This window comes from Ochotona curzoniae, unplaced genomic scaffold, assembly GCF_017591425.1.
Source record: "Ochotona curzoniae isolate NIBS_2020 unplaced genomic scaffold, NIBS_Ocur_1.0 contig_3819, whole genome shotgun sequence".
NCBI classification, from domain to species: domain Eukaryota; kingdom Metazoa; phylum Chordata; class Mammalia; order Lagomorpha; family Ochotonidae; genus Ochotona; species Ochotona curzoniae.
In genome coordinates, this window is record NW_024466004.1 from 46,858,245 (window position 1) to 47,146,602 (window position 288,358).

General features: G+C 37.3%; 2 protein-coding genes and 1 long non-coding RNA gene across 3 annotated transcripts; 2 read left to right on the forward strand and 1 right to left on the reverse strand.

Annotated features, from left to right (window-relative positions):
* Positions 1–2,997: 2,997 nt before the first annotated feature.
* Positions 2,998–115,279, reverse strand: MMS22L (MMS22 like, DNA repair protein). Its single transcript, XM_040983801.1, has 25 exons — positions 115,180–115,279; positions 114,546–114,792; positions 113,808–113,933; positions 112,650–112,699; positions 104,155–104,242; positions 103,891–104,068; positions 100,904–100,994; positions 99,195–99,325; positions 94,651–94,764; positions 93,550–93,726; positions 86,497–86,559; positions 81,977–82,096; positions 78,707–78,930; positions 75,477–75,986; positions 38,820–39,013; positions 33,434–33,584; positions 30,883–31,034; positions 29,853–29,995; positions 23,806–23,965; positions 19,046–19,215; positions 15,281–15,495; positions 12,558–12,721; positions 7,016–7,112; positions 5,230–5,397; positions 2,998–3,330 (listed from the first exon to the last, which is right to left on the reverse strand). Exons 2-25 carry the CDS (start codon positions 114,707–114,709, stop codon positions 3,249–3,251), a joined length of 3,732 nt encoding a protein of 1,243 aa, XP_040839735.1. The 5' UTR covers positions 114,710–114,792; positions 115,180–115,279; the 3' UTR covers positions 2,998–3,248.
* Positions 115,280–115,324: 45 nt separating this feature from the next.
* LOC121158392 (FUN14 domain-containing protein 1-like) lies at positions 115,325–118,833 on the forward strand. Its single transcript, XM_040983098.1, has 2 exons — positions 115,325–115,445; positions 118,041–118,833. Exon 2 carries the CDS (start codon positions 118,147–118,149, stop codon positions 118,627–118,629), a length of 483 nt encoding a protein of 160 aa, XP_040839032.1. The 5' UTR covers positions 115,325–115,445; positions 118,041–118,146; the 3' UTR covers positions 118,630–118,833.
* Positions 118,834–232,542: 113,709 nt separating this feature from the next.
* On the forward strand, positions 232,543–246,508 carry LOC121158393. The gene is made up of 3 exons (XR_005884186.1): positions 232,543–232,631; positions 243,156–243,159; positions 246,498–246,508. It is a non-coding gene; the product is annotated as an uncharacterized LOC121158393 (long non-coding RNA).
* The last annotated feature ends 41,850 nt before the right edge of the window (positions 246,509–288,358 follow it).

Here is a 288,358-nt window from a genome sequence, read left to right on the forward strand (position 1 = left end):
CCTGAGAACTAGGAAATGCAGGATTGAAGCAAAGCATATTTCCTCAAGACCCTCCCCAGTGGCAGAAGCCTGTCCAAGTTTATGAGTCCACATAATTCTTTATGAACAAAGTAACTTTTAAAATGTGTGATGAAGCATGACAAGATGAGAATGACTAGTGAAAACCTAAGGTTCCTATCATTATTTTCTCAAATAAATGCTGAGACAAAAAGGCTAGCAGGCTGAATTAGAACATACAAAAAAGTAGGGAAAAAATTAAAGTATTAAGTATGAGAGTTTTCTAACGCAAATGAACTCAATACTGAAATGATTTTTTTTACAGACAATCCTCCTTTGTTTCCTCCACTGTGGACACCTTCAAATCAAATGTTAAATTGAAACTTATAACCAAATCTGAATGTCTAATAAAGTTCTTTCATCACTTTGTTGCCCTTTAATAATCTTTTATACTCCATTTGATGTTTTATAGATATTATTTGAGAGGAATATGTAGCCTGAACCTAAAGTGTATATTTCAATTTTCTTTCTATTTAACTGTCTCTCAAATTTCCATAGAGGGTGGTATTCCTAACAGGCAAATGGAATGAGGCAGAGCAGAGAATGAGCAGGGCTTTCAGAGACAGCTGCTCAAAAAGCTCTTATTGGGAATCATGTGAGACTGAAATGAAAAGGTGGTTGGATGGCAGGAGGTCTTGACACACAGTTTAAATATGAACCTGTGAACAACGAGAAGTTAATGGAAGTACTTCAACAGAAAAGTTAGCAAGAAGAGGTATTTTGGGAATACTAGTTTCAGAACTGTGTGTAAAATAAAACCACAAGAAAGGAGATTAGAGGAATACAACTGCAGTGACTAACAGAAAAAAAGTTTAGATATGAAGGCAGGCAAAAATGGAAAAAACAAAAACCTGCCTAAGAGCCTGTACTGATAATCATCTGAGTGTGGGGAAGCATGAGGACTCTATAATACCTCTGAGGTTAAGGTGACTTGGAAAAACAATGTATGTCTTGGTAGAAAATGAAGGAGGGCACAGAACAGGAGTCACGTAGCTTCAAATGCTTCGTTGAGAATTTGGGAGGATCTGATAGGAAAGGCTTGGAGCGAAACTAACTTTAGAAATCGATCTGAGCTGGTGTTATCAGTTCACTACTAACATAAAACATTGAAACAGCAGGTGAGAAGTCAGAGCACTGGGGAAGAGAAGAAAAGACCGAAGGTGCTTTCAACACAAAGGATATACAGGAAGGGGAGGCACTGGATGCGAACATGAGGGAGAGGTCGAAACAATCACATTCACAAATCCGACCAAAAGAAAATGGCTTATATTAAAATGGTGGAACAAAATTGTTTCAGAAATTACAGAGCATTTAAGAGAAAATGAACCTTAAAGAAACAGGTATAAGGTACTCAGGTCGGGATGGAGGCAGCTGCCAGACTGCAATAATAAGTAATACAGTCAGTGAAGATATTCTAGAAAAGGAACTAAGCCACATATTTTTGTCCTTTTTAAAGAGCAGTTTCTTTAAAATGTTAAATATAAATACAAACATAAATATATATTTATATTTACAAAATTTTGTTCCCGATTCTCACATATAAACTTCCGTTGTTTTTGGTATGATTCGGTAGCAGGATTTCATGTCCCCAGAAGTTTCATAAATCTAGGAAGTAAGATTCTTCAAAATACCTGTTTATCTCCCCTCCTGGAAGACAATACACAAACACACAGAACTGCATTTAAAAATTCATCTCAAAGAGACACCATTTCTTTAATTGCTAAATTTGCAAAGCAATATATTATTAGTGCAGAAAGTCCCTATCATAATGAGAAGAAACGCATTGCTATGAAGTCTACAAAGCAGCTTTAAAAAAGAAGCTTCTGTTTGTTGAAGTAATGATTAGTGGTAACTTCATTTGGGCAGTGAGGGGAATAGATCATTTGTGTGTCATGAAAACAGTATGTTTTCTATCTCATGGATTACAGTTAGAATAGGGCAATATGTCAACATGTCACCTTAAAGATACTTCTTGAACCACTAAAGGGCTGAATTTGTTTTGAAACTTTTAATTCCAATAAGCAAAGCAACATTCAAAGAGGATGAAAACAAAGAGGTATTTACCTTTCTTGAGTATGAATCATCATGTCCACACACCTCCAAACAGAATTTAGGTGATTAAATATTTCAGCTACTCTTTTCTACGATTTTTACAATAATGTTACACTTGTTTAAATAGAAATTGGGTTCAAAATAGTTATATCATTTGTTCATGGTCACAAATCAGGGCTGGGTTTCAGATGGAGGTGGGTTCAAACACTAGGTCCAGAGCTCTTCCTGACAAAAATAAAGCTTATCGCAAAAAGGACTAAAGGATAAGGCCCCATGTATAAACTAAACAGTCTGGTTGAGACTGAATGAAAAAGTTAAGAAACGTTCTCTACTAAAGGAAACTGTAAAGGTGTAACAGGCTCAGTTCTGATGGACGAGCAAACAGACAAAGCAGCTGATTCCTCAGACCTGTTAGTAGTAATATGATTTACGAAGAATAGAATTTATTCTCTTTTCTTAGAATGTCCACATTTCTTCTGTGTAATTTTTAATGACAATTCTGAAAGGAATCATGAATTAAGAAAAAAAAAAAAACCTGAAAACTTTTGGAACCTAATCATAATAGCTGTTAATATAATCTTAAAATTTAGACATTGTATATGTAATTCTTCAGTCTCACCACCTTACATATGTGTCATATGAGTTTTATTAACTTGTTTCACACAGGGTATTAAGAAGGAAAACAGAGTCCAATCTCCTGATAATACTCCACTAACCAAAAAGCAAAAAAACCAAAAAACCATAAACCCCAAACAAAAAGAAAGAACAAATAGCAACAACAACAAACCAACCAGACTTGGGGTAGACAGGGGATAAATTAAAAAGTACCAAATTAAAAAGTAAAGAGATGAACCAGACCAAGTCTGCATAAGAATCACACAAAAATACTCCCAGTAACAGAGTTTCTTTAATTTACTTTAAAATCTCTTCAAGATAGAATGTAGCTTTGCAAGGTTCAGAGTTTCCTATTACATATTTAATAATTTGTACACTTCATATTTACAGGTATGTAAAAAAAATCACAGACATTACTTTTAGCAGAGCATTATATTATACAATTAATTAAAAATAGGTATTAGGGTGGTGCAAAGTGGCTTTGGTTACTGATAATCGATAAAGACGACAAACCACAAAATATATTAGGTATTATCATTTTCCAGTCTCTGAATCTCATCTTGTCCCATCTGTCCTAGGTGAGATAAGAGTTTGCTATAGGCTTCCCTGTTTAGGAAAAAAAGAAGACAAATACATTTAATGCCTTTTCCATTTATGTATTTATAAATTAAGTACATCTATCAATATAGCAATCTATCTTTCTTGATAAACTTTTAAAAATTATGCTTTATTTTGTAGCTAAACATTGATTTAGGCTTTAATTTTTTTTTTTTTTTTGGTGTAACTTACATATAAAGTATGGGTTAAATGGTCAGATCAATGAAGTATTTTCATGGAATATTGCTTAATGACAATGATGGTATGATTACAATGGGAAGTTTTAAATCACAAACCAAAACACTGAAACACAGATACTATAACCATAACACAAAACTGAATAAGTGTAACAATTTTATTACATATTCCATTGTGATTTATATTTTTACAAGTACCAAAGGTTGAAAATAAAATAGTTTAATCAATTAAATTCTCTAGTCCTTCACTGTATTTGGGATGTTTTTAGATAATTTGTTGTAACTAGTAGCTATTTCATTAGTCTAAATGCCTGTACTAATCAGAATCTTTCTTTTCATTTTAATTGAAAGGCAAAGTTACTCAGAGAAGAAGGGACAGAGAGAGAGAGATTTCTTCCATCTATTGCATTACTCCCCAAAGGACCCAAATGGCCAGAAATGTGCAGGTAGAAGCTAGGAGCCAGAAGTTTCCTCCAGATCTCCCATGTGAGGAAGGACTTTAACCATCCACTACTGCTTTCACAAGCTATAGACAGGAAGCTGGATTGGAAGTGGAGCAGCCAGGAAACAATCAGTATCCATATGGGGATGTCAGTGCTGCATGTACAGGTTTAGCCAAATATCCCATGGTGCTGGACCCTGCTAATCAGAATCTTTAAAATTAACCCACTCATGGCATGCCTGGCCACACCAGTGGCAGGTTAGTAGAACATTTGCTCCAAGAATACACTGTTCATGTGAAACTCTGTGGACTGCTCAGAGAGGCTGGGTGTTATAGAGATCATAGGATGAACTTCGAATAGTAAACATCTTTTCCTCAAAGCTATGATTTGAAGTGATTCAACCCTCTCTCCAGAAACAATAAGAGGGTAGCCAAATTTCCATGTAAGAAAGAAAAGAGACATTCCACCCTGGTATTGAAAAGACATAAAAGACTTAATCATCAATTTTTCCTTTTTCTTTTTTGGTTTTCATTTACTCTTCAAAAAGATAGATTTCATAGTTAGCTATTGCTATAATCAGTATAGTCATGTCTCTAAGGAATATCAAATATGACACTGCAACATCAAAATTTTATACTAAGTGGGATAATTAGTAGACACACACAATGTGATTAAAGTACTTAATTCTTAAATTTTAGACACAAATTATACTATGAGTAATGACTCATCTGTTTTGCTTTTTTTTTTCTCTTTAAAGAAGCTACAGGTTTATTGTAGCACTCCATAAATCAATGTTGGAGCACTCCACAAAGAGTCCAGCAGTATTTTGGTGGGGTTACAATAAATATTTTAAGGAAAAAAAAAAAACTACCATCTGTTTCTGACCAAAATCCATTATATAAGTGGGTCACTTACTGACTATATACGTACAATATAGTTGATGCAATAAACCAAGCACCCTTGAAGCAACTACTAATTGGCAGCACAGATTATGCAAAGGAACCTGAGGCTCTGAAATCCACTCACAAATGAGGAAAACTCTGAGGAAATACATTTTCTGCAGGGTCACTCTGAATGGATGTATTCACCAGTTAAGTCTGTTAAATAACACACGCTATTTAAAATCACACTTTAAAAACTGCTAATACATACTAAAACATTTTTCAACACATATCAAATTTCTGGGAATAGGAAAATAAAGCATATCATAGAATGAAACAGATTCCATAAACTTCATGAAGAAAACACAATCAACTCATTGAACAAACCTTTGTGCACTATTTCTGCCAAGGCCCCATTTCCGCTCCGAATCCTTTAGAGACTGAGTAAGGGTAGAGATCAAGTGGATGACAATCTGTTGGTTCAATGTTGCTACTGTTTCTAAAATGTTGTAAACTTGATAATCATATTTCATGCCATAATCCTGGATAAACTGCCTGAAAGAACAAGTTATTTAAGATTATTTCTGAGGCAATTATTTGGATTGCTATCTGTACTGTTATCAGCTGTAACCTGAACATAAGAATGATGATTTCATATAAGATTATCATAAGGATCTATATGCAACACTTGAACAACAGAGTACAGAAATGCCTATCTCAGTGTGAGTCAGGGTGATGGCTTTGGGGGTGAGGCTGAAGAGCAAAAAGCTGGCCTACCTAGATGGAGAACAAGGGGGAAAATAGCTACTCCCACGTGCTTCTTTCTCCCCTATTTTCTTCACATTAACATTCTAGACAGATAGAATGTGGAAGACACTAGCAGGAAGAGGGGAAATCAAATATTCTACATCTTAGTTTTTCATATCCCTAGTTATTTTAATGAAATACTTCTTATAATTTATTTGTATGTTTCCTAACTAAAATCTTTAGATCTACAGAAAACTTATTCATAAAATATACATATATTTTTAAAAATTTTTTCAAATATTTTTTTTTTTTTGAAAGGCAGATGTACAGGGAGAAGGAAAATTAGAGATTTTTCATCTGCTTGTTCACTCCCTAAGTATATGTAACAGCTGCAGCTAAGCCGATTTGAACCCAGGAGCTTCTTCTGACTCCTCCACATGAGTGCAGGGTCCCAAGGCTTTGGGCCATCCTCTACAGCTTCTCCCAGCATACAAGCAGGGAGCCTGATAGGAAGTGAAGCAGCTGGGACACAAACCAGTGCCCATATGAGACCCTGATGTATGCAAAGGAAGGATTTAGCCACTAGGCTATCATGCCGGGTCTGAATAAAATATATTTTAATCCTAAAATTTTCACTCCCCAATAAAAAGAATAAAAGCCTAACAGATTCTAGATAACAAACAGTCCTTCTTTGCCTTACTGAGGTTTCATAATTTTCATAAATGTATTAGCATCAAGTGATCACAATTTAAATAAACTGAACACTTGACAAGTGGCAATCACCTGCTGAAAAAAAAACCGAGCAATCAAAATTCTGCACATGATGAAGAAAAATGGACTCAAATTGTTTATCATGGTAATGGTAAGGCAGAGATGAGATAAACAAAGGTAAACTGAAGAAATATTGAGAAAGAAATACTAACAAAAAAACCAAAAACAACCACAACAAAAAGCCTACCCTCACGAAAAGGGGACAAGGCAATAAAGGAACAAGTTTTTCTTAGGTACAATGGGTCTACTCCTAGAACGCTAATACTTCACAAATTAAACAAAATGCATCGTGAAGCTGCAGTAACTAAAGCAAGTCAGGCAGTCAGGTACAGTATTTGCGGACTGGATCATTAGTAACATCAGCTAAGCAAGCTCTGAAGGTTTGTGCACCTGACATTGTGACTCCCATTTCCCACTTTTTGCTCTCAAAAAATTCAGAAGTAATATTATTAAGTCAGCTCCTTTATATTTTTTCTGTGGTACTTCTTCCACAAATAGCAATGCAAAAAAACTAACGACAAAATATACAATTACTGAAATATTATAAAACAAGTAGTAACACATTATGTTTTGGATAATTAGTTACTTAAAAAACATGTTGGCTGTCAAATGGCTGGCAACAGTCTCCTTGCCAGTTGGCATATTTTCCAGTTACCTCAACACAGAAGTCAGCTGGGCAGCAGATTCTCCTTCTGACCCCACTTGGCAGGCTTTTACTATGTACTGCAGGTTCTCTGTGGCCAGCCTTTTAACTAGAAGGAAAAAGTATAACATTTCATACTGTATCTGAATTGGCCATCTGGATTCTCATTTTTAACACTCTTGATTTGGGAAAATATGTTCTCTTCTGAAGTATGTTCATGTTGTTTTGGTTTTTTTTCCCCAAAAGAAATATTATGCACTTTTGCTTCATTTTATTACAAGAGTTTAAGTTTTTTTAATCTGAAAACTCAAATAGTATATGTGATGATAAAAGCTAATATTCTACAACACTATAGACCATTCTACTGCTTCAAACAATGTTACACTATTACCATGCTAATGCTGTTAAACAGTGTTATGAAAATTTTCAGGAAGCTTAATAATTTATTATAGCAGAAACAGAAAACATATGATGTACAAAAATAAACATCTTCCCAAAAATCCATCTCTTAGCCATTCTCTTTCTTGTATCTCTCCCAATCCCTGCCAACTATTAACCTACTTTCTATTTCTATACAAATGGGATCAAATGGTACTGTCTTCCTTCACTTAATTTTTTTCAAAATTTATTTATTTTTACTGCAAAGTCAGCATACAGAGGAGGAGAGACAGAGAGGAAGATTGCCCGTCTGATGACTAACTCCCCAAGTGACCACAAGGGCTGGCGCAACACTGATCCAAAGCCAGGAGCCTGAGGTTCTTCTGGGTCCCCCACGCGGTTGCAGGGTCAAGTCTTTGGGCTGTCCTCCACTGCTTTCCCAGGCCATAAGAAGGGAGCTGGATGGGAAGCGGGGCCAGCAAGATTAGAACTGGTGACCATATGGGATCCCAGTGCATTCAAGGTGAGGACGTTAGTTTTACTATGCCGGGTGCCTTTAACTTAATATTTTATATTGCATCCCATGTATGGCATGTAATAGTGCACTTAGTTCTTTTTCATAACTGAGTATTATTACTTTTATGCCTTATACTTTTGAAGTCACATCTAAGAATTCATCACCAAATCCAAGGTCATGATTTACCCCCTATGCTTCTAAAGTGTTTTATGTTTAGTTCTGACAACAGTGCCATAAACCATTTAATATTTCAAATAATAAGAAATATAAGTTCCAATTTAATTCTTCATGTGGTTATCCATTTTTGAGGACTATTTTCTCCCATGAAATCATCTGAGCATGCTCATAAAAACAAAGGTTTATTCTTGATCTCTCAATTCCATTCCATTGATCCATACATCTACACTTCTGCAAACACCACATTGTTTTGACTGTAGTATTTCATATTACATTTTAAAAATGATTCTCCTAATTTGATTATTTTTATCATTTGGCTATTCTGGACCCCTTGCAATTCCAAATGAATAATGTTTCTGTATGGAATTAATTATCAGTATAGCCAGCCTATATTTTTTTCCCCTAAAGGATTATTTATTTGTGTTGGAAAGGCATATTTACAGAGAGAAGGAGAGACCAAGAGAAAGATCATTCATCTGCTGGTTCAGTCTCTGAATGACAGCCATGGCCAGAGCAGAGCCTATCCAAAGCCAGGAGCCAGAAATTTCTTCTGGGTCTCCCACCAGATTGCAGAGTCCCATGGCTTTGAGCTGTTCTCTGCTGTTTTCCCAAGTCACAAGCAGGGAGCTGGATGGGAAGGGGAGCAGCCAGGACATGAACTGGTGCACCTATAATATCCCAATGTTTGAAAATGGGATTCCACATGAGTCTTTGCAACAGGCCCTCTGATTTTCTTTTTAATTAAATAATCTCTCTTTCATTTGCTTGCTCCTATCATTTGATTCATTTCCCAAATGCTTGCGATAGCTGAAGTTGAACCTATTAGTGAGGAAATAAGTATAAGTCTCCCAAGGGAATAATATAAACCTAATTACCTGTGCCATGACAGGTGCCTCAAAGTTTGTGTTAGCAGAAAACTGAAGTCAAATGCCTGAGCAAGCCTCTATGAATGGGACATATGCATCTTAACCATTAAAGCAAATGCCTGTCTTGATAATTTTTTTTAACTGATATTCTGTTTGAAGTGGCACCATCATCTTCCTTTTGTCAACCTTATCATGCTTTTAGTTCCCTTACTTTATTTATAGGAGATACTTTGAAGTTTTGTCTATTAAATCCAATATCTGATTTTTCACTAACAGTTTCTGTTTCCTGTTTGTTGTCTTCAGTATACAGCTCATCTTATCATTTCACTGCAAAATCTAAAATCCCTCACTGTGAAGCTTCTAGTATTGTTCTTCAGGAGTATGTCCAATCTCCATGGGAGACAATTACATAGGCAGGAATCTGACTGTCCTCTGTCCTTGTTCCCATCCAGGTGTTACGCTCCACTAATTCATTTCTGGCTAACTACCCTACAAAATGATCCAATCAAATTCAGGTTCTTTTGATGGGAATTTAGACTTATTCTGACTCAAGGGCTTTTTCATCTGTCACAATTACTGATTCTATCATATAACTGAACTGATCTAATAGATATATGTGGCCATGATCTGTACGTTACACTTGACTAGAATATAATCTAAGGAAGCTCCTTCTTGGCAGCTGAGGGCAGTGGGTGATTGGATGTGTCAATCTAGAGCTTCTGCCTAATTGAGCTAGCTGGGAAGGTAAGAATGTTCTTGGTTGGCTCCTCATGGTTTTATCAAGTTTCAGTAGACTTTTCTTAGATAAATGTCTATTTGCTATGCACCTTTGAGTATTTCAGAGAATCTACTTGTTGTCCTTAAAATAATTTTCACCAATTTTGCTGGGGAGTTGGCCTGCATAGTTCCTTATTTGTTGTGCCAGAAGCTACAGGTTTTCACTACTCTTGGGCAGGTAAAACTGCTGAGTCTTTGGTGACTAATTTTCTACAATTTAAAAAATTATTGTTTTAAAAATAGATCACAAGGAGTCAGAGACAATTTTGAGTCAAGCTTGCAAATTTGGATTCCATACTGCTCTTTTGACTTACAAAAACAGCAATTCAGAGATAAAGAATTCTGCATTCCATTCAAGTTGAATATAAAATGCACTCACTGGCTATATTTGATAAGCAAACTTTACCTTATAAACCCTGGTCTTCTTCTTGATATCTAAAATCTTACATTAAAAGTTCCTCCTTACTCATGAAGATGCCTTGTAAGAATCCCCTAAGGACTCTTGAAACTGGTTTGTACTAAACCCTACATAAATTTTCCCCCATACATACTTACACATTGATAGTTTAATTTATAAATTAGGCACAGTAAGAGAGTAACAATAATAACAAATCACTATATCACTACTCTTATACTTTGTAAACACTTCTAAGTGATATAAGAACTACCTGACCAGCAGAATGGCAATACTGCAGTAGTATCATGAGCTACCTGTTGATTAAATGACTAACCAGTGGATAGTAAAAAAGGGGTAAATCGGGAGCTGATGTGTGACATAGCAGGGTAAGCCATCACTTAGGGGATGCCTGTATCACATATTGGAGTCCCAGTAGGAACCCTGATTCAACTACCTATTAACACACCTGAGAAGGCAATGAAAGTTGGTTCAGGTACTTGAGACTGTCACTCTCACGGCAGATTCTAATGGAGCTCCCAGCTCTTAGCTTTGGCCTGGTTCAGGCTAACCTAATGTGGGTATTTAATGAATGAAATAGAAGATGGAAGATCTTTCTCTGTTATTCTTCTATTCAAATAAACAAATAAAAAAATCTTCAAAAAAAAAGAAAAAAAAAAAGAAAAAAAGGGATTATTCATATCCAAAGTGGGACAGACTAAGACAAAACAAAATTTCATCCCACTACTCACCATGTAATTTAAAATTTATAATTACTTATTTCTGAAATTTTGATTTAATATGCTTGAATCATAGCTGATCAGCTGAGGAACTGAAACTATGGGAAATAAGGTCATGGAAAAAGTGAAACTGTTAGTACAGCACGAATACTTTTCTATTTGCTTGTTTTCAACAAATTTTGTAACTTATAATATGTCTGGCCTTCATTGAAATTCAAAGCAGGAATAAGTTTTCAATGAAGGTAGAATTATTAAAGAAGAGTCTGGGGCCCACTTTTGGATATTCTCCAGTGAAGTGGATATCACCATCCAATATAGTTGTAAGCCAATACATAACAAACATTTTTCAAAAAACTAGGGGTTAGGAACAGAGAGGAATATTTTAAATATTCAAATAAATACGAATAAATAAAAATATGCAAACATTTTTAAGATGAAACAGAACATTTCAAAGAGTTGTTTGAACTTTCTGCTACTACTTTGGGCACTGCCCCAGATTCTTCAGGGCATGTACAATATTCACTTATCTCAGCAGGCAGAAGAACACAGGTGGAAACACTGGGGAAGCCCTGCCTTCAACAATCACATTATTATGATAAACAGATTTCCCCTTCATATTTATATCAAAAACTCCTTTCATAGAGAATCATGGCTATTATTCTGCATATTCCCAATAAGTTTATTAAAGCGTATTACTAACAGTAGGAATTACATACATGAAGTTTTAAAGCAATCACTGGAAATAAAGCTGATGACACTGAAAGTCAGAGATGTAGAAGCAGACGACTTTTCAGATTTGGTGTAAATCAGCTAGCACAACAGAAGTCACACTGACCTCTTACCAATTGTGGTTTCATTTGATAACTGAATCAGATTGAGTAATCATCCTACGACAAGTTACTAACTCTAATTAAAAAAAAATGCCTTTGGGGCTAGTGTTGTGGTGCAGGAGGTAATTTCCAAGGCTGGCATTCCATATGGTAGTCACTTTGTGACTAGCCTGCCTCAAGCTCCTGGCTTTGGCATGACCCAATCCTGGCCAGTTAGGCCATCCTTTCTGCTTGTTTTTTGAAATTTTATTTATTTTAATGGCACATACAGAGACAAAGAGTGAGAGTTTCCATATGCTGGTTCACTCCCCAAATGGCCACAATGGCCAGAGCTGGCTCAGAAATCAGTCAGGAGTTGCTTCCACGTCTCTCAAGGACATGGGTCATCCTCTGCTGTCGAGAACTGGATTAGAATTGGAGCAGCCAGGACTTGAACAGGTGCTAATATGGGATACGGGCACTGCAACTGGTGGTTTAATCAGGTAGGCCACCATGAGGGCCCTGTTTAGGCAATCTGGGATGTCAATCAGCTTACTGAAGGTCTCTCTCACTCTCTGTGCCCCCCTTTCTCTATAACTCTTTCAAATAAATAGATACAGAAAAAAATAAATAAAAATAGCCCTTAATAAGCCATTTTCCTTGCAGGGAAAGCAAAAACTAAGATATATTCCAATATGTTAGTTTTTATCCATTTTAAAAAATCATACCTAACTTCAGCTTTTCCCTGTAGTTTATTTTTAAATCATGGTTTATGCCAAAAAATGTAAAATGATCACAAGCTTTTTGTTACTATTAGTTCAACAGACAGGAAACAATGCTTTCTTAACTTGTAAACAGAAGACAATGACAGAATAAAAGCTTAAAAACAAACTAACCTTGGGGCTCATTGACCAACACCAAACATTTTAAGATGCCAGGGAGGAGTAGTTCAACCTCACAAATATCTACGTTGGTTTCCTTGAAGAGCTGGAGGATGAAGGCCAGAAGGGATGCTAAGCGAGGGGGAGGTGAGGACCCTTTATACTCAAAATACGATTTCCTAAAAATAAGCAAAGTTCTGGTTTTTATTTCTGCTTAAAGCTTTAATAGAGCAGACCCAAATGTAACATACTTGAAATATATCGGCAAAATATACATGTCCTCTCTTCCCACTACAGTGAAAAATTTTAGAAGCATTTATGTTTTACTGTGCTATCTTGAAATCTAAGATTTCAGGAAGAGTAACTACACCTATCAGTGTGCTATAAGGGCCCAAAGTTTAATACAGACGCAAACTAAATTTAAAATAAACTTAATGAGAAGTTAATTGTTAATGTTTTCTCATTTCTAATATAAATTTGATCTCCTGTATCAGCTCCTCATTGCTGTAACATTTTTCTCGAATGTCAAATTTGCATAAAGAAATCTCCCTTCCAATTTACTTATTTAAGGATTAAGGAGAAGCCTTATTTTCCCAAATGAATAAGAGGACTGTCCTGGGAATTAACTTCCCCTTCAAGCTTTACCTCTTTCTTTCCTCCAGTAAGTGAAAAAATCAGGGTTTAATGGCATCTGCCAACGTAAGACAACTTTTAGCGCTGAACTCAAGAAAGATGGTAAAGGTAATTAAGAAATCATCTGACTCATCATTATATCTCTGCCTCTTAGAGCAGGATGTGGCTCAGGACAGGCAGAGATTTAGTATATATTCATTAACTGAATAAATGCAAGCAGGGATTTCTCAGGTTATAAAGTTTAGAGAATATAAAAAATTGCTCTATGTGGTTAAATCAATTAGAAGTCTGTATACATTTCAAAGTAATATTAACATGGTAATTAGGCATATACTCCTTAGGGTCAGAAACTATGGACTAGTATTTATTTCTATTCCCTACAGTAACTAACCATTATTACATATTAGAAGATTCACTTATTCTATGAGGGCAAGGTTTTTTAACAGTATTTATCACTGAACTGGCAACACACTGTGTGCCACATACAAGTCTAGGAACATTAAAGTTAAGTAAGATACAGTTTCTGAAAGCATGGGGCTCGCCATCCAGTAGATGTTCCACATAAAAGAAAACAAAACAATTACAATACAGAGTAACAGATGCCTTGAAAATGAAAAGCACGCAGCATGCAGTTTTCAGAAATTCAAAAGAAGAAGCCGTAACATGAAGGTATTGGGGGATTAAAAGTGGAAAAGCGTGGCATGAAGGAGCCACAGGATGCAACGTGCATCCTTCCTATTTAACAAAACATAATCTGTTGTATGTTGGAGTCTCCAATTAGAAACCATGGAAAAAAAGTCTTCACCGTACACCAGTGGGAAAGCAAAGTAAGCAAATGCAACCAGAATCTGAAAGAATGGGTTAAAATGGTTGTATGGATTTAACTTCACTTTAGCACTTGCTATTCAGCTTACACTAAAGTTACTTATGCATTGTCTCAGATATTGGTAAATTACTATAATCTTGTTGAAAATTCAGATACAAGTAATACAAAGCTGTAACTCTTCAGTTTGGGTTATACAGTGCATAGGATTTCAGAAAAAGCAAAGAAACATCCTGGAACCCTGAGATATCAGATGTGAGTTCTATAAAGGATAGGTAGGATTTAGCCTATAGGGATGGCATTTTAATTAATAAAATGATATCACAAGACTGTGATGTAGAGAACTGTAATGCACTCTTCAGGGGCAGTAACTAAATCTCATTAGGCTTTGCATATGCTACCATTCATAATACATTTTCGAGGAGTCAAGTGACAAATCTTGGAAAGCTAAGTGTAGAATTTGTTCCACCTGCAAGAAGCCATCAATGAAGGTCTGGAACAATATTTTACAGAAACCAAACTCAGGGAATTGATGAAAGCTGCACTGCTTAGAAGACAATTGCCCAGGTGTATTGTGACAACGGAGTAGGAATGTGAAACGTGAAGAGAGAATGAAGAAGATAATGTTTCCAAGCCCAAGTAAACACCACTAGTGCAGAAAGGTCAGAATGGAGACAGATTTATCAGATCATTAAAAACATAGAACACTAACAGAAACACTAGCTAAAAATCAAACACATTGCCATAGCATCTTCATATTTAAAAAATAATTCCACATAAACCCAAATACTGAATGAAGACAAAGATTATTTCTATTATTGAATATTTCATTGCTACTGTTAGAGGGCAAGAAATCTAGTGGAAGAACTAAGGAGTTTCATTTATTCATTTGCCTCATAACAAAACAGTTGTTAAAAAAACAGAAGAGACTAACAAAAGAGAACTTAATATTGCTTCTTTTCATCTTAGCACTCAACTTTTCACTTACATAATTGGATTTTGAACAGAACTAAATACAATTACTATTTAGCTGATGAAAACAAAACAAAAAATGTATCTTTAGGATATATAAAAAAAATAATAGCTAAAGAAGAAAAAAGAGCAATGTAAAGAGCATTTTGCCATGAGCGACTGTCATTTTAATAAATTCTTAGACAGGGAAAATGTTTCTAGACTAACAGCATTCTAAGGACTGCCAAAATCTTTTCAGATGCTCCCTCGTTGCTCTTAAGCAGAAATCAATAATTTGTACAAATCATCTATTTTTAATATTTTCATCTACCTTATGACTTGTACAATGCATTTCTTTAGCGATGGTGATGTTGGTGGAGCAATGACTGAGTTTCTCAGTGCCAACAAAACAGGATGCTGTCCAAGACCAGAAACATGCGGTGAGGTTGGAAGAAATCGCCCAATATACTGCTCAATAACATTCCCCAGCAGTTGATTCAAATAGGCATTTGGATTTTGAGACTGACAACACACGATACACATGCCCTATAAGAAAAAAATAAAAAGAAATACTGAGGTAAAGTTTCAAAAACAATGCATAAGAACATACAGAATCTGTGACTTAGTGCAATCAGAAAGAACATCTAACATAAGGAGATAATGTATATATGAGCTATGGGGCTCCCATGCTATGGTCCCAAGCATACACATCTTTGACAGCCTGACAAAGAAAGCAAGTGAGAAGTCGAGGAAGTTAGGAAGATGCTTTACTCTTCACATCCTCTGAAAATTTGGTCACCAAAACCTGATGATTAAACTTTGGGTGTGCGTTCAAAGATTTACCAAATAAATTTCCAGGCCAATCTTTAATGCAAAATACTGACATTTTTCTAAGAGTATAACATTTAAGTAAAAAAAAATGTCCACGTTAAGAAATGTACTAATTTAAAAAATTAACTGAGGAATATCAATGTCATTGAGACTCATGCTAACAAAAATTCATTAGTTTCCTTTGTCAGACACTGTTGTGTCAACTGTTGTATACTCATTTTTTCTTTCTTTTTTTTAATTTTTACAGAAAACTCCACTGATGATAATATTTTGTGTACCTGTACAGCTATGCAAAGGAAAATGTAGAGGTTTGGAGTTTAATCAATGTACACAGACCACATAATGTTCTGTTGTGTGTCTATCAATTTAATCTCTTCTATTTGCATGGCAGTTAATAAAATACTTTAATATGGATTACATTTCAGTGTATAATACTTACAAGTGATCAAACCAATACCCAGGGAAAAAGACATCTGTTTCTGCCGGTATTACTAAATATCATGTTACTTCATGTATCAACATAGAAACAAAATGTTACAATAAAATTTCATTTCTAGGTTGGCAGAAACAGATAAGGATGAAATTTTGAAACTTCAAACTGAAAAACAGCATAAAGCTGTTAAAACCCTAGCAAAGCAAAGCAAAGGAACACTGTTAGCAAATTTTGTTTGTTTACTTATTTGAAGATTCACTGGATGTAGTGGCAGAGAGAGGGAAGCAAAGACTGAAACAGAAACAGGTATAGAAAGAGACAGAAATTTTGATCCACTAGTTCACTCTCTGAATGGCTGCACAGCCAGGGCTAGGCCAAGTGGAAACCAGAAGCCAGGAATTGTATTCTGGTCTCCCAAGTGGGTTGCAGAGACCCAATTACGCTGGCTAATATGGCCTTCCTGCACACATCAGCAAGAAGCTGCTTTGGAACTAGCACAATGATATGAGATGCATAGCATTGCAAGTGTCAAATTAACCTGCAATGCCCACTCATATAAGGCTTTTTTCTTTTCTTTTTTTTTTTTTATTTATTAGGAAGTCAGATATACAGAGAGGAGGAGAGATAGACAGGAAGATCTTCCATCCGATGATTCACTCCCCAAGTGAGTGTAACGGCCAATGCTATGCCGATTGGAAGCCAGGATCCATGAACTTCTTCCGGGTCTCCCACACGGGTGCAGGGTCCCAAGGCTTTGGGCCGTCCTCGACTGCTTTCCCAGGCCACAAGCAGGGAGCCAGATGGGAAGTGGAGCTGCAGGGATTAGAACCGGCGCCCATATGGGATCCCGGGGCGTTCCAGGAGAGGACTTTAGCCGCTAGGCCATGCTGCTGGGCCCATAAGGCTTTTTTTCTTAAGGACAACTATATTCAAGCAGAAGATGAAGTAGTAACTGGAAAATTTCCAAAAATTCTTAAAAGGCGAGTTAGATACATTGAAGACAGAATTTCAAGTCAGCTCTAATGGATAATCCATCAAAATTCTTACCACCTGTAAAGTTTCTAAGAATTGCTATTACCTGGATTGCTTGGGTTTAAGAGGACTTACATGAACAAAGACTAATACTTAAAAAAAAAAAAAAAAAGATGCATACTTGCCAGTTGCTTATAGCTCTCCTCTATCTACCTGCCCTCTAGAAGACTGGTGGTCACACTGTGCTGTGGCTGCCCCTGTTCTCTCTTCTCAGTAGGCACACCAAACATTTATCCAACCACCTCGCTCCAGATCTCAGCCCTCCCCCTTTAATCAGAGGCCCACATGGCTATGCATCTCTCTCAACTATGCAATCAATATTAAGCACTTCAAATAAAAATTAAAAAATAAGTGAAGAAGAGTCAATTTAAAACTTCTCAGAAAGCATAAATTTTCTGTGAAAGAATTCATGTAGACGTTGCTTGTCATCTAATCAAAATCCTTCTCTCCCTTCTTCCTCAGTTTCTGGATCGCATATTAAGAAGTATCTGAATTCCATATTAAACAGCAATGAGTCATAAAGTATAGCTCCAGACCTATTTTTTCTTTGAGAAAATCAATATTTCTAAATGCTTATTGGACATTGTTACTTAGAAAGTATATAACACCCTACATTAATGCTGTTCAAAAACCAATTCTCGAGCTCGGCAGCATGGCCTAGTGGCTAAAATCCTCTCCTGGAACGTCCCGGGATCCCATATGGGCGTCGGTTCTAATCCTGGCAGCTCCACTTCCCATCCAGCTCCCTGCTTGTGGCCTGGGAGAGCAGTCGAGGACGGCCCAAAGCTTTGGGACCCTGCACCCACAGGGGAAACCCGGAAAAGGATCCGGGCTCCTGGTTTCAGATCGGTGCACCATCGGCCATTGCGGCCATTTGGGGAGTGAATCATCAGATGGAAGATCTTCCTCTCTGTCTCTCCTCCTCTCTGTATATCTGACTTTCCAATAAAAAACAAAAACAAAAACAATTCTTCCTTTATCCCTTCATCTCCAGAAGTTTCCATTTCAGTTAGCAGCACTGCTGTTAACTACTGACATAAGCAGTCACTCTAGAATTCAGGCTGTATTTCATTTCATTTTGCCCCTCCAAAATACTCACTTTGTAAGTACTTCAAAGCAGAGATCATACATGTTTTGCAATCTGCTAGTATCTTCCTGTTGCTTTAGTTCAAAACCTTCAGATAATATGTGGGTTATTACAATGAAGTCACTGTTCTAAGTCTTCAATCTAACCTTCATGCCAAATGACTTAGATATTGCCACCAGAATCATCTTTCTGAAGTGTAAACATGATTATCTGATTCTAAGTTCCCTGCCCAAAGTGCATAAATTTTTGTGTAAAAGATGGCTTATGAACATGCTCTGGTAAGGGGCTCCTCTCACATAAATTTCTGGTCACATGAGAATCATTTGCTTTTTCTCAGTATATTGTGTTTTCTTAAAGTTCATGCCTTTGTCCCTGTTGCTCTTTCCATGTTCTTATTCTGCTGTCTCATGTACTCACCGCTAGTCTAGTCAGTAGACAGCAAAGGTCTCTAAAGCAAACACTAAGCATGTTTTCATAAACAAGTACACGATTCTGCCTCCTCTCTCTCCTAAAAGGAGAAGAAATTGCTTTTCTTTTACTTTGCTTTCTGAGACAAACAATAAAAACATTTTAAACTTTTTCAGTGGATGTGCTACATGTACACTATTTCGAATTTGGGTACACAGTTTTCGAATCTGGGTCCAATAAGTTGTCCTTATAGGGAAGATTCAGTTTTTGCTTTTAAAACTTTCAAGCAGTTATAATTACTATACCTGGAGAAACAAAGGGAGACTCTTCTGAATTGCAGTCAACATAGGGGCAGGAACCTCCTTCTCTTGCTGCAACACTGCATGCGGCAGCAGTAAACAATCTATGATCCGGTACAGTAATTTTTGAGCTTTAGATGTAGAAAAGATTTGTGCCCATGATTTAACAAGAATTCCTAATAATGAAGAGAAATAACAATAGTTATAATTACCTTCTAAGTGTAACATGTTATTGTTATCATATAAAACAATTGATATTTAAAGCACACAGAACCAAGTAAAAACAGTAGAAAGAAAAATATACGAGGTGTCAAAAGACATTTTGAGACATGTATTTCACTAAGCAAGGAAATTTCTCTTGAAGTTCTGGGCCAAGATAAATATCAACTTTCTGAATAAATGGCATTTAATATGTATACACTCACAAGCAATGTGATATATTTACATATGTCATTACATATTGAATGATCAAATTAAATAATTTCGCTTTTTGGGAAATTGGCTACCACAAAGTTCTGCTTCGGCCACCAGAAATTTCAGATGCAAGTTTATAACCCAAGTTAAAAAGCAGTGCAGGATTACAGATCTGATAATAGTAAAGAATAACAAATGGGTACACTTGGTTAACAAAGTAATTAAGAGTATATACAATTCCTATTAGAATGTATTAATGTTTTTACGATGTCTTTGACAAGTGGATTTTGGAAAATATTTAGTACTTGTCTAAACAGCACGGTGGGATGTCTACTGCATAAAATTTTATTTTATAGTCTATCTTAGCAAATGATGATAAAAATTCAGTTACTGTCATTAAGCAAAACATTTACAACTCAATCTCTAAAGGAAAAGAAACACATACTTAGAAGAAATCAATATATTTTAAAAAAAAGTAATCACTTCTAAAAACAACAAGGCAAGATTTGCTGTAAATGGCAACTCAACAATCATACAGAAACTCAATGTTCACATAGCAATATTTTAAAAGAAGCCAGCTTGCTCCTTGTGTCTTTCAGGAGGTAGAAAACTTAAGTATGCTATCAATATACAAAGAAATCATATTCTTGCTAACATGAATATATCTGTAAAAACAACTGCCATCACGACCATCTGAAAAGATTCATAACACTCGGGAGTCCTACAAAGAGTATGGACCTTCCAACCCTAAGTTACCATCTACTTTCACACAAATATTCTACCTTCTGCAGTGTTTAAAATACTGCATTGAAGATTTTATGTCTGATGAGTTCACAAAGGACAGATATAACACATTTGTTTTACTGTTGTATGAAATTCCTTTTTTGAAGCTTTAGCAAAGAATATTGGTCTACGCATCTGTAGCACTAAAACTATAACAAGGGAAGATGAAGACAAAGTATTTTAAAAAGATTCCTTCATTTATTTCAAAGACATAGCATCAGGGACAAGCAGAGAGGGAAGGAGGTAGGTAGAGAGGCAGGGAGGTAAAGAGAGGAAGGAAGAGATAAAAGTGGAGGAGAGAGAAACAAAGGGAGAGATGGGGGGCAGGGAGTGCGGGTTCACCCCACAAATGGCTGTGTGAGAGCCAGACCTGAAGCCAGAAGCTAGCAACTCCATCGGGGTTTGACAGGCATGGCAGAGGTCCAAGCACTTGAGTCATTCTCTGCTTCCTTGAAGGTGTACTAGAAAGAAGGCTACTAAAAAGTAGAGCAGCGAAGACTTGAACCAACATTGTTGACATGGGATACCAGAATTGCAAGTGACAGCTTATGTAACTGTGTCACTTGTATGCCCCAAGAAATGAATATTTTAAGTCAAAAAACATGTGAAAATATGAAAATACACAGTTACTCTGCAAAAATAAAAGGCCTCATCTTCCTGTCTATAATACATTATTTTTTTACTGATAAAAATGAAACACATAAAAACATTAATATAAAAATAATCCTCCAAAGAAAACCACTATAAAAGTTTTTATGGATTTATTTACAGCATATAATATTCTAAATATAAAGAAATGGGATCACTACAGTGTACACTTAACATTTTATTCCTTTCTGAAGATGCATTTGTTGACTTAAGAAGAGAATTACAGAGAAAGGGAGAGACAGATATCCCATCCATTGGTTCACCCCTCAAATGGCTGTAATGGGTGGAGCTAGACCAATATGCAGCCAGAAGCCAGAAAATTCTCCCAAGTCTTTCATGCTGGTACAGGGCCCCAAACACTTGGGAAGAGCTTCACTTCTTTCCCAGGTGCCTTACTAGAAAGCTGGAGAGGAAGCAGAGAGGCTAGATTACAGTGCCCATACGGGATACTGGTGCCACAGGCAGATCTTTACCCACTATATCCCTTAAACTTGTATTTTATTATTGTGTTCCTGCTTCCACATTAGAAAATACATTAGTACAGAGTTTATAAAATTATTGCATGCCTGAAATATATATTTAGCACATATTAATCTTACGTTGGAGATCTTCAACCTATAGATTCCCAAGTCCCAACTCAGTGCTTGACAAATATTCAACAAAATTATTTTCATAAGATGGGAAACAAAAATTCAAAAGATATGACCACTTCTTTGAGTAATCTTAAAGCTTAACAGGGGCATGTCAAAGATGAATTACTATCATAAATTGTAATGCAAAAAACTGTCACGAGAAGCACAAAGTACAATTATGAAGATCAAGTATACTTAGGATTGTGGGAAAAGTATGACAATTGGGTAGAGCACCGAGGGGTTCATATGTAGAATTTCAACTATAAAGACAAAACCAGGAAGAATGACTGAAGACACAAGGATGATCAAAAGAAGCACATAAAAGCAGCCAAATATGAGTGATTATGAATGAGAAAAACCATAAGCAATACAAAAGGGAATTATCACCATTACTGATGAAATCAACCTTGTTTTTCATAAAGTGCTGGCTATAATTAAATTTGTAAATGCATTCTTCAATTTTATCAACACCTTGCACCTTCAGCAGTTTGCAATCTTGAAAATACAACAGAGGATTCCAAGTTGAGAATTGGCTACACAGATTTAGCACAAAGTTTCAGTAGATGAGGTAAGTGTTTTGATACAGTGGATAAGATGCTGATTGGGAAGACCACATCTCAAAGAGAAGAACTGGTCTAGAGATCCAGTTCTGCTTCTACTCAAACTTCTTGTAAACACATACCCTAGACGGTAGCAGGCGAAGCTCAGTGCCCAGGCCCCCAGCTCCCACATGGAAGATGCAGAGTGAGTTCCAGGCTCTCAGCATTATCCTGGCCAAGCCACAGCTATTACAGGTATTTGAGAATAAACCAGGAGATAGAAGATTTGTTTCTCTACCTCTCCCTGTTTGCCTATTTCTCTGGCTTTCAAACTATTTTTTAGAAGGCTTCTGTGATTAATTCTCCATCAAGTAGTTAAGAAAGTCCGATCAACATTTCATAATTAAGAGTTCAAACTCTCAAAAGCTTATTGCTCCTTGTCCATTTCACTATAAACATTTACATGAAGAAAACAGTAACTTGCCTGTTCCTACTTTCTAATGAATAGATGGGCAGCACTGTAGCAGTATATTTTATTCCCAGGCTTTGAGACCTAGATAAAGGGAAAGAATACAGATCTTGCTGCCATTAAGTAGGACAAACAAGGCGGCAAAACAAAGATCCTCATTTATTGGTAAGTAGAATCTGGCTTCAGGTAAGGTCTATATGCCACCAATACAAATAAAATTTAAATAGTTCTTGCTAAGACAATCATGTGTTTCATTAAATGAAGGTTTATCCCGAATTCAACATTAGCATTGCAAAAGCTAAATCTAGAAGCAACAGAATATATTATAGAGAGTAATACATTATATGTAAAATTTTATATTTAAAAATGTATATATATTTTACCATATTAAATTTACAATAAACTCTAGCATCATTCTCTTAAAATTAAGATGTTGGAGCTGCTACTATTGTTTTCATTTACATTCTAAGTGATTCATATTTATACATTTTTACTTTCTCCTTTATATTTCACAACAAACATAAAAGGTTTCAGACAGCCCATTTCAGATTTAATCATACATAAATAATATTGAAGGGAACAGAGATACAAGAATATAAAGTCTGGCTACAGAGAAATTTAAAAAAATATTAAATCTATATAAAAACTACTAAGGAACTTCTCCTAATTTATCACTTAATAGTTCATATTTTTGGTTAGTAACACACTTTCACTGAACAAAGATATTCAAATTACTGACTTCCTAAGATCCATGAACACCACTGTCATGGAACAGGTACAGAAAAAGATTTCTGGCTGAAAAGAGAAAACACAGCACTGCTGAGAGAAGCAAGAATTAAAGCATAAATACTGTCACTGCTATATTAAATCCTCTCCTGATCTCCATCATAAGGAGCAGATCATAAAAATAGAAACCTGTTCTGCTTTTCTGATGTTTTTAGTTATAACTAGGTATACATGAGCATCAAAAAGGGACCATTTTAGTTGTTGATATCACATATTTGTAATGTGATATACAACAGACTACTGATAACAACTGGTGCTGGTATATGTTTGCATCGACTGTTAATAATTTTACTGTTAATGTAAGGTCAACAAAAGTACTAAGAGGAAATAGACAAAACAGAGATATACTTGAACGTCAACATGTATTATTTTAAGCAAATTCATGACATTTAGGATTAGTTTTAAGATTGTACACAAAGTAGTGATTAAGCCAGTCAGTACTATAGTTTCAATCTAAGAAAATGTTACTAGCAAAATGATTCCAGGAATACATACCCATCATTCCATAAGTCAAATGCAGTCCTGCAGTGCAAATTTTTTTACCCAGATAAGGTTTTATATACTTTAATACTTCACCAAGGTATTCTAAGGACTTTGTGACCATGGTAGATTTATCATAAAGTGTCTGGAAATTCCCATAAGTTATACCAACAGCCTATAAGTAAAGGAAAATATTATTTAACTTTTCAACAGTTACAAAGTACACACCATGAAAAATAAAACGATCTTTCTTTCTGTACATTCACACAACTCTTACATGTAACCTACTTTCAATTGTCCAATAAAGTTTCATAGCAATTAAAATACAAGTGACAAGAACTAATTTTTGCTTTATTTATAGTTAAGAATACTACACTTATGTACCATATTATTTCTAGGTCAGCACCAAAAAAGTATCAAGGAAAAGGAACAAGAAATCGATACATAAAGAGCATGTAACTTAAATCACATCAAAACTTTCAAACAGATTGGCTCATCATCATTTGATGTATGACTGGGATCAAAATCCCAAAATTCTTACAAGGAAGACCAACAAGTGACATTAACACAGTCTTATAAGTAAAACTCCTATAAAATTCAGCTGTATGATACGAATTGATTTTTTTTCCTATAGAATTTTGAGTTATCAGATACCAGATACATTTTCTTAGACTATAGAAGGATGACATAGGCAGGGAAGAGAAGGCACAACAGAGAGGTTCTAGACAGAAATGTGTTAGGTGAACGTGATGACCACTACAGAAACATGCACGTAGACAGAAATGTGATATGAGGCACCAAGGGACAAACAATAAGTCGTAAGACAAGATAGGGAAATAAATGCCAGGGTTTTGGTTAAAAATAGTAGAAGCAAGGTAGACTAGGGAGGAAATGAGGACATAAGAGGAAGATGGATAACGGGGTTATCCATGAGCTAGAGGGACAAGTGTGCTATACAGTGTAAGAGTGATGCCATGGTTCAGAGTTTAATAGCAGATGCCAACAAAGGAGAAACAAAATGAAGATCACTGAGAAACTACAGGAGAGTCTTTGAAATTGGGACTTAAGTCATCTAGGATGGCACTAATGATAAAGCTAAGGAATTGAAAGGACCTAAATGCAGGGCTCTAAAAAAGTTCATCAATCTTCTTTTAGCTATCTTTTGTTTTCTTTCCTTGGCCAGAAATTCAAAGGTTTTTTTTTTGTTTTGTTTTAATTTCCTTTTAAACACGGAAAACACTGAGAACTTGATGAGCTTTTGGGTTATAGTTGTTGGTATTTACCATATTTTAAAAATTCTATTAATTTAATAACTGATTTAAAAATAACATTGCATGTTAATATAAATAATATGCTACTGAAAAATTATTTGCCCCAACAAAAGAGATATTTGCATTTCTTAACACTTTTACAAATCTCTTTAATATCTGGTTTATTAAAATACAGCTAGATTCTCATATCTGAGTCTGCATCTAATTTATTTTATGTTACAGATGAAGAAAATCTAACCACACAAACACTGTGGCTGGTAAGGAAAAAGCACTTTTATAGATGGAAATCCCATTATGTTATTATACCAAACTTCACAAGTGGTATTTCTTGAATGTTAGCTGCCATTAAATCACAGAACCTAACAAATCATGAACTGGAAATCATGTCAATGAACACTTCTTTCTCTGCTGCATGAAAAGTCAAGGGTTCATCTTGTATTTTGAATGAATCCTCTGACCTCCTGGATGCTTTCTTAAAAGAGTTTGGACTAGTAATTTAGAAAATTATGGTTCAGTGAGTTATGCAGCTCCTCAATGTTGACAGTTTTTAAGATTCTGAATTGAGAGAGGGGTATTTGTTACTAACACTATCACCCTCATCAGACAAGACTTTAAGTATAGAGAAGCTTTCAAACTCATGTTGGCAAATACAAATTTTACAAAATTCTAATTTTCTTGAAAGCCTGAATTACATTATTAGCAACAAATAATGTCACTTTTTCCTTTGAAGTGATAGGTTTACTCCATTCATTGTTGAAAAATGACAAATACCAGTTGGAATAACCATATTTTGTCAGTTGTTCTTTCAAGATAAAAGCAGTTAGTTCAGCTTGGAACTCAAATAATCACAGAAGTGCTTTTCATTTAGACAACCACAATGCAAAAGTGCTTTAAGTGCACTCTGCATTGTCATTCACACAATACCTAAAGTGCAGACACTCAAGAGTCAAAATTTAATAAAATTAATAATTTTATTGTTTCATTAACAATATTTTCATCAGTGGAAATGGCTTTTGTTTTTCTGTCAGTGCAAGCAGTGTAAATTATAACAATTATTAGTGTGATCTTAGATCCCAGTGGTGATGTATGCTAAAATTTATGTATTACTTGCTAAAATGCCAAAATAATTTTAATATTGTACAACCTCCTAACATGATATCAGAACTCCTAAGTCCACAAACTACACTTTTAATACCAATGACCTGGACATGCTACTACTTGTCTATACTTAGGTTTAACCTCTCCAGAGTAAGGCATGCATATAATATGGTTAGAATTACATATATTCTTTGGAGGAAAGAATGAACATGATAGTAGGTCCAACTGTCATCCTTGTGGGAAAATTAGATCAGATAGATAGAGACCAACAAGAAAAGCTTAGAACAGACAAGAAAAAGTCAGCTTAGACTCCCATATACCTTACTAGATAGGACACAAAGATTAGTTACTCCTCACTAAGGTATTGAAGATTTCTCTGCACACCCCTCCTAAAACTGTTCTGCTCCTCAATTGTTAATATTTGGCATGTTGGAACTATACACCTGTTTGGACTAGCCTAAAATTTGCAAAGTTCAGTAGAAATCACGTTTGAATACTATAAGCTGTTAAATATAAAAATGAAAATGAACACAAGACAGCTGAATAGTACCCTACAACTATTTTAAGATTTACAGCAGCCGGTTGTGTATAAACTAAAACTGAAATGTCAATGAAATAGTCACAGGATGTGGTTAAGAACTTGCATTTTCTAACATTGGTCACTCAATACCATGTCAGTTAACTTCATGATGTTGTGAATTGTTGTTGAACTTGTACTGTGGCTTTTTGTTGGAGGGGATGATATTCTGCCAGCTCTACTTTCAGACCAGAGGTGGTCTCCCAATGAAACTCTTGAATTTATCTGGACAATAAGATGCTGGACTTTCTACATGGTCCATGCCCACAATGAAGGAATCATGACTGCATATGAACTGTACTTACTGCAACAACATGGAAGAATTTAATACGGGAGGAGGTGCTTTTTGGAGGGGTTGGGGGAATCCCAGAGACTATGAAACTGTGTCATAAAATGAAATTAAAAAAAAAAATCTGGTTGTGGGGCTGGTGCAGTGGCAAAGCTTGCTAAATCTCCCCCCCCTTTGGAGCAGATATCCCATATGGATGGCAATTTGTTTCCTGGTAGTTCCAGTTCCCATCCAGATTCGTGCTTAAGGCCCGGGAAACCAGCAGAAGATGGCTCAAGTCCTTGAGATCCTGAACCCACATGGGAGAAGTGAAGAAGCTCCTGGCTTCAGATCATCTCAGCTTGGGCTGTTATGGCCATTTGCATAGTAAATCAGCAGATGGAAAACCTTTCTGTCTCTCTCTCCAAAAATCAGGCTTTCAAATAAAATACATGTATCTACATATATATTTCTTTTTTCAAAAAGGTTTATTTTTTATTGGGAAGTTGGATTTAGAGAGAAGGCGAGACAGAGACAAAGATCTTCTATCTGTTGGTTCACTCCTCAAGTTGCCGCAGTGGCCAGAGCTGAACTGTTCTGAAGCCAGGAGTCAGAAGCTTCTTTTGGGTCTCCCATGTGGGTGCAGGATCCCAAGGCTTTAGGTTGTCCTCGACTGCTTTCCCAAGGATGGTCCCTGGCTAGGACTTGCAGACATAGAATGTGTGAGGTTTCATTCATTCTCTGATGCAAATGATACTGCCTATGACAATAGAGGTCTACTCTCAAGATCTCCTCCTGCCTTAAAATCTGGAATTCTACAGTGTGAAGCTAAGGAGGTGTTACCTGACCAGTTTCCAATTAAAACCACAGACTCTGAGTTGATAATGGATTTCCCAAATAGATTGTATTTCACACATCCTGTCCTAACACCTTGCAGTAACTTCTCAGAGATAAGACCTGTGCACACTGAACCTGATTTCCACAACTTCACCTCATGTCCTTTCCCACTTCAGTAATCAATTTTTGCGCCCTTTCTCTGTCACAATTTTTTTACAGTTATATGGCAAGAATCTTGTGTTCTCTAGTGAATCACAGAATCTGAGATTATCTCGGGCATGTTCCACATGGCAATCCCAAGAATTATAAAACTGAACTCCTTGCTTACTTCTGCATCCTGCATCATAGTGTTTCTATTTTTCCTTAAGGAAACATTTAACTTGCAGTGACTTGCATGTCCACCCAGAAATCCCACTCATTTAATCATTGATCTCTTAATAACTTCACTAGCATTGATACTGCATCTTTATTATTTTGAACATTCTTCTTATTTTTTTGGAGACGCAGAAAAGTTCTCTCTTTTTCAAATCCCTAAGAAGTCCTAGAACAATGACCGAACTTAGCAAAAACTATCATTTTTGAATGACAAAAGAAGAGGCTTAAAATTTAAGACTGGTGGATTAAATTAAGCAATCCTTTGTAAACTATCAGTGGAGCACTTAACTTCTACTCTTTCTAACCCAGACTGGTTTGTACCACTCTACAGGAATTTAACTAGTTTAGGTTAAGATCAAATAATTATTTTAAAAGGGCTTAACATTAATGTATATATTACATAGGTATAAAGGAAAAAAAAATTTTTTTAATTTGTGAAAAATGGAATTTGAAGATAAACATTTGCTTTGGCGGAAAAACATGAAATCCATGCACAGTTTGGATTTCAATGAATATTTTTTTAAGATTTATTTTTATTGAAAAGGCAGATATACAGAGAGGAGGAGAGACAGAGAGGAAGATCTTCCATCTGATGGTTCACTCCCCAAGTAGGCACAACGGATGGAGCTGAGCCAATCCAAAGCTAGGAACCTGCAGTTCTTCCGGGTCTCTCAAATGGGTGCAGGGTCCCAAGGCTTTGGGCCGTCCTCCACTGCTTTCCCAGGCCACAAGCAGGGAGCTGGATGGGAAGAAGGACCACTGGGATTAGAAATGGAGACCATATGGGATCCCAGTGCATGCAAGGTGAGGACTTTAACCACTACACTACTGCGCCAGGCCTGGATTTCAATGAATTTTTTGTAGACTGTCTTCTTACTAATCCTAAGTACTTTTTAGGGCTTATATCATGAATTAACACAATTATACTATAACAAAACCAAAATCAATGAATTAATAGTTTCACAAATTTTTATTTTTTAATCACTATAAAACCAGTGAAATAATATTTATCACGAGGTTTTTTTTTACTAGTTTCACTGCAGTTACTACCAATCTGTTGAAAAATAAATACACTTCTATTAACATTGTAAAAAGGCACAAATCTAAATAAATTAATGACTTCAGGCTTGTAAAACAATATCACATAAGATACATTACTGTAAAGTTAATTTAAAATAGAATTTTGAAAGGAAATATTTATTATGGAGACAAAACAAAAACAAACAGACTGGTTCTTAATGCCCTAATCACACAATCATAAACGTAGCTGTACTTATGCTTATGTTAATAGATAATAAACAAAAAGCTGAATTATGGACCTTATCTAAGAAAATTTACTGCTCAAGTAAATGCAGAAAGTTGCTATTCAGCAATTTCAGCAATAGAATTTTCCTCCAATTTTGGTCAGCCCTGGAATAAAGCTTTTATGTAATAGCCTTCACTTTTAAAGGTTTCAATGAATGTAATCTGAGAGTGACTCTCCTTACAGATTCATATTTTTCTTCCTATCATAGCAGGTAGACAGTAACATGTTTCAACTCAAATATTTTATACAAAATCTTTAAAGAACACTTGAAGTATTCCTGAAAAATAACTGCTATTGTTCTAAATGACTAAACAAATAAATTAAAAATACCTCAAGGAATTGAGCAAGTGCATTTTTAGGGTCTTCAGGAGAAGGTAAATGCTCAATTTGAGCCTTCGAGAAAACACTCTTTACCTCTGAGAGCTTAAATAGTAACCTTGTCAGTTCAGCCAACTGCTCCAAGTATTCTTTCTCTGTTAAAATAAAATATATAGTATTTGTGGTTATCATATAAAGCTTCACAGTATAATTTTATCTGTGTTATACAATAGCAATTCAAAAAGTTTGTGGAAAACAGATTTAAAATATTAGTTGATTTTAGGGGCAGGAAAAAGTTGGATAATCCAAAAACTTTCTGCAAATACCCTTGTTATGTGTGCATGTGTATTTGTTCTTTATAATATGCCTTCTCTTAAAATTTAAAATCTTCACAAATTTAAAAGCTTTAAGTTTCTTTCACTTACGAATGTAACAGCCTGAAAAGTTACCCATGCAAAGCCAATCAATGCAGTAAGATATCAAAGTAAAAATGGAGAAATTTTTTAAGGAGAGACTTCATGAAATTTAGAATAAGTCCTGCCCTCCAGGTAATAGGATTATATGGGATATGTGATGTAAAAGCTCAGGAATTTCCAAAAATAACAGTAAGGCAGAAGGAAAGAAAATAGAAAAGGGGAGAAAATTATTGATAGTTGGGTATTTCTTTATAGAATGTTCACATGTGATATCTGGTCATTTATATCAGATTTCCATGTTTTTAGTGATCAGGTATTTCACAGTAAAAAAACAAAACAGCTTTTCATCTGAGGAACATATTTTTTGTTCTTGGCGTCCAAGAAAGCAAGTTATTTTATCTTTCTACTGCAGAAATCTGTCATGCCTAATAATAAAGACAATATCAAGAAAGAACAGGGTGCAACGGGACAGTGATTCTTGTTTACATTTATACCTAATTACAAATATATTTCACGTATTTTCTGTTAATTTGTAAATAATTTAGAGAGTAAAATGCTTATTCATAGATACTTCATATTCCAACATTTGCCTCCCTCACCTGCCACAGTAACCCTGTACTTCTTACCTAGTGCTTGCTCAGGATTTATGTCCACAAACAAATCATCAGATCCAGAAAGATTTTTTATATACATTTGTAAAACACAGCGGATCCATGATCTTATAGTCAAGGCTTGAAAAGAAACATGGCTTGAATGAGAAAGTGCTTCACATAATGTGCTGTAAAAACAAGTGGATGGATATTAAAAAATAAAAACTAAAACCAGCATTATGTTACCTGAGTTGGATACTAGAAACGGTAACTTCCTAACCCTCTTCCCATTCCTGGTCTCACTTATTTTTCAGATGAGAACAGTAATGTAGATGTGTACTGCTGAAAATAAATACTACAGATGCAACAGTTGTATTTCTGGTTTCAACTGTAATGTTCTAAAGGTATTACCTCTCTTCCCAGTGATGGTAAACCTGTAGGATTATGCCAAAAAGAGGGGAAGGAAGAATAAGGGTGAAATGGGAAAAGAAAGGGGAATAAAACCAGTGAGGTAAGATAATAATGAAGGAAATTTTGAGTAAAAACTGGTGGCCCTTAGACATGCAAGTCATAACCACAGAGGGAAGAAAAAAACTTAAAGGTAAAATACATTTCTGTGTGATTTTCCTGACAATTCCTGCCCCTCCTTTTGATCCCCTGTATAGAGGCAGTGATTACAAATTATTCACACAAAATTTCAAGTCTTTCAGAAAAGAAAAAAATTAAACAAAACTTGGAACAAAGTAAAAGGCCTGGATAAATTCAGTCTCTATTCTATTTGCAAGTAGGAGTAGAAAGGCCTTGACTTAAATAAACAGAAAAGTTTCATTTTTCTAAATCTTCTTTTTGCAAAATTGTCAAGAGAGAACAAGCAATGCAGAACAGCACATACTGGCTCTGCCTTCGTTTTTTCTCAGACTTTTGCAAGGATCTCTGTACACTAAAGGGAATAATCCATTTCCTAGTCCAGAGATAGAGTTTCCAGCAGCTTGCTTTTTTTTATTGTTTTTAAATGTTATTTTCATAGTTGATTAGGGTGGGAAGGGTCAACGATTAAAGGAATGCAGATGAGACAATTTTTTTTTCTTTCTGTACCTGGGGGGAGAGGGGAGATACAGGAAGAAGACACACCCAGCTTCCCAACTGCTTCAGTACCTGGAGAAGGGGAATGGCAGCATCCCAGGTTCCCCAGGGTGGAGCATACTCTGACCAGTGAGGTTCTCACATTCAATGACATTTTACTTTCTTTAGAATTCGGAGGTCTACGAACTAGAACACTCTAATTAACCATATTGTAATTGTAATATTTTTTATTAATTTCTGGTGATCAATCTACTCAGTCTGTACTATATTGATTTACATTTGCCAATACACAGTTAATTAAACACTACAACCCATGTAGGTCTTGTTAGCAGGGATTCTAAAAGTAATACAACTGAAAGGGACAGAAAGACCAGTGAGAAAATCGGCACGCAGTGACTCTGCTTAATGGACCTTCTTGGGAAAAAGGAAATCACTGCACCAACTGCACTTCACTTCTCTACATTTCTCTACATTTTCACTGACTGGCAGCTTGGCTAAGAAATACATTGCCACTTAGACCTATATATTTAATTTTACCTTAACTTGAGGTTTTTAGTCAAATTTTCAGTCAAAATTTCACTGTATTTCATTTGTATTATAATTTTATTTATTGCATATTTTTTTAATTAAGGTTCCTAAGATATCTTCTTTGATGTAGCTAGACACTTACAGAAAAGGAAATCATGGGCCCGGCACCATGGCCTAGTGGTTAAAGTCCTTACTGTGCACATGCTGGGATAACATATGGGCACCAGTTCTAATCCCAGTAGCCCCTCTTCCCGTCCAGCTCCCTGCTTGTGGCCTGGGAAAGCAGTGGAGGAAGACCCAAAGCCTTGGGACCCTGCAATTATTGGGAGACCCGGAAGAAGTTCCAGGCCTCTGGCTTCGGACTGGCTCAGCTCCAGCCGTTGCAGCTGCTTGGGGCATGAATCATCAGATAGAGGATTTTCCTTTTTGTCTCTCCTCCTCTTGTATATCTGACTTTGCAATAAAAATAAATAAATCTTTAAAAAACAAAAACAAAAAAGAAGAAAGAAAAGTAAATCACATTCTGGTGTAGTATTTTATTTTTGACCTTCAGAAGTTGACAGCCAAATATTTAAAAATTAAGCTGTAATTAGGAAACATCATTAAATATAAAACTACAATTATTTATGAGTGTCTCACATATTTGGCAATAGTAACTGCATAATTTCTTTCACAATTAAGAGTGTAAAAATAATAGTTCAAGATGATAATAAGATAATTCTATAATAACATTTTTAAAGGGCTCAACCAGCAATGTATTTAAGTAAAAGCCAATCAGAAAGCACAGTCTAATTTTCCTGATATTACTACTGAAAAAATGATATGAATCTGATAGGAAAAAAGAAAAACCCTGCCAAAGAGACAGTCTATTATGGTATATGTGCCAAATACATGCTGAATTAACATAGGCTTACGTGCATGTCTAAAAAAACCAACCAACCAACCAAAAACAAAACAAAAGAACAAAAACTCGTACCTGTTTTGTAGTAAATGACTTAAATATCTTGCTACAACTTGGGGGCAGATGATATCATCCCAACCAAAAAGTTGAATTATTGATACAACTGGCTGAGGCTGAAGATCTGATGGAGCTGTGCTTGGCATGTCCATTGCTAGTAAAGTAAAATCTAGATTAAAATAAGAAAAACATAAGATGAGGAATTTTCTAAACTGTCTCTTCCCAAAAATTACATTAAATAAGAGTATCAAATAGTAAAATGTCCCATTTGCAAGTACAGAGCAAACAGAAAGCTAAAACGAATCTAGCTTCATGCTGTCAAAGAAATTCCTTAAGCAGCACCATCTAAATCACTAACAATCTCAAAGACTATCTCCCCATTATCATTAAGAATCGTGACAACTTCCTTGACTGCAAATTTCAATAACAGGGTATCTGCTAAGTTGGTCATTGAAAAGACAAATATGTTTTTTAAAGATTTGTTTTTATTGGAAAGGTGGATATAAAGAGAGGAGGAGAGATTGAGGGCAAGATCTTCCATCCAATGGTTCACTCCCCAAGTGGACACAACGGATAGAGCTGAGCCTATCCGAAGCCAGCAGCCAGGAGCTCTTTTGGGTTTCCCACATGGGTGCAGGGTTCCAAGGCTTTGGGCTGTCCTTGACTGCTTTCCCAGGCCAGAAGCAGGGAGCTGGATGGGAAACCGGGCTGCCGGGATTAGAACCAGTGTCCATATGGGATCCCAGCAAGTGCAAGATGAGGACTTTAACCACTACACTATTGTGCCGGGCCCGAAAAAACCAATATTTTGAAAATATTTGTTTCAATTTTCCTACTTGAGAGTGGGAGTCAGAGGGAAGGGAAAAGATAGTTGAGACAGCTTCAAGTTATTATCTGTTGTATCACTTCTCACGTGTGTGGCAAGAACCACGTTATTTTACATTCTAGTGCCTGCATAGCAGGAAGCTGGAGCCTAGAGTCAGAGCCTGACATTGAACTTGATACTGTAATATGGGAAAGTGTGGTTTCAATTGGCATCTTAAGCTACTAGTGTAAATATGTAGTCCCGGATGATAAATTTTTGAATAATATTTCCAGCATCTACTCTTCTCCAATTAAGAAATTTGCTTGTCATCTGCCTCAGGTATATGGTTCACTCTTAAAATAGGCGCCAAATATTGTTTTATTAAACAGTGGTCTTCTATAATTGATAATAGTAAATTTCCTTCAGAATCTACTATATTTAGAACTAATGATTTTTCAGCTGCTGATTCACCTCTGAAAGTCCTGTCGTAGCTGATGATCCTAGTTTGAAGCTGGTAGCCCAGAACTTGATCCAAGTTTCCCCCGAGTGCCTGGACCCAGACACCTAAGCCACCGATCATCTACTGTCTCCCCGGGCTAGGTGGAAGCTGGAATTAGGAACAGAGGTGTTACTTGGATCCAGGTACTCCCACAAGGGATGTCCCAAGTGGCAACCTAACCTCAACATTCTACATCCTGTCCCATCTTTTTGTTCCTCTACTGATTCCTACTACTTAACTAGAAAAAATTCATAGTTATTTCCAACTCTTGTTCTTCTCCCTATATTTAACAATATCTGTTCCAACATAAATAATTCTTGTATACCATCACTGACTGACTTTAATTTATTAACTACAAACCTCAAGCTGGCCAGCAGAAGTAACTGGCGTTCCTATATTTCCCAAGTCGAGTCAGTCATTCTCCTAAGGACTACTGCATATCCTCTTTCCTCTTCATCAGTGCCAACTCCTTCTCTCTGTCCTCACTTTGCACTAATGGCCTGCCTTACTACTTCCCACAGAAATGAGAAACAGTGGAAGACAATAATTATAAATTCATACCACATTTACCTATCTGCTTCCATCTCGGCCTATTTACTCTACCTTCTCTCTTCTGTTATTATGGATGATTTGAGCACATCTTCTCTAGACACAAAATGAAAACTATTTTCTTACACTATTATACATATACACATACATATGTATGTATATTACTCTGAAATATTACTGCCAGTATTATTAAAGATACATTTCCCATACAAAACAAAAAACCAAAATTGTCCTCTGTGATTACTCCTCCTACATCAGTTACAATTCCGGTTATTAGCTTTCTTAAACAGTGACATTAAAAGATTTATGCCATCAGCATTGTGTGATAAAACATCCCATATGGAGGCCAGTTCTGAGTCCTGGCTGCTCCACTTATGAACCTGCTCCCTGCTAATACGCCTGAAAAAGCAGGGAACGATGGCTTAAGGACACGAGTCCCTGTTCGCTAATGAGAGACCAGGATGAAGCTCTGGCCTTGGTCTTGTTAAGCTATGGCTGCTGCAGCCTTTTGGAGAATGAATCAACGGATAGAAAACTTTTGTCTCTCCCTCTCTGTAGCTTTATCTTTCAAATAAAATCAATCTTCAATAAAAAAGTAGTTCTCACACTTAAATCTGTGGTCTATACCTTTGCACAAGGAGGAGGTGTAGGCTCATTATCCAAGTGCATAATTAACATGTCTACTTGGGTATCAACGGACATCTTAAAACTAAAATCTGCCCCCAAAATATCTGCTTCTGCTGTAACTCTCTCTATAAGTGGCTGTCTGCATCTGTTCTGGTTACCATCAAGTTCTGTCAGCTCAGCCTTCAAATCAGAAATCTGACCTCTTCCCAAGACCCCTCAACAGTCTCTTAACTAGGCTCCATGTAAGACAGAGAAACTTACCAACCAGAGGTACCATATCCCTATTTAAATATCTGCAGTAGCTTCCAATTTCAGAGCAAAAACAAAACTGTTATATAAATAATAAGGCAGAACACAAACTAGTTCTCCGTTATTTCACAAACAATGTATATCTGACCTTCTTACCCCTCCCCTACCTGATAGGACCTTTTTCATTGCTTTCCCGTGGTCCCACAAACACATGACAGATGCTTTGCTTTTTTTTTTTTTTTAAGATTTATCTATTTTTATTGCAAAGTCAGATTTACAGAAAGATCTTCTATTTGCTGGTTCAGTCCCCAGTTGGTCGCAATGGCCAGAACTGAGCCAATTCAAAGTCAGGAGCTTCTTCCATGTCTCCCACACGGGTGCAGGGTTCTCAGGCTTTGGGCTGTCCTCTGATGCTTTCCCATGGCACAAGAAGGGAGCATCAACTAGCTGGGATATGAACCAGAACTCATATGGGATCCCTGGCACATGCAAGGTGAGGACTTTAGCCACTAGGCTACCACGCTGGGCCCACGACAGATGCTTTTGGCTTTCAATTCTGTAAGTACGGCATCTCACTTCACTCAGGTAAATGCTCAAATGTTATTTATTCAGGGCTTCTATCTAAAATTACAACTTGCATTTTTCATGTTTCTTTGCAACATTCATCACTATCAAACACATTAGACATTCCAAGGATGTGGTGATTGATTAGTGTCTCCAACTAGACGACAACCTCCACAAGAACAGGTTTTCTTGTGCCGTTTTCTCCTTTAGCATATTCCCAATGCCTACGAAGGTGGATATTCAGTGATTTAAACAATTACTTAGAACTACTTAACAATCATACAAAAATTGTACATATTTATGGGGTACAAGGTTCCAACGGAGGAAATCACTTCTGTCTAAAACATCAAACCTTTAGTTCAGGGCCTGGCACAGTGACCTAGTGGCTAAATCCTCGCCCTGCAACTGCTGGGGTCCCAAACAGGCATCGATTCGTGTCCCAGCTGCTCCACTTCCCTTCCAGCTCCCTACTCATGGCCTGGGAAAGCACTAGAGGAGGACCTGAAGTCTTGGGACCCTGTACTCCCATTGGAAAACCAGAACCTCCTGGTTCCTGGCTTCAAATCAGCTCAGGTCTGGCTGTTGTGGACACTTAGCGAGTGAATTAGCAGAGAAAAGATCTCTCTATCTCTGTCTGATCTTGATCTCTATGGATACACCTTTCAAATAAAAAACAGATCTTAAAAACCAAAAAAACTTCACTTCAGATCAAACCCCAAACACATACATGTATGAATTCATATATCATTTACTTCATAAGACAGCACTGATTAAACTAATATTATTTTTTCTTGAATGGCAGTTTGGAAGGTCAATTTAAGAATGAGAACTCTGGGCCCAGCGCCGTAGCCTAGCGACTAAAATCCTCACCTTGAAAGTGCCAGGATCCCATATGGGTTCCAGTTCTAACCCTAGCAGCCCATCTTCACATCCAGCTCCCTGCTGTGGCCTGGGAAAGCAGTGAAGGCCAGTCCAAAGACTTGGGATCCTGCACCCGTGTGGGAGACCCAGAAGAAGCTCCTGGCTCCTAGCTTTGGATTGTCTCAGCTCCAGCCACTGAGTCACTTGGGGAGTGAATCATCAGAAGGAAGATCTTCCTCTCCGTCTCTCTTCCTTTGTGTACAACTGACTTTCCAATAAAAATATATTTTTAAATATATATGATTAAAAAATGATAACTCACATTATCTATTAATGACTGCTGTGCTTAAACTGATTAGATCTCAATCAGTTTCACAGACATTACAGTAGTTGTAAACCAATGCCCAGTCACAATTCTTCAACCTGTCATTGTAAAGTCTGAATTATCAAACAATAACAGGATTAAAGATCTCTACAAATCTATATATATTTTTATGTGGTTGTGTGTTTGTAAATCAGCTTTCTTCAGCCAGAGCAAGGTAAATGGTGTAGATATTAGTTTTTAAAGTATCATATACGGATATATTAACATCTTTAAATAAATTTATTGTGAATAAATATAGTCACTCCAATGATCTACCTATTTCAGTACCCCTCCATTAATTTTGGAACAAAATCCCTTTGAGAAAGACAACAATCACTTCTTAGAAAACTGCATATATGCATATTCAAATTCTTACTTACAATTTCATGTCATTCCCAGTTCTCTAAAGCCTACAGGCACATTCTTAGTACAATAATCAAATTAATTAAGTAAAAGTTAAAAGATACATACATTTTCTTAGATGTTATAACAATAGCACTACATATGTTCAATACCATTCTGATTTCATCTTTTTGGAGATATTTACTCAATATTCTTTTATGTTTTATACAAATTTCGCTTATGTTATAATTAGATAGCAGTTCATAGAATGTAAAATAAGCTACTTAAATTACATGTAATTAGTTTTTTTCCCAAATACTGTGCACACAGAAAAAGTTCATGTATATTCAATATGCTTAACATTGAAAATTATCTTATGTCTTTAGCAAATAATCAATTTGTACATTTTGATCCACCTTTCTCGATGTACAAATCCTTAAAATACTGTAATAAGCAAGAGCTTATTATCAAGCAAATATGAGAAAAAAAAACTGAAAGGAACTTTCTAAAAACAATGGCAGTAGGGAATTAACTTGCCACTGACCTGCAGCTGCATCTGCAAGTTGCGAGAGAGGTACTATTTCTGTCATCCTCTGGCTCTTCAAAAACGAAAAGAAGTGTTTCCATAGTGCACTGGCAACTGCAGCAAGATGGCGCTCTTTAGCCAATAATGAAGACTGCACAACTAAGTCCGTATTTTCTCTTTGAAGTTCCTGACACAACTGCTGATGTATATTCCTAAAAAGAAATGAAAATATAGCTAGTATTTAGCAAATGCTTACAGAATTCTTTTTCAAATGTATTTGGACTTTTTTCATTTATACTATATGAAAACCGAAGGGCCATTTTATGTAATTAAAATCTTTATGCCAAGACATAATGTATTTCTGGTTATTTGATGGATGAATGATGGCATATTAAGCACCATAAAGTTAATGTTAATTACTAATGTCAACCATTAATTATATGCTTTTTAATATGTCAGATCCAAATGAGGCAGCTTCACAGTGAAGGTTTGCATTTTGTAAGTCATATATGACAAGTGATTTTACTTACAATCCAGACATGAAAAAAAATTGTAAACCAGTTTCTCTTAAGGATTTCTGGACATGAATGTACCAAGAGAAAGGTAAGTATCTCTCAGCTATGCACAACAGTTTAAATCACAACGTTTTCAGGTACAGAAAAGACACAAGATCTTGCGTTAGCACACAAAAACTTTGTATATAACAAAGTCCATAAGAAATTGACAAAGTGGACAGTAATAAGAAAAAAATTATACTTTGTCATTCATAAAATAACTCAGAGTTTTATCTGAAATCTTAATTGTCATAACTTCTCTCTCCTATGCAATTCAATTGAAAATTCAGGTATCTATCTCTAGACCTACCTAGTAGAAACTTTCTTCAGGATTAAGACTACCAAAATAAGAGGAGGTTTTCTTGGTTTTCTGGAATAAAAGGCATTAGTGCAATGCACCCCAGCAATTAATCATAAGATAAAACTATGTTGCTATTTCTGCTTGTGCATATTACTGTATATCAACTACAATAGATATAAATGCATAGATATCATTTTCACCTTTGCCCTGCAATTATAAAATAATTAAAAATGAAAATGCAGTAAATGACTTATTTTAATACAGAAGCAATTTTCCACAAGGAAAAATAACTAGTTTTTTTTTTTAAGGAAATAAGTATTATGTTAGTTCTCTAATATAATTCTTCTGACATGTTTTAAACACTTTATCCAATGAAAGTACACATTACAAAAAGTAATATCACAAAATACACAATTAACACATGTTCCTAGGCAGTTTCACAAAATGATTCAACAAGTTGCAAAATTATATCTTGGAATATTTAATGCAACTACACACAAGAAAATTCTCAATATTAATTAAGTATATTAGGGTCTTATATCTTTCCAATGGAAATCCAAAACAATCATAGAGCACTAACAAAGCTTGAAGCCAATGAAAAGGTATATGAACACCTAGAGAAATAATCTTACAGAAGCCATTCTTCTAAATATTAATCAAATATATGCCATGTCTCCTCTGTGTAAAAGTCTACTTGATTCATACTATAAGCGGCTAGAAAACAATTCAAGTCCTTGAGCTTAGAGTAAGATACATAAGAAAAATATAATCTATTTGGCAACTAAGTGAACTGTCTACATCAAAATAGCAAAGTTCATGAATACACTTCTACACATGAAAATCCAAGGAAAGTAATATTGTCATTTCCATTGTTCTTACACATTTTTCAAAGTGCACTCATTTCAATTGATAATGACATAGTATAGATACATATGCTGGATTTTGTACACCATTTTTAAATAAGTGGTTTTACTCATTAAGTAAAACCGATTCTTTAGGAATGAATATTCCTGATCATTTTTATGTACTAGAAATTCTTCTAATTAAAAATAAACAATTTGAGCCCAGCGCAATAGCATAGTGGTTAAAGTCCTCATCTTGCACATGCCAGGATCCCATATGCATGCTAATTCTAATTCTGGCAGCTCTGCTTCCTATCCAGCTCCCTGTTTGTGCTCTGGGAAAGCAGTCAAGGATAGCCCAAAGCCTTGGGACCCTGCACCCAAGTGGGAGACCCAGAAAGACTTTCCTGGCTACTGGCTTCGGATTGGCTCAGTTCCAGCCGTTGTGGCCGCTTGGGGAGTGAACCATCGCATGGAAGATCTTCCTCTCTGTCTCTCCTCCTCTCGGCATATCTCCTTTCAAATAAAAAAATAAATCTTGGCCGGACGGAACCCTGCCGGGGTCTTGGCCACAGTCCCCGCCGCAAGGCGGGAACAGAGACCCTGGCCTTCTCCTGGCCCGGGAGCACCTAAAGCCTCCTCGTGGGTAAGTACCCGCGGGGGATAAATTCCTAGCTCTCCCCTTTCCCCGCCAGCCAAAAGCTGGTGGCAGGACAGGTAGGGTGGGTCCAGTCTCAGGACACGGGGCAGGCTTAACCCCCCATCAAGGTGGCACTTGTCAGGGGCGCCTCTGCCGGATGGAACCCGCCGGGGTCTCGGCCACAGTCCCCGCTGCAAGGAAGGCGGGGACAGAGACCCTGGCCTTGGGCAGCCAGTGCACCAAGTGGTGCCAGGCTCTGCCTGCTGGCCGCCCAGCAGCGAGCTCTAGGGTTTTGATGATATGAAATAGCTGCTTTGGGACACCCATAAGTAAGATCAGCGTTAGCGTAGGTTAGACACTAATTTCTGGTGATTCCCAGGAACCGGGACACGAAACCTTAATGTAAGTGTGGGAATGAGACCTGAATGTTCGGACTAAGCAAACCTTAGTCCACAAACATGATTGGAACACAGGGTTCAGCGCAGGACATGCCCAGCTTGGTTTTGGCTCCAACTGGTCCACATTAAGCACAGAGTTGAGCCACGGTGTCTAAGGAAGGGGTCGTGACAGGTGGATGGGGCTGTGGCAGGGTCTGGATACAGTTGTCTCCCTTGGCACAAGTGTTGACTGGAAAAAGACGTACTGGGCCAGGCCAGACCGTAACACCGTCTGGTGCTTTGGAGTACCAGGGTAGATGTGGGACGGACTAGGCTAGGTCCCAACCTCAACTGAGCCAATACGAGCTATATGGGGGTGTGGATGACCGTGGCTGGGCTGAAACACTCTACAGCAAGAACCAGAATGGGATGATGGCCAGTTAGGAAAGGCCACTGTTCCTGCTAGGACAGGAGGTGAACTGGCACATGGACCCACTAGTATGCACGAGATCTGGCACTTGGAGGCGTTCCGATGGAGGAACCTGGGCAACTCCTCTGGTAGGACACAGACCCTGCAGGTCAGCGCAAGGAACATGGAAGGTAACAGCCAAGAGGTCATCGAAAGTGTCCCACTGGCATGCATTTGGCATGGGTCGGGGGCAGACCAGGCTAAATCTGTTCATGTCATCCACTGGTAAATCCGAACGCCAGAACAGAGTGTGGGTCGAACCAGGTCCGGTCGTGACAAAAGCAACACACAATTTGGAATGCCAAGGCGAGGTAGCCTGAGCCGGATGCAGCCGCAGCACCCAACCAGCACACGTGAGAACCAGGAAAGGAGGAGGCAGAGCTGACAGGGGAATAAGGGGTGGTTCCCTAGCTGAACAGCAACTTACACTGAGGAGCATGAGCTGGGTAGGGGGTAGACCAGACCAGGCAGGGACACAGCACCTGCGCATGTGGACCAGATTGGGTGAAAACCAGGCTGGGCTGACTATTCCCACTGGTGCAAGCTACACTCAGAGTTGGTGAGGGTTGTTGGGGCTTAGTTGTAGCATCAGGTGGCGGAAGCTGGTACAAAGGGTTAGACACGTTGAGTTGAACCACAGGGCCAACTGGAGAGGGCACAACTGGAATGGGAGCGACCTGGGAGGGAAATAGTGGGTTCCTCCCTTGTGGGTCATCACCTTCCACAGGAGGGCATGGGAACTAGGACAGGGGCTGGGGTGGCTAGACAGACACCCAACAATATCCGTTAGGGACGGTTGGATGATATGGTTGGATGGAAGTAGGTTGCAACACCTGTTGGCAAGTATATGAACAGAAGGGTATTTGGGACAGACTGGACTAGTATGCCATACATATTGGCAAGCCAGGGTAGGGGGTGGGCCTGGTTGGGGTTACTGTGGGCCGCCCTGACTGGGCTGCAACTCCTACTGGTACGTGCGAGGGCCAAGTGTGTCCAGGGCGGAACCAGGCCGGACTGCAAGAGGACACGGGTGGAGACAGAACCGACCCAGCAACTGCAACCACCAGCTGATGGGGCAATGGACTGTGCCGGGCCCTATGCTTACTAGGACTGGACTGGGAATACCTCAAAATTTCTTTGAGGATCTCCCCAGTCGAGACACTGAACTCAGAGTCCTAACCAAGAAAAGACAGAACAAGTCAAGCAACAACCTCAGCTATCTGTTGGCAGCAAAATACTGGGCAAATGGAGATTCTAGAAGGGACTGTGTCAATCAATGGACTCTTCAATGACCACATCGTGCTTGGAGTGGCGAGACTGGCAGCGACCCATGAATGGTGAACTACTGGAACCACTTGATCGAGTATCTCAGAGTATGCCCCACATCCGGGACTTAGGTTGGGTGGGAAACTGGGTGGGGCTTCTTCCTCTATATCCCGCTTTAGGCCTTGAACCTTTTTTACCCCAATTAAATATGTAAGGATTGTCAAAATTAAAAAAAAAATTGAAAAATAAATAAATAAATAAATCTTTAGAAAAAAGCAAAATAGTTTATGACATGAGTCACCAATGTTGTTTAATGTTGTTAAAGACTTTGCAATAATTTCACTAAATAGGAAGGAATCAGAGTGCCAAGGATTTCCTACAATGGAATCTGAGACAAAAATCGATCTTCTGCATTATAGCCTAGTACCTAGAAATACTCCTGCAGTCACAAGTTCTGTGAACCAGAAGGAAATAAAAAAGCAACTACACAAAAAATAGCAAAAAGTAAATTCTTAAGATTAGATGAGATTCCTGCCTATGTGTCAAGAACATACTTAGAGAACTGTAAACATTGAAAGACATCCCATCACTAGAAGACACAATGTAAAAGAATAAAACACAAAACACTTGCGATATGCAATAACAACTAAAATATAGCTCTAGATGCCATGACTGTTCTATAAAACATTACCTACCTTATTTAATAAACAAAACAATAGGGAAGTATATTTGTCATAAGCCAATCTCAAAAGGAAAAATATCATGTTTTTTCTGATATTAGGTAACATTCATGTAAAAATGAGTAAGTTATGTGAGTGAACAAGTACATACATGGATTCCCATGGATGAAACGTATAATGGAGACTAGTATACCAGGAAGTGAAGATACGCTGCACTATGCATCTCCACTCCCGAATGGAAAGACTCCCAGTGAAACAATTGAGGATACCTTGACAATGCGATATCAGACTTTTTACCTTTGTCTATAACTACACTGCCATGATGCAATTACACAGCAGAATGCTAAGCTTGTAACTGCTGCTGAAAAACTATACTACCATGATAATATGGAAGAAAATGATGGAAGCGGTAAATAGTAAAAAAAAAATTGAAAAGAAAAAACCGTTTGTTGCATACACAGTAAAACGTGATTTCTGTGCAAGATCTTAACACAAGATGTAACTTTTTTTTAAATTAAAGATTTATTTATTTTTACTGGAAAGGCGGATATACAGAGAGGAGGGTTAAGATGCAACTTGAGACTCTTGCATCGTATATTGGAATGTCCGCATTTGAGTCTTGACTCTACTTCCAATTCCAGCTTCCTACAATGTGTACCTTGGGAAGCAGTAGGTGACAGCTCGGGAACTTGGGTCCCGACTACTTACCCACATGAGAGGACTGTTTTTGACCTGGTTCAGTAGCAATTATTGTGAGCATTTGGGGGAATGAATAAGAGGATGGAAAATCTTTATATCACTCAGTTTTCCTGTGTTTCAAATAAAATGAATAATTACATATTGAATATTTCCAACATATAAAGGAAAAGTTGTTTACTGAAGGATCTTGCTGTAACACAAAAGGCATACTATGTGATCAAGAGCTAACAGAAAAGCAAGAGATGATCAGCAAAAATTAATTTCCTTGTTTTAGCTCTACTCCAAAAGAGTCAACTTTTAAAAATTTACATTAATTAAAAAGTAAATGAAACTCTAAATTACAGTGAGTGATTACTGCAACTATCTTACTGAACTAATGTAAACTTTAGTGGGAGTCAGGATGTACTGTACAACAATTTTTAATTGCAGTTACATGTACACAAACACACAAAAAACTTAAGACACGCTGAATTCTACTGTCATACTTGTACACCTTTATGGGCTATAATCTGCCTCACTATCCCAATGAAATATAACATAATAAATGACACTAAAAAAAAAATGCTTCAAAGCCAGAGTTACTCTAAAATTGATCAATCCAATTAATTGTACCTTGGATAAATATAAAGCAAAACATAACAAAAAACTCAAAACCTCTACGTGTAAAGACTTCTGCAAAGCCCATGTGTAACAGGATGGTAGCTTCAGTCCCGACTTCCAAGCTTACGCATGTAGAAACTGTCAACAAGCAGCAATATAGCAGAAACCAGGTTGACAAATTAACAACCTAGGCTTGAATAATGGATGCCTGTTGACACTGGTGTGTTTGAACCCACATGGTGGAGGAAATGAGTGCTAGAGAGAAAGAAAGTATGTTAGATTAAAGAAAGGAGTTTGCGGACTGTTTTGATTTCAGGACTGAAATGGATTGAAAAGGCAGAGCCAACAGTGATTCTTACAGTCCTATTTATGCACCATGTGGGGGAGGGGCTCCTTAAGCTAAAAGGAGAATTATCCAAATTCTAGGTTGGCACCCTGAAAAATTTCACATTCAGTTTTTCATCTAGATGGGAAGGAAATCCTAAAACATTTAAAACACATTTAAAACTGTGAGGTGGGCCTGGCAGCGTGGCCTAGTGGCTAAAGTCCTCGCCTTGAATACGCCCCAGGATCCCATATGGGTGCCAGTTCTAATCCCGGCAGCTCCACTTCCCATCCAGCTCCCTGCTTGTGGCCTGGGAAAGCAGTTGAGGACAACCCAAAGCGTTGGGACCCTGCACCCGTGTGGGATGCCCGGAAGAAGTTCCTGATATCTGGCTTCAGATCTGGCATGCCCGGAAGAAGTTCCTGATATCTGGCTTCGGATTGGCATAGCATTGGCCGTTGGGCTCACTTGGGGAGTGAATCATCAGATGGAAGATCTTCCTCGCTGTCTCTCCTCCTCTCTGTATATCTGACTTTCCGATAAAAATAAATAAATCTTTAAAATAAAAATATAATAATAAATAAATCTTTAAAATAAAAAAATAAAAAGATGAAACTGTGAGGCAAGACAATAGGCACTTTATAGTCACACTGTCACTACTTCTACATCCTAATAGCCATTCTCTTACAGGCAGGACAGCCCATTACAAAGACAAGGGCTTTGCAGACATATCAGAGCATAAATTCTATCCTGTCAAGCACTGTTGAATAGCCATTTCCTCATCTATCACAAGTATTACATAGTATGCATTCAATAAATGGAGGAACAGTAATATGAGCCAGAGAACTCTCTTAAAATGATAATATGCCTGAGTCATGTTAGTAATTAGCAGAGCTGGGATCTGATCCCAAGAAGTCATGCTAGCTTTACCACTCCAACTTAACAATTGTTTTGCTACAGCTGTCTCAAACACCTTTTTCCACCCCCAAAACAATACAGGCATCAACTGTTACATTGTTATATTCATTCATATACTAAGTACTTAATAAAGGTGATTATAAGGTAGTCTAATAGTCAATCCCAAGTGGCACAAAGAGACCCACAAATTAAATTTGAATACTTCTGGGGACTCTAGGGTATTCTATAGGAATCCCAAAGAGATCACCCATGTGCATATTTAAAATTTTTTCTACAGAGGACACCTGGTATCCTAACAGAGGATGGAGGACAGAAAAAAAAAGTCAATCAACTACCCCAGCCAAGTGTTGGCAGAGACTACCTGGGAAAGCAGAGTTTCTAAGGTGGACTATGTCAGCCAGTGGTGTCTGGAGAGATTTTATCATGACTGGAGTGGCAAGATCAGCAACAACACAGAACTGTTGAACTATCAAAACCATTTGAGCAGTACCCCTGGAGCATGTCCCACATTGGGGACCCTGGGATGGTTGGGAGGCCAGGTGTGGTTTCTCCCCTTGTCTCTCCCCTTCCCCCAGATACTGGAAGCAAAGAAGAGAAGGTGGAAACAATGGGCTCACCCACTTTCCTCTAGCTCTTGACCCTTCGCACCCTAATAAAATATGTAAAAATTATCAAAACTAACATTTGTAGAAGAAAATACTTTCTACATCCACAATTCAGTACTCTGCAAGAGTGGGAAAATAGAACAAATCAAGAATTCAGTGATGAATTTATCAAATCAAGAATGCCTAAACTGGGGCCCGGCAGTGTAGCCTAGTGGCTAAAGTTCTCGCCTTAAATGCCCCGGGATCCCATATGGGCGATGCTTTTAATCCCAGCAGCTCTTCTTCCCATTCAGTTCCCTGCCTGTGGTCTGGGAAAGCAGTTGAGGACGGCCCAAAGGTTTGGAATCCTGCACCTGCGTGGGAGACTCGGAAGAGGTTCCTGGATCCTGGCTTCGCATCAGCACAGAGCCAGCCGTTGCACTCACTTGGGGAGTGAATCATTGGACGGAAGATGTTCCTCTCTGTCTCTCCTCCTCTTTGTATATCTGCCTTTCCAATAAAAATAAATAAATCTTTTAAAAAGAAAAAAAAGAATGCCTATATTGGCCAAAGCCTTGGCTCTGTGGATTAACCCTGTGCTTGCAGGCATTCGCATCCCATGTGGTTTTAGACCCAGTTGCTCAACTTTCCATCCAGCTTCCTGAAAAAGCAGCAGAGGATGGCTCAAAGTGTTGAGATCCTGTACCCTAATGGGAGATCCAGATAAACCTCCAAGCTCCTGGCTCAGACTGGCTCAGCTCTGGCTGTTTCTGCCACTACTTTTCAGATAAAAATAAATAAATCTTAAAGACTATAAAATAAATCCTAAATACTAACGGATCTTTAAGGTTTTATGAACTAATTTTGATGAAACACTTAAAAAGTTAAGTTCACCTGCCTAATCCCCAAAGCAATAGCTGCTACTAGTACAAAAATACACTAATAAAAAGCCATGTTAATTAGAAAACAGCATTATACTTTCATTCATGTTGATTATAGTTCTCAACTTTCGTTCTTTGGTGACATTTCATCAGATTTTATTATATATTAAAATTAGAATCTTCTCAGGAGTTCCAAAATTTCCAAAAATACCGATATTCTGGGCTTGCTAAAGATCTTTCTGAATTTTCAACAGTGAGACTTGAGCATACTCCTTGTTTTGAAGTTATTACTCAGTAGGTCTTGGAGGGATATGAGACTTCATTTTTCCATCAGGCAGGTATTGGCAGCCCACAAGTCATATTATCAGTAGTCACCTTTCTGAGTTTTCTCATTTATACATCAGGAGTAATAAAGATACCTATAGAAGTAAAATCACTAATAAAGTCCCTCTTAGAATAGGATTAGCACATTTTTCTCAATATATAATCTTTGATTCTCTGATGAAAAGATAATGTTTGTTTTATTTACTGAATATGCCCTATTTAATTCTTCCCACACAAACAGAGATGACAATGTTAGGAGCCCTGGGACCATACTAAAAAACATAATTCTGTAATGGAACGGGGTTGAAAATCCCCTCTCTACTCTGTAGCTATAAAGTGTAAAACAACTCTTCCTTTCAAAAAGGGATCACTGAGGGAAAGAACTGCTAAAAACTGGTTAGATGAACAGGAAGAAAGTAATAATACAAATTTATATATAAATATTCATTCACTTCCTCTCTAACTCAAACATATATTGTATGAATTGTAGCAAGTAGACACAAAGGAAACAAAACAGATAAAAATACTTGTCTTTCAGATTTCATATTGCAACAAGAAACTGGTCAATAAGCAAGTAGATATAGAACACCTCAGCATGAAGTAAGCTCTATGAATAATAAGAAATCTAAGCACAGAAATAATAAATGGTGGGATTAACATTTTTAGCTAGGAAGACCAGGAAAAAATGACATTTTTGCATAGCTGCAAATATGTAAGGGAACGAAAATATTTGGATACACAAACAAAGTGTATTCCAGAGAAAAGCAGCAATAGCAGTGCAAAGGTACTGGGGCTAGGCAGTTTCAGGAACAAAAACTGTGAGGCCAATGTACAAAATCTGTGAGGTCAATGCAGCTCGAGCTCATCATACAACAGAAAAAAAGAGCAGATGAGCTGAGGAAGTGACTGGGTTCCAGATCAAATGTCATGGTGTAAACCTTAGATAAAGTCATAGGACATGAGAAATCACAAAGGCAAAAATGCATTTTATAACATGAAAGAAATACACAAAAGGGCAAAGTGTTTGAAGGATGAAGGATTTAGTATGACTCTAACAGTAATGTCTTTTTTTGTTTGGTTTGGTTTGGTTTGGTTTGGTTTTGAGAAGGACAGACAGAAAGATCTTCTATCAGCTGGGTCACTCCCCAAATGACAACAATGATCAGAACTAAGCAGATCAAAAACTAGGACCTAGGATCACATTCCAGGTCTCCCATACACATGTAAGGCCCCAATGGTTTGAGCCATCCTCTGGTGCTTTCCCAGACCAAAAGCATACAGCTGGAATCGAAGTGGAGCAGCCAGGATACAAACTGCTGCCAATATGGGGTATTAACACTTGCAGGTAGAAGATTAGCCCACTGAGCCACTGTGCCAGCCTACAGAGCTTTTATAGTATCATTAGAAAGGAATAAATTTAAATTTAGGACTAGAAACGGAGGCCTATTTGTTAAGTCACATATTTTCCTCACAATCTCAGTCATTTTGTCCAATGCTAAAGACACAATAAAGTGATTAGGGAGATCTTACTATAAGGAACCACTCAAGGATTTTGAAGAGTAGATTGATAATAAAAATAGTACTTTGGGAAAGATTAATCTGAAAATGACAGACAGTTGGGTCTGAGTAAGAACTAATGAGAGACAAGAAAGAACAAATAGGAGGGTCCTGTAGACATCTTGGCAGAAGCAAATATAGCTATTTGAATTATTTTAAGAATCAAAAAGAGAGGTGGGCATTTGTTACAACACTTAAGACATTTCTTAAACACTCTTATTCCATAAGGGAGGGCCTGGCCTTGAGTCTTGCATCTGCAAATGATGGGCCACGTACTCAGGCTCTGAGTTCTAGGTACCTGGCTTCACCCTGCCTCAGTCCTGGTTGTTGGAGTCATTTGCGGAAACAATTTAGTGTCTGCCTCTTTGCTTTTCAAATAATAAATAAAGCTTTCTTAAAAAGCAGAAAGCAAGCCAACATCAATTATTTTGTGTTGTGTGAGAGTAAATTTATCTAACTCTAAGGTTTAAAGGAATAGAAACTGAAGTTAGGAAGGGGAGTTAGCAATTACAGAGTATTTTAGTATTTAGTATTTCTGGAAACAGAAAACTTAAGGAACAATATCAAAAAGTATCTTGAGAATCTGGACATAGATCCCATTCAGGAATCATTCTGCCCAGTAGTTCAATTCAGTATAAGGAACATGTCTACGTCTGCTACTTACTGCTACATGAGGCAGTCTGTTGGATGCTGCCAAATGTGGTCCTATTTTCACAGAACGCACAGGTAAGTGCTGAATCAGGGAACTTTAATAAAAACTTTATGGAAGTTGTACTAGCTAACTGGAAAATAATAACAAAAAAAAAGCAAAATAATATAAGTAAAGCATAGTGATAATTGTACGGTGTATAAGTATAATCACAATTTTGGTTATTGCCAAAAGAAAAAAGATCAATGGAAAGAATGAAGGGGCCCAGTGCAGTGGCCTAGCAGCCAAAGTCCTCACCTTGAATGTGCTAGGATCCCATATGGGCTCCAGGTCCAATCCCGGCAGCCCACTTCCCACCCAGCTCCCAGTTTGTGGCCTGGGAAAGCAGTGAAGGATGGCCCAAAGCAGTGGGACCCTGCACCTGCATAGAAGAACAGGAGAAGGCTCCAGGTTCCTGGTTTCAGATCGGTATAGCACCGGCCCTTGCGGCCACTTGGGGAGTGAACCATCAGACGGAAGATCTTCCTCTCTGTCTCTCCTCCTCTCTGTATATCTGACTTTCCAATAAAATAAATAAATAAAACTTAAGAAAAATTGAAGGAAAAGTGTAACTACAATGTTGAAGATCAAGTAATTGAAGACCATATTGCATCAAAAAGACCTAAGTGAACAATTCTTAAGGGTACAGAGAACCATCCAAGAAAAAGTCCAATTCATATGCCCAATGTATCTCTCCCTCTTTGGTTCATTCTTAAGTTTATGTAGAGCTTATAGGAATTACTTACATATTCTATACAGAATTAACATTTGAAAACTAAGCTTGTCTCTCAGTAAATCAGAATGAGCATGGCAGACTAACACGAATAAGCCTGATCCGTAGGAATCAGTATTACTGATATAACATACAGCAAAATGGGGTTCTACTGTACTCTCCTAAGTAGAATGTTTGTTTTTGTAGTAATTGTTTCTGCCATTCATTCTGTTTTGGGGGACATTTCAATCTATGATCATAAAGTAATAGACCTGAAAAAAAACACATAATATTTACACTAGATGTTCAGATTTAAGTTTTATAGCACCCCAAGATGCCTTCAGGGAAATGGCTGAAGACAAAGACTAAAATTAAGGTTTGAATGATTTATTTAACATTATAACCATCAGAAAATATGAGTAGAAAAATAGCTTGACTTAGGAATCCTTTAAAATGAAAGAGAACAAGAGAAAGAACAGTCATCATCTGACCAATTCAAATGGGTTAAAAAGCTACTTTAGTTTTCTAACAACTCAGCACAGAACATTCACAACGTATTAAACAAAGATACTTTATGTGTATTATACTTACTCTTAATAGATTTTATTAATTTCTTGCTGTTTTCACTTTCCATTAATAACTGGCAGCTCTTTCTCTGTTATTCTAATTTTCTCTAGGTATAAGGTGGTATGTTTATAAACCTTTGGAGAGTTCTGTTTTAAATTTAGTTAGTAAAACCACCCTTCAAAAAACAGCTTAGCTCTCACCCTCCTGGCAGTTTCCCCTAAATACAGCAGTACACAGCATTATCCTCTAAAGATACCTGTAATCATTCAACCACATATCACAAATTTGTCTGGTTGCCATATGCTATGTGGGAAAATCTACTTTGTCTTAAAAAAATTCAAGAGTTGTTTCAAGACTAAAGGTAACAAACTTTTGTGCTGCAGTACACCACAAAAAGTAACCTACCATTGAATTTCACTTGTGTTTGTCCTAATTGGTAGCAATAAATTCCCAAAAAGAAAGGGTCTAATAGTAATGTTGAATAATTCTTAACTGCATCAATCCAAGGGTTCTTGTCATAGTAAAATTTGCACCATAATTTACCTTAATGGACTAGGTATATAAATATTGAAAATGCCCAGCCTCGTTCCTTCTCAATTTAAATCAAATCCAATTCTATGTCAACAGATTGTACCAACGTATAATTACAAAAGCTAATGCATTGGGAAAAGTAGTGTTCCTGGCTAAATAACTTTTCTAAAGCCTCTTAAGCATTTTGCATCTTCAATATTTCTCTCACATTCCGGAAATGCAATAAATTACCTGAGGCACTATTGACCTATCCAGTTGTGTTAATGGATCAAAAAATTTCCTCATCAGCTCCAACAAGGACAAATATTTTGAATTTCAAAACCAAGTCAAGCAAAAGAATAAAAAATGTTTTAGTAAGGATTTAGAAAGTTCAATAGAAACAACAGCTTAGATACCACCATAATATAAGGCTGAAACTGAGGTACATAAATAAACTTTTAAGAGTTTATAAACTCTTTTAAGTTACATGTAAGATTTGATATATCTAAATATGCAGAAATATCGCTCCTTTTCTTTTGCCTTCTGCCATTTTATAAACAATTTTTAAGTATAGCTAAAGGTTCTTTTTAATTTCTTTTCCCCAGTCCTCTTCTTCCTTATTTTATTTTTTCCATTTGGTGCCTCTACTGCCCCCAACAATCCAGCTCTAACTTTTATACACCAAATGTATTAATTTAGAATACTTAATCTGAATTCTGTATAGAAAATACTCTGGCAATTCAATGTAAAACACTTTTATAAATTTGTTTGGAACTGTATTTAACTGTAAATATATCTATTAAATTTAAATTATGGTTATCTCAGTTACTTAATTTCACATTTTTTTCCAGAGAAGCTACTTACCACCTTAAATGCAGTTCTTTAAAACAGAGGAAAAAACAGAGGGGAGAAAAGTTTTTCTAAAAGATTATCCATTGAGTCAATGATCTGTGGGGTTTATTCTAAAGCTCCATTATTAGGGCTGAGAGCCTCAAAGGCTTTTATTATATCACTAATTTCTTTTTTGCAAGGCTTCAGCAAATGAACCGTTCTATCTGGTTCTGCATGCTTGGGGTTTGATACATACTATTTGTAAATGACAGGTTTCATCTGTGTAGCACCACTGATAACATTTATATGCACATCAAAAAGCTCATCTACTGATGCTAAAAAAAATTCATGAATATGGTAGGATAGGAAGCATTAAAGTGGTAAATAAAAGATCTATGATAGCTCACAAAATGGAACCAAACTACTACAATATCAACAATTGAGTATGAATGTACATTCTGTGCAATAAGAAGATATAATGCCTTATAAAAGGAAGAAATCCAGGGATCCTTGCTCACACTAAGACATAGAGCTTGGTTAGCATCTTGTAAATTTAATTAGAGATGTGAAAAATCAATTTGCCTGCAAACAAGAAAAAACAGTTTCATAAAACTTTATAGATATACATCAAGTTAAAGAGTCGGTTTCTATAATTCTCTATTTTCAGAACATGAGGGTAACGCAGGTTTCAATCATCCCCTTCTTTACTCTCCCTAGCATTTGGTAATATACACAGGGGAGCTAATTTTCTGTCATTCAGGAAGAACTGTTAGATCACTAAACTTGTATCATCACCACCTCTGAAACGCAGTAAAAAAATCACTGTTTGAACCAATGGTGTATTAGATCGAACTCACCATCAACAATGTCAACTCTGCCTGGTTGTATTAACAGAAAAATGTTTTATGAGTCCTACCACTGGGCATCAATTTAACTTCCAGCACCAGCTACGCTGTAAAACCATGAACGTAATTTATATGGCGACCCATGTGTGCGGGAAGCAATATCTAGGTGAAACTTCTCACAGTCTGACAAAATGCTTTGATTTGCACCATTCAGATGATTGAGCAAAAAGAGTTTAAGCAATCACCACCAATAGCCTTTATCTCCAAATGCACTAAAAATTTATTACTCTATGAGTGCAACCTATTGCTTTAGAGCCTAGTTTGATAGAACAGAAATGATTGGATAAATATTACATTTTCAACTGGTACACATCTTGTCCATTAGGTTTAAATATTGGACAAGCTATGTGTTTAAGATAAACATCAGTCTTAGCTGATTCCATCACACAGTACATTTAGAAAGCCTCCAAATGTTTCCATAGTAACATTTTTGTGCTTACCTATAGCTGGGGACACATGTCTACTGCCAATTATGAGAAAGTGAGCTGAGAGACCACTGCACTCTTGTTGAACAATGTACCTTTGTCTTTTACTTAATATTTAATACAAGTGACAGAAATTACACATCTATTTCTGTGGATAAAGAAACTCACTAACCACTCAAGCTGGAAAGGATATAAATAGAGTTCATTCACCTATTCTAAATAACGGCTTATTATTTAGGCTTTCTTTGGAATGTTTAACTACAGGTTAAGCATCCATTATCTGAAATGCTTAGGACTGGAAGTGTTTCAGCTTTCAGACTTTTAAGAATTTTAAAATATTTATATTTCTATTTGAGGGATGAGACTCAAGTCTCAACACAAAATTCATCACTGTTTTATACACACTTTATAAACATATCCGGAGCCTATATATTAACTTGTATTCACCGAATAAAGTCAGCTACATAGTATCTCCCCTGTGGCATCATGTTAGAGCTCCCAAAGTTTCAGATTTTGGAATACTTTGGATTAGAAATGTTAACATTAAAGAGTATCTTTCATGGTCATTTAATTATCAGCAGAACCTGCTGCTGTGAATTAAAGGAAGGCTATTTATGTAGTGACTTTTCTATTCACTCTTCTAACACTACATATCCTTAGAAATGGCAATGATTTTTCAGATGTGCAGATATAGAGCAAAGCTGCCAGCATTACTGAAAAACATTCTTTAAATATACTTTCTAGTTTCACAGGAGAGATTCTACATACATATTCTTCTGTCCCTCTTAGTAGCTTTGACTAACCTACTTAACTCAGTATTACTTTCTATTATTGTCTAATTTAATTTAATTAGACATTGCAAAGTAAATGTCATTTCTATTTGGGTGATGAAAAAAATGGATTCAGAGGGGTCGGAGTTATGGCGCAGTAGGCTAAGCTACTGCCTGCAATGCCAGTATTGCATATGGGTGTCAGTTTAAGTTCCGGCTACTGCACTAAGCAGTCAGTTTCCTGCTAATGGCCTGGGAAGAGCAGTGGAAAGTGGCTATGTAATTAGGTCCCTGCCCCTGCATTCTGATATGAGATACAACAGACGCTCCTAGTTTCTAGTTTCACCCTGACTCAGCCCTTGACATTTCAGACATCTGGGGAGTGAACCAATGGGTGGAAAATTATCTCTGCAACTTTGCCTTTCAAATAGATAAATAAGTAACTAAGCAAATAAACACATAAGTAAATAAATCTTAAAAAAAAAAAGAAGAAATGGACTAAGAGATTAAATAACTTGAAACTAAGGATGGAAACTGAATTGTAAATCAAGACTTTAAAGTCATTTCGAACCTATAACTAAAGACTAAAGACTAAAATGTAACATTAAAATTTCAGGTTTAGAAAAGTACCTAATAAGATAGCAAAATAAGACTAAAGTATACATATATACTTTATAATACTCAGGAATATATTTTTATAATACTCAAAAGCACCTGCGTCCATTTAAAAAAAATGTCCTATTAATTTAGGGATCACCAGGCAGAATGACAATCGGTCATTAATGCTGCCACTTGGATTGTTTTCCTTAACTAAGGTTTCTAGCCATTAAAAAAAAAACAACCTGCAAACACCTATTATTTAGAAACAAATCAACCCCTATTTCATAGACAAAAACCTTTTACTATGGCACTACAAAAAAAAGACTTGAGCATTTAACTTGAAATGCCTTAGCAAGATCTTTTAAGCTGTTTTTCTTATCTTGTTCTTCAAAATTCGAAACTAGAAAATCCCACTTGAGTAGAAAGGCAAAAAAGGAGGTTGTCCCTTCTAGGGTTACCACATGCTTTTTGTAAGATTTTAGGTAAGATTAACCTTTTGCTCACAATAGCACTGGTTACTGGTTTTATTTTTTACTGTCTTTAACTCAGGTGAAAAAAATCAATGTAGAGCCAGACAAAGAGCTGTAGCCGGTCTGGCTACACCAGCTTTTGGTTTGGCTCCTGCACAATTCTACAACATGCTGAGGCTGGGAAGGATTAGTCTGCTTGTGTTGAGTAAACCGATGATACTCAATAAACAGTTTCTGTTGTAAACCCCTTAGGACGTGCAAAGCCACACTAGTTGGCAATAGACCAGATAAGCGGCAAAACCAGCTGTAATCTCATTTAGACCTGAGCTGATCCTCCTGTCCTTTCATTCCACAGGATCAAAGCAAACCACTGAGGAGGCAGCTGTATTATAGCAGCTCTGCTTGCTGGATGCAGCAAACATTTCATAAATTCCACTCCTTGAAGCAAGTCTCTACCTAATCTACCCAGAGCTGGGATAATCAATGAATTTCTGAATTCATTAGCCTGATTATTACAGGGTAACCATATTCTCTTTAGAGAAATAAAATGATTGCATGCCAACTTTGCAAAGCAGCTTCCATCTCTGACCACTGTCAGAATGGTCTAAAGTTTCTCCACATAATGTAAACTAAGAATATTTTAATACTAGTTAGATAATTAAGTTTTGTTGCTTATTAACAAACAATATATTCCATATGTAGTAGATGACTACCATTCAAATTCAGGGAAACTTTAACAGTGAGTGGCCTGACTTTTCCATGGCCAACAGCATAGGAGGGGAAAGGGGAAACCACCACCAAACTTTTCAGTGACATAGTACCACACTTTGGCAGAAACGATGCTCAAAAGGGGGGGGGGGGTAGGGATTTGCAGTCCATTAGAGAATAATATTTCATATTTATTTGTAATTTTTCCATACAACAGAAGTTTTAAAGTGTTCATTAATACAGAGTTAGGTATTTCAAAATAAGCTAAAAATTCATCCCTACTACCCAATAGGATAGACGTACTACATTACTTCATTTTAGCATAAATTCCTTTTACTAGAAATTTAAAATGTTAGGTTTTGAAGCATTAGAAAAAAAGCAACCATTCTCAGAGAATACGAATTAGACATATAACAAAACTGAAGAGGCAAAAATGGGAATACCACATGGCAGATTACTCTACTCTTAAAATAGTAAACATGAAAACAATGAAGCTCAAACTGACAGGTCAGAAAACACCAGCATTAAAAAGAATCAACTCTAACTTAATACTAAGTGTCAGTAGTCAAGAGAAGCCTTAGAAAATATCTAGTTATGGAGTTGGCAAATATTGTTTATAAATATTTAGGCTTTGGGACACGGACACACACACACACACACACACACACACACACACACACACACACACAGTGTTACACATTTTTGTTCTTATACCAATCTTTTAAAAATGTCAAAAGCAATCTTAAGCTCCACAGCTATACAAAGTCAGGCCATAGGCCAGATTTGGCGTTCAGTACTTCAATTTGCTTGACTGTTTGTATATATGAGAACACAAATCTTTTAGAAACTAGTTGGTCTATGAAACTAGGTAGCATATATCAGTCTAAGAATTCCAACAACCTGAGCCCTATTCTACTAACTCCTAAATTTATCCTGCTTCTGTGAGAAAATGGTATTGTAGATTCTACTGGAATTCAGAAACATTTGGAAAGTATAAATAAGAATGCCAGGAACATGTCAATTTATACAGCCTATTAAGGTGACCACAAATTAATGGACCCAATCACATACAAGTTACCAAATGCTATATTTAATACTGCATTTACCTGTAACAAATTCTTCACATAGAAAAAGGATCCCCATTAACATTATCACAAAGCAACAGAAGTGATGTATCGATACCTTAAGTCTTCTAATATTTGCAAAATCCAGATCTTTGCAATAATAGCATCATGACAGGAAACTGCAAAAACTGTGTAATTATACTTTAATTGTATTGTGAGGCATGCATTAATCACGATGTTTAAGTACCAAGGATAGAATTATAATAATTCTGTAAAACAAATTTAAGCTAGCTAAGTAGGTCAGAACCCACCAACATGCAACAGGAGACCTCTGGGAATTTATCAGTTAATGGCTATTTATGTGCAAATGAGTGCCCTCCAACCCTCCAAAATCCTGTGTAGCTGAAGGGTATTTCTGTTAACCAGGAGCACAGCTTAACTGCAGAGGCATAAATTAAACCATTTTAGTGGAATGGTTTTAATTCCTCTATCCTTTTTTTTTTTAATAAACGCTTCCCCATCTTTCTAGAAGTTAAAATTTCCAGTACATATTTAATAGTAACAATAAAAAAGATGCTGGACAGTTTTGAAAAAACTGATCTCTCCTTACCCCTAATCCTTCAGTAAAATGGAAACATTTTTGGTACTTCACACCCTTCAAAGGGGACTTAATGTTCTAAAAAAGTAAAGAACTTTAATGTAAGTACTGCAATGACACTTTTCTACAACAAATTACACTAAGGCAAAATTGTACTGTCATATTCTCTTCTGCCAGAAGACAAAAAGAAATTCAATGGACTTTGCGTCTATAATACTTTTGTCACAGAAGTAAAAATATATACCTATCAAAGGTACACTTTGAAAAAAGGAAAAAAGCTTTGACTATTTCTTAAAAAAAATCATAAGTATCTCATTTCTGACTTGCTTTACAAGGAAATGAAGCATTTGGATGTTTTTTGAAGACAACAGAGAAGAGCAAAATATTATTCAGTATGACAGAAGTATGTTTAAGAGACCACTAAACACATATTAGGACTAGACTAAAATTAACTCAGTACAGAGGTGGCCTAAAACTCATATCGACAGATCTTAGGTAAAATAACAATCATTTAGGATTATTCTTTTTAAAGATTCACAATAGCAACAATCTCAAAAGTTTCAAATTTTGCTAACATTGCCTCCTTGAGAGCTCTTTCTTTCCCATCACTAATTGGAAAATAACAAATAAAACCAAATTCTAAGTTAAACACAGTCCAAAATAAAACATACAGTATATTTTAAATTATAATGCTTTAAAATAAAGTGAAATCATAGAATTTTATAATACAGGCCTCAAAATGAAATCTTTATGATGGATGCATTAACATATAATAAATGTTCATTGCAAACTTTAAAAAAATATGTTTACTCATCTTTGTAGAATTTAATTTTCTAAGTAATTATAGCAAATGACCATACCAAGTTTGCTTCTGATTATGCTTCTGAAACATTACTCCTGATTCAGAAAACCATCATCAAAGGTGTCAAGTGTTCCACCAGACATTTATGCTGGTCTTTGGGCTAATGTTGTTTGTTAAATGTGTACCACATATGGGCTAGAAGAATTAAGATGTATTTCTGATCTGAAAAGATAATTTCACCATAATGATCTGCTTTTAAGAAAAAAATTGTCTAAAAAAAAAATGTAAGCTGTCACATCTGTTAAAGGCCATCACTGTATTTCCAAAGGAAGCTCCCAGAAGCCATACAGACAGAGATTTCTTGAGGTTCCCTTTTCTCTTTGGTTTCAGGCAATGCAGTGGAGATTCTCAGATCTTCATACACCCATCACTGCCCTAAGGCTTAATTAACCCTGATCAGAAATAAACAGGACCTTCTTTCACTAAAGACAGGACAGTCAAGCTTGCTGAAGGAAAATAAATTAAGAGGTATGTTTTGTATTTTGTCTATCCTTTCCAAAAGAGCCTAACAGCATTATACAAGAAAAAGATCTGTACGGGCATATGTATGTCATTGAAAATCACCACCCTCCCAATTTATATGGATGAAATTACAAAATGACATATTGAAGTGTTTTGATATCTCAGGGCAATGTGTTCCAGAGCACCAAGCAGAGAAATCCCAGACTACAGGAACAGTATGTATCCTAAATAGCTAAACACAAGAAAAAGATTTAAGCATAACAAACTGTTATTTCCATAATAGTTCAAAATGCTGCTTATATATTATTTGCTGGCAATATGTACAAGACCAAATCATCAAATCATCATTTTACTTGATATCTTTCATCACACAGCCCCAATGATGGCTTCAAAACTAATGTTCTCAACTATTTTGTTACATTTTTAAAAGATTACATCAGTATTCTTGAATATATTTCTGTGTTAACCAGATTTTGTTACCTCCTATTTAATTTCCCTGCCTTTCAACTCATGGTGCATTTCATCATCAAAAAAACTCTATAAAAAGTTTTTTCATTCATTCAACAAACTTATTAAGCAACACTGGTATGTCATGAATTTTAGCTGAGTATCTACTAATGAGGATACAAATTCTAATAAACTAAAAGTTCCTACTTTCACAAAGTATCAGTCTAAAGAATGAAGATGAACAAAGACACATGACCTTCAAAAGGCAAATATCTTTGAAAATACCAACATGGGAGGACACTTGTGCTCTTTGGAGAGCCTGCAAACACTCAGAGGGAAAACTGCAAGTTTTATCTCTGTCTGGAAGGAAATTTGCTTTCCAAGCAGAAAAGGAATGAAAGGATATTTCAGACAGAGGGATTAAGAAGAAAGAACTACCACAGGTCTTTCTCTTAAGGAGCTTAGAATACAGTAAGGCAAGAAGGGCAAGGAGGGTTTAAAGAGCTACTTCCATCATGTTGTCCCTTAACTTAAAGCCTACAGTCCTCGATTCCCTCTTTACCTTGGTTTATATTTTTGCCCAAATTTCAAAGTCCTTCATAATCTTCTGTCATCTTCTACTAAAGCATTTCAACTCTGCTTTCATCAGCCTACTAAGAACATTTAACCCATCTAAACTTTCACTTCTTAGGTCATTTACCTAGCATTACTTTCTTCCTTCTTAAAAAAGTTATAAGAATACTATTTATATCCCATTCTCTTTCAAGATTTCTTCCCTCTCTCTTTCTTATTGCAACTGTAAATTCCAGTGCTTCAAAATCCACTTCAAATCCTATTTTAAAGATTTTATAGTTCTTTGTCTTCGCATTTCTTTTCTTCCTTCTTTTTCCTATAGTGATCATCAAAAAATCTTAAGCTTTCAATGTTTATTAATTTTCACTTTCAATTTTCACAATGTATATTGATTTTCAGTTTCTAGTTAATTACAAATAATTTCCCTAAGGATAAATTTAATTTTTATTTTTTATGCAAATCAAAAGTATCATGCATGAGGAAGGCTGAGTAAGCATGACTGAGTTACTATGGTTTCCCAATAATTCCTTTTTATATTAAATATAGTACACGTGTCTCCTTATGAATTGTACCTCGTGCCTGTCAGGTTCTACCTGGCACCCAAGAAACAGAACTAGTCCATAGAAAGCACATAAGAAACACTTCTCTAGGTATTATACCCTTCACACATGCCAACCTAACTAGTTAAAATTTATTTGTGATACTCTTTGTTTCTGCAGATATCTCTTTCCCCCTAAAACAAAGGAAAAAAAAATCAACCTGTCTAAAGTCCCTGATAAACCACGAGCTCTACCAAATTGCTCATTAATAAGGAAGGATGACATATTTGTCATTACCTAAAAATAAATCCTGCAAAAAAGTAGCTACCTTATTTTTTTTTTCAACCAAACTATTTATCTAATACATAACTAAAAACCAGCAGCTGGCACTGCTGCATTGGCTCAACTGCCTAATCATTCTTTAAGTGCAGAAATCCTATAGGGGCTCCAGTTCATGTGTTGGCTGCTCAACTTCCCATCCAAATCCCTGCTTACAGCCTGGGAAAGCAGTGGAGGATGGCCAAGGCCAAGGGACCCTGTACTTGAGTAGGAGACCTAGAAACTCCTGATTCCTGGCTTTTAATAAGCTTAGCTCCAGCCATTGTGGTCATCTGGACAGTGAATCAGCGGAGAGAAGATCTTTGCCTCTGTATCTCTTTCTTTCTGTAAATCTGCCTTTCCAATGAAAACAAATAAATCCTTACAAAAAACCCACCAACTATTGGCCCAAGTAAAAAAAAAAAAAAAAACAAGTGATAATACTTGTAACACTATAGCTACAGCACTGTAAGTTGGTGCTTAAGACAAGTCTTTCTGGGGCTGGCATTGTGGCCAAACAATTTAGCCCCAGCCTGTGATGCTGGCATTCCACTTGTGCTCCAGTTCTGGTTCTAGTGAAGCTGTTCATCTTCCAATACAGGTTTCCAATAATGTGTCTCGGAAAGCAGAGGAAAGTAACCCAACAGCTTGAGTTCCTGCCACCCAATTCATCATCTGGGGAATAAACCAGCAAATGAAGATGGGATTTCAAATAATTCAGTAAATCTTAAAAAGAAGTCTTTCATACATGTTATATTTTTGCTGTATACATAAATGGGTAAAAACAACTGAATAAGTAGATAACACTATGAAACTAATTGTGTACTAACTATATTGCTAGTATAAATCATATCCCCATTTCATGCATCAGCTTTTCTTTGAAAAACAAATTTAAAAATAGTAAATACTCAACACACAACTGATATAATTAGAACTGAAGCAATCTTACTGAACTCTTTATTCTGCAGACAAATTGTGAAATATAAGGACCAGACTGAAGTCCTATAGAGTTTGGGTTGAATTAGGTACAGATTTTTGCATCACTCCATATCCCAGCTCAATTTTCTCTTCATATAACTTATCTTTAAATCAATGGCCTTGCTCCTAAAATAAATACAAATATATTAATGATACAGGAGAGCAATAATTTGATTTTACATATTTTTATCTTTGTTAAAGACCACTATAAAGTCTGCCATAGCAGTACTCATATATAGTTTTTTCATTAAGCTAATTCAGAATTGAACTTTAATTTAAGGCAAAAAACTATCTTACAATTACTTAATTTAAGGTGAGAAACAGTCTTATATTTACTTGTAACAAAATTTCATTCTGAAACATTTGACATGAATTATCTTTTTTTCTTTAAACTAGATCTTCAATGTTTTACTATACTCATTTTTCACATTTGAAAAACTGAGGTTCAGGATGTTGCATGAAAAGAGCAAAGTCAGTATTCAAATTCATACATCTTCCTTTTTTAATAACAAGCAAAAGACTATTTTACTTGTTTGATCCACACACAAACTAAGTAGGAACAGTTTCTATCAATGGCTATTCTGACACAAAACTCTACTATGGTTAATACCCTGGTTAAATAAACTAAGCAACCCTAATTTTCAAGCAACTAGAATACTACAAAAAATCCTATAAAATCAGATGTATACAAAGATCTAAATATCAGATGTATATAAAGGAAATCAACACAAAATAATGTAGTTCCTGGATGTCATTGGGTTGAATATTTTCCCTACAACTCAATGGCTTTGATATTTTTGTTTTTATTTTCATTTCTTCAAAATAGCTTATTTTCTTTTACTAAATTCTTCACTGACTCATAGATCATATAGCAGCATCATATTCTCCAATAATGTTTTCTTTTTCATTTTTTTAATGTTTCTTTTTCATTTTTTTAAAAGATTTATTTTATTTTTATTACAAAGTCAGATATACAGAGAGGAGGAGAGATAGAGAGGAAGTGGATCGGCGACCATATGGGATCCCGGTGCATTCAAGGAGAGGACCTTAGCCACTAGGCCATGCTGCCGGGCCCTCTTTTTCATTTTTTTCAGCAATACATTGGTTATTCAGTAACATGTTTTTTAACTCCATGGTGTTATAAATTTTTAAATTTATTCCTGTTGTTGATTGTGTTTCATGACTTTTCATTTAAGGGAATGTATAGTAACTGTGTAATAGAGACGATCACATTTAGATCTGAAGGTACAATGCATTATGCATCTCTACTTCCAAATCAAAGGTGGACTGTCAATGAAACGGTTGGATATATCTTGACAATAGGATGCTGGACTGTCTGCCACTGACTGTACCCGAAATGTCAGGGTTCACCACATAGCTGAATGCTGAACTTATTACTGCTTATGAAGGACCATACTATTGTAATAATATGGCGGAAATCAGCAATGGGAGGGAATTTGGGGATGGAATAAGAGAAATCCCAGAGCCTATGGAATTGCATCATAAAATTAAAAATAGAAAAAAACAAAAGGTTTATTTTCACAAAGAGATATCATGTGGTCTTTAAAAAAATTTGTGCCCATGCATATGTACATAGAAATATCTTCGATATCTTTTTCAGTGGAAAAATATGGATGTGGAAATTTCCATGATATAATTTCTCTTTTGTTTTCCTTCTCTCTACAAAATAAAAAGTGGTAAAGAAGGCAGTGCAGGTAGAAGAGAAGAAAGAACAGCTTAGGAGAATATTCCCCAAGCCATTAACAGTACGTCCATCTGTGAGGGGAGTTACAGGGGAATACACACAAATGTATGATTTACATTTTTTGCAAGACAGAATTTTGATAACCTAAAAGAGAAACATTAAAAACTGTCTCTAAAGACTTCAAATGCTTCAGAAATTGCATTTAAAGTATGCTTTTTATTAATAACAAAAATAATGCTTCAAAAAATATTAAAATTTTAACTGAGAAATCAAAGTAAATTTAAGTAACCCTTTCAGCTGTTACTTCACTATGGACTCTGATAGCATTCCCTTTCTAGTCTTTCAACATACAGAACACTATAACTTCATTTCTCCTCCCCTCCCCGAAAAAAGAAAACAGGAAAAAAAATGTTTATAGTACTTAAAAATTTGCTTCTGGGAGCCAGTATGACAGCCCAATTGCCTAACCCTCTGCCTATCAGCACGAGCCTTCCACATTGGTGCCTCTTCCTGTCCTGGCTGCTCTACTTCCCATCCAGCTCCTTGTTTGTGCCCAACAAAGAATGGCCCAAAGCCTTGGCATGCTGTTCCTGCATGGGAGACCCAAAAGGAACTCCTGGCTCCTGTCTCCTATCTTCAGACATGCTCAGCTCCGATCATTGCGGCCACTTAAGTGCTCTGTGGATAGAAGATCGTTCTATCTTTCCTCTTTACAGATACGCCTTTCCAATAAAAATTAACAAATCTTTAAAAAAAATCGTTTCTGTAGGACATATATGAATGTATGTGTATATATGTGTGTGTGTGTATATATATATATATATATATAAATCTTGAATAAACTTAAATCATGGCTCCACATCATGTTTTAGAAATACATATAACCTATATTTCAAGTCAAATATTTTACAAAACACATTCTGAATCTGATTTTTTGACTAGTGGTTAAGACGTTCATATTCCATCAGTATTGAGGTTCCATATCTGGCTATGTCCTAATTCTAACCTTCTGGGAGCCGATAGTGTTGACTCAAGTAATTGTGTTTTTAAGACCCATATGATAGTCTTAGCAATCTGGGTCTCAGTTTTGGCTTCAATCAGTCCTGGCCACCACACACATTTTATAATTCTGCCAGCAGATGGGAGTGCTCTTTGCCTCCCAAATAAATAAAAATATCCTTCACATATAATCAAACAACTCCATTATAATTAAACCCTTACTGAAACAAAGTGATGTGAATGTCCACCCTTGGAAGCTTTTCAGCAAGCAATGTATACAGAATTCAAAGAATTTTGTTAAGACACATTCACCATAGCTCTGTACCTATTCATGAAAAACTCAAAATGGCATTAAATCCTACTAACAAAAAATGGTCAAGTAAATGTGGCATATGCAAGCAAAGGAATAATATGAAGACACAGAAAACAATGTATATGCCATTGATGGTGTAAAGTAAAAAGTGGGCCATTAAGCAGCATCCAATCTCATTTTTGCCTTTTCAAAATGCTTAAGGGTAGGAAAAGTATGGGAGCATGTAACAATATACCATAGTTCTCACTATGCTATACAGATGAATATATTCTTCTATATTTTCTGCCTTTAATACCACAAACATAAAATACTAGCTTAATACTGATTTAAAAAAAAATCTTGTTACTATAGGAGTAACATGAAACAAGGTCTTATATCACAGGATTTTGCTAGTTTTTTTTCTTTGTTTCAACTGCTTGATATAGAACAAATAGTTTCCTTCCATCCCACTACCTCCCTAATGGAGAGATTTATGCAGCATAAGCTACATAATCAGGGGTGTTTCTTGCTTTATACTTTTATCAGGTGCCTTTCAAACTGTGCTAACACCGTGGTTGGTAATCTGTTGTTTCTGAAGATTAGTTGTTAGTAAAGTGCTGCTATTGATAAAAATACATAATTGAGAGATCAATCAGCCCAACTGAGACCCCCTGAAAGAACATGATTCCAGAAAGAGGATACAGATGGGGTTTCTTGCCCTGGGTAGTTTCACTTCATAAATGGATTAACCTTTGTCCCACTAGAAAATTCTAGAGCAACCAACTTCCTCACATTGGTGTTTTAAACGCAATTTACTATTAAGTATGCATTGAAATACCCTTCCCCTCTTTTTTTTCATTCTTTGAATAGTAGTTTTTCACTGCCACACAGCCGCAGATTCCGTGAAACCAAGGGAGTAGGCTTTTTACTTCATTGTATTTTCTTGGTTTCCAGGAAAACTGCCAGTAGGAGGCAGCAATGACTGGCTGTGGCAACAGCAGAGGCTCCTCCACTCCACAGAGTAGTTAGCTGCTGGCTTCATTCTTCTGTCATTATATAAGCAAGATGACACTGTTCTCTAATCCAGCCAAAGCTGATAAGTACCATCAACCTGTCACTTCCTACATTTCAAATTCTAACATCACAGCATCAAAGAGTTTTTACATTTCGATTTCTTTTGCTGGCAGCAGCCGGTAGCCTCTCATTCTCCCACGGTGTTCTAATGCTGCATTTGCACACCGGGGTTACTCCCAGACTGAATAGCAGGTCATCCCCTGCTCACTGAGCTCATCTGTGGCCCATGTGCTAGGCAATTTAGATCCAATCAGCCCTTATTTAGCTCAAGAGTAATGAGCAGCATAGTGACACAGACTTAAGCCTGACCCTCAGGACACTGCTCATCAAGCAGTAAAACTGTGACAAAATCATTCATCTTCCACCCGCTGGCAAGAAATAATACTCGCACTCACTGTATTACTTTTCAAGATAAAAAAAAAAAGTCCTGAATTTTCATGATGTGAGACATTAATTTGCAGAAAGCTGAATTCCCTTAAACCCCCCTGTTGCTATGAGCTCACCAGGGGGAAATAGGCCTTAGGAGACTGAAATGGAATAAAGAAAATTGCTCCAGCTTTCTTTTCATTTTAAATAAGCCTTAAATCTGACAAGAGATATCCTAAAGAGAGAAAAATATATATCTTGTAAGGTAAAGAAGAAACAATTGAAATTAAGAGTTTAAAATGCTAGTTTCACTCCTTGTTTGTTCTCTATTTTGTTAAAATGTAAATAAATAAAATTCAAAACAGAGCAATTACTATTCTCCACAACGCAGGTTGAGAAAAATTACTATTTCTTATAAATGATATGGTGGCAAAAGGAAACCCACAACGTAAAACAAAAATGTGCTCTAACATTTACAATAAAGCATATCCCAAGGAAAAATAGCTTTAGGGTACAGACCAGAAGACAGTGACGATAGCTAGGAGTACATAAAAACTGTAATGAATCTACTTTTTCTCCAATTCATGCTGCCTTCTGAGGTTTGATTAATCCAAAACTAATTAATTATGAGGATAATTAAGAGATTGATTTTGCTCCCACACTGGCATATTACATCTTTAAAAAAAAAAAAAGCAGCCTGTCTGGGAGCTTACTCAATATTTAATGCTTAAAGACGCTTGCTTGCTTGCTTCCTCTAAGTACTTTTCTTATGCTATCAAAAGCCACAATGTCAGTTTACCAGAATTTCTTTAGGTTGGGTCTACTTATCAAGGTCACCATTTCTGATGTTTTTACCTATTCCACAGTTGGAGGAGAGGGAAGTTTAGCAAACTTGTCACGATTGGGATTTACTAGTCTTCAATATATTTATTATGACAACATGCCTTTGGCTTAAGGAACAGCACTGTGTGGTGCCATGAACGAGCACAGTAGTGATGCCTTCCTACAAAATGCATTGCAGAATTTCATCTGCAGCTTCAAAGATCTGGGTGGTCTAAATATCGACAGTGAACCATGGGGTACAGACAAGGAACCACAGTGACATAAATAAGATGGGAGAAAGTAGCTTTCACCTCAACCCAACATCTTTTGATTTATTACCATTTGCTAAAGAGAAATATTCCAGTGCCTGGCACAGAAAATAATCACAGCGCTTCTATTCCATAAACAACTGAGCTGATCTGTTTTCAAAAGAATAAAATGCTTTCTTTACCAAATACATTTATTTTGTCCTTGTCCTTTCATCCAGGGCTTTCATCCAAACATCTATTTCAGTGCTCTTATTTTCCCTTTCCTTTTCCTTTGAAATCATGAGACATGGATTTTTCTGGGTTATATTTCAGAAAATCAGGTTTTTGTCTAAGTTGAAACTTTGCTAACAACTGTGAGACACAAAAGAAACGATAAAACTCTGTTCATCAGGGCCAGCATTTTATGGCAAAGCGAGTAGCACTGCTATACGTAACAGTGGCTTCTCATATGGGTTTTGCTCCTGTCCTGGCTGCTCTACTTCAGATCCAGCTCTCTGCTAACAGCCTAGAAAAAGAGCAGAAGATGATGAAATGTTTGGGGCCCTACTACTTGAAATACTTGGGTGAGGCTTCTGGATCCTGGTTTTGGCACAGCCAAGTCCTGGTCATAGCAGCTATCTGGGAAATAAAACTGTGGATGAAAGGTCTCTCCTTTTCTTTTGTTATTTATGTGTATGCACGTGCATATGTGTGTGTGTGTGTGTGTGTGTCTCCTTCACCCTCTGTAAATCTTTCAAAATACATAAATAAACCTTAAACACTATCCATCTACTTCTTAAATGTAGAAGTAATAATGAACAACAACAAAAAACCCACTTCCTTAAACCTCTACTTGAATTTTATAATTATTAGGAACTGGAATTAAACAGTAATCCACAAAAGATTGTAACTGGCTATTACAAAATGAGGGCACAGAAGTATGAAAAATAGCAGACTTAGAGGAATGGGAAGTTAATGCAAGCTCTGATATGCTTTCCTTGTATCTAGTATTTTGAATTTCACACAGATGAGTCCTGCTGTGAGTCCATTTTCCTACATTGTACTAGTAAAACTAAGTCTTTTTAATATAGCCATCTTTAGCCAGAGAATTTTCTTAAATTGATTATTTCCTTCACTCTATTTTCTCAGTTCCCACTTCAAAAATCTTTCAACCAACCTAATTCCAGTGCAGATAATCTCAGCTTTTGTATTCAGTATGGTCCTGCAAACTCAACCTTGATGGAGACATTCTCAAAAACAATGACAAAAAATCTTTTCTTTCTATACTTCATGTCTTACACAAACCTGAAAAGCTACAATTTATATCACATTCCCTTCAACATAGTGTGCTTCACCGAGACAACCAAAACTGGCATGACGGATAGATCACCCTTAGTATACAACAATTCTCTGCTTGATTTTTCAGGTAAACACTGGTAATGCATTCTTCCATGGAGCATCCTCAAATGCTCTCCCAAATTATCTGAACAGTCACATCAAATTCTGTATACAAACCAGCAGACATTTTGGGATAACTGAGATACGCAATGCATATATTTAAAAAAATATTATGAAGCTTTAATTTTACTTATAGTCAAATATCTTCAAATAATTAAAAGCTGTAACTAATTCATACTAATAGACACCCAATAGCAAAAGGCAGCTCACAGACTGCCAAGAGTACACTTCCTATTTTTCCGAAATATCATGTAAGTAATTTCACATACAGCAGACCCTCAAGAAAACAGATTCTTTTTCCTATCTATGCTACCTCTGGATCTCTCACTGAGGGGGAAAAAAACTGTTTAGAATAAATAATATCTTACCAATAAAACTAGTGAGCATAAGAACAGTGGAAGAGATGACTAACAGATCTTCTGCACACACATTCACGTAACACCCCAAGTGTTAAAAGCACACATGAAAGATGATCTAGCATTGTGGAGTGACAGAAAAAGGACTTAAAATATATGTAACTGAAAACATTCTGAAAGCAGGAAAAAGAGCCTTCATCTTTTAAAAAGCTGTACTTTATTAACACATCATATCACTAATTCAAAACAGTAATTATCCCTTTTGAATTTTTTTTCCTTTTCAACACTTAGTATTTTAGGCTACTTCTAAACTGCCTTTAGACTTCGCTGTGACTGGGATCTTGTTTAATATAAAATAGATGTCAGCTGATCAATATCCACTTGGCTTAAATTTGTAACTCCACAACATTCCTTAAGTGGTAGAACAAACAGGTACAAAGCCTGAAAATTTATTGTTTCTCTTTAAACTCCAAATGATATTTGCAGATGCCAAAAGGCATTTTGAAATCACTCACCCTTACACCAGTAAAAATGAAAAAGGGGGATGGGGAGAAGGGAGAATCTCATGAGGCCTTATATGTCAAGTTTTTGCCCAGAGCTAATTTTCATAGCTGTGTTACAAAACTCTGAAAATGGAGGTTTATAATGGAAACGCTGACAGACCCTTAACTATAGCAGCATGAATGGATATAATTAAAGAAAAGCTTTTGGCTACACGTAACTCCACAAATGAAAGACTGCCATTTTTATATTAACATCAAGTAACAGAAAGTGAGAACTAAAAATATGATTCTAGAAAAGTAACGTGAAATGTTAAAGATGACTGCTGAAACTATTTGACATTCAAAGTTTAAAACGCAGAGGCATTTAGTTAACCAAACCAAGTCAGTATTTTCATAATGCTACTTAATCAGCAATAAAGAATGCTCTGGTGAGCTATCAGCTCCAGTTAACAGGAAGTGGCACATGAAGTTACGATTTGTTCCACAGCCTAGAGGGAACTGCTTCTCCCTTTAATCATGATCTTGGTTCTTTCTTAGCTATAATTTCTCTGTCACACAGTTATGAAACTATTACCCACGTCAACATGCACACACACTGACACACACCCTGCACATTTATGCCAAGTACTGGTACCTTATTCCCATCTGAATTTGAAAACAGAAGAGATAGATAAAGCAAAGTATTTCATTTTGTTCCTTGTCAGGAATGCAGCCAGGAATAAATATCATCAATCTGCACAATCCACTTGTCTTATCTCAACTGAAATTCAAAGAATTTAGCTCTGGTCTTAAAAGGTGTGCATTGGGGCAGGGTGGGAGCCTGCGCTTTAACTTTTAAACCTATCTAAACTGTTTTTGGCTTTTCTAATACTAGTGTTACATAGCATATCTAAATGACTGCTAAGATCTTCCATGACGTATCTGAGATTTGAGGTCAAGAAATAAAAAAACGTATTTCTCTATAATCAAATACTTGGACTCTTGTCAGCTTGCTCATCTTGCTATTCTTTCTTTTTTTAAAGATTTTTTAAATTTTATTTTTATTGGAAAGTTAGATATACAGAGAGGAGAGACAGAGAGGAAGATCTTCCATATGCTGATTTATGTATCGAGAGGCCACAACGGCTGGAGCTGTGCCAATCTGAAGCCAGGACCCAGGAGCCTCTTATGGATCTCCCACATGGGTGTAGCAACCTTTGGGCCGTTCTTGACTGTTTTCCCACACCACACTAAGGAAGCTGGATGGGAAACGGGCCACCAGAATAAGAACCAGTGCCCATATGGGATGCCAGTACATGCAAGGCAAGGACTTTAGCCACTAGACTACCACGTTTGGTCCATGAGCTCTGGGTCTCTTCCCTAAAAGATCCTGAAGTACAAGCTGTTTCGTAATGATAATACCTGCCTTGGTAGTGCTAAAATCCGATGAGATTAAATGAAACTATCCAAGTTAGAATTCCTGTAACTGTGTATTCTGTAATCAGTCTCATTGAATAATTACGCATAAATTATTACACAAGCTTCAGAAACGGAAAGAATTGCAGTGTTTACTATAAGACAGCACTAATAAAGATTTGCATCATTCTTATTCACACTCTGACCTCATCCTTCTATTAAAACCAAAAACTGCTCTGCAATATTGGCAACAACAACTGTAATTAATTTGAAATTCTCTTTAAGTAAATGTTTAAAGTCATAGTGAGCAGGACAAAACAAAAACATCACATTTGTGGAGGAATCTCAGCATCCACGTCTTATTATAGGCTCCACCTATCTCCTCCCTCACTCTAGGGCACAAGCTCAATACACACTACAAACGCATACAGGTCATTTTAAAATAAAACTGTCAATACGAATATATATTTTTTTCATCTCACATAAATTATAGTTTTCATTAGCATCTCTTGGTCTCTTTGTCCTTCTGGGTAGTGATTCCACGGATTGAGACACTTTATAGTTTACATAAGACTAGCAAGAACATTTTTCTAACACCCTTGAAATTGCTTGGACTTGAATGCTGAAAAGCCTTCTACTAAATTGAATTTTAAAGAGTAAGTGACTGTATTATAAGAAGTGAAATTTATATAATTGATATTATGCTGAGAAATTAAGACAAATTATTACAAATGAAATGACTTACTCGTTTCTACAGAACTTAACACATTTCCCAACAGACAAAATATGGAACTCCGAAAATTGTAAAATCAAAGCATGTGAAAAGTCCTTAAATAATAAAGTGCTCCTCTTCCAGTAGCAGAAAAGCAAATGTAAATGCATTTACTGGTACATGAATAGTGGTAATAATTTCAAGTTTGCACAATTTGTAGATTTCACTGATTTAATACTCTCCAATACAATAATTTGTGATTAGTTAGTTTCAATTTAGTTACTTAAACTATCATAAAGATGGTGTAAGAAGTCAGTTGTGACATAGGGGCCTAGAAATTCTGAAATTTAACTTAGTTATTTTACAAAGAACCACTATGTTTTTCCTCATTTCATCTAAAAAGTGGGATGGTAGGTTGAGTAAAAAAAATAAAGGAGTTGGTATTTGCAAATGGAAAAGGATTGAAGCATATGGGAATTATCTTCGTGCTTCTGGCTGCTACTTTGAAAAACTACCAAGGAACATTCCAGTTAAGAGCTTCACAACAGCGGCTGGCACTATATGTTAAGTTGCCACCAACATCCCATATGGGAACCAGTTTGACCCCTGGCTGCTCCACTTTCTACGCAGCTCCCTGTTAGTGTGCTCGGGAAAGCAGCAGAGGATGTCAAAGTACTCAGGCCCCTGTTCCCATGTGGTACACGTGTAAGAAGCTCCAGGTTCCCAGCTTCTGGCTGCAGAATGTCCCATCCCTATCCCTTGAAGATATTGGGGATGAACAAGTGGATAGATTTCTTTATGTCTTTCCCTCTCTCACTCTGTAACTATGACTTTCAAACAAACAAATCAGCATTTTTTTTAAAGATTTGCAACAAAATAAGTTAATTAATAAATATTACGTAAGGAAAAATTTTTTTCCCCTTGCTTCATATTTCCTTTTTGTTTGTTTCAAAGATTTTTATTGGAAAGGCACATCTGCAGAGAGCAACAGACACAGAAAAATCCCTGGTTTACTCCCCAAAAGTAGCCACAACAACCCAAGAAGAGCCAATCTGAAGCTAGGAGCAAGGAGCCAGCAGTTAGCAGCCGGGAGCAAGGAGCCTCCTCTAGGTCCCCCAAATGGGTACAGGGTCACAAGGCTTTGGGCCACCCTCCTTTGCTTTCCAAGGCCATAAGCAGGCAACTGTATGGGAAGTAGGGTAGCAAGGACATGAATCAGTGCCCATTAAGCTGGTGCTTGATGGAAGAGGATTAGCCAATTGACCCATTGCACTGGGACCCCTTGTTTCCATTTTTAAGGCCACTCCAAAATAAGTCTAACTCTCCTAATACTAAGATACCAGAAATATTAACAAACTTCTGTGTGTTCTTATTTTGACATGCATTTTTCTAAATATCCCCTTATAAAGACCTAAAAATGAAGGCTTTTTCATGAATTATTAAGGACAGTAAAGCATGACATTATTTATTTCGTAAGAAATTTTATAATATTCATTTACATTTAAAATGCACACAACCTAATTTAGTGTTGCAAATTAATTGACAGATACTTTCATAAGTACACAAAGATGGATATTATTAAAATACAGAATAAAAATGTGTGAGGGCCGGTGACATGATATGGCAGGTCACCTGCTTCTACCTGCACAGGTAATTAAACATTGGCTGCTCCACTTACAAACCAGCTCCCATTGCCCGAGTGTTTGAAGCCCTGAATTTCAACAGGACACCCTGAAGAAACTTGGCTCTTGGCTTTAGACTGACACAGCTCTGGCCATTGCAGCCAATTCAGGAGTGAACCAGAATATAGAAGAACTCTATCTCTGTGTGCTTCTACCCTTCAAATAAATAAATCGTAGAAGAAAAAAGTTAAAATAATTATATGAAAATGGCCTAAGGCAATAAGCACTTTTTTATCCAGTATTAAATGTGGGTTTGAGTATAGCCATACATTTAATACACCTGCTAAACTTTAGCGAAGCTGAACTTTTTATACAGATGGCTGGTGTTTAGTGTAGCTAAAATGTTCTCCAGGGTGGGCCTGGCATGGTGGCCACGTGCCTGCGATCCCATATGGGTGCAAGTTCTAATCTCGGCAGCCCTGCTTCCTATCCAGCTCCCTGCTTGTGACCTGCAAAAGCCGTTGAGGATGGCCCAAGCATTTGGGATCATATACCAGTGTGGGAGACCTAGAGGAAGTTCCTGGCTCCTGGCTTTGGATCATAACAGTTCCAGCAGCTGCAGTAACTTAGAGTGAATCATGGCACAGAAGATCTTCCTCTCTGTCTCTCCTTCTCTCTGACTTTCCAAAATAAATAAAATCTTATAATTTAAAAAAATGTCCTTAAGGAAACAAAGTTTCAATGAAAGCTACCTAATACTTGAACCCATAGTCCTGCTTGGAATACTTCTAAAACATCTCTGGATAATAAAATTTTTTTCTAAAAGGAAGCAGGTAAAAGAAGGGCTAAAATACATTAATGTGGAATTCTGTTGAGTTTACTTCTGCCCAATTTAGATATGTAAATTTTCTTTTGAAGAACTGTTGTAAGAAGCTGGAATCTATTGATTTATTGCTATGTAGTTCTTTGTGGTATTCAGAATTTTAAGTATGTCAAAGAAAAATTTTTAAATAAAATCTGCATAGTTATGATATGATGTAAACTTAATCAGCAAAATAGTGTACTACTGGAACACATACCTGATTCTGGCCAGAACAGCTTGTAGAAAGTTCAGCACTGCCCTAAGTTCATGCTCCCGACAAGCCCGTAGCAGCATGCTAAATCCGTCATTGAGCAGTTTCTCATGGGAAGCACACAAGGAGTAGCTGGTCTCAAACACTTCCTGGATGCCATCCATGTAGATGGAAAGCAGTGTCCACAGAGTGTGCCTCTGTGCCATTTCATCCTTCTGAGATACTAAGAATTCCTTTGCTTTCTCTCGGAAAGCACATGAAAGTTTCTCAGCCAAAACGCCAATGTCCAGATTCTTCTGGGCGTACATCAAGAGGAAGGCCATCTGCCCTTTCCATATGAGAGCTCTATGAGATGTAATAAAAGTAGGCTTGAGGAAATCCAGGAGATCTAAAACATGACTTGCTACATCTTCTATCTCTGCCACAGCTGCTAACAATAGAAAAAGGCTGAAAAAGTTTTGCAACCCAACTTCAGTTAATTCTTCCATTCTTTTTTGATGAAATTTAGAATATATCCTGTGAAAGATAAAAAGCTGCTTTGATATTTTTTTCACAAAAATCTACTTTTTAAAATAGTTTTCATTGTTACTCTACAGTTACATTATTTTAAATTTTTTGGTAATTCATCATTTTAGTATTGCTTCATAATACATTTCTATTTGGAAAATGTACTCAAACAACAGCACTAGATTTAATTTTCCCAGTGTTGTAGGAAGTCACCTCTAAGCAAATCAAGAAATTCAGTGACTTTCCATAAAGAACAGAATTTTCATATGGTACATGGCATTTTGTTTTTAGAATACTCATCACTTTTTCCCCCTTGTTTTTATCAGCAAATAGGAAAGAACTTATAAATTTTTAAAACAGATATGTTTTATTGAAAACAGAACAATTTTGTTCCGTAATTAAATCCTTTTTAATCCTCCATTCTTCAGACTCTTGCTTGCTTGTTTATGAACCTACTTAAATGCTAAAGAAGTCATTTTTACCTACCTGGAAAAAAAAGCATTAATATTAAATGTCTAGCATCAGTCATTTAAGAATTTCTCAGTAATAATACTACATCATACAAATTAGTAGTTGTACTTTTCTTTAATCATTTATAGATATAAAACTGGAAGTAATTCATTTTGGATTCCTGTTTATTGATTCACATCTTTTACTTCCATATTTAGTTTACACAGGACAGTAACCATATTACATTACAAGGGACTAGACAAAAGCTGGTAAGTTCTCAAATACTGTTTAACTTTCTTTGTAATTCCAGCCATCACTACTATTATGTACTAGCCTAATTTATAGATTTTGTGTTTTTTTTTTTTCATTTTATGACAGTTTCATAGGCTCTGGGATTTCCCCAACCCTTCCTAAAAGCCCTCCCCCATATTGAATTCCTACATATTGTTGCAGTAGTACAGTTCATATCCAGTCATAATTCCTTCACTGCGGGCATGGACCACGCAGAGAGTCCAGCATCTTATTGTCCAGATAAATTCAGGAGTTTCATTGGGAGACCATCCCTGGTCTGAAACTAGAGCTGGCAGAATATCATCCCCTCCAATGAAAAAGCACCACTCAACTTCAACAGTAGCCTCGTAGCTAAAGTCATTGCTGTGTACATGTCGGAATTCCATATTGCACTGTTTCTAATCCCAGTAGCCACTCTTCCCATTTAGCTTCCTGCTTGTGGCCTGGGAAGGCAGTCAAAGATGGTCCATAGCTTTAGGACGCTGCACCTGTGTGGGAGACCCTGGCTCTTAGCTTCGGATCAGCTCAGTTCTGGCCATTGCAGTCACTTGCAGGGCAAATCAGCAGATTAAAGATATTCCTGTCTCTCCTTCCCTTTCATATCTGATTTTCCAATAAAAGTAAAAATAAATTTAAAAAAAATTTTTGAAGATTCAAAACAAAGTGGAAAATGGCCCGAAAGAAAAAACTACTGTTTGAGCCAACTGATTACTGAAAGTTTGACAAGTTATTTTTTCAAAGTATCTTCAAAATAACCAATGCAAACTCTGTTATCACTATAACCTTACAGAAACTATTTACTGTGGAAATAAAAAAGGAATTTCATTCAGTAATACTCTAAGAAGTCTCTAGCTAGAATACAAAGTAGTCTATTCTCAAAGAGGTTCAACCAAACAAAGTAGTAGATGATGGTGTTTCATACACTGAAGACTTAGGAAGGCCTAACAAGCAACAGGGAAGTAAACAAGCAATGATAATTAAGAATTGTGTCTATCACATCTAAAGTAATCAATAAAAAGTGGTAAAACTGGAAATGATATACAATTATTCTCATGTAGTCACTTCATATTATATACTATGAGCTCACACTATACCCTGTTATGCCAATTAAAATTTTTCATTTTTAAACTATAAACAATTAAAATTCTCAAAGAAGAGACAGATATGATGAAAACTTATCACAACAGAAATGAAGCATCTTGAGATGAGCTAAATTAGTTATTTGAGTTCTACATTTTGCTGATAAGTTCTCATTCAAGAAAGTAAAGCTTATGAACTGCTATACTCAAAGAACATGAAACTTTTATATGTGGAATCTATTTTCAATATACAATGTGGAGATTTTCTCTAAAACTTTTAATGAATTACATAGTGATTTATAATTAATTTTAGCAAAGTATCTTAATAGTTTTCTAATATTTTTACACTTCATATATGGAATCCTTTCAATCCTCAACACTGGTGTAGTAAATAAGAAACTAACCTGTAAGTTACTGCTATCAAGCGTGTTTCTACTTTAAACACTTGTCAGGACCAAGAAGCATCATAGTTTCCTGTCTTACCTTAAGGAATACATTCAAAATGTGACAACTACAAAAACGTTAAACATTGGTTAACTCAAAAAAGCACAATAGGAAAATTCCAATAATATTTATGTTTGCAACAAAGGAAATATTAGGGGCTACTGCTGTGTTATAGCAGACTAAGTCACCAGCCGCAGTGGTAGCATCCCATATGTGCACCAATTTGAATCCAGGCTATTCCATTTCTGATCCCAACTCTCTGGTAGTATGCCTGGGAAAGCAGTCCTGCTTAGGCTCCTGCACCCACATGCTCTCAATGATGCTTCTGCCTTCAGTATAGCCCAGGCACAGCTCTTGTCTCAATTTGTGGAGTGAAGATTCCTTTCTGCCTCACGCTCCTTCTCTGTAACCCTGGCTTTTAGATTAATCATTCAAAAAACAAAAGAAAGAAAGAATACTACACACCTTCCTTTGACTTGTTTCCAAAGATGAGGGCCATTGTTCTTCATTGCTTTCTTAACTACTTTTGCCAAAATGCAGAGAAAAATGTCGTAACTACTACTGGATTTATACAGGTTGTGGTCTGGTTTATCACAAAAGCAGGTCTTCACCATTTCAAGCATAGACATGGGTGAATTCTTTTTAATGAGGCCCTTTAAAGGAAGCCAAGAAATAGTGAAGGAACTATTCTAAAAGCAAAAGGAGAAAGAGCAAAAGTATTATTATTAGCATACAAAACAGAAAGTCTCAAAATCCAATCAGCTCATTAAAAGTTTTAATCTTACAAAAACCACATTATCTACCATATGTTCCCCCAAATTAAAAGTTCATAAAAGTATAGAATATCGAGAAATATTCAAATTCTGCATTGCACCAAAATATATGTTAATAGTTAATTTGGCTTAACTAGCATGCCAGAATCCACTGTACTCAAATGATATGGCTCTTGTATTTAGTTGAATATCCCTAAATTTCTGCTATAGTGTTTGTTTTTTAATAGGTGACATAAAGATTGAATCAGGTAACCTAATGCCTATGTCTTGGAGATCCTTGCAAGTCTTTCACTAAATGATTGTAGCAGCTAATGATCATATTGTAGAAGCCTTATTTCATCAGATGTGTGAAATGGTGGGTGTTTCTTTTTTCCTCAGTGAAATCAAGGGTGATTTTATTTAAGAATTAGAAAAACCAATCAGTATTTGTAAAACGAAACTCAAAATAGGATTTCAGGATTTATACATATTCATTTCTGAATCCACTGTAGTCATTATTTTTTCTTGTACACAAAGTTTTCCATTCTTTGAAATATGAACAGTCCTTCAACTTATCTCCTGTGCCTTTTTACACAAAAAAAGACTTATTTATTTTTATTTCCTTGAAAGAAAAAGCAACAGAGAAAGTGAATGATTTTCCATCCACTGTTCACATCCAAAATGCCAGGCTAATACCAACCAACAGGAACTGTGTATTTAGGTAGCCATCACACAAGGATAGCTAGAATCTAAGTACTGGAGTACTTCGTTCTAAGTACTAGAATCTAAGTATTTGCTTTCTCCCATTATGCTGGATTGCAGATAGAGGTTGGACTTGAACCTTGGCACTCCAATACAGGAGTTTAACTTATGGTACCAAAAGGCCCATCCCTCTAAAAATGCCATTGTATACAAACCCAAAGTTGGTATGTACAAGTAAATCTTCTACTAACATTTTTTTTTTTTAACTGAGAAGTTCAGTATCCAAAAACTCACACACTACAAATGTCTTTTCTAGAAACACAAGTAACTAAAGTTTTCTTTCAACGCCACCTTTTCCCTTCTAAGTCCATTATGTCTGATTTATTACTCAGTCATAGTATTACTTGCTTATACAATTGCAATGGTTAACTCATAGTACCCAATTCTGATTTTTCAAATATGCAGTATGTCACACTGTTTGCTCTGTAATGTTTCCTGAATAAACCAGAAGACGTTTGTAGATTATCTTCAATATTTAAAAGTCTAGTCCTGGAATAACTTCTTTAGTCTCCTGTTCTCCCATCTCTCTCCATAGTAACACCAGACCTATCATTCAGAACTATTAACATGGGAGGAAAGTATCAATCACACTTTTAGGTATGCCCATACATTTGTGCACACTATTCATTCTGACTGGATGTGCTTTTTCTTCTAAATGCAGAAAATTCTACTCATTTCTAAGATCAAGTTACAAACATGACATCAACACATTGGCACACACCAGAGCCAGGTTTGGTAATGTGCCAGCCCAGGCCTCAGCATTCACTGGAATGCACGGGTCAGGCCAGGTTAGCGTGCGCCTGGAGGCAGGGCATTATACCTGCTGATACATGCCAGGCTCAGAGGCTGGGGGTATGCTGGGCTACACTGTTGCACCTGCAGGCACACACTAGGTTTGGGGTCCAAGGGGTTTCCTTAACTGGGTCACTGACCTGCTGGTGCTCATGAGAGGCAAGAACAATGCACCAATGGTGCTCTTGATAACTGGGGCTGACAGAGTTGGTCAGGTAAGGGTTCTGCAGGGCCCTCTAATTGGGCTGACATACCTGGAGAAATTTACAGTAGACAGAACAGACAGTAGTTCAGACCAGGTTGCCACACATGTTGAGAAGCATGAGAGCCAGGGTTTGAGACTATCTGGGTATGGTGATCTGGTCAGGAATGAGCTCCCTGAACCACATGAGTACCACAGATCAATAGGATCCCCAATCTCAGGGACAACTCATCTGGTCTGAAAGCGGAGCACATGTTCCAGGATGGGCTCACTTTCAGTACTGACTCCTAAAAACTGATGAACAACAATGAGATAGAAAAGAAGCACAAGACACAATGCTTCTCTAATCCAAAAGGAGATCTCAAATAACTTTTGAAAGGGCAGAAAGAAAAGGAAGTGCACAATACTTCAGGCCAAGTTCTTCAGAAAACACTTAGGCCTGCACACTGATGTAGACATGGGCCATCAATATGTCTCAAAAGACAGCTGTAGTCAAAGAAGGGAAAACCTCTGGCCAACAATAAGGAATTCACTAGATAAGGTTCAAAACTGGGTGAACTGCACAGCAAGCTTAGGGCCACAAACTGCAAGTCCTCACCTACCCTGTTCTAAGTCAATATTACCCATCCACCACTCAAGAAACATCCCCAGGAGTTGTTCCCATCATTGAAGACCCTGAAGGGCATTAAGAGACCATTTCCACCCCCAGAAGGCAGTCTGACAATAGGGAGTGAAGCACCCACCCCCACAATTCTCTTAACCCTTTCTTCTCCCCATCCCTAACATGGATTTGCAATCCCCATTACCTCAGCTTTGTAATGAACATATTTTTTAAGTTCTAAGCAAATTATTTTAAATGACCTCATGAAGTCTTCTACCTTTCCATACACTGGGAAGCATATTCCCTCATTTGGTATTTCATGGTAGGTTTAACTATATACGTAAAAGAGTATAACTTATTAAAGACAGCATGACCTGCTAAATGAACCACCAGAAAATTTTTACAAATCAAAATAAATGACTTCTCTGCAGTCTCAAGAAAAAAAAAAGATATTAAATGCAGCTTTGCTCATGTTAATTCTCCAGAGAAAATATTCATAAAGAATAAAACTATTCTGACCCTTCCTTTAACAAAATTAACTTTTCAAGAAATCACATGTACTTACCATAAACCAAAATATAGCCATCAAACATCCCATACAATTCCCTCAAATTTCCATTACTTACCAGGTTCTTATTATAATATTCCCATAAAGTGTTGACAATTCCAATATTTGGTTCCCAGATATCACAAAGTGTCAAGCAACAACGAAGATACATTCGTAATTGTTCCTCTAATATGTCATCCTGAAAAAAAAAAAACGACCAAAAAAATTTGCTAAACTTATGCAGGAATAACTGTGTTCTGTTAAGATGTTTGCTATCTCTTGATATTATACTAAATAACCTAAAGTTACAAGCAAGCAATAATAAGATTCATCAAAGCATACCAATTCTCATGTAAAGATCAGAGATTTAAACTGACAGAAGTTAAACTTCGAAAATTTTTTTCCAAGACAATTATACATTCAGATAATAGCAATTACATAACTCAAATGCACTTTAACTCAGTTATCTAAAAATCTTAATAAGTGTTTCATAAATTAATGGTGTGGGAAACCCAATGACAACCCAAATTAAAAAGTGGTAAAAATGATCAAATAATTAAAATGTATATAAACTGAGAGGGCTAAGTATCTAGTCAAACTGTTTGAAGGGTCAATAACAGAATTTTTAAAAACCCAAAGATTTAGAAAACACACGTACTGTTAACCATTTAGGAAACAGAAAAAGGAAGCAGATTTTTTTTAGATTTATTTATTTGAAAGTCAGGGTTAGAGGGAGAGAGGAAAAGACACAGAGAGGTCTTCCACTTGCAGGCTCACTCCCCAAGTGGCTGCAATAGCCAGAGCCACTCCAGGGTAAAGCCTGGGGCTGAGAGCTTCTCGGTCTCTCACATGGATGAAAGGGGTCCAAGAACTTGGATCATCTTCTACTAATTTCCCTAGGCCATTAGCAGGCACTAGATCAGAAATGGAACAGCTAGGACACAAACTGGCACCCACATGGCTTCACCTACTATAACCCTATGGCCAGGGAATAGATACTTTAATCTAATCTTTTGTGATGATATAACCAGGCATTTTCATTTTAAAAACGACACACCTAAGAATTCCCATAAAGTGTTGACAATTGATGTTTGTTTTTATTTTATTTTCATCTACTTGGAAGGCAGAGTGATGGAGGTAGGTAGGAAGAGAGTGAGTCAGTCAATCTGCGGGTTTTATCTCCAAATGCCCACATCTGCCAGTGATAGGCCAGGTCCAACAAGGGAGTCCGAAATTCTATGTGGGGCCCCCACACAGCTGACAGAGGCCCAGGCACTAGAGCCATTACCTGCTGCCTCCAAAGATGCAGCAGTAGGAAGCTACCTTGAAAGCAGACAAGCTGGGAATGGAAGAACCTGCATGCGGAAGGGGATGGGGCTGAACCAACTCTATCACGATTCCCAAAATTAGGCATTATTCTAAGGTTACTAAGCATGGAGAAATAAGTAAGTCAGATATAAACATAACACTTGTACAAACTTTAACTATTTGGGGAAGGAAAATAGAAATAGACATGGGAACAAGATAAATTCAAAGAATTCTAGTTGCTATGAGAAAAAAAAGGCAAGAAAAAGTGACAATAACTGGCAGAGGAAAAGTATCATTATTAACTAAGTGCTACAAATGCAAAGGCCTTTCTGTGGGTAGCATTTGGACTAAGCAATAGAATAAGAGTCAAACAACTGAAAACTTGAAAGAGAAGCATCCTGGATATAGAAATCAAGTGGAAATTTCTGAATTGTAAGGTGATTATAGCAAGGCAGGGACTATATTTCATTTGAGGCTCTATGTTCTTGGTAAAAAGTCTGATTACATTTTAAATATTTTGGGAAATCACTGGAAAATAATAATGACAGGACTGACATGATCTGCTTCAAAAGTATTGTGCTGCATCACGCATGGAGAATGAAATCAGGGGATAAAAACAGAAGCAAGGAGACTAGGAAGGAGGCAGTTCTATGAAATCAAGAGACTGAGATAAGCACACAATTTTAGAAATACATTTACAACAAAAACAATAAGATTTACTGATGAATTATATTAAAATATGAAGGAAAGATATTGAGAACTTCCAAGAGTTGGCTTAAGAAAATGGGCTGATGTTACCAGATTCTAAGATGGCAATAAATGAAGAAATGCACAAGGCATCCAATTAGAGAAACTTACACAATCTGTATGGAATTCAAGGGAAAAGGGAGAGTTGTTGTTTTAAGCTTGGATTGTAAATTTACAACCAAGGGGCTGGATAAGATTACCTAACAATGTGGATAAAAGGAAAGGATACAGAACTGAGAGGCCTTTTCTTACCCAACAATTACACTGAGCAAATAGGAAAGAAGCCATAAGAAAGGACAAGTTGTCAATGAATGAAGAAGAAAACCAGGCACCATAGAAGCCAAGAACATGATTCCAAAAAGGAGCACAGGGAAATAGCATTAGATACTTCTGAGGATAAAGTAAGAACATTTGGATTCAAAAATATAGAAGTCACCGACCCTTGTGATAAGAGCAGTGTAAAGCATGATAGTTAGACAAAAGCTTATCCATGGATGGTGCAGGAATAAACAGGAGGTGAGAACACTGTTTTTAATTAAAGGTAGAAACAACATTTGCAATGAACACTTTAAATTTAATTTGTTCATAAAATTCACTTCCCTTATGTAAATTAAAATATAAAAGCAATTATATAAATATATTAAAATATAAAAGCAAATATTTGGCTTCTAAACAGCATTAAGTAACACCATTAAAAGTTACATTGTAAAAATATATTATTCACTGGAAACAATGAACACACCACCCACTTGCCCTAACCTGTAATCATTCCCATTCTGATCTACTATATAAACATATCAAACACAGAATTTAAAATATATGTGTATATATATGTGTGTACTATTCAGTGTAAGGATGATTTGCATCCTATTACAAGTAAGACATTTTAAAGAGGAGCGTTTTGAAGAAAACGGGTTTCTTTATTTAAAACCAAGACTACAGTTAAAGTTAAAATCAAAAGGAAGCAAAACATTCTGAAGAAACTAAAATTATTTAACGAGAGCCTTCATCTTGAAGACAAAAAAACCATTATATGAAAAGGGATGAGATCAAGTTTTTCCTCCTGTTGTTCCTGACCAGAATGCATATAGTTTATTCATTTAAAATCTGGAGTCTCCAAAAAGACACCAAATTTAAACCAGCTAAGCAAAAGGGAAATTTAAACACTGTTGCTGCAAAGAGAAGTGCAAAAATAAACAGAAGTCTAGGAAAAGGAAATTTACAGGACATCATTAGTGATAACCTGATTTGGAAACTAAACCTCACAGTTACTGGCTTATATATAATATCTATCAACAGAAAAATACTATAAACCAGACCTCACAGAAATCCTTTTCATTTGATTTTAACTAAACTTCAGTGGGGAAAAGATTACTAGCTTATGTAAATAATGCTAACTACTACAAGACATCTTTCACCTCACAACCACTATTTTGTTAGTTCCCTGACTTCATGAAATACATATAAAAGGCTTGAGAAATGAAATCAGTATATTCTCAGAAAGAATGAACAAGGCAACTTAAGATGAAATAAAGCAAATACATCTATATAAAAAAACAAAAACTTGAAAAATGGTGGAGAAAAAATTGTAAAAAAAATTACAGGGTTTTTTGTTTCATTAAGGCTTATGTAAGCAGAATTCTTTGGCATTCAGTTAGAATTCTTACCTCATAATTTCAAAACCTGTCATAATTAAGTATTTTTATATTTCACCTAAAAAAAGACTTAATACATATAATATTTAAAAGAAAATCTGAAACACTTAAAATGCTTCTCAAAAAGATGTAGACATGATATATGTATATAGATACATGCACTCAAAGCAATCATACTAAATTTTTTCCTCATTTCTCCTTAAAGAGTAAATAAAACTGTAATTTATTTTCCAAATAAAAAGTCATGCTATAATCTCCATATAAACCCTTATGAGTATTTATATTCCAGTGCTTTACAGGCCCACAATACAACATGTTTAAAAATGTGATGAACAGCATATGTGAAAATATTTTAAAAGGAGGTCAAGTCTGACCTCTGGGCCATAAAGCACTACATTAACAGCTCTGCAGAAAGAAAAATGATAAGGTATGAAATGAGTGCTCAGAAACTAGGACCTTATCAGTTAGAATACGATTCAAGCCTGTAAGACAAATTGCTCAGTAAGGCAAGTCACCTTCCTGCTGTGATGAGGATACAGCTGAATTTCCAATGCCACTATCTCCCTCATCATGTCTCCTACTTTGATATCATACAAGGAATGGCTTATAGTTCTGAAACATCTACCACTTATTTTGAATACATTTTGTCAAAGTCACCAACTAGGATAATTATCTTTGTCCTTTAACTGACAATTCAATGTTAAAAATAAAAACCTTAAAGGGTAGAGAGTAATATGAATTGCTACAAGTTGACCCTTCAAAAAATGACTCTACCTAAGGTTTTAAGTAAATCAGTTCTTAAAATAATTTTAAGAGTTTGCCTCATTTTTCCAAATAATACTTATAAAAATTTAGAAAGTCTACCAACTGTACACTTTTAATTACATACCTGAACACTGGTGGATTTTTTTAACAGTTCTTCTACAAAGCTCCAATTAGATACCATTTGTCTCTAGAAAAGGGAAAAGAAAATTTCCATATCAAAAGCATTCCTCTTAATAAATGTACAAGTCAGAGAATGGGTTCAAATTCTTGTTGGTTTAACTCCATAACCAATATTCCTTCTATTATGCAAAGTATCAATAACCAACCTCCTTTGGTTGTTTTTTCTTGTAATGCATTCCTATGGATTTCAGCACTTACTTTTTCACCATTCTTTATTAAGAAAATATCACCACTAAGGCAAAGTAAGCAGGAACATGATACTGATTTTTTTTTAATTGGGTAATGTTATTTTTCAGTTGCTCTGTTCTGTTAAGGCATTTGAATCACAAGAAGTACAGAGAAGTAGCGCAATTTTCACCCAAAGAATGTCAATTATATAGAAGAATATTGCTGCTACCTAAACAAAAATAATGATAGCTTAAAGAATTACATGATTCCAAAGAGAACATATATCAAAGAGATAACAGATTTTTTTCCAGAAAAAATTATGAGTAACAGCACAAAGTAATAGTACAAAGTTACACCTTTATAAAAATCTTTTTGAATATGTACTTCTGGTAATAAAAAAAGAATCAGGGAGTTTTCAACTTGGGATTAGGTTATGTATTTCTTTTCTTACCATTAAAGTTATGAAACCACTTTGAGCTTTGGTATAGATGGTAGCACCACAAAAATAAATAAAAAAATAAAATTCTCCAGTCACAACCTCCAGAAAGCTAGGTTGCCTGGTGTAAATCTCATTTTAAGGTTGCATTTCACACATCGCAACTAGTTGTCATTTCAGATCTTCCACAGACAAGAATCAGCTAAAATGACTGATCACATTGCATTCTATGCAAGGAAAGCACTACTAGCACTGATCCCTATGATGTCTAAAGGTAATTCTCCTTTTTTCAACTGTGTTAGGTTTTAACAAATGACTCTATTATAAAAGGACAACACACTATCATCTAGAGTGAGATGAGCATGAAGCAAAAATATATGAAAAATCCGACGCATTTAAAATAAATGAAATAAAATCTTCTTTTAGAATTCTATCTTTAAAATTAGCTCGTTTTATAGTTTAATTCCATATATTGCAAAACTCCAAATTACAAAAACCTTTTAATTAAAAGATATTAGCCACATCTGAAGCATACTTAAGATATAAAGATTTCACATTAACCTCAAAGCAAAGTAGTTCACATTTAAAAATTCAATAACCTCCATGTTGTCAAAGGACTAGATATTTCTGATAAAAGAACATATGACTAGAAATCATCTCTCACATCAAATTACTCTTAAATAAAGCTTTCTTACTGCAAAACCATTTTTTTTCTGCAGTTGACTATGTTACTATACCATGAGAAACAAAACGCTTAATTTTCAAAATTGTTATATATCTATGTATATATATGCATATGTAATCCAAGTTTAAATATATATCTCTGAAAGAATAAATCAATGTATTTATGTTTATGGATTAGAATGACTACGTGACATTTAGCAACCAAGCTGAGACAATTCTGAGAGTTAATTGGATAGAATGAGTGCATAGTACTTTAAAATTATTCCTTAAAATGTAGAACACACGATTATACTCTCAAAGACCCATTAATAAGAGGGAATTCTCTAAGTTTATCCAAGTGATAAAAAAGCATTTAATCACACTTTGTAATATCTCCACCTGTAAAATGGATCTAATATTACCTCTTTACCTACTTAATAGTTCTTTGAGATTTAAAACTCTTAGGGTGAGATATTAAATACATTGCAAATACAGTATGTCCTTTACCTACTAACTAAAGAGCTAGTGTTTTCATTAAAAGCCTTGAAAAATTCAGAAATCTGGCATCCCTCGAGGCAAGATTTATTTTACAGATATGTATATATTCTATATGCTTATTATTTTTATCAGATGAAAAAGTTCTTTATCAAATATAATTTTTGATATAAAACATGCTAAATACTTTAGAGAATTAAGATTTTTAAAAAGTATCTTGGCAAAAGAAAATTTACAAAACTATTGATATTTAAGATTCAAGCTTAAGCTATTTTAGACCCAAACAATTATATTTATCATCATAAACAGAAGTAATGAAAGTAATATCTTTTCTATACCTTTCTCTATGAAAATTTTAGCAGTATAAGTGTGGTAATATAATTTAATACTGCATGAGTAACAATAATGATAGTTATTAACTAATTAATATAACACATCACATATATTAATTAATAATGATAGATACTAGTGTGGCTAGATGACCTATCACACAGGGAGTACCAGAGGTCAATAATAGCCAATACTGAAGTAAACTACTCATTTAAATAAGTGTTAATAGAATTTGATCAAGCATTTAACCTAAAAGTACATTCCTTAAGCAAAAAGGCAGTACTACCTGTTTCACACTTTATGCATTCGTGTCACCTATTTTTACCACACAATAAGAACTCAGAAGTAATTAAGGAATTATCATATTTTTGTACTGATTATACCAAGAAATGTAGACTTAGAATTAGGGTTGAAAAATCAGAAAAATGAAATGTTGATACCAAGACTTTAGAATTAAAGATTAAGGCTTTTCCCCCAGTCCTTAATACAGTTGTAATATGCTAAAAACTTACTAAAATGAATACCATTAGTAACAACGACAGCTGCTTAAATTTATTATTTACCCTGTACTACCATAACACTCATGGTCAGAAACTTCTGTGAGAAGTTCATTCTGTTGATCTCTCCTATTAAATTAGTAGGCTGCTTAAATACACTTGGAGTGAGCTATGTGTGATATTCTTGCAATACGTTGATTCTAGAAGTCTCCCATAAGGTTTTTCACTATTAGAGGGATCATTTAGAGGACTTCTAAGGTCCTGCCCATTTCTACGATGATATGACAGCAGTAACATAGATGTTTTCTTAAGAGTTTAGTTGGTCCACTTCTTCAAAGAGGAAAATATGACAACGTTATTTAGGAACCTGTTTCATAAAATGAAAATTTCATTCAAAGTGGGGCACATGTTTAGCTTAGCAGTTAAGATACTAGGCTCCACAGTAGAGAGCCTAGGTTTCTTGTGAAGAGCTTGTGTCCAGGTTTCAGTCAATATAGACCCTGGTAACAGTGACATCAGCTTAAGTAATTTTATCTCTGCCGTTCCCGGGTTGATGGGAAAGACTGAGAAGTGCTTTTTGCTTGGGCCCTGGAACAGTTCTAGCCATTGTAGGCATTTGAAAAGTGAAACAGTGAAACAACGGATGGGAGATCTCTCGCCACCTCTGTGGCTATCTCTAAGTCTGTCTGTATCCGGGTCTAGCTTAACTTTACATCTGCTTCTCTACCTCTACCACCTCTACCCCGACCTTTCATATTCTGTCTCAAATACATTAACCAACATTTTAAAGACAAAGATGAATTTGGGAAAAAAAATTTTTTAGAGCAAAATGGTTGCTATACCTTCAAAAAGATGAAAGCCAAGATAAAAACTTGGGGTTCACAAATTAAGCAGTAGGTTAAGCCATCACTTGCAACCCCAGCTTCCCATTTGAGACTGGTTTGAATCCTAGCTGTTTCACCTTCTGATCCAGCTCCCTGCTAATGTGCCTGGGAAGACAGAAAGATTGGCCCAAGTACTTGGGTGTTGCCTCCAGGAGACTCCAGCTTGGTTAAGTCCTGGCGCCTGTAATCATTTGGGAAGTGAACCAAAGGGTGGGAGATATCTATCTCTCTCTCTCCCTTGCTTTCTCCCTGTTCTTCTCATCACTCAGTCTCTCAAATAAACACAATTAAAAAGAATTGATGAATTCCAAAACTTTCCATTAAAAAAGATCAATTTGGTGAGCTAGAACAATAGCATAGCATGCTAACCCTCCATCTATGGCACATATCCCATATGGATGGCATTTTGAATTCTGGCTGCTCCACTTCCAATACAGTTCCCTGTTGATGGCACTGGAAAGCAGTAAATATGCCTCATGGCCTTTTTGACCCCTGCAACTATATGGAAGAAACTCCTAATTGCCAGCTTAGGACTGGCCCAACTCTTACAACCACTTGAGGAATGATCCAGCAGATGAATAGATCTCTGTAACTGGCTTTCAAGTGAAATAAGTAAATCTTAAAAAACAAACAACAAAATAAATTTGAAAATTGACACAATAATAGTACTCAATTCTCAGCATTGAAAAAATATACACAAATAGGACATCAAATAACCAAATCTTCTAACAAGTTTATTCATAGGTTTCTGTAAAGTAACAATATAACACTACTTTATAAAACTAGAAATTATTAAAGTTCATGGTTGTTTAATAAGTTAAAATTTCTCTGAAATGGGATGGATATTGTAACACAGCGGGGTTGAACTTCCATCTGGGACATCTGCATTATTATTGAACATTCTCGTTTGACCACCAGCTACTCCACATGACTAGTCCGGTTCCAGCTAGTGCATCTGAGAGACTAGAGATGATGGCCCAAGCACTTGGGTTCCTGCCACCCTCACACAAAGCCTGGATGAGGGTCCTCACTCCTGTCTTAGCTCTAGTTTATCTTGAGTTTCTGGCTTTTGTGGAGTGAAACAGTAGATGCAAGATTCCTGTCTTTTTCCATTTGTCTGTCTCTCACCCTCTGCTTTTCAAATAAGCAAGTCTTTAAACTTTAAAAAGTGTTGTTTTTTCAACGGACATCGAAGTTGTTTCCATGTCTTTGCTATTGTAGATTGTGCAGCTGAAAATACAGGATTACAAATCCCCTTCTCACATGCAGTTTTCATTTCCTTTGGACATATTCCTAAGGGTGGGATAGCTGGGTCATATGGCAGACTCCTTTTGCAATTCTCTAAGCATTGTCCATACTGATTTCCATATGGTTGTACTAGCCTGCACTCCCACCAGCAGGCTAGTACCTTTCTCCACATATCCATGCCAGCAGCTGTTGTTACTTGAGCTCTGAATGTAGGTCAAGCTCAGTAGAGTTAGGTGAAATCTCAACGTGGTTTTCATTTCTATCTCTCTGACATCTCAGGAACCTGAGGATCTTTCCATAAATCTATTAGTCATTAAATCTGTTCTTTTGAAAAATATCTGTTCATTCCCTTCATAGGTTTGTTTTTTTGCTTTTCTTTTCTTTTCTTTTTTTTAGCTGTCCCTGGGTTTTTAAAGCTCTTAGTAAATGCTGGATATTAGTCCCCTATCACTTGTGTAAGTGTGCAAAGATTTTTTCCCATTCTGTTGAAGTTGCTTCTTCACTTTGTTGTTTCCTTTGCTTAAAGAGGCTTTTTATTTTGATGTAGATCTAATTGTTCATTTTTTCTTTGACTATCTGTGCTTTTGGCATCTTTTCCAAGAAGTCTTTCTCCATTCCTATATCTTGAAGAGTTCTTCTTATATTTTCCTTCAATAGTTTGATGGTTTCTGGGTGCAGATTTAGGTCTTTGATCCATTTAGAGCTGATTTTTGTGCAATGTGACAGATGTGGGTCTTGCTTAATTCTGTAAGCTGGTATCCAACAGTCCCAACAGCATTTGTTGACCAGACCAGGCTTTTTCTTTGAATTGTTTTCCATTTTCTTGTCAAAGATTAGTTGTCTGTACATGTGTGGGCTCCTTTCTGGCATTTCTATTCTGTTCCATTGATCTTCTTGTTTCTGTACCAAACTGTTTTGATGACCACTTCTCTGTAGTATGTCTGGAGGCCTGGAATTGTGACTCCTCCAGCTTTATTTTTATTCTTCAGGATAGCTTTGGCTATTTGTGGTTTCCTCTGTTTCCAGATGCTTGCCCTAAGCAGAGTGGTTAAAGAAAGTGTGGTACATCTACTCCATGGGCGATTACTAAGTCATTAAAAAGAATCAGATTATACAATTTGTAACCAGATCCCAACTACAGAACATTATGCTCTGTGAAATAAGTCAATCTCAAAAAGACAAATACCAAATGTTCTCCTTGATACAAGGCAACCTTCATGCAAACTGTAAGATCAATAACCCTTTCCATATTATTTTTGCTGCACCTAGATTATGTGTTTTGATGGCTTTTTTTTTTCATTTATTCCAAATAGTTTCTTTTCTCTTGTCGAATGCATCACTGGCTCATAGATCGCACTGTGGCATCATTTTACCTAACAGGCTTTTGTGTTTTCTTCACACATGCATTGGTTATTCAGTGCAATGTTTTTTCAACTCCATGGTACAGTAAACTGTAAGTTTTTTTTTTAACTTCATACCTGTTGTTGACTTTGTTTCATGGCTTCTCATTTAAGGGAATGTATAGTGATGGCGTAATAGAGACTTTCATATTCAGGTGTGAAGAGACAATGAAGTAAGTATCCCTACTTAAAAATCAAAAATGGACTCCCAATGAAACTGCTGGACATATCTAGACAATAGGATGCTGGACTGTCTGACATTGTCTGTACCAGCAATGTCAGGACACACTTAAATAACAGACTGATGGACTTATCACTGCTTCTGAAAGACTATACTATTGCAATAATATGGGAAAAATCAGTTGGGGGGGTGGTTAGAATTCGGGTAGGTGGGATAGGGATATCCCAGACCCTATGGAATTGGACCATAAAATTCAAAATTTTTAAAAATTAATAAAAATAAAAGTATTATTCTTAAGGAATACTTTTTAAAAACAATTCACATAAATCAATTCATCTCTGGAGATACATTTCTTTTTGCAAATCTTGTAGAAGCAATCTTTGCAACAATCCCATCCTATGATTTTTAGATGAAACAACAAACAGCAAATCAGAACAGTTTACATAATTACTCCAGCTCACAGAAATACCTAATAGCAGAATCAATACTGGAAAATAAGTGTTATTTGTCCATGTTGTTTTCCTTTATTCACACAATAGAAGTAGAAAGTTTATATCAAAATGTTTATAGAAACATCTACACAAGTTTATCTCTTTAAGACTGATTTGATTTCTATTGTTTCTCTTTACTTTTTAATTTGTCTGAAAATAGATATTAACCAACAATATAACGAATTTTAAGAAAGGGCAGCTTACCATTTCATCTGGTACTCCATGACGATCAAATTGGTAAAACGATGCTACATGAGTAATAATCCACCAACTAAAACCTGCTGGATCCCTAGGCTGGATTGCACGCACAGAAGGCTGTCTTCGGTCACTTGATTTTTCAAAGAGCCTCTTAAGTATCTTACTCAACCAACTCCAAAATGACTACAGAAACAAAGATAAACGTGATTCAATTAAATTAAGGCTGTTTCAGGAACTGTTTATTTAGGTGTTCTCTTAAAAATAGGATCTAAAACATGACATGCAAAAATAGAATGTAAAACATACACACAGTTTAAAAAAATAAATAAAAACTGGCAAGAATTAGAACATTACTAGTATTCTAGAAAGATTCTAGAATTGTCCTATAACCACAATATATCCATCTGCCCAGGAGTAACAATTACCCTGACTTTCATGGTGAATCACTGCCTTTTTAAGTTTTGTCATATGGGTACATAAGGCCACTTATTTGGCACTTCAGGGCCACCCTTCACTGCTTTCCCAGGCCATAAGCAGGGAGCTGGATCAGATGTGGAACGAGATCAGAAGTGGAGCCATGACAAGAACTGGTGCCCATATGGGATCCCAGTGCTTGTAGGGAGATTAACCAATCGAGCCAAGGAGCTGAGACAAAGTATTTCTTTCAGTAACCAATAAACAAAATAATTGAAACAATAAAATCCTAATCTGAAAAAAATTCAACAAGATGAATTATTTATTTTTCATATTGTCTCATGTGCTTCTCTCTCCTCTGAAACAAGATGAGGTTAAACTGGTAAAACTGGATGCTTTACTTTTCCCCAAATCCCCTAAATCTGCCACAAACTGATTAAAATATTTTTTTTGAGTTACCAGAGGATATTAAATAGTTTCTAACGGAATAAAAGCCACAACAAAAATCTTTGAGAAGAGTCAAACTTTGTGTTCCTTGAAAATTAAAAATAAAACTAGGTATTCAGTATTCTGTTAATGTGTGTTATCACTGTACCAGAGAGAACACATTTAGTAAGATTCGTCTTGAGTAAAATCACTGAATAATTTGAATGTGAAGAGGAAAAACAACTAAACATCAATTCTTCAACTTACTTCAGAGACAGACCATTTACTTCTGTGATCTAGAAGATGAATGAGTAGAACCCATAATTCTTTAATACACAGACATGAACAATGATGACTCATTAACGCTTCAGTAAGCCTAATCTGTAAGAAAGAACAAAAATGAATTATACACGCTAAATGTTTTAAAAGACTGAATTACAGAACTTTATTTTCAATTACATAAAACTGAAAAATAATGACATTACATTAACATTAAAATAAATTTCCCAGGTACCAGCAAGGTGACATAACAGGTTAATCCTTCCCATGTAAGTGCTAACACCCAAAATGGGTGCCTGTTCAGGTCCTGGATGCTATAGTTTCAATCCAGTTCTTTGTTTATGGCCTGGAAATGCAGAAAAAGATGATCTAAGACCTTAGGATCATGCATCCGTGTAGAAGGGTAGGAAGAAACTCCTGGCTCCAAGCTTCAGATCAACTCATTGCAGCCCTTTGGGTAGTGAGCCAGAGGATGGAAGACCTCTCTGTACCTATTTCTCCCTCTGTATATATCTATTTTTCAAATAAAAGTAAATAATTTTTTCAAGATTTATTTATTATATTTACTGGAAAGGCAGATTTACAGAGTAAAGGAAATAGAGAAAGGATTTTGACTTGCAAGTAGAAGCAATGGCAGCTGAGCTAAGTCAATCCGAAGCCAAGAGCCAGAAACTTCTTCTGGGTTTCCCACGTGGGTACAGTGTCCACAAGACTTGAACAGTCCTCTACTGTATTCCTAGGCCACAAGCAGGGAGCAGGACCGAAAATGGAGCAGCCAGGACATGAACCAGTGCCCATATGGGATCCTGGAGCATGCAAAATGAGGAGTTTAGCCACTAGGCTTTCCATGCCAAACTATATATACATAGCTGGAAGTTTTAGCCAGAGAAATCAGACAAAAAAATAAAAAATCATTCACTTTTGAAAGAACTGCTTAATAGTATGACATGATCTTATATAATAAAATCCAGAGAATATAAAAAATTTTTAGAACAAATTCAGTACAACTGAAATCCACAAAACTTTGGGGCTAGCTAGCACTATGTGTACTGTGGGCAATAACCTCAGCCTGCAGAGCCAGCAACTCCCAGTTGCTGTACTTCCCATCTAGCTCTCTGCTGACGGCCTAGAAGCAGCAGAAGATGGCCCAAGTCCTTGGGCCCTGTACCCAGATGGGAGGCCTGCAGAAGGTTCCAGGCTTCTGGCTTCCGACCTGCATATCTCTGGCCACTGCGGCCATCTTGGGGGTGAACCAGCAAGTGGATGATTTCTGTCACTCCTCTCTATGAATCTGCTTTCCAATTAAAAAAAATAAATCTTTTTTTTTAAATCAACAGCTTTTATACACTAATAGTGAGCTATCCAAAAAAAGAAATCACATGCAACAATCCGATTCACAAAAGGTACAAAAGTAAAAACAACAACAAATCAGGAATAAATTTATCCAAGGAAATATTTGTCTCGTGAAAACCAAAAAACAATGACAAGTGGTACTGATGAAGACACACAGAAAAAATAAAGGCAAATTGTGCTCACAGACAGGAAGCATAAGCACTATTAGAATGTCCACATAGCCCAAACTTATCTACATCCTCAGTGCAATACTACCTACCACATTGCAATGACATTATTTACGGAAACAGAAAAAAATCCTAAAATTCATATAAGACTACACAAGATACCGAAAAGAAAAAGCAATCAAGCAAAAAGAACAATGCTGGAGGCATCATACTACTTGACTTTACCCAACACATACAAATTACATTAATCAAAGCAAGATAGTGATAGCAGAACAAAATAGACATAAATTCATATAGTTAATGATTTTTTACAAAGTTTGCAAGAATATACGAAGGAAAAAGCAGCATGTTCAATAAATATTGGGACAATTGCATATTTACATGCACAAGAATGGATTTGTATCTAATATTAAAAAAATCAATACAAAACTGATTAAAGACTTAAAGGGTATGATTGAAAGTATAAAAGTATCAGAACCCATTAGGAAAAGTTCCACAGAAACAGTCTAGGCAACAATCTATTGGATATGGCCCCAAAGCTACAGGTACCAAGAGTAAAAAACATTAAGCTAAAAATCACATCAAACTAAAAGAAAACAATCAGCACAGATAAGTACACAGGGTGAAGAAGAAAAAAAAAAACTATGCAATGACAGAAAATATTTGCAAAACATACAACTAGTAAGAAACTTATACCCAAAATATACAAAGGACTCAAACAATTCAAAAGCAATCAAAAATAATTTTAGGAAGGGTAAAGGAACTGTAAAGAGCTAAAAGAGTTTTCAAAAACAAAAGATCAGATAGGTGTTAAGTTATTGCTTGGAAGGTCCCATCACATATCTGAAAGCCTGAGACTGGGACCAACCTCTCCTTCTGATCCAGATTCTAATGCACATGACTGGGCAGGAAGGTAGTAGCCACTTGTGTCCTGGTCATCTACATGGAAGACATGGATGGGGTTCCTAACTCACTGGCTTTTGCCTGGCCCAGCGCTAGACACTGTGGGCACTAAAGAGTGAATTAGCACAGCCTGGTGGCGTGGCCTAGAGGCTAAAATCCTCACCTTGAACACGCCCCGGGATCCCATATGGGCGCCAGTTCTAATCCCGGCAGCTCCACTTCCCATCCAGCTCCCTGCTTGTGGCCTGGAAAAGCAGTTGAGGACGGCCCAAAGCTTTGGGACCCTGCACCCATGTGGGATACCCGGAAGAAGTTCCTGGATCCTGACTTCGGATCGGCATAGCATTGGCCGTTGCGCTCACTGGGGGAGTGAATTATCGCATGGAAGATGTTCCTCTGTCTCTCCTCCTCTCTGTATATCTGACTTTCCGATAAAAATAAATAAATCTTTAAAAAAAAAAAAGAGTGAATTAGCAGAAGACATCTCTTCCTCTCTCTGTTAAAAAAAGAAAGATAGTAAGTTCTGACAAGAATGGAAGGGAATCTCATACACCTTGGGTAGGGACATAAATTAATATAGTCATGATAATATATAGCAATGTTTTGTAAGAAATCCAAAAGAACAATACATGTGATCCAGTAATCCACTAGCAGGTATATAACTAAAGAAGATGAAATCAGTAAGTTAAACAGAAAATTACATATTATTGCAGCATTACTCAGAAAAAAAAAAAACAGAGCTAAGTTAAACCTAACTAAGTCAATAGTGAAAATGTGATATATATATATATATGCATATATATCATATACATAAAAGCATGTAATTCAGTCTTTAAAAAGAAATGCTATCACCTGCAACTTAACAGAACATGACATTAAATGAAATAAGCAGGGCATATACAAATACAGCATGATTTATATGGAGAATCAAAAACAGATGAATTCACGGAAGCAGAGAGTAGAATGACAGTTTCATGAGGCTGCAGAAGGGGTTGGTGGTGAAGCTGGTTAAAGAACAAAATTTTCAGATAGGAGCAAATTCAAGAGATCTATTTTATAACAAACATTGTGACAATGCACTGTATTCTTGAAATAGTTGAAGAACAGACTTTATTTCTGCAACAAACTAATATGTATGCGAAGTTAGTTGCTCTACAATGTACACACATTCTAAAACATAATGTTTATGGGAGTATACATTTTTGTCAATTATAAATATACATCAATTTTCAAGACATTGATTAGTTGTAAACACATGAACCAAATACAAAACAGAAAACAATCTAAGTTTTAAAAATTGAAGATAATCCATTTCCATAAATATTTCCCACAAGAAGCATTTACATCTACATTGTAAGTGATAATAAATGATAAAATTCTACTATTTCAAAATAATAATCTATAACATCCTTAAATCTCTATTGGCCACAGTGCCATAGTTTCTGATGCCAGCAGTACATACCAAAGCCAGTTCAAGCTCTAGTGGCTCTGATTGTGATCTGGATTCTTCTAACTGGGCCAGGGAAAGCAAGAGACCCAGATGGAACTCTGGGGCTTGGCCCGGCCCCCACTCTAGCCCAAGCTCTTTTAGCTTTCAGGGAAGTCAACCAGGAGACTGAAGATCTCTATCTCTCACTATTTCCCACCCTGCATTTAAATTAAATCTTAAAAAGTTTAAAAGAGCATATTCACTGCCTCCAGTGAACATTTCACAGCAAATGCAATTCAATAAAAACAACTGACCTTTTATGAAAAGAGCAAACCTGAAACTCTGTCAAGTTTTAGCTGTGACTATGTAACAGCAATATGAGAGATTATTAAAAGAATAACGCTCCTATGTAAAACTTAACTTCTAATCATTTCTATTTTTTTTACAAAGAAACACTATTTAGTAAAAAGAAAAAAACAGTAAGCTACTAATTATTAATCTGTTCAAAATACTTTAACCAAAATATTTTCGCTTTCAGCTTCCACACAATTGTAACTGAATATAAAATTAAAAGTATTAACAACTAAGCTATTTTTGATTAAACTTACAGGCTGAACAATAGTCCTTCAGGACTATTAACATTAAGTATCAAAAGTACAAAGAAGCTTATAAAATATTACCTTGTCATACCTGTTGAGTGAAAAGCTTATTAAATCACAAAGGAGATTTTCACAATGTTCTTCAAATAGGCTGACACTGGTTAGATTATCACCTGCCAGATTCATAAACCGATGACTGTATACAACTTGTTCTGAAAACACAATGAAATAAATTCTATTTAAAAATCCAATATACTTTTTGGGACTAACTCAGAAGGGGTAAGTGACTGTAAACCTTTAAATGATAATAAAACTGAAAAGGTTTAAAAAATTTCCTTTACAATCTAAAATAATAGCTGTCTTATATGAACACTAATAAATGTTTAGAAATTTTTTCCAACCTGACAAGTAATGCTTAAGACTTTCCTTTTCCTAGCATTATGAATACTACATGAAATACTGTAGGAAACACTATATGAATACTACATGAAAAGTGTTAATGTGTATCACTAAAAAAAAGGAAAACACCAGAAAACTTTAACCAAAACAGTTAATTATAACAAAGTCTTTTAAAATATTATTTTTTAAAATGCTCATAAATTGAATCAATTTAGTTATTTTGTAGACTGAAGTAGAGCAAATCAAGTTAATATAATCAAGCTTTGTAACTACTATCAGAATTAGTCCATTTGAATAGTTTTGAGGAAATTTGTTAGAATCCTTGAGATAGGAAATTAGGTATCTGTAGACACCTTGTTGCATATATTGACTCTATTAAGAGGCCACATGACAGGATGGACCTATATAACCTAGGTTTTCTAAAAACACAGTTACTCACAGGATGAGAAACTTGCCTAGGGAAAAATTTCTCAGGATGTGTTTCTATTATCAACCAATGAATGACTATAAACTGACCACAAAATTACATAAATAACCAGTAAACTACAAAATAAAAACATGATTTAGTTTTACTTCCCGCATTTGAGCTGAAGGATAAAAACTATTTGAAACTATTTGAAATCATCCACAAGTAGAAAGAGAATATACAGGTATACTCACAAATTATATATGTAAACCAGATTCACTGTGTAGTAAATTAGTAGCATATATAAAGTAAAGCTGCAATGACTACTGTACTTTTAGGACTCTGTTTTACAGAACAGCTTATACACAGATTTTTAAGTATAGTAAATATACAAGTGAATAAAGTAGATCTGTTTATACTAACATGAAGAGAAATCAAAAATACGGTAAACAAAAGATAACATTGAACAGTATGATACCATCTAAGGTGAGAAGCAAAAGCAAAATCCTATTTATGAACCTCTATGCACATGTACCAATAAGAAATATAGAAAAATAAACAGGCCAAGCTGTTCCCAAGTAGTTATCTTCAGGGAAAAGGCAGTGAAAAGTTCATCTTCAAACTAGTGGTGTGGGCCAAGTTTGCGATGGTAGTGCCCCCTATCAGTACGCTAGCTATGCTACTTCTGATCCAGGTTCCTGTTAAACCTACTGGGAAAACAACAAATGATGACTCAACTAATATAGGAGATGTGGATGAAGCCTCAGGTTCCCAGCGTTACCCTGGCCCAAGCCCTGTTCAATGTGGTACTTTGAGGAGTGAGCAAGTGGATAGAAAATGTCTCTCCCACTCCGTCATTCTGCCTTTCAAATATATAACTATAATACATCTTAAATACATACCAGAAAGCATATATCATTTGTACAATTTTTAGAAACAGTGAAAGTTTAGACTAAAAAAACAAGTCAAAAGTCCACAAACTTACTGATTTTTTCACATAATATGTGAAGAATTTCTAGGACCAGCCAATGGATATCCAAATGGAGATGTAATAGATGCCACGAAGGTGGAAAAAGCTGTGAATGACATTATCAATGGTAACTGAGAATCCATACTTCACTAGGTATTTTATAACATGATATAGCATTCTTCCACAAGAATAAGGATAAAGAATAAGTTAATCTACCACCATGCAAAAGCTCAGAGAAAAATTTGTCTTATTCCTAAGAGGATTCTTTCACTGAAGATCTTTCAAAGCAGGATATATTCTCTGTTGGTTTAAAGATACACCCACCTTAGAGATGCTGGAATAGACTTTTATAGTAAAGATCGTTTCCAACCAACCTGATTCTACTAGTTGTAAATTAGCAAAGGAATTTTTAAGACATTTTTTTCCTGATTTTGTTTCAGAATTTAGGTAAGAAAAAAATTTTTTTCTAATGTAACAAATACACAGGAACCCCTTAAACTATCATGTAGACACTATATTCCCTTAAGAAATGGAGGTTAAAAGGCTGTTGAAGAAATTTACCTCTGAAATCATACATTAAGTTTCAAATTCAAGTCTGACTCAAAAGCCAGTATTTTCAATTACTGTGTTAAAGTGGGTTATCAATAACCATACTCCAGTCAATATTTAGCATAACAATCAAAGCAAATACAATGGCAAAGATGAAGAACTGCCTTATCAGATATACAAACAGAAGCAGATGCTATGCTAATAAAATATTAGCACAGGAATACATAATTAAATACACAATAGGGAAGGAAGAAGTGGTAACTCAAAGCAGCAGGAAAGCATGGGTCATTCAATAAAAGATGGCTTAGAAACTTATCCATTGGTGAGAAACTAACTAAAGCTAGATTTCCTACCTCACTGCACATTATAAATAAAGGTGGGCCAGGAAAAGACAAAACTGAATAGATTATTCAACAAAAATTATTGATCAATATAAACTAAATAGTTTGGAAAGTCAGTTTACTTGGTTAAAAATTCAATCTAAGAAAACATTTGTAATATATACTAGCCAATGAATATTGTATAGTAAACTTTCTTAAAAACAGTGAAAAATTCCACTGCAAATAGCCATTAAAAACCATTTTCATTTATAAGATGAACAAAACATATAAACAAAGTCTTGAAAGATGCTTTCTAGTTTTTCAGGTTTTTGTGTTGTTTCAGAAAAGAACAGATTATGTTTATTTCTTGAAGACCGTTAAGCTCCGCTGTTTAAAAATTCTGAGTTTCTCAGCTTTAAATAACCTATCTTTTAAAACATACCTAATTAAAAACTTGAGAAAGGTAAATCTAGTATGAGGAATGTCCTGCACAAATTATTTAATGCTGGACAAACCATTTTTCTTATACAGCTGATATCTAGAAAATAGAAACCAGTATAATTTACAGGAAGTAGAAATAAATACATCCCTCTTCCCACAATGTGCCCATGACATCTTCATTAAATGACAAAATTAAAAGAAGTACTTGCTTGTTTCTATGAATTAGGTATATGAAGTCTATAAATGCAGTTGGAGATCTATTTACTTTTTATCACTGCATATATTGCTTCTGATGAAAAAGTTAATTTTTTGGTTAAATTTCATAAAATATTTTTTACATTACATTACATTATATACATTAATGTTACATTTTTGTAAAGATATGTTCCTAGCATCTGATTGCTTCTCAAATTAAAAAGAGTTCAGGGAATAATGTGGTAAATTATCATAATTTATCATCCATATAAACCCTCATTTTTTCCTATGGTGACTGTATTATTTATAACCTGGACTATGTTAAAAATACAAATTCCATTTAAAAGGAAACTTTCGAACAAATGATTACCACAGATAAAGAATAAAAGGACAGTCAATATAACATTGCTGCATAGCATATAAAGCTGCCATCTATGGATCCAGAGTGTTGCCTATAGTTGAAATCTTTACCTTGCAGGCGCCAGGGTCCCATACGAGTGCCCCTTTGTGTCCCAGATGCTCCACTTCCCATCTAGCTACCTGCCCATGGCCTGGAGAGCAGCTGAGGACAGCCCAAAGCCTTGGGAAACCAAGAAGAGGCTCCCGACTCCTGACTTCCGACTGGCTTAGTTCTGGTCATTGCCTCCACTTGGGGAGTGAACCAGCAGAGAGAGGATTTCCCTGTGCCTGCTTCTCTCTATATATCTGAATTTCCAGTAAAAATAGATCTTAAAAACAAAACAAAACAAAACAAACAAATGCCATCTGCAACACTAGCATCCCATATGGATACTGACCGTCATCTAGCTGATTCACTTCTGACCTCGCTTCTTGATAATGGTCTCAGAAAAGAAGCAGAAGATGGCCCAAGCATCTAGGCCCCTTCTACCCTAATTAAGAACTGGATGAAGATCCAGGCTCCTAACTTTCACCCAGCCATCTGTAGAGTAAACCTGCAGAAGGAAGATCTCTCTCTCTCTCCCTCTGTATATGTACGTGTGTCTGCCTGTTTCTCTTTTTCTCTTAATCCAATTTTAATAAATTTTTAAAAGTGATACTACACATTATTACATAATTTTCAAAGTGCATTTCTTACAGGTGGTCTCGAATCTCATTACATAAATGATGGCTTATGCAAACCTTCAGCAATGAGCAAGATGCTACAAATTCTAGAATATAAAAATTTATTTGCTTTCAATTTCTGAACATTTTACATCATCATAAACAAAAAGAATAGCTATTGGTTCATTATATACTAGTTTGAATTATTTAATACATATTCATTTAGTATATTATCATTATATTATCTCAGAAACTCTAGAAGTTATGAGTTATACAGACAGGAAGGGGAATGAGATGTTTTGCAAAAATATCTAAAAACTCGGGTAGTTTGGTTGCAGAACTGCACTTTTGACTGATCTGTCTCATTCTTGAATAAATATTCCATGTGGGCAGAAAAAGGCTGATAATGTAAAAATTAAATGAAACAAGTCAAACCTTAATGTGGTTTTGAGTTACAAATGCTCCTAGGGTAACACTGGGAAGTTCAGACAGATGTCCAATATACAATAGTAATCCATGAAGCTCATCAACCAAGACTGAGGGAAGCTGAGCCTCCAAGGCCTCATAGGGATGAGCAGGAGCATGACTCTCAGCATCTTGTACTTTCAGGTATCTGAAAAAAAGATCAGATATAATAAACCACAAGAGTCTGGAAAATATACACAGAAATTCATGCCATAATCAAAATATTTATCCTACCTGAAGATAAAAACCTTAACATAATGGAGAAATATTACACACTGCTGTCTAATGTTGTCTGCCTTGTCATGCAGAGTTGATATCTTCCCTGAAACCAAAATAAACAATGTTAATCATAATTTACATAATTACCAAGAGTTGATGACAAAAAGACTTCATAAGCCAGATTAACAGTAATTGTCTATCTTGTACCTTTCTATTGGTATTTGCCCATATCACTCTTTAAAAGCTACTCTTATTAAGGTCACCAACGAAATCAATTTTGTGCAAACTAATGGATACTATCTGTCCTCAGATAACTTGCCCTCAGGTATAGCAGTAGATATATACAACTGTGGTGAGGTCACTTTCTGCAGGTCTTCCTAACCTGCTAATTTGTCTTTCTCATACTTCTTTGCTGGTTCCTCTTCAACTTTATTACTTACAAGAGGTCTCTTAGATTCAGTCTGAGATCTTTCCTCCCCATACATGTCTTCTTACATGTGTGATCTCTTTAGTTCTTTTATTAATCAATGATAAGGACTCGAAAAAGTTTATCTATACTTCATACTTCTTTGTACTCCAGACCTTGCATGTCAATCAGTATAAGTAGCTTCTACACTCCAAGTGTTGTCTGACAGATAATGCAAACAATGAACCTTTTGACTTTTTCAATACTTGTCGTGTTAAGTTCTCTCCATTTCATTCAATAATATCACCAGTAGCTTATGTTTTCCTTGATTCTTTCACTGCCTTTAAGCTTATTCATAATACATCATAGTCCTACAAAGTTTGTAACCAAATACATTTTGAAAATATCCATTTTCCCTAGACTGTGTTAAGTCACTGTACCAGACCACAAAACATTTCCTTTTATCCTCTTTAAATAAAAATCTACTTAAAATTCCTAGTGCTCCCAGTCAAAACATCCATGAAAAGCTACTAACTGCATTTAGAATGAAGTCAAAACTGACAAGAGTTCAAAAAGGTCTTTTAGTAATTCTTCTGTTTCTCTCAATTCTGTTTACTCCATTCTATAGATATTATACATCTCTTAAACATTTATTATCTGTAGGAATCATCATTTGCTACCTATGATGCATAAAACATTGATGTAAAAGATAATTGAGACATAAATATGTAAGAAATACAGGCAATAAACCTTCAACCATATTAAATATAAAACAAAAATTTTTTGCTCATTTAGTTTTATTAGAAAGGCAGATCAGATTTATGAAGAGAAGATAAACATTTTTCATCTGCTGGTTCACTTCCCAAAATGGCCACAACAGCCAGAACTGAGCAGAGGGTTGGAAGGGAAGTGGAGCAGCTGGGACATGAACTGGCACCCATATGGAATCCTGGCACATGTAAAGTGAGAATTTGGCCAATGAGCCCTTGTGCCAGACCTGAAAAGATCTATTTTTATATTCGAATTTGAATAAGATAACATGGCCACTACTTCGGCAAAACTGACACAAATATAAATGTCAAGTTGCTGTGTAAGTATCTACATATTAAATTGCACCAATGGCTTAATAGCACCTATAAGAAGTTATGACCCCTGCAATGGATTGAATATGGTTTGTCCCTTCCAAAACTCAGGTTGAAACATGATTTTAAAGGCAAGGGCCTTGAAGAGGTTGATGAATTCAGCAGTGGAAATTAATGCCATCTTTGTGGAGTGAAAGTTTGGTCAATGGATTTGTAAACACAAGAGCAAGTTGTTATAAGGTAGATCAATCCTATATTGTAACTTTTGCACCACATGTTGGCCACTCTTGTACAGGTTACGAATTCCATGAATAGACACTATTATGTGGCATGAGGCTCCTACTAAGTGCAGCTGCCTATTCTTGAATTTATCAGCCTCAAGAACAATGAGCTAATATTCTTCTTTACAAATGAGCCAGTGTTAAACATTCTATTAGAACATAAAATGATCTAAGCCAATCCTCCAGTTTCAGAACCCTCAGCCAATAAACAGTATTCCCTTAAAAATAACTGCTTTGAATTTAAAGCCAGAATTCTAAGACAGAATAAAAGGATCAGCTTTATTCATCCTAAACTCAAAAGGAATAGAAACATAAAACAAATTTTCAGACAAGAAATAAGGCAAAACAAGACTGCCTATTCCAGAGAAGGTAAAATCATATGATTGTACCCACATACCACCTGGAGAGTTTCTAACTTGTAATACTGGGAGGAAAAAGCCTAAACCCAACCCACATCATTGAGTTGAGGAGACATTAAATATCATTTTGAAGAGGCATGAAGTTACAGGACAAAAGTGCCAAAGAACAAAGTTATTCACAACAACAACAAAAAAGGTGGTGGTACGTTACCTCTGGTAATGTATATAAACCAACTCCCAAATCTTGGTCCTCAACAAAGTTTTTCAGTACAAATCTCTTCAGGCATGAGAAAAAACTACCCAGGACCATGGAAAAGCAACAGACAGCAATTCTTTTCAAAGCTAATTCAAGCTAGAGAATACCAGGTCCTACTAGCAAGAAAATTCATAATGCATTAGCACTGTAAAGAAACCTCAGATACTTCACAAAGCACTTATAAATTATTAGCATTAAATACAACACTGCTTTTGAAAATCCTTAACAAAATGTAAAACAACCTGCAGAAAGACTTGGGAATTACAAGAGATCAACAGCAAAACTGGAATAATATTTAATACCTAACCAAAACCAAGTAAATCCAGAAAACAGCCATGGAAAGTCTACAACATTTACCCCAATACAAAACATATACTACATACTCAAAGAAGCAGAAATCTATATCACAGAACCAATAGTGAAAAACTCAATCAGTACTGTCAATGGCAGAATTGACAAATGACAGTGATGTAAGAATCAACAGTCAACTGCATTAACCATAGGTATGTCTACTTTATATATGCAAAATGGATGCATAAGAGGACAAATAGATGACCAAAAATGACATAAATTACACAGAGAAACAAGAACAAAACCCAAAAACCCACAAAGCAAGAGCAACACCAAAAGTATTTAAGAAACAGGAAATCTAAGAAATTCTCAGGAGCCAGCATGATGGCTCAATAGTTTAATCCTGCCCTTTCAAGCAAGTGCTGCCTCCCACATGTATGCCTGTTCATGTGCCAGTTGCTCTACTTCCCATCTAGCTCCCTGCCTGTGGCCTGAGAACACACTGGAGGATGGCCCAAGCCTTGGGACCATGCAACTATGTGGGAAACTCGGGAGAATTCCCTGGTTTGGATGAGTTCAGTTCTGGCTGTGGTGGTCATTTGATGTGTGAACCAGCATAAAAAAGATCTCTCTCTCTGTCTCTTGCTTCTTTTTGTAATTCCGCCTTCAACTAAAAGTTAACAAACCTTTAAAAAACATTCTCAGAACACAGACTATCATTCTGCCGCAACCCAAGGAAAATAGGAAATAGAATAAGAACTACATCTACCAGACAGTAAAATGACATTCACAAGGACTTTGTGGGAGGAGGCTGAGGGCTATGCTTAGCTACACTATTTTATTATTATATAACTACAGACTGGGACAGGAAGACCTACAGATAATCTTTAGTACTACTAATCTACCTAACAAACTCTCTTTAAAGGATTTTCTAAACAACAAAAATATTAAAATGCTAGCACAACAAATAGCCATTTAAACAAATACAGCCATTCCTCCGTACCAAGAGACATTCCTTTCAAGGAACCCCTGAGGACAGCAGAATATATGAATGCTCAAGTTCCTAACAAAAAATGCTATAGTCACTCTCAGTGGATACAAGGAGTTGATTACAGCTCAATGTAATGGTTTCAGGCTAAGTGTGGTTTAAAAACCAAACTTACATTCCTTAGCTGCACACACTGCCTAGGCTGCCTTGTACCTAGAAAAGTGTTAACACTGCTGGGATAAAAGCAGCCAGTAGCTAGTAGGCACTCTGGGCCTGGTTAAAGCCAAATTTGTGTTAACCACACCAGTGTGCCAGCATATCTGCTTCTTTATTTTTCTTCTTCTTCTTTTTAAAATATAAGTGGGAAACAGAGGAAACTCCAAGACCAGGATATGCCATCGTACTCTTGGGGAGGTGGGGTGGTGGCTGTAGATCACTTGGAGAAGGGATTCTGGGGATGTATTCAAGTGGGAGTGGCTGATGGCATGTTTAACTTGGTAGGAATAAACTCTGGGGTCTTTCACAGACCAGGCAACTGGATGTGCAGATACTCAAAGGAGCTGAGAAAAAGAACATTAGAAAGGGAAAATGGCGGGGGTGGGGAGTAGGTCTGGGTCAGACAAAGGCATCTGCTGATTTGGAAGACCTGGGCTGGACTAAACAGCAGTGCCCGCTATTCAGAGGTGCTCACAAAAGCTGAGGCTGAGAGTCATGTTTCACTGGCCTAGGATGTAGTACCCACCCATGAGTGTTAGAGAAGACAGTGGGTGTTGGAGAAGACAGTAGACCACATCAGGCTGGGTAACAGTACCCATCAGAATGCTAGAGAATCAGATCTAGGGGCTTATTCTGTAGGCGAATTGTGGGTTTGCTTCTGAGGGACTGCAGCACCCACCAGTTTATGTGGAGAACTGGTAACAGGCCAAGCCAACCTGGACCACAGAACTAAAATGACAAGAACTGACTGGAGCTGGGGCTGCTGGGAGGAGGCCAGAAGGGGTCAGGCTACAGCACATGCCAGCATATGCAAGGAAAGGACTGAGGGTAAAGCATGCCAAATAGGACCACTGCAGCCCTTCCACACCTACTCCCAGCATTAGTGAGATCCGGGACTTGGAGAAGAGAAGGTAGGGGACCCTGGGGAACTCCCCTATTGGGGGGCAGTTCCTGCTGGGGAACACAAGAACCAGGGCTGGGGTGTGACAGGCCTCGTAAGGTTGCAGCACTTATCAATACGGGTAAGGTCAGGAACAGGCCAGACTATGCCAGGCTACAGTATCTGCTGGCAGGCACAAGCTCCAGGACAAGGTGTGGGTTTTGTCTGGCTGGCCTAAGTTGCAACTCGCCAGTAAGCACTGACGTTGCAGGTGGGCCATGCAAGGCTGGATCGAAGCACCCACCAGCACACACAAGACCCAGAGCTGGCAACACGTCTGGTAGAAGAACTTGGGACTCCCTTGCTGGGCTGTAGCTCCTACCTGTGAAAGAGAGCCAGAGCTATGGGTACCCCAGTCTGGGCAAAGCTACAGCACCTGTCAGCAGGCATGTGAGCTTGCCTTTGGGGCAGTTCAGGCAGTGTCACTCCACAGTACACACCGGCAGCAGTGACAGACAGAACAGGATGCAGGCAAGGTTGGGTCCGACCACAACACCTACCAGTTCACATGAGGGTTGGGGTGGGCCAGACTGGGCTAGAGTGGTATACCTGTTGGTGAGAGCTGGAACTGAGGTGAACCAGGTTCAGTTAGACTGTAGCAGCTGCTGGCAAATGCCAAACTGGGGGGTAGGCCATCTCAGGACGGGCCATAGTCACCCATTGACACATGCAAGATTTGGGGCTGGGTGCAGGCCTAGTAGGGGAACTTTGGGGACTCTCTTCTGGGCTGCTGCTTCTATTGGTAAGCATGTAAGCTGGGACTGAGGGTGGGTCATGCTGTGCTAGGCTTCTGCAACTGCTGGCACATGCAAGTGCCAGAATAGGTGCAAGCCAGCCAGGCTAAGCTACAACACCAGGTGCTTAGTGCTGGGACTGGATACAAGGCATGTCAGGCTACACTGTAGTACCACTTAACAGGTGTAAGACCTGGGGCAGGGAATATCCCTGGCAGGGGAACTGTGGGCACCCCCTTGTTAGGCTGTACCTATTGCTGCTAGGCCCAAGACCCAGGACTGGGGGGTGGGCCAGGACTTGTCCAGGCTGGACAAGCCAGTGGCTGGCACCTGTCAGCATTTGTGAGTGTCAGGTCAGGCTGAACCGAACCACAGCACCCACAGATGTACACAAGGGGCAAGATGGGATATAGGCTGATTTGGACTAGGCCACGGCAGAGGCTGACACATACAAAATCAGAGTCTGGGTGCAAGCCTGGTGAGGGTTTATTGGGAGTCACCTGTCTAGGTCATGGCATCCAACGACATGCATGAGAAGTAAGTTTGTGGTGGGCTGGCTGGGCTATGCAAAGGCACCCGCTGATTCACCTGGAACTGGGGTGACAGACCAAAACTGACCATGCACTGGTTGGCACACAAGATCAAGTCTGAGATCAGTCCAGATAAGGTTTCTTGGTGGAACTACCCAACTGGACTGCTGGACTAACATCCTAGCCATAAAGAAAAACAACAAGATGTGTTGTTGGTCCTTGGAGTGCATGTATCAGCACTGGGCCTCCTCGGTTGCTACTGCCTGTGCAAAGGCAGCATGCATAGATACATACAGAGGACATGTCAGCCAGCTCATCTAGGGGACATCAACTGCTTCATCAGAGGATGAAAATAGAGCAGGCTAGACCACTCTCCTTGCCAAGCTTTGCAGCACATTTCTGGGTCTGTGGATGCACTAAGGTGGACTTGGTCAAATAACAGACCTTGGAGAGATTTTTATCACCCCTGGAGCAATAAAACCAGCAACTTCTCAGAACTATCAAAATCACTCAAGTAACACCCTGGGAACTCCTCCGCACAAATGATTGTACCCCATCTCCAGGTGCTGACATAGTTTAACAGCAAGGAAGGTACCTTCCTCCCCTATAGAAACAGGAGAAAAAAAAAAAAACCTGAAACATATGTCCTCTGCATCTGAACCTGAACCTCTCCACTCAAATCAGAGGCCTACATGGGTATACATCACTTAACTACGTAAACAATATTAAAAATATCAAAAATAATGAAAAACAAAGACAAAAAAGGAAAAAAAAAACCCTATACAATAGATGGCTTCTATAAACCCGATATACTTATGGCTTTCTGCACAATAAAGATATTTTGCTCTACTAAAACAATCTACAGAGTACAAAACAAAACCCAGACTCTGCCACAGTTTACAAAGCTAATTTTGATCTTTTTCCCTTCTTCCTACTCCACACATGCTTCATCACGGTATTTACTCTGTGCTCCCTGAATGTTTTTACACACCTCAATATTTTTGTCCTGCCTGAATACTCTAAAATTCTCCCTTAATTATTCTGTCTAACCGATACCTTCCCATCACTGAAGATCCATATCTAGTATCATCTAATGGGCACAAACAAAAAGCTGTTGGCTCCCAAAACAAGTTATACATGCCCATGACTGCATTTTTTGTGTCTGGATTTCTGTCCAAAACAAACGCAAACTCCACAGTACCATATTTTTTCTTTTTGGATTCACTATATTGAAAAAGTAAAAATTAAGTTTTTGTTGATCATATGCTGAGGAAACAAGAAAGGGTAATTAAAACACAGAAAACTGACATTGATTGGCTGGGCTATGATCTTTCTGATTAAAGATAAATGATTTTCATAATATATTAAAAAATAACAAGGGGCAGGTATGATGGCTCAGTTGGGTAATCCTCTACCTGCAAGCACCAGTATCCCATAAGGCATTGATTCATGCCCTGGCTGTTTCACATTCAAATAAATTCCCTGCTTGGGGTGTGGGAAAGCAGTAGAGGATGGTCCAAAGCTTGGGACCTACATGCACATGGGAGACCCAGAGGCACCTCCGGGCTCCTGGCTTTGGATCTGCTCAGTTCTGGCCTGCAGCTATTTACAGACTTAACCCCCAGATAGATCTTTCTGTCTCTCCTTCTCTCTATAAATCTGCCTTCCCATTAAAAATAAATAAATCTTTAAAAGAGAGAGAGAGGGAGACCCACTCCATAATTATTGTGGAAAAAGAAGAAAAATAACTCAGAATTCATTTCTGAACAGAAAGAAGGTAACTTACACAACCTCAGTCTCTGACACACATACACATATGCACTACTCTAACCAAAGTGTTACTAATACAAGCTGTGTGCTGGGCACCATTAATAATATACACTGGGCTAACTCTTAACATATATATGGCATTTAATCCTCAGTAGAACGCTTATGATGCAAGGACTATTACCTGATGCAACATCCATAATCAACTAGGAGTTGGAACTCAGGGTGAACATAAAAGTTATAATTCTAAATTCTATACTATACCAAACCTGCTAGAAAGAAGCAGCAGCTAATCTACAAAGAAACATACCTCCTTAACTTTGCTGTTCTCCCTCCAGTTAACAATACACACAAAAAAGCAGGCAGAAGAAGGGAGCATGCAGTCTAGTACTTTTTTCATTTACAGACTCTATTCCACTCCCTAGCTCCAAAGCAAGTACCAGTTCACTTGTGATGTTGTTTTACCTTTAAGAACTACAGATTTTAAAAAATGCCACTAACTCTCAGTCACAATGTCATACTTTTTCTGAACACCAAATACACCGTATCAAACTGGTAGTACAGCTTTTAATACTGTGGTATCCCATTACACTACAATGTGTTATTCACTGTAACTGGAACAACAATTCCTTCTGGCTATTGAAGACAAGTAAAACTTACCAAAATCACAGCTGGCCTGTAATAAGGTATCCAAGTTGTATAGCTGTTGCCTAATTAAAAACAAACAAACAAACATGTAATGTTACAGTTAATTTTAATATAAACTATGTAACAACTATATGGATAATGTTTCAAGTCTATTGTACTGCTTCAGTATCTCTTATTTGTAGACATTTAATACTTTGTGGATGTTAATGAAATGGTCAACTTCAGATAGTGAAAACTCTTAGGGAAGATAATTAACTTTGACATCCCAAAAGCATCTACTAAAAGCTGCATTTATCTCACAAATTATTATTTTATTATCAGTGAGATACTGTTTATATAGTTAAAAATTTTAAGATACTTGCATGTACATTAACTCTAAAGAGGTTAGGATTACAAGTACCAACTTAGCCAATTTCAATAAAACAGATTATAACAGGTCACAGATACAGTGACACCTCTACTTAAGAGCTGATATGAGAGTGAGAAAGTAACTTCTACCTTCATTTTCATATGAATGCTCCAATATCATTTTTAATGCGCTTTTGGATTACTGGCCCTAAACAACTGATTTAAAAAAAATCACTTAAATTACATTTCATTGAGGTGATGGTGTTCATTTTTTTTGAAGGTATAGCAAAAATTTAAGAATGAGATGTTGATACCTGGAATGTTTACAAATACTTGAGGCAAAAGAACAGGGGTTGGGACAGATGAAAGAAGATGAGAGAACCTTGATGCTTACTGCAACTGAGAAAGGGTATGTGTGGGTCCATTATGCTATTCTCTCTTCCATTTCATATTTTCATAAAAACCTCAGATGTATTGAACACAAAGAATCAGCTTTCTACTCTGGAGGATCAAATTTCAGCTCATTCTTTTAAAGATCAATGAAAGATTGTGAGTTTTAAACAAAAAGCATCTTAATCTTTTTCCCCCAAGTTATAATTTGGTTCAAAACTTTAAATACTAGCATTCAATCCACACCATCAAATACATAGGAAGTTTCTGAAAATCAATAACAATTTTTAAAAACTCATTAAAACTATGACTGCATCAAGCCATTGCCCTCTGGTTATTGTCACTGGAAGATAATCAAATGGGCAACAAGCAATCACTGGCGTTGTTACATTAGCAGTGTTGCAAACCTCCCAGAATTGGAAACAAACACACCTGAATAAATGAAAGAGCTCTCTGGAAGAATCCACAAGCGCTGTTTCAGTGACCCACTGAATACCAAAAAGTTCCACAGTATCCTCCTCAAAGTTGGTTGGTAACGGGTCGAGATTCAAAAATAATCTGAAATGAAAAGTCTAGTTTAATCTCACAAAAAGTACGCTAAATATTACCTGAATCAGTATTAACCAGGAAATAGTATGTTACCTCACAGTCAGGATCTTTACAGCTAGGGTATTAAAATCTCACCCTGCATAGGGAGTACGATGGTATAGAGATCAAGATAACTCAGAGGAACCTATTTTTTGCATGACATCATTAATGGTCTCCAGTTGCAGAATTTTTTTTTTGAGGAAATATATGATTTAAAATAAATTAAATAAGTAAAAGTTATCCTGACCCACGTCTGGAGCATAATCATGTTAAGTGACCTCTTTTAAGGTATCTAACTAACAAGCCTGTAAGATCAAAAAGATGTTTGCTTTTTAGACTGAAACTGCCTCAGTAGATCCAGCCAAAATATTTCAAGAACAGCAACTTCACTGTAGTATACATATCTATATAAAAGTAGAAGTTACTGCGACAATGAAACAAAAAAGCACCGAGAAGTTCTAAGGTACTGTATTCCATAGCAGGAAAGACCATTTCAAAAAAACCTAGGTGATGAAATAACATTCCTAACAAACAGAACAATAGCCTGATGGGGGAAAAAACATCCCCAGCTTTTCCACCTACCTCTTAAGTGTCCCACTGCAAAGGTAGGAGTCCCCAGAAAAATGGTTTTCTCCTCTTGCATTGTCAACCGCACAAGAAAAGCAAGGGGGCTTGCACCATTCTGTCCCCAGCTCCAGCTCCAAGCTGTCGGTCAAGAGCGCGGACACGCCAGCACAGTTATCCATTATCTACTTTCAATTCTGAAATGCCTGTGGTACATGATGCTGACCAGCGAGAGCAGCTTCAGAGAGAAGTTGCGAAGAGACTCCTGGAGGTGGGACGGGCCCGGAAACAGGGGGTTACCCGACAAAGTTCCCCAAATTTGGGTCCTCAAATCCCGAGGGGCCAAAGCCTCCACAAAGTCCCGACCCCAGTCCCGACTTCACTTCCCACCCGGATCAGGTCGGACTCCACAGCCTGGGACAGGCGGAGGCCCGCAGAGCAGCCCGGGCTGCAGCTGGACACGCCACCCTCCACCACCCGACCACACCGATCTCTGCCCTGTGTTCCCTGGCAAGGCGGACAAGGCGCCCGGGCCGGCTCTCGGAGGGAATCCGGGGCCAGCGCCTCGCCGGGGGCCCGGAAGCCGGCTCCCCCCGGCCTGCCTCGGGGTCCCTCGCCAGGAAGCCGCAGAACCCCTTTCCCGCGAGCTCACACTCCCAGTTCCCGAAATCTGCCGCTCGCGATCCAGACCACAGCCCGGGATCCCGCGGGCTCCGGAGCAGAAACCGGCGAAATTCCCGCCACGACGCGCCCGCGCTCCGAGAGGGCGGAGCCACGGCGCACAGCTCGCAAGTCTCGCGAGAATCTGCCGAACGGGAGGAAGGTGCCAAAACTTTTTTTTTTTTTTTGGACGTCATAGGCCGGAAGGAGGTGTCTTGTGGGTCCTTGTAGGAAAACGAACGGGAAACTGAGGCTAAGGTGAGGAAGGCCTGAGGAAGGCCCGAGGACAGCGAGGTTGCTTTATGTCCGTGCGTGTTAGAAAAGTGTTTAACTAGAGTGAGTGCGACAGGGGCGGCTCGCTCACGCCCAGAGCTGTGCCGTGCCGTCCTCACACTGAGGGAGCAGTAACTTTGGTTGGGATGCAGGATGCTTTCTGTTCGTGGACTATGGGCCAGGCCGGTGCAAAAATGAAGCAGATTCGGTGTTTGGTTTCACAGAGTAGGTCAGGCGGACCTTGCTATGGCTATAAACACGGTGGCCCCCTTTCTTAGCCACACTCCTGAGCGGGTTACCGTCTAGTGAGTGGCGGTGTTTCCACTTTCTTTCCAAAAGCGTTCTTGACAATAAACTCCACAGACTTCTCATTGTAAGACAGAAGTAACGCTGCAGTGTATCCTCACCTTGGAATTTAAGAAAGATAACAGCCCTTTGCTCGTTCCTCCACGGCGTAGTCGGTACTGAGTTCAGTTCCTGGGCAGATAGTATTCAGATAGTGCACATTTTCTGATGAGTCCCATAACATGAGGGAACGACACAGCATGCACTCAGTTCTGACCACAACCCAGGATTTTGTGGTTGGAGTCAGAACTGTTTTGTTGCTCTGAAGCATAAGGAGACCTGAGACTTTGTTGAGGAGTGAAGCAGCTTTTTGATGTCTGTGGGGGGTATGTGAGTTGCCCACAACCACCTCAAGAACTAGTGCCTAGATAAGAGAATTCTGTTCCCTGACGCTTCATAGATATTTGTACGTCTTCCTCTGCTCAAACACTGAAATAGACTCCCTTTTCCTTAAGTGTCTAATGTCAAATGACCAATTTGCTTGATTAAGGTGAGTAGGATCAACACAAACTACACAACTAATTTAAGCTAGTGGTATTGATACTAATTAATATTAATATATAGAATAGCTCAAGAAGGCTAACTGAAAGGTGCTTAATGTAAAGGCTGTTTCCAGAGTTTAGGACAGGTTTACCAGAAAACAAAAAATGATAGTAAAGAACCCAAGGTTAATGAATCACTAGTCATCCCTAGGCCTAAGGAGGAAAGGGAAGAAGAAACTACCAGAGGGCAGTGAGTTCCTGCTATAGTCACCAGCCACTATTGGATAACTATGCCTTCATGAGGGAACATAACCACTGCTAACTTACAGCCCATCAGGTAATAAACTTATGATTTTAGTTTCTACCTAGTATCTCACACTGCCCCAAATCAACCTAAATCAAGACAAGGAAGTTTTTTTTAAAAGCTCAGTTTCCTGGAGTGGGGACCAAGATGAAGAATGAATCTCTCAGAAAGCAGTCATTTGTCAGGAAGGTGTGAGGACACTAAATGTACATACATCTAACAACAGTTTGCTTAAGCCTCCATTAAGCCAAAATATCAAAATTTATAGGTGAAATACTGAAAACAATTTGAAAGACATAGGAACTCTGCTTTCTTCAACTGAAGAAGCAAATATGAAGAAAGTTAAAGAAACTTAATACTACTAATCAACTTCACCTAACTGGCATTTGTACATGACTTAACACAATAGAATAGAATAGAATAGTTATTCTTGATAAATATTATCAAGTGAATAGAGCATATTCTGAGCAGTAAAGTTTTCCAACTTTAAAGAGACCAAAGTCAGGCTGGCGTAGTAGCCTAGCAGCTCAAGTCCTCAGATTGCCTGTGCCAGGATCCCATGTGGGCACTGATTCCTATCCCAGCGTCCCTGCTTCATATCCAGCTCCCTGCTTGTAATGTGGGAAAGCAGTCATGGACAGCCCAAAGCCTTGGAACCCTGAGCCCAGGTGGGATACAAGAAAAAGGTCCTGGTTCCTGGTTTTGGATAAGTTTACCTTTGACCATTTGGCAACTTGGGGAATGAGTCACCGGATGGAAGATCTTCCTATCTCTCCTCCTCACTGTGTATCTTATTTTCCAGTAAAAATAAATAAATTTTAAAAAGACCAAAATCACACATAGTATATTGTCTGACCACATGGAATTAAATTTGAAATATATAACAGATAACTGGAAACTCTAAATATCTGGAAAGTAAATAACAGAGTTACAATTGAAATCTGTGAATCAAAAAGAAAATAGATAAATAAAATTTAAATGAAAATATTAAAATGCATAGTATTGTTTATGTTAGTAAAGGATGAAACTGAAGAAAACTAGAAAAACATTTTAAAGAGTTGCTTTCTTGAACAGATCAATATAATTGACAAGCTTCATAGCAAAACCAATTAAAAAACACATTGCAATGGTAAAGATATGAGAGAATATCAAGAACATTTTATGCCAGTAGACATAAATGAGCAGATTTCTTGAAAAACAAAAAAAGATGCCAAGGCTCACAAAAGAAGAATAAGATAAAGTAATGTAAGTAAAGTAAAGTAGCTTAATGTACATGATAGCAATTTGCATCCTTGGTTTGAAAAGCACATCCTTCCCTCATTTTCCCTCTTACTCTTCCCACCACACACATATCACTTGTTGAAAGAAATCTTCAGAACTAAATGCTTTACTATTGAACTTTTCCAAGCATTTTTAAAAATGGATAAAACCAATTTTGTGCTTTTACAGAAAATAGAAGAGGATGCAACACTTTAAATTTTACGTTATGAAGCCAGAGTTATATTGATATCAAAACCTGAGTGACAAGAGAAGAAATTGTAATCTAAGAGGGCAGATGGGAACCAACCCAGAGATGGTAACTTGCAATCCTCTGTTCCAAGAATATGAAAGTGATGAGTCTTATGAAGTGTTGGATTTAACTGAGTACACAAGAAGGCGTCTCTGGTGGAATCAAGTGTTGAGCCACAGCTCAGGATCTGTGGCAGAAAAATACTCTGTAGCCACACAGATTGTCATGGGTGGTCTAACTGGCTGGTGTGCAGGATATTTGTTCCAGAAAGTTGGAAAAGTTGCAGCAACTGCAGTAAGTGGTGGTTTTCTTCTGTTTCATATTGCCAAGCACTTTGGCTATGTGCAGATTGACTGGAAGAAAATCGAAAAAGATTTTAACAAAGCAAAAAGGCAGATTGAGAAACAAGCAAAAAGAACAGCACCTGAAATGAATAATATTCTTGAAAAAGCAGTGGAATGTGTCAAACAGAACATTGTGATATCTACTGGACTTGTGGGAGGCTTCTTGCTAGGACTTGCTTCTTAAAAGACATGAAGGCTCTACCAGAGTGCATTCAAATGTTAGAAAACAATGTGCTCACAACAGTACATGCCCCTCAAGAGAAACAATTAGCTGAACAAGACTGAACTCAGAACTTACAATTTGATATCTGAAGCTTAAAATATTCCCTATGTAGTACCTGCTAATTAAAACCAAAACCACAAAAAAAAAAAAAAACTCAACTGTGTGGCATGTAAATATAGTGTTTTTGAGAAAAACATGACTTTCGTCATTATTTTTAATATGCTAGATATGAAGTATCACCATAAAATTTAGATTTGGAGAAGAAAAATATCTGTTGGAATTATAGCCCAATAAAATGTTATCCTCAATTCAAATAAGATGTTGTAGTTCATAGTATAGTACCATTAATTTTAAAAAAATTGTCATAGATCTACATCGGGGCTGACTGTTTAAAAAAATAATTTGTTATATTTACTTCAAAGGAAGTGTCACAGAGAGGGAGAAAGAGAGATCTTATCCCCACTGGTTCACTCTCCAAGTGGCTACAAATGTCAGGGTTGGGTCAGTTCAAATCTAGGAGTCTAGAACTCCATCAGAGTTTCCCACAGGGATGGCAGGGCCTCAGGTACTTGAGTTATCATTTGCTGCTTTCCAAGATAGATTAGAGGGAGCTGGATGGGAAACAGCAGCTGCAATTCAAACTGATAGTCTCATTTGGGATGGCAGCATTACTGATGGTTACTTAATCCAGTGCACTACAATGCTGGCCTAAAGCTGTGTGTTTTTTTTTTTCCAGAAAATATTTACAATAAACTGAGGAACTACACATGCAAAATTGCAACCCAGTATCACAGAGGCAGAAGTCTTAGCACAATACTTTAGAAAGAATGATGTCTCATAAGAAAATCAGATTCAATTTAGGAATATAGGGTTAGTTCAGATTTCAAGAAGGAATCCAAGTAGTTCATTATATCATCAAATTAGGAAAAGTAAAATCACACCATCTCAATATATACAAAAAGAATTTGAAAAAAAAATCCATTATCCCTTCATGCTAACAACTCTGCAAATTTAGAAAATTTTGTTTATATCAGTTTTTGATGAAAAACATGCTATTAACATCATACTTAATCATAGGAAATGAATGCTTTCTCCCTTAGACTGAGGAAAAAGCAAAAATGGCTACTTTATCTATTTCAGCATTTTATTGGAGGTAACTAGCCAGTGAAATTAAGTGTGAGAAAAAACATCAGTTGTTCAGATAGAAAGGGAATAAATTAAATAATCTTCATTCTCATAGTCATTTATATAGAGTGTCCTAAAAAAAATTCCACATGCAGCAATTACAGCTAATGTTTAATCTAGTAGAATGGCAGATTTAGTCTTAATATGCAAAGATAAATTGTATTATTGTAGGCAAGAACTGAATACTTAGAAACTATGCTGTAACATTTAATGACATCAAGACAAAGAACAAAATTTTTCAAAATTTTCCCAGAATTCTATATACTGACGGATATAAGCAATTGCTAAAAAAAAAAAAAAATTCAGGGATACCAGATAAAATGGAACACAATATGATCATGAATTACATGATTTAATATTAGAATTTGTCTCAAAATATATTTATAGACTTAATGAAACCTCCAGTGAAAATCGTGGTGAAATTTTCTTTTGTAGAAACTAACAAATGTATCCTAAAGTTGACGGGAGAGTGCAAAAAATCAAGAATAACAAAAATGATTTTAAGGAAAACATTGTATGATTCACAGTATTTAATTGCCGAACTGATTGTAAAACTGTACTAATCAAAAAGCCATGGTACTGATCTAAGGCTAGACATAATGAAATAGAAAATATAGGAATAGGACCCTTTTTCTCCCCCTCCTAAAATGATTTTAGCAAAGGAATATGGTTAAAGGTTAATTTTTTCAACAAATACTGGTAGAATTCTGGGATATTGATAATCTTTCTTTCAAAAGGAATTTTGACATTTACCTTCACATTATTTAGACATTTGTTAATATGTATAATAGAAAATAGCCCTATGGAAGATTTGGATATTCAAATGGCTGGTAAACAGGGAAATGCCAGCGAGGAAGGGCAAAAGTAAGGCTGTTCCTTTCTTAGGAGAAAAATCAAGTAGGCAGTGATATATAATACCCATTATAAAAACCCACAGGTATATTGGAATGGACCATCTATATAAAATGCTGCTTATACAATAAGAAAAAGCTACTTAACTCTGCATATAGCAAGCTGGAGATCACTATAGATGCTAATAAAATTTCAGCTTAATAAAGGAAATATTTGGTTGATATGGGTTAGATAAATTGGAGGTGAATAACCACTAATCTGGAAATTTTACCCAGAGATATAACTTAAAATAAATCAGAGAAAAACTAGGCAAGAGGGAAATATGACCGCAGATAGGTGGTAGGTTGAAGACAGGGTATGTAAGAAATTGTTAGTGAAGTTAGGGTGCTGATTTTCAAGTACATAAAAAAAGGTCGTGCTGAAGAGATGAATGATTGCAGGAGTTCAGGCACTGGGATGGTGAGAGGAGATGAGAGATGATGCTGTCTCTATGCAGATGACTCATCAACCTCTAATAGTATCAAGGATGGCTTTTCATTATAACAGAGTAAAAGCATGCTGGTAAAGAAGGCCAAAGCTGGTGAATTGGATGGTAGAAAGTTTGATTAGTTTCTGTTTTATTTTGTCTGTTTTCTCTATGATGTACCAATTGGAAATGGGAAAAAAGAATAATTGTTAGGGATTTGAGAAGGAAAGCATGGTGTGTTCATTTTGGTGAGCTCAAAAGTATATTTACTATGAAAGTGTAGTAGTAATACCTGGGAGTATTGAGAGTGCAGTTGAGATTTATAATTTAAAAAATTACAATTAAGTCATTATGTTTTGTTAGTTTCTCCAGCAATTCATCTGCAATGACATTTGTGTTACAATGTTTGTGAAGTTTTAATTAATTGAAACAGAGAAAATTCATTATATAGTGAAAAAAATGTTTAATGATGTCATTAACACATAGTACACAAGTTTTCAAACCTTGAAAAACCTGACCACAAGATTTTAATATTAGTCGTCATTCTTTCTTGAATCTTTATGTATTTATATTTGTATGTCTGTGCATGAAAGGTGGACACATACACACAATATTGCATTTGATAGTGAAAATGTATTTTTGTCTGCAGCCTGGATCATATTGTACATTATACCAATTTGATTTTGAATAGTAATTGGCCATGCCTGAAAAACCAATGTAATTTAGGATTGGCCTTTGCCTGTCAGTCAACTTGGAGATAGAGATCACTCATGTGAATTAAAACCCCTTAACCAACAGAGCTCCACTAAGCTCTGATCCTGTCTTCAGTAGTCTTCAGCAGTTGGCAGCATTCTGTGAACATTGTCACACAATAATGGGTGAGTAATGCATCCTGACTCCACAGAGAAAAAAATACTTTAAGTTCAACTGAAAAGTTTGGGACTTTGTAAGACTACCCAATGTACTCCCTCCTCCAACCCCCACCCCATTGGTTGATTTGAATCTGTATCCTTTACCTTTAATAAAATGTAAGTCTGCGTATAATAACTTTCAGGGGGATTTTGAAAATTCCTTGATATTGCACTTGGTGTCCAAAGTGGGAACACTCTTTAAAAAAAAAAAAAAGATTTATTTATTGGAAAGTCAGATATACAGAGAGGAGGAGAGACAGAGAGAAAGATCTTCCGTCCAATGATTCACTCCCCAAGTAAATGTAACAACCGATGCTATGCTGATCCGAAGCCAGGATCCAGGAACTTCTTCCAGACATCCTACATGGGTGCAGAGTCCCAAATTTTTGGGCTGTCCTCGACGGCTTTCCCAGGCCACAAGCAAGGAGCTGGAAGGGAAGTGGAGCTGCCGGGATTAGAACCGGTGCCCATATGGGATCCTGGCGTTTTCAAGGCGAGGATTTTAGCTGCTAGGCCACGCCGCCGGACCCGGGAACGCTCTTATATGGACTATCTGACTCCTAAGTGGCTGTTGGCTAAGCTATTGTAACATCATTTATTTTGGCTAGCCACTGTGGCTTGACACTTTGCAGTCTGTAGAAGTCCTTGCAGCAGAAGATTCAGCTGAGCTATATGTAAATTCCTGGATAAGACAATTTGTTTCATTAAATAATAAAATTTTAGTTTGAGTAAATCAGATTTTGTTGCTTCAAGCCACTGAAATTTAGCATTACTTACTACAAAAAGATGGGCCATTAATGTACTTAGTAACACACTTAAAATCTCAAAGCGTAACAAACACTAAGGAAAACTCTATAGATAATAAGGCAAAACAAACTATGGTTGGAATTTTATAAATAAGTAGTAATAGGTGCATTGTAGGCCCCTTTTAGGTCTTACTCTGTTTTTGTCACCAAACTGTTCACAACCACAATTTCTGTTACTAATTCTGGTAAGTTTACTCTGAAGTGTACATCTTCATCTGGAATCTTTCCCCTGAATTTCAGAGCTGTAAATGTAAGTGCTTACTAATATTGCCTCATGGGTGTCTTAAAAATTCCTCAAATTTGATGTTTAATAATGAATGCATCATGTTTTCTTAGAAACCAGATCTTTTTTTTTCTTTTTGAAAGGCTCTTCCTTGACTGAAAAACCAAGTGCTTAATAGTAGTATCTTTGACAATTTTGTCTCTCATGTCCCCATATTTACTTCATCACTAAGACTCAGTTTTACTTAAATTTGTCAAAAGTTAGCCAATAACTCCATATTCAGTGTGAAGCTATAATGAGCTATGCATATTTCTCAAGAGGAAATCCAATAGTTTGCTAACATTTCATTTCACTAAACATTCACTCTGTATGTCACCTTCTCCCATAGTCTTCTTCATCCTTCACTGAAGTGATTTTCTCCCAAAAATGCTAGAAAGAACAGATCAGTCTCATCACTATTTAAAAAATAACCGCCCTGAAAATTGGGACAAAACTTATGAGGCAATGAATATTTTTATTCTTGAATACCTCTACCACTTCTTTCATAACTTCTTCTCTTATAAAAATTCTCCACAGCTCACATGCTACAGGTTCAATTTTGTATTGGCATATGTGATAATTTGATCATATTTTGTTTTTTGAAATACACTCAAAGTTTCAATAGGTGAGGAACTTTTATGTAATATTATGCCTTCAATGTATAGTAACTTTATCTTGAAGGTACTTAGTGCTTTCCCAATATATCAGTAGATGTATTGCTGAATTAAAGTTTTGATGTGGTAGAGTGATCAAAGATGATTTTGAAGATAGATCTCATTTCAAAGTCTATTTTTATTCTGATGCATTCAAGCCACATTGCCTCTCTTGAGGTTTTCTTTTTCAATTTGTAGCTCCTGGCTTTTTGTAATAACTATATTAAGAAGGTAAGTAAAGCCTATGTGGTAGTGCAGTGTCATCTGTTCTGCCTTTTTCTTTTTTAAGTTGACTTGATTCTTAAGGATTGGAAGAAGATATAAGGTAGCCATGTGCTCACTTCGGCAGCATATATTCTAAAGTTGGAAAGATATAAGGTAGCCTTAGAGGTAGCAGTGAAATGAAAGTTGTAAAGCCTTTGGAAAGGCATGAAAATAATTTGATACAAAATAGATATAGGTGGAGAAAAATCAATTAATATGCCATATTGGCTTTCTGGCTGCTAGTTTGAAGTCCCTCCGTGAAGTCTATATCAGAATATTCCTAGGCAAGTGAAGATAAATTTACAAATAGTTATTTTAAATGGGTAAGCCTGTTCAATTCCCTTTACCTCTTCTTAACACAGCTAAAAGGTTCTGTCCCAATTTAGACAAGAGTTGAGAATAGGACACATTGGTTGACACTTTTCAAGAATGCAGCAAATATAGGAGTGCCTATGTTCGTGTAGTTATCAAAGGCAAGTGGATGAGATACCCTACAGGTCAGTCAGCAGACGCTCTGTCTACTACATTGTCCTCACCTCTGCCTAATGAAATTTTCTTAATGTTTGCCAATTAATATCACTGCCTCTGTAAAGTCTGTGAATGCTATGTATATAACCATGTCATCTGCACACATGTAGAATTGAATTTCCTTTTTTCCAGTATTGTTTGTGCTCTTTGTTTGTGTCTCTTGCCTAATTTCTCTTCCTAAGAATTCTAATAATATGTTTAATAAGAGCAATAAATGTGATCATCCATGTCTTCTTCCAGATCTTCAAAGGAACACTTTGAGCTTTTTATTACTTGACATATTGACTTTTTTTTTTTTAAAGATTTATTTTTATTATTTTTTTCATTGGAAAGGCGGATATACAGAGAGGAGAGACAGAGAGGAAGATCTTCCGTCCAATGATTCACTCCCCAAGTGAGCGCAACGGGCCGATACTATGCCGATCCAAAGCCAGGAGCCTCTTCCAGGTCTCCCATGCGGGTGCAGGTTCCCAAAGCTTTGGGCTGTGCTGGACTGCTTTCCCAGGCCACAGGCAGGGAGCTGGAAGGGAAGCGGGGCTGCCGGGATTAGAACCGGCGCCCATATGGGATCCCGGGCGTGCAAGGTGAGGACCTTGAACCACTTGCGCCACTGCGCCGGGCCCGACATATTGACTTTTAATTTGTCAAATCTAGTCTTTATTTTTGTGAGTTGTGTTCCTCTGTACCTAGTTTTTTTTTAAGTGTTTTTACTCTGAAGGATGTTGAGTCTTATCAGAAACTTTCTATGAATCAATTGAAATGAATTCTTTACATAAATGAAAAAAAAATTGTAAAGTTCATCTGGAACCATAAAAGACTCAAAATACCTGTAGTGAACCTGACAAAAATAAAAGCTGAATGTATCATAGTACTTGATTTAATTACACACTATGAAGCTGTGGTTTAATACTGATATGAAACAGACACATAGACACATGGAGCAGGATTAAAAAAAACCCAGAAATCAATCATATGCATATATCTAGTTAAGATCTGACAAAGTTCCCAAGAACATACATTGAAGAAAAGGCACTTTTTTTCAAAAACTGGTAGTAGCAAAACTGGATATGCAGGTACAGAAGAATAAAATTAGGTCCCCACCTCTCAAAAGTCACCTCAAAATGGATCAAACTTTAATTTATAACCTGTAACTATGAACTTGATGGAGATAAAGAAAGAAAAAAAACACTTTAAAATAATGATGTAGGCAGATATGTTTTGGATAACATCCCAAAAGCATAAGTAACATAAGTAAAATTAGGCTAATTGTATCAAAACAAGTTTCTGCACAGAAAAGGAAGCAGAGAGTAAAGAAACAACCAGCAGACCAACAGAAAAATATTTACAGAGTATTAATTTGGAAAGGATTACTATCCAGAGTATATAAGGAGCTCAACAAACTCAAAAACCCTCATTATCAAATTTGTAAAGAGGCATATGATCTGAAAAGTCCTTTTTCAAAAGAGATACAATTGATTAGCAGGAACAGGAAAAACGTTCAGTATCATTCACTACTCAAGGAAATGCAAATCAAAACCAAAATAAGACATCACCTCCACAATTATTAGAGCTACTAGTACCAAAAGTAACAACAGCAACAAAAATAAAATCAAATGCTAACGGGAATGTCTTATAAAAAGTTGGTGCTGATATAAAATAGTACAACCAGTAAAAACTTGAGTAAAACACTGAGTAAAACAGTACAAAGATTCCTTTCATAACTAAAAGTCAACCTTCTTAAAATATATCAGCCAACTATGGATATATGCTCAAAGAAATAATGCTTCTATTCACATTTATTGCAGCTCTATTCACAGTAGTTTAGATACAGAATCACCCAAGATATACATCAAGGGGTAAGTGAATAAAGAAAATATGATATATATACACACAGTGAAATATTATTCGATTATAAAAAATAAAATGTTGACATTTATAGCAAAATCAATAGAACTGGAGGACATTATATGATGCAAAATAAGCTAACATGGAAAAACAATTGTTGCATGTTCTACTTCATATGTGGAAACTTTTATGAAAATGTCCCAGACTTCAAAGAGTTCATGTACCAAGTTAAACTTTTGGCTTGTTTTGGCACAGAAATTTTAAAATCTCCATCTTTTGAAATCCATATCTTTTTGTGGTTCACATTTTTGATGGATTGTCTGAAGACTCCTTGAATGTTTTATGAGGAAATAGAATAGAGGAGTTTGAAGGATCCAATAATAAAGTAATGGCAAAGATTGACATTGAATCATGATTTCATCAGTTCATGATGGGCACATTTATTTAAAATTACCACCATACTCAATAAATATGTATAATTATTAAATGTTGAATTTTTTAAATATTTGAGAAGGTAGAAATGTAACTAATCTAATTTGATCAACATATACTGAGTGCATTTGTCAAATTATCATACTGCACCCTTCAAAATCCTACAATGGTTTTCTTATATTGAAATATGACATACTAACCTCTGTGATTTGACCTCTTCTTTTCCCACAGCCTTCCTCTGTACAATTTCTCATATCTGTTGTAAAGTATCAACCACATTGACCTTCATTCACTGCAGTGTATTCTTTCTTGCTTCAAAATGTTTCCACAAGCTGTTCCTTATGCCAGAACTGTTTATTTTCTAGCTTTCTCAAGGCCTGGAGACTCTTCATGCCTGAGTAGTTGGCTTTTCTAGGCCATAAGCAAAGAGCTCTATTTGAAATGGAGTAGCCAGGATATGAACTGCACTACAGGGCAGGGGATTAGCTTGGTGCACCACCATGCTGGCCCACCAGGAAGGACAGTCTTCTTTATGACTCATTACATGTCTAACTAAAATTTGGAGAAAGTTTAAGATGGATACAAGGCACAAGTTGCAGTTGCTCCTGCAAACACCGTTAATCCTATTTCCTCACAGCATTAAGTTATTCAGACTAGAACTTTCCTCTTTCACAGAAACTTTTGATCACTCAGTGGAATGTAAATTTCTGTAACAGCTTGGGTTGGATTCAGTTGCAGGTGACAGACAATTCAGTATAAAACTGTCTTCACAAAGAATATAGTTTCATAAAGGAAATGCATCAAATCATATCAATAGCAGCAACATACATCCTGTGATCTAGGGATGGCCTGCTACCCATTTTTATAAGTAAAATCTTGTTGAAATAACTACATGTATTAAAGTGTTGTTTATGGCTGTTTTCTCATTTAACAGCAGAACAGAGAGTTTGCAAACAAAAGTGTATGGCTCATAAAACTTCAACTATTTACTAACTGGCCCTTTATTGAAAAACAGTTGCCAACTGCTGAATTATATTAACTAGTTTGTTGAATAAGATTATTTAAAGGCATTAATTTCCTTAGAACACTAAGTATTTTCCTCTTAAAAGTGATAATTGCTAGTAATTTTTTTAGTTTATTCTTTTTTTAAAGATTTATTTTTATTATCTTTTTTAATTGGAAAGGCGGATATACAGAGAGGAGAGACAGAGAGGAAGATCTTCTGTCCAATGATTCACTCCCCAAGTGAGCGCAATGGGCCAATGCTATGCCAATCCGAAGCCAGGAGACTCTTCTGGGTCTCCCACGCGGGTGCAGGGTCCCAAAGCTTTGGGCCGTCCTCGACTGCTTTCCCGGGCCACAGGCAGGGAGCTGGAAGGGAAGCAGGGCTGCTGGGATAGAACTGGCGCCAGGGAGCTGGCAGGGAAGTGGGGCTGCCGGGATAGTTTATTCTTAATAATACAATTGTACAACACTGTCAGTATCACCAAATATCTCTATTAAGTTTTGTTTCCCTCTTGGAAAGTAAATAAATTGAAAGCATTATGGTTCTGTCTAAAGGTTCTAAATGTCAGAGGAAGCTGAGGTGCCATTTTAAAATTGAAAGGATTTAAGAGGAAATACTGTTTTCCCAGTGAGTAAGAGTGATTTCAGCATCCATATCCCATATTGGCATGCCTGCTTTGAGTTCCAGTTGGGTTCCATGTCTGATCCAGCTTCTCGCTAATGTGCACACTAGAATGGCAGTAAATGATGGCTGAAGTGCTTCAATCCTTGTTGTCCACATGAGAGACCTAGATTGAGTTACATGTTCTTGGTTTCAACTTGGCCCAGCCCAGGCTATTGTAGTTATTTGGAGGAATGAACTAATGAATAGAAATTTCTTTTATATTTTCTCTCTTTCTCTTCCCACTACCCCCAGCTCCCTTTTCAGTAGCTTTCATTTTCCATTCTATAACATTAAAAGGGTAAGATAAATATTAGGTGAAGCAATAGAAATTTTCTTAGCTTAAATTTGTATTCAGGGGCCACTGTTGTAGCTTATAGACACACAGTTCATTTCTCAGATGTTCCGCTGATAACACAGCTTACTGCTAATATACCTGAAAAATAGTGGAGAAAGGTCCTTAGGTCCTTGCACCAGATGGAAGCTCTGGGAGAAGCTCCTGGCTTCTGATTTTGGCCTGACTCCGCCCTGGTCATTGTGACCATTTGGAGAATGAACCAGTGAATGACAGATCTTTTATTCAGTATCCCCCATTCCCTTTGTAACTCTCTCAAATAATAAAAATTATTTGAATGAATAAATACAGTTTTATTCAGCAAAATTCAGCTTTTTTCTGTTCAAGTCTGTATATTTTAAAAATTCACATTGGGCCCGGCGCGGTGGCGCAAGTGGCTCAAGGTCCTCACCTTGCACGCCCGGGATCCCATATGGGCGCCGGTTCTAATCCCGGCAGCCCCGCTTCCCTTCCAGCTCCCTGCCTGTGGCCTGGGAAAGCAGTCGAGAACAGCCCAAAGCTTTGGGAACCTGCACCCACGTGGGAGACCCGGAAGAGGCTCCTGGCTTCGGATTGGCATAGTATCGGCCCATTGCGCTCACTTGGGGAGTGAATCATCGGATGGAAGATCTTCCTCTCTGTCTCTCCTCTCTGTATATCCGCCTTTCCAATGAAAAAATAATAAAAATAAATCTTTAAAAAAAATAAAAATTCACATTGTCATAATATGTAATATAGATTCACTTTGTGAATAAGAAGTCATTTTTAAAGTTTGTATTTTTATTTGTGTGGCAGAGTTTCAGAAAGAAAGAGAGACAGAATGATCTTCCATCTGCTGTCTCGCTACCAAATGGCTGTAATAGGCAGAGTTGCACCAGGAGCTTCCTCCCAGTCTCTGACATGGATGCAGGGGCCCAAGGACTTGAATCATCCTCCACTGCTTTCTAGGGCCATGAACAGGGAGCTGGATTGGAAGTAGAAGCAGTTGGTACTTGAAGTGGTGCTCATATGGTATGCCAGTGCAGCATGTGATGGCTTAGCCTAGTACACCACAGCACCAGCCTCATGAAGTCATGTTCATTTATATTTCCCTTATGACAGATGATGTTGGACACTTTGCATGTGCCTGTTTAATTTAATTGTGATCGGAAAAATACTTACATCCACTCAGTACTTAGCTTTGCTATGATTTGCTTTGCCAATCAAAATATCATATATGCCAGTGCTATGAGTTGGTTGTAGTATAAGTATGTACCCAAACTCATGTCCTGGAGGTTTAGTTCACAGGGTGGGGATAATGGGAGGTGGTAGAAACTTTAGAGGTGAAGTCAAGTAGAAGGTGTTTAGGTGATTGGAGGCACAGGGGTGGGGTTTGATGGAGTGAGTTAGTCTTATAAAGAACAGTTATAAGCATAATGAATCTACCCCCCCACCAAACTGTCATATGCATGCATTTCTGCCATGTGATGCCACCTGTCACACAACCTTCATCAGAGGCTGGACATATGTGGCCACCCTGTTTTGAACATTTTCAAAAATATTAGCTAAATGTACCTATTTTCTTTATAAAAAATACCCAATCTGATATTGTATTATAGTATCAGGAAAATAGACTAATAAAATGGTGTTTCATATGAACATAAGAAAAATACACATTCTGCTATTGTTTGATAAATGTCAGTTACCTCAAGTGTTGATGATGTTAATCAGATTGTGTAGATTCTTGCTGATATTTTGCTGCTCTGCTGATTACCAAGAGAAAAATGTGCAGGAAATGTCCATATATAATTGAAGATTTATCTGTTACTTTCATTTTTATCAGTTGTTACTTCATGTGCTTTGGTGTGTTATTTCTAGGTTCATGTGCATTTGACATTGGATTTCTATGTTTTATCAGTGACCTTTCATCAAAATGTTGAATTCCACTTTATATCTAGTAACTTTCCTTGTTCCAAAGTCTACTTTATCTACTATTAATATGGCCAATGAAGTTTTGTTCTGAATCAATCCAGGAGTTTCTTCTGAGTCTCCCATGTGGATGCGGAGGCCCAAGTACTTCGACCCTCCTCTACCGCCTTCCCAGGCAGGGAACTGGATTGGATAGGAAACTGCTGGGACTCCAACCAGTGCTCATATAGGATGCTGGTGCAGCAGGTGAAGGCTCAGCCTGGTATGCCATAGTGTCAACCTCCACAAATACGTAATGAGCAGCTGCTAAATACCAAGCATTTTAAATCCTAGACATGGAACAGTCAAAATGAAAAATAAAGGCAGAATTTTAAGGGAATGAACCCAGACACGATGGGCATACGGCAACTTGACATCACAACTTTGATAATTTTGTGAATATTTTTGAAAGATATAGTTACATCGGGCCCGGCGCGGTGGCGCAAGTGGTTAAAGGTCCTCACCTTGCACGCCCGGGATCCCATATGGGCGCCGGTTCTAATCCCGGCAGCCCCGCTTCCCTTCCAGCTCCCTGCCTGTGGCCCGGGAAAGCAGTCGAGGACAGCCCAAAGCTTTGGGAACCTGCACCCGCACGGGAGACCCGGAAGAGGCTCCTGGCTTCGTATTGGCATAGTATTGGCCCGTTGCGCTCACTTGGGGAGTGAATCATCGGACGGAAGATCTTCCTCTCTGTCTCTCCTCTCTGTATATCCGCCTTTCCAATAAAAATAAATAATAAAAATAAATCTTTAAAAAAATAATAAAAAAAAGATATAGTTACATCACTAAATTAGCTTTCTAGTCTCTTTAGTGGTTTACCATTTACTCCTTCAGACATTGATATATCATTATTGTTAAGCAAATGACTCCAAGAGAAATTGTCTGGAAGTCCAATCTGTGAACACTTGTTGAGTAGTAGAGATGCTTGTTCTTTATCAGGTGCTAAATCTCTACTCTGTGCAATAGGCTGTAAAATCGTAACAGTCAGAAAAACACTTTACCAATAGCTGGTCCATGGGCCAGTTTCCTACTCAGCACCTGGCCTTACTAACAGGTAAACTTTTCAAACACTTCCCAAACTCCAGAATTGCATCAGGAATTTGATCTATTGCTATTGCACCCTTGCTTTATGGCTCTTATAAAATTTGATATTATAATATTATAATATTTGTTCCTATGACTTTTATTTATGGTTGCCAAAATTGTGATGAAGAAGCACATCCCTGCAGAGGCACCAACATGAATAGCTATATGCATACCTTTACAAGAGCTGTGGAAGCCAGACCATAGTACCTTGCTTTGCTAAAATTAGAAGGAAAGTCACATTGAAGAAAGCAAGAAGTAAAGAGATGCCTGTGTTACTCTTACCCCTGCTCTAAGTGGTTGGGAATTGAGAGACATGTCCTGCTTGAAAGGATAGCAAACCAAACCACATTGTTCAATGCACTGAAAAAAATGTCATAAGTTTAGCAGTCTCTACCTCAAGGCCCTTGACTGTTGAGGGAATATTCAGATATTCCTTAGTCAGGTGGCCCTGTTGCACCTCCCTCCTAACTGCCTCCAGAAGGTGAAATTCCAGTCATGAGGAGAGGCTCTGAAGATGAGCTAAGAACCACAATTTGGAACCCAAATATGGCCCTATTGCATTGCAGTTCAGCATCTGGTCTCCCATGCAGGTGCAGGGTCCCAGGGCTTTGGGCCACCTTCGACTGTTTTCTCAGGCCAAAAGCAGGGGGCTGGATGGGAAGCAGGGCCACTGGGACTTGAACCGGTGTCCATATGGGATCCTGGTGTGTACAAGGTGAAGACTTTAGCCACCAGAAAACTGCACCATGCCATGCTTCATATACTTTTAAAAAAAGTTTTAACTTATTTTCATATAGTGCAAAAGCAGAGAAGCAGACAGAAATTTCCCCTCTGCTGCTTCACTTTCCACATGTCTACATTCACCAGAACTGAGCCAAGTTTAAGCCAGAAGCCTAGGACTCAATTCAGGTTTCCCATGTGGATGGTATGAATCTAAGTATCTGAGCTATGGTGTGCTGCTCCCAGCTTGTGCATTAGCAGAAAACTGGATCCGAAGAGGAGGTGGTGGAACCAGGAATTCCAATGTGATTTGTGAATGGCCCACATGGGATCTTAATGAATGTGCCCACCTTTGCTCCTTCTCCTTGAGGAAGGATTGTCTACATAAATTATTTTGAATTTTCTGTAAAGATTTACCTTCTTCACTCACTAATTTTTCAATAATTTATATCAGTGTGAACTGTGAATATGAATGTACTTTGTGCTATAGCCTACTACTACTTTATGTATTTTATTGCTCAAATAGTTCCAGCTTTAGTAATTGGGAGCTCTTTCAGAGGTGTCCCTTTGACATACCTATATTGATGTGGAGTTTGTTCTGTGTATTCGTCCTACTTTCTAGTCCTGCAAAACATAATGTTCCAGGTTTCCTCTGTGTATTGCCTGCCATAGCCCTAAAATAAGCCATTTCCTAAGGACTTCTAGTTCCTTTAGCTACAAACCAAGATCTTCAGTTTGTTTAGTAGCATCATCGGCTTCTGTCCAGTAGATGCTACTAGCAAACTACTTCCAGTAGTTATGAAAATCAACAATATTTCCAGACATTTTCAAATGGCCCTTGAGGGTCAACATAGCCCCAAATGGAAAACTTCTACACCAAAAACTGTAGTCAGGTAACATGCTAGAGAGCAGTGGGAGATTTTTCAAAGCGTTTGAACCTGTTTTGTGGATGCTAAGGAAGGATTCATAAAGGAAGCATCCAGAGAAGGTTTATGTAAACTGGGAACTGGTTTGTAAATCTCGGTTTTATTGAGTAATTATCCATGAGCCAAAAAAGAAAAAAAAGGATAATGTTTTATTCTTGTTATCTCATACTATCCTACAATTTAAATATCTTTCCAGATGAAGAAACTAAGGTTCAAAATGGACAAAATAACTTGCTTAAGGTGCCTGAGTTGATCTTGAAGTACTCTGCTGGCCATGAGCCTGGAGTGTCTGATTGCATTATTCCATGCCATTAAATTTGGCATTTTGGTTTCCTTCTGGCCAACTGCAGTCCCGGGTCAAAGATTTAGCACAGGGTTGAGACACAACTTCGGGTAACTTACATCTCATATCAGAGTATCTAGTACAAATCTTGATTTTTCTGCTTCTTATTAATATGCACCTTGGGAAGCAGCAAGTGGTGAGACCTGAATAAAATTAATGTTTCTGGGTTTCAGTCCGGTGCAGCTCTGGCTGCTAGAGGCATTTGGAGAGTAACCCAGTGGATTTAAGGCCTCTCTCTGTTTCACTGTTTCAAATGGGAAAAATTGCTGCCCTACCAGTACCTCTAATAAGACTCATTGCTTGGCATACCCACTAAATGTCAGTAATCTTTTCATAACTCTGCCTCATTGTTTTACTTGCAGCACCTTAAAAGGCAGTTATGACATTCTCCAACTGATTATTATCAGTAGCATTTGCCATGGATTAGAGCTGCAAAAGAGAAGGAAGAAAAAAATGTGTTATGTCTATATTGTTAATATGCCAGAATGTATTGTTACTAGTTTCCACAGATAACTTACATTATCTGGTTTTTGACAATTTCTTTCTCCCCACGTGATCTTATATGATTATTCTCCTCCTAGTTCCTTTTATTTAGTATCTTTTGGTGATGGTAGTTAAACCTTCTTGGTTACTGAATAAAACAAGGATGGAAATACCATATAGTTCTTTTTGTTCCTTTCATTTTCCTAAAACTTGTAAATTTATTATTTGCAGTTGATATGAAATTTTAAGACCCTATTTTATTAAAAGTTACTTTCTATTCAAGACTCACTTTTTACCCCTTTTCATTTGCTAAAATTCTGTTCTAATTAGAAAAAGAGATCATAGTTAAATAAAACTGTACCCAGGATAACCCTAATTTCCATATGCAGATTTATCTGCACTGACAGCCATCCTCCCCCTACACACACACACACACACACACACACACACACACACACACACTCATTTTCCTTTCCCTCCTCTCCATCTCTCTATTGCATTGTGTCTGACTGATTATCAGAGCACCTTCGCTGTTTTTCCCTTCTCATTCCCTTTCTGTAAAATATCTAGACAGGAAGGAGGTGGCTGCAGAGGCTGAACAAACAATCTCATGTTCTGCCTGCAATGTCATCGTTTTTCCCCCCATTTTAGGGGGTTGAAGTTGCCCAGGAAAGGGATGCAGAGGAGCTGGCAAGGAAGGGGGGAGCTCTCCAAAAGCAGCTGCGGTCAGGCACAGGGACTGCCGCCAGATGTGCTTGCCTTTCTGGGCTTTGATGCAAAAGGGGCAGCAGGAGGAACTATTGGGAGACAAAAGCCCCGGTTTAAATGATCATTTTCTTTATTTAACATGGCAGCAGACACTCTGCGTAGGATCATCATGCCGAGCATAAACTGGACTTTCCCACTTGCCTGGCAGGAGTAAGACAGCTCCTTGTGTGCTAAATGAGCATCCGAGGTAAGACGCACTGTTTCAGATACTTGATGTTTTCCTAATCAGTTAATTTTCTTAAATATATGTTTCAGTCTCAGTCACAAACTATATATAGTGGGGACAATCTGTTAATATGCATCTAAAGAGCTAAGAAAAAGCAGGGGGTGTAATATATTCAACTCAATTGGGGAGGCTACTTACTTTTCTAATTTTGTGTATGCTGTTTGATTCTTTAGGAAAAATACTTGGTTTAAGAATAATCTAGTATCATCATTATCCACAGCTGGTGATATTAGTGATGTCCAGACTCGTAAAAAAACTTTGTAAAAAGGTAGTAAGCTACAGATGCATGTGCTGTATTTTTAGTTCACATAGAAATATTAGAACGCCTATTAAAATGATAGGGTGGTTTTTTTAACCAGAGAAGGAATGAATGCTGCATAATTAAGTACAGTATTTAATTTGGCTGTTGTGAAGCAAAAGAATAAGGTAATAATTTTTATTGTACTAATCAGTCTCAAGATGTTCTCTGTGTTAATTGGGTTAAAAAAATTGCAGTACTTATTAGAAATTCTAATTTCACAATGCAGCACTGACAATAAGCTCAGCCAGTGAATTATTCACATCTTTAATTTGCTCACTTAATGACAGTGTTCTGTAATCAGAGTGCAGAGACTGCTGCCTATGCATTATGTATGATGCTCAGGACTTAAATGCAGGACATTATGAAGCTCTCAGTGGTTCAGTAATTAGTTTTCCACAAGACAGGATTTAGATATTCACAGATAAAAGTCCACAGTTGGATAATGCTAAGGTTGTAACACAAAATAACAAAGGAAAGGAAGCTCAAAGTTTAGACTGAAACTTTGTTTCTAGGGCCTTGTCCACCCTGGAAACAGAATCATGCCACCTGAAATAGTTGCTTAGCTCTGATAGCATGTTTGAAAACTGTTTTTGAACAAAGTTGTAGCATGCAAGGCATTTGAACAATTTTAGTGGACCAGAGGGGGAAAGATAAAACCTTTTTAATTAGTGTTCACAGGAGCCCTGCAATATATCCTCTTAACAAGTCTATAGTATGCATAGCAGGCATTCTCAATGTGCTTTGTGACTTAGTGCAAATGCAAATTAGGTTACAATAGTGTTTGGATGTAATTGTGTTTATAAAAGGGTTACATGCCCAAATGGAGAGTGAGCTTACTCGTGGTGTTGTTCCAGTTGCTTCTGAGGGAAGGTTTGAAAATCAAATGAGATTTTAAGCTAATCTGGGCGTGAAAAGAGGTACATATGAATTGTCACCTTTGTATTAATGATGGTAAGTTTGTTCTGTTAAACTATATAACATTAGTGGACTACCCTAAATTGTTACCTGTGCTTTAAAAATGTATACTGTGAAAAATCATTTCATAGCATTATTTCCAAAGTTTAATGACTAATTTGAAATCATTGAAGTAATCCTAAGAAACAATAAAGTTGATTTCTAACCTTTAAAACTGAAAAGAAACTTAAACAAAATTTAAAAAATAAGTTTTCGTAAATGTTTAGGAAGGCATTGCCTTTGTGATGACACACAACACTTTTTACAAAAAACAAAAAGCAAACAAAAAACTTGGTTGAGGGAAGAATTAAAATAAACAGATATCTGGCTTTGATTTTGAAACTGATCTTCCTCAGGTTCCATAGATGAATCATTTGTAGTGGTAAGGTACTGGTAGCACCAGGGTTAGTTTTTGTTTGTTTATTTGTTTGTTTTAAGAATTGGTTGGGAATTAGGAAAGTTTACTTCTATTCCCACTTGTGTCACAGAACAATTGTGGAGTTAACATTGATGAGGTATTTTTACAAGATCAGAGAAATGAAAATTTTAGAAAATTAAAGCACTGTACATAAATAAGGAAGTTGTTTTAAGGGTTAACATGAAACTAAATGCATTTCTTTGAAACCGTATTGTTCATTATGGCAGAAATTTTATTTAGAGTTGTAGCATTTTGTTAAATAATAATATCAATACATTCTTAATTAACTTAATTTTAATATAACTAAATGAAAAGCCACAAAATGAAATGTTCTTTTTAGATTTTTAGGAGAGAATAGGATCATTTTAAAGTTTCATGAGCTGAACATTAACTGGATGTTAACACTCCAAAAGAGTAGTAGCGATGATGCTTCAGATAGAGTCTAACTCTAATACTGCCATCTATTGCTTTGCTGATATTTACATGTTATTCCCTTCCTAATTTACTCTTTCAATAAGTGTTGAACATTTACAAATATTAGTTTAAGAGGCAATGTCTCATCAACCAAAAGCGAAAGTGAAGGCAAAGGAAGTAACTTGATTATTACCATACAGTTAGTGTTGGGTAGGGTTGCAAGGAATCCACATTAGACTTGCCGTTCTCAACCCCTAGATTACATTTTAATTTCTCAAGATCCCATGCTAAGTGCTGAGATAAAGAAATTGTGTGAGATACTTGCTCATAAACTGCTGACAGTGATAATACTTGTATTTTTCCCTCTGTGCTCAGGTGTAGATAAGACTCTTATTTCTTCCAGTACAGACTACAGAGTAACAGTGTTGGCATTAACTGGAGCTAGGCTTAGGTAATCCCCAAATATTGTTGTGGATTTTGAATCACCCAGGAATCTAGTTAAAATGCCAATTCTGTTTCAGTAGATCTGAAGTATCAAGCTTTTCTAACAAGTTCCCCAGTAATTCTATGTTGTGGTTTTGGGTGGTCTCCTGTTAGTGAGTTCTAGAACTAATTTTGTTTTTGGGTGTTTCTAAGGCAGGCCCAGGATATCCAGTTCTTTACCAAGCCTTTGTCTTCCTTCAATTCTGCTATTGACTTCATCCAAATGGATCTCCCATCTTGGTTTTCCACCTCTGCCTTCTGAAGTCATGACTTCAAAGCTGCATAGCTCTAATTCTGGCTTCCTGCTTCTCTGGCTTAGACCTTCTCTGGTGGGTCTGGTTCCACACTCAGTTATGAGCAGTCGCCTTTATCTGTCTCTTGTTACATCAGCCTGGTTGAAAACATTTATTCCATTTTTTGCATCAGAATCACCTATGTAGTTTGTTAAACATTTGCAAAGGCCTTTCAGCCCCACTCCTATACATTCTGATTCTGTGTAGGACTTAGGAAAAAAATTTAAAATTTTTAAAACCAAGTTTTGTATTAGATTGTAATGGGAAGCACGCATTGAGCTAGGTTTAGAAGGCTTTGCTCAGTGACTGGCATTTGAATTTGATAGACAATGAATGAATAGGTCTTTTTTTCTCTTTCCTTCTTCAAGACAAAGCAATAGCGTATTCAAAGACATAGAGAAAAAAACAGAGAAGGAAAGTATCTTAAAGATTCAACGTCTATTTTGACGAAAGTATTCTTTTACTACATTTTAAAGTGGGAGTACAAGAATTAATTATACTTAGAAAATGAAGGCTTACTTTTAGGATATTATCAGCTAAACTGGAGTTTATACTCTGTCCTGCCAGCCAGTAGAATCAACAGAGAAAAGATGGAAAGTAAGCCAATCAGATGTCTAATCTTGGCATTGAGGCACATGAATTTAGTAGGACAAGATCTGTCAAGGTACAAGTGCTAAGAAAGTTAAAGCAAGAAGGGAAGATTTTTTTTTATTATGTCACATACCTGGGCTTTCCTCTCTTTCAGCTGCTGGTGATGCCTTTTTCACATTTACATTCTGTAGCAAGTGTGGAATTTAGAGTTAATTTATAAAATGAGAATTCAGGGAGCCCCAAGCTTTTATAAGACATCACTTGTTCTTCTCCTATTTTACTCCATACTGCTGAAATAGATAGCTCTAGAGTTCTTCCCTCAAGAGCTGCTTAGAGCTTCTAAGTAATTATTTGGATCAAAATTTAAAGTGGCCTAAAAGAAACTTGAAATCAATTAATGACCAGCAATAAAGTGTGATTAGTTTGGAGAATTGTGTCAATGAATAACTTGCTTTTCCTTCAGCCTTTGTGGAAAACTTTATCTTAGCCTTTTCTGGCTTAATATTTTAAGGTCCTGACTTGGAATTTGTTCTTTTTACAATGAAACTGAAGTTTGTCCTTTTTAAAACCTCAGCTTAGTTTGATTGCTTCACTAGCTTTCATTCATTCACCTCTACACGGAAAGTTTCTGACAGTTACATATATTGCATTGCAGAATATATTTTGGAGCTAATAAAGCTTACTCTCAACTGTGCCTACATATTTTACCAGTTTTTGACTTAGTCTCATTCCTCCTGGTTTGCACCATGGTATCTTTTTGTTTTTAGCTGTAGTGTCTTTCCTGACTCTGGACCTCTATGTAATCTAAAAGATGCCTGTTCCCCACAAGGAGTTCGACTTCAAGACTGCTAGAGTTTGTGAAGTTACTGCCCTCCTTAAATTGGAAAAGGGACTCAAAAAATATGAGTATGTATCATCAGATGGAGAGATGATTCTAGATTATCTGCTTGGGCCCAGTGTAATCACAGTGGGCTTGGTAAAAACAACAACAACAACAACAAACAAACAAACCAAACAACGGCAGCAAAGTCAGAGAAAAAGAGTAGTAGGTTCTTTCAGAGTTGAAGACATGGAGGTGGACTGTGAGCCAGATTATGCAAACATCCTCTTGAAGCTCTAGGAGGAAACAGTCATGTCAACATTTTTACTTACTCTACTGAGATTAAATTTTGGCTTTTTACCTCCAGGAATGAAAGACACTCAGTATTACATTCAGCCACAAAGAGTGTATTCATTTGTTATAGCAGCTAGATTACTAGTAGTTTAAACTATATCTGACTTATGCATATGTAGCATTTGCATGGTTATGTTTCATCAAATACTTGTCAATACTTAAGGAAAAGATTCTGTGAGGATTAAAGAAGACCATTGTGTTTGGTTAAAAAAATCAGGCCCTGAAAAGACGAATGTCTTATGTTTTCTCAGATATGTGACAGCTAATATAGAATATATAAAAATGTATAGGACAGGCCTGGTCTAATAGCCTAGTAGCTAAAGTCCTTGCCTTGAAAGTACCGGGATCCCAAATGGGCACCAGTTCTAATCCTAGTAGTCCTGCTTCCTATCCAGCTCCCTCCTTGTGGCATGGGAAAGCAGTCGAGAATGGCCAAAGCCTTGGGACCCTGCACCTATGTGGGAGACCCAGAAATGGCTCTGGCCTCATGACTTCGGACTGGGGTAGCTTCAGCTGTTGCGGCTGCTTGGATAGATTATCAGTGCATGGAAGATCTTCCTCTCTTCTTCTCCTCCTCCCTGTATATCTGACTTTCTAAAAAAAAAAATCAAAAACCCAAATCTAAAAAAAAATTGTATAGGAATGACGGTAGACTAGTGGCTGAAGTTCTCACCTTCAACATGCCTGGATCCCATATGGGCACCAGTTCATGACTTGGTGGCCTGATTATCATCCAGCTCCCTGTTTGTGGCCTGGGAAAGAAGTAGGGGACAACCCAAAGTGTTGCGACCCTGCACTTGCGTGGAAGACCTGGAAGAGGCTCTAGGCGCTTGGATTTGGATCGGCACAGATCTAGCTGTTGCAGTCGCCTGGGGAGTGAATCATCGGGTGGAAGATCTTTCTATTTCTCCTTCTCTTTGTATATATGACTTTCCAATGAAAAAGAAGTAAATCTTAAAAAAAATAATAAATTAAAAAAATGTATAGGAATGAAATGGCCACTTTGGGACATATTTATCGTGTTTAGCTCATATTTAAACTCTAGGGAAACTTCAGTTTTCCTATTTTTTACTTGTTGAATATTATGAATAGTGGCAAATTAAGCCTTTGAATATGGAGTTAATTAAAGTGAATTAAAATTAGGTCTGCAAAAACTGATGGAGAGAAGTCCAGGAGGGAGGGACTGAGGAGGGGAGCAGGGGGTAGTAAGTGAAGTATGGTCATTTTAAAACTGTACCTATGGGGCCCGACGCGGTGGCGCAAGTGGTTAAAGGTCCTCGCCTTGCACGCCCGGGATCCCATTTGGGTGCCGGTTCTAATCCCGGCAGCCCCGCTTCCCTTCCAGCTCCCTGCCTGTGGCCTGGGAAAGCAGTCGAGGACAGCCCAAAGCTTTGGGAACCTGCACCCGCGTGGGAGACCCGGAAGAGGCTCCTGGCTTCGGATCGGCATAGTATTGGCCTGTTTCGCTCACTTGGGGAGTGAATCATCGGACGGAAGATCTTCCTCTCTGTCTCTCCTCTCTCTGTATATCTGCCTTTCCAATGAAAAAATAATAATAAAAATAAATCTTAAAAAAAAAAACTGTACCTATGGACTGAACAAAATTTGTTCTCAGACTAGGCAAGATAGTCTAGAGGTTAAATCCTTGCCTTGCATGCGGTGGGATCCCATATGGGTTCCAGTTCCTATCTTGGCTATTCTACTTCCCATCAGGCTCCCTGCTTGTGACCTGGGAAACTGGTAGATGATAGCCTAAAGCTCTTGGCTCCTGGCTTAGAATCAGCTCAGGACCAGCCATTGCAGGCACTTGGGGAGTAAACTGGTGGATGAAAGATATTTCTCTCTATGACTCTTCTCTGTATATCTACATTTCCAATTAAAAAAATAAACAAATCTTTTAAAAAAATCTGTTTTCTTCATATTAATCAAGTAAAAATCTATGAATTAGAAAAGAGATAACTTAAAAAGAATAATTTCCAATGATTATTCTTGACGTTTTTAAAATTACTTTCTTCACATTAAAATTCTCTCAATTCACTGATCATTTGTATAAACAATAATATACTCTGATTTGCCATAAGTTGCAAATTTATGCATAAATATTTAAATGTTATATATATTGATATCCATTGAGGGCTGCTTTTTTAAAAAGAGCATAAAAGACGTACTTGTGTGTTTTATTACAAGTTGTTTGTTTTAGCAGGAGGATAAACCCAAAGTCTGTCTCTTAGTTACTTCAGTATTAGTGGCTTTTAAAAAGACAACTAGGTTTGGGCCTGGCACAGTAGCCAAGTGACTAAAGTTCTTGTCTTGTATGGACTGGGATCCCGTATGGGCACTGGTTCATATCCCCGCTGCTCCACTTATTTCCAGCTGCTGCTTGTGGCCTGGGAAAACAGTTGAGGATGGCTCAAAGCCTTGGAACCCTGCACCCACATGGAAGACCTGGAAGAAAAGTCTCCTGGCTTCAGATTGGTTCAGTTCCAGCCGTTGTGGCTGCTTGGGGGAGTGAATCAGCAGACAGAATTTCTTTCTCTCTGTAAATCTGACTTTCCAATAAGAAAAAATGAAAAAAAAAAGTCTTAAAAAAGAAAGCAATTGTGTTTACGGTTTTCAAAGTTCCTTTAGAATAAGACCCTATCTATGCTTAAGATGTGTGTTATTCTAGGTAATGCTGTCACTTAAGCAATACCTGTTAGGTCTGAAGGTTAACACAGAAATCAACAAAATGATGTGTAATTTGAATGAGGTCTGGTGAAAAAGGATCTTTTCTAAGCTTTTGTGCTGGTGCCTTTTGTTCAAGCATAGAATCGTGGAATTTATGTGCTTCAAATTCATTGTGGATGACTCTACAACATGATTATGAAGACGAGAAAACGAAATCAGATTGAGAGCAAACGACAAGTTAGTCTTTTAAAGATGAACAGAGATGAAATAACTTGGGCAACATGACACTTAGTAAACGGGAATCCTTTTACCTCTTATTAAATCAAATGCTATTTATGTAAATGCAAAATCTTTCTGAATTATGAAGTTTTTTTTCACAATATGCATCTCCATGAACTTTTGAGAACTTCCCACACTTCTTTCCATTTTTGTCTAATGACTAGTTTAATCTTATTTGTATGAGATTAAATATATAGTCCAGAATGTAAGGTCTTTTGTTCTTTTTTTCAAAGATTTTCTTGTTTATTTGAAAGCAGAGTTACAGAAAGAGAGGAGATGACACAGAGAGATAGCTTCCATCTATCAGTTCTCTCCCCAACTGGCCTGGGCAACTAAAGCTGGTGGCAGGGAACTTCATTTGGATCTCCCATGTGGGTTGGTTAGGTCTAAGTATTGTCTTTTCAAATACATTAATTGTGAAGGGGACTGGAAGTGGAGCAATATTGTTCATACAATGACTACATTCAGGAACAGAAATTTGATCATGATTTTTACCAAACATTGTCTGAGTTACTTACTTACTAAGTTTTATTTATTTGAAAGGCAGCATTATGAGGAGGGACTGAATAAAAAGAGAGAGAGAGCAAGAGAAAGACAAGGAGAGAGAATTCTATCCACTGGTTCATTCCACAAATGGTTTGCAATGGTTGGTTTTGGTTAAGCTGATCTATGTGGATGCAGGGTACCAAAGCACTTGAGCCATACTCTGCTGCCTTACGGCACATTAACAGGAAACTAGATTGAAAGTATATCAACTGGTAACAATATCAGATACTGGTGTCATAGGCAGTGGCACATAACTTGCTGTGACATAACATGGGCCTCTCATAAGCCTAACTTTTTAAAACTATTTTTTTCCAACAAACCTGGTGGGCTGAAATGTTGATTTTACTTTTTTTCACATCTTGGTCCTTAATAAGTTGATTTTTTGGAAAAAAAAAAAAAACCAGCATCTGTTTTTTCTCTAAGCCCAGATGTGAGACTCCTTTGGTATAGCTGTTTTCATTACAGCAGTGTTACTACAGACAGTTCCAAACCACTTTACCTTCACCTCCATGACTGTTTCTAGACAAACCATTGAACTCTTCGCAAAAAGCCATCTCTTTCCACTGTATAACATCCCCGATACCTAAGCTTTGCTTTTAAGTTGTCTTTCTGTTTATGGGAAAACAGAGGTGCTGAGAGGGTGATTGTGTCCAAAACTATTTAAAGTATCCTTTACATAACACCCAACTTACTTGCATTTTCTTGCTGGGGAAGAAAGAGAACAAAAATGACATCAATAACAGCATTTTACAACTTTACATCCTTATAGTGATTTAGAAATTTCTCTTTCCAATCCTAGCCCATGTGTATTACAGTGTTTGAAGACTAATGTGGTAATGATGGCAGTAGTATTTGTTAAAGAAAAACCCCACTGTATGGCAGGCCCTGTGCTAAGTGCTTCAAATACAGTATCTCATTTCATCCTCACAGCAACTCTATGAAGTAGAAATTATTATCCTCATTTTAAAAATGAGAAAATGGGGCTTACAGAGATTAAATAGCTTACCCAAGGTTACTGCTGCTTAAACCAAAGCAATCTAACTGCAAATTTCTGTCACCTAACCACTCAGCTCTGCTGCTTGTGCTGTACCTAAGGCTCTTCTTGTTTCCTGTGGAGTTTCTTCCCTGGACTAAGCAGTTGCAGGGGAATGACTTCTGAACTAGAACTGTGCTAATAAGAGGCAGTGCTGCTGAACAATCTCTTCAAACTTCTGTGGGTCTGAAAATCATTTGTATTGTTATCTCAAGTAAAGGGTCTTGTGTATTTTTGCAATTTTCATAGTAGTCTTAATTATTATAAATGTAAAATGAGTTATAATTGCTTCCTGGGCAAATACATAAAACTTGGAATCATCAGTGAATGTCTTGGTTCACTATTTTTCAACTTATTTTTATATAAAATTAGCTATTATAACACCAGCTTCATTAACAAAACTATGTGGTGCCATATATCTGTAATTCAAACAATTGTGGAATATAACAGGAAACATCTTTATTTTTATTTTTCTTTCTGCTTAAATTTTCCTCAGTGACTCTAGCTTGCTAGTACTGGATCAAAATATGGGTGGCATGATTTTTTCTGCTCTCTTGTAGGATTTGTCAATGTCTAAAAATTGCATGAATATTCTCAGTGTAATTATAAAAACTGTTCATTCGCATCTGTTGACAAACAAATTCTTCATTGAGAATTACAATTCTTTAAACCAGTTAAAAAATTTTTTTTTTTGCAGGTAGAACACCAGATAGGGAATTTGCCCTTTCTTCCTTTTTTTTTTTTTAAGATTTATTTATTTTTATTGCAAAGTCAGATATACAGAGAGACAGAGAGGAAGATTTTCCGTCCAATGATTCTCTCCCCAAGTGACTGCAATGGCCGGTGCTATGCCGATCTGATGTCAGGAGCCAGGAACTTCCTCCAGGTCTCCCACACAGATGCAGGGTCCCAAGGCTTTGGGCTATCTTTGACTGCTTTTCCAGGTCACAAGCTGGGAGATGGATGGGAAGCCGGGCTGCCAGGATTAGAACTGGTGACCATATGGGATCCAGGTGCGTTCAAGGCGAGAAATTTAGCCACTAGGCCACTGTGCTGAGCCTGTGGCCTTTGTTTTTATTTCTCTATTTTAGGGATTCCTAAAATATGCTCCTGTGGCATAGCAGCATTAACAGGGGAGTTATTAGAAAAGCCAGTTCTTGGGCCACTCATACATAGTGAATCAAAAATTCTGGAAATGAGAAAAGAAAGTGTTTAATCAGAGTTCAGGCTGACACTTTCACATTAAAGTTGGAAAACCACTGCCCTGACACATGTCCATCCTCAGTTTTGGCTATGTTGGTTTCTGTAGTCAACATCAAAGGGATTGGAAGGGCTCTGAAACTGATGTTAAATGGCTTCTTGTTGTAGAACTGGGACTAGTTTAAAATTGATGCTTTCTTTGGTGGCTGCTTTTCCAGAGGCCTTGCTCAAAGTATTCAGTATTATCACGTTCATTTTTTGCTCTTCCTGCACCACAAAATTCCCCCTGGCTGTTGGGATTCTATTGCTCTCTCAATATTGAATCAGAATAATTCCTATGTCATGTGGTTTACAGGGTACAAAATTGTAAAATATATAAATGAATCTGTTCGCTTGTGAGCCAGATTGTGTCTTGATCCTACCATTTTCAAAGTATAAAGAAATGTATAGATTTGTATGAATCTTGCCTGATAGTTTCTTGAGATCTGTAAGTACAAGGAATATATTATAGAACCAGACTGGAATAGATTTACCTGATTATCATCTACTGGACTGAACTCCTCTTGTATGCTATGTTGCTTTATTGTATTCTCACTTATTATTATTGCAATCACTGCTAAAATGGCCAGATCTAGACAGACCTTACCTAACTTCATGTAGTTGTATCCTGACAATTCCTTAGCCTGTTCTGGTCACTTGCTGTTTCCTGCCTTGAGCTACTCTCATTGCTGGTCTGCTGAGAGAAACAGAAGAATGGAGTACAAAGGAGGTAATGCCCAAGAGGTATTTCTTGGATAATAAAGAATGGTCCTGATTGGTATGTGCTTTCTTCTTCTTCCCTTAGGGGTGTGAAAAATGCGCATATATTGCTTGCTAGAACATAGAACAGAATTGAGTATTTATGGCCCATAGAGGTTTTCAATTAGGTAATGCAGCTTGATATTGACTTTCCTTCCTTCACTCATTTCTCACCCCTCTCAACCTATTCCCTGATAGTTTCCACACAAATTACTTGTCTGCAAGCCTTTACCTCGGGTTTTCAGAGGAACCCAGGCAAATATATATAACAATATTAATCTTTCTCAGATACTGTAACTTAAAGATGATTGCGTGTGGCTGTTGCCATTGATGTATTAAGTTAAGTCTTTGCCTGTGGTGTTGGCATGCTATATGGGCCCAGGTTTGTGTCCTGGTTGCTCAAGTTCTAATCCAGTTCTCAGATAATGTGCCTGGGAAATCAGCGAAACATAGTCCAAGTCCTTGGACTTCTGCACCCATGAGGGAGACCCAGAAGAAGCTCCATGCTCCTGGCTTCAGACTGCTCAAACTCCAATCATTGCTGTCGTTTGGGGGGTGAACCAGTGGATGGAAGAGTTCTCTCTCTCCATAAATCTGCCTTTCAAACAAAAATAAATAAATCTTTAAAAAATAAAGCAAGATGATCCCAGTGATTCAAGGAAAGTTCATATACAATTGTGGATATCTACAGACAGAATTTTTTTTTAAGATTTATTTTTATTATTTTTTCATTGGAAAGGCAGATATACAGAGAGGAGAGACAGAGAGGAAGATCTTCTGTCTGATGATTCACTCCCCAAGTGAGTACAATGGCCGATGCTATGCCGATCCAAAGCCAGGATCCAGGAGCCTCTTCCGGGTCTCCCACGTGGGTGCAGGGTCCCAAAGCTTTGGGCCGTCCTCGACTGCTTTCCCAGGCCACAAGCAGGGAGCTGGAAGGGAAGCAGGGCTGCCGGGATTAGAACCGGCACCCAAATGGGATCCCGGGCGTGCAAGGTGAGGACCTTAACCACTGCACCATCGCGCCGGGCCCATACAGACAGAAGTTTTAATTTTATTGATTTCAGCTGTATAGTTTGACACCAAGAATTGATATTCATTGTAGTGATTCATGAATATGAGTAGCAGGAGCTGAAACAACATCGAATTTCCTTAATTTCTGGAGGTGAAGAGAGTGCGATGGATATCTTCTTTTCAGAGATCCTTTTGGGTTTTTGATAAATATTTTAGGATTTTGGTGATTATTGCTCACTCTTTTATTTTTGGGAGGATTGTTCTCAGGAAAGTATCAAAAAGCCCGTGAAACACTGGCTTAATTTGAAAGAAGAGTTTTCTGCATCATCTTCACTTGGCTTTCTGCCTTAAATGCATTGGCCCTCTCAGCCTTGGAAACTGTCATAGTCCTATTGAGGCTCTTTAAAATTGTGTGTGGACTAACTACATCAAGCTGACTAACATACCTTTTGGAAATTATAGGTTTCTGAGTCTTATTTCTGGATATCTAGATTGGAGCTGGGTTTGAGCCTGTGAGAGTTGATTGTGTTCCTTGCTTCCTACTCAATGTTTTGTATGACATTACATGAGCAACTAGAAAATGTTGCCATTTAGAGATATTTTTCTGCCATGAGAGCTGGTTATAGAACATTTATTAGCATCTCACTGGACTGGAGCCATGGATTCAGGGATAGAATCTGCTTTTTATTAGGTTTTAAATGTTTATATATCTGATTGGGTTGAGCTCTTCATCTGATAATATTATTAGTCATCGATTTTTTTGCAAATACAAATTTAAGTGTCTGTTAGCTTTCTTATTTGAAATATTGCTAGTGGAATTAGTTTGGTAAAAATATCTATTTGAATTGTACTACAGCAACTAATGTAAATGGCCTCTTTTTAAAAAAACAGTTCATATAATTTAACTTCCTCTATTACTGTTTTATAAAATTAGACTGTCTGGTTCAATTTAATCACAGTTGGTAAGATAGCTGGTTTTTTTTTAATTAAAAATTTTTTTTCGTGTTATAGGTAAGGTATAGGGGTTTTTCCTTCTCTCTCTGCTTCCTGCCTCACCATATCTCCTACCCTAATTTTTTCCTATATTATTTACTATCTACACTATATACTATTATCACATTAGTATAATCCCTTAGTATCAGTTACAAGATTAACTTTCTGCTATTTAAATGTATCATGAACACCTAATATCATGTTGTATGGACATATTTTTATATATATATTTTAAGATGCATTTGTTTTTATTGGGAAGTCAGATAATTCAGAGAGGAGGAGAGACAGAGGAAGATCTTTCATCTGATGATTCACTACCCAAGTGAATGCAATGGTGGGAGTTGATCCAAAACCAGGTGCCTAGAGCTTCTTCCAGGTCTCCCAAGCAGATGCAGGGTCCCAAAGCTTTGGGCTGTCCTCCTCTGCTTTTCCAGGCCGCAGGCAGGGAGCTGGATGAGAAGCAGGGCCACCAGGCCATGATCTGTTCCCCATATGAGATCTAATCATGTGCAAAGTATAGGGACCTTAGCTACTAGGCTACTGTGTCAGGTCCTATTTGCATGTTTCAAAGTGGAAGTTCTTTTATTTGGGAGTAGAAATGTGTACTATAACTTCCCAGTCTGCCAGTCTCTGTTATACCATTTATCTGTAAGAGTATATGTTTATATGTGATTACCAATCTGTTTATTTTGTTATTTGCCTAAATGCCGTCTTATATCAGACAGAACCCTATATTTACAGCAGTGCAGTTCATAATAGTGAAAACAGTGAAGCAAACTAGATGGCTATTGACACGAGTTAATAAAACTGAGGTGCATCTACTGTTTGGAATAGTACTCAGCCATAAAAAGAATGAAATCCTACCATTTGCAACAAGTTAGTCTCTACAGGAGACCATTATTCTTAGTGAAATAACCCAATCTCAAAAGGACAAATACCACATATTCTTTCTGCTATAAAGTATTTGTGTTAATAGAAACTTGGACCATGGTTAGCTTCCAAAATACCCTAATTTAACTAAATAGCTACCATGGCAGGATTTCATCTGGTATTTGGAAATGAGAGAGATGGTCCATTAGGTGGGAATTCTCATTTCTTTTTTCTATAGGTATCTGTATTATTAAACATTATTAGAGGAGCTGGCATGGTGGCACAGCAAGTTAATTCTTTGCCCATCCCATATGGATGTCCGTTCATGACCCAGCTGCTCCAGTTCCAATTGAGCTCTCTGCTTATGCCTGGAAAGGCAGTAGAGGATGGCCCAGGTCCTTGGGACCCTGCCCCCACGTGGGAGACTCAGGAAGCGCCTGGATGCCAGCTTTGGATCAGCTCAGTTCTCACCTCTGTAGTCATTTGGAGAGTAAACCAGCAGATGGAACAGTTTATTTGTCATTTTCTGTTTCTAAAATCTGTCTCTCAAAAAAAATTCTAAAATAATTTTTAGTCATTACATAGATGAAATTGGAGAGGTTAGTAGTTATTTACAAAGGGAAAATAATTCTGAATTCCATGCCTATATTTTTGTAGCTAGAAAGAGCATTTAAGTTCCTGCATTTAGTTCTTGCCATTTTGAGTAGAGTCGAGGAGATAAATTTTAAAAAGCAAAATTTTAATTTGATTTTAACATGAAGAAGAAATGTCAGATTGCTTAATATTATAGTATTCTGAAAATTGAATTAGATATGAGAACCAAGTAGATTTTGGCCTCAGCTTTGTCACTTCCTATTCAAGTGCTATAAATCAAGTCACATAATCTTTCACAACATTGATTTCTTTTTCTTAAAATTAGTCTGGGTGCACTGTATCACTTATCCTGAGGATCAAATTAGGCAATGCATGGGGGAACACTGAAAACCTTATGTTACTCTTCATATTCAATAAATAATTTACTTTATGGTTTTTATTTGAAGGATTTAGGTAGAATGTCAGCTTTGTTGAAACAATTGAATTTAAGCATATATGTAATATGTCTGTCATTGATAAATCCCTTGTTAAGGACTTTAAATGATTGAATGAGTCTTAATTTCCCACATACAGGTATACTTACCTTTCTTTGGATGCTTTCTTGAATTCTGAAGTGATTTACAAAATTTAAATTTCTTTTAATACCCATGTATTAGTGTCACCTTTGTGTGTGTGTGGGGGTGTGTGTCTGTGCGTGTGTCCTGTGTGGATTAAGCAGTGGCTGTGAGCTATGTGGTATTCTGATAACTATTTCTGTTAATCACATTCATGCTAATTTCTAAGTGTAATAAATGGTATTATTTTTTCAGTTAAATCAAGATTTGAGGCACAAGTAAAAATTTTACCCGTAGGGCGCTACTATTTAGTTTATAAGAGGAAAGTTATACTCACAATTATTACTGTTGACTATGTACATATTTATTTAAAATAATATAAAATACAGAGATCAGATGCAGCCCATCGTTTCAGGAAAAAACCCACACTTTCCTTACTCTGCTGATCTAGCTCAATATTTACATTTTTAAATTTATAATCCTTAAAAAGCTATAGATTCTCATTTTATAAATCAGATACTGACATGAAGAATGCTTCCCAGACGATCATAGTTACTGAGTGGCAGGAGTATAATTGAAGCTGATCACTTATACCTTAGGCCTATTCCTTTTTTTCTGAAAAAAAAAAAACAAAGCGAAACAAAACAGAACAAACAAACAACCAGAGTACTCAGGGATTTCTTGTTAGAGTTGCTATTTTTGGTTTCTGTACCTTTATTGATTAAATGGGATAAACTGAGGCTAGAATTGCTGTTGTTGTTCTCAAGATACAGTGATATATTTTGATTCCAAACTAAGGACTTCTGAGAGGACGTATGTTCTGTGTCCATCCTCTGGAATTGTGATTGACATTTAAGGCACTTACTGGAGTTTTGATGATCTTCAAAGTTGTATTTGTGTGTTTTAACAGTTTATAAAATAGAATTTGAGTTATAAATAATATATTGAATATTATCAGATCCTACATATCAAAATGTAGGAGCTGAGTTTGAGAGAGAAGACTAGCCTCATTTTGTTCATTATTATGTAATTGTTACCATGTAATACAGTGTAGTTACTTGCCTTTATTTTATGTCACTATTCAGTCGGAATAAATAGTTTTTTTAGTACAGACTTATATAGCACATCTCTACTAAAAGTAAATTATGCTCATAGGCAGACACTTATTTTTATTTAGAAGTGGAAAAAATGAAAAATTGGGATTAAGGAAAAATGGGAGAGAATGTGCAACTTAAAAACGCCAATTTGGTAGGAATTTTTTAAAATAAAGTTTCTGTTTCTTATGTATATTGAACTCTTAAATCTTACAGAGGATTTTATTCATGTGCAGATAGTCAAAAATTATCTTTGGTGAGATGGGAATGGATTATTCTTTCTAGTATGTTAAGCCAGTGTTATTTTTGTTGTACGGTTTTTTTTAGAAATAAGTACAGACATCATATCCACACACAAATGTTAAGAATGTTTACTCTATTAAAACAACAAAAGCTGTTTACATTTCTTTTTTTAAAAAAAGATTTATTTTATTTTTTTTTTTTCATTGGAAAGGCGGATATTCAGAGAGGAGAGACAGAGAGGAAGATCTTCCGTCCAATGATTTACTCCCCAAGTGAGCGCAATGGGCCGATACTATGCCAATCCGAAGCCAGGAGCCTCTTCCGGGTCTCCCACGCGGGTGCAGGGTCCCAAGGCTTTGGGCTGTCCTCGACTGCTTTCCCAGGCCACAGGCAGGGAGCTGGATGGGAAGCGGGGCTGCTGGGATAGAATTGGCACCCATATGGGATCCCGGGCGTGCAAGGCGAGGACCTTAACCACTGCGCCATCGTGCCGGGCCCCTGTTTACATTTCTATACGTTTTTAAAAGATTTATTATCTCATTTTGCTAGAGTTACAAAGACGGGAATCTTTTGTCCACTGGTTCACTCCCCACATAGGTCTGGGCAGGACCAAAGCCAGTAGCTTCATCTGGGTCTCCCACATACCCACTGAGCCGCAACACTGGTCGAAAACTTAAATTCTTTTTTTTAAAAGATTCATTTATTGGAAAGGCAAATATGCACAGAGGAGGAGAAACAGAGAGGAAGATCTGTCCACTGATTCACTCCCCAAGTGGCCGCAGTGGCTAGAGCTGTGACAATCCAAAGCCAGGTGACAGGGGCCTCTTCTGGGTCTCCCATGTGGGCACAGAGTCCCAAGGCTTTGGACTGTCTTCAGCTGTTTTCCCAGGCACAAGCAGGGAGCTGGATGAGAAACCAGGCCACCAGGATGAGAATCTGTGCCCATATGGGATCCCAGACATGTGCAAGGTGAGGACTTTAGCTGCTAGGCTACCATGCTGGACCCCCAAAACGTAAATTTCTTAATGTGATAGCTCAAGTAAAATAATTTCAAAGTTCAAAAGGTAAGCAAATCTTGACTGACACAGTGCTGCAGCAAGTTAATCTTCTACCTTGTGGTGTTGGCATCCCATTGGGTGCCAATTCACTCTATTCCAATTCTCTGCCTATGGTGTGGGAAAGCAGCAGATGAAGGCCCAAGTCTTTGGGACTCTACAACCATGTGGGAGACCCAGAAGTTCCTTACTCCCACCTTTGGATCTGCTCAGCTCAGGCAATTTTAGCCATTTGGAGAATGAACCAGTGGATGGAAGATATTCTTTCTGTCTTTGTCTGTCATGTTTGCTTTTGCTTTTTAAATAAAAATAAATTAATCTTAAAAAAAAAAGAGAAAAGATAATCTAACCGGTGCTGGCATTGTGGTTTAGCGGGTAAAGCCACTGCCTGCAATGACACATGTGTGACTGCTTGGGTCTCAGATGCTCCACTTTCAATCCAGCTTCCTTTTTATGGCCTGGAAAAAGGAATGGAGGGATGGCACAGTGTTTGGACTCCTGCTGCCTATATGATAGACCCAGATGAAGCTTCTGGCTTCAGAAAGGCTCAACGCTGGCCTCTGAGGCCATCTGGGGATTAAACCAATGAATGGATGAAAGCTGCCTCTCTATCTTTCCCTCTTTCTGCAACTTTGACCTTCAGATAAATAAATCTTTTTTTTTTTAAGTAAGCAAGTTTATTTTAAATAATCAAGTGCTTCACAAGTTTCGCAGCATAAAAAGGCCCAGTCATGCAGATTGGACACCACTTAGGACATCTACATGGGAACTGGGTTCGAGTTCCCACTCTAATCCCAATTCTAGTTTCCTGCTAATTCTCTTTGAAGCAATAGGTAATGACTTAAGTAGTTGGATCCTAGCCAATCATGTGGGAGACTCTGAATATTGGTTTCAGCCTGGCTCAACTACAGCTGGTGCAAGCATTTAGGGGAATGAACAGTAGATAGGAGATCTATGTCTGCCTTATCAACAAAAGTGAATTTTTAAAAAGTACAAAAGTGCATGGTCAAAATATCATGAAAACTACTTTACCACTGTTCCACATTTTTTGCAAAAGGCAAAAAATGTTACCTTTTACTTGGGTGTATACTTACACAGATATTATATGCAAACATAACCAAAGCAGGGATTGTTCTGCTGCGTCCCTGTTGTATAGCTGACTGTACATCAAGTTAATACAACTTGCAAGTAGTTTGGAATCTTGGTCATACAAAAATTTATGAGATATGGCATTAGAACATTTATTTGTACCAAAAATAAGATATAAGCATAAAAGTAGCCTTTAAAAGTTTGAAAATGTGTTATATGAAAAATGTATATATGGGTTTCAACATTTATTGGACCCCCAAATAAACTTCATATCTTATAATTCAGTTTTTCCAGTAACCTAGACATTTTTATAATTCATAGGAAAGATAGAGTAATGCAGAAGGAGTGAGGGAGAGAAAAATTCATCCGTCAGCTGGTTCACCCCTACCTCCAAATGTCCACGACAGCTAAGATTGGAATAGCAAAGGCTCCATGGCATTCTAATATGTGATGTTGGTGTCACAGGCAGTGGCTTTACCCACTGTGCCACAATCCTGAGCCCTCCCATAAAATTTTTGAAATACCATGATATGTTAGAGATTATTGCAAATTTGAGGTAATGAGTTTACTCATTTCCTTTAATTTTCAACAGCTGCTAGCTATTGATTTTTGTAGATATTTCATAATTTACTTAACTAGTCTTGTGTTATGGACACTTAGGCAATTTCCAATCTGGTTATGACAAACCATTTTGCTTTGAGCAAGCTTTTATATGGATCTTCGCACCCATAAATAATCATGTCTTTAGGAAGAAATTCTTGAAGTTGCTGAATTAAAGATATGTGCTTCGGTAATTTTGTTAGATATTGTACAATTACCATCCGGAGAGGTTGTGCCAATTTATACTTTGACTAACAGCATTAGAAATGCCTGTCCCCATGTTGTGATTAGAATATTATTAATCGTTTTTGCTCATCTTCTAGATAAACGTTGGTATATTAGGGTGGTTTAATTGTCAAAAATCTTTTTCTCTTATTGGTATTTAAAAATTATTTGTGTTTCATTTCCCATGAATTCTCTGTGGATATTGTTTATCCATTTTTAAATTGAAGCATTTATTATCTATTAGTGTGTATTCTTGACTATTTTTTTGGTTTGTGATATGAATTGCAAATACTTATTCCAGCTTGTCACTTTTCTTTTGCTGTTGCTTGTTACAGTTTTTTACTGTAAGACTTTTTCAAATTTTTTGTGTGTGTCTGTTGTAGCATTTATCAATTTTTGACTTAAAGCTTCTGTATTATATCTAAATGGGTTGCTCCTCCAAGACAGTAGATACTTCTCCCACGTTATTCTAAAACTTTCATTTATTCACTTTTTAAATTACATCTGTGATTTATTTGGAATTTATTTTGATGTAGAATGTAAGACACAACCATAAAGTTATTTCTTTTCCTAGATCAGACCCCAAGGCATTTATTGAACAATCTATCTTTTCTTTACTTATTCAAGATGCTACATTGCTCTCTTACATTTTACAGTATTAATAATTATGAGGTGTACCCTGTATCTCAAGTATTATGTTAGACAATGTGGGAAATCTTGAAGATTTATTTTATTTTTATTGGAAAGGCGGATATACAGAGAGGAGAGACAGAGAGGAAGATCTTTCAACCAATGATTCACTCCCCAAGTGAGTGCAACGGCCAATGCTATGCCAATGCGAACCCAGGATCCAGGAACTTCTTCCGGGTCTCCCACAGGGGTGCAGGGTCCCAAAGCTTTGTGCCGTCCTTGACTGCTTTCCTGGGCCACAGGCAGGGAGCTGGATGGGAAATGGGGCTGCCAGGATTAGAACCAGCACCCATATGGGATCCCGGGGCGTGCAAGGCGAGGCCCTTAACCACTGTGCCACCGCGCTGGGCCGGGGAAATTTTGAAAGTGAGAAAAATTCTTCAAGTCAGAAATTATCATCTAGTTCTGATGAGAAAATTAGCACTCATGGAAGAATTTAAATGGTGAGTTGGATCAAAGAAGGCTTTGTAAAGGGGTCAGAGTCAGCTCTTCCCTGATAATAATAAATGGAATTAGAGGATAAAAATACACCAAACAGATACAGGGGACTAAACAAAAGGAGGACTCTTGCTTATATTTATTAACCAAAACTGAGAAGATTATATCAGAATGAGATTAAATGTTAATGAACAAATATTCAGCATGAATCCATTCCTGTAAAGCAAATAATTAAAAAAAATACATCTATAGTTTGTAAAAGGAAAACTGCCATTATGCAATGTTAAAGGATAAATTTAATTAAAATTTTGGAGTAAAGATATTTGTAGAAAGTAGATTCAATCTGAATAGCCACTATCTAAACATGTATCTTGTTATAAAGTTCATTATGAAATACCTGGCTTTTCCTGCATTGTTTTCTGTTGTATCTTTTTCTTTTCTAAACATTGATTTATTAATTTGAAAGGCAGAGTTGCAGGAGTTGGTCAGGCTGAAATCATGAGCCAGGAATTTCATTTGGATCTCCCTAATGGGTGGCAAGAGCCCAAACACTTGGGCCATCTTCAGCTGCATTTCCCAGGCTGTTAGCTGAGAGTTGAATTAAAAGTGGAGGAGCTAGGACCCAAACTGGTGTCCATATGAATGGTGAAGTCACAGATGGTGGCTTTACCCATTGTGCCAGTATGCTAGTCCCCTAATCTTATATTTTTGGCCATTCAGCATTGGACCTCTTTTCTGAAATTACTCATACTGAATTCCATTACATTATTATTTTTGCAACTATTTTCACATTTTAAAATTTTATTTTAATATTTATAACAATAATGAGAGGGTTATAGACACAAGTTGGGCCTTTGGTTAGTTTGGAGAGGGTTGGGGCCAGGAGAGGTGGATAAGATAAATCCTTCAGCCCTCTCTTCTGTGCCCATGGGGATAGAGAATGTTGTAGGGGGAGAAAGTGCCCTGCTCCTTGCTGTCAGACTCCATCTGCACCCTGTGAATGCAGACAGTTATTCGATGTAGCATTTGAAGCCTAAATGTGTGCAAGAATATTCCAAGAGTGTTATTTATTTATTGCATTGCTTTTTATGAGGAATGGGCTACTCCTGGCTGTCAAACTACATCAGCCACCGGGGATTGGGGAGATGGGCATTATTCGACGGCTTAGAGACCCTGATGTGGGGAAGCATGTTCTGAGGGTGTTGAGTATTTGTTTGTTTTATTTTATTTTGTTTTGTTCTGCAGACAGAGTTTTATTTGCAAAGTGACCAGGTAAGCAGGGAAAGAAGAGGGAAAGATAAAGCACCTCCTTAGAGAGAGCCAGGAGGTGTGGTGCCTCTTGAAAGGAGAGGGAGAGACACCAAAGGTTGAATAGTTTTCATAGTTCTGAGATGTTGTTGACTTCATTGCACCAGGTTGAAAAAGGTCTATTGACTGTCCAGGTCCACCTTGGTGCATCCACAGACCCAGAACATGCTGAAAAGCTTGGTCAGAGAACGGTCCATCTGTTCTGCTTTCCATTCACTGGTGAGGCACTCAGTGTCCTCTGCTGGCCTAGATGAGCTGACTGCCATTTCCCATCAGTGCCATCTGGGCATGTTGTCCATTCCACAGCTATCAGCAACTCAGGAGGCCAGTCCTGATACATGCCCTCAAAGTTTGGACCACATATATTGTGATTTTCCCTGTGGTCAAAGTTTGAACCCAATGATCTAGATGGGGAATTCCCCAAGAAACCTCTCCTGGGTGACCTCAAACTTGTCTCTTTGGTGTGACAGCCGGCGTGGGATCAGGTATGGTCTATCACCTGTACTAACCAATAAACAAATGAGTGGATGCAGCTGCCTGATCCGTTCTGCCCTCAGTCTTATCTCTCATGCGAATTGATAGATGCTGTGGTCTAGCCTAACCCAGCCTGCTACAGACCATGTCTGCACGCACATGATACCACTGCCTGGTTGGGACAACCCTCAATAATCCCTATCAGACTTGACCCCTGGCCTAGTTTTTGCAAGTGCTGATATGTGCTGTGGCCTGGTCTGGTCTGTCCTGCATCCCTTTGGCTATTACATACACCAAAGGGTGCTGCAGCTTAGCTCAACCTGGCGTGTCCCCAGCCCTGGCTCTTAAGCTCACCAATGAAGCTGCGCCCAGCTGGGGAGTGCCCTAAATCTGCATCCTTATTTTTCCCCTTTGGTTTGGGGGGTTGGATAGGATATTCTGGCCTAGTGTTCTCCTCTTTCCCCACATATCTTTAAAAAGATAGAATAGGCAACTTTGGGCCCGGCGCGGTGGCACAGTGGTTAAGGTCTTCACCTTGCACGCCCGGGATCCCATATGGGCGCCGGTTCTATCCCAGCAGCCCTGCTTCCCTTCCAGCTCCCTGCCTGTGGCCCGGGAAAGCAGTGGAGGACGGCCCAAAGCTTTGGGACCCTGCACCCGCGTGGGAGACCTGGAAGAAGCTCCTGGCTTCGGATTGGCATAGCATCGACCATTGCGCTCACTTGGGGAGTGAATCATTGGACAGAAGATCTTCCTCTCTGCCTCTCCTCTCTGTATATCTGCCTTTCCAATAAAAAAATAATAAAAATAAATCTTAAAAAAAAAAGAATAGGCAACTTTGCTGGCACATATATATGTATGTGTGAAGATATAAAAGTTGGTGTTTTGCAACCCAGAGGAGGGTACTCTCCAGATATGATCCTGGTAGCAACTTGAGCACAGACTCATGATCCTCAGAACTGAAAAAATAAATTTGTGCTGTTTCTCATCCTCCAGCTCTATGGTAATTTGTTTCAGGAGCTTGAAAGGAAACAATGTCTAACAAAGAATTTTTCACTTTCTTTCATGACAAAAGACATAAATAAATGTTTCAGACTCCTGAGAGGTGTTAAGATTTTAGTGGGATTGGGCCCGGCACGGTGGCGCAAGTGGTTAAGGGCCTCACCTTGCACGCCCAGGATCCCATATGGGCGCCAGTTCTATCCCGGTAGCCCTGCTTCCCTTCCAGCTCCCTGCCTGTGGCCTAGGAAAGCAGTGGAGGACAGCACAAAGCTTTGGGAACCTGCACCCGCGTGGGAGACCCGGAAGAGGCTCCGGGATCCTGGCTTTGGATCGGCATAGCATTGGCCGTTGCGCTCACTTGGGGAGTGAATCATTGGACGGAAGATCTTCCTCTCTGCCTCTCCTCTCTGTATATCCACCTTTCCAATAAAAAAAATAATAAAAATAAATCTTTAAAAAAAGATTTTAGTGGGATTAAATGATTAACAATGAAACAGTGCTTTTTCATGAAGAAATGATTTTCAAAGTAGTTTTCCATTATAACTGAAAGAGATGGTATTACATTAAAGTGTTTGTGATATGCTGAATTTATTTGCTATATTTTTATAATATACCCTGTATTTTATGGAAATAGGAGTTTTGCTCTTTATGCAATTATCAAATTAAAAATTACTTCTAAGATTGTTTGTTCTGTTTTCCAAACTTTATCACTGATTATATATACAAGGCGCTTCTATTATTTATTCTAAATACTGTTCATTAACTTGTCTTGAGGCTAGCTCGGATTGCATATTACTAAGAAATTAAGTGCTTTGGACAACCAGTAATTTGCATAATTATTGTTTTGGAGATAATTCTGTAGGGAATAGAGTATATCTATGAATATTTATAAACTATCTAATTGATAAACATAGGAACAATGGATATGAAGTATTGTTATATACTTGCTTGAAGGATACTAAAATATCTGTGGAGAATAAATGTAATATCTTTAATATGGCTCAATTGACTTCATCATTAGTCATATAATAGAAAATAAAATTAAAGGGGACATTTTTCATTATTTAGCTTATTCTCACCTTCAGCACACAGTCCCTGAAAAATTCAACATAATAATTTATATTTGAATGTTTTTTTTTTAAAGATTTATTTTTATTATTTTTTCATTGGAAAGGCGGATATACAGAGAGGAGAGACAGAGAGGAAGATCTTCCATCCGATGATTCACTCCCCAAGTGAGCGCAACGGGTCGATACTACGCCGATCCGAAGCCAGGAGCCTCTTCCGGGTCTCCCACGCGGGTGCAGGTTCCCAAAGCCTTGGGCTGTCCTCGACTGCTTTCCCAGGCCACAAGCAGGGAGCTGGAAGGGAAGCGGGGCTGCCGGGATTAGAACCGGCGCCCATATGGGATCCCGGGCGTGCAAGGCAAGGACCTTTAACCACTTGCGCCACCGTGCCGGGCCCTATATTTGAATGTTAATATCTGTGCATGGTGATATGTATGTAATATGTGTAAAATGAAGCATGTCATATTTTTGTGTGATAAGATTTTAGCTAAATTACATAGCAAATAAGATGGAATGCCTATGAATTGAAGTGAACACACTGCTTATGTTTTGAATAGTGCTTATTGGAATACAGTGGTGTTTATTAATATAAAGTTTACCTGATGTTTCAGACTAGAAAGCAAAAGCAGAGGGTGGCCTGACAAGCTATTTCTTTACACAAAAAGTGACTCTTGACCAAGACACTAATCATACAGATTCAGCTGACTCTCACTCACCAGAAAAATTATATTTTTCTGTGTTCCATTGCCTAGATAGTTTTCTTAACTTACGTATGTGAAAACTGGGGTGAGTCAATAGGTACCCTCTGCAGTAAGGTCCAATAAATGGATCTTTTTATATCTTTGTCTTTCATCTGTGTTTACAATCATTCAAGGTAACATATAAAACATATTATTGATGACATAATGATTGTCTTAAAGCAACATTAATTTTGTCAATGCTTTTTGAATATCCAGAACCTACCTAATTAATATCTTAGAAAACTGAACACAGAAATTAACCTGTGTAATTTGTCCTGTGACCCTGTAAAGTCACTCCTCCCATCATAAGAAGCTCTGGCTCCTGGCCGCAAATCGGCTGAGCTCCAGCCATTGTGGCCACTTGGGGAGTGAGTCAGACAATGGAAGATCTTCCTCTCCATTGTCTCTCCTCTCTCTATACATGCCTTTCCAATAAAAATAAATAAAATTGATTGGGATGATACTTTGCTGGCTTTACCTTCAGACCAGAGATGGTCTCACCAAGAAATCGTTGAACTCACTAGGATAACAAGTTGCTGGACTTTATGCTTGGTAAATACTTCCAGTGAAAGAACCTCAACTGAATTTGAACTGTGGTAATGCAACAAGGTGGAGAAATCCACAATGGGGAGAGTGTTTGGGGAGGGGTGGAGGGGATGCCAGTGCCTATAACACTGTGTCACATAATGCAATGCAATTAATAAAAAAAAAAGGAGTTCAACAGCAATAAAAAAAATCTTTTAAAAATTAAAAAAAGAAGCTAGTTGCAAAAAATTGCATCTGATCATAAATGTTCTAATGAAAGTAGTCTATTGATATAAAACAGATTGTGTTTGCTGGGTCTGGGAGTCAAAATGAGATTCATCACAGACAGCCATGAGGCATCTTTTTGAGTTGCTGGATTGTAGAACTGGATGATAGAGGTGGTTGTGCAATTCTAAACATATGCCATGTCACTGAATCCTACACTTACAATGAGTAAACCCTATGATATATATGGACAAAGAACAGACAAAACAAACGTGATGATAGAATCATGTCAATGGTTGTCTCAAAGTAAGGTATGAGGATTGATGAGCTTTTTGTAATGGTGGAAATATTTGTCTTAATTGGGCCATGTATGATTTATGCATTTTTATAGCATGTACATCCTACCTGAAAAGAAAAAGTTGTTACAAATTCGAATTTTTGTTGGCTTGGAATGAAGTAGCAATAGAGTTGCCAGATTCAGTTGTGCCCATTTTGAAGGATAAGGGAAGTAATCATGAAGGGAAATGCTGATTTTACCTGTTCAATTTTACGTGAAGTAATTTCTGGATTCTAGAAGTTTGCAGGAGCTTGTTGAGAGAAAAGCAGTATTGATATAGAAGTTGCTCTTTTAGATTCTCACGATTAGTAAGAAGATATGAAATTAATTCTTTTATTTTTAAGAGTAAGTTTCAGCTGCAGAGGCCATTGCCACTTTCTCCCATAACGAGAGCTTTACGTTTTTAAGAACATATTACTTTCCTCTGTTTACTAGTAGAAGCACTATTGTAAGGTAAGAATTTTGTTGAAAGTAAAACTTTGGTTTCACTAATTAGTGCTAGATAAAGTGTATGATTTACACCTGGATTTCCTTTTCAAAAAGATTTATTTGTTTGAAAGGCAGAGCATAAGGGAGAAAGGGTGAGGGAGAAAGAAAAGGAAGGATTGGTTGGGCTTGGCCTGCCATGCCCTGCCCCCAGTCCCAACTCTTGCTGGTGGGTGTTGGACCCTTGCCCTATTCAATCTGCTCCTATCCCTGGCTCATACAAAATGGTAGCTGTGATAGTCTGTCCCAGCATAACCCACACTCCAGCCTGATTTCTGTACTTGCTAGTGAGATAAGTTTTATATGGACCTGCCTGGTCTGCCCCCTTCTAAATTCAACCCAATCACTAGCCAATGGATGGAGCTACCTTACCCAACCTGCTCAACCTCCAGGCCTGGATCAGATGCTCACTGGCAAGAGCTGTGGCCCAGTAGGGGAGTTTCCCAAGTTTTCCCACTTGGCCCACACTCAGACCCAGATCTCACACAGACCAATGGGTGCGGGGCCCTAGTCTGGCATAATCTGCTTTTCCATTTTGGCCTTTGGATGAGTTGGTGAATGTCATGTACTGGCCTGCCCCACACCCTATTTTAGGATGTACATGCAGGTACTGCAGCCTGTACCTCACCAGCCTATTATTGGTCCCAGTACTTTTGAGTGTTTATGGGTTCTGTTGTCACACCTAGCTCAGCCCATCACCACCCCAACTCTTAAGTAAACCAGTGGGACTTACATTTCTACAGGGTTAGACCCACTTATTCCTGACAGAATCTACCGCTGGACTTGGTTCTCTCATATGTTGGTTAATGTCATGGCCCTGCCTAAAGTGATCCATTCCCTGTTCATATACTCAGGTCAGTACAGGGATCTCGTCCTGCTAGACAGGCCTTCGGCCCTAGCTTTCATGTGGACTGGAGTGTGATGGTCAGTAATGTTCCATGTTGACAGCCCATCTCATGACTTCCATGTGGGCAGGTGATTGGTCTGACCAATACAAAACTTTTGGTCTCTCTCCTCCAAACCACCAGGTCTCAGTTTCCTTGCTTACCTGCAAGTACAGTGATCCTGTTGTTAAGAGTCTCCGAATTCATTCCTCACCTACAAGTATGGTGGCCTTATCCATGGATGCCCTTAGACAGGTATTCCACAATCCCAAGTTCCCAGAGCTTGCCGCTGAGTGGACAGTGGGTGGAGCTCAGCACCAGTTGGCACTCTGGCCACCTGAATCAAAATGGCCCCAGCCACTGTAAAGAAGCAAGGTTAGACCACGCCACCATCTTGACCAGCCAGAAGCGGCTAGTGGAGTGAGGAGTTGGTTTGCATGCCTAGAAATCCCAGCCCTCTAAGCCCTCTAAGCCCAAGCTAAGATGGCCCTAACCACTCCGAAGCAGCCAGGCTAGGCCACACCTTCACCCTGGCCAGCCAGAAGTGGCTGATGGGGTGAGGAGTCCTGTTAGTGCACCCAGCCCTCCATGCTCTCCAAGCCCTCCAAACTTGCAGACAGAATGAATCTTTGCATCCCTAGATAAACAGAATATCTATGGCTGGGCCAGACTGAACCCAGAATTTTCATCTGTGCCTTTCACATAGATGGCAGAAGTCCAAGCATGTGGACCATTATCAATTGTCTCCCCAGGTCCAGTATTGGGGAACTGGATCAGAAGCAGAACTGGGGCTCAGATTAGCACTCCGATATGAGATGCATGTATCCCATGCAATGAGTTAATCTCCTGAGCCATACATTGCTCCCTAAACTTTTTTTTCCTCAACTTTTGCTCCCTAGTGTATATTGAGTGGTTCAGGGGCAAACCCTGAGACAAGAATTCATTGTTAAGTGATTGACTTCAGGAGCCTTTGCGAGAGGAAAGTGAGGGATTGAGGATAAAGCAAGGGGGTAACAAGGGATGCATCTCAACTATGTATTGACTTCATTTTGATTCCATAAGAATAAGAATTCTTATTTGGGATAAGTATTGCAATAAGTATTTGCTCATGTGTCACACTTTTAAATTCTTATTTCAGTTAATTTCAACAGTGGTGATGTTAGGAGGCATAGTCTTCCTGGTGACACCTCCATTTAGTAATTGTCTTCATTGATTTAGTCTACTGTAACCAGATATCTTAGACTGAGTAATTATTAATCATAGACATTCCCTTCTTACAATTATAGATGCTAGAAAACTGAACATCAAGTCTCAAGCAGATTTGACTTCTGGTGAGGGATTGTTTTCTGTATTCTTCATATATGGCATTTAAAAAAAATTCTTACATGGCAGGATAGGAAAAGACAGGCCATTTCATTATTTACCTAATAAAGGACTACAATTTGAAGCCCTCATGATTTAATGACCTCTTAAATTCCTACCTTCTCATGCTTTTGCATTGGAGGGGGTAGATTTTAATGTGTCACCTTTTGGGAGGAAGAAGCCAAAATTCAACCCATAATGTTCTTGTGGGAATTGAAGCAGAGGTGAATTATTATCTACTAAAAGTGACAAAACTTGGACAATGTGCATGCGTACCTGGTGGTGGTGAGGAATAATAGCTTAGGACACTTATTTTGTGGTTATAGCTGAAGTGTATGTTCAACTAAGTCTATTTCTTTTATTTAAAAAAAAAACTTTCAAAAACTGGAATAGTCTGTTGAGTTTTATATTCTTCAAGTCCATCATTCTGCTGTTTAAATGTATCATGACATTGTAGGTGTAGACAATGATAGAGGGTCCAGCAATCTATTGTTAAAGTATATTTAACAGTTTCATTGGGAGTCCTCTTTTCATTCATGAGTAAAGATGCATTTTGCACTGTATCTTCATTTTTCAGCATGCTTGTCTTCCTTCTAAAGTTCCTCCAGATGAATCTATCTATATATCTGTATATTTATCTATCTTGTATTTAACATGAAGTTTACCTTATATCATTGAGAACATATGATATTTGTCTTTTTGGGATTGGCTTATTGGTCTCTAGTTGGGACCATTTTGTTGCAAAATTAAAAGAATTTTGTACTTTTAATTGCTAAGTAATATTCCATAGAGTAAATGTACCACAATTTCATTGTCCATTGTTTTTTTGAAAGGCATGTGGGTTGTTTCCATGACTTTGCTCTTATAGATTATACTACTGTAAATATAGGATTGCAGGTCACTTTTTCATATGCAGATTTCATTTTCTTTGGCTGTATTCACATGGGTGGCAGAGCTGGATCATATAGTAGATTGTTTTCAGTTGTCTTAGCACTTTCCAAACTGACTGCCATAGTATCTACTAGCTTACATTCCTACAAAAAGTGAAGTAGTGCACCTTTCTTCCCTTATCCACACCAACAGATGTTGTTAGGAGAGTTTCAAATATAGGCCATTCTTACTGGAGTTAGATGAGCCCCCAATGTAGTTTTTATTTGTATTTCCTTGATAGCTACGGAGCCTGAGCATGGTTTCATGTGTCTGTTAGCCATTTTAATTTGTTCTTTATTAAAATGCTTGCTCATTTTCTTCACCCATTTCTTTATAGGGTTGTTTGCTGTCATGGAGTTTCTGAAGCTCTTTGTAAATCCTGGATATTAGTACCCCATATGTTGTGTAGTGCACAAAAGTTTTCTCACATTCTGTAATTTTTTTTGCTGTACAGAAGCATCTTAATTTTATGTAGTCTCATTTGTTTATTTTGGCTTTGTGCCTTTGGTCAGAAATGAGGAAATTATTGTTCACAGATGACATGATTCCATACATAGGAGAACCAAAATGCTCAATGAAGAGACTATCAAAACTTATAAGAGAATTTGTAGGGTAACAGGGTACAAGAGTAATGAACATACATCAATGGCCCTAATTAACACCGATAACTCCATGACTGACAAAGAGCTCATAAGAACAGTCTCCTTTAAAATAGCAGAAAGCTCCTTGCTGGCACTTGTATACGAAACAAATCTGGAGCATTTTATTCCTTGCCACAATCATGCATACTATTTTTGTTTGTTCCCTTCATACCCTGTTTCACTTTGAAAGGCCCTCACTAGCGAAATGTTTAACCAAATCTTCCCAGGCCAATATAAGCCTCAACTCACTAATGTTCTGGCCTAATGCTCCTCTCAACAACCCCATTTTAGCTCCAAAGAGTACACACTAAAGCCATAAAACAAAAGGCTGGAATGTTAGGTTAGGTGTAATAAAGTGATTCCACCTCCCTGCCGTATTCAAGCAGACACTTCCATTCCGGAATGTTTGGAAGCACCCTAGCCTTGTCTGTGCACAGTTCAACACTCACCATGATGAGTGCTGTGTGCTACACATCACAAGCATGTGTGAGCTGGGGAGTTGCTATCATCTTCCTTCCCCTTCACTTAAGATGTATGAAAGTCCAATACCCTGGATGGCCATTTCCCACACATGGTCACCCTACAATGTGGAAGTGATCCTAGGCTATTTTCCACCAGGGCGCAGTCTCTTAGACTCTTTCCCCACTAACAAAAACCTTTACTTAAAACAAAGAAATAAAAAACAGAAAGCAGAGAAGAATCTTAAATACCTTGCAATAAGCCTAACGAAAGACATGGGAGATCTCTATGATGAAAATTATAAAACATTATAAAGAACATTTTTAGAAATAGAGAAGATTATAGGAAAATTCATCTGGAAACACAAGAGAATACAAATAGCCAAAGCTATCCTGAAGAACAAAGATAAAGGATGCAGAAATCGCAATTCCAGAACTCAAAACATAGTACAGGGTAATGGTAACCAAAACAATCTGTTACTGACATAGAAACCGAGAAAAAGATCAGTGGAGAAGAACAGAAACCTTAGAAGTGTGCCAACACACATACAGCCAATTAATATTTGACAAGAGAACTTAAGAAGAAGTTTGGCTTCTTTAACAAATGTTGTTGAGACAGTTGGCTAGCAGAGTGCTGAGGTAAGAAGCAAGACCACCCACCTTTCCACCCGATGTAAAAATCAGCTCTAAATGGATCAATGACCTAAATTTACACCTAGAAACCATCAAGCTATTAGAGGGAAACATAGCAAGTACTTGACAAGATGCAGACATTGGTAAAGACTTCTTAGAAAGGATTCTACTTGCATTGGGTACTACTTGCTTTCTTTCATCTGAACTTTACAAGTGCGACTGCAAAATTCCATTTATCTTCTGCCCTCTCAGATGTGCAAGTCTGCTGCAACTGAGATAATTTCTGTTTTCCTACTTTCGGTCACAGTTCTTTCCTTAATATTGTGAAAACTCATTAGACTTATTTTTAAGGTGTTTCTGTGCTAGTGTCTGATTCATTTAAAAGCTGGTGATGGTTTCTATTTACATAAGCATAAATTTGCTTTCTTGTTAAGAATGTGAGTACTTTCAAGTGTGTATGTGTTTAATAGATCAGCTGTCTGTGTTTGCTGCTACTGTGGCGCATACTGGATTTTTAGAGCTTGTGTTCCAGGTACAAGACCCAATATTCAATTTTTTAGATTTGTATTATTATGCTTTTCTTTTCTTTAGTTCCAGATGGCATATCCATTAATTCTGGAATTCATTTTTACTTTTGCATTGCTTACTGAACTTCATGTTGAATAAACCATAAACTCTCTCACATTTAGTGACAGTTAAAAAGTCATAATAGTGTATAATTACCTTCTACCATATTTTAAAATTTTATTAATTTGTTTTAAGTATTTATTTCATTTATCTGAAAGAGTTTCAGAGAGAGAGAGAGATAGAGAGAGAGATAAAGCAATGTATCCACTGCTTCACTCCCCAAGTGGCCATATTAACAGTGGCTGGGGCAGGCTGATGTCAGAAGCCAGGAGTTGCTTCTGAATCTTCTAGTTGAGCGTACACTTCCAAGCACTTCATTCATCCTCCACTGCTTTCTCAGATGCATTAGTAGGGAGCAGAATTGGAAGTAGAGCAGCTAGACTAGAACTGGTGGCCATACCATATGTTGGCACTCCAAGGTGATGGTTTAACTTGCTGTGCCACAGTGCTGGATTCTTTATTAATATAAAGAGAACATATTTCATAGACACTATTTTAGGAAAGTAACCATATTTCCCTCTCTCCACAATGCCCCTTGCCTACTTCCTTTCTTTTTTTTCTCTCTTTAATGTTCGCAATAACATACTTCCATTTTGCTTTATATTCACAGGCTTAATGCACCCTCAGCCATAATGGTCAGTATGTAGAAAGTAGAAGAACCCTGTTCTACAAGGGATATAAACAGTCAACTCTGTCTCTAATTAGAATATTAACTTCTTCAGTTATATTTTGTATACTTCTTTTTCCAAAATTGTTAAAACCCAAGGAACCAGATCAACAAAAAAAGGCCTTGGAAAGTGAGTTCTCTTATGTGGAAGTACACTCCTGAACCAGTTGATCAGATGGCCATGGACCCCAGAACTCATACACTGAGAAGTAGTATATATCCAAGATTCTGGTGTCAATGCTTAGTTTTATTTTTACCACACTTTTTTTTTTTTTTCTGCTTGGGGATCTTGGGCAAATTATCAATAACTGTGATCCGCAATTCCTGATTTCTCATTGAATTCTGGCATGAGTTATCTATAAGTTTCTCTTTAGCTCCCAAATTGCACTATCTTAAGTAGTTGTTAAAGGTGTAGAGACAAAAATGTACAGAAATTTTAAGTACCCAGTGGAAATGCGACTGTGAGATTTCAAAGCTGAGAGCAACTTAAGAATGTGCATATTTGAGGGCCCGGCACCATGGACTAGCAGCTAAAGTACTTGCCTTGAACGCACCTGGATCCCATAATGGCGCTGGTTCTAGCCCTGGCAGCTCCACTTCCCATCCAGCTCCCTGCTTGTGGCCTGGGAAAGCAGTCAAGGACAGCCCAAAGCCTTGGGACCCTGAAAATGTGTGGGAGGCCTGGAGGAAGTTCCTGGCTCCTGGTTTCAGATTGGCGCAGCACCAGCCATTGTGGTCACATGGGGAGTGAATCATCGGATGGAATATTTTCCTCTCTGTCCTTCCTTCTCTCTGTATATCCGACTTTTTAATAAAAATAAATACATCTTTTTAAAAAAGAATATGTAACCTCTTCTGTAATTAATATGGGAATACTTAAAAAAAGAATGTCCGTATTTGAATGAGATTATTTATTTCTTGATTAACATATGAACTTTTTTTCTTTCTGCCCTGATGGGTATCAGGGCTCAAATTCCATTTAAATTTTCTCTTCACAAGGTAAAATGCAATACTCTAAGGAGATAACAATAACAGACTAATGATGGTTTAAGCATCATGAATTATAAGAAAAGGAGTGAATTTTTAGGGATGATGTTTTATGATAAAATAGCAACCATTTACTGAACATGGTGTGAGGAAGGCAAAGTCAATTGGTTCCAGGATTTCAGGCCTGTGAGATGTTATCACTGAAGTTGTGGTTTAAGAGAAATGGAAATTAAGGATTGGTAATCCCAAGGGCATCTTTATGAGAACAAAGCACTTTAAACACATCAAATTGATTCTTATTATATCTTTTAAAAAATGATTTATCCATTTTTATTAGAAAGGCAGATCCACAGAGAGAAGGAGTGACAGAGAGAAAGATCCTCCATCTGCTGGTTCACTTCCCAAAAGGCTGCAAGGACCAGTGCTGAGCCAATCCAAAGCCAGGATCCAGAAACTTCCTTTGGGCCTTCCCATGTCAGTTAAAAATGATTGGTACTATTTATAAGGTAGGTCCATGGTATATGGAGAAGCAATCAAGTTTCATCCTGGAAATCATGTACCCTGCCAAACTCTCAAAGAATCATCCACCAAGTGTGTGTCCTTAGGCAAGTTGTTTCTTTGAACTTCAGTATTTTTCCCTACCAAATGGGAATAGTAATAATTATCAATGGCTATTAGTTTAAAATAACATGTGCGAAGTACTTATTTCTGCCACGTAGTAGATATAGTCAATGTAAATTATTATTACTACTATTACTGTTATGACAAATTCCTTCTCCTCCATTGTATTAATGTTAATGATATAGCAATTCCTCAGTGTGTGTGTGTGTGTGTGTGAGAGAGAGAGAGAGAGAGAGAGTTTGTGTAAAATAAAAAATTAGTGATACTGTGGAATGTTAGATGAAGGCAATCATACACCAGTTCCTCTCCATCCTACTTCAGAATTTGTTTCTACCCTATTCTTTTAGCTAAACCGTAAGCTCAGAAAATCTCTTAATTTGACTCATTAATCCATGTCTTTTTGCTATTCTCTTCTTTTTTTTAAGATTTATTCTTATTTTGATCAGAAAGTCAAATATACAGAGAAAAAGAGAGACAGAGAGAAAGATCTTCTGTCCATTGATTCACTTCCCAAGCAGTTGCAACGACTAGAGCTGTGCCAATCTAAAGCCAGGATCCTGGAGCCTCTTTCAGGTCTCCCATGTGGGTGCAGGGTCCCAACACTTTGGACTGTCCTTGACTGCTTTCCCAAACCACAAGCAAGGAGCTGGACAGGAAGTTGGCCCTCGAGGATTAGAACCCGTGCTCATATGGAATCCTGGAGCATGCAAGGTGAGGACTTTGGCTGCTAGGTTACTGCACTGGGCCCTATTCTCTTCTTTATAGAAGACCTATTTCTTGTAATTGAAGTCCAAATTTATGACAGAAAAGGAGACACAAAGAGATCATCCATCTGCTAGTTCATGCCCAAATAGCCACAATGATCAAATATGTGCCTGTCTGAAGTGGGAGTCAGGAGCTTCTTCTGGGTCTGCCATACTGGTGAAGGGACCTAAAGCCATGCGATGTCTTCCACTACTTTCCCAGGCCATCAGCAGGGAGCCTGGACAGGAAGTTGAACAGCTGGGATTTGAATCGGTGCCCATATGGGATGCTGCTGCTGCAAGCTTCGGATTAATTACTGTGTTGTCCCTCTTTTTGCTATTTTCTTATAGTACATTATACAAAAATTCTGCTTATCGCCCACATTCAGGTCACACTCTGAATCACCTCAGCATACATGTGTTATTTGCACTGTTTTTAATTCGCACTAGTTTATATGATTTTTCACCCTATTTTAGTTTTTTTGTATAGTGTGGATAATCAGTTCTCTTGGAAGTTCTTTCATGTCAGTGATTATATCTCCTATTTTCATTGTATCTATCTAGTTTATTTGTCATATTGTTCCGACATGTATTAATTGCCTAGTGATGTTTAGCAAATGTTATTGATTGACATGACATGACATGCTTGAGTTTGCAGAAGGATAGATAGGATTTCTCTAAGACTAGGATAGAAATAGGGGCCAGTGGTATAGTTTTATCCATTTAATGAATGCATTTTCATTGGACAAAAGAGCTTTCTTTTCTGAAACTGTTTCATGCATTAAGTGTTCTATGTGTTTAAGCATTTTCACTGTTGTTTTTGCTATTCTGTTAGAACATCTGCATGCCTCTCTTTAAGAAGGAAGATGGGGGGAAAGAAGATGGCCGACGTAGGAGGAAGGCTGTGAGGGAGTCTCCAGTGAAAGAGGGATAGAAAGTCACAGAAGCAGCATAGAGGAACAGCAGGGAATCGCAGGGAGAGGTCCGTGAGGCTCCCTGGGACAGTGTGGAGCCAAAAAGATCCACACAACTCGGAAGAACAGCGAGAACGGAGCAGGGCAAAGGTAGAGAAACCGACATCCCACTCCAGACCTGCTGAGTCACTTTTGAAAACGGCCTGACGGGAGACGCGGACAGCCCGGAGGCGGGGAGATCGGGCGGATCGTCACCGGCGGGAGGCCTTCGGCAGCGGTGGAGGCAGACTGCAGCGGCGGAACGTTTGGTGAGCCGGGGGGTTGACGTGGCAGCCTCCGCATTCCTAGACCCCTGCCGAGGTTTTAGCCTCTGAGAACGCGGGGCAGACGGACTGAAACTGTTGGGTTTGTGCCTTGGGAACTGCGTGCAGTGGTGTTGGTGGCAGAGGGGGCCCCGGGGGGGCGCCTCAGGTGTTCCTACACTGGGGGGGCCAGTGCGTCTCGGTGCGCAGAGGCTGCTGGCGAGGATCTGGAGTCCTCCACATCCTGCCTGGTGGAAGTGAGATAACATCAGGAAGACCCTGGTCGCCGCGCCGAGCGGCTGCGCCGAGCGGACTAGGCGGCCCCGCCTGCAGCAGCCGCCTCCACAGCGCAGGTGTCAGGTGTCAGAAGAGCTCTGCCCAGCTTTGGGAAGTGTAGTGCTGTGTGTCCCCGACACGCAGGTACCACTCCCATAGGGTGAACTGCTCACCTCTCGCCCCCCACCCTGCAGTTCTGAGCGTGGGCGTCCCACCAGGAGAGCTCTGAAAACTCCTGCATCACACTGACACGGTGCGAACCTGCCGTGAAATTATAACAGGGCGCCTGGGCCACTCCTCCGCTAAGGGCCGGTGTGAGAGAGCCACACAGGAACAGGGGCTCTGAACATCCACACACCACGAGTGGTGGATTCACTGCACAAGAGCCACGCCTGGAAAGTGCCTCACCCACAGTCCCGTGTGTGGGAGACGCACCAGGTGGGCTCTGAAAAACCTTGCAGTCCCTGACACGGAGAACGCAGGGAGAAAGCACATAAAACCTTCTAAGTCCTGCGGATTCCCGTGCAGGGGGCACACCCAGAGAGCGCCTCCATCCCTCCACGCCCTGGGGTGTCACACCTGTAGAAGAGGTGCCCAGAGTGTGCCTGGAAGCCACTGGGCCCCCAAGGTGGTGCTCTACAGCCCCGGGCCCTGAGAACGCACCAACGGTGCCTTGAAAATTACCACGCTCGACAACACCACGTCTGCAGGCTCCAATCTCTACAGGAAAGCATCTGACAGCCCCTCAACACACGGGTTCATTTGCCCCACCAGAATTCACCAACGCAATGGGAAAAACCACCAGAAAGAGCTGTGCTCCAGATGAAAGAGCCAGCACCCCACCAAACATGGGCCAAAAGCCATTATCAATATCGGCGATGCGAGATGAAGACATGGACGTGTTACCAGCAAAGGAATTGATGAAAATAATGCTAAAATTTCTCAGAGACGTGGACACAAAGCTGGAAGACTACCAGAACCGCATAATCACCGAAATACAACAAATCAAAACCAAACTGGATGCCCAAGAGAATAAGATTGAAAGCCTCATCAACAGAATAAATGCGGCAGAGGAAAGGATCTCTGAAACAGAAGACACACAAAATGAAAGTGCCCAGCGAATTAAACAGCTGGAGACAAACCTCAGCAAAACTAATAAAATGATGCAAGAGATGAAGGATTACCTTAGAAAACTGAATATTCGGATCATCGGCCTCCCTGAGGGAGTAGAAAGAGAATCTGGGATGCAAGCAGTGCTTGATGAAATTATACAGGAAAACTTCCAAAACACTTGGAACACGAATCCACCCCGCATACAGGATGGACAGAGAACTCCCAACAGACATGACCCAAAGAGATCTTCACCCAGACACACGGTGCTCAGGTTCTACTCCAATGAAGACAAAGAAGGAATCCTGAGACAAGTACGAAGTAGAGAAAAGATCACATACAGGGGAAAACCCATCAGAATCACTGCTGACTTCTCCGAAGAGACCCTACAAGCAAGGAGAGAATGGACAAAGATCTTCCAAGTCCTGAAACAAAACAACTGTCAACCAAAAATAATCTACCCAGCAAAGATCTCATTTGTATATGAGAACGAGATCAGATACTTCAATAGCAAAGAAAAACTAGAAGAATATGTCTACACAAAACCAGCTCTGCAAAGTCTCCTTAGAAATGCGCTAGTCCCGGACAAAAAGGAGGCAAATCACAAACAAAGATGGCAAATAAGAAGGTCTCCAAACTAAAAGCTGCACAAACAAGACAACTACATAGGCAACAACACACACACAACACAATCACATGGCAAGGCAAAATTGCAAACTCTCAATTTTAACTCTCAACACAAATGGTCTAAATTCACCAATCAAAAGACAGAGATTAATAGAATGGATCATCAAACAAGACCCAACCATCTGTTGCCTACAAGAAACGCATCTAACCAGAAAGGATGCAAAGAAACTGAAAGTGAAGGGATGGAAAAAGATATTTCACGCTAATGGACGAGGAAAAAAAGCTGGGGTAGCTATCCTAATTTCAGACGAGATAGATTTCATTCTAACTAACATCAAAAGAGACAGGGAAGGCCATTTTATACTGGTGAAGGGAATGATCCATCAAGAAGCAATCACCATCATTAATGTTTATGCACCGAATCTTAATGCACCTAGTTACGTAAAGCAATTACTTACAGACTTAAGGGAAGACATAGACACCCGGACAATTCTTGTGGGCGATCTCAACACACCTCTAACAACAATGGACCGGTCTACGAAACAAAAACTCAACAAAGAAACAACAGAGCTCACACAAACAATAGAACAACTGGACTTAGTAGACATATATAGAACTTTTTATCCTAAGGCCACAGACTATACATTCTTCTCAGCGGTACATGGCACCTTCTCCAGAATCGACCACATGATAGGACATAAAGCGAATCTAAACAACTTCCAAAACATTAGTATCATACCATGTACCCTCTCAGACCACCATGGGATGAAACTGGAAATCAACAACTCAAAACTCCCCAGGAAGTATAGGCACTCTTGGAAATTGAACAATATGCTATTAAACGAACATTGGGTCAGAGAAGAAATCAAAGATGAGATCAAAAAATTTATGGAAACCAATGAAAACTCTGATACAACACTCCAAAACTTGTGGGACACCGCCAAAGCAGTGCTACGAGGTAGATTCATCGCAATCGGAGCACATGTCAAGGCCCAAGAAAGACGCCAAATACAGGAACTAACCTCACACCTCCAGGATCTGGAAAAACAGCAGCAGAAGAGTCCCACGCACAATAGGAAACAAGAAATCATCAAAACAAGGGAGGAGATAAACCAAATAGAAATCAAAAAAACTATACATAAAATCAACAAATCAAAAAGTTGGTTTTTTGAGAAAATAAACAAAATAGACACTCCACTGGCCCGATTGACCAAAAAAAAACAAGAGAAAGTGAGAATCAATAGCATTAAAGATGAAAAAGGCAACATAACAACAGACACTGCAATCATTAAGAAAATAATTAGAAATTACTACAAAGAACTGTACTCCCACAAATTTGAGGACCACCAAGAAATAGAAAAGTTCTTGGACTCCCACCACGTACCAAAACTCAGTCCGGAGGCAACTGCAGAATTAAATAAACCCATAACCGAGGTAGAGATTGAAACAGTCATCAAGGATCTCCCAACGAAAAAAAGCCCAGGCCCAGACGGCTTCACTACAGAATTCTACAAAACATTCCGAACAGAACTAACCCCAATCCTCTACAAGCTCTTCAAAACAATAGAGGAGGAAGCAACCCTCCCAAACTCATTCTATGAAGCCAACATCACCTTAATCCCAAAACCGGACAGAGAACCATCAGAGAAGGAAAACTACAGACCTATCTCTCTGATGAACATTGATGCTAAAATTCTCAACAAAATCCTAGCCAATAGAATTCAAAAAATCATCAGACAGATCATTCATCCGGATCAAGTAGGATTCATCCCTGGAATGCAGGGATGGTTCAACATTCGGAAATCCATAAATGTTATAAACCATATCCAAAAACTGCAAAACAAGAACCACATAATAGTTTCAATAGATGCAGAAAAAGCTTTCGACAAAATCCAACACCTCTTCATGCTAAAAACTCTAGCCAAAGTAGGCATAGATGGGAAAATCCACAACATAATTAAAGCAATTTATGAAAAACCCAACGCCAGTATCATACTGAATGGAGAAAAGCTAGAACCCTTCCCACTGAGATCTGGAACAAGACAAGGGTGCCCGCTATCACCACTGCTATTCAACATAGTCCTAGAGGTACTTGCAGAGGCCATAAGACAAGAAAAAGAAATTAAAGGCATACGTATAGGAAACGAAGAAGTCAAGCTTTCACTATATGCAGATGACATAATCCTATACATAGAAAATCCAGGAGACTCAATACAGAAACTGCTAGAACTTATACGAGAGTTTGGCAGAGTGGCAGGGTACAAAATTAACGAACGAAAATCAACAGCCATAGTGTACGCAAATAACACCAAGATGGAAGAAGATCTAACCAACAGGATACCATTCAAAATAGCAGAGAGAAGTATGAAGTACTTGGGAATAAATCTAACCAAAAGCGTAGGAGACCTATTCGAAGAAAACTACAAACTATTTAAAAAGGAAATTGAACAAGACCTCAAAAGATGGAATAACATCCCGTGCTCCTGGATAGGCAAAATCAATATCATTAAAATGTCTATACTACCACAAGCAATATACATTTTCAACGCAATTCCAATCAAATTGCCCAAAACATTCTTCACGGAACTGGATACAATGATTCAAAAGTTCATCTGGAAACACAAAAAACCACGAATAGCTAGAACCATCCTGAAAAATAAGAGGTTAGCAGGGGGAATCACAATCCCGGACCTTTGGACATACTATAGAGCAGTGGTTATCAAAACAGCCTGGTACTGGCACAAAGACAGAAAGGAAGATCAATGGAATAGAATAGAAGCACCAAAAGGGAACCCACACAAATACAGCCAATTAATCTTTGACAAAAAGACCAATGATAGCTCAAGCAAGTGGGAAGGCCTCTTTAGTAAATGTTGTTGGGACAACTGGCTGATAGCCTGTAGAAACAAAAGGATAGACCCACATCTATCACCATACACTAAGATCCAATCTACATGGATAAAAGACCTAAACCTACATCCAGAAACCTTCAAACTCTTGCAAGAAAATGTAGGAAATACACTGCAAGACCTAGGAGTAGGTTCCGACTTTCTAAGAAGGACACCAAAAGCAATAGCAGTTGAGAACAGAATAAACAAATGGGACCTCATCAAACTAAGAAGCTTCTGTACAGCAAGGGAAACAATCAACAAAGTAAAAAAGCAACCCACAGAGTGGGAGAAGATCTTTGCACACGATATAGGCGATAGGGGGCTAATTTCCAGGATATACAAAGAACTTCAAAACAACCAAAAAACCAAAACGAACAAGCCACTCAAGAAATGGGCACGGGAAATGGGCAAACATTTCACAAAGGAACAAGTCCAAATGGCAAACAAACATATGAAAAAATGTTCCAGCTCCCTAGCAATAAGGGAAATCCAAATTAAAACATCGATGAGGTACCACCTAACACCAGTAAGATTGGCCCACATAAACAAGAACACCAACGACGCTTGCTGGCGAGGATGCGGGGAAAAGGGAACCCTACTCCACTGCTGGTGGAGCTGCAAATTGGTACAGCCTTTATGGAAATCAGTCTGGAGAACACTCAAACAACTCGGAATCTGCATGCCATATGACCCAGCAATAGCACTCCTAGGAATATATCCAAAACACCTGTTTTACGACAAACCAACATGCATCCCTATGTTCATTGCAGCACAATCAGTAATTGCAAAAACATGGAAGCAACCGAAATGCCCATCAGCAGAAGATTGGATAAGAAAGCTTTGGTTCATCTACTCCATGGAATACTACTCAGCTATTAAAAAAAACAAAATGCAGTTCTTTGTGGCTAAATGGGCACAACTGGAAACTATAATGCTAAGGGAAATGAGTGAATCCCAAAAGATTAGATACCACATGTTTGCCTTGATTTAACCTGTAATTTTTTGTTTGGTTGTTTGTTATTTTTTGAACCTGTCATTGATACTGTCTCAACCCAGATGTTTCGAAGAATGGAACTCGCATTATTCTTAACATATTGTTTACCCATTACTATGTCAATTAATTCCATAATGTTGTATATTGAAACTGAGGCCTTGTTGGGGCTTTTAACCGACCGGATCTTTACTCTGTTAGACCTATCTTCAGACCATAGAAGGTCTCCCCAGGAGGCCACTGAACTTATCTGGACAATAAGACGCTGAACTTTATGCTAGGCATGTGTTTTCAAGCAATGAATCTCAACTGAACTTGAACTATGGTTATGCAACAAGGTGGAGGAATCCACCATGGGGGGAGGGGTATGGGGAGGGGTGGGGGGAATCCCCAGCGCCTATAAAACTGTACTACATAATACAGTGTAAGCAACAATAAAAAAAAAAAAAAAAAAAAAAAAAAAAGAAGGAAGATGGCCCTAATTGAAAATTAGAAGAATGACACAATTTATAAAATAGTATTATATTTTCTTTCTAATATTACCCAATTTTGAAGAGCTTTAAGATATTCTCTGTTAGATAACTGTGTCACGTACTATAATTTCCAATATAAATTCATTTTATCATTTTTATCTTGTGAAATATTATTATAAGATTTACCACATGTATGTGATCAGCTTACAAAAACCTAAAACGAATAGTATTTCTTTCAAAAATATGAAATATACATAAATCACAAGTATAATTTTGCATATATCTTTGTTTAGTGTGGAAAATCTTCTGGGAGACAGTTGTATGTAAAAGGAGAACAAAAGAAACCTATTTATTTTCTTTTTGAAGTTTTTCTGAACTTGTATGATGAATGCCATTGGGCAAGAAGATAGAGTTCATACATGCAATCATAATATAGTCAGCTATTTATGACTGTATAGAATATAGTATATGTGAAAATATATGAATAGATAGTATATCTATACATACATGTTATATAATAAATTCTGATTAAAATGTAGAAATGCTGCAAAACCTCTTGAGATAATTTTTCAAAAAGGAATCTAAAGGAAGGTAGACTTTAAAATATTGTCACAAATCCTATAAGACACACGATAAAATATTGTTTATAGTAATTGTCATTGATGTTGATACTATTACCCATGAAATACAACATATGAGAGGACAAGAATATGGGTTATTGACAAAATAGCAATGTCCTGGATGTAACTCATCCCTTCTATTAAACATATCAGGTTCCCTTACTAAAGATATCAGGAATTAGTATTGATTTATTACATTACAGGGGCTAATATAACAAAGGTTAATGATCCATGGGCCTCAGTACATTCCATTGTTTTGGTAATAAGTACCTTTCATATGTAATGATCACCTAGTTAGCAAACCTAAATTAGGAACTTTTTGCCTTACGATGAGTGCAGTGAGTTCTTTGATTTGTTTTCATCTTGGATATTTTTCACCTGCTGGTCTATTCTCTCTCTCTCTTTTTAAAAAGTATTTATTTTATTGGAAAGTCAGATTTACTGAGAGAATGATCTTAGAAAGATCTGTCTCCTGGTTCACTCCCAAATGGCCACAGTGGCTGGAGCTAACCCATCTGAAGCTAGGAGCCAGAAACTTCTTCAGGGAGGGAGAGGATGGGAGGAGGGGAAGGAGAGAGAAAAGAAGGGAAGAGATTGAGACAGGTAGAGCAAATCTGAATGAATATGAAAGAATGTTTCTCATCTACTGTTTCATTCCTCAAATGCTCACAGCAGTCAGAGGTGGATTTGGCTGAAATGGGGGGGTAGGAATTCAATCCAGGTCTTCTATGTGGGTGGCTGTCCCATAGCCACTCAAACTATTACCTGCTGCCTCTCAGAGTGTACATTAAAGAAAATTAAAATTAGACATTCTCATATGAGATTCCACCATCTTAACCATTATACCAAACACTAGCTTTTCTCATACCTCTTTGAAGTATGGACAAGATGGTAGCGAAAGAATGTGTCACAGGGAATGAGCACTAGAGATGTATTGTAGGTCTGTGTTAGCAGATCTATGATTTTTGTTTCTAAGTTATGGAACTGAGCAGTACATTAATCTGAAGCCCCTAAGTAAAGTATTTTTGTTAATAGAAAGAAAACATATTTTAAATCTGCACTTAATTTTATTTTCCAAGAAATATCAAGCTTGAACAATAACAGTTTATGAGTATTTGTACCTTAAGTCTATTTTTGAATAATCAATTTGTGACTAGAGGAAGTATGTTGCTAAAGAGGTGGAAAACTCAGAAGGGCCAAGCACTTGTCTTCTATATTGATTGGAATCTACTGCAAATATTTTGCTATTTAAGGGGAAGCAACCTGAGATGATAACAACCCAAACCTAAGAATTGATTTTGCTACTTAATCCTTAAACCAGGGACTGCTTATGCCTAGCCCCTTGTATAGTTTGTAGATAAAACAATCAACAATTTTCATTGTGGTTTGAGTTTAGTTTTGCCACTTGTAACATATATTTAAAGAATCATTTGTGATACCTGGACATATTGCCTTATACATGATTTTGTAATGTTAATTAACGAGTTATAACATTCATTGGGGATAATTTATTAGTCACAGAGAAAGAGGTTACCATGTACAACAAAGGACTGCATGCAATTACATTTGTGCTCTAAGAACATATCAAATGTTTATTCTTGTAGCTGCATTTTCTAATATTAAACATGATACCTGTGACCCATGACATCATGGACATGTTTACTTGGAGCTTCAGAAATTATACAGTAGCATTAAATTCATAATAACAATATTCTTAATTTTTTTTTATTACATTGCATCATGCGATACAGTTTTACGGGCACTGGGATTCCCCCCTCCCCTCCCCGAAACCTGCTCCCCCCTCCCCATGGTGGATTCTTCCATCTTGTTGCATTACCACAGGTCCAATTCAGTTCAGATTTTTTTTCTTGCAAGCATCTACAAAGCATAGAGTCCAGCATCTTATTGTGCAGATAAGTTCAACAGTTTCATGGAGTGACAGTCTCTGGTCTGAAGGTACAGCCGAAAGAGTATCATCCCAATCAATTGAAAGCCCCGACATTACATCAGTAACAATTTATAACCTAATGGAATTAGTTGACATGGTATATTCTTAATTTTAAATGCCTTAGATAAAAACCAAGGATGGTAGTAAATACACATGTACATGCACACAGACACACAGACACATAGACACATGACAAACTTCTTCACGCCCAGATGGAACTGCAAAAATTATGAATCAAAAGTTGAGTGTCTTAAAGATGTATTACCTTTTAAAATATACATTTCAATGAGATGTCAGCTCAATTTGTTATGCAGAGTCTTCAGTTTCTTTAACTTTAGTGTGTACAGGCATGTTCTGAGGACTTGGCAAAACATGCATTACTGGTCTTCATCCCCAAAGTATCGGGTTCAGTCACTCTGGGTAAAGTACAAATTATACTTTTAATATGTTTCTAGTTTCTGTTACTACCCTGAGGACTACATACTTTGAGAATTATTAGTTTAATACAGTGTTCTCAACTATGTGGAGCTTTATTTCCCCCGGGACACATTTTTCAATGATGGGATACTTACTATTGGCACAGCATAGGGTATGTACTACTACAGACACCTCACAGACAGAAGACATGGATTCTCCTGAAAAACTCACAGCACTGAGCATCAGCCTTCTCAGCAATGTCACCATTGTTAAGGCTGAGAGCCACTGGTTTAGAGGTGTTTGATGGGGCAGAAAGTTTGTAGGGTGAGAGTTCTTTCATGACCGCAGGTGCACATAGTTTATCTACATAGAGACTGCAAGGACTAGACTTAACTTGGCAAGAACAGTTAACTGGGACTAGCCAAAGACGTTTTATATAAAAAAAAAACACACTCTAAGAATGTGCAAGATTTCTCTGCTCTACTGACCCATTGTAGAATAACAAAAGGTATTAAAAGCATTAGGCTTTTCAGTTCTTTCATGTAGATCATAAGCAGTCTGTCTCTCATTGATTATTGGTTCATTGGTTACATCCCGATATCTTATTGCGTGTGATACAGGCTGTTTGAGGGTGTAATAATATTACAATTTACAGGTACTATTTCTAGGATTGACATAGTTTCATCTTGTAATAAGGCAAACGTAATGTGAGGAAGATGTTAAGTATAATCTATCAAGATTGTAACAGATAACTTACAGACAGCAGACTCAAATCTGCATTAGACATCAGCAAAACTTTAAAGACATACAGTGGGATCCAATAGCGATCCTGACAGCCTCTTAATAGGAGGTCATATGCACAGAGCAGTAGAGGACCCCAGAGTGGAACAGGAGGACAGGAGGAGGCTTGTATCCTAACCCTGGAAACTCCTGGTATCTCACCAAGGACTATCAGTATGGGCACCAAGGCCTATATCCCAACTGACAAGGAGATCACAGGGAATTGGAGTGCACTCGAAGGCCAAGAATTCTGAGGTCAGCCATTCCCTATTGGATCTCCCACAGGATGAAAGAAGCCCAGAATCCTCCTCACAGGGTCAAATGTCAGTGGAACAACAGCCAGGAGCCCCAAGCGGTCCTCAGAAACAGATCAGTAAACTTTCTTCGGGACCCAGGAGACAAGCTTTCTCTGGTCCTTACTTAGTTCCAACTTTGGAGCCCCACCCTCTTGTAATGGCCATCAGGGTCACTCCAGAGGCTGTCCCTCTCCCCGCACCCCCTCCCCCCGACAAATAGGACAGATTGACAAAGAGAGATCAATAAGGAAAGCTTAGAACAGACAAGAAAAAGTCAGCTTTGACTCCGATATACCTTAGTAGATAGGACACAAAGATTAGTTACTCCTTACTAAGGTGTTGAAGATTTCTCTGCACTCCCTTCCTAAAACTGTTTTGCTCCTCAGTTGTTAACAAATGGCATGTTTGAGTTATAAACCTGTTTGGACTATCCTAAAATGTGTGAAGTTCAGTAAAATCATGCTTGAATAGTATAAGATGCTAAATATAAATATGAAGAAAAAAAGGACACAAGACAGCTGAATAGTTCCCTATAGCCATTTTAAGTTTTATAGCAGTCGATTATGTATAAACTAAAATTGAGATGTCAAACAAGTAATTATAGGATGTGGTTAAGAACTTGCATTTTCTAACACATTGGTCACTCAATACCATGTCAGTTAACTTCATCATGTTGTAAATCTCCATGTTTCTAACTGTTGTTGAATTTGTGTTGTGGCTTTTTGTTGGAGGGGATGATATTCTGCCAGCTCTACTTTCAGACAAGGGATGATCTCCCAATGAAACTGTTGAATTTATCTGGACAATAAGATGCTGGACTCTCTGCAAGGTCCATGTCCGCAGTGATGGAATTATGACTGGTTATAAGCTGTACAGCTGTAATAATACGGAGGAATTCAATATGGGGGAGGGCTGGGGAATCCTAGAACCTAGGAAACTATGTCATAAAATGAAATAATAATAAAAAAGAAAAAAAGAACAAACTTCTTACTCTTAATGAGCCGCTCCTTGTCTTGCTGTTTACCCCCACAGAACTGATATAAATCAAAAGATCCTTTTGAAGTCAATATAAGTTATTCTTTGGGTGGGAAGATTGATAAAAAGAAGCATTCTGTTAATTTTGATTTTATCAATGTTGTTCATCCCTTTTGATTAAGCTGCAGGTGGAAGGGAAGTAAATGAAAAGATGCAATATAGTGGGCACACACATGTACGAAAGATAAAAATGGATATTTTTGAAGGAAAATGTATGTAATAAGAGGTGAGATTTATGTGGATTAGCTGATTAAAAATTAATTCTGTGCCTAGATATTTAGACATCCTTAGTCAAAAATCTGACACTTGTTGCTTTAGGTATAAACCAAAGTTCTCTTACTTTTGTAATATTCACAATAATCAATAATTATAATAACTCCAAGCTGCAAAAGATTATCAAAGGATAGAGATCTGAGAAGTGAGATTTTACTCAGAAACTGGATAAAATAATGCATTACTCTAAGTTTTAGAATGGGGATGGTGGCAAAGGAAAATAAATGCATGGTTTCCCCAGCGAGTATGTAAAATAGGTCACATTTTACTGAGGCTTCTTTAAAGCCCTGGTGATGAAGCAGAACACAAAGTATGCAGCGTTTTTAAGAAACATAATCTATTTTCAGGAATTGAACAGCCTGAAAACTAATGCTGAACGTGTCACATGCAAATGTTCTAAAAAAGGCCTCCTAGCACCTTTACAAGACAGTCTTGGTAGTACATACTTTAATATCATTCCTCTACTTTGTCACTCAAAAGAATGACCATGACAATGGAATTAATCTTACTGAAGAAAAAAGACAGCTGTAAGGACCAGTTCCCAGCCAAGAACTCTAAATAAACCTGTTTTCCTGTTTCTACTACTTTTCTTATGCTTACCATTGTCAATTCTGATTTCTAATTATACATATTTAACAAATGGCAAGCAATCTTTTTAAAAAATGGTAAGATGTGATAATATTTTATGTAGTTTTAGCACATTATCATAGTTTATAACATTTTGCGTTTTAGTTTCCAAATATATATATTTTTTCTTTTTATTAAATAAGTGTATTTAAAAATTTCATTACAAGTATGTGAAACATCTTTTTTTTATTTGCAATGTATCTTCACTGCCTGTCTCCATTACTCCAATGAAACTGTTAAGTATATCTTGACAATAGGAAGCTGGACTTTTCTACCATTATCTCTATCTACAATATCATGATACACTTAACTAGAAGAGTGATGGACTTGTGACTGTTTTTGAAAGAATATGCTATTTTAATAATATACGAGAAAACAGAAGGTAAAGAGGGTAAATTGGGAGGGTAAAAGAGGAAGTCTGTGAGCCTATGAAAGTGTATCATGGGAAAAAAATAGTATGTGAAACTATATGATCATCTTGTCTGACTGAGCCATGGAAATATTCAGGCGGGCCCAGTGTGGTGGCCTAGCAGCTAAAGTCCTCGCCTTGAATGCACCTGGATCCTATATGGGTGCTGCTTTTAGTCCTCACTGCCCCACTTCCCATCCAGCTCCCTGCTTGTGGCCTGGGAAAGCAGTCGAGGACGGCCCAAAACCTTGGGACCCTGCACCCTTGCGGGAGACCTGGAGAAGGCTCCTAGCTCCTGGCTTCAGTTTGGCGCAGCATTGGCCCGTTGCGCTCACTTGGGGAGTGAATCATTGGACGGAAGATTTTCCTCTCTGTTTCTCCTCTCTGTATATCCGCCTTTCCAATGAAAAAAATAATGAAAATAAATCTTTAAAAAAAAAAACAAAACAACAACAAAAAAGAACTATTCTGGGGTTTGGAGTGAAGTCCTGCTCCCTTCATCCTCAGGTGACTGTAGAGGCATGTTATAAAAGTATCAGTTTACACAGACCACAGTTTTAAAAACTGGTAATTTAAATTTGTAGGCACCTTATAAATCTTTTCATGCTTGCTGAAAGTAGGCATTTACTACCTCCAGAAATTATTTATAGTTACTGTTGAATATTAGTTACATTTAAATTAAGGGAAAAATTTCTGAAAATCTGACTCAGAGATTTCTTACTAAAAAAAAAATATGAAAAAAGTAGACAATAGGTTACCTGGATCTCTTTGTCTAATAAATATCTAAATGATTTAATCAATACTTGGAATCATTTAGTTATTTTGCAAAATAATAGAAACCTGCAAGTGTGATTTGATAAAATATGGAGTACTCCAGGAAATGTGCCATTTTAGTCTTATTGATCAAGATTGGGAATGCATGACTGAATCTTGAATTTCAGAAATAGGGAGATTGTTTGTGAGATGACTGAAATAAACCTAAAAAATTTTTTAAGATTTATTTTATTTTCATTGCAAATTCAAATACACAGAGAGGAGGAGAGACAGAAAGGAATATCTTCTTTTCAATGATTCACTCCACAAGTGACCACAATGGCTGGAGCTGTGCCTATCTGAAGCCAGGAGCCCAGAGCCTCTTCTGGGTCCTCCATATGGGTACAGGATCCCAAGGCTTTGGGCTGTCTTCGACTGCTTTCCCAGGCCACAATCAGGGAGATGAATGGGGAAGCAGGGACCATCAGGATTAGAACCAGCACTCATGGAATCCCGATGCATTCAAGGTGAGGACTTTATCTGCTAGGCTACCACACTGGGACCCAACTTTTTTTTTTAACACATAGCTTCGTCTATAGGAATTGCAGTTCACAAGTCTCTAAACTAAAATCACTTACAAATAATAATCTTTCTGTCTTTAACAATATGTAAGATTCCGTGAACAATGAATAAGTTCAGATTCTGTATAATACGATTTGAAAAAAGACCCTTATGCAACTTTCTACACTGTCTCCAGGAGAAATGGGTGGCACAGTGTAACAAAATTAAGGAAACCTGACCCTGAGCAGAATGTGGGCACCTATCTGCCTAAATGGGATCTCTGTAACATGGAGCCATGTGTTCTCTTAAGCAAGCAAAAATACCGGGGCATTGCTCAGGATAGCAGACAAATCCCCGAGACCAACAGGCTTGGTTTTGTACTAGAAAAGCTTACACAGTAATTATCAGTTGTTTACATCTGTGACCAAATATAAGACTTTAGGGAATGAAAATCAGTGTTACCTGATTGTAATTAGAGCAGTTATTATCGAAATGACAAGATAGCAAGTTGACTAGGAACTGCAGAAAAGAGAACCTTTGTAATATGAGGGAACATTAATTAGTATACATATTGTGGGAAATAGCATCAATTTCTCCAAAATCTAAAACTAGTGATAAGAATTTCATTATAATAAGAACTAAATTAAACCATTGTATATATTTAGCATAGACTTATTAAAGAAAAAGTAAATTTGTGGCATGCGTGGTGGTACAGGTAGTTAATACTCTGCCTATGGCATCAGAATCCCATGTGGTTGCCAGTTCATAGACTGGCTGTTCTTTTGATTCAGCTCGCTACTGGTGGCTTGGGAGATCAGAGGAAGAGGACTCAGTCTTCAAGCCCCTGTTCCCATCTGGAAGGCCTGGAAGGAATGCCTGACTCGGCCTCAGACTGGCCCACCTCTGGCCTTGTTGGCCACTTGGAGAGTGAACCAGTGGATGCACTCTTCCTGTCTTTTCCTTTTGTCTCTGTAATTCTGACCTTCAAGTAAAAATAAATCTTAAAAAAGGAAAGTTTTAGAACATTTTTAGCTTCACAGTCAATTGATATACTCACATAATGTTTTACATGTGAAAAGCTTCCACCCTTTTTAACATCACCCACTAAGGGGTACATTTGTAAAACTGACCAACCTGCACTAACACACCAATATAGTTTTAATTTTGGTGTTGCACATTCTGTTGGTTTGGACAAATTTTGCAGAATGATATATATTGATCTTTAAAATATCATGTAGAGTATTTTAACTTCCCTAGGAATCTTCTGTGTTCATTTTTTAAGGCTTATAAAACAATACTTTTAGCAGAACCCTCATTATTTTATCTAACCATAAAATCAACTATTTTGGGGCTGCTGTGGTGGCATTACAGAATAATGTTTTGCTTATAATACCAGCATCTCATATGGGCATGGTTTGTGTCCCAGCTGCTCCATTATCAGGCCAGCTTGTAGATTGCTTATAGCCTCAGAAAACAGTGAAGGGTGGTTCAAGTTCTTGGAACCCTACACTCATTTGGGAGACCCTGAATGAACATATTATGTTCTTCTAGAATGTTACATAAAGTTATGAACAGTAAAAATTGACATTAATTTTAAGAGCTAGAAATTCTTTAAAAAAATTTTTTTAAGATTTATTTATTTTTAATTAATTACATTGCATTATGTGACACAGTTTTACACAGTTTTATAGGCACTGAGACTCCCCCCACCCCTCCCCAAACCCTCCCCCATGGTGGATTCCTCCACCTTGCTGTGTCACCACAGTTCATGATCAGTTTAGATTCTTTCATTGCAAGCTTATACCAAGCATAGAGTCCAGCATCTCATTGACCAGACAAATTCAACAGCTTGTTGGGGAGACCTTCTCTGGTCTGAAGGTAGAGATGGCAGAGTATCATCCCTGTCAATTAAAAGCCCCAACATAACATCAGCAACAATTTATAATGTTATGGAATTAATTGACATAGCATTGAGTAACCAACATGTTAAGAGAAAAAAAAATGCAAGTTTTTTTTACCACATCCTGTGACTCCTTCGTTGACATCTCAATTTTAGTTTATACATGACTGGATTCTATACACCGTAAAATGGCTATAGAGATTCTGCTGTCTCGTGTCTATTTTCATTATAGTATTTAGCATTGTATAGCGTTAAAGCATAATTTTGCTGAACTTGGCTTTTTTATTTTCTCTCTCCTTCCCTCTTTTTTTTTTCGGGTAGTCTAGACTTGCTTATAACTCTAACAAGACATATGTCAACAATTGAGGTGCAGAACAGTTTTTTTAGGAGGGGTATGCAGAGAAATCCTCAATACCCTAGGGAGGAGTAACCAATCTTTGTGTCCCACCTAGTAAGGTGTAAGTGTATCCACGCTGACTGTTTCCTGTCTGATTCCAAGCTTTCCTTGTTGTTCTCTATCTATTCTAGAGTTTTGTTTGTTTGTTTGTTTTGAGGGGTTTCTGGAGCGATCCTGATGGTCATTGCAAGAGAGGGTGGGGAACCAAAGTTGAAACCAAGCGAAGACCAGAGAAAGCTCCCCTCCTTAGTTCCAAAGGAAGTTTACTGTTCTGTTTCTGCGGACTGCTCGGGGCTCCTGGCTGTTGTTCTGATGCCCTTGGATCCTGTGAGGAAGGATTTGGATTTCTTTCATCCCATGTGGTGGATCCAAGCGGGAGTGGATGACCTCAGAATTCTTGGCCTCCGAAGGCACTCCAATTCCCCGTTGTCTCCTTGGCAGTTGGGATGTAGTCCTTGGTGCTCGTACTGATGGTTCTTGGTGAGAATCCGTGAGTCTTCAGGGTTGGGATACAAGCCTCCTCCTGTCTCCCTGCTCCACTCTGGGGTCCCCCCCTGCTCTGTGCATATGACCTCCTGTTAAGAGGTTGTCAGGACCAAAGAGCTAGAAATTCTTAAGCATATTGTTTCTTTGTATAAAAGTTTTGTTGACTTATATGATCCTCCCTTCTCATGTAGTAAATTGCTATTTAATTTAGTGCCATGCATTAACACCTGTGATCTCAGGGAATTACGGTAGCTTCTCAAGTTGTTCTATTTACCCCTGTGTTGTTACAGATTATAAAACGAAACTGTGATTTTAGTATTGTTGCTATTCAGTGTTGAATGTTGAAAAAGGTAACTGCATTAGTCCATTAAGATTTTATAGCACTTCAAAATCCTGTATTAAGATATGGATTTATTCTTCATTATTACCATGCATTAATAGCTTAGGTTTCTGGAATTCTTGGTGAATGAGAATTACTGTAGACAGTCCTTTCACTAATTAAGGCATTTTCCTCTCTATGCATTCAAAATGTTTCAGAATTGCTCTTACATTTTCTTTCCTTATTTAAACAAGGCTCAGGTAATTGCCACATAACTTACATTTTCTCAAGACCTATTAAATTTTATTTTTGATCATACTATTTGACCACTTACTGCTCTGTTATTTTTTTTTTTTTGCATTGGCTCTGTATTGTTCAGTCTTCTTATGCTATTTCTCAGTTGTTGCATTTCCTGTTCATTTATCTTTGTGCTTTATTTCTTACTTGTTAGTGCCAACCTGCTATACCTACCTATGCTTGTTAAGATTATACACACCGGAAGTCTATAACTGAGGAAGAAAATAGCTTTTATGTAAAGAAAATATTTTCTTCTATAATGATATATTTTATTGACCAAGCCAGGAAAGTTTGTTATGTAAGCTATTTTTGCTCATCTAAGTACTCCTCTTGATGAAAAAATAAATACCAAATGAAAGTGAGTTTTAGGGTAAGTATTGAAAAAGCTGCCATGGCTTATCTACACTACTTTCAGTTTAAGGTGCAACTTCATCTGTATTCGCACCAACTGTAATCTGCAAATTTGTTACTTTTTATAAAAGATCTGTTTTATTTCTATTGGAAAGGTAAATTTATAGAGATAAAGAGAGATAGAAAAACCTTAAAAAGATCTTCCATCTGCTGGTTCACATGGCCTGAAAGCTGACCCAAGCCAAATTCAGGAACCATAAGCTTCTTTTTTTTTTAATTAAAAAAAATTTTTTTTTTATTGGAAAGGTGGATATACAGAGAGGAGAGACAGAGAGGAAGATCTTCCATCTGATGATTCACTCCCCAAGTGAGCACAACTGCCGATACTATGCCGGTCCAAAGCCAGGAGCCTCTTCCGGGCCTCCCACGTGGGTGCAGTGTCCCAAAGTCTTGGGCCGTCCTCGACTGCTTTCCCTGGCCACAGGCAGGGAGCTGGAAGGGAAGTTGGGCTGCTGGGATAGAACTGGCACCCATATGGGATCCCGGGCATGCAAGGCGAGGACCTTAACCATTTGCGCCACCGTGCTGGGCCCCACAAGCTTCTTTTGAGTGTCTCATGTGGATGCAGGGTCCCAAGGCTTTAAGACATCCTTGACTGCTTTCCCAGACCACAAGCAGGGAATTAGAAGGGAAACACAGCAGCCAGGACACCAACCGGCGCCCATGCTGATTGCAGTGCATGCTAGGTGAGGATTTAGCCATTAGGGATTTGCACTGGGTGCACTTCTGTGCCCTTGCTGTAGCAGTTGATCTACATTTGTATTTACTCTACTTCTCTTACAGCTCTTAAGGTCTTTTTGTGTATGTATGTGTGGAAAAGTTGGAGTAAGTTCAAAGGTATGGTAGTTTGTTTTTTAACATCACGTGAGTTAGAAAAGGATTCATCCTAATGTGATTTAGCAGTAGTAGGCTATCATGTATTAGGGGAGCATCTTGCAGAATTTCTGAATTAAATTGGAAGCAAAGTTCTCATTTGAGCTTGATAAATTTTATAACCAAATATCTACTGTTATTCTCCTTGGCCTAAAAGGAAGCCAGAGCTGGGTGAGCAATGCAGTTAAAGATGAGGAATGTATATTCGAAGGAATCACTTACTGTGGACATAAAGTTTTTAAAAAGTTAGAATGCCTAATGATACAAGCTATTGCAAAACAAGCTAAAATGGAAGTTGATCATTTAGCTAATATTTGATGCTTATGGGGTTAATGTTTATGATTTATGGTTTATGAAAATATTCAATGCTTGTGAAATAATAAATAATAATTCTAGAAAAATGACATTTAGGTATTGTGCATTACATTTGAGGCTCTTAGCCCTGTATAGCCCTTTAGTTATATACAGTGCCACCAAAGGTAAGTAGATTATTTTATATAATAATTATAACAGTTATGGAAAATTTATAATTTATTCCTTTTTGGCTGTTTCCAGTTATTTATTTATTTATTTATCTATTTATTATCATTTTATGATATAGTTCCATAGGCTCCTGGGATTTACTTCCTGCATGTTGTTTCCCAATTCTTTCTCCAGATTAGGGAAATTTTCCATTATTATTTCATTAAACATATCTTTTTTTTTTTTTTTTTTAACAAAGTCAGATATACAGAGAGGAGGAGAGACAGAGAGGAAGATCTTCCATCCGATGATTCACTCCCCAAGTGACTGCAACTGCTGGTGCTGCACCAATCCGAAGCCGGGTACCAGGAACCTCTTCCAGGTCTCCCACAAGGGTGCAGGGTCCCAAGGTTTTGGGCCATCCTCAACTGCTTTCCCAGGCCACAAGCAGGGAGCTGGATGGGAAGTGGAGCTGCCGGGATTAGAACCGGCACCCATATAGGATCCTAGCACATTCAAAGCGAGGACTTTAGCCGCTAGACCACGCTGCCAGGCCCCACGTTAAATATATCTTTAAAACCAGTTTCTCTTTCTGTACCCTCTGGCACTCCCATAACTTATATTTGGCCTCTTAGTGGTGTCTTCCAATTCTTAAATACTTTTTTTTCGCCTGATCGAGCTCTACTTCTGGCTTTTTGCTTGCTTCCCTCTGGTGACAGGAAATATCTTCCAATTCTGAGATTCTTTGTTCTGCTGCTTCATTCTATTTTGGAGACTCTCCACTGTGCTTTAATTTGCTCTACCGTGTTCTTAATTTCTGATATATCAGCCTTGATTTGCTTTATTGCTGCTATTGCTTGTGTAAAATATTTCTTAAATTCTTTGAACTCTTATATGTGCTTCTCATTGTTGATAAGAAGCTTTATGATGAGTTTTCTGAATTCTATGTCCCCCATTTTCTTGATATCTTCCTCAGTGAACTCTGAGGTTGGCATTGAGTTTTGCTCCTTTGCAGGGGAGTCTTCAGTAATACTTATTTTGCCTTTGTCTCTTCTTTTGCTGTTGGTCTTTGTACTTCTAGTTATCAGATTCTTCTCCTTGGGGCAGGTTTCTAAGCTCTGTCACCCACAAATCTACAAGTTTGATTTTACTTATTGCAGTTGGTACACAGCTCTTTGTTTGTAGCCAGTTGTGCCACTCCCTCCAGCAAGTTCCAGGTCTGAGTTCTTATGTGAGATTTCCACAAAGAACTCTGTAGCCCCAGCTCCTGGCTCACCCATCTCCACCTCCTGTGATACCATGCTGAGGCTGCACCTTTGTCTGTACAACCTTTCCTCACTTGCATTTGGAGCAGGTCCCAGGATTAGGGCGACACCAGGTGTCCTCTATAGCTAAATTGTTGGTGGCACCGATCTTGCCAGAACCTGTTGGACGTTAGGTCTGGGTGCCACACGGACCTATTTTGACCTGTACGATGTCATCGTCAGTATTATTTTCCTGCAGGACCAGTGCAAACCATTAACTCAGTGAGTTCTTGTAAGCTCAGCACATGCGCAGCTCACTGTTGTTCCCTACAGTCCTAAACTTTTGACACAGTGTACAATGTGGTGCCTGATGTGACAGTAGTAGAGTTCTTGATCTGCTGGCTATTAGGCGTGAGGGCTACCCAGACCTATGTTGGGTGGAACCTCTAGAATGCCACGTTGATGCAGTTCACTGAGTCAGAAATGAGTTCACTCCCAGCTCAGTGTATGCTCAGTCCTTTCCCTTGCCTTTGCTTCCTTACACAAAATGGCACCCAATTAGGTTCTAAAGGGCTGACTGGGTTTTGGAATCCACCCTGTTCTTGGCACTGCCTATCTGGGATCTGTTGCTCTGTCTCTGCTCCTGATTAAATCAAACGGACCAGCAAGACGGACAGTTCTTTGGGTTTACCTCCCAAGCTCCCAGTGAAAATCCCTTCCCACCTGGTTGCTGGTGGAATTCCGGCTGCTGGTGGAGTTCAGATCCCTGTTAGCTGAATGCTGTTGGAGTATCAGTCATTGCAACACCACACCGTTGTGTCTGCTGCTTTCCTGTGTCTGTCAATCTCCAGGTACCCCTCTGCTGTTGTTCTGTCCTCTCCCATTTCCTGGAATGTGCCCTCTCTGCTTCACATTTACTACTGTTTCTCTGTTCATTTAAATGTGTCCTTATCCTATTCCACCATCTTGATTCTCCCTAATTTATTCTTCTACTTTTCCTGAGAACATGATAAATATCAGATAATCTATAATTTGTTCTTCTAAAGTTCTTTTTGGAATGCTCCTATTAAAGAAAGGGTATGCTAACAGCCTCATGATTCTATTTTCAATAAAAGACCAGCCAAAAAGAATGGAAAGCATTTTTTTCATTTAATGATACGCAATGAGAACAATCTTGCTGAATTCCAGATTAAAGATGTTGTCCATTTTCCTCTCATCAGCAGTGCTGCTGATGGAGAGCAGTGTCCTTAGGCTCTCTCCTTCCCATTATCTGCACATATGTCACATTTCCATTTCTGGAAAGAGTGCTTAACATATTATATGAAACTATGACAGAGGTTTTGCAGTTACTATTTAATAAATATATATATGTATGCATATTCATGTGGTTTTGGAGAACTCTTGTATTTCAGTTTTACTGCAATTTATGAAAACTGTAGCATGAATATTTATTTGAAACTATACTATGGTGAGATATAAATCCTTTTAATGGAAGGAAGAGTGATGGCCTATTTGAATCATTCTCTTTACCAATCTCCTCCCTCATTTTGACAAAATGTATTGCAATTTATTTTTTCACCAGGAAAAAGTTATGCTATGAACAAATATTTACATTGTTCAAATATTTAAAGTAGATGATTGCTTAGAAATACTTTCTGCTCTAATAGTTTTGAATAATTACTAGACCACTTACACAAAAGTGGCCACGTGTCAGATAATACGTCTGCAAAATGTTTTCACATGCACCAAAATTTTTTGACTTAATTATTGTGATGTAGAAATGAATTTTAAATCCTCATATTATTGCCTGCACATAAGTTTTAACCATATTAGTAAATCATGTATAGCATCCTTGCAATGAATATGTTATTACAAAGTGACACAGAATTGAGCTTGAGGCAACAAAGTTTAGTAGTGAATTGCATGGCAGAGCCAGAGACCATGTACCAGCTACCTTTGAGGCCTTTGCCTTAGTTTATTCATCTCCAAAATATGATTAATTAAAGCACATCTAATATACTGACTTGTTTAGAAGATTGAATGAAATGGTCCATAAACAGTACTTAGAACATGGCCTTTCCAGGCAGATTCCACATGAATGCTGTGAAAATAATATATCCTAAGACATATTTTTAAGAAAAAGTGAGTAGTATAAAAATATGAAGAATAAAAGTACTTTATATTTCACATCCATAAACCAGCCCTGATTAATATTGATTCAACCTTTCCCAGACATCCTTCTGTTTTAAATTGTATATTCACATACTGAACTGCTTATTAATGAGAAACATACTGAAGAGATGGAGAGGTGGTAATTCAAAAATGTAGAAATGGGAGGGTCCCTAGTCATCCTCCAACCACTCAATTTTATAGAAACATAGAAGTCAAGAAAGTCTGTCTTGCTAAAGAACACTCAGTTTACCACAGAGATGATGTGAAAAATGACTCCCAGGTTTGCATACTTTCTAATACTCATTCTTCCGGCAACATCATGTATAACTTTAGATTCTCCTCTTCATTCATGCCTTAGAAGAAATCAGAGAACAGGGATTAAGGCAGGGCAATTCTTAAATGTTCAGCGTAAATAAAACAAATAAAATTTCTCCTATGCGTGTTTTGTATTGGGATCAGCAATAGTGTACAATATTCCTGGTGAGTACACAGTCAATGGAACATCTGATTTCTGGTAGTGCATGTCATTCCGTGCAATGTGCTTAGAACATGGAAAAGTAATGAGCTTAATTTTGTTAGGGAAAGCTGTAATGATAATAATAGCTTTTATCTGTTCAATTAAAAACTTGCAGTCAGATTCTTTAAAAACATGTGACTATCAGGGAGTTAAACATTATGTCTGTGGCATGTCACACTAAGCATTTGAGTTTAGTGAAAAAAGCAGTTATTATTTTACATACTATGCCAGCATGATAGAATAATATATCATTAATCTACTAATATTTCTTTCACTTTTCACTTTTTAAGATATCAAATTTCCTATATTTCATACACACAGTTATAATAGTTGGTAATACTCCCTCCCCCACTCTCCCTACTTCACTCACTCCCTTGTCCTCTCCTTATTTTCTCATTTTTCTTTAATTTTCACAACAACCAATGATATAAATATTTTGGAAGTTGGCTTATTTCACTAATCATAATGCACTCCATTTGCATTCATTTTTTTTAAGAAGACAGGACTTAATTCTTTCATACTGTTGAGCATTGTTCCATTGTGTGTGTGTGTTTGTGTATATTCTTCCCAGTCATCAGTTGATGGACATCTTGGATGATTCTGTATTTACCTAGTATGAGTTGAGCTTTTATATACTTTGGAGTACAGATTGCTTTCACATATGTTGATTTTGTTTACTTTTGGTATATTACCAGAAGTGTAATGGCTGATTTTTATGGTAGATCTGTAAGATTTCTTACGAATCTCCATTCTATCTCCCATAATGGCTGTCCTTTTTTATATCCCCACCAATCAGTGGTTAGGGTGTGTTTCCCCAACCATCCTCACTAGTATTTGTTATCTTTTTTTTTTTTAAAGATTTATTTTATTTTTGTTGCAAAGTCAGATATACAGAGAGGCGGAGAGACAGAGAGGAAGATCTTCCATCTGATGATTCACTCCCCAAATGAGCACAATGGCCAATGCTATGCTGATCCAAAGCCAGGATCCAGGAACTTCTTCCCGGTATCCCACACAGGTGCAGGGTCCCAAAGCTTTGGGCTGTCCTTGACTGCTTTCCCAGGCCACAGGCAGGGAGCTAGATGGGAAGTGGAGCTGCCAGGATTAGAACCGGCGCCCAAATGGGATCCCGGGCGCGTTCAAGGCAAGGACCTTAACCACTGCACCATCGCGCCGGGCCCAGTATTTATCTTTTGATTTTTGAGTGATGGCTATTCAACTGAGGCAAAATGAAACCTTGTTGTGGCTTTTATTTGTATTTACCTGATAACTAGTGCATCTTTTCATATGTCTGTTGGTCATTTGTGTTTTATCCTTTGAAAAATGCAGCTTTAATAACTTTTGCCCAGTTTTAAAATATTTGTTTATTTTTGTTGCAAAAATACAGAGAGGAGGAGAGTCAGAGAAGATTTTCTGTCTATTGATTCACTCCCCAAGTAGCCATAATGGCTGAAGCCAGGCTGAGCTGATCAGAAGCCAGGCTGAGCTGATCAGAAGCCGAGAGCCAGGAGCTTCTTCCTGATATCCCACAAAAGTGCAGGGTCCCATAGCTTTGGGCTTTCCTTGACTGCTGTCCCAGGCCACAGGCAGGGAGCTGGATGGGAAGCAGCGCCGCGGGGATTAGAACCAGCTCCCATAGGGGATCGCGAGGATGCAAAGCAAATACTTTAGCCACTAGGTTACCATACTGGGCTCTTGCCCATTTCTTAACTGGACCTTTTTTTTTGAGGATCATGATCTTTGCATAGTTGATTAGGGCTCAGAGGGTCAAGGGCTACAAGAAAGTGGGTAAGAGCATTGTCTCCACATTCTCTTTTTTCCTTCCTGCATCTGAGGGAAGTGGAGAGACAGAGGGAGAAGCCACACCCACCCTCCCCACCAACCCTAGGTCCCTGATGTGGGGCATGCTCGGAGGGCAATGCTGAAATTGTTTCGATAGTTCATCTGTTCTGAACCTTGCCAATCTCACCATTCCAATCACGATGAAATCTCTTCAGAATCTACTGGCTGACATAGTCTATCTTAGCATCTCTACTTGAGGTGGCTCATGTCTTTGTCACATGAAATCCATGGTCAGACCATGGAACCTGCAATTCTCTTCATGGTTTGGGTTCTGAGTCTGGAAGTTCAATTTGGGGGATCCCAAAGAAACTTCGTGAAGTGATCCCAGACCAGATTCTTCGATGTGCTTGCTAGTACAGGGTCTGGCACAGTCCGTTGCCTCTATCAGTCTATGCGTATGCTGGTGGTTACAATTGCTGGGTAAGCTCTGCCTCCAGCTCTGTCTTCCACACAAACCAATGGGTGTTGGAGCCCATCCCAATCCTGCCCACCACACACTTGGCCATATAAACCATTGGGAGCTGCAGCCTAGTCGGGGTGACTCCCAATACCCTCACCGGGCCCATCCCTTGTCCTGGTTCCCATGCGTGCCAATCTGTATAGCAGACTGGTCCAGCCTGTCCCATATCCATTCAGCTCTCAAACTTGTTAATGGGCATTGGAGCCTAGTTCAAACCAACCAGCCCCACTATCCAGTCCATACACCTGCCGACAGGTGCTACTCTCTGTCTAGCCATGCCTGCCCCAGTCCTGGTTCTCATGCTCAGCAGATGGAGTGGCAACCCAGAAGGGAGGTGCCCACTGTTTTCCTACTTGGCACACTTCTACTCTCGGATTTTGTATTCTCCAGGTGGTTCTTCAGTTTGACTTGACAGAATTAGGCCCCATGCTAGAACCTGCCATTTGATGCTGTGGCAGAGCCCAACCAACCCACACCCAGTCTGACTTATACCAGTAGGAATAGTCAAAACAGCCTGGCTTTTCCCTGGTTCAGCTCACATGAGGCCAACAGGTGTTGTTGCTCTGCTGGGTGTGGTCTGCCCCCTTCCCAACTCATGCTCTTTAGTGGTAGTGGTGATCCAGCAGGGGAGCCCTCCACATCTCCCTACCAGCTTTGCCCTCTCCCCCCTGGGTCTTGCCTGTGCTGGTTGAGTACCATGGCCCAGTCTGGCAGTGCCTGCGTCACCTCAGCTTTTACCAGTGCATGCTATAGCTTGGCCTGGCCTAGCCCTTCCCCAATTCCAGCTCAGGTCTGTGGGGGCTACAGCCTAGCCCAGCCCAGCTGACACCCATGACTGGATTTTCTGTTGTTGAATTTCTTTAGTTCTTTATATATCTTTGTTATTAATCTTTTATCAGATGTATAATTTTCCATTATTTTCTTTCATTGTTAATTGCCTTTTTATTTTTTTGTTTTTCTTTGCTGTAGAAAATATTTTGGGCTTGTAATCACCTTTGCCATTTGCATTTAAGTTTATTATTGATAAGTAATGACTTGGTCCTTTCCTTTTTCATAAATATTCCTTTTTTGTTTTGGGTTTTTGTCTTACTTTACTAGAATATTTTCTGCCTTCACATTCTTGAATGCTCACTATCTTTATTTCTCTGTGTAGCATATGCTTCTGTATCATATGTAAGGCTGGATGAGTGTTGACAATGTCTTTGAATTTGTTTGTTCTGCAAGGTGTTTCACCTTCATTTATAAATGATAGTTTTTCTGGGTACAGTATTCTGGGTTAATGGTTTCTTTGGTTTTATGACTTGGACCGTATGTATCCTGTTTCTCTTTGCCTGTGGGATCTTTAATAAGAAATCACATGTCAGTCTAAGTAGAGTTCCTTTGAAAGTGCTCTGATGTTTCTCTGTGCACGTTTTAAGATATTTTCTTTGTTTTGTTTTTGAAATTTGGGCTATCGCATGTTGTGATGAAGATCATTTTTGATCATGTCTTCAGAAGTTCTGTGTGCTTCCTCTACTTGGATGTCCCTATTTTTCTTCAAGGGATTTTTTTTTTTGCTATGTTTTCACTGAATAGATCTTCTAATCCATTCTGTCTTTCCCCCAAATTCAGGAACTCCAATAACATAGACGCTTTGTCATTTGACAGTATAAGTATGGAGCCATTTCCAAAGACTGATGTTCTACGTTAGATAATCTGCATTTTGTGTCAGTGAGTCTGTTGTTCAGATTTTTTATGGCACTTTTCTGTGGCATATTGAATTTTTCATTTTGAATATTTAAGCTTGAATTCTTTTCAACATCTTGTTTTCTTCTGGTAGTTTTTTTTTATCTGTCATGTATGGATGTATTTAGCTTATGTATTTGTTTTTTGAGTAATCTGGTGATCATACTTTTGAATTCCTCTTTAAGCATGTCATTGTTCTGTTCATATTCTAATATTGAAATGTGTTCCTTTTGCAGAGTCATGTTGTATTCCTTATTCATATTTCTCAAATTTTCATACATTCTTTTAGGCATTTCTTAAAAACACCTGTTGGTTTCCTTTTTTGAGTGTTTTTATTTTTGAAATATGTCTCTGTGGCTCAGTGGAGTGTCTGCTCCTTCAGTGGATATCTAGAGGCCTATCCAATGTGTAAGTCAGGGAGCTCTGGCCAGTGGGACAGAAGTTCTGAGTGTCACCCAAATTGTCAAGATCTCCTCTGTCTTCAGCATATGGGATTGTATAATCATATTGGCTGACTTCATTATAAGCTCAGCACCTCTCTGCTAAGGTGAACCAACTGCTGAGAGTCAGCCCATAGGATCTACTTGCTCCATCCAGGTAGGCATATAAACCACAAAAAGGATTGGCACACTCCTTAGTGTGAACACCGAGTCATTCACAATAAAACAACCTTGATTTCAGGCAACTGTAAGCCTTTGAAGTCAGATACATTGTCCAAAACCCAACTATACATCATGCCCCATACCAGAGAGAGTTCTTACAGTTGTAGAGTATAGGCTCCCACTGTTACAGGGACCAGGGTATCTACACCCCATCCATGGAAAGAGCTGACACATTCCCAGAGCTATCTGCCTACCTAGTAGCAGTTGGCTGTTGTTTGACCTTGGCAGATCAAGTTCAGGTGTCTCAATAGAGTGAGGGAAATGGAGCACTTTGCAATCCTAAATAGGTATTCTGCACCCTGCCAACCTGCTGAGCTATACTCATCATATGACATAAGCTAGTGGGTTCATAAGATTTACCCTTCTGATAAATATCCAGGTTGCGTGTGGAGCTCAGAAACCTCTACTTACTTTATTATGATAATGCATACTCCTTGGTAATTGCTGAGTGTTCATCTTGAGGAATGGGAGAAAAGCAATGTACACTGCTTCACAAAGTTACATAGCTTTGGTATCCTGCCTCCTACTAGATCTCTAGGACAGTCTCAGTGGGTTCCATGAGGCTCTCAATCAGGCAATAACATCAGTGACACAGGCTTCTGAAGTTTCCTCTCATCTTCAAGAAGATGGTGTCAATGCCTGCCATCATGCAATGGTCACCAATGGTGTGTGTTTGCTTCTGCATGATTGCATTTTCTCCTCTGCTTCACAGCATGTCTTATTTCTACGGGACTGCCACTTCAAACATCTTCCCAATTGTTTCTGGGAATGTACTTCCTCTACTTTTCTTTTGTTATTTTTCCATGGTCCATATCAGCATATCTTTTCCACATTTAACCGTTTTGTATCTCCAAGTAATATCTCTGAATTGATGATTATAGAATGATGTAAAGTGTTGTATGGATTTTGCATAATAAATTGTGGAAAATGAATGCAGATCCTTAGAAAGTAAATTATCTTGTGATTAAATATTAAGAAGCATCATGAAGATAATATTTATGGCATCATTTACTATGTGGGTTTTGTAAAGAAGTGTCACTATTACAGTAGAATAATAAGATTATCTGAATGTTTAATTTTCCAATAGTAAACATGCCATTCATTTACTTTTTATATCAAGCAGGAGAAATCAGTTCAAAAAGTATAGTCTTGGTTATGCTACAATTTTTTGAAACAAATTTCTACACTCTTAGATTTTTTAGGAATTTTTTGTTAGCATTTAACTAATTAAAATAGTTATTGCAATGTTCAATTTAAAGATTTTTTATGAAAACAAAAATAAAGATTTTTACGGTTTAGTTCCTATGACTTTATTAATGAAAAAATCATTCATTTGTACTTTGATCTTTGGAATATTTATGAGCATTTGTTAAAATACATAGGTTTGTCATTATATTATTTGACATAGAACAAAATTCTCTCCAAGCTGAACTTTACTGAATGTTATATTACAGGCTTTAGATACTAAATTATCTCATTATAAGGGGCTTTACTTAACGCAACATGACATTATAGATTCCAAGAATAATTCTAAAACAGGGTTAAAATAATAGATCCTTACTTACATGTAAATATTCATGAATCGGGCCCGGTGGCATGGCCTAGCGGCTAAGGTCCTTGCCTTGAACGCACCGGGATCCCATATGGGCGTCGGTTCTAATCCTGGCAGCGCTGGTTCTATCCCTGCTGCTCCACTTCCCATCCAGCTCCCTGCTTGTGGCCTGGGAAAGCAGTCGAGGATGGCACAAACCTTTGGGACCCTGCACCCGTGTGGGATACCCGGAAGAAGTTCCTGGATCCTAGCTTCAGATTGGTATAGCATCGGCCGTTGTGCTTTCTTGGGGAGTGAATCATTGGACGGAAGATCTTCCTTTCTGTTTCTCCTCCTCTCTGTATATCTGACTTTCCAATAAATAAATTAATCTTTAAAAAAATATTCATGAATCACATGTGTATGTATTTACTGACAAAGATATCATGTTTATTATGTGGGTTTAGAACAGTCTGTAAGTAAGTAAAAGTTACCAATTAAATGTTGGCCATGGGTTTTTCTTGTTCCAAACTGTTTAAAGTTTAATAAAGGCAAGGAGATTAGGCAGTGCATATGTATTCCTCCTCCTGGAAAATTTAAAATAAGCTGCTTTGTTCAGAGTTATACTGATAATAATGGAAGTTAATTCATGTTTATATCTAGAGGCAATTTTTAAGTAGTCTTTACATGAAATACTAAGTTACATGTTTTTCCTCCAAAGTTTTTACCATGATACCGTTGACGAATGTATATATTTACAACACCAATGTGTGACCAAAAAATCATTTTCTACATTTATTCATTCAATAAATTTTAAAAAAGGTTTTAAAAAGGTATTTGATGTGTAGTTATAAAGAAAGGCAGAGATACAGAGAGAGAAAGATCAATTTCAATTCTTTTACTTACTGCCCAAGTGGCTGTGTCATTTGGAGTTTGGCTGACTGAAGCCACAAGGTAAGAGCTTCATCTGGGTCTCTCACATGGGTGGCAGATACTTGGGTCATTTTCTGATGTTTTCCTAGCTACATTAACAGGGAGTTGGAACATAAGTGCAGCAGATGAACCTCAAATTGATATTTATATGGGATGTAAGCATTCCTATTAATAGCTTAACTTGCTATACCACAATGCTTTAGGAACTCTATCCAAGAAGTTTTACTTATGGCAGTGTCTTAACAGTGCTTTCCCTATTTTCCTCTGGCAATTTGATGGAATTAGGTCTTAGGTTTAGGTTCTTGATTCATTGTATGTTGATTTTTTTATGGGGTGTAAATTAGGAGGTGTCCTCAATCTATTTGTTGAAGAGATATTCGTCTTTCTAAGGAATCATTCTAGCTCATTTTTTCAGATTAGTTTTTTTTTTTGACATGTGTGGATTGATTTCTGTGCTTTCTATTCTGTTTCACTGCGCAGTGAGTATTTTTGTGCTGGTGTCAGGCTTTTGATTATAATGGTCTGTAATATGTTTTGAAATCTGTTTATTATGATGCATCCAGCTTTGTTTTTGCTTAATATGTCTTTGCCTATTCAAGACCCTTTGTGTTTCTATATGGTTTTAGTATTTTTTTTTTTTAGATCTGTGAAGACTGTCCATAAAAGTTTGATTGTTATCACACTGGATCTGTAAGTTTCTTTGGGCAGTATTGATATTTTGATGATACTAATTCTTGCAGTCCACAAACATGGGATATTTCCTTTGTTTAGTATGTGTTCTTTCATTTCTTCTTTAATATCTTGTAATTGTCATTGTAGACATTTTTCACATCTTTTGTTAACTTTATTCCATTGTATTTATTATGTGTTTTATAGCTATTGTGAATGAAACTGACATTACAAATTATTTCTTAGAGCATTATTGGTGTGTAACAATGCTATTGATTTTTGTTTAATGATTTTTATCTTGTAACTTCATTGGATTCTCCATGAGTTTCCATTGTCTTAGTGGAATATTTTTGGCTATCCTATATAAAGGATTGTATCTTTACCAAACAGGGATCACTTGACTTCCTCCTTCTAATTCTTTGTCCTTTCTTAAAAAATAATCATTTATTTATTTTTATTTGAAAAGCAGAATTACACACACCTACACAAGTATGTATCCTTTTGGGATGCATCCTTAATAGGTTGCTGGCACTGCAGGCAGAGACTTAGCACTCTATGTCACAATGACAGCTCCTGTATCCTTTTGATTTCTTTTTCTTGCCTCATACCTCTGGCTAAAAATTCCAAAAATGTATTGGATAATGTTGGTGAAAGTGGACATCCTTTTATCTTTGTGGATCTCAATGGAAATGGTATTGGCTTTTACCAACACAATATGATTCTGACTCTAGGTTTGTTACATATTTCTTGACTGTGCTGTAATGTGTTCCTTCTGTATCAATTTTTAATGCTACTTTTTATTATGAAGATATTATCACATGATTTCTCTGCATCTATTTATGTGTTTTATTCTTGGGAGGAAGAGTCCACAGACTGTGGCTGGAAGCTGAGGCCTGGGGAGCCCCTCAGCCTGCCACCCCCCAGTGCAGCCTCTGCAAGCTGTGGCTGGACTCTTACAACTGGGGGCTCAGCCCTGCCCGGCCCCAAGTACCCAGGGTTGACAGCCTTCCAAATGCCAGTATGATCTCCACGTTTCTGCCTCTCCCCCACCCCACCCCCATGGTACAGTTCTTGAGGGGGCCTGGCCTCAACATGAGCAGGAGGCAGCAGCCGTCATGTGCTGCATGCACTTTCTGCTCCTGGGGAGTCGGGGAAAGGAACTGAACCTGGGCTGGAGGGGTAGGAAAGATTTAATTTATTTTCTTTCTTTTGAGTTTCCCCCTCTTGGAGCCAGTTTTCATTTCCTCCCAGTGGCATTAGGCTCTCCCTGCTGCCCACTCCAGGCCTGTTCCCACAATTGGGGGAGGTGGGCTGGGAACAAAAGGAGAGGTTGGGACCCAGTTTTTTTGTGGTTGGTTTTTATTCATAATCTGGATAACAGCAAGAAAATGAAAATAAAGAGAGAGAAAAAAATTTTTTCAAAATTATTATCATGGTTATTGATTATATATTTAACCAAGTGTCCCCAGGATAAGTGACACTTGCTTCCAGGGAGATAATTTCTTTGATGCGTTATTGCATTCACTTATCTACTCTTGCTTACGATTTTTGCATCTGAGCTCATCAGGGATGTTGATGAGAAGTTGTTTAATTTAACCTTTCCTTCCTCATTGCCAACTAGAGAATATATTCAGTCTGAGTTGCAGAAGATAAACCAGTTACTGATGCTGTTGTATTTGCTAAGAGATACAAACAAATGATTGCATGTGATGTAACTGCTTCTGATTGGACAGGAAGATAGAGTAGTTTTCAAAGCAGGCTATTTTAGATATTTTCTGAGAGAGAAGTTGATGTTAGCAAGAGGGAAATGACTTTCCAGAAAGAATGTGCTTGAGAAGAGTCTGCTTGTATTGAGAATTTGTAAGAAACACAGCAATGAACTGCCTTGACAGGGCAGAGAGGATAGACAGGAGACCCATACAAGATAATGGAAAGGTTGGAAGGGTCCATGCAGAGGGAAGATTTTATTCTAATAATTCTTATGGAAATCAGTGTGCCAGTAACATGATTTGCTCAGACCTTTTGATTTTTATATTAATATCTATTGCAATTTCTAGAGCACAGATCTCCCCTACAGTTTCATATTTGAATTACTGGTAGGCTACAGTTCTCGAAGTTAACCTGGAATCAATTTAATATCAAATTTCTGGTAATTCCCAGACCAAGTTCATTGGGAATTTTTCACTGAGTGCTTCCATTGATTACTTCATTTACATATGAGTAGTTTACTTGAATATTTGGAAAGAACTTTGTAGGATATTCATGGGATAGCTTTATTGCTTTGAAACGTAGCACTATTCCATGTGAACTGCCTGCAAAAAACATCTGAGACAGAAAAACTATAATATACTGTGTTAAGGCCATTTTGTTTTATTCCCATTTCAATAACCATATTTTTTTCATTAGAATTTATTAAGCATATTTGTCTAACTGTGAAACTTGTCAACATCTTAAAGTTGATTTCCCAAGATATTACTTGGGTATAACCTAATGTTTATTAACTCATCTAATTTGTTTCCACTCATAAATAGTATGTAGGAGACTTAACCTTTAATATGTATCTACTACAAATAAATGATATATTGATAAATGCATAGTTCCTGAGGATTGTCTACTTACGTATTTACCTCAGTATAACATATGACTCATTATTTAATTTTAATCTCTCTACAGAATAAAACCAGTGATTCCTTTTATCTTATTAAATTTGCTTTAGTTAGTTTTCTTGAACTCTAAGTTTATTTCTTGGAAAATAACTGTGGCATTTAGGTAGACAAGGCAGATACACTGAGTTAGGATGTAGTAGCTAGAGAAAGCTGAATGTGAAGGACAGATTCCAGGGTGCCTCGGTGACAATGAAAGTCAATAGAACACATTTTGGCAAAGATAAATTCACTGAAACAGAGAAACTATTTTCCCTGAAAATAGTTTTCAGTTTTCCCTGAAACTGAACTATTTTCCCTAGGAGGATAAAGTTTATAAACATGTAATACTAAGTGACCTACAAAAGAGCCTATTGTTGTTATGGTCCACCTCCAAAACGGCCTGATACAAGGAAAAGACAGCCATTTTATTTTTCATTAATGGCTAGATCTTAAGCAGAGTGGTGAACTGGTAGCAGTAGTGTGAGTAGCTGCTTTAGATAAGATTTAGAAACAGATTATAACTGCAGTATGCACATGCATTTTATTTTAAGAAATGATTATTTATTTGGCAAAGAGATGGAGGGACATAATATTGGATATTTGGGAAGACAGAAATGAAAGTCAGGTTTGTGGATACATAATCCAGGAATTCCCACACTGCTCCTCTAATGAAGTAATGTTTAGGCTGTGATGCTTTAGTCAGTGTGAACTTTTCCATCAGCTCCATAGGCCTATTATGTAAGATGATGGTACTATATCATTCGTCTGGCTACTGAGGTTGACTTACAGCTTAAGATCATCCTTCAAGGAAGACTTTTGATGCTATATGGGAGCAGTTAGTGTGGCATGTCATTCCTTTTGAATCCTACTGTGTGACATTAAGAGGATGAGCTTGTTCCTAATTTCTGATTTTTATCAGGAAAGTCTTTGGAATTGATCATTAATATTAAATCTACCCAATGGGAATCTCCCACCCCAATGCCCTATTGGCTTGACATTTCCACATGCATTTCAAAGCTACCACATGCAATTCAATGAGACTTAGCGCACCTGTTGGGAAGCTCTGATATGAACCCCCCAAAAGGGGTGAGTGTTATGACAGTGGGTTAAGCTACCACTTGGGATGTCTGGTTCCCATTCTGGAGTGTCTGGGATTAAGACCTTTGCTATGATTCAGTTCCTTGCTAATGTGTGTACCGGGGAGGCAGAAGATGATGGTTATTTGTTTCCCTGCAAAGCAAGATATTAGATTTTAAGTCCTCCTCCATCCCTCAAGTTTAGATGGTGCAAGTCTTTTATTATTTGATGGTTCAGTTTTAGAAGCTTGAATGGTCTCTGAAATCGAATTAAGCCAGAGGATACTGTCCTCATTATATTTAAAGGATCATGTGAGGCTTGGACTTTGAGATTTTGACATATATTGCAAACTGACTACTAAACTTTGCTTTGTTTAATTGGTCAAAACTCCTTCATTACAGAGACACTGAAAAACTTTTTGAAAAGTATAGCTTAAAAGTCCATTCTGATTTTTTTTTCTGAGAAAACTAAGAAATAAACTAATACTTTAAAAATAATTATGGTAATTATCAATAATATATATTTTACATAAAAATTTTTTGGGCTTTTGTTCTCCTTTTATATGATAGTTCCTCTTTTTTTTTTTAGATTTATTTATTTTTATTGCAAAGTCAGATGTAAGAAGAGGAGGAGGGACAGAAAGGAAAAGTTTCTGTCTGATGATTCATTCCCCAAATGGCTGCAACTGCTGGCCACTTGGGAGGGGAAGAAGAATTAGCCTATACCTCAAACTCACCAGGTCTGCCATTAAAAACTAATGGCCAGTGTTGAATAGAGCTCCATGACCCCTTCCACCTTGCCTCTACATGCAAACAGACACTTTGGATACTCCTTACCCAGACAGACATTCCATCACCTTTTCTATGGCCTCTGGAAGAAAATGGAGTAAGGCTCCAATTCCTGGGGATTAAAGTAAGAAAGGGTACTCAGGATCTTTTCTTGGAATTCAGAAACAGTCCCAAAGCTTTGTTGCCCAGCACCTTGGTATACCTAAAGACCTTTACCTTTAGATCAATATTCAAAAAAGGAAGTGCAGGTTTGCTTGGCAATATTCCAAAAGTTCTGTGCCCCAGTGGGGCAGTCATTCTGACATACATCATCACCAGCCTCATATTGGCCTGCATTGGATTGCTGAGATTTTTACAAGTCCTTATGACTGTGAGACTGAAGTATGGCCCAGCTTCATGTCAGCTGGAGTCGTTCCTATAGTCTTGAACAGATAGCAGGGGGCCCAGGCTTATGTGTCAGTACTCAGTGCTGGCCTGGTAAAACCCTATACTGAATATATCACGAAAAAGTCCCTGTTCCAGGCCAGAGCCTATAAATGATATCTGTGAACTTGCCCCCATGTCAAGTAGAATCATTTTGGACCAGTTGATCAAACTTATATACCAGTTATTATCATCTAGTCTGGTTTCAGTGACTTCAGGTTTTGAATTCACTTCAGCAGCAGACAGTTCATTGCAGTGCAGACTAATTGTACTGTCTGTTTTTTGATAGGTTGTGTGTTCTAGAATCTATGTAGCATTGGATATTGGTGACCTAAATCTCAATCTGGACCTACCCCAGCCCCAGGGAGAGACTTGTAGGGATGGGCTGCTTGTTCTCACACACTTTCCTAGTTCATTCTGGGCATTAAACCAATATAGATTTGGAGTAAATATGACCTAGAGGCATTGTTAGGACTGAAACAGTGACTACACACCAACATAACTCAAGTCAAACCTGAAACTATGGTGCCATCTGGTGCTGAAGCAGCCAAAGTGAACACAGGCTGAGAAAAAGGAAACACGTTGTTTTAAAATTTCAAGGAAAGAATAACCACAAATAAGCCAGTCATTGTAGACTCCAATGCACAGATAATGTTATATGTTAATGAATATCATGGGAATATAACCCCACCTAATGAACAAAACAATATGCCAGAAATAAACTAGCTAGGGACCGACTTTCCAAAGTTCTTAAATGATGTTTTCAAATATCTGGCTTAAGGAAACTAAAAAACAACAACAAAGAAAAACAACATCAAGAGATCAACAAATGAAAATTTATTACTCTAACAATGAGACTTGACAAAGAAATGGAAATGATTTAAAAAATCAAACAGAAATCTTTTAACTGAAAAATACACCAAAAAGAAACTATAAAATGTAATTGAAGGGTACTAGTAGCAAAGTAGATAAAACTTCAGGATCATTGAGCTTGAATACAGGATATTTAAAAAGACATAACTGGAGAAGAGTATGAATAAATAGGAATGAGGAATACTTATGGGAAGTTTGGAAAATCATGAAAAAACCAAATGTTAGAGAAACTGGGAGTACAGATGGATTCCAGAATTCCAAAATATAAAAAATAATCTCATAGTTAGCAGCAGAAAACATAGCAAGCATAGAGAAAAACAATCTGTACACATGCAGGAAGGTCAAATATCACTAGTTAGGTTCAGTTCAGCTAAAGGTACCTGAAGATATATTAAAATCAAATTTCCATATGTAAGATAGGCGTTTCAAAACTTGAGGTGATAAGAAATAAATGACACTGAAAGGCCTCTCAATTAACCAGAGTAGAGACTTCTCCATAGAAATATTTTGGGCTAGAAATGAATAGGATGAAAGACTTTCACAGTACTAAAGGCGTGAGGGGAGACAACCCCCGCTGCCATGAATACCATACCCAGCAAAATTGTCTTTTAGATACAAGGAAAAGATAAAAAGATTCTGAGACTATAAAAGGTGAGAGAATTTATCACCCTCAGACCTGCCTCACAAAAACTACTTGTCAATTGAAATAAAATTATGTTAATGAGTAAAAGGAAATGACAGAAGATAGACAACTCCCTGGAATAAAAGTAACTATACAAAGATGTTAAAAATGTTTGCTTAGGGGCTGGCGCGATAGCGTGATAGTTAATGTCCTTGCCTTTCACGCCTGTCTCCTTCCTTCTTTCCTTCCTTGCTTCCTTCCTTCCTTCCTTCCTTCCTCCCTCCCTCCCTCCCTCCTTCCTTCTTCCTTCCTTTTTCTTCCTCTTCCTTCCTCTTCCTCCCTGCCTCCCTCCCTCCCTCTCTCCCTCCCTCCCTCTTCCTCCCTCCCTCCCTTTCTCCCTTCCTTCCTTCCTTCCTCCCTCCCTCCATTCCTTCCTTCCTTTCTCTTTTTTTACTGTGGGTCATATGCTACACTGAAGATTACTGTTGCATCTTAAAGGTCACAAAATGTAATGTCTATTCCTTTGTTAAAAATTCTGTAACAAGAGCCTGTTGTGTAGTCTAGTGGCTAAAGTCCATACATTGTACACACTGGCATCCCATGTGGGTGCCAGTTCTAATCCTGGCAGCTCCACTTCCCATCCAGCTCCCTGCTTGTGGCCTGAGAAATCAGTCAAGGATGGCCCAAAGCCTTGGGACCCTGTACCCATGTGAGAGACCCAGAGAAGCTCCTGACTCCTGGCTTCGGACTGGCTCAGCTCCAGCTGTTGTGGCCGCTTGGGGAGAGGACCATCGTTCGGAAGATCTTCCTCTCTGTCTCTCCTCCTCTCTGTACATCTGCTGTTCCAATAAATAAATATTTTTAAAAATGTTTGCTTATTATAAAACATTCATATCCCTAGTATGAAGCCTAAAAAAGAAAGCAAAATAGTAACTAACTTAACATGTTATTATACCTGAAATAGAGAACAATAGAATATTAAAAATTGCAAATATTGAGGGGAAGGGAGTACAAGCATAACGTGCCTTGTTTCTATGTCTTATTTCTTGTTTTGCTTCCTTTTCTTTCCTAGCCTTATAAACAATGAGAACTTGCTGTTATTTCAAAATACCTTGTTATAATAAAAATAAGTTTTATAAGATTCAGGACAACCACAGTTTAAAATCTAAGTATATGTCCCAAAACACAATATTAAAGCATATCACTTAACTGCAAAAAAGATTCAAGAAAGGGAGAAAGAAAGAGACCATGATGAAAACTAGAAAACAAATGTTAAAATGACAACAGTAAGATCTTTCTTCTTGAATAACTACTATAATTGTAAAGGAATTAAGTTCTGTAATTAGAATGTATAGAGTAACTGAATAAATTAAAGGAAACAAAGTGGACCTGCTTATATAAAAACATTTACATAAAACTTACTTCAGCTCCAGTGATACATATAGACTGAAAGTTAAAGGATGAAATAATGCATTCCATACATTTGTAACTAAAATAAAAAAAAAAAAACAGTCCTAACTCTATGAGATTAAAAAAAGGGGCGGGGGTAATATTGTGGCATAGCAATTAAAACTCCTCTTTTTCCAGTTCATGTGCTGGCTGTTCCACCCAACTTTCTGCTAATGTTCTTGATAAAACAGAGGAAGATGGTCCAAGTGTTTGAGTCCCCACACCCATGTGGGATACCTGATGAAGCTCCTGTCTCCTGGCTATGTCACTCCGTTTTGGCTGTTGTGGCCATTTGGGCACTGAATCAACAGATGGAAAAACTGTTTCTCTTTCATATGGTATCTCTTCTTTTGCCTCTGCTCTTCAAAATGAATAAATTTTTCTTCAAAAACAGTTTTTATTTTCTTTATTTACTTTCTTTTTAAAAGAGGAGGAGAGACAGACAGAGAAAAAAAAAAAAGTCAGCGAACAAGAGAGGGCTGGCACTTGCTGATTCATTCTCCAAATGACAGCAATGATCAGGGTTGGACAGGATGAAGCTGTGAGTCTAGAACTTCATCCTGGTTTCCCACATAAGTGGCAGGGTCAGGTTTTGGGCCATCCTCTGCTGCTTTCCCAGTCTAGTAGTGTGCTAGTTTGGGAGAACATCAACTGAAACTTAAATTAGCACTTTTATTAGGGATGCCAGCCTTGTAAGTGGCACCTTAACTTGATGAGTCACAATGCAGACCCCCAAAATTGTTCTTAAGCCGCCTCTTCTGCCCATTCCATTTGTGAGAGGCTCATACTATGTTTCATTACGTATCTATTTTCTACCACATCAGTTTTAGCAGAAGGGTCTTTGATTATCAATGAAATTAAAACTGCCAAATGCATTAGTTGAGAAGAAAAATACAATACAATTCCTTTTTATGTAAACATTGTTGAACCAAATCCTGGCCTTTTGCATTTTTTTATTTGTAAGGAAGTAAGTCTCTGATCTTGCCTTGCATAGCATAGCCTTCAGATAGAACTTCCTGTAGCAAGGGCCTTACTTAATGTAATTAGTTTATCCCTGCATTGTCCCCTGGAATATGTTGGTCATCATTTTTAATAGTTTCTGTAATTTGGCATCGAAGTGGTTATTTGTGATTCAGTGACTGAACATCTCTCTCTTATTCCGGGTACTGAGCATGTGGTGCTGAACAGGTGCTTGAGTCAGCACAGATTTTAAATCAAAATCAATGCAAAGAGACAAAGAAGGTCAACATATAAAGAATTAAACAACTAAGAATAGTTGTAAAAATATGTGCAACCAGTATTTGAACTCCAGATACATAAAGCGAATATTAACAGGCATGAAAGAGAGGTAAATTCCAATAATGGGGTTTAATATCCCAGTTGCAGAAGTGGACAGATCATCCAGACAGCGAGCCAATGAAGAAAGAGTAGAGTTGCGTTGCACTCTGGATTGATTGTACAAGACAGGTTTCTTTAAAAAATTCCATCCAGTAGCTGAAGAATATACATTCTTTTGAATAGCACATGGAACAGTTTTCAGAATAGATAATAAGGTATATGACAATATACATCTTAACAAACTGAAAAAATACAAATCATATAAAACATCTTTTTCTGAAATATATAACAAAATAAAACTAAAATCAGTAAGAAAAAGCTTTGGAACCTTTTAAAATTTGTGGAAATAGGGCAGTTTCTGTCTGAACAACCAATGAATAAAAAAACAAATCAAGAATGAAATTTGGGCCCGGTGGTGTGGCCTAGCGGCTAAAGTCCTCGCCTTGAACGCACCGGGATCCCATATTGCCGCCGGTTCTTATCCCAGCAGCTCCACTTCCCATCCAGCTCCCTGCTTGTAGCTTGGGAAAGCAGTTGAGAACAGCCCAAAGCTTTGGGACCCTGCACCTGTGTGGGAGACCCAGAAGAAATTCCTGGATCCTGGCTTCGGATTGGCATAGCATCGGCCGTTGCGCTTTCTTGGGGAGTGAATCATCGGACGGAAGATCTTCCTGTCTGTCTCTCCTCCTCTCTATATCTTACTTTCCAATAAAAAAAAAAGAATGAAATTCAAAAATTTCTTGAAATAATTGCTCATATCAACAAATGCAGTCTGGCAAGTGCTCGCAACAGTGAGCTGAACTGTTCCTTGCTGAACTGGAAGAAAATGGTCATTAGGTTCTGGCAAGATCAGCACCACCAATAACTTAGTTATATAGAACACCTGGTGTCTCCCTAATCCTGGAAAATGCTCAAACCACAAGTGGGAGAAAGGTTGCAAAGACAACGATGCAGCCACAGCATGGGATCACAGGAGGTGGAGAGTGGTGAACAAGGAGCTGGGGTTATGGAGACTGGGGTGGAGATTTAACACAAGAGTTCAGACCTGAAACTCACTGGATGGAGTGACACAAGTGACTGCAAACAAAAAACTGGGTACCAAACACAATAAGTAAAATTGAACCTGTAGAGCTATGGGTGACACAGGTTAGAAACCTGCCCTAAGGAGAAGAATCTTCTAACCAGAAATAAAATTACCAAGAGTAAAAGAAGGCACAGTGAACATTACTGAAGATGCACCTGCAATGAGCAAAAGTCCTTGCCATCCTCATAGTTAACTGAGGAATATTTTGAGAAAAATGGGGGATACAGAATTCGAAACACTTGTTATAAAGCTTCTTATGAATGATGAGAAGCACATATAGGATTTTAAGCAATATGTCACACTGGAAATAACAACACTGAAACAAAATCAATCCAAATTATTGGAAATGAAGGACACAATAGAGCAAATTAAAAATTCCATGCAGTCTTCATAATAGAATGAATGAGGCAGAAGAAAGAATCTCAGAATTGGAAGCTATCTTGGTTCACATGGGAGAATAATCAAAAAACTTTAAGCAGATCTGGGTCAAGCTAAAAATGTGTTCAAGAATTAACAGACACTATTAAAAGGCTAAATATAAGAGTTATGGGAGTTCCAGAAGGTGCAGAAAGAGAAACTGGGTTTAAAAATGTATTCAGTGAAATACTAAGGGAAAGTTTCCCTAATCTAGAGAAAGAATTGGGCAACAATCTCCAAGAGGAGCACAGAACTCCCAACAGTTGGCCAAAATGATCTTCACCATGACACAGGATAAATCCAGTTCTCTTCAACCAAAGTTAAGGAAAAAAATCCTTAAATGTGCATGTGATAAAAATCAATTGACATATAAAGGAATGAAAATCAGGCTCACAGCTGATATTCTCACAGGACATGTAGTTACATATTGTGTTGATTGTAGCTAATGAGTGTTCCTAGGCAAACAATCCCCAAAAGAAGTCAGACAGCTGGAAAAAGACAGTAATATACTATAACTTTTTAAGTGCCTTGGATATTTGTACCTTCCAGTACCCACTTTGATAAGCAAGATTTTTCATTTTATTTTGTGTATTTTCACATATTTGTCCGAGACCTACCACAATTCTGGGCAACTCTTGCCTAGGTTACTATAGGAGTTTGGTAGAAACATTACTTAATCCCCATCTTTTAGCTTCAGATTCTTTTTATACACTCCCCAGGCTACCTGCCAACTAACACATGGCAGAAGATTATTAGAAAATATGCATGCTAGAACATAGGACATAGATATTTCCTTCATCGTGTTAGTTATCATGTTTTTTGTTTTTTAAACATTTATTTATTTTTATTCGAAAGGCAGACTTACAGCGGCAAGGAGAGACAGATGACAGAGAAATATAATCCATCTGCTGGATCACTCCCTAAGTAGCTGCAACAGCCAGAACTGAGCCAATCCAAAGCCAGGAGCTTCTTCTGAGTCTCCTGTGTGGGTGCAGAGTCCCAAGGCTTTGGACTGTCCTCTGCTGCTTTCCCCAGCCACAAACAGGGAGCTAGAAGGGAACTGGAGCAGCTGTGCCATGGAACGGTGCCCTATGGTATCACAGCACATGCTAAATGAGGACTTTAGCCACTAGGTTACTGCACCAGGCCCGATCATCTTTTGCGTTTTTAAAGGTGGAAAGAGGGAGGGAAAGAGAGGAGAGAGGAGAGGAGAAAATGGGAGAGAAAGGGAAAGAAGAAGGAAGGAGAAGACGGAAAAACATCACATCCATTGTTTTTTTTTCTCTAAATGCATGCAACAACCAGGGCTGTGTCAAAGCAGAGCTGGAGCTAGCAACTCCAACCAGTTCTCTCCTGTGGGTAGCTGGGACTCAAGTACTATCAATACTGTCTCCAAAAGGGTGTATTGGTGGGAAGCTGAAATTGGGAGTGCAGATGGGACTTAAACCTAGGAACTCCAACATGAGCTGTTGCCATCGCAGGTGAAATAACTGTTGCACAGAATGCCTGGCCCTGTCTTTCCTACTATCATCTACTTAAAAGAAATTATTCTCACGAAGAGAATTTCAGACACGGCAGAGAGCGTAATGTTACGGCATAGTGCTTCTCTTCGTGGAAGCAGCAGATCCATCACACCAAATTTTCACAAGGAAAAAGAAAATAAAAGGAAGCTTTTTACTTTAAAATAATCAATTCAAATTGTTGGAAAATCTAAAGTATTTTTTTATCACTTATAGTTTTGCTTCTCAAATTTCCCATGTCAAAGAAAATTTCCTGTCTGACATCTTTCAAAGAACAATCCCTTTAATTGTAATAGTTTTCAGAAAAGCAGGAAACAGAATAGCAGATGATACTTTAAATACATATTTGAGTTCATAAGATTGAGAAGAGTTTTACTTGGGGGGAGGCTATTCTTTTTTGATAAATAATGAGTATACAAAAGAGTAATCAGTATTTTCTTTCTGTTTTTAAGCCTATAGGCAAAAAGAATGCTTTCAAAACCTGACACTCATGCACGTATTCCCCAACCAGCTATTCAACACTTGTAGAAACATCAGCTCCAATTGGAGGATTGCAAAACTGTATTTGCTTGCTACTGCAACTGGTACAGTGAACTAATTTTTCTGAGGCAATTGGCCTCTAACCTGAGTTTCTCTTCAGCTCCTGCATCAAATGGAGTTAGAGTCTTTTCCATTGCTGTGAGGTTAATAGCATTTTCAGATTCTAATCTAGTCTCAGGAAAATTGTCTTTAAAAAAATTAATCAATAGTACTCATTTTTACATCAGTATGTCAAACAAGACAGAGTCTATCATACCAGGCATTTCTGCCACTAACAGAACTATGAGTAGATATTCCTACATGACAAGTCAATAAACTCCCCATGCATGTAGTCTTGCCATTTGTTCATGCCTTTAATTCACTCATGTATTAAACGTACTCTGAAGACTCACTGGGAAAAGACATTAAATTTTCCCGAAGCAAATATCTTCAGGAAAAAAAAATATTAAATACATTTCATATCTGTATCCTGACTTTTTCCTTAGGAATACTGGACAAATTTCTCAGAAGACAATTTATGTGTATTACCACAAAATAAATAACCAATTAATGTGTTTTCAGAGTGACCTGGAGGTCACATCAAAACAGATCTATTTAAATAAGAAATGGGAAAGAGTTGTTTTGGGGACTGAATTAGATGATCACATAAAAGCATAAAATCTAATGCCCAAACATAATAAATAATAGATAATAGTAATACTGAACAGTACTAATTGTCATTACTTCCATTATGTAAAATAATTATACATTATAACTGGAACTCTAGGTAGGGCAATAATAAGCATAACCATTTCTGTCTGATCCTACAATTATAACACAGAGTGCCATAAAGGCAACGTGAATGCAAAAGAAATAGATTTGTTTCTCCTTCCTTCCTTCCTCCCTCCCTCCCTCCCTCCCTCCCTCCTTCCCTTCCTCCCTCCTTTCCTTCCTTTCTCTTTTTTACTGTGGGTCATATGCTACACTGAAGATTACTGTGGCATCTTAAAGGTCACAAAATGTAGTGTCTATTCCTCTGTTAAAAATTCTGTAACAAGAGCCTGTTGTGTAGTCTAGTGGCTAAAGTCCACACATTGTACACACTGGCATCCCATGTGGGTACCAGTTTGTATCTGGGCAGCTCCACTTCCCATCCAGCTCCCTGCCTGTGGCCTGGGAAAGCATTCGAGGACGGCCCAAAGCCTTGGGACCCTGCACCCGCGTGGGAGACCTGGAAGAAGTTCCTGGCTCCTGGCTATGGACCTGCCTGGCTCTGGCCATTGTTTCCACTTGGGGAGTAAACCAGTAGATGAAAGATCTGACTTACTTTCTCTCTGTAAATCTGACTTTCTAATACTAAAAAAAGTAATAAATTTAAAAAGTTCTGTAATAAAATATGGGAGATAGGAGTTTAAATTAATTATAGTGTGATGCATTAAAACAGTCTAATAAGGATACAGAAAAAGAAAAAGTTATTAGCAAAGACTGATAATTAGTAGAATTACAATGATTATTTGCTAGTTATTGGCACAAATTATTATCTGGAATAATATACTAGTGGGCTTCAGAGATGTGAAATTTGGGAAGCATGTGCATGACAGAATAATAAGTTATGTAAGAGGTTGTTGGCCAGAATAGGTGTGATTCTTGAGGGAGATTTAGGTTGGTTGCAGTGATAGACATGAGACAAAGATGAATAAAGAGAACTAAAGTTGGAATACTAAATGGGGGTCACAGTTGGAAAGGGTTTTAACTATAATAAGAGGCCTGAACTTCATTTTAAGGTCAGTGAAGAATCACGGAAGGATTTGAAACTTAAGAGGGAAGTGACTGATTATTCTTCACCATTTTTCTTGCCAATGTATGTCTGTATTACTTTTATTGCTATTGAATCTGAAAGCCAAAAATAATAAAAATTTCTGTGTTTCAATGGATCTTTTTTCAATGATATCTATTTTTTTTTCATCTTTGAACAAAGGATTACCACTGAACTGTTTCCTGTTAAACTGACCTCATGCTTTAGTTTTATTTTCTGATTCCGAGAGATTATATCAATATTGATACATCTGAGGATCCAGTACATTACCCTTAGGGTGATCTCACACATCCCTTCGTTCATATAGATTTACTTTGTGTGATGTATATAGCTCTTTCTGAATGAAGTAAATGCTATGAAACAATTTGATTAGAATGTCTTTTTTTTAAAACTTGCAATTCAGGATAACTTGAAAGTAGTTTTGTAATACTTATGAATTTCTATTGAAAAAGCAGATTTATAGAGAGAAGGAGAGACAGAGAGAATGATCTTCCATTTGTTGGTTCACTCCCCAGATGGCTGCAATGGCCAGAGCTGAGCCAATCTAAAGCCAGGAGCCAGGAGCCTATTCTAGGTCTCCCAAGTGGGTGCAAGTTCCCAAGGACTTGGGCCATTCTCTGTTGCTTTCCCAGGCCATAAGCAGAGTTGGATTGGAAGTGGACAGCTGAACCTAGAACCCACACCCGTAGGATTGCTGGTGGTTGCAGATGGAGAAATAGTCTGTTGAGTCAATGCTCTCGGCCTAGGAGGAGTGGTTTTGAAGAATGACCAGTTGAAGAGTGAGGACGATTCAGATGGAACCAGTTACCATTTGGGGGGCCATTGGGAACTCACTGTTCTTTTAGAGTTCTTGATGACTCCAAGGTCAGAACTGGACTCCTGAAGGTAAGGGCTAAGGTAGACTCTTCACCATGTTCCAGCCTTCATTTGTAATGTGGTCTAATTCTGCACCTCCAGAAGTGTTTGGAAATCAGCTCCGACTCCAGAGAAGGCTTTCCTTGGGATGGTCTTTTGTGTTAGTTGTCATTGGAACAACTTGTATTTGCAACTCATGGATTTCTAACAAGATTTTAATACTTTGTACTATTTCCAAGGTGACTTGTGTCTTTTATGTCTCCAAATAATTACCACAGCAGTGCTATTTACAGAAAAACCTCATAAAGATATAAGATGAGAAAGTAAAATGGATCTAAGAATTGAGAAATTTAATGTGTTCTTAGTTCAGAAAAATTCTTAGGAGATAAATTCTTCACATACCAGTAAAAGAATTTGAATTTCAGTTACAGAATCAACAGGATTTAATTACAACTTTAGTGTTTCTCCCTAACAAGGTTTCTTTTTTCTTACATTTGGAAACTTTCTGCCTCCCAAAAACTCAGCTCAGTTTTGGACTTCTTCATGCGGATTTGTGTATCTGCATTCTGCTAGTCCTCTTTCACCTCCTCCATCCACCTCTTCTAACCCTGTAACTTTTTTACCGTGGCCTTACTACATCTAACGTGTTACAATTATACTTTATATATGTTCTCCCATCTCCTCCCTAGACTCACAGCTGGGTTTCGCTCACCTATCTTCCTGGCACTTGCCATGTCATTTACAACATATACTCTAAAAGATGAGGAGTTGGATGAATGAAACAAGTATTGCTGACCTGACTTTTGTATTCAATGTAGGACCTTACATCTATTACCTTGATGCTTAGATCTATGCCAGAAATGGAGATTCCCTCTTTAAAAAAAAAAAAAGATTAAGCTATAGGTTCAGAAAACAGCCCTTTTGGAAGCACTTAAATCATTACTTGCTGAAGTCTTATGTTTGTAAAAACCGTATCTAAAATGGAGCTATGGAGATTGTATCACCATGAATCAGTTCAGTATAGATGTCATTTCAATGGGCAAGAGAAGTATAACAATGGAGACAATTGGAGGTAGGGTTCCGATTACATTGGTCATGTTTTATTTTAAGTTAGTGTTCCACAAATGTATGTTCTTTGCATTATTTTTGCTTTTATACAAACTTACTTTTATATATGATTAGAAAGCAGTATGCTCTTGGGAAGAATCTTCATATCATAGAATATCACATACTAAATGTTTTAATGAGAACTAGACACTTAGCCAGTTTAGAGAATTGGGGAGTTTTTAAAAGAAATGATTATAAAAATGCATTTTGGATATAAATTGTAATACTGTCTTGAAATAAACACTCAAAATAACATTTACCCTAAATATTTAGTTTAAAATACTCAAAATTTATCAGTGTGTTGATGATCTTTTAATAGCATTAAAATAGCTTTAAAAGTATTATTAAAGCATAATAAAAAGTGAAGTTTTGTGCATTTAAGCTTTTCCTTGTTTCTCCACGCTGAAGATAATTATGGAGATGAAAGGGATAATTTAATTTATAAGCATTTTATTAATAAACAGATATTAAAGATGACAGCAAAATAAAAAGAAGAAAAACTGGGGCTGAAAGTTAAGGAAAAATTCTGGGAAAAAGAGTAGCATGGACAAGGTTTTGAAGTTTGTAAAAAGATAAAGAATATAAAACTATTCTAAGCCAGGAAGAATTCAGTGCCAAGATCTAAAAATGTAAAAGGACAAATAAGTTCTTAAAGACTAAAAACGTTTAAAGAACATGAGTTAATTAGGAATGGCAGAATATAAAATGCAGGTGCAAGATCTTATTGCAAAAAAAATGCCGAGATCAGTAAATGCTGAAGAACTTACATCTTCCAAGCAATCTGGACCTTATTTCTTAGTGATGGGAAATCTGAGAATTGTTGATTGACAGTGTGGGGTTTTGGAAGATTGAGTCACCTCTGTCAGATAAGATGACAGTGTGCGGGAGGTCAAAAGCAGATAGACAATGTCTGGAATTCAGGCAGGGCAGAAGCTGAGGATGCGGCTTAGGTAGCAGAGGGAAGCACAAACTGACATAGACAGATTGAAAAGGGTCAGTTAAACCCAATGTCCTGAGAGATCACCACCAACTCAAAGGCAGGAAGGCAATTGATGTTATAATGGAAAGTTGTTGTACAAAGCAAAAATAAATTCCTATCAGTTGATAGCCATTCATCTTCAGAAAGGCAGAAGATTCAAACACATAAGGATAAATGGATAATTTTTAAAAGAAAATTTCTCAGGTTAAGGAAGCCATTGATTACTTGCTATTTTCTATATTCAAAGTAATGATGAGTGATTAAGATGGGTATTTATATTTGCTTAATATGTCATAAATTCTGTTATTCTTCAATACCTTCAAAGTCAAATAGCACAGGTTATGAGGAGAAAATTTTTGTCCTACTTAACCTCTTGTTACTTTAAGTGTAGTTTCTTTTTTTTTTCTTTGAAAGAGTCATTTATTTTTATTGGAATGGCAGATATATATAGAGAAGGAGAGACTGTGAATGATCTTCCTTCTGCTGGTTCACTCCCAGAGTGGGTATAACTGCTCAGGCTGAGCCAATCCAAAGCCAGGAGCCAGGAGCTTCTTCCAGGTCTCCCATATGGGTATGGGGTCCCAAAGCCTTAGGCCATCTTCTGTTTACACAGGCCACAAGCAGGGAGCTGGATGGAAAGTGGAGCAACTGGGATAAGAACCAACATCTAGATGAGATCCTGGCGCTTGAAGGGAGAGGATTAACTAATCGAGCTATTGTGCTGGGGCCCTGAATTTCTTGTCTAGTTAAGAACTGTCTTGTTGCTCTGTTGTTCAGGTGTCAGATCTGTTATTAGCAAAATATTTTACTTACATTTAAAATGTTTTGATCAAATTAGCCAATTTTAAATTAATTAGCCAATTTTAAAGAAAACTAAGTTCTTGGTATGAAAGTAGGTAGAGACGGCATTGTGATGTAGCAGATTAAGCTCTGCTTAGGGTTGCAGCATCTCACATTGGAGGGTCTGCTTTCCTGCACCTCTGCTTCTGACTTTGCTCAATGCTAACGCATCCTGGCAGGCTGTGGCTGTTGGCTCCTGTCACTCCTGTTGGAGACCCGGACGGGTGCTTCCCTCCTGCAGCAGGCCCAGCAGTTTAGGCACTCAGGAGGAGCAGCTGTGGGGACCTCATTCTCTCCCTCTCTCCCTCTCTGTGTTCTATTTTCAAGTAGATGAAAACACACACATAACATTTTAAAAATACATGATTGGCCCATTTGAAGTGTTTAAGAGGCATAAGAGGCACTGTTCCAGAAAGGAAGAAAGACACTTCCTTGGCCATGAATTATTCTCTTATGTTTTTTGGTGCCTTGTTATCTAAACACAGAGTTGAAATCTGTAAGGCAAACAATATTCATGGAATATTGGGAGAGGGCTAAGACCACCTTGTTTTCCTCACACTGGGAGAATGTGGAGAGATGACTGAATCATCATGGGGACAATTACTTGATCTTATATAGAAGGCTCCAGGGTGAAACATGTTGCATCCCATCTTGGGATCTATAGGGTTTGAGTGAAGTGCTTATTAGAAAGCTAATATATATAGTGGTTAGATATGTATCCTGGGTTCTAATGTGTTTGGACATTTTGAAGCATGTTTGATATTCAGATATTTTATAGTAATTTTCAAAGGGAAAATTAGATATAATTAAAATATTGGTAACACATACTTTTAGACCTATGAGGAAGTGCTTACAAAGAGCCAGATGTTAGCACAGTACCTGGAAAAGCAGCTCAAAGGTTTGTTGAATGAATGAATGATTATTTCTTTGTGTTGCAGCTGCCTAGAGTATAGCTCTGCCCACTACTCCCACCTAGTGGCCATCTACCAGAAATGCATGAGCACTTTAAAGGGATTGAAAACAGTCCACATTTCATTTACAGAGGAAATAACCTTATAAAATACACTCTTAAGTTTTCTGTAAAAATTTGGTTGAATATTCTTTCATGATATTCATGATTCAATGTAGCTCATTTAAAGCTACAGGTTTTTGTTTAAAGAAAATGATTCCTGGAAATGAAAGAAATAAATCATTCGCATGTAACAAAAGTATAAGTTCTGATAAATATATGGACACATTTCAACATCATTTGGTAATAAATTAGTACACAGTAAGATGTTACAGGTTTAGTCGCCCTTATCTGAAATACGTGGGAGAGGATATATTTAGGATTTTGCATTTTTTAAAAATTGAATATTTGGGGCCTGGTACAGTATTCTAGTGTCTAAACTATTTGCCTTGCTTGTTTTGCAAATCCATATGGACACTGGTTCTAATCCCGGCTGCTCCACTTCTCATCCAGCTCCCTACTTGTGGCCTGGGAAAGCAGTTGAGGACTGCCCAAAGCTTTGGGACTCTGCACCGGCATGAAAGACCTGGAAGATACTCCTGGCTCCTGGCTTTGGATTGGTTCAGTTCTGGCCATTGAAGCCACTTGGGGAGTGAAGCAGCAGATAGAAGATCTTTCTCTCTGTCTGGTCTTCTCCCTTAAAGTTTGACTTTCCAATAAAAATAAATAAATCTTTAAAAAAATTTGAATAATGATTGGTTTTATGGATGTGACCCATGTAAAAATGAATTAATATATGTTTCATATCCATATAGACTGAAAATAATTTTGTTTAGTATTATTAGTTCATCTGTGTTTTTACTGAGACCTAGCACATCAGCATAGATGTGGAATATTTTCCACTCATGACACCTTGACAGTACTCGAAATGTTTTGCATTTTGAAGCATTTCAGAATTTGGTTTTTGAATTAAGGAGGCTTAGAATGTATTTTTCCCCATCAAAATATCAGATTATCAAATACAATAATGCTTCTGCTATAAGGAAGAAGTGAGACAAGCACCTATAACAGTTGTTGGGTGGAGAACAACTTTGTGTATTAAGCATTTTATTTGAAAATATTTCCAGTTTATGGAAAACTTGCAGGAATATGGCTAGTACCAGTAACACCTGCCTGCCTATCCCCACAGTCATGCTTCCCATTTGAGGAACTGTTTCAGGGTGAAATATGGAAATCATGACTGTAGATCTGAGAACTTCAGTGTGTATTTCTTTTTTTCTTTTTCTTTTTTTAAGATTTATTTATTTATTACTTCAAAAAGCTAAAGGAGGAGGCAGAAGGAGGGAGGGAGGATAAGAGAGAGACCTTCCAAATCCGCTAGCTCATTCCGTCAAATGACTGCAGCAGCAGAGCTGGGAACCAGGAGCTCCTGCCAGGTAGTCTGTGTGGGCACAAGGTCTCAAGGTCTTGGGCCATTCTCCTGTGCCTTCACAGGCCATTTGCAGGGAGCAGGGTTGGAAGTGGAGCAGTCGGGACTCAAACCAATGCTTGTATGGGATGCTAACGTTTGCAGGTGGAGGATTAACCTTTAAACCACTGCACTGGCCCAATTGTAGATTTTTAAGAATAGGGATTTCCTCTTACATATACACAATGCGCTTTTTGGATCTGGTGAGATGGATATTGCAAGCATTTTTATTAATCCACCTTCACTTTACAGTTTTGCCAGTTGGCTCAGTTGTCTTTTACATTGATTTCTTCCCATTTCAGTAAAGAGGCCAGTCTGTTATCAGATACTGAATTTAGTTATTCTGTCTCTTTAGCTTCTTTAACCTGAAACATTTCCACGGCCTTAGTTTATCTTTTATGACCTTGGATATTTCTGAAGAGTATAACCTCTTCCTTTTTTTATTAACAACGTTCTACATTATGTACGCAACTCTTCTGTTAGTTTCTCTCCTGGACTTTAGATTCAGTTTTGAGCTCATTTTTATGTGATGTTCTGTCCTTCCCAGAGGTTCACATAAAGAGACACCTGCTGTCCTTCTGCCAGTCACTGGCAGTGTTACCTGTACTTACCTGGATAAGGGTGATTTCATTTCTTCACTGTGTGATTGTTCTTTTCCTATGAAGAAATGCAATAAGGCCAAACAAAGCTGTGGAGATTTTGTCTCTCTCATTCTCTCTGTTTCTCTCTCAGAAAAATAAAAAACTTTGGAGAAACACAAACACAAATATTTCCCTCATTATAAAAATTCTCCTGAGGTTTGAAACCATTGACCATTCTGCTTTACTATGAAGGTTGTACAGTTCTCATTTTTTTAAACTCCAGTATTCCCTTCATGTTTGTCAGTTTGCTTTCAGCATTCCACATAGCAAAAATACTCCCTCACTCATCTCCATTTGCCTAAAAAGACTCACTAATTCCTATTTTTCAAAATGGCTTATGATTCATTACTGTACGTAGTGTCCCAAAATTAGCTGGTTGATAACACATCAAGGAAGGTCCTTCTGGTAAAAAAGAGAAGCAAGAGCCAATAATTGTGGTCCTTTACCTCCTTCCCCCTTTAAAATCAAACTGCATTTTATAAAAATTATTCCATTTTCATTAATAGTGATCTTCCTCATTTTTTTGTGTGTAGACACATAGCATCCCAATGATACTGTCTGATGGAAAAGCGTATGACAAATATTTAAAGCGCTTATTTCATTAACCAAGGAAGTCTTTACCAAAGGAAACTCTTCAAGGAAACATCATTTACAAATGGTAGAAACTTGGAAATTGTTTGAATAGCTTACATCAAAGTAATGCTTAAGTTATTATGTTCAAGTAATGAAACACTGTACAATAATTTTATAAGTTCATGGTAAATGAAACAGATATTCAAAATATTTACAGATTTAAAACATTAAAAGCATGAAATAAAGAGATTGAAAGAAAACTCAACTGGAGACGAAAACAGCTGCTTTCAAACACAGGCTTTTCAAGAGTTTCTTCTGTTTTATTTTTTTATCCAAAGTATCTTCTGTAAACACATCTTATTTGTAGAAACATTGAGATCTGTGATCTCTTCAACGCTTTCCTCCCTTAGCAATCGGCATGCATCTTCAGTGCAAAGCCGTAGAGGTCTTTATGACGCAGAACTTTTCTTTTTGCCTTGGGTGCCAGGAACCAAATTGAAAAGATCAGTTGTAACAATTTATAAATCAAATTTTGCAAGTGCGTGTGAGTTCCTTTTTTCCTCTCCTTACTTGATTTTTAAAAATATATTTTCTTCACCTTGTTATAATTTTTGCTACGAGCGATTTCAAATCCTCCTAGACTGAGGTGTGGTGTAGGTAAAGAAAGTATAAGTGTTATTCCTGCAGGACCGTTGTCCAAAAGCTTCTGAAGTGGGCACTAGTGTTATATCATAGGTTTAAGTTGAACACCAAAAATATTTTATTGCTTTCTGCAGCAATCAAGTGCTAGGATTCTCTGAAGGTCAGCATGTTGAATTGGAGAGGCACAGACACATATATTTAGCTTCTAGACAAAAATAAAAAGAAGGAAATATTAAATCCATGATCTTGAGTTGACACTGAAAAACAAACAAACAAACAAACCAGCCAAGAGCAGATTAAAATTTTGCCTTGAAAAGATGTGTCGTATTTTTAAAATAGCAAGTGTTCCCATCATGAGAGAAGCCTCATGGTAGCTTTGTTCCCAGTTTTCCACGCCCAGTAATGTTCAGATGTGCTTGCTGACCTGCTCTAGTCCGCTCTGCCGAGTCCCTAGGAAGTATCCAACCCAAACCTTCTGTGTTCTCACTTAAACACTTTGCTTGTGGCTTTGCTGAGGACATGTGAAACAGCTGTCTAATATCCGTGATTCTTTCATAAAAAGTGAAGATAATTTAAGCCCTGGCCCATTTTCCACTCTTTCATTCTTTTTCAAAGCAGAGTTAAATGAATTAGAATTGGTGCATTCTCCTAACTGTAAGGAAATAAGCATCAGCTAAAAATGGTCGGGATTTTAAGTCCTTAATAATCACCAAATTTGTTCTCTCAGATCCATATACTTTTGGACACAAATGAATGTCAAACCCCTTTTTTTTTTTAAAATCTATCTCTTTCTTGCGAAAAAACCAATGATTTAAAAATTCTTCTAGGGGTCATCTGGCACAATGAGTTATACCACTGCCAGTAACCCTAACATTTCTTATGGCCATGGCTAGAGTTCTGACTGCTACGCCCAGCTTGCTGCTAATGCACCTGGGAAAGCAGTGAATGGCGGCCTGAATTCTTGGGCCCCTCTACCAGGTGGGAGACCTGCATGAAGTTCCTGTCCCCTGGCTTAGGTTTGGCTCAGGTATGGTTCCTGCGTCCATCTGGGGAGTGAGACAGCTGATGTAAGATCATTTTTCTCTTCTTCTCTCTCTCTCTGTAATTCTGCCTTTCAAATAAATAAATAAATAGTTTTTAAAATTATTGGGATAGAACTCCTCTATCTCCCATCCTACCAAATCGACCAGTATCATTTGTGCCTTACTGTCCTCAGGGGAGACAGAAAGAGACAGAATTTACGTAAGCTAAGTTCATCTGGCATGTCTTTCTTAATTTTTTTTCCCCTATTTTTGTATTAGTATAAGAAGAACAAATTTTATGTTTTCCATGGGGACAGTTCTAAGATGAGCAAAACTTGCCCCAAACCTCACTTCCTCCCTAAATATCCTTCCTTCCTTTATTTTTATTCTTTGATTTTTTTTCAAAGAAATATTTTCAGTTTATAGTTACAAGCATAATTTACCACTAATATTAATATTCAGTAAGTATGTTACCTGACAACTCTTATTAAGCTGACTTTAATTTTTCTGGGCTTTTTAAGATCAAAGTCCTAGTTCTTTTTTTTTTTTTTAAGATTTATTTTTATTATTTTTTTTATTGGAAAGGCGGATATACAGAGAGGAGAGACAGAGAGGAAGATCTTCCATCCGATGATTCACTCCCCAAGTGAGCGCAACGGTCGATGCTATGCTGATCCAAAGCCAGGAGCCTCTTCTGGGTCTCCCACGCGGGTGCAGGTTCCCAAAGCTTTGGGCCGTCCTCGACTGCTTTCCCAGGCCACAAGCAGGGAGCTGGAAGGGAAGCGGGGCCGCGGGATTAGAACCGGCGGCCCATATGGGATCCCGGGCGTGCAAGGTGAGGACCTTAACCACTGCACCACCGCGCTGGGCCCCTGAAGTCCTAGTTCTTTAGCCTTTTTTTTTTTTTTTTTTTTTTGAGAGTCATCTACTTTTACTGGGAGGTCAGATTTACAGAGAGAAGAAGAGAAAGAAGGAAAGATCTTCCATCTGCTAGTTCACTCCTCAAGTGGCTGCAACAGCTAGAGCTGAGCTGATTTGAAGCCAGGAGCCAGGTGTTCTGGGTCTCCCACAGGGATGCAGGGTCCCAAGGTTTTGGGCTGTCTTCTATTGCTTTCCCGGGCCACAAATAGGGAGCTGAAAGGGAAGTGAAACTGCTGGGATATGAACTGGTGCCCATCTGGGATCCCAGCGCATATAAGGTGAAGACTTCAGCCAGTAGGCTACCATCCTGGACCTGAGGAAAAATTCTTTTTTGTGTATGTTGGTTTCTATTTTAAAGGGTTTGATTTATTTGTTTGAAAGGTGGAATTATGGAGAGAGGGGGAGGAAAAGAAGGAGAGGGAAAAGAGAGAGAGAGGAGAGAGAAGAGAGAGAACAAATGAATTTCCTAAGCGTTTGCAAAGCCAGGGCTGGAGGCAGGCCGAGGCCAAAACCCTGGAATTCCATCCTGATTTCCTGTGAGGGCAGCAGGGCCCATATTTTCAGGATATCTTCCCTTGCTTTTCCAGACACATTAACATGCAGCTGTATTACAAGTGGACAAACTAGCTCTGAAATTTGTGCTCATATGGGATGTTGGCAACCCGGTAGCAACTTAATCTGTTTTCTTGGAATGAAGCATTGTCTCTGGGCCTTCATTTCCTCGTACACATTGTTAGGGTAATGGTGACATCTATGAAATATTTCACAAAGTGAACATCATGAACACAAGGATAGAGTGTGTGAGTTTCAAATTTTTTAATTTGAGTTTTTTAATTTTTCTTTTTCGTGATATAGTTCCATAGGGTCAGATATATCTGCCCACCCTCCCCCAACTTTCTTCTATAACAACAATATAGCCCTTCAACAACAGTCACAAGTCCATCTTCTATTTAAGTGCATCATAATATAGACAATAGTATGAACAAGAGTAGAGAGTCCAGCATATTTAGCAGTTTCATTGGGAATTCATCTTTTATTCAGAAGTAGAGTAGCATACTGTGATGTATCTCCATTTCATAGTATACATGCCTCCATTATACAGATTATCTAAATAAATGTATGTATATACATGTTCACATATATATATCTTAAATTTTGCATAACGATTGCCTTATATCAGAAGGCCATGTGGTGTCTGTCCTTTGAGGATTCGCTTATTTTACTGAGCACAATGGCCTCTAGTTAGGACCATTTTCTTGCAATGGTAGAATTTCACTCTTTGTAATGGCTGAGTAATATTCCATGGAAAAAATATATCAGTTTCTTTATCCACTCCTCTTTTGATGGATATCTGGGTTGCTTCCATGTCTTTGCTATTATAGATTGTGCTGCTTTATAGGATTACATGTCACTTTTTCATGTGCAGATTTCATCTGTGGATGTGGGGAGAAAAGTACCCTACTTCACTGTTGGTGAACGTTTAGGTTAGTACGACCACTATTGTTAAAGTCAGTATGAAAACTGAAAATTGATCTACCATATGACCCAGCTATCTCACTTTTGGGACTATATAAAGGTTATGAAGTCTGTTTAGCAGGTTTTTAAAAAAAATTATTATCATTTTTTTTCCTGATTGGAAAAGTTGACTAGATAGGTTTTCTCTTAGTATCCCAGGGAAATGCTCCCCTTACTGAGCAGAAATCAGCAAAACTGTAAATATATTAGAAACAATATTTCCAGTTTTTGCTTTCATTTATCTGTTTTTCCTCACTATGTTATAGGCTGGCACACTCATTATTTAAATTTAAGCAATGTCTACCACCCATACCACTATCCCTGTGAGTCAAGTGAGAAGACAAAGGACTTGTATTAATTTGAATGAAGTACTCCTAAGAATGGGCTTTTAAATATAAATACCATGTTTACTGGTTATTTGATGGTGCTACCACTTTTTTTAAGATTTATTTTTTCTTTTATTGGGAGGGCAGATGTACAGAGAGGAGGAGAGACAGAGAGGAAAATCTTCCAACCGATGATTCACTCCCCAAGTGGCTGCAATGGCCGGTGCTGCACCGATCCAAAACCAGGAGCCAGGAATTTCTTTTCGGGTCTTGCATGCGGATGTAGGGTCCCAAGGCTCTGGGCCATCCTCGACTGCTTTCCCAGGCCACAAGCAGGGAGCTGGATGGGAAGTGGAGCAGCCGGGATTAGAAATGGCACCCATATGGGATCCTGATGTGTTCAAGATGAGGACCTTAACCATTACACTATCACGCTGGGCCCAGTGCTACCACTTTTAATATTCTGTGTTTTCAAATATATTTCAGGTATTGATTAAACTCTATGATTTCTAAACAGTTTGAGTTCTTTCCTGTGAGAACTATCACAGTAGCTACAGAACTGTGGGAATTAAATCTGAGGTTCATTAGCTGCTGACAAGTTAGGTGGAGTTTGGATGAGGCTTTAATTGTCCTTTGCAGAGAGATCCAACCTATTGAATGTGGGGGCATCCTTGCAAGCTTGATACTGGCTACTGATGGATGCTATTAAGCTTTATGTATCTTAGTTAAACCTTTTATGTTTGCATATATACCATTAGGCAATTTAATCCTAAAATATGCAAATGGATAAGTTAAAAAGGCACAAAAGTAAAAATGATAATACATAAAATATATATAAGTGCACGTTCTCCTAAACAGAACCCAAATAAAGACAACAAAAGAGACTATTTAAAATGGGATTTTATAGCTTGATCTGAAGAACCACCTCGTCATCTCACTGTTTTTCTGTTTGTTTGTTTTTTAATTTATAACTTTAGGGGTATACATTTTTTAAAATTTATTTTTACTTCTTTTAAAATTATTATAGTCGTTCTATGTAAGGTTCCATGGGTTCTGGGATTTCCCCTGCCCCCCTCCGCAAATCCCCTCCCCACCACTGAATTCCCCTATAATATTACTATAGCATAGTTCTGCATAAATAGTCACATGTTCATAACTGCAGGCATGGACAATGGCAGAGTCCAACATCCTATTGTCAAGATACAGCTAACAGTTTCATTGGGAGTCCATCTTTGATCTGAAAATAGAGATGCATACTGCACTGTATCCTCACATCTGGACATGATAGTCTCCATTACATAGTCACCACACATTGCCTTAAATGAAAAGCCACAATACAAAATCAAAAACAGGAAGAAAAGTAGAAATTTACAACACCATGAATTTCTCAAGAAATTTTGATAGTTTAACAGTCCTGAATTGCTGGTGGTCTCACCACTGCAATTGCAATGAAATCTCTCTCGAATCCACTGGCTGCTAGAGTCCATCTTAGAGTCTCCATCTGCCCGGACTTTCACTGCCAATGCTTGGGGTAGTTGATCAATTTGTTCTGTCCTCCGTCCTCTGCCATGGTACCTATCAGGTGTCCTCTAGAGGCTCCAATGTACTGCCATATCCTCCATGTACATTTGGATCTGCTGCGCACTGCTCTGTCTGAGCCACTAAGGAGGCCTAGCTCTGATGCATGGTCAGACCATGGAATCTGCAATTCTTTCGATGATTGGGGTTCTGAGTCCAGTGGTTCAGTTCATAGGGCTTCACCAAGGAAACCTCATATGAGGCCATCCCCGATCTGATTCTTTGCTTTTTAAAAAGATTCATTTTATTTTTTGTTGCAAAGTCAGATATACAGAGAAGAAGAGAGTTAGAGAGGAAGATCTTCCATCTGATGGTTCGCTCCCCAAGTGAGCGTTAATGGCCATTGTTGCACTGACCGGAAGCCAGGAGCCCAGAGCCCGGAGGTTCATCTGGGTTTCCCACGCAGGTGAAGGGTCCCAAGGCTTTGGGCCATTCTAGACTGCTTTTCCAGGCCACAAGCAGGGAGCTGGATTGGAAACGGAGCAACTGGGGTTAGAACTAGTGCCTATATGGGATCCCCGTGCTTTAAAAGCTAGGACTTTAGCCTCTAGGCCACATCGCCAGGGTCTCAGACATGATTCTTGTATGTGTTTGGCAATACAGGGTCAGGCATAGTCTGTCACCCAAATCAGCCTATGCACACACTGAAAGTTGTAATTGCTGGGTCAGTTCTGTCTCCAGCCCTGCGTTTTACATATACCAATGGGTGTTGGAGTGCCACCACATACTCAGCCTTCACGCAAACCAGTGGATGCTCCAGCCTAGTCAGAGCAACTGCAAAAACTCTCACCAGGCCCCCCTTCTGCCCTTGTTCCCATGCTTGCCAGTATGTACAGCAGATTGGTCCCGTCTGTCCCACATTCCATTCAGCTCTTGTAGATGTTAATGGGCATTGAAGCCTAGTTCATCCCAACCAGCCCCACTATCCAGTCCACACTGGTGCCAGCAGGTGCCACCTTCTGTCTAAGACATACCTGCACCTGGCAAAATTTGGCCGCTGTGCCAACATCTGGCAACTGGTGCTGTGGTAAAGCCCAACAACCCACACTGGCTTATACATGTACCAGAAGGTGCAGTCAGCCCAGCCTGGCTTTTCCATGACCCAGCTCATATGTAAGCCATCAGATATTGTGGCCCTTCTCGGCCTAGTCTGCCTCCATCCCAGCTCTCATGCTCACCAGTGTGTGTAATATAGCAGCAGGGCGTCCCCACAGCACCCCATCCCTGGGTCTGTCCTTCCCCCAACCCGAGTTTCACATGTGCTGGTTGGGTACAGCAGCCCAGTCTGGCACAGCCAGTGTCACCTTGGCATTTTCCAGTGGTTGCTGTAGTCTGGCCAGGCCACACCAGGCCCAAGCCCAATTCCAACTCATGCTCACTAGGGCTACAGCCTAGCCCAGCTCAGCCAGTCCCCAGTCCTGGTTCTCATGTGGACTGGCTGGTAGTGAGCACTGACCTGGCCTAACCCACATTCCATTCTGGCACTTGGATTTGCCAGCAGATGATAGGGACTGACCTAGCCTGGCCTGCCCAGCCCTGTGCCAAATATATGTTGGTGGGTACCATATTTTGGCCTCATCTGAACTGCTCCCTGCCTTGTTCTTGCATTTACCTGCAGGGAATATGTCTCGACAGGAGTTCTCCAAGCTCCTCCATCAAGTTCTCTCCCAATGCCAAATCTCACGCACACTGGTTGGTCCATGGGCCAGGCCTACGTAGTCCACCTCCTGTCCCACAGGAACAGTGGCTTTCCTAGCTGCCCTCCCCCATTCTGGCTCTTGTTGTCAGGTGCTTCAGCCCAGCCAAGCCTGGTTAACACCCAGACGCATCTGACGCATGGCTCAGCAGAGGCAGAGACCTAAACTAGCCTATTCTACACCTACCCTGGTTCTCATAAGCACCAGTGGATGCTGCAGTCTAGCCCAGCCTTGCACATCCCAGACCCAGCCGACACACATGCTGAGGGATCCTGCAGCCATATCAGGACCAGACTGTGGCACCCACCCTGGCCCTCACGCTCACCAGTGGGAATCACTACCTGGTCAGGACATCCCCTTTTATCTCCAACCAGGTCTGTTCCCATCCACAGATCTCACGTGTGCCAGTGGTTGCTCTGAACAGCCTGGTGTAACCCCTTATGTGTCTGAGCCTTTGCCTTTGGATGTTGCAAGCTGACCTGATATAGCCAGCCCCCAGTCCCAACTCTCACTGGCAGGTGCTGGAACCTAGCCCTGCTCAGTCTGCTTCCATCACTGACTCAAGTAATCCAGTAGGTGTGATACCCTAGCCCAGTATGATTTTCACACTAGCCTAGTTTTTGCACTTGCCAGTGGGCTAAGGTCTGCTCAGCCCTGCCTGGTCTGCCTCCTTCCAAAACAAACGCACACATTTGCCAACGGATGGGGTTACCTTGCCCAGCTGCCCAACCCCTAGGTCTGGAACACACATTCATCAGTGGGAGCTATGGCCCCTTAGGGGAATTTCCCAGGTTCCCCCACTCAGCCCACTCCCAGACCCAGTTCTCACATGCTCTAGTAGGTGCTAAGCCTGTACCTGCCACAACCTGCCCTTCCATCTTGGCCTTTGTATGAGCTGGTGGATGTTGCGGGCTGGCCCACCCCACAACCCATTTTAGGATGCACATGCAGGTGCTGCAGCTTGGACCTGCCCAGCCTATTCTCAGTCCCAGTACCTGTGAGTGTTGGTGGGTTCCATGTTCACAACTAGTTCAGCCCATCACCACCCCAACTCTAGAGCTAACCAGCGGGACTTGTATTTCCTTAGTGTTGGGCCCAATTACCCCAGCAGAATCTACCCCTGGACCTGGTTCTCTCATGTGCTGGTTAGTGTCATGACCCTGTCTAATATGACCTGTCACCTGTTTCAATACTTAGTCAGGTACTGGTATCTAGCTCAGCCAGACAGGCCCCCAGCCATAGCTTTTGTGTGATCTGGCATGCGGTGGACAGCGATACACTAAGCTAACAAGTCCTTCTTGGGACTCCCATGTGGGCTGGTGAATCAGTCTGACCCAAACAGATCTCCCAGTCTTTCTCCTTCATACCACCAGGTCTCAGACCCCTCACTTACTGGCAAGTATAGTGGTCCTTTTGTTAGGAGTCCCTCAAAATTCATTCCTCACTTACACGTATGATGTCCATATCCATGGATGTCCCTAGGCAATAATTTGTCACCCCTAAGGCCCCAGCGGGCAAAGCTGGTGCCGAATGGGTGCTGGAAGCCTAAATGAAGATGGTGCTGGCTGCATTTTAAGCAGTCGGAGGTGGGCCGCAACCTCTGCTAATCAGCCGAAAGTGGCCTATGAAGTGGAGGTTCCACTCTACATGCCTAGCCTGCTCGGGGTGTATTTTTTTCTTAGAATTATGTTTCCACTATCATCCCACAGTCAGTAGTGTGGCAAGTTGTTATTCCTAAATGAGCAACATTTCTTCCTAGATAGTGGTGATGTAGAGAATTTTCTAGGATGACAAAGGAGGAGAGGGACAGATAGGAAGTTTCTTACAACTAAAATAGTGTGTTTTTTAGGTGGAATATCCCAAATTTAAAAGAAATATAACAAAAGAATAATTTGATTTTAAAGAAAACAATACTATTATTAAAATCTTTAGTAAAAAGCTAAAAAAAAATAAAAAGAAAGGTGGAAAGGCAGACTTACAGAGAGAAGGAGAGACAGAAAGAGTTGTCTGCTGGATCCCTCCCCAAGTGGCTGCAACTGCCAAAGCTGAGCTGATCTGAAGCCAGGAGCCAGGAATTTCCTCTAGGTCTCCCATAAATGAGCAGGGTTCCAAGGCTTTGGGCTGTCTTCTACCGTGCTCCCAGGCCTCAAGTAGGGAGCTGGAAGGGAGCTGGAGCAGTTGGAACATGAACCAGTGCCCTTATGGAATCATGGTGCATGCAAGAGATTTCAGACACTGAGCCATTATGCCAGGACTGAAAAAAGTTTGTTACTAGTGAAACACAGACTCAGAGTGATTTTTTCAGTGTGTATTTATACATTTTACCTTTTTATTTATTCTAAACTTTATTCTTTGACAACAAAATATGCTTTTTGAATATGCTTACTTATAAATTTAAATAGTAAACATTTTTCTGATGGCACACACACAAACCCAGTTTAAAAAAGTGAACAACACATCTGTCACTCGTGAGCATTACTGTATGTACAATAATTGATGTAGTGTGACAAAATTATCTGTTGATTGTAGTGGAGACCTGGGGTTACTTGCTATTCAAATAGCTTTCTCTTATCTATGCAGGTCAGACAAGGCCCTTGCCTCTGTTAAATCAGAAAGACTCATGTTCCTCATTTACAAGTTTCCTTTTTAGTTTGTCTCTGTTTTTGTAAATCATTGAATTCATCATGAAGAGTCAGCCTCAGTTAGCCCAGTTCTAGATACTAAATGTTCAATAGAATAATGAAATTGCATTTCAAATATATTACAAGTTTTCATTCAATTATTGGCCTAAACTAGAAAGATTTTCCAATGTGTGCTAAAGAAAATGTTTGATTTATAGGTGCCATTAGTTTATGAGAAGAAAGACTCTAAAAAACCAAAAAATTAACAGAATTTTTTGAATAAATGATTCAAGAGTTAGAACTAAAAGGGATTCAAAAATCTTTGCATAGCAATGTTGAGAAGAGAGCTTTTATTGGCCTCATATGAGCATGAAACAAAGTTAAGAAATCGTCTGATGGCTACAACTGAGCTACGCCGTATTTGTGCATGTTGTGATGAGTGATTTGTCGTCTCTGAATCTAGTCTGTTCAGTCCACTGTCTATAATTTCCTGAAACAGAACTGTTTATTACAAATAATAATATACTTGCAATTCGATTTTGGATTGTTTATGTTTTGAATTAAGTTGCAATGTGTTATTTAGGAAGCAAAAACAGGGGTCAATCACAGCCTTAGGCTGATGCCTTCTGGCTTATTATGGTTACTAAGTTTTTCTGCAATTAACCTCACTTTTCTTAAGTTTTATTTTATGGATGAATGGAACTGTTAGAGTTATAAAATCTGATTTTTGTGTAATTGAGATGTGCTTTTATTTATTTGTGTTCAGCTCTTAGAAACATGGTAAATAACCACTGTGTGATTACGACTCTAAACAGAATAAAACATCCTTCAAATGCACTTTTTAGGTCTCTAATTACCAATTGGTAATACTTTTTTAAAGTAAGATTTATTTATTTGTATTAGAACACAGGTGTACAGAGAGAGAGATAGAGAAAGATCTTCTATCTGTTGACTCACTGTGCAGGTGACTTCAATGGCCAGAGCTGAGCTGATCCAAAGCCAGGAGCCAGGCACTTCTGAGTCTTCCATGTGGGTTCAGGGTTCCAAGGTTTTGGATCATCCTCTGTTTCGTTCCGAGGGAGGAAGAAGGGAGTTGAAAAGGAAGTGGAGCAGCCAGGGTACAAACTGGTGCTTGTGTAGGATCCTGGCATTTCAAGGGGAGGCTTAGAAACTTGAACCATTGCACCATTACCCACCTCCTCCAGTGATAATATTTGACTGTGTGATAATCTTTTGGGTGACCATAACTTAATTGCTGTCAATTTATTTTCCAAATGTTCTCTTACCAACATATTTTAGTTTACTAAATCATTAGGCTTTTTTTGTAGTAAATATGGGGCTCAATTTTGACTGAAGCCTTCAGTGACATCACTATAGTATCTTCTTTAGTCAAACTTTGACTACAATAAAACATTTAAAGTGTTCAAAAAAAATACTGTCTCAACTCAGTACAGTGACCTAGTGGCTAAAGTCCTTGCCTTGAATGTGCTGGAATCCCATATGGGCGCCGTTTCAAATCCTGGCAGTCTTACTTCCCCATCCAGCTCCCTGTTTGTGGCCTGGGAAAGCAGTGGGAGACGGGCCAAAGTCTTGGGATGCTGCACCCACATGAGAGACCTGTAGAAAGTTGATGGCTCCTGCCATCAGATAGGTACAGCACTGGCTGTTGTGAGGAGTGAATTATCAGATGGAAGATCTTCCTCTCTGTCTCTTTTCTCTGTGTATCTGACTTTGCAATAAAAAATAAAATAAATCTTTAAAAAATAATGTCTCATTTGGATTGATAATTTGATACATGAATTTTCAGGTGTATTTTTAGAGGTATTATACAAGGGATTTTGTGAATGTAGAGATATATGCATTCAACTTTGCAAAATGTAAATATCTATCTGGGAGCAAGTGTTTTATGTAATGGGATAATCCACTGCTTAGTTTACTTGCATCCCATATCACAGTTCCAAGGATTAGGTCCTGCCTTTAATTCCAATCCAGTCTCCTTATAACAGGTTCCCTGGGAGGTGGTAACCCAGGGTCTTGAGGTTATTGTCACCCCTGTGGGAGATCAGTACATAGTACCTAGCTCTAGGCTCAGCCTTGAGCATCCTTTTTTTTTTTTTTTTTTTTTTCATTTTATGACACAGTGTCATTGGCTCTGGGATTCCAAAAAGCCCTCCCCCCCATATTAAATTCCTCTATATTGTTGCAGTAATACAGTTCATATCCAGTCATGATTCATTCATTGTGGGCATGGACCATGTAGAAAATTCTGCATCTTACTGTCCAGATAAATTCAACAGTTTTGTTGGGAGACCATCCCTGGTCTGAAAAAATAGAGCTGGCAGAATATCATCCCCTCCAATGAAAAGCCACAACACAACTTCAAAAACAATTTACAAAATCATGAAGTTAATTGATAAGGCATTGAAAATGCAAGTTCTTAACCACATCCTATGACTACTTCATTGACATTTCAATTTTAGTTTATACACATCTGGCTACTATAAATCTTGAGATAGTTGTAGTTGTCTCGTGTTTATTTTCATTTTTATGTTTAACAGCTTATAGTATTCAAGCATGATTTCTACTGAACTTCACAAATTTTAGGCTAGTCCAAACAGGCTTATAACTCAAACATGCCAAATATTAACAATTGAGGAGCAGAACAGCTTTAGGAGGGGTGTGCAGAGAAATCTTCAATAACTTAGTGAGGAATAACTAATCTTTGTGTCCTACCTAGTAAGGTATATGGGAGTCCAAGCTGACTTTTTCTTGTCTGTTCTAAGCTTTCTTTATTGGTCTCTGTCTATCTGATCTAATTTTTAGTGGGCTCCAGAACGACCCTAATGGCCATTACAAGAGAGGGTGGGGCTCCAAAGTTGGAACTAAGTAAGGACCAGAGAAAGCTTGTCTCCTGGGTCCCGAAGGAAGTTTACTGATCTGTTTCTGAGGACCGCTTGGGGTGCCTGGTTGTTGTTCCAAAGACATTAGATCCTGTGAGGAAGGACCTGGGCTTCCATCCTGTGTGGAAGATTCAATAGGGAATGGGTTGACCTCAGAGTTCTCGACGTACAAGGGCATTCCAATTCCCTATGGTCTCCTTGTCAGTTGGGATATAGGCCTTGGTGCCCATACTGATAGTCCTTGGTGAGGATCCGGGAGCCTCCAGGGTTAGGATACAAGCCTCCTCCTGTCCTCCATTTCCACTCTGGGGTCCTCCCCCCAATCCCCCCACCGTTGAGCATCCTTGTTACATGCATTTGATGAGTCAACCAATGGATGAGAATTTCTGCTTTCTCACTGTCCCTTTCTGTCTCTTTTCCTTTTAAATGAGTAAAACTAACTAGCTAAATAGAAAAATACATACCTGCATTTAGTAACTACTTGAATGAATAAAGTCCATATAAAACTTCTCTTATGAACAGTTTTATTGAGTAGTAAATACCCAACATCTTTTCTTTTATTTGAGTTTTCAATGATGTGTAAATGTTTTTAGTGCAATACTCAATATAAATAGAAATTTTGTTCCACAATAAAATTGAGTTAATTCATTGTGCTGCAGTAAGTCCTCAACGATGAAAACAGTAATTAAATTAAAAATGATTGCTACTCTGTCTGCTTTTTCTTTTTTTAATAAATACCATTTGCATTTTTCTTAAAGGCAGATAATATGTTGGTTTTTCTCTCTCAAATCTAGTTGTTAGAAGTCAGGACAACTTAATTTAGGTAGTGATCATAATTTAAGGTGCCACTTCTGTATGTCACATGGTTGTTTCCTGCAGTTAGAAGTATAACCATTCACCTGTGATGAGGAAGTTTGTTTTCTTCATAGACTTCTAATTTTCTGTTCTTCATCATATTTTTCATGTATGTGTTTGTGTGCTTTTTATTGAGGGCACATAATTCCTGAATATAAATGGAGGAGGAAGAATAACAATGGAAGACTTGTGTGAATGTGTATAAAATACATCTCTATAAATTTTATATATAAACAAACATGAAGTTCACAGAAATGTATATTATAAAAATCATTCAATATTTGGATTTTCTTGTACCCATATAAGCTTATATTTTAACTTTTTTTCTGTGATTTTTTGACATATATGTATCTTGACATATATAAGTATATACATATATATAGACACACATATGTAATAGAAACATATAAATTGGCTCATGTAATTATAGAAGTTAAAAGTCTTCTTGTCTCCCATCTGCAAGCTGAATGACCTGAAAACTGGTGTAATACAATTCTGTATGAACTGAGGCCTGAGAACGAGTGGTTGATCTGTTCTGGTCCAAGGCTGAAAGGTCAAGAATGAAAAGCGATGATTTGTGAGGGTAGAAAGTGAAATCCTAGTTAAAATAAAAGCAGCAAATTCACCCTCCCGCCACATTTTTGTTTTGAATGATGACATGTTGATAAGGGTAATTTTCCTTACCCAGCCTGCCCATTCAAATGCTAATCCTCGTCCAGAAACACCCATGAAAATTTACCCAGAAAAATTGTGTAACAGCTAACTGAGGCAAAATAACACCTGGCACAGCCAAAAGAACACATAAAAATAACCACCAGAGGTCCACCCTGTCTCCTTCGCACCCATGTACATCTTAAATGATGTTGAATTTCTAAATATAGATAATAACAAGGTCATTATTTTATCAATATGATACAAATTTATTTTGTGTAACACAAATGACACACTAATTCTTTTCCTAGAAGGAGTGAAGAAGTTATAACATCCCTTGAGCTAAATGTTGCGTTAGAATAATGTTACATTACTTAATAAATGAATAAGATAATCAAGAAAATAAGTCTTTGATTGATATATGTTTATGTACATATACACTTCATAACACACTAAAGAGGAAATACTTGTGGAAGTTACACATCTCATTTTATGTCATTTTATATGATCATAGCTGGTATTTTTTAATACCTTCTTTTCCCCATTTTTTATTTTCTTTGCTTCTAACAGATACCTCAGCTAAACATGAATATTTGTCTAGAGGGGTAATTTAAACTTTCATTATTTAAAAGTTTGGGTCCGTAGTGCTCCTGTTTAGATTGTGTCGTAGTTTTGCATTAGCCTTAACTAATAAAAGGGCACAATATTACGATATGACTTAAGAGCGCTCCTATATGAGCTCCTCCTACATTCTCATTTACCTCCGCTGTGGGATAGTAATCTAACATTCTCTTTGTAGTCAGGATCAATCACCTCTGTTAGCCCCACTAATTATTTTTTTTATCCTTGTTTGATATGTTCAGGTATGGGGAGTTTTAATATGGTAATCTTAACTTCTTGTTCAATGTAATCACTGCTGTCTCCTGGTAGTAGATACTTCTTTTAGAAACCAAGACATCAAGGCCAACAGAAAATAAAATTGCTGGGACAAGTAGCACAGATTCTTCTAGTGAGTCTCCAAATGTTGTGACCCATGCTGCTTCTATTTCCTCTCTTGATTCTGGACCCACGCATTCTGGCTCTCAGAGACTATTCCATATAGGATGCTGGTTCAGAATACATACAGAATTCTGGAGAATCTTGCCCCAGACCTTCAAGATATTACTCACCCAGCTGATTTATGTAACTCAGTCTACAAAAGATGATTATATCAATCCAGCTGCTTCAGTATAATGGGGAACATAGTAAGAACAGTGAATTCAGTGAGCATGGATCTGTTGTGCTTCATTGGAATCTGGCTGAGCATTCTGTGAAATATTTAAGTGTTGTTCTCTACTACTAAAAAATCTGTGGCTAGAACCTGACCATCACTGGTGAGTCAAAGTCTGAGTCACTGAGTTCACAGGCAGCCACCATGCATGCTGTCACAGTTACATTGCACATGAGAATATTGTTTCATAACAGGAGAGGATGTCAAGAAGCAGAGAGGACAATTGCTATCTGCAGATGGACCTCCGTATCTGTTGGATAAGTATCTTTCTCCAATGAAGATAACAGTTTTGAGCATTCGTATGGGTTGTAATGTCTTCATTTTATTTCTAATTCAGAGAAATATGTCTGCACATTTCCCCCAAATTTATTTATCAACAGTTTTCCACTCATTTTTTTCAAGTCCTCAAATCTGTTTATAATCATGTGACTGAACATTTTTGCTTTTAAAAAATATTTATTCAAAAAAGCAGAGTGACAGGAAGAACGAGAGAGGAGAGAAATAGATAGAGAAGAACAATAAAAAGGTACAGATATATCCAAGATATCCACCGATTTAGTTCCCAAATGACTACAACAGCTATGATGGGGCTAGGCTGAAACCAGAAGCCAGAAATTCCATTTTGGTTTCCCACAGATTTTGAATTTTATTGAGTGCTTGCTCTGTATGATTGAAATAATCATGTGGTTTTTATTCTTTAGCTTGTTGATGTGGTGGGTCACATTTGTTGATTGGTGTATGTTGAACCACATCAGGGATAAATCACACCTGGTCTTGGTGAGTGAAATTTGTGACATGCTGTTGGATTTGCTTAGCTTACTTTTTTGCTGAGGATTTTGTTCACAAAAATAAGCTATTCTCTAATTCCTTTTTTACAGAAACATTTTGAAGTACTTCAATATCAAGACAGCAGGCTACATTTTTCAAAGGGGAAAAATGAGCAAATAGCCCCGGGACAACTACATTCTGTAGTCCACATGATAATATCCGTAATCCACTACTCCCTAGTGTCATGCACACATATGCACACATCAAAATTAGTTATCTAACAACTCCCTTGTAATCATTTGAGTTTATGACAGTTTATCATGGTTATTTGGGCCTGATACACTCAGTTATTTGGGCCTGATACACTCAGTTATTTGGGCTCTCTCTGACCTGAGGCAATTATTTCTGCCCGTGCCTCAGTTTTTTCTCCATTGGAAAATGAAGATAATAATAGTAACCAAAGGTTCTATGTAATATGTGAATCATAATAATAATTCAATCTTACTTCCATCAGCATCATCATTATATGTTCAGGATTTACATGGGTATATAAAAGTCTGGCACTGAATATTTTCTAGGCCCTTTCTATAAGCTCTCTCTGATATTTTTAGAGAAGTAAAAATTTTCGATTTTAAAAAAACCCGAAGAATTATGTGCTCAAAAGAAGTGAGCATATCTAAATCATCTTTCAGCAAAGATTCTGAAATTGGGAGAGCCCTTAAGTACTGATCAATTAATAAATATCCAGAGAATAAAAGAAAGGAATACCATTGAAATGCATATGTATGAAGGTACATATATACATACATATATCTGTCATACAGCATAAAATCTTTCATGCTTAAATTATGAAAAAAATATTTTGCTTGTGCTCCCTTCTTTAGCATCCTGCGTTTGAAAATCAAAGATAGCATTATAATAATATGTATTTGGAAGTGGTTAAAGGTAAAGATTTTATCAATAAACGAATACTTATATCTTGGCTATGTCACTGTCTAGCCTTGTGAACATGGGTGGGACATACAACTCTGCTCTTTAGTCCCTTATTTGTGTGAGGGGGAAATTAATAAAGCCAATTTGCAGATTCCTTTTAAAATTAGATTGAAAAGCATGGTAATACTCTATATAGAATCTTTGATATGATAGGTTCAGTAATTGGTAGCTTGTCATCTTTTCTTGTTTTTTGGTATCATTATTAATCTGTCAGACAGACTTGGGTTCTGTGAATAGTACTTTTCAAAAAGTCTATGACACTCAGAGAAGTCTAAAATATCCCTTGATTGAATGCAATTTTGTGAAATGTAGGCCAGAGGAGGGTTGTGCCTAAGGGTCAATAGGTAGCTGTGAACAATTTGTTTTTGCTGGGACATCAAGTTTAAGTGTTCTGGATATATTAAGGCCTATAATGGGCATCCTTGGAGAATAAATCAAGAAGTTATCTAGTAGATAACTAGTAGAATATCAGAAGGTAGCATAAAATTAATGCAATTGTAGCTTTGTTATAGATAAGTTTGAGGACATGCACATCATATGAGGAAGAGCTCAAAGAGACTTTTGTAACCAATGTGCTGACTCAGACTGAGAAGTGCCCAAACTACAGCAGAGACAATGCAGATGGCAATATGTGACAATTTAAGAAGTACTTATGTTGTGAAATCAGAAAGATTTATAATTTACTGGAGTAAGAGAAGGAGAATAGGAAAAATAACAGAGGGCTATGGCTTCCACAACTGGGTTTTCTGTGCCATTGATTAAAATAGAGATAAGGAATCATTTTGGAAATAGTTATTGATCTAGTCTTAAGATGTGTTGAGTACGCATTTTCTGAAAGTGAGTATTCCAGAGTAGATTTGGCACATACAGGGACAAAAACAGAGCAAATGTTGATTAATCCAAGAGTTTTATAAGAGTTCAAACGAAGACAGGTAGTAATCCATGGTAGTCCCAACTATCAGCTTTGCTTTGTGAAGAGATATACCATCCATATGCCCATGCCTATGTCTGTGCCAACACTGTGTCTTTGTATTTTATATCAATACATTATTATTTTAAATTGTGTTGAAAATGGTATATTTGCTAGTCATTTTGAAAAGGCCTTTTGAAAATATTTTACTTGATATTCATAAACAAGCTGCCAGAAATGTCACTGATCACATTCCTATTTGGATAATTTCATTGATTGACCATTCCCTTAATTTAGTTTTATTGCAAACACAACATATAATGTAGGAAGAGCTCAGGCAACTACCCTGATCTTTCAAGTTTTCATCCTAGTTCTACCACTAAACAGATCAGTGTCCTTAGGTAAATTAATCTTAGTTGTTATTAAGGATATCAATAGCATCCTTCATGCTGTAAAGAATGAGTGCTTTAATACATACAAAGTGCTTAGAAAAAAAATGCATAAGCATGAATCATTCCTCAGCACAATCAAGACAATATGTGCAAAACCTAATGCCAAGCATCATATTGAATGGGGGAAAGCTGGAGGCATTTCTACTAAGATTGGAAACCAGAAAATGTTATCCACTCTCACTGCTTCTATTCAGTATAGTAGTGGAAATCCTAACCAGAACAATACATCAAGAAAATGAAATCAAAGGAATACAAATTGGAAAGGAGAAAGCCAAATTATCCTTGTTAGCATGATTCTTCATTTAGAGGAACCAAAAGATCCAACTAAGACACTATTGGAACTCATAAGAGAGTTTATCAGGGCTTCAGGATATGGAACCAACACACATAAATCAGTGGATTTAGTATACACAAATAATTCCATGGCTGAAAAAGAACTTGTAAGACTAGTCCAGTCATAATAGTGGCAAGGGAAATTAAGTATCTTGGAAACTTAACCAAGGCTGTGAGGGCTCTCTAACATGAAAACTATGAAACATTAAAAAAAGAAATAAAATAAGACAGCAGAACACAGAAAATCTGACACATTTATGGATTGGTAGAATTGTATAATCAAAGTGTTCATATTATGAAAAGTAATTATGGATTTGATGTGATTCCAATCATAATACCAGCAGCATTCTTTTCACATCTGCAAGAAAATGATGCTGAAATTCATATGAAAAACAAACTAGACTGAATTACTAAAACCAGCTGTAAACAATAAAAAAAAATAAAAATAAAGCAAAACAAAAACAAAAACCACACCAAACCTGGAAGCATCCCAATACCAGACTTAAAGGTTAGAGCCGGGCAGTGGTAATGTAAACATCCTGGTACAGGCATAAAAGCAGACAGGAATATCAATGGGACAGAATAGAAAGGCCAGAAGTGAGCTCAAATATCTATAGTCTACTAATTTTTGACAAGTGAGTTTGAATCAATCCAGGGAGAAAGAACAGTCTTTTCAACAAATGGTACCAGGAAATTTGAATATACACTTGCAGAAATAAGAAACAAGACCTGTTTCTAATTCAGCCATTAGAAAGAATGAAATCTTACCATTTACCACAAAATAGACCCAGCTGGAAACCATGATGCTTGGTGAAAGTTGCTACTCCTGGACCCAGCACGGTAGCCTAGTGGCCAAATTCATCGCCTTGTGTGAGCCAGGATCAAATTTGGGTGTCAGTTTGTGTCCTGGCTGCTCCACTTTCTTTCCAGCTCCATGCTTGTGGCCTGGGAAAGCAGTAGAGGACAGCCCAAAGCCTTGGGACTTTGCACCCACAGGGGTGACCCAGAAGAAGCTCCTGGATCCTGGCTTCAGATTGGCTCAACTCTGGCCATTGCGGCTACTTGGGGAGTGAACCAGCAGATAGAAGAGCTTTCTCTCTGTTTCTCCTTCTCTCTGTAAATCTGACTTTCCAATAAAAATAAATAAATCCTAAAAAAAAGAAAGTTGCTAGTCCCAAAAGAGTCAAATATGCTCTTTTTAATCTGTGACATCTAATACACAAAACACAAACAAAATATAAATTCTATAAGGGAGATTAACATACTGGGATTTAACTGCCATATAACTTGTATCTTTACTCCTGAATAATAGTAGGCTTTTCATTTTTATTTTTAGTTATACTTTTGTGTTATATTATTTTGCATGCTATGATTTCACTAAATTCATTATCCATTCTAGGAATATTTTGTATTATCTTTGGGATTTTTCAGTGTAGCCAATCGTGATATCTTAAAATAGAAACAATTTTATTTCCTCCTTACACAACTGGATCATGATTTCTTATTCTTGCTTTGTTGTGCTGGATATAACTTGTAATGTGTGTTGACTAAGAGTGATGAGAGTAAACATCCTTGCCTTGCTTCTATTAGGGGGAAAGCATTCAGTATTTCATTGCTAAAATGTTAGCAGGACTGGCGGTAAAACTGCTGCCTGTAATCTCTTCATCCTAAAGGGGTGCTGGTCATTATTCTGGATGCTCCACTTCTAACCCCATTTCTTGATAATGCCCTCGGAAAGCAGTAGAAGATGATCTAAGGTTTTGGGACCCTATCATCCATGTGGGAGCCCTGGATGGAACTCCTTGCTTTGGTCTGGCTCACCCCTACTCATTGTGAACATCTTGGAGGAGTGACCCCATGCATGGAGTATCTTTCTTTCTGCCTCTACTTATCTCTATAACACATTCAGTTAAATATATCTTTCAGAATAGTGTTAGCTATACTTTATAAAATTTGGATATATTTTTTAATAGGTTGTCTTTACCAAATTGAGGAAATGGACATTTCCTCAATAATATCTTTCTGAGAAGCTTTATTATGAATGAGTGATGTATTTTGTCAAATAATTATTTGCTTAAATTGATATGATGATCTGATTTTTCTTAATATGGTTGGTGATAATGATTTGTTTTCCAAAAGTTTATTAAACCTGAAATAAGCCTTACTTGATCACGAGTTATACACAAATTGATGAATTTAATTTATTAGGAACTTGTTAAAAAGTTTATATTAGGGTTTGTGAGAAATACTGTTCTGCAGTTTTTTACTGTTTTTCTCTGGCTTAGTGTAAGGTTAATACTAACACCATAAAAATTATTTGCAAGTGTTACATCTTGTGTTTAGATTTGTGGCATTGGTATTGCCTCTTCCTTAATTATTTAATAGAAATTTCCAAAGAAACCACCTAGTTCTGGAAATATTTTGGATATTGTAAAGTTGTGAGTTCAGTTTCCCTAATAGGCATGGTCTAGTAAAATGACCTTTTCTAATTGGGTGAATTGTGGTAAAAAGTTTAAGTTGCCAAATTCATATTTACAGAGTTATTTGTAACATTCACATTTGGGATTGCATGAGAATCTCTAGTGACAGCTTCTGTTTCATTCTGATAAAAAGACAATTGGTTTATTTTCTCCTTTTCCTAGAATTGTTAGTCTTCTATAGGTTTGCCATTTTATCTTTTCTAAGAAATAGTTCATTATTTTATTCATTTTTATTCATTTAGACTTACTTAGTCCTTACGTCTAGTTGGAGAGTGAACCAATGTATGTTAAGACTTCTCTCTCTCTCTCTCTCTCTGTCTTTTAACTTTATTTCTCTCCCTCTGTAATTTTGCCTTTCAAATAAATAAATAACTTTGTGGACTTCTGTTAATATAAGACTCTTGAAATAACTTAAGGCTTTTTTTCCCTTGTTATTCACTACAAAATTTTATGATGTCATTAGTGGTTTTTAGTTATTGGAGAATTTTTAAAGCTAGTTATTCATCTATTTCCTTGAAGTTCTTCTCCGTTTATGTCAATATACTCTAGTTTTGGCTCATCTTACTTATATAAGTTATTATCATAGTGACTTTTTAAACACATAGGAATTTAGATTGTTACTAATTTTGCATTCTTAGGATGTAGCACAGTGTCTGGCACATAATGGGCTTTCTGTTACATCTATATTGAAAATTTGAGAAAGGACAATTTCAATTAAAGGAAAGGTAGCACTTCTCAGGATGGATAACAAAGATACTGTGGAAGAAGGAAGATCAGCAGGTTAGAAAATCATTTTCAATTTATTTTTTCATGTAAGCAATAGTTTTCTCCTAGCTGGATCTCTTATTTGAAAATAATAACTACGAGTATGAATTAAATGTGAGTTAAAGTCAGCCTTCTGAAATCTTCTGATCCTACAGGATCAATGTACTTTTAAACTACCTCTGTTTTTGCTGTGATTTCTGATGGTGCAATATTCTGTTTTTATAAAACAGTGTGTTTTATGTGTGTGTGTGTATGAGAGAGAGAGAGAGAGAGAGAGAGAGAGAGAGAGAGAGAGAGAGAGAGATGAGGTGGGAGGGAGCAAGAGCAAGCACGAGTTGTCATCCACTATTTCACTCCTTCCTTGTAAAATACAGCCTGAGCTGCAGACTTAGCCATGTGTCCGACAGGAGTGGTTGGAACTCATTTAATTGAGGCATCACTATACTTTCATGGAATTTTGTATTAGCAGGAATTTAGAGTCAGGAGCAAGGACCAAATCCAATTTTTATGATGTGGGAAACAGGTATCTTAAATGACTTCTAAGGGACCAGGTTGAACATGTAGTCTTACCTCCTCTTTTCTGAGTAGAGACCATATCGGTGGTTGTTCCTTCTATCATTCTGAGCACAACAGCGAAGCAGTGCCTACAGCTATTTAGTGGTGGCCAATCTAGCTTTTGACCTGATTAAGGAGGCATATCAATACATTTAATAAGACAAAGAAGACATATATTTATTAAACCTCTATATAGCTAAAGTAGATCAGTTTTGTCTTTTATCATTTCCCTTCTTAATTTCTGTTGAATCTTAAGTAGAACAAAGCCTGCTATGCTTTTATGGGACCTTAAAATTAAGCTTAAAGGGGAAAAAAGATTATGAGGAAATTTTATTCATCTGTACTTCTAGAAGCCTTGGATGATTTGACTATATTAACATTTTTTTGTTTCAAATATTACCCTATTTACAAAGAAAAAGAATATTCCTCTAGCATCCCAAACTAATTGCGTTCAATAAAACCAAAGAACACATATATGACATGAAAAGCATTTACTGAGCATCAGTAAGTGCCAGACAAAATGGTTAATGGCACTGGGGAAAAATGTAAGTATGATATATTAATTTCCTTATAATAGAAGCCCGTATTAGATGAAGGAGTCAAGAAAAGGGATGTCAAAAAATAAATTTCCATAAAGTAGAATGTGATATAGTCAAGTGAAACTCCAGCAGGAAAAGCTAGTGTGTTTCTAATGTACACTGTAGCACAGAAAATGCTCCACTGGGCAATCACATCAGAACTGGACAGTAAGAACTATGGGAGACAGTTATTCCACTGTGATGACTCTTGGGTTCAGAGCGGGCACCAGTAGCATTCAAAGTGTGCAGGATGATTTGGTCATCTTCTCATAGACCTTCTGGCAGTCCAGGAATGATATTACACATATACTATACAACATTAAGGGTTGTGCTGTGGTCCTAAGACCATCAGTTGGAGATCATCCTGAACTATTGGTTCGGCCTGTTAAACTCTTCCTTCCAGCTGGGATCAGTCTTCTCTGTCTGTGCCACACAGGAGAAGAACATAAACTCTTTTCCCCATTCATTGGTTCTAGAAAGTTATGAGCTAAGCTGGGAGAGGAAGAAAGAAAAAGACAGCATGAGTGTAATGTTATAATGCAAATGTAATAATGATCTCAGGCTATGTACTCGTATATGCTTATATTGAAAAAGTGCTTTCAGGGCCTGGTGCAGCGGCCTAGTGGCTAATGTCCTCACTTGCATGTGCCAGGATCCCATGTAGGTGCCAGTTCTAATTCTGGTAGCCCCGCTTCCCATCCAGCTCCCTGCTTGTGGCCTGGAAAGCAGTTGAGGATGGTTCAAAGTCTTAGGATCCTACACCTGCATTGGAGACCTGGAAGCAGCTCCTGGCTTCCGGCTTTGGATTGGCGCAGCTCCAGCCCTTGTGGCCACTTAGGGAGTGAAGCAGAGGAGGGAAGATCTTCCTCTCTGTCTCTGCTCCTCTCTGTATATCTGACTTTTCAATAAAAAAATAAAATATAAAATGTTAAAACAAGAAAGAAAAAAGTACTTTCAGATCTAACAAGAAGGGTAATGTAAACCATGACATATACATAAGTAAAATCACCATCCTCCTCTTAAGTAGCCCATCTAGCTTAATACATTCTTTCCTCAAGAAATATTATTAAATGACTAGTCTGGCTATTCTGCTTTTGTCTGTGGTATGGAAACATCTATTCTCAAATCTAAAGACTATAAATTTTGGTGTGTAAAAGAAAAAAGTTTCTAACTTGGAAGTCTAACGTAACCAGTACTTAAGTTTTAACATAATCAGTTATAACCCACATTAAAAACATGAAAAAATCTTTATATGGCATACCGAACAGAATAGAATGGATAATCCCTTCTGCGCTATTTTTGCCTAAAATTTGCAATTTGAAGAGTGCCTCATTCAAAAAAGACAAAGAACGAATGGGAAATTATTACAAATTGGAAGAGCCTTAAGAAAATAAGTCAGTGCAATGTGAGATGCACTATAGCATCCTAGAACTGAAAAAAGACATTAATATAAAAACAAAGAGGTTGAACAAGCCCTATAGTTAGGTAGTGTTATGCAAATGTCCATGGCCTGGTTTTGACCATTGTATTGTGACTGAATGTGAGATGTTATCGTTAGGGGAAGTTGGGGAAAGGAGTAGACAAGTCTATGTGTTTTTGCAGTTTCTTTTGGATTCTGAATCATAACAAAGAGTTACAAGCTTTTTTATTTCTAGCTATATAACTGAAAAAGAAAAGCAGGTTTATTATTTACATGCCAGTGATTATGAATGGTTATTATAAATTTAGAAATGTTTGTGTAAAACTATAAACAAAGTTTTGGATAAAATTTAAAAGCAGTTTTATTCATGTTAACTCAAGATTTCTGTTTTGTTTTGAAAAGTTTTTGTTTGTATTTTCCATTTTAAGCTTTCTTTTCTTGACTGTCCAAATATTGATAATTTTGTGTTAGATTGATTTTAGCAGAAAAAATATCAAATGTCTTTGATTTATGAACACAGGGGGATTTATCCACCTAAAAGTAGCTGTGGGTTCTTGGAAATAATGTATTGAAATATTTGCTTATCTCAATTTTTTTTCTCCTCTACAAGGTTTAAAATATTAAATAAATTTAAAATATTTTATTGGCCTGCAAGCTGTTGTTACTGCCTTCTCTTGTGCCCTCTAGAGGCAGACTGCAGAAAACATGAGTCATTAGGAACTGAATTTGCAATTTGGACAGAAAATTTCTGAATTTGGTGGAGACGACTGCAGATATATATTCTACCTCTTGCCAATTTTGTGCTACTCACTATAACTTTTCCTAATTAGTACAGCATCACTTTCTTTTTGGAAACGCCAGGATGTTGCATTAAAATCCGTTTATTTTGTCAATTGCAAGTCATATTAACCTTGTGTTAAACAGGGTACCTGGGGACACAGGAGGCACTTTTTATCTCCAAGGAAATGTCACTCTCCAAAACCTTCAATATTAATCTCATCTGTGACCCTTCTACCTTTTCATGCATAAATCCCTCCCTCAGATGCCTCACATTCTTTGTTTCTCTTCCAATAATTAAAAACCACTCTATTAATGAGCTCCTTTTCAAAAATAAATGATAATGGAGAACTAAAATATTACTTCATGTGTTTCTATTTTGAGAGAAACAATCTTTCCAAACATGCTTTTCCTACTGCTAATAATTTTTTCTCCCAATGCATTTGTTCTTTCATCTACATTCTGAGGGTGTTTCAGGTATAGGTAACATATTTGCACAGAATACTTTCATTTGTTAAGATCTCTTGGAATTGTGTCTTCACCAATTTTCTTTTTAATATCGTGATTTTACTAGCATTGCTGAGAATTAATCTAGGAAGATAAATTTGAAATGAAAATCGTATCAGGTACCTATTTTACTTTTTGACAGAAATGTAATTTTCTGAAATATATTCTATGAATGCAGAAAAGAGGTATGCGTGGGTTAACAAGAGTTTGGAATTGATGACATTTTTAGACTGAAATTAACTAGACTTGCTAATTATTTGACCCTTATTTTTAAACAGAGGTTTGCAATATGATTTCAAACTTTATTATTATGGTTGTTATTGTTTTCTTATGCATGGTAGAAAAACCACCACAATGGGGAGCTGGTTGGTTTCAATAGCTAATGACTGAACTTTTCACCTCAGGCCTTGGATCACATTAGGCTGTGTTTTAAAGTGATTGACAGCCATTTCATAGTAACCTGCAATGAATTGGGGGTCAAAATCATCCAAATGATGGAGAGAACATGCCTCCATTAGAGGAAAATAAAGGCAGAAGTAAACTAACCAGTGTAGTTGAAACTAATTGGCCTCCTTATTGGCAAAGGATTGAACAGGCACAAGGGCTAAATTAATCTCTTGAATTTGGTGGCAGATCCTTGCAGGTTGAAATTGTGAATTGGCAGGTTAGCATAAGGGAAGCCTATATTCCCCTAGCATGTGATACTTCTGTTCTGTGAATTTCCATTTTGTGGAGCTGTCAATCTGAGCCTTTTGAGAGCATTAAACTTTCTTTAGAAGCAACACCAGTTAAAAAAAAAAAAAAGAAAAAAAAAAAGAATGACCCCACCTCCTAAACTACCACATAAATCAGCTTGATTAGTAATCTCAATGAAGACACATTGAGTTTTGAATAGGCTGGGTATTGTAAGTACAGAATGAAGGACTTGGCAGGGCCAAATAGGAAGTTTGAACAACATCTGCCCCTGCCCTTCCTAGCACTTCTGTAAGGTTTAAGCCTATTCAAAAGCAGCCTGAGTTATAAAAATAAAAATCGTAGTTCCCCACAACAATTTTTCACATAACATTAATGGATAAATGTATAAAATATTAGTATTTATTAAAGATAGCTTTTAGAAAATATTTTGTAAGAGAAAAATAGCAGGAACAGATAATATATGAGCCCATTAATGCCAGCTTTCTCTTAACATGCTTTGCTTTAACAAGTGAAGTTTGATTCTGAATTTTTATTCAAAGCTCTGTAAACCAAAGCCACAGATGGGATATTGCTGTGTCATTTCCATGGCCTTATACAGATTACAAAATGTATGCAGCTGTCCCATACTCCCTTAATAGACCTTCAGCTTTTCAATATGTCTTCCTCTGATGGCATTTTTGTGGATAAACATCATTTCAGAATGAAACGTGCCATATGTCCTGCAGTGCACTTAGGTACAACAAGACACTTTCAAAAAAAGTTGAGCCTATATTATTTACTCATTTAGAAGGTGTGACTTCTGGGATATATATTGGAAATCCAAAATTGCTAAATGGGAGAGGAAATATTATAAATAGCTTTTGACTTGTACTTTAGAATTCCTCTAAACACAGGTTTTTCAGACCATAAAGAAATCAGCACTTTATATCTAGCTTTCTCATAATTTCTCCCTCTAGGAGACATAACTCAATCAAAATGTCTGGTTACTACTGAATAAAAATAGTCCTTTTTATTGAGGTTAAAATTGCTGGATCAGGGGTTTTGGATTGTGTATATAGATATAGATAGATAAATAAACATTATCTATCTATCTATCTATCTATTTGTTAGTAGAGATAATTTTAGGAATCATTTCTTTCAAAACTTAAGTTTTATATTTTAACCATAATAAAATATTACATCCAAGTTATGTATTTTCTTTTACTTTTCTGTTAGGGATTGGTGAGGGTGGTCCAAATGAAAGTATAAAATCATTAAGAAATTGTTGTCAGGGTCTTTCCAACATAAGCATTTGATTCTGTTGCATCAAAACAATTATGCAACATGCTCAGATGTTTGACTGATCATTGGTTTGCATCACTATTACTTATTTATTTAGTCATACATGCCTTTATGTTCAAAGACTGTAAAACCCTGGGTATGAGGACCATGTCTCCAGGCAGTTTAACAAATCTCATCTTAGAAAAATTGTGAGATCTTAGTGCCTGTTGGATACCTAGAACAAGGAGATTGTGTCAACTTTTCCTATGATGTATTGCATTTTCATCTAAAATTATTTATAGATTATACAAAGCAGAATACAGACTTTACTGTGTTCAACTATGATATTGCAAATTGTAGAAGCATTAAAGCTGCTCAAAGTGTTTTGTGTACTTTTCTACATTTTTAAATGGGGTTTCTACAGGTAGTTCAAGTACCAGATTGAACTGAACTTTATGTGGTCCAATGTTAAAGGAGAATGCACTAGGCCACACTTTGAAATTCCCTAGCATACCCAAGAATCATTTAAAACCAAAATATTCTTTAAAAACACTAAACCATATTATTTATGAAGTATTTATCCTAAATAAAATAAGTTAATAAAATGAAGTGTTGCTCTAGAATTATGAAAATTATTCAAAATCCCAATTGTGTTTAAAATGAGTGATTCCTGAGACTGTGTTCCTTTCTGCGCAAACAATCTCTAAGAAAACTAACTGAAACCTAATGATTTGTAAATTCACTCAATACTTCTGTATATTGCCAGTACACATCCCCTTTGTAACAGCAGTGCTCCTTTTAACACAAAATATACTACTTTTAGAAAATGGAGACATGCATGTAGTTTGTTTTGCTGTCAAGTTTTAGAAAATATACATCAATGCTTGTAGTTCTGTTTCTGACAGCTGCTTGGTAAATTTTTATGATCCACGGTGTGTAGCTGTCTATTCTGGTGCTGCGGTGTTTGCAGCCATGCTGTCAGCATCCACCAGAGAGCAGAGGAGCTCCAAAACCCACATCCTTCATACTAGAAATAGATGGAGACAGTAACACAGCTAGATCCTTGGCCAAACAACGCGAATTGCAGTTCATTTCAAAGGTCAGCGCATATTTAAGCTTGCTTCATTACTGCCACCTTTATGCCTGAGATTTTCATTTTTTAAAAAAAAATCCGTTTACCCAGGTTCCTTTAGAGACAGAAAAAATGAAAGTGCTGAGTCCTATTTTCATTTGGAGATATCAAGCTTTTTATCAAATTATAGAGGTGGCGTTTCAGAATATTTCATATCTGATCAAGAGGGAAATCCAAAAATAATTTTCTCTTTATTCTGGAGTCTTCAAGGCAGGAGGATTGCTTTATTTTTTATTGAATATTGTGCTTAAGTCAATCATTTTGAATTCAGAGAGAAAAACAGACATTTAAAAACAATCTCTTAAAATTTGCAGTTCAGGATTTTTGTTTACATTTTCTAATGAAAACACCAAAATATCTAATATTATAACCCTTTCCTTGTAAAATATATTTATACACACTTCAGTATTTTTATGGTGTGGATGATCATCAAATGAATAATTATGAAACATTGACTTTCTAGATAAAGAAATTGCTTGCCTTTTAACAGTAAAGCAAAAATCTTTTACCTTAATTGAAAACAAAACTGTGATTTTCCTACTGGTTTCACGGTTTTAAAATTCCAATATACATAAGAAGAGTGTCAAGTAGTATATTTGTATTAAGGTTTATATTAGGATTATTAATATGGTCAGCACATATTAATTTTTTTTGCCATAAATAGCTTTTGGTTTTTAGGACTGATGCTTTACTGTAATTGAAACAATCTGAAAGAAGCTTTGTATCCTGTTTGCAAAAATAGAGCTCTAGAAATGGAAAGAAAGCATATTTCCATACAATATACAAAAATATATATATACTATAGATAGATAAAACCTACATAGAAAATATGCTTAATAATGTTTTCATAAAGGTCTTTGTTGTAAAAATGCAAAGTAATCAGTGGTTTCGCTAATCATTTGGAATCCAAATACCCATCATTTATGAAGACTTTCTAACAACATATGTGGTAAAAAGTTTTCAAGTTTGGAAATATTAGGTCATATAAATTTGTATTTTTCTTATGACACACTGTAGGAACATAATTATGGAACTTTTGTAAGGAGTATTTAAGATGAAAAGTTTGAGGCTGAAGGAATCTAAAAGGATTATTCACAAACTCGAATTTGTGTCTGAATGTATGTGTATATATATAAATTTAGGTGTTTTTGAGTAGGTTATTTTACTTTTGACATTCCAGGTTTCTGAAATAAATATTTAGAATACCTTATAATTGCATCTGAAACAGCAAAATATGCCCAGGTATTTAAAATTTAACAGTTTTTGGACTTCTAAACAGATCAAACTATTTAAAATAATTTTAAATAGGTGTAGCTTAAAAACTAATCATTTTTCTATTTAGATTTGAGCCATTTTATTTGATTGTATTGATTGATTTCTCATTTATATTTAGGAATAATAACTTAAAGGAAATATGTGAATGAGATTCAGAAAATATTATAATAGGGCCTTACCCTTATGATGAAAATAAGAAATATAAATGGTGAGAAACAGGAAGAAATGAAAGCTCAAGCCTGTTGGGCCAAACAAGTGTGTTTCAACCTGAAAGGTACAATGACCCTCTTTTCTCAGTTTCTAAAGTAAGGTGTTGCTGATTTTACATGTATAAACTATGTTTTAACTTAAGCATGGGTTTCTTAGTAAATGTTGCTTGAGCAATAACTAAAGAAAGTAGGCATCTGTTTAATTACATTCATGGGAGTAAGAAAGTGGTTGCCAGTTATTTGCTTAACAGTACACTGTCAAATACTACCATGGTGGTCATGCTGGGAACTGGGTAATGGTGGTCTCATTATATAAATAAGAAATTTAAAATTTAAGACTTTGGTGATTGCCTCAATGACTTTGTGTGGACTGGATCTTAGGTCAAATTATTCCAAATTCCATTTTTCTCCTTTGCTATTAGGAATGACCCAGATGAGATAAATGGTAGTGTTTGTCGGGGATTCTCGTTATCAATTTGTGGTTCACTTCTGTACTTCTTTCTCTGCATTAAGTAATAAATAAAGCCTTTTTTTCCCCCATCAGTTAAAAAGGAAAAACACCTCCCCCCCAAGAACTTAGACTGATTTATAAATGATCTTGTCTTGATATCAGCACCATGAATACTTATAACAGAATATTGAAATTCAGTTTATCAAATATTTCTGGAAGTAGATTGTAAAAACAGAGGTATTTTTACATATTGAAAATGAGGTATGTCATTTTTGATAATTAATGCTAGTGAATTAAATGTGAATCTTAGAACTATGACTAAGTATGACAGGACAATTTTAAGGACAAACAATTTAGATTGTTTTGAAATTTTGGTTATGAGTTTAGTATACGTAGTATACGTAAATACTACAGAATCATCTTATTTCTGTTTTAGGTTTTTTTTTCTAAGTCCAGTGATAAAGCTAAGCTCAAATTCCAGGCTTAACAAAGTCACGTAGGCCAGTTTTCTTATTGTTCCTGTAGGCCTCTACTTCCCAGCTTTCAAAATCTAACATTACTCTGTTTTGAAATCATGTAATTAAGGCAATAAAAGTAGTTTTTCATTTGTATAAGTGAGAAATTAGGTTCAAATGGTAGTTAATGGTAGAGATTATCTTAAAATTTTTCTTAAGTTTCTGTTAGGATTTTATAAACATGCCTCAAAAAATTCATGGAAATGTTATTGAAAGTCAAGTTTTTGTTAGCGCAAAAGGTTTGAAATCCATATAGGTGGGAGGGCCTCAAAAAGTTCATGAAAACTGCATATGATGAAAAATCTTTGTGTGGATTTCAAGAATTTCTTATTCCAAGATATATATGTTTTTAATTCTATTTTCCATGAGGTTTTTGGGGAGCCCTCCCGTGTAGAGATAAGGGATCTTTGGCCTCACATTACAATTTGAACACATTTTTTTAAAACCTAATAGCTCTTTAGTCTACACTGGCTGCAATACAGCAGCCAAGGAGTCGTTTAAGTGCTGCTAAAGACAGTTTCTTTTCATTATATTTATTTGCTTATTAAGACAAAGGTGCTTAGCAACACAGTAGGAAAATTTCAATTAACTCTCCAAAGGGCTATTTATGTGCATTGGGTTAATATGTTATTTTCTCTGAATCTATCTGTAAACCTACTACTCTTATAGCCTCAGAAGTTTAAAAATAAGCTTTCTATGCTTTAAGCAAAATAATTATTTAATACAAAAATAAAGATGAAGAGCGCTTTTTCTTACTACATAACTGTTGTCTTTCACTGAGTTATGAGGATATTAGCATTAAAATTCTCATGATTAAAATATTCTTTAAAAACATCATGATGGTAACCTGGAACCTTCTGTAGAAGATTCTCAGGAAATCTCATGCAACAAAAATTATTTAAAGCTTGCATGTTTGCTGCTATTGTTGAAGTTGTGCATATTAAAGAGCTTGTGTTTTACAGTGCACATATTAGAGGAGTATTTGAAAGTACTAATATGCTTTTTAAGAAATTCATTGCATCTGAATGTTTAAATAGTCACAGAGCCAGTAGTGTATCATTATTAGGTAATTGAATAATGTAAAGGCCTAAATGAAAAGATAAGGGTAGCAGTGCATTTTTTTCATCTTAAAATTTAAGATGAAAACAAAAGGCCACTGTATTCGTGAATTTGATTCACTAATGTACTAAGAGAATATATTTTTAAAGGGAAGCATGACAACATGTACGCTCTATTCTAGGCGATGGTTTGTTTGTAGTGATTTAGACCTCGATTCCATTTCTGTGTATTTGGTATTAGTCATTTCAATGTTTTTCCCTAGCAGTTCTTGTTTTGCCTTGTGCAGAGTTCTTCATAACTTTTTGAAAGTCATTTTTTTTTTTAGTGTTCATTTGGATATGTTACTGTTGTTAACTAGATGACTTCATATTGCCTGTTTGTACATTTAGAATTATAGATGATCTTCACTTTTTTTCTTAACATTTACGGAGATATTTTAATGCAGCAATTTGCATATAGAATCTTAAGTTTATTTAATGCTGGCAGCCTCAAATTTTATAATAATATTGATGTACTAGGCTGACACTGTAACCCAACCTATGAACCTTGGGAGAAATTCTGAAACAAAAAAAGGTAAGCAAGCAAGCAAGTAAGCTAGAAGCCTAATTTCTGAATTATTTGTGGTTCATACAAATCTATTTTGAGGGAAGTTCTTGTACCCAAGTTCAAGGTCCTGATATTCACATATCTCCTTTATGTATTATATCAAGTTGATTTGTGAGGAAATGAAGGGAATTTAAATTAAGATTTTAGAATGTGAATGTAAAATTGCAGGATATTTGCACATAGAATAGAGAAGGGGAATTTTTAAAGTTACCTATATGCTGGCAGAACTTTAATAAACAGTACTTCTAATACAGATTTGTTACAGAAACAGAAAATAGAATTTATAAGTTGACATTTTGAGTATGTTAAGTAAAATGAAATAAGATTAGCTTTATTTTCCTATTTCCACTAGTCTTTCAAATGTTTAGTGACTGAATTACTGTTTATAATTTGTTTTTTCATTCCATGCATGCATTTCATTAACCTATTCGTGGCTCTGCAATCAGCCTGCCGAGAAGCTCCAGCTCAAGGAGGATTTCTGGGCAGATTTGCTACAATATAGGACATATTTCAGAACCTCAGTACAATTTGATAATATTACTGAGGTTACATTAGTAATGTAAAATGTTCTGGTTTGTTTAAGTGATATCTTAGAACATTAACATTGTTTCAGATATTTTTTTTAAAAGTCATAAGAAGCTAACAGGCACTCAAATTTTAACCAGTAGCTTGTTGAAATTATTTTGGTTGCTTCAGGCTAAGAGCTAGGGAGATACGTACTGAAGTTCAATTCTAGATTTTCTTACTGACTCAGGGGACAACTGTGTTACTGTCAGACTAAAAAATTTTTTTGCAGTGTGGCTAATTTGTCTGAAATTTTTGAGACTCGTGCAATGAAGAGTGGGAGATATTGCATACAGATTAAATTGTACAGGTTTCTGAATATAACTAAAAGCCCCCTTCCATTTTTTTTTAGAACAAAATCTCAATTATGTAAAACAGTAATGCAATTGTACATAAAGATAATTGGTGTTGAAATGCATAAAACTATTTTTCATGTCAAAGTTACCAAAATATAAATATGTTTTATTGTAACTTTAACTGTACATATTTGCATTCGCCAAAAGAGGATGATGATTGAGAACGCCCCAGGTGAAATGACTCAGTGATTTAAAAATTTCAATGGAATTCGTAAAGTTTACAAGCACTTCAATTTAATTTTCTGTCCCTCATATTCTTAAATATCCAGCATTCTCTGGTATTATTTAACAGATTATTATCTCTTTGAGCTAGTGGTAGTACAATAAACAAAGCACTGTACAAAGCAAATTTCTCTTGTGTTAGGATATTTTAAGAAGCAAGTTGCTCCTTTCTTTTTACTTATTTTCAACTGCTTTCCTGTGTGCTTGCTTATTTTGAGCTTCCCTTTTCTTTTGCTTATTTTGAGCTCAAATCTGCCCCACCATAGCTTCTATTTGCTAATTTTTCCATAGGAGAAACTTCTAGAATGTCATTTTCTACATAAAATTTAGTTATTACTCGATTCCTCTATGCTATTTAATAGTAAAATGACTAGAAGTAGTTTAACTTAATAGTTGTTTAGTCTCTGACATAGTTTTGGGCTCTTAAAATATAAAGAAAGACAGAAAACAAAGATCCTGGAGTTAAGAAAAGTGCTATTTTAGTTGGATAATAAAATCAGAAACAATACATGTACTAAATGATAGCAACATCTGCAAATGCTTTCCTTCCCTTTTCTTTTACTTGCCTTAATCAGGCTTTTGTCCTTTACATTTTTTTTTTTAAACCACTCTAGATTAGGTGAGCTCGTGTTTCCTTTTTTCTTCCTCTTTCTCAGTCTTCAGTTTTTAAAATCTTTTCTTCAGCTTTTGAAACATTCCTTTAAAAAAATAATTTCTTTGTGTTCAGCTTTCCTTTGTTGTTCCCTGGCCACCTTTTAAAGTAAATTCTTCTTTACACAGTAGCTTCTTCTCTAGGCCTCCACATGCCTGGGGCTCTGTCTCCAGGTTCACCCTTCACAGAAGTACAGTGACTTCTCAGGTGATCTCGCAGTTTCATGACTAATTCTGTTTTTATGCTCATGTCTAGCTAATATTTCATAATCCAAAGAGTCTTAGATACACATTATGAAATTAAATCTTACTGCACTGTTTTTTTGCACTACTAGGAAAATAATTCTCAATTTTTATTGTAAGTTTATATTGATTATAGGGCATATTGCTATTTCAACGATAAAAAATAGTTTAAAAAGCATCTTAGCTGTCAGTGACCTATAGTATCTGAGATCTAGACATATTTTCAGATACATTCATGTTTCCATTAAGTTATCTAATAGATGTCTCAAACAGTATTTCTAAAACAGAATTATTGACTTCCATGCATACCCAAATGAGTTCTTTCTCCAGTTTATTTAACATCAATAAATAGTGGCCCCATTTATCCTGTTTCTTTGTGTAAAACCCCAAATCCTCTAAGCCAGTCTTCTGCTTTCAAATAAGTCCCCAAATAGGGCGGCTTTTCACAACTAGCATCTTTGTCTCCTTCTGTGTTACTGAAATAACTTCCTAACATCACTTCCGTGCCCACTTTTGATCCTATGCTATGTGAAATATAAAACCAAGGTGAGAGTTAAAATAACAAAAAAGAAGACATCAAGTTGCACTACTTCCAACTCAAAACCTTCTGGAGGCCTCTCTTTATGGTCAGAATATTCTGAAACTTTTTGGTTTACAAGGGTTTGTATGACTTGGTAATTTTTCTCTGATTTCCTACCCTGCTGTTCATTGCTGTATGTCTTTTCTAGCCATTCAGTTGTTCTTGCTAATTCTCAAGGCGTTGAGCTAATTACCCCTTGGCTGCTGAACATTGGGACATTGCAAATCTAAATGATCCAGTTCTCTTCCTACCATCCTTCCACAGCAAAGGCAACTGACCCGGTTTTAATTTATGATTTTAGTATACATATAGGTACCTACAAACAATAGTAACTTTTAACTTTGTTTTATGTAAATGGCATTATAACTTAAGTGTTCTTATGTGGTTTACTCCTTTCACTGGACGTTATGATATGCATGGCAATACTTATACATTTGCTTTCTTGTATTTTTCATTTCATGAATATACTGTTTTTATTATTTATACTGAACTATATACATATCTATATCCAGATATAGATATAGTTTTGGGGGTTGTATTAACAATGTTGCCACTCGTGTGTGTTTCGAGATGGAATTGTTGAAATATTTTTTCTGAGAGTCGATTTTGGGTCGTAGGAATGCATGTCTTCAATTTTGTCAGTGACTTTTTCCAGTGATTGTGCCCTGCTACAACATATGACACAATCTGTAAATCCATGACCTCAGGAAAACCTGATGTTATGAGACTGCTGTACTCCAATTGAATGACTACAAAATAATATGTCATCACTTAAAGTCCCATGATCATTTTAACTTATTTATCAGACATTAATATATCTTCTCCTGTTGCATTTTGTTTGTACTTTTGCTTGCCTCCAATAGGAAATTAATTCAAAGGAGATATCTACCCTATTCTTTGCTTCACCTGGATACTAATATTTTACTGATTAAATATTTAGCAGCGATTTTCCAATTATTATCATTTAACATTATGCTCTCTTTCTAGTGTTTCTGGATGAATAGTAGTTTTAAAAATTTAAAATATTAAATGTTTCTTTATGAACTGCATTTTTACATTCTATATGCCATTTTCCTGTACTAAAATATCATAGATATTTTCTTCTAAGTAGTTTAGATTATATTACTGGTGCTTTCAGTTGCTTAGTACATCTGGAATTGACTATTGTCTTTGAAGAAGGTAACAGTTAAATTCTATTTTGGTTTGAAAATTAAATGTCTCAACAGCATTTATCAGTGATTTATTTATTAAAATATTTTTAAAAAAATAAGCTGCAAAACCAACTCTGTTCCAAATTACAATTCTGTATATGCTGGGGGTCATTCTGGGTTCTACACTTGCTTTTCCCCCTATTTTCAGCTTATTTATTTGAGAGATAGGTGGAGCAAAGAAGTGTGTGTGTGGGGGGGGCGGCCAGGGGGTATGGGAAGGAGCAACATAGAAAAATATGGAATAAGCCCTCCCATTCATTGGTTCATTCTCCAAACCCCAGCAACCACTGGGCACTGGGATAAGCTGGGGCCAGATCTAGGAGGCAAGAATTTAGTGTACGTTTGCCTTGCCAGTAGCTGCATACAATTTACTGAACCATTCTTGCTGCCTTCAAGGTTCTGTGATAGCAGGACACACTTTGATGAGGGATAAAGGATCTTAACAACTAATTGCCTGCTCCCAGAATGCTGTGTTCTGATTGGCCATTGTTAATTTGTCTCTATGCTAATATTATTCCATATTGCTTGAGATAAATATTAAGTAATTACACATAATGTGTAAAGTGATTTCCTTGAACTTACTCTTCTTGTGGAGTATTTAACTGATCTCTGACTTTTTGACATTATGCATAAATTTTGGAGCCATATTGTTAAAATAAATGGAAATAATCCACATATAATTTTGATAGGAATTTCATTGAATCTATGGGTCAATGTAGGGAAGCTTGAACATAACAAACTGTACTAAATTCTTAGGCACTGATACTCTATTAAGAATCAGTGATAGAACTTTCATATGGGTTGTCTGAAGTTGTGTCCTTTCACAGCACTAAATCTTAGCCACGAATATGGCTGTGCAGAGTCTTATGAATCCTGGAATATTGGAACTCCCCCCCATACCTAGTGTATTTTTTCATTGTATTTTCATTACCTGACCTAATATTTTAGTGTCTCTTAAGGAAGTCCCTCTGCTGTCAACTTTTGTGGGAGGTATATATGGCTCATTTTTTAGGATGTCATTCTTAAGGTTTCTAATTTTATTATTTTTCTTGATGTCTTCTCTTACGCTTCAGAAAATTGGCACCTAGACTGTCTTATAATTCCATATGTGCTATACTAAAAATAAGGTTCTAGGCTATCAGAGATTGACAAAAGCTACAAAATTGCAGCAGTTAACGTTTGCAAGCTAACATAGCCCTTGGTTGTCATACTCTGTCTCTTCTTTTTTTTTTTTTTTTTTTATTTTTTTTTGTTTATTTTTAAAGATTTATTTTTATTATTTTTTTATTGGAAAGGCGGATATACAGAGAGGAGAGACAGAGAGGAAGATCTTCCGTCCGATGTTTCACTCCCCAAGTGAGCGCAACGGGCCGATACTATGCCGATCCGAAGCCAGGAGCCTCTTCCGGGTCTCCCACACGGGCGCAGGTTCCCAAAGCTTTGGGCCGTCCTCGACTGCTTTCCCAGGCCACAAGCAGGGAGCTGGAAGGGAAGCGGGGCTGCCGGGATTAGAACCGGCGCCCATATGGGATCCCGGGGGTGCAAGGCGAGGACCTTTAACCACTTGCGCCACCGCGCCGGGCCCTGTCTCTTCTTTTTTGTCCATGTAAACATTTTATACCAATATCAATATCATTTAGAGATTCTGACTTTCAATTTAATCCTCCATCAGAGGCAGTGCTAGTGTTCCTTGAGTTCTCCACTGAAGATATTATCTGTAGTAGCAGTCTTGGCTTCCAGAGGTTACATGATTTGCTTAGGAAGAGGATTATGTTTAAATGTGTTGTAGTCATTTTTTTTTTTAACAAAAAGTGGGCAACTATTTCAGTTAAAAGAGTGTTTGTTCTAAATACCTCTAATTTTTTTAGGGCATATAATAGAAGCATAATGTGTACTAGGTTTATTTAATGTAATGCTTACATTTTGGATGCACAACTTTAAGTCATTTCAACTCATGTAGGCCTAAATCCATGACTCATATTCAGTATATGCCCATATAATTTAACATAGCTCAACCTATTGATGAGGCTCAAACAGATTTCTGTCATTCACTTTCTACTTTCTATTTACATATTTTGAATTCAAAATAATAAGTGTTTCCATAATTTGTGTTTAAACATAGAAAATAGCAGGGGTTTTTCATAAACCACATTCTATTCATATTCTGCACTGATTTACTCATTTTCTGGTAATAATATTTTGCAATTAAAATTAAGAAAATAATTAAACAATGATTTTATGATCTTTCTCCCCTCTTTCCGTGTGTTTTTAACTCCCTAATATTAAATCCAAATATATTTAGGAGTGTCTCCAAACCTTATTTACAATGTTCCTGTGAGTCTTAGTTATATAACAGTATTGCTTGTAAATGTAATTCTATTTATAAACAAAACAAACCAAAAGCATGGATCTGAGCAACTCTTGAACCCTATTCTTTTGATCTTAAAAAATAGTTATTGAACTGTCTGGGATAATATAAAACATTGTATAAATATGGAAATTTGACTAATTATGATTTTTGGACAATTAAGGAAAACAGAGTCTCCTGCAGTTAAAAAAATGGGTGTGTTCTGGGGGGTTGGGTTCTGCAAAATAACAAAAAATTGTTCCATAGGGAGTTCTAGAAATTAAATTAGCATTTGAATGTAGGACATGTGAATGAACATAGCTTTGTAAGATTCATCGATGGAAAGGTTTTACTGAGGAAAGATAGGTGATTCATTGATTTAACACAGAGATGATACTTGTTGAGTACCTTTCATATATAAGGTGCTATATGGTAAATTATATTTTAAAATTTACAACTTTCTAAAAGATTTATTTATTTTTATTGGAAAAGCAGATATACAGAGAGAAGGATAGACAGAGAGAATATCTTCTGTCCGATGGTTCATTGCCCAGTGGCTGCAATGACTGGCGATCAGCCGATCTGATGCCAGGAGCCTGGAACTTCCTCTGGGTCTCCAGTGCCGTCCTTGACTGCTTTTTCAAGCCACAAGCAGGGAGCTGGATGGGAAGTGGGGCTGCCGGGATTAGAACCAGCATCCATATGGGATCCTGGCGTGTTCAAGGCAAGGACTTTAACCAATAGGCTATCGTGCCAGGCCCTAAATTTATAATTATTAAGAATCAGGAAAATGAAGCATTTAAAATCCTTCTTTTACAGATGAACAAACTCGACTCAGCTCCATGATTTATCTAAAGTCCTATTTCTTTTGGCGCTAAAGTTTTGTTTTACATGTCAATCCCTATTTTAGGCGTAATATATAGAATCCACTCTGGAGGAGATGGTTGAAGATCCTAAAGCAGAAATTTAAACAGAAGTTGAATCATTTTAATTCATTGTAAGTCTACATATGTTTAATTGGAAAACTTTGAGGTCCTTTATCTCAGTGTGCACCTAAACTCATCAATCTCAATTTGGTATACACATATAGTTTGATAAAATTCGACCTTTTGGAGAAGATAAAATAAATTTTGTGAGAGTTAGAGTCGGAAAGGGCCAATAATACTAAAACCTTGTGAAATTGTGAAGAGTAATTAAGAATAAGTGATTAATTGAAATGAGAAAGAATTAACAGAGAAAGGACTTGAGGCAAAAAGGATTTGGACAATCTCTGAATCATCAAGTGTTTATGATATGACTCTTGCTATGACACTACCAGTATACAGGTAAAACCAAGGTAGAGTCAAGTTCTTTACTCTCAAAAATTTCTGTTATACACCTTACCTTCATGTACAGTGTAACTACCATATAGAAAATGAATACCAAATAGAAGAGTGAACATCAAGTAGAGGAATTTTGTGGGCTTTCAGACTGGTGCGTTAACAGAAGAGGTAACACATAAACATGTTCTTCAAATATCTTAAATGGCAGAGCAGATGGCAAATTTTATGGGAACATAACACAAGGTATAGAGCAGAAAGGAGCCTTGCAAAAGAGGTAACTGAGGAAAACAAATTCTGTTTGGGAAATGACATGGGCAAGAAAAAGTAGACATAGGTATTTTTGCCCAATAGAATCTCATTCTTTCTTCCTACAATAACAGAAGATTTATTGTGGGAGCCATCACCCCCCACCTTCCCACCTGTTTCTATTACCAATGGTTTGATTGTGAATGTGACTCTTCTCAGAAAGTCAGGAGTGAGTATGTGTTGCCTAAGCCTGTTTAATCTAGGTACCTAGCACAGTGACAAGTATAGATGTGGGCTTTTTTTCTTTTTCTTTCTTTTCTTTTTTTTTTGTCAGATTGGTTCCTGGGATTTTAACTGAAAAAGATCCTGCTCTGCTGAGGTTGCTGAACTGTGAGGCTTTGTTCCTGGAGTGGTATGTTCCAGGGAGAGCCTGTTTGAAAGTGAAGCATCCAAACAGAAAGTGAGAAAGATCCCTGAATTATGTTGCTGGAGACTGTACCACCATCCCACCTGATTTTTAGGTTTAATATACTTGAATGGAGCATAAATTGCTTAGAGTGAATGGATCCTGGGTAATAACAGGACAGGAAGCCCCATCTTGGGCACTCAGCAAACTAGAGTGGTTGAACTGACAGAACCATGTTATGCATGTGACCAGAAACAAGAATTGAGAAGTATGATGCAAGTTGGCACAGAGCCAAGGATTGATTTGATATAGTAACAAATAGGAGTTATTCTAGTCCTTTGAATAATAGACTGATACAATGAATTCTAGTCTTCGTCTATGTCTTATGAATAGTTTTTTTTAAAAAAAGACTTATTCCTTTGAAAGGCAGAATTAAAGAGATAGAAGGAGTGAGAAAAGGATGGGTGGAAAAAAGGAGAAAGGGAGAGAGAGAGAAGGAGAGAGATGGATTTTCTATCCACTGGCTCACTCCCCAGTGGCTACAACTGCTGAAGCTGGATCAGTCTGAAATCAGGAGCCAAGAAGTTTTTCTGGTCTCCTACATGGGTGTAGGTGCCCAAGCACTTGGGCTATCCTCTACTGTTTTCCCAGGCCATCAGCTGGGAGCTGGATTGGAAGTGGAGAAGCTGGGTCTTGAATTAGTACTCATATGAGTTGTTAGCACTCAGGCAATTGCTTTGTCCATTATGCTGCAGGGCTGAGCCCTCTTAGAAATTCTATTTTAGCTTCCTACATTTCATCTTCATTTCTGTTTTAGAATTTCATTTTTCTCTCCTTTGTAGACCTCAAAAGTTTAATTCATCAGGACCCTGAATCTCACACATTGTATTTCTCTGAAGAGAAAAAAAGATATTTTCTTAAGGCCACAAATACTGAACACAGTCCGACCAGATGCCTCTCAATTTCAATCTTTCTTTCCATTTCAGATCCGTATGCCACAAATTAATATTTCTTTTGTGGCAATGAACTCAGTATGAGTTGTGTTGTTCTTTGGGCAGTTTGATACTAGTATCAAATCTTAGAGACTAGTTAGTTACCTGTTAGAGAATCTTGTTGCTCTTTGAATGATAAATGGAGGAACTAACTCATGGAAGGGTATGTTTTGACATTTTGAGTGTGCCTGGTATTGATCCCAATAATAGGAGATACTTTGTCCCTATGAATTCAGGAATGTGTTGGACATTTCTAAAGATAAGGTTCTTCTCGTTCCACATGTATCCTGTTCTGTTTGTATACTACACTTCAAAATTTTGTTAGAAATTATTGCAGAGGCAGACACTTAGCCAATGATTCAGGTGCTGGCATTTCATACCTCCTGTCTATACTCCTCATCGGTGCTCAGTTCCAGGCTCTGGCTTCTGATTCCAGCTTCCTGTTAATGCATAGCCCTGTAGGCATTGATGGTCCCCCAATCACTGAGTTCTCGCTTCTCATGTGGGAGACATAGACTGAGTTCCTGTCTCCTGGCTTTGGCCCAGCTGTGGTTCACTGAAGGAATTTAGGGAAGAAACCAGAAGATACTTACTCTATGTTTACATGTCTGCCTATCAAATATGATAAATAAAAGAAAAATTATTGCATATGTATAGATATATCCTGTGGATGATGGAGCTTGGTTTTGCCTGTACACTGCCTGCATTTCTGAACCACTTCCCTGACTTTTTCCTTCTAAGGGTGAGTTAGACTTGGTCACTCATTTCCTAAACACTGAGTAAGGAAGAGGAAAACAGTTACTTAAAGGCGAGTCCTTGAAAACCCTGTTTTAATCAGGTAATGAGTTAACATCAAGCTTGTTGGCATGTGGATAAAATGCATTTTCAAGGTGATCTGACATGGGACATTTTGCTTGTATTATTTTCTTTCTGGAAATAAAAAAAAAAGCAGCAATGGGAAAAGTATCATCGTGGAAAAAGTAGAAAAGACCTAAATACAGGGGATTTATAGGGTACTTGACCTGTACTTTGTTAAGATGGATAAGGTCGTGAAAACAAGAGAAGAGTGAGAAGTTCATAGGTTATGATGATATATGATTTCTGGAGTAGAAACTGGAGTAGACAGAAGACATTAATGGAGAAAAACTATGAAAGCCAAATATGCTATGGTGTTTGGTTAGTAGCAGTGTATTCCAACTAGTTTTTTAAAGATTTATTTTATTTTTATTGCAAAGTCAAATATACAGAAAGAAAAGACAGAGGGGAAGATCTTCCATGCGATAATTTACTCCTTAAGTACTGTAATGGCTGGTGCTGAGCCAATCTGAAGCCAGGAGCCAGGAGCTCCCCCAGGTCTCTCACAAGGGTGCAGGGTGCCAAGGCTTTGGGCTGCCCTTGACTGCTTTCCCAGGCCACAAGCAGGGAGCTGGATGGGAAGTGGGGCTGCCGGGATTAGAACTGGTGCCCATATGGGATCCAGGCGTGTTTAAGGCAAGGATTTTAGCAGCAAGGCCACTGCACTGGGCCCAAAAGTACAAAACTATTATAAGATGGAGAAAACGGGATGAGGAACATACAGAAACACTCAGTATTATCTTTGCAACATTTTTTTTTCTTTTACAAACCCAAAACTATTCAAAATGAGATGTGCTTTTAAAAATATTTATTTTTTATAAAAGCAGAGAGAGAGAGAGAATCTTCCATCTGCTGGTTCATTCCCTAAATGACTACAATGGCTAGGGAATGGCTGGGCCAGGCTGAAGCTTCTTCCAGGTCTCCCATGTGAGCCATGTGAGTGGCAGTGGTCTAACCACTTGGGACATTTTTCTGTTGCTTTCTCAGTCTCATTAACTGGAAGGTAAATCAGAAGTGTGATATCCACATAGGATGCGGGTTTCATGGGGACTGGTTTTACATGCCATGCCACAATGCCAGGCCATATGTTAAAAGACTTTATCTTCATGGCCTATGGATATGTTTTCTGGTTGACTCAATTTCTTATATTCTGTGTTAGTTATGAAAGGCATTTAAAAATTAAGAGATTTCTGCATTTTTAGTTTTCCTTTAAAAATGTGTCATACTGAGCTGATTCTTACTTGTTACTAATCAGAGGAGCAGGGAGTTATTGTTCTTCTTTCCTCGTTGCCCCTCTTGCCCTTTTCATGGCTACATTACCTGCTGTACAACCTAGGAAATTTGAAACACTTGAGCTGTACAGCGATATGTGAATGTCCCCCATATTGCACATACAGGCTCTGAAATGTTGTCATTGATAGTGTCGATAAATATAGGAGGGTGACATCATGTATATATACCCACACAGAAGTTGAGATTTTCAGCCCTGTATGTGCTTTGGCAACTTTTTTCCTCAGCAAAGCAGTGATATCATTTCTTATGGATACACAAATCTGTTTTCTGTATTTTGCAAGAGTTTTCTAAATTTGATGCTTCTTTTGAAGATCTTTAGAAAGGCTTATTTGATAGGCAGAGTGACAGATAAGAAAGGGAAAGTGAGAGAGAGGGAGAGAAAATCTCTGTTCTACCCTTCGATTCACTCCTGAAATGACTGTAACATACCAAGTTGGACCAAGCTGAGGCCAAGAGATGGGAACTCCCTCTTCATATGCCACTTGGGTGGTAGGAAATGAATTAGTTGAGTCCTCATGGTGTCCTAGTTTCCAGGCACATTATCATGGAACTGGATTAGAATCAGAGTCGAAGGGATTTCAACCCCCTTGAAACGGCACTTTGAGAGTGTGATGTGGGCACTCCAATTCTGAACTTAACCCACTAAGCCACCATGTCTTCCCCTCTTGGGCAGTTTATTCCACTCTTTTGTGAGGAGTGCTAACTTCTGTATACAAAACATGGGTCTGCCTTTTGAAGTGATACAAAGAAATGCATAGCTAGTTTGTAACTTCAAGTATCTTACAGAGTGGTAAAAACATACCCACACATAATTTTGTGGTTCAGTATACTTGCTGAGAGCTTGCTGTTAGAAAGAAATATGGAAAGAGAACTTGTTTGATGATGCAAAGGAAATGGTAAGCATTAGTTAAATTATTTTTAAAAGATTTATTTATTTTTATTAGAAAGGCAGGTTTACAGAGAGAAAGAGGCAGAAAAATCTTCTGTCCGTTGCTTCACTTCCCAAATGGCTGCAATGGCTAGAACTGAACTGATCTCAAGTTTGGAGCCAGGAGCCCTGGATCTCCCATGTGGGTCCAGGATCCCAAGACCTTGGACCATCCTCCACTACTTTCCCAAGCATTCACAGGGAGTTGAATGGGAAGTGGAGCATCTGGGATATGACCAAGCATCCATATGGCACCCAGTATTTGCAAGGACCCAGTGTGTTCTTAGTTTGAGTTCTTTCTCCCTGGTGCTGTATATTTCAAATAAATAAGCCTTTAAAAAATGAATAATAGGGGTCCAGCACAATGGCTCAACAGGTTAATCCTATATCCTTAAGTGCTAGCATTCCAATGCATGCCGGTTTGTGTCCGAGCTACACCACTTCCCATCCAGCTCCCTGCTCCCTAAGACTCAGGAAAACCCAGTCCTTGGTTTCAGCATACCCCATGATTTGGCTTAATCCATGATGAAGTTCTCCGAGTTACAATTCCTATTGAATGTCAGCTTGTCACTGCTGAAAAACAATGTTTGTATAGAATCTGGGACTGCAGATGGTATAAAATGGTTTTCTAAAGCAGTACAGAGACTTTTGGTTATAGCCTCTCTTCTAGTGATAGCAAATAAAGTTTTGATGGGTCTCATTAGGATATTGCTCAAATAGCTCCCTCCAAATAACCCTAGATTTTTTTAAGATAAATAGGTACCATGATATCTAGCTATTTTTAATAATATTGCAATTAGTCAAGTGTTGGGATAAAAATGAATGAATTATTGAATCAATTGGGGTTCTGATAGCTATCCATATGGAATATATTCTGCAAGCTTGGGTAGTTTAGTGAATGCATTATATACATTATGTTAACCTATCATGCCAGTATTAGCAGATTCTATAGGTGACAAAACTGAAGCTTGATGAGAGTATATGTCTCACCAAAAGCAGCATGAAAATAAAGAGTACTAAAATTTAGAAACTCAAACTTAGAAAATTTAAATTTATTGTCTTAGAAAAATTATTATTGGTCTTCATATGTTTAAGCCCTGTTCCTCATAAGTCTACATTGTTTACTGCACTTGGCTATAGGACCACCACACATCATTTGCATATGACACAATCACCTTGTGAGGTGTTATGGAATACTGCAGTATCTTTGTCCAAACAACTACGAACTTTGTCTGTTTATTGACCTTTAACATGGTGTTGCTAAAAGTGAAGATTGTGATATAGTGACGCCAGGGAGAGCTGTAGAATCGTTTGTGTAATAATACAGATCTTATCAGAGGCAGAAAAAATCTTTAGAAACAATGCCACCAGCAATATTTATAAAGAGAGTAACCTGGGGAATGGATTCCCAAAGTATGGCAGTGACAGTCCCAATGCCATAGGGTAGTTTGTTTGTGCCTATGAACCCAGCCCGTACGTCTTTCTCAGGGACTGTTTCATCATCCTGCAGACCTGGGGTACAATGTGATTAAGCTATGGGTTTATCTTTTCCTCTCCTCACTCTTTCAAATAATACATTTTAGATTTTTTTTTTAAGTGCAGCAGAGAGTAAGATCCACCAATCAGAACTCATCTGTAAGCTTGCCAAATCAGATATTGTTTGGCTCATTTTATAGTCCATTCCCCTGGGGATGGGAAGGGAAAAATAGGAAATCCCAGAAATGTTGCCTCAGTGTATGATATGTGGCTTAACAGTATGGCTCCCTTTTAAGAAACAAAATGAACACCATCCACAGCAACCCTTAAGACTATGGATATGTTTCGTTGTTCTCTAGACTGGTAGATTGCTATGTTTCTTTGTTTTTCTATTTGGAACTTGCAAAGGGAAATATTTACCTGTCAAAACGTTGAAATACCCTGTTTCGAAAAAAGGGTTTCCCAGAGTCCTTGTGGTCAGGAATTGCAGCTTCTTCATCTTAGGGTCCTGCTAGTGTCTGACATGTCCTAGCTCAATGGCAGTAAACTGCAGGGACTGGATGGAACCAAGACTGTTTTGTGGTCACTTCTGGGTGCCTGTGGACACTCCCTTTCTATTCTGAATGTGATTTACAATGAAGCATATTCACATTTATATTTGCCCTCCTTTCGGGGACAGTACAGCTCCAAGTGCCCTCTGCATGTGTGATTAAATATTAATTAGGCTTCTAATATAAGCAAGTGAGTTCACAGGCCTGAGCGTCACATGAATAATTTATGAGGTACCCGAAGGCTCAGCCTGGAAAGCTGATTGGCCACCTTGGATTTGTATAATTACAAAGTTTCATTATTAACAGTGGAAGCAGTGGAGAGATTTTCCTAGCTTGAGGGACTTTGTAAGCATAAGCTGTCTCATTAGGGAAAAAGAGAAGAAGGCAAAATATGCAAACTTGTTAGCAGAAGAGAAGGGGGGGTGAATGAAATTTAAACTTAACTTTCAAACATGACTGCGGTATGTATACTTTAAAAATATATATGGGAAGTTGGTATTCTGATTAATCAGTATGTTTGCTTTAAGTTTTTAGTATATTAAGCAATACTTCAAAGCTTTTGTTCTAAAATCAAGGCCCAAATCTTTAATATTTTACTGAAAAAAGCCACAGGTAGCATAATGGGCCCTGTGGAGTGAGAGGTTTGGAGGTAAAAGAATGACGACAGTCCAGGGCTCTTGCTAGCGTGTGTGTTGTGCATGCAATTAAATCTCAAGGTCAAACAATTTACAGACAATTACTTTTCTAACATCTCCAGAAATGCCTGCTTACACGTCTTTAATTTTAAATGATACTGATATTCCAATTCTCCCCAAAGGTTAATGCTGACTAAATCCAGCTGTGACCTGACACGATGCGACAGCACAGTGCCTAATTATCCTCTGGATAGTCATTTACTTGAAACCATTAAAGGAAGAGTCTGAGAGGAAGATTTAGGACCCTGAAAAAATGTTAGCCTGACTTCTTTCTTCTTGAAGATGGGATGGGCTGAAAAATAAAAATAAAATCCTGCTAAATGTTAGCCATTTGCTTTGATGGCAGAAAATTGTTCATCCCACTCTGTTTTTTTACAGGTTAAATTGCTAACTAGTTCATTTTATCCATTGCCTACGGCTGGCGCTAAATGTCAGTGACAAATTTTGTACTTGTCTTGAAGAATGAATTAAGTTATGCACAAAAGCTATAGTGCTCTTTTAAGATGAGTGAATTGCACAGAGAAAAAAAGTTGCTCTTTTGAAAAAGGATTATTTTGATTAAAGGCCTTTTCTATTGTAGTTGAAGACAGGTAGTGGTTTAAGATAATTCTGACAGTTACCTCCCACAGAGGCTGCAGTCCTTTACTAGAAATTTCTCTAAGAGCAATTGTGTCAGATTATATACTATGATTATTATCATAAGACCATTAGTGACAGTGTAAGAAGTTACTAAATTTTTTTTTTTTAATTTAGAAAGTCATCTAGCTTTTGTTAGCCAGGGAGAACAAAACATCATGATTTTCTATTGTGGGGTCAGCATTCCAATACTGTTCCATGAATGTTTCACTGTGAGGTGCAATGGGAATTAAAGAGGAATGCCAAAATGCCAATGTGATTGCCAAAATGTTGCAAAAAAAATGAAATCCCAGATCCTTTGGGAATCTTATGATGGGAAAACATGTCAGCAGCTGGTAGGGTTCTTAATCCCTCTTATTTTTTTAGTTACTTGGCAAATAAGTTCTGACTCATCATCTTTTGATAAAAACTATCAAAATTTATTAATAACCCATTACACTCTGATTTATTACCATTAGCCAATGTAAAATTAGATTTTGAAGTTCTTTTTCTGATTTTCATTTTCTTTTAAAAATGGTTTTGCTTACTTGATATAAATACTTTACCAGCAATTATTTTGCAATAGTACTGGTTTTCTAGTGAAAAATTCACAGTCAATATAATAAATTAAAAAAATAAGAATGCAATTTTAAAACATACTGCTTGTCTAAATACAGAAAAGTGTGAATTCTTGAAAAACTAGTTCATCTATACTTCTGATGGATATTTGTGTAGTGATGGGCTTTACTTTAATGAATTCCATGACTATAACTGTCTGTGAGGAAATTACGCTCTCTAATCTTTTTGTCCAAAATGTTTACTTGAAGAAAAAAAAACTATGTTGATGGCTTCTTTGTGAAATAATAATATACTTTTTTAAAATCACGAGTATCTTTACATCATAAGACACAAGTATAACTCCACATTGTTAATTACAAACCTGTCTGTCATACTACAAAACTACTATAGGAAGTTCAATTTTAAACTATAGTGATTAATTTTAAAACCTAAGTTAAATATTTACTTACTTAGAATCGGCTCTTTTAAATTATTTTTAAATTAATAAAGTGAGCTGTCAAATCAGCTCTTACTAAAGTAATAGATAAATATATGTGTTTGAACCTCTGTTAAGACCAAGTACTCAGGCTTGTCAAGGAATGGCTTTTGTGACTACATGGTTTTCTCCATTACCTTTCCACGCCCCTCCCAAACTCTCTCTAAATACTGCAATCCTGTTGTATAATTATGAGTAATGTGAATGGCCTCGCAGTTGGAGTTGCCATTATCTTCTTCCTTCCCAGCAAGTGTTTCTGTCTGGTGATGTAGAAAAAAAAATATGAGGAAACAGTCCAGGAATCAGCATTAAGGAAAAGAGATCTTAATCTCTCTCTCTCTTCTCTGTGTGTGTGTGTGTGTGTGTGTGTGTGTGTGTGTGTGTGTGATATAGGGTGTGTTCTTGTGTAATATGGTGTGGAGAGGGGCATGCTAGCCAAAATGAATTTTATTAACAAAAATGTATTCTTTTGCTCCATCCTGGGTTTGAGCTCACACTATCTCTTTGGCAAATTTTGCAATGTCCAAATGCCTTACCACTAGAGGGTCTGTGTCCACATTTTCCATGAGTGATGTTTAAGGAAATGTGGATGCCGTATAATGAAGATCTTGTGTCTGACTTATGCAGCTGGTTGGATTAGAGGGCACTAACTTCCCACTCATGGGAATGTGATGCTGATTTTACCTGACTTTTCTTTTTGCATCCCATGTCATATTAGATTTCTAGATCTAAAGAGAATCGTTACTTAGTTTTTAATGAATAACTGTTTAGTAACAAATGTTTGCTATATAGATCTTGTCTTCAAATCATTCCCACTGTGATTTGTTGGCATTAATAAGGCTACTGGAAGGGTCAGATGGAGGAGCAGAAAATATTGCTTCCCTGGTGAAATTCATCTCCTTTATTGCCATGCATGTGTCTGAGAACGTAGACCTACTACTAAAAAGTGTTCAATATTGCAAGAGATATGTGGTGAAACCTAGAATATATTTTGGCATGTTACTTCCACATGCAGCTTCTTGTATAATCAATCCCACTGTGTTTACTTCAGAAATCTTATTGTGGTTTCTAAAAAAGAAAATAGTGTAAAGCATTGGTAATGTAGAAACTTGAACAGGAAAATATTCTACCATAGACTGAGAACCAAAGAAGGTTGTGTTGTTTATAATTTGGATACATTACAGCAGTACTTTTAGCTGTGTGTTCAATCTTGACTACCTGTTGTCATCAGCCAACATTTCCGTAAAGATTTTAGTGTTAGTTAATATCAGTGCAATACTAACAAATGTTCAAAGAACTATCTCAACTTATTTAACAAGAACTATCAATCATAAAAATAATCGCAATGCAATTTGGTCCATTTTAATTATATCTTATCAGTGACTATTTTTGTTTTTATTTTATTTTAGATGCTTTATTACTGTTTTGTATTTACATCTTATATAGTCACTTGTGCAGCAATTATAAATTCAGTAGAAGGAATAGAGTGTTCATAGATAATTGGGTATCCGTAGGACACTTCATATTTGTTATAGCTTTATTCTCAAAGTTTTCTCTTGTGTAATTGGAATCTTTAACCTCAACTACTTTTCAAAGAGATCTCTCTTTTACTGCTCAGACTACTTTAATAATTTCATTTTGATCCAATGCTGATAACATATTGTGTTATACATTATCTCTCAAGAACTGTGTACTGTATTTGATGTCCTACTTTTTAAGTGTGTTCTATTTTCTTTTTATGTTATTGATTTCTAGATCCACTAATGATAAATGCCTCTTTCCTGTACTTCATGGTGTTCAGAAAAAAAAAACTTCATAGATGATATGGGCTCCTAGGGGGTGTGTCAAAATATTGAAAAATGACCTCACTTATGTAACCATGGCAACAACTTCATACACAATCCATGCAGTAGCATCATCTATCCACAGTCTTGGACATTTTTTGTAATTTTTAAAAATTAAACATTTGGATAGCCTGAAATATTTACATATTACAATATTTCAACACATGTATACTAAAAACAATTAAATAAGGTAGCTGATATTTTCACTTCCTTGTACTTGGAGCCTCTGAGTTCCTGTCTTCTAGTTCTTTATATTCTATAATTGTTAATTAAATTATAGTTGCCCTGTCATACAGTAGAATACTAGAACTTATTACTTCTGGTTTATACCCATTATCTATTTTTCGTCTATCCTGCCCTCCTTCACACTTCCTAGCCTCTAATAATCACTACTGTAAATTCAGAGGTTTATTTTTTAGACTTCCATGTATGAAAGAGACTATGCAGTGTTTTTATTTTTGTGTATGGCTTATTTTATTTAACAAGTGACCTTGGGTTCTATCCATTTTCCTTCAAATTTCAGAAAGTTGTTCTTTTTAGGGTTAAATACTATTCCATTATGCATGTATGTGTTTGTGTGTGTGTGTGATTAGTGAACACCAAGGTCGATTTCCTTTCTTTGGCATTGTGTAAAATGCTGCAATGGAATTTGGAGTGCCAGTATCTCTTTGATATACTTTCACTTTCTAATTTCCACATGTAATATTTCTAATTTCTGTGATATTACTAATCAAAATGAAATAAATTAAATAAATACATCCTATTAAAATAGATAAAGTTATTTACTGAAGTTATTCCCAGCTCAGTACAACCAAGAATACTGTCTGGAGATAAGGATATCATTGTTGCATTTGCAGACATGTTTCTCCTGTTTGTATTTTGTCTCTGTCCAACTCAGAGGTCCTGTTTTCTCTTAAGAATGACCTACTCTGTTCCAGTAGAAGCTGTGGTCTTAGATTCCTGCAGTTTGTTAGAATGCTAGCCGAGAAGTCACAAATAATTGTATACACATCTTCCATGTCCATTTGCTATCCTTCTTATTTGTGGGATATTGGAAATAACTTGAATTATAGATATATTGCTTCAAGAAGAACTAATAGATGAAACAACTTCGTTGTATAAAGATAATGACAATAGTAACATTTTGGAAAAGTTTATTTTATGTTAAAATCCTAATAAAATGCTCTTATTCCCCAAACTATCTATGCAAGATAGTATCTCAATTTTACATCTCAGAAAACTTATTTTTTTTACCAATATATCTTGTGTCTTGGTTTCATCTGTGTTAAAATGTAAATACCCTGCAACTGAATAATTAAGAATGTTATTTGGAATCAAAGTTTATGCACATATTTTCTCAAGAGATTCAAATTGTGCTGTTGGGTTTTTACTGCCATCTCTACCCCATTGAAACACTTTACTATGTTTGTCAGGACAGGCACCTATCTTTTAGACATTTGTTATCTACCAATCACATAAGATCAAGATTACTGAAGACTTGTAGAAATATTTAGTGTTATATTTTGTATATTTTGTTTGACCTAGGTGACCTTGATATAGCTGAGATGGAAACAACATATTAGCAAATAAAAGAAAGAAGTTCCGTTAGCTTTCCGTTAGTTTTAGATGTCGTCTTTACACTCTTCTGGGATCTGATTTATACAGATGCTGTGGGGACCATATAAACAGCATGTTGCACTCTCTCTCTCCTTGTGCCCCCACTTTCCTCTCCAACCTAGTAAATCCTTTGAAGGTTTTATTATTCAGGGGTGGGAAGATTGAAGTGAAAGCTACAGAATGATTTAACACTGTGGGAACTTAATCAATGAGAGTGTTGCCTAGAGCTCCCAGGAAAGGGTGTTGTTTTCCATCCAGATGATAATGAGGCCGAGTAGCAGCAACCTCTGGAGGAGGAGTGCTGGGGCAGCGATTCTTTGGTGGTGCTTTTGCTGGTTGCTAATTAATAGTTTGGAGGCCATTGGGGCACCTTTTGGCCTCTCTGACATTTGCAAGCTTTTCTGTGGCTTGTCCCACATGTCTTTCCACCATCAGGGGTCACTCTCAACTGGATTGGAGTCTGACAAGTTTAATTGGCTTGAATCTATGCAGATTTAAACATCTAGCCTACATGCCAAAAATCTGATGCTTTCTCATGCTGCTTCTGAGTTCCTGGCATTATTGGATCTGTGCATGCCTGAATTATTATGGACCAGCTTATCCTTCTGTTAGCATGTTAAAGAGCAATTAGCTGGATGTGGTGTAAGAAATAGGAGAAAGAACTTCAATGCAGTTCAGTTGTAAATGCCTTTTATACTTAAAAAAAAAAAAAAACTGTCAGACCATTGAGTATTACTGGTTGAAAGGCAGCATGAATCCTACAGTCAAATTTTTTAAAGGATGAATAATTTACTGAGAGTTTGCTAAAAAAAAAAAATCCTTGCTGGGCCAACATGCAAGGATGTCATCATGTAAATCACCCAAACATTCCTGATTTACTCACATTATCTCACTTATTTTCCCCACCTAAACTTAAACGTCTCTCAAATTGTCACCTTTTGTCTTTAAAAAGTTTCAACTTCCCAAAGCTGAAGAGTGCACAATTTATTAGATTTTGTTGCATGTTATATTTTGTCATCATTGCCAGTTTGTTAGGATTCTGAATTAATGACTGAAATTTGAGCTATATACAGTCAGAGTCACCTCAAGTCACTTGGATGACATAACAAATTCTCACTTATCTTGGAAATAATTTATTTTAATTGGTGAATACAGCATATACAGAATAATATAACAATTATGCTGACATATTTTCTTATAATTTATAAATATTTTGTCATCTTTAATCGTCATAATAATCTTGAGATGACAGTAGGGTAGGATAGGGTAATAACACTAAATTTGTAGATAAATATATTGATGTGCAGAAAAGTTAGGTAGAATTGACCAATATGCTTGTAGCACATAGAGGCAATGTTGGATTTTGATTCTATATCAGTTTTTTCCCCCCTCAACATGCATGAATCAAACATGGCATCATAGAAGTCTTTTTTGACTGTATAATCCAATTTTTTAATAACTTGACATCTTCTTAAATGATCCATCAAGTTCATGGAAGATAGTAAAAAAAAGTGATGAATAATTTACTTATGCATCATTTGAAAATTTTACACTGAAATATTCTGAAAGTGGATCTTTTATTTGATATATATTGGTGCTATCTTTCAAAATTCACTAAACATATCGACTTTGTCATACTGCATGCAAGAAATGTGTAGTTAGTCCTTAAAATTTTTCCTTTATAACTAAGACATTGATCTATAAAAGTATGTACATATAATAATTTTTTTTAAATATAAATTCACTGCTATTCTTAGGTATTGTTTCCAATACTTGAGAGTTCAGATAATCTTTTATTATTTTTTTCTGATTTTTATTATCAAATACTGTCCATTCTTTTTCCAGGAAACTCTTTGGTATGTCAAAGTTCCTGAGGTGTTAAATTTCTCTTTCTGCCTCATCAGTACTTAAGCATATCACAGTTGTTTTTTTTTGGGGGGGGGGGTTAGGGGGCTGTTTGTGTGTGAGAGAGAAAAAAAAGAAACTGACACAATAGAAAGAAATAGAATGTGTAAGTATGTGTGGGTATGTATAATAATGTGTACAGTGTGATGGTTTTACAGTGATTTAAAGTTTTCTAATCTGCAGTAAAATGGATCACATGTAGTATAGTGAACTAGATCTGTTTCTTATTTTGGGTTTCTATTTATGTATTATCAGATACTCAGAGTCAGAAACATGGACATTTAACATTCTAGTTGGTGGGAGACTTATATGTTATTATTTTAGCTTCTTATTATACTTTATTTTCTTTCTGTTTTTTCTATAATTATCCTAAAGTGAATACTTTGACACATATTAACATATTCATAGTAGAATATGTCACCTATGCAAATGTTTATATTGTTTGAGGTTTTCTAATAAGAAAAGGACAGAAGTTAATTTTAACATGTTACCTTTGTCATAAAAAAGATGTATTTGAAAAAGTTACAGAAAGAATGAGAGAAGAAAAACTCTTCCATCTGCTGTTAACTGCCCAGATGGTTATAACTGGCTGGGAGTAGACAAGGCTAAAATCTGGAGACAATAGTGTCATGGCAGTCTCCCATGCCAGTGCAGGAAGGCCCCAATCACTTGGGCCATTTTCTGCTGTTTTTCTGAAGCGCATTACGAAGGAGCTGGAACAAAAGTAGAGCAGTTAAGACATTTCTGACACCCACATAAAATGATGGCTGTGGGTTTTTCTGCATGCTACAATACCATCCCCAACACATTTTAGCATTTAAAGTTTTTTTTTCATTAAAAAAATTAATTAATTAAGCAATCATTTTTGTTAGAAAGTAAGATATACAAAGAAGAGGAGAGACAGAGAGGAAGATTTTCTGTTCACTGATTCACTCCCTAAGTGACTGCAATGGCTGGAGCTGAACTGAACTGAAGCCAGGAGCCTCTTCTAGGTCTCCCACGCAAGTGCAGGGTCTCAAGGTTTTGTGCTGTCCTCTACTGCTTTCCCAGGCCACAAGCATGGAGCTGGATGGGAAGCAGAGCTGCTGAGACTAGAACTTACGCCCATAAGGGATCCTGGAATGTGCATGTGAGGATTTTAGCTACTAGGCTACTGTGCCGTGCCCGTTTAAACAATTTAAATCAGCAGTGTACCACTGTTACCATTCTGGATTAGAATAAGCCATATATGATCCCCAAATGGGGGAAGATTTATATTTCTTAGTTTTCAGTATTTGCTAGATTTGATGATCAGATGGGTCTCTGTGGCTTCTTTTCTAGCCTAATGACTGTTACTGCTATCCTTCACTCTCAAAACACGTGAAATATATTGATTAAATTAATGTCATCAGTTCCATTTGTTTAATCATTCTGTAATGAAATTAAATTACCAGGAGATTTAGATTTCTAGTTTGGATTATCCATTCATTAATTGTGTGACTTAGAACAAATCATTTACCTCAAGTCAAGTTATTTAAATCAAGTTTTTAAATACCAAAATGCTAACAATATAGTTTCCTATATAATAATAGTTTCTCACCAGAACTTCTGGATTGTTAGTACATTTAGAACATGACAAGATTTAATAACAAGAAATAATTATCCCAGAGTGGTATAAAGCATTTTAAGGCTTATGATGACTTTGCTTACACAAACTTTGATGCAAAGCTGGCTCAACGCTTCCTACCAAAGATTATTTCTAGGGATATTACATCAGCTGTTGATTTTTGTTTCAGTTGAGGGAGGAAGTGAAGTTGGAGGTGGATTCCCTATATCCTACAAAATGGTATCATGGAAAAGAATAAAAATAACAATAAAAACCAAAGAGAGAAGGCTAAGATTCATTACTTCTTTGATACAAATTTGATAAATAATACAAACCCAGTTGATATTAGTTTTTCCTTCCAGTTTTATGAAGATTATTGTTGAAAGTAACTTGAAGTTAAGTGTGACTTATCATTGTTTTACATAGTAATTGCAAAATAGAGTGTGGTCCCTAGTTTTAGTGGCTTAAATCTTGCTCATTATGTTTATTTATTTTTTTCCATTTTGTATTATCATCATCATCATAACTTTATGATATAATTCCAGGGGTTCCTGGTATTTCCCTTATCCCAGCCCCAATTCCTCCCTCCACCCCACCTAGTTCCTCTATATCATTACTAAAGTATAGTTCTTCATACACAGTCGTATGTCCATCATTGCGGACATGGACAATGGCAGAGAGTTCAGTATCCTATTCTCAAGATATAGTGAACAGTTTCATTGTAAGTCCATCTTTGTCTGGAAGCATAAAGTAGTATGCTACATTGCATCCTCACATCTGGATATGTTAGTCTCCGTTTCACAGCTACTGTACATCCCCTCAAATGAAAAACAAGAATACAAAATCAACAATAGAAAGAAAAATAGAAATCCACAATGCCATGAAGTAAAATGACATGTTACTAGATATGAAGTCTCCATTACTCAGCTACTATACATCTCCTTAAATGAAAAGCCACAAAACAAAATCAACATCAGGGAGAAAAAAGAAATTAACAGCACCATGACGTTAAATAACATGCTACTAAATGACTAACGTGTAGCTGAAGAAATGAAAATCAAGAACCTTCTTGCAGAAAATGGTGTTACTATAAGATCTGAGTCATTGAAAAATTTAATCAGAAGAAAGTGTTTTGAAGAGATGAAAACTAACAGAAAACATCAAAACCTGTGTGATATAGTTTCTGCTGATTTTTGTTGGTGAAGTGTATCTCTTCTAGACAACAAAGAGATGGGTTTTGTTTTTAATCCAGTCTACTAATCTATGCCGTTTGATTGAGCTTAAGCCATTAACATTCAGGGTTAATATGTATGAGTGGTACTTTGGTCCTGTCATTTTAGGAATGAGTTGTTCATTGGTTTAGTCTTCTGTTGTCATTTTTCTGGGATGTTCTTTGCATTTGCATTTGGTTTTGTTTGGTGCTAGTCCTCTTCTCTGTCAAGAGAACATCTTGAAGTATCATTTGTAGGGCAGGTTTGGAAGAAGCAAATTCTTTTAACTTTTCTTTACTCTGGAAGAATTTTATTTCATTTTCAAAAACAAAACAAAGTTTTGCTGGATACATTATCCTGGGCAGACAATTTTTTTTTGTTTGTTTTTTTAGAATCTGGAATATGTCACTCCATTCTCTTCTTGCCTGGAAAGTTTCCTGTGAGAGATCTCCTGTGAGTTTAACTGGCATTCCTTTATATGTCAATTGATTTTTTTCACGTGCACATTTAAGGATATTTTCCTTATGTTCAATTGAAGAGAGCTTGATTATCATGTGCCTTGGTGAAGATTGCTTTTGTTCTGACCTGTTGGGAGTTCTGTGCCCCTCCTGGATGTTGTTTCCTGATTCTTCCTCTAGACTAGGGAAATTTTCCCTTTTTATTTCATTAAATATAGTTGTAAAACCAGTTTTTCTTTCTGCACCTTCTAGGGCTCCCATAACTCTTAGATTATGTTGTTGAACAGTATGTTTCAATTCTTGAATACTTTTTTTGGCCTGATCCAGTTCTGCTTCCAGCTTTTTGTTAGCTTCCACCTGATGACAGGAAATATCTGCCAATTCTGAGATTCTTTCTTCTGCTTGTTTCATTCTATTTTGGAGACTCTCCACTGTACTTTTAATTTGCTCTACTGTGTTCTTCATTTCTGATATATCAACCTTGATTTGCTTTATTTCTGTTATTTCTTGTGTAACATATTCCTTAAATTCTTTGAACTCTTATATGTGCTTCTCATTGTACATCAGAAGCTTTATGATGAGTTTTATGAATTCTGTGTCCCCCATTTTCTTTATGTCTTCCTCAGTGAACTCTGAGGTTGGCATAGGGATTATTTGCTCCTTTGCAGGTGAGTTTTCAATAATATTCATTGTGCCTTTGTCTCTTCTTTTGCTGTTGGTCATTGTACTTCTGGTTAGCAGATTCTTCTCCTTGGGGCAGGTTTCTAAGCTGTGTCACCCACAGGTCTACAGGTTTGATTTTACTTATTGCAGTTGGTACATAGCTCTTTGTTTATAGCCAGTTGCGCCACTCCATCCAGCAAGTTCCAGGTCTGAGTTCTTATGTGAGATTTCCACAAAGAACTCTGGAGCCCCAACTCCTGGCTCACCCATCTCCACCTCCTGTGGTATTGGGCTGAGGCTGCACCTTTGTCTGTACAACCTTTCTCCCACTTACAGTTGGAGCAGGTCCCAGGATTAAGGAGACACCAGGTGTCCTCTATAGCTAGGTTGTTCGTGGTACTGATCTTGCCAGAACCTGTTGGACGTTAGGTCTGGGTGCCACACGGACCTATTTTGATCCGTACGATGCCACAGTCAGTTTTATTTTCCTGCGGGACCTGTGCAATCCACTGAGCTCAGTGAGTTTGCTCCCAGCTCAGCACATGCAGCTCACTGTTGTCCCCTGCAGTCCTAAAGCTTTTGCTACAGTGTACAATGTGGTGCCTGATGTGACAGTAGTAGAGTTCTTGATCTGCTGGCTATTAGGTGTGAGGGCTACCCAGACCTGTGTTGGGTGGAACCTGTAGAATGCCACGTTGCTGTAGTTCACTGCGTTAAAAATGAGTTCACTCCCAGCTCAGTGTATACATAGTCCTTTCCCTTGTCTTTGCCTCCTTACACAAAATGGCGCCCAGTTAGGCTCTACGGGGCTGATTGGTCTGTGAAACCCACCTGTTCTCACACTAATGGGATCTGCTGCTCTGTCTCTGCTCCTGGTCAAATCAAACGGACGATCAGGACAGAGAGTTCTTTGACTGGATTCACCTCCCCAACTCCCAGTGAAAGTCCCTTCCCACCTGGTTGCTGGTGGATTTCCTGCTGCTGGTGTAGTTCAGTTTGCTGTTAGCTGAATACTGCTAGAGTATCAGTCACTGCAATACCACACTGTTGTGTTTGCTGCTTTCCTGTGTGTGTTGGTCTCTAGGTACCCCTCTGCTGTTGTTCTGTCCTCTCCTATATCCTGGAATGTGTCCTCTCTGCTTCATCCTGATTAAATTTTCTCCATCCATTTAAACCTGTCGTTACCATATTCTGCCATCTTGATTCTCCTTCAAATCTTGCTCATTGTGTTTAAACAAGGATTGAAGATTCAAGTAACTTGATATTACATGTAGGTTTTGTTTCAGCGAAGGAGATTAAGAAAATTCAGGGGAAATATTAGCTTCTTGACCAAAAGGGATATGACTTCAGTGGATCATAATTCCAGAGAAAAGAAACAGACTAGGAGTCTTACCAATTATTTGAGGCTTATGAAGAAGGAACCTGGTGAAAGGACCAAGCTCTGATGGATGAATATAGGGAGGGATGTGATTTCAGTGTTTCAATGAATCTCTTCCTTTCCTTGTACAAGATCTGAATGTGATCTTTAGGTGACAATATGAGGAGGGTTGGCCTGTAGGAGAAGAGATTGAAAGGATCTTATGGCCCACTAGGGACTTATAGTGTTTCAAGCTTGAAAAGTCCTGTGACTGAAATTTGCCTTGCTTTGGGAAAAGTTAGGGGAGCAAGATGTGGGTAAAATAAATTAAGAGCTGGTGTTGTTTTGCTTCTTGTTGTCAAACTCATTGGGCTATAGGACCTCTATGTTAAAAGCTAATTAGAAATTGTGTACATGAGATTTTTCTTTTGCACTGGAATACAAATGAGTAGATAATCGCAGAATGGATTACCAGCAGAGGGCAAGAGCTATGTATCTAGCAACTTTCATCCAACAATTTACTCTAGAATTTAACTAAAGGGAATAAATGGTTAAGCAATTACAAAAACATCTTTTACTTAGTGTCCTCTGAAAATTCTGCTGCTAAAAGATATGGTTGTAAATGTATCTAGAATGCTTATTTATTGTACATTAAAACTTTTCTTTTTGTTCCTGAGTTAGAAGGATCAGTCTCTCAAGCCCAAAATCAATTGTGACTACATCCATAAAACTAACAGTGGATGTACATTTTCAAAATTGAAAGTCATTATAAAACAATGTAGGCCACTGTAAATCATAGCTAAAAACAGTCATAATGGAAATCTTTTATCTATGTCTCATCCGCTAACATGCAGTTATTCTGAGAACTAATAACTTTTTCTTGGATATAGGGCCCCAAATTCAATTTCATAGCTCATATTCCTAGTAAATAGAAAAAAGTCTGCCAAACCTGCATTTATAAATTGCAGTGATTTTGTGTTTTAACCATGTGTACTAGACTTGGATAAAAAATGAGAACTGTGGCTTAATGTTTTTTTTAAACTTTGCTAATAAACTCTGCCATGTCTATGTGTCAAGTTATTACTTATTTTTATATCATTTCAGAGATATGTAACTAGTGTTAATTCTTTCAGTAAAATCTAAGAGTACTAGTGAGAAATATTTGCTACTCAGTTAGACCGTAATTTAGTCTCAACTATTTGAATATGCCATCAATCCTCGTTTTCTACTCATTGAGCAGCTGGGCTACAATAATCCACTCCCAGCATAATGTTATTAGAAGTGAGTACATTGCTCACTTTCTGGCAATGAACCCTTTTGATGCTTCCTATTTGCAAAGGAGATACTTACTAAGTAAAGAATGCTGTTTTTGAGACAGAAAGATTTAGGAACTTAGTTTGTTCAAACAGAAGAATTTGTTTCTCATGAATAGGCTCAGATTTCTGGATTGAACTTAGCTTTTAATATTATTTAGTAGTATTTTCAAAGCATAAGTTTTATTTAAATTTTTAAATAAAATTTTTTAAATCAAACTTGTTATTAGAGTTAAATAATGTCATTAGTAAGGTTTTTTTTTTTTTAGTTACAGACAAAGCAGGCTAGCTTAAAAATAATTTATTGAAAGGATGTTTGATATTATCCAATTATTAAAATAATATTCAAGAAAATCTCTGGAAAGGGTAGCAACTCAGATTTATATAACAGACAACAAAACCCGAAGTTGTTTTGTGGAATGATCTTTTGGACACAGATAAGGTTCCTCGCACAACTGATGATTCCCACACAGGCCTCCAGATATGGTTGCTTGCATAACTTATGATTCCCACACAGGCCTCCAGCTGCTTTTCCTTGACTTTTATTCCTGGGAATCTGAATATATTTGCTGCTGGTGATGTCCTAGTCCTTATTAGAACCTGTTCCATGTGGTCAGTGCCATATTCTGTTTCTCCTCTGCTTGGCTTTGCTGAATGCTTGCAATCCTGGAGACTAACTCAATGATTTTAATCATTAAAGCTCTATAAAAATGCAGTGGTTCCATCTAGGAGAGTGCTGGGCCTCTTTTCGCTAGAATTGTTTAGGTACAGACAACTGTGAACACTCACTAGGGTATCTTAAAGGAATTGCTTCATTCTATAAAATTTCAACTAGATAATGTTAAAAGTTCTGTACCATAATTACCTTAAATATGTACAATAGTTAATTTAGAGGGACATTTTGAATGTATTTATTCTCCCATTTGTTAAATCTTTTACTTTTCCCTTTTCTATTGATGTGCAAAGACACCTGTTAATCATTCTCTGTGCATGTCTCATTCTAAGTATTGCTAGAAATGAATAAAGGTGGGATTTAGATTTGTGTATAAGAATGTTCATTGAGTTTTATACGCCAGACACTGACTACTTCTGGCTTAGTAATCCCAGAAATAAAAGAAGTGTCATAGATATTATGAATCTCTAGTTTAACATTGTGGGTTGTATTACTATCTTTA

What these genes read in the sequence shown, in the direction of transcription:
- MMS22L (XM_040983801.1), bottom strand. Translation starts at nt 114,709, where the DNA reads ATGGATAACTGTGCTGGCGTGTCCGCGCTCTTGACCGACAGCTTGGAG. An exon ending in GAGCTCTTTCATTTATTCAG is followed by an intron (nt 112,700 to 113,807) that starts GTGTGTTTGTTT and finishes GTTTTTAATTAG; the next exon opens with GCAACAGCTATACAACTTGG. An exon ending in GTTGGTCAATGAGCCCCAAG is followed by an intron (nt 7,113 to 12,557) that starts GTTAGTTTGTTT and finishes TTTTCCTTCTAG; the next exon opens with TTAAAAGGCTGGCCACAGAG.
- LOC121158392 (XM_040983098.1), top strand. Translation starts at nt 118,147, where the DNA reads ATGGGAACCAACCCAGAGATGGTAACTTGCAATCCTCTGTTCCAAGAA.